This window comes from Pipistrellus hanaki (genome assembly GCF_964339955.1).
Source record: "Pipistrellus hanaki genome assembly, chromosome: 17".
Taxonomy (NCBI): domain Eukaryota; kingdom Metazoa; phylum Chordata; class Mammalia; order Chiroptera; family Vespertilionidae; genus Pipistrellus; species Pipistrellus hanaki.
This window is the reverse complement of record NC_140519.1, coordinates 46148083-46433603: the sequence shown is the minus strand read 5'-3', so window position 1 is coordinate 46433603 and position 285521 is coordinate 46148083. Positions and strand designations below refer to the sequence as shown.

The window sequence follows — 285521 nt, the reverse complement described above, 5'->3', positions numbered from 1 at the left end:
CAATGATTCTCCTTCATCATTGAAGTTTCTATCGCTCTCTTCCTCTCCCTTCATCTCTGAAATCAATAAAAATATTTAAAAAAAAAAAAAAAAAAAAAAAGAGCAGGTCTTTCTGTCCCTTTTGAACCCCAGTCAGCCATTCCTCTGGTCCTGTGAAATGCAGCAGTTATTCTGGCCAAAGTTCTAAGTGCCAGCACAAACCACCACCAAGTGCACGGACCTGGGCTCTGCGTGTCTTGCTACTGTGAGGGGCCATCCTGTGTTAGCTGAAGTGAGAGGCCTTGTGAGTCAATTACGTGTTGGCAGAGCGAAATCACTGTTATGCAATCCAGAAGGTTCAGCGGAAACATGTGCAGGAATTCCAACATGCTATCATTTACTCCAGAGACTAGTAATTACTGTGGGGTAATCATTTCACACCACAGAAATCACCATCTTCCACAATAAGCATGCATTGTCTCCAGGGAGGTTTCCAAGGACGGAGAGGGCATGAGCTGAGAGCTGAAACTGAAAGTCCCAGCAAGGTGGGGCAAGTAGGTGATCCCACATGTGCACCTACTATGTGCAAGGAACCATGAGGAAGTACAGAGAGAAGGTGACATTGAATCCTTTTCCTTTAAGACACCTTTACCTTTGTGTGTCTGTGTATCTGACCTTCTCTCACCTTCCCCAGGCATCTATCTGCCTCGGCAAAGAAGACTGTGATTTATTTTACCTGGGCAGGAGGATTAGGATTCTCACAGCAGACGTGCGAAGAGGAAGGAAGAACATTTGGGATTCAGATTTTGCCTACTAAAATAGAATTTCCGGGACAATATTTTGAAAGCTATACTTTATTGAGATCTATGATAGATATTCCGGAAGTGCCAATTTCCATATCAAAAGCCAGGCCTGCCTGACGGGAGCACTGACTGAGGTTTTTCTCAGCGGGGCACGGAGCATGGTTAGCATGGGGCGCCGTGGAGGCCCCTCCGGGAAGACACGGAAACTGGGAGCCTTTCCAACCCAGCGGAGAAAGGAGAATGAAGCAGGGAAGTGAGCAACCAGACACGGGGGCAGCGGCTGCGACCTCTAGAATTTCAACACAGAGAATGAGACAGTTCAAAGGCTTTCCCAGAGACCCCTGGTGACAGTCACCCCCAGCATGGGACAGCCACACCGATTAGTCAGGCCGAGAGACAGCCTAAATCAGGGGTCGGCAAACTCATTAGTCAAGAGAGCCAACTATCAACAGTGACAACGATTGAAATTTATTTTGAGAGCCAAATTTTTTAAACTTAAACTTCTTCTAATGCCACTTCTTCAACATAGACTCGCCCAGGCCATGGTAGTTTGTGGAAGAGCCACACTCAAAGGGCCAAAGAGTGCATGTGGTTCTCGAGCCGCAGTTTGCCGACCACGAACCTAAATGGTTGTTCCTGAGCTACCATTAGCCCCACCCAACCCCCAGCATGGAATGGACCCAGAAGTTTCTGCCTTTCTGTTGAAGAAGTTGGAAGGAAACTGCACTGAGGGCTTCTGCTGGCCTCCCAAGGTCAAAGAGTAAAGTGGCAGAGACACTCGGACCAAGTGATGGGCAGCCAGGCCCGGAGAAAGAGAGGGGAGGGGGGGTGGGCACGCATGCGTCACACAGCTGTCCCTTAACCCAACAAAGGGCAATGGGATGAACACGACTGGCTGGACTAACCATGACTCCTTTCGTTGGCCGGGCCCTCCCTTCCCAGCTGCAGAGGAAGCTAGGCTCCAGTTAAACCGGAGGAAGGGCCCTGGCTGTGGCTGAGGAAGCATCAGTGTCTCCCACAGCTCACACACGGCTGCTGTCAGAGGCTCGGGGAGAGTAAGGATCCAGCCCAGTGCACTCTGCCTGACGACAGTGACCACTCCCGCCTCGAGGACTTGTGCCCCACCAGGCCCATCCTCTATCACCCTCCCTTGTCACCCCGGGCACCAACTTACACTCCTGGCCTCCTGGGCTACCACGCTAAAGCCCTATACCCCTCCAGGTGCCAGAGCCTTGCCAAGCACCTAAAACATATCTTGCTCCTCGTGTTCCTGACACTGGGACCATGTATTAACCAGTATAAACACTATGGCCAGGAAGCCTGTTGATCCACCATTCACAGGAAAAACAACTGAGAAGTGTTAGCACATGGACTTGAAGCCACGCCTACTGAAACCTGGATTCTTTTTTTAATATATTTGTATTGATCTCAGAGAGGAAGGGAGAGGGAGAGAGAAATAGAAACATCAGTGATGAGAGAGAATCACTGACTGGCTGCCTCCTGCATGCCCCACAAGGTAGATCGAGCCCGCAACCCGGGCACACGTCCTGACCGGGGATCGAACCTTGACCCTCTGGTTCATAGGTCAACCCTCAGCCACTGAGCCACACTGGCCGGGCTGAACTCTGGATTCTTCCTCTTCGCTCCCATCCATCCCCCACGGCCACCTTCCTGCTGGGCCCTCATATGGCATTTCCTCTCTGCCTCATGGAGGGGAGAGAGATTTCTCATCCTCTCATAAATAAGAACCTACTTTCCCTAGAGAGCTGGTTGTTACTCCGATTCACCACGAGGTGGCAGCATCTGAGACTGCGGGCACTTCCTCCCCACAGCAATAATGGGAGTATGAATGCCCAGCTGGCACCTGAAGGCTAACTCCCAGACCTCAGAAATACCAAGTACTTGCTCCTAACGCAGGCCCTCCGGGGAGTGTCTGATCTGCTTTACAGCAGCTACTGCATGACAGAGCAACTGAGCTAAGTCCTGGGGGGTGAGGCGGTTACCCTCTGAGAGGGTTAGACAACCCAAGAGCAGTAGGTGTGGGAGTAGAATAAACATCTGCCATGCAGAGGCCCCCAAACCTCGGTGTGTCCTGTGACCAGCAGAACGGGCCCAGGAAGGGCATCTCCTTTGGGGCAGAACGGGGCAGCACAGCTGTCGAAGGCGGTAGAAGGTTCTCCCCTGGACGTGTGACGCGTCCTCAGCTGCTCTGTGCAGGCAGGGGCTCCTCGGTGGGCGATGCCCGGGGCACACTCTCCACTCGGTGCCAGGGCCTGGGAGTGTCCACTTGTGCTTCCTGGGGAGTGGCCCATGGTGACGTGTCCGCGGGGTCGTCCAGGGAGAGGCCCCCGGGGGCCCGCCCTCGGCGGCAGCACTCAGGGTGGGAAAGGATGGGGACAGCTCCCTGGGGGTGGGCCCTGGGCTTTCCGGGAGCCCTGGCCTGGAGGTCAGGAGGCCTGGGCTCCCATGGAGCTCAGCCGTCATCGGCAGTGACCTTGGGCAAGCAAGGCAGCCTCGCGGCATCGCTTTCCCATCTAAAAATAGAGGCGATGCTTTCCTCACGCTCAGTCACAGGAGCGGACGGGGAGGAAATGAGGTCGGGATCTGGAAGATGGGAATGAGGACGAGGGCACAGTGCTACATGGCCCCACTGACCTCCCCTTCCCTCTTCTCGGCATCTTCCCTCTGTCGCATCTCGCACTCTGGAATGTGCTCTAACGTCAGGGGTGGGATAATACAGTCAGACAGGGTCCCTGGGGGGTCAGAGAGCAACCAAAGGACTTGTGTGCATGCATATTAGCACAGCCAATGGACACAGACACTGGGGCAGTGGGGGCTTGTCCGGGGTGGGAATGGCTAGAGGGGGGAAGGGGTCAATTGGGGAAAAATAAGACATTATGTAAAACTTTAGACATTTACAAAAATTTAAAAATGAAGACATGATCCCTGTCCTGAAAGAAGCCCCCATTTCCCAGCTCCCAGGCACAATGCCCTCCACACAGCTCCCACTAGGCGCTGAGAAGCCCCGAACGCCTTCCAGGGTCTACACCTGCCCCGGGCCGGACCCTGAGTCTCTCCCAGCACCACCACCTGTGGCGGCCTCTGCCCAGCCGGCTCCCTCACACCAGCCTCTCCCGGCTCAGACACTCAAAGCCTGTTCCTGCCTCAGGCCTTTGTCCGTGCTGTTCCCTCCGCTAGAACCTCTTCCCTCGGGTCTTTTCACACTCACACACTCTCTCTTCTGAGCAGTGTCCATGCCGACAGATCCCTGCGTTCCGCTCCCTCGACTGGCAAACAACTCGTCTCTCAGCTCTCAGCCTGCTCATCACTCACACCAGATCTAACCATTGTGTCTCCCTTCCACCCCTCACTGCGCGCCGCCCCCCCTCCCGCCCTCTACACACACACACATACATCCCACACTTCTCCTGCCTTTACCATTCAAGCCCTCAGGCTGCTGGGTGACTTTGAATTTTGGAAAACAGCCTGCTGACCCTCTGACTGCCATGGTGCCTCTTCACCTGAGACCTCCTAACTGTTTCCGGCTTGAGCCTTCCTTGGGGGTCTACATTCTTGTGAAGGTGACTTTACAAAGAGCAAGCAGGTAATGCCAAAACTGGTTTGGCTCGGTGGATAGAGCTCCAGCCTGCGGAATGAAAGGTCCCAGGTTTGATTCCCGTCAGGGGCATGTACCTTGGTTGCCGACACACCCCCAGTGGAAGTTGTGCAGGGGGCAGCTGGTCAATGTTTCTCTCTCATAGATGTTTCTAGCTCTCTATCCCTCTCCCTTCCTCTCTGTAAAAAAATAAATAAAATAAAAATAAATAAAAACCAAAGAGCAAGCAGGTAGCCTGTTTAGACTCGGGAAACCTTGGGTCCCCTCCCAGCTCTGTGCCGGCTCTGCAGGTCCCGTTCACTCCCGGGCTCCCCACTTCTCACCTGTGAAACCACGGGCTTTCACTAGCGGACCCTGAAAAAGTCAGCCGGCCGGCTGCTCCCTTAGGAGTCATCGAATCGGAAGGCCCGTGGACACTAAACAGTCAGGGCCTAGGAGGGGAGACGGGGAAGATGCGGAGGGGGAGCGGCCCTCATTCAGGCAATCCCCTCCGCCTGATGCTGCTTTTCCAACCCTTTCTCCAGCCCAGCCATCTCCTTCGCCTCCAGGTTCAATGAAACACAAGAAGGTCCTTTGCTGACTACGTGAGGGAAGGATCTGATTCCAGGCAGATCGGCACACACAGGGGTCCATTTGAAAGAGGTCCCTATTGTCTTTGGACGCGCCGGGGAAAATGAAGCACGTGCTCAGCTTTTCCTTAATGGTCTCGTGAAAACGAGTCAGTTGACGGTGTGTTTTGACCTGAGGTTAACATTCCTGTGGGCTTGTCGTTCTTGCAATTGGTTAAGAGCTACCTCCAGAGGAGGTGAGTAACTAAAAAAAAAACTCTGGTGCTGATTTCTTACAACCGGAAGCCGAGACCCAGGGTTCCATTCTGAGTTACTGTCGTGACCTCACGTGACCCTGGCTTCCCAAGCGACGTGGTAACACAGCCCCTGTGCCAGGTACCGTGGCTGCATAGCCAGCCACTCCACAGCACAGTGGCCTCCAACGGTGACATTAATTTGCTGCAGAGTCTGCAGCAGAGAGCAGAGTTCAGCATCCACACGCCTCTCTGCTCCATCCAGCACCGCTGGCTCACCCTGGAAGCCGAGGCCGGAGTTACCCATGACCTCCTCTCTCCTGAGCTGGGAAGACTTCATTTAAATAAGGGGGAGAGGGGACAGAGGGTGATCTCTATCTGTCTCTGTCTCTCTGTTCTCTAACCTGCGCTCCAGGGTTTCCTACCGGTGATCTCAGGGCTCACAGGTGCACAACCCAAGACAGAACAGCAGGCAGAAACGGCACTGCCTCCCATGAGCTGGCCTCGGACACGATGAGGAGTTAGTTCTGCCACAGGCTGTGGGTCACAGCAGTCTCAAAGGCCCAGCGGAGTTCAAGGGGAGGAAACACAGACCTCACCTCTCAATGGAGGAACGTCGAGTCCACTTCACAGGAAGTGCACAAGGGACGGGACATGCATTGGTGCTGGCATCTTTGAAAAATGCAACCTGTACCCTCATACTTGTCAGGTAGGTATCGATTCCCCCACCCTCCCTTACAGATGGTGAGACTGAGCCTGACAAAGGGGAAGTGCCTTATGCCAGGACCGCGTAGTGACTAAGGGACTGGGCAGGGATTTGGGGGAAGGGAGCTCTGAGGATGAAGGCTTGGGGATGAGAAGCTCCCCAACCTCCCCTGAGTCACTGCCAAGGGGAAGGGCAGAACAGGCTGTGCCAGGAAGCAGGGGCCCCCACTCCTGTCCCAACTTGACAGTGAGATCCCGGGGCAAGAACGCCCTTGCTCCTCTGTGGGCCCCTGCAGAGCACAGTGCGGAGAGGGCCCCGTGGAAGGTGGGAAAAGCTTAGGTTTTCCTAGAGTTTGCTCCAGGCTGAAGCTGTGGGGTCTTGGTCACAACAAAACCGTTAGCATGTGTCCTGCATGTCACAATTACTGCTACAGCAGACGCCTCGTACACACAATCGTCATGGCCGTGCTTGTTCTGGTGGCGGGTAGAGCAGAACGGACTCGCAGTGGGAAAGGAATACATTTCTCCTCTGTCCACACGGAGAGGAGACCGCTTTGTGAATGAGGCCTCTTTTTCACCTCGGATCATTGCTTTATGATTTATTTTCAGAAGAGATATCATTACACCAATAAGCAACAATAGTTTAAAGCCTTCGGTACCTATTGCCAAATTCCTTTCCAATATTTCATTTTGATATATGAGCTGGTTTCACAGTGAACTGTTTTCCTGTTAACCCCTTAAAAACTGTGGGCTGCTGGAGGCCAGAAACTGTATGTTTTTATCCCATATTACAGTGCCTGGCTGCGGGGTATGTTTCAATACATATTTACTTAATGAATGAAAATGATTGTGTCTGCTCATGGTCCCATCAACATGAGAACACCTACTTCATTACATCCTCATTTTATCTGAACTAGAGGTTCAGTACATGAAAATCCATGCACTCGGGGGTCCATCAGTTCGGCCTGCACCCTCTCGCAGTCCAGGAGCCCTTGGGGGATATTCGACTGATGGCTTAGGCCCATGAGGAGCAGGCTGAAGTGCAGTCTGGCCTCCCTCTGCAAGAGGCAACCGGTGGGTCAATTGGGGACAGCAATGGCTGGCAAGTGGCTGCATCCCCCTCCCACTGCCACCAGTCGCCACAGCCCCCCAATCACCATCCCCACCCTCAGCCCACTGGCACCCTCCTTGGCTGGCCTGGCACTGCCTGCTCACCAGCCACACCCACCCCCGTTGACCTTATTTGCATATCGGGCTTTTATTATGTAGGATTATAATGTAGGATATACTGAGACCAGGGAGAGAGGGAGTGGGAGATCCAGAGGACAAATTCCTAAATATATGTATTTCATGACCTTTCTAGAAATTTCTGGGCTATTTCAGAACTTAAAAAGGCTGACAGAATCCAAGTTTCTGACTTCCTGTTCAATATCCACCCTTCCTAACTTACATGCTCTTTTGGCCCAAGTACATATTTAGAAGCAGTGTTTACTATTAACAAAAAGCAACGAGCTTTCTGCAAAATGTTTATACTGCTCGGCCTCTGTTGCTGTGTAACAAACCACCTCAAAACTTCATAACTTAAAAAAGCAACTATTTATTTACTTCAGGATCCCACAAGTCTATAATGTTTAGTCTGGGCTCAGCTGGTCTTACCCAAGCTTATCTCTGTGGACAGTTACCCGCCCAGCTCCTGGCTCAGCTGGAGGCTGGCTGATGGTGGAATACCAAGCCATTCTTTTCGCAGTGAAGAATATGTGATAAAGTGCAAACCAAGAGGACATTAATTATTATTATTATAACAATTCTATAATACATTATAGAGTGATGCATCTCTGTATATTATCTATGTTCCTTTAATGGGAGACCAAGTCATTCCTAGCACAGTAAGAAGTCAGTTTGAAAATATAAACCACCAAGACTTGAATTATTGTTAATTTATTATAATTTGTATAATAATTATACTTAAATTAATTATACTTATAATTAAATATAATAATTAGTATAGTAATACTAATTACATCATATATTATAGAATTGTATTTCTGTATATATGTATGTATAAGTATTATGTAATGATTATATAACATTATATAACAGGTTTTCTAATTATAAGACATAATAATGCTGATATAATGTTATTATAATAATGAATTTATTGATGAACAAAATATATGAAACATTAGGTATCAGACAAGGAAGGACAGTGATCCCTTAGAGATGGGAAATAAATAAGGTGAGCCCCAGGATAATGGGTTGGCAATGGGAAGAGTTCTGTGCTTGATTAGTGATGTCTGACCTGGCTTGGGGGTGGGCCAACAGCATACTGCCAGGTCCTGCGTGATTGTTATGTTAATATATTTTCCCTCGTATGCCACTGTTCTCCCTCCTCTTCCAGATTCTGACTTTCAGGAACCCTTAGTGCATCTTCATGCTACTTTATGTTAGACGGTGCACAAAACATTGTATACACACTACACCCTTTGCTTCTCGTGAGTGTCCAGTACATTAATTCACACACCTTCAACTTCAAGTAATAGAATTCCCAACTCACAATGGTTTCAACTAAAACGGTACTCCTTTTGTCTGATACAAAGACATGTGGAAGCAAGGTCCCTTCACCGTTTGTTAAATCAGTTCAGCAGCAGCATGGAGGACAAGAATCTGCTCATCTTTCTCCACTGTCACCCTCTGCTGGTCCACTTGCACCTCCTGGTCCGAGCTGGCTGCCCCACGTCGAGATACTAAAGGTGGACACACACTGTCCCCCAAGAAAAGACACCTTTTCTAGACCCTGGGGGCTGCAACGTAGCAGAGCACCCCTCCGACCCTCACCCGACTCCAGAGCCAATGCTGTTTTTCTTTTCCAAGCAAAGTCACGGATGATCCTGCCTCGGTTAAGGCTAATGACGAGGTGATTTGTTTGTTGACTCGTTTTCAGCAGGGAATCGAAAGCAGTAATTATGGGGTTTGACTTCTCCCACACAGGAAGTGCAGATGTAGCTTCTACCTGCAGGTCTTCTCTGAGACTCTGCAGCAAATCCACCCAACATCACACAGAAAACACTAATCATGCCACATAGTTCAGGGATAAACTAATTACCATTATTGCTGCTGAAAATGCTAGGACTTACCTAATTATAGGGTCTGGGGAATGAATATGTTCATTATTTATGAATGGGACTGAGAGCCCAGGTTGGCAGGCAGGGCTTCAAGCTGGCTGCCTGGGGCAAAGAAGGTAGGCCACCTTGCTGAAGCTGGCAACTTATTCTGATGACAAAGTAGCGTTCCTGAGCCCTGGTGTAACATAAAACTAAGCAAAACAAGTGAAAATGACTGAAAGCCTATCAGCACCCAAGTGGAAAGCCAGCACCTGGGAGATGAAGCAGACGATGTGGTGTAGTGGTTAGGAACACAGTCTTTGCTCCTCAGGGGCTGGGTTTGAATCCTGGCTTGGGTACTTGCCGGTTATAAGATCTTGGCCAAGGTGTTTACCCTTCCTGTGCCTCGTTTTCCTCCTCTGTGAAATGGGAACAGCAATAACACTACCACTCTGACTGTCTGTGGCACATAGGACGTGCTAGATATTATTATTCCATCTTATTGTCTCATTTAGTTGAATGTTTCTAGCACTCTGTAGGATGGATGGAACTGGATACCAGTAGGTACCTTCTAGAGCTACTATGAGGGTGACAGATGATGCAGGAGGAACTCGATGATTGCAAAGACCCGTCCCCCATGAGGCGACAGGCCAGATGAGTAAGTGACTTAACAGGTCACACAGATGAGCTGGGCCTCCTGCCCACAGCCACCGCCCCCCCCCCCCCCCCCCCAGGATCCTCATCTGGAAACGGGGGTTAAAAACAGCGCAGATTCTTAGGCTCGTGTGAATGAGGTTGGGTCATGTCTCTTCGGTCCAGCACCTGTCGCACAGAAAGGGCTTGCAGTGGGTGAATGGGGGCCCTAGAGAAGATCTGCCCACCCAGAATGCATGAACTGGCATTAACTTGACCCTTGAACAACGTGGAGGTTAAGATCGCTGATGCCTATTCAGTCAAAAATCCATGGATAACTTTTGATTCCAAAAAACTTAAAATGTCCCTCCAGGACCCTTCACTAATAGAAAGATCCATGGATTCTCCAGTTTTCTAAATAAATGGCATAATCAATACATGCAATCAGCCTTCTACATCCGTGGACTCCCAACCACGTGTCAAAAACAGCACTGGGATACATTGGCAAAAAAAAAAAAAATCTGTGTATAGCCTGGTCAGGGTGGCTCAGTGGTTGAGCACTGACCCATGAACCAGGAGGTCGCTGGTTTGATTCTTGGTCAGGGCTCGTGGCCAGATGATGGACTCAATCCCCAGGAGGAAGCATGCAGGAGGCAGCTGATCAATGTTTCTCTTCCGTAGATGTTTCTATTTCTCTAACCCTCTCCCATCCTTTCTCTGAAAAATCAATAAAAACATATTTAGGAGGGGAAAATCCATGTATAATTGGACCTACGCCGTTCAAACCCATGCTGTTCAAGGGTCAACTACATTGGGAAGGGGAGGGAGTTGCAGATAAAATTAACTTAAAAATTTCATGATGCTATCACCCTGTTTTGGGGTGGACCCTTAACCCAAGGACAGGTGTCCTTAGGAGGGGGGAGGAAGGGAGGAGATACAGAGGAACAGGCCTGGTGACCGCAGAAGCAAAGACTTGACACTGGGCAGCCCCACACGAAGGATGCCCGCAGCCCCAGAAGCTGGAAGGGGCCGGAAGGCTTCTCCCTGGGACTTTGGAGGAAGCCCGGGCCACGCCTTGATTTCACACCTCTGGCCCCCACAACTGTGAATACATGTCTGCTGTCTTAAGCCGCCGTGTTTGGGGTCATTTGTTACAACATCCTCAGGAAAATAAAGGCCTTCATCCACGGGCACTGTTGCTATTATCTGCTGCCTTCCTCTGCCCTCACCGGAACTGGGGGAAACTTCCCCAGCCAAGGGGGAAAACCTCTGTGAGGTGCCCAGACTCGGCCACAAAGGAAAGGGTCCATCCGGGGTGACCCAGGTCCCCGCTCCTGCCCCGCCGGGCGAGGTTCCATCCCTGGCCGCCGCGGTGCCAGGGCCCCGGAGGCTGGCAGCACACGCCGAGCCCAGCGCTTCCAAGCTGCCGTGGCATGAAGGGAATAATTGTCAGCGAGATCCCAGATTGTTTTGTCACATACACTTTGCAATATGACAAGTAGGCGTCCGAAATATGCTCCAGGAGGGGGAGCAAGACGTTTTCCAAAAGCCTACTTGGCAGCCGGAGCCCCTCCGCGGGAGCCGAGCGCCAGCCTGGCTCCGGCTCGCTCCTCCTGCCACGTGATGCTGTGTCACCCGGAGGGGGAGGCCCACTGCATGCCGCCGGGAGCCATGGAAGCATCGGCTCCGCTCCACTGGCTGCTCTGGGGTGTTTCTAGATGACGTCATAGCAAAAGCTCGACTCCCACCATCATAAATGGCAACAACCCGCAGGCAGGAGGCACGTCCCCTGCGTGAGACATGAGAGCCCACCCCTTCTTCATCTGCACCACACTTGTCTGAGGTGGGATTGCTGCCATTTCTCTGTTGCAGACGAGCGAACTGAGGAAGGAGGAAGCTCAACCATTTGCCCCAGATCCCATCTCTAGGAAGAGATGGGTACCACTCCAGTTCTCCCCAGCCAGGCTGCCAGGCTGGAGATGTGAGAGCTCTGTGGCCATAGCCCATCCTTTGCTGGAATAAGACCATCGCCCACAGAGAGCGAGTGCTTGTATGTGGGGCACACTCCCTCGGGCTGGCTACTTGGGATAGGAGGTTTGAGCATAAGACTGTGAACATATGGAAAACATACAGAGTTGGAGCAGGGTTATTAAAGCAAGGCTGACTGAGCTTTCTCCCACTCCCACCTCTTTCCCTGGAGCCCGGCAAGCAAGCCCAGATGCTAAAGAAGAGAAAGCCTTTTGTCAGGGAACTCAGAGAGTTTCACTGAAGTTATGGAAGGAGGCCGACATTCTTTGAACAGAATGCGGTACAAGAGAAATATCAGCAATAGGTTAATATTTGTTGTTGTTTTTTTTTTTAAAAAAAAAAGTTCAACTATGGCTGTACCGATTTATAATCTTACCAACAGTTCACAGAAACATTATTTATAACAGACAAGCTATGGAAGCAACCTACATGTCATCAATAGCTGAGTGAATACAGAAGATGTGTCACATGTATATAATGGAGTGTTACTCAGCCATAGAGAGAGTGGAATCTTACCATTTGTGACAACATGGATGGACCTAGAGGGTATTGTGCTAAGTGAACTAAGTCAGACAGAGAAAGACAAATAGCATATGGTTTCTTTTATATGTGGAAGCTAAAAAACAAAATAAATGAACCAACGAAACAGAAACAAATTCATCGATGCAGAGAACAAATGGATGGTCACCAGGTGGGGAGGGAAGTTGGTGGACAGGTGACCAAGGTGAAGGGATTAAGAAGTACAAGCACCCAGTTGTAAAAACAGACCTGAGGATGTCAAGTACAGCACAGGGAATATGGTCAATAATATTGTGATAACCATGCATGGTGTCAGACGAGTACTAGACATATTGGGGTGACCACTTTATAAGGTATATAAAGGTCTAATTCCTAGGTTATACACCTGAAACTAATTCATGTCAACTGTATTTGAAAAATAAGTTTGAAAATAACTTTTAAAGGGTTAATTGAAGGCAGATAATTCCATGGGACTCTTTCCTTTTCCTTTTTACTCGTAAGATCTTACTATTAGGTTGTCCACCCCACATTCACGCCTCCGTTTTTCCTTCCTAACCAAACTTGGGTTGTGTTCTCTCCCTCTCTCCCCTGTCAGACTAAATGGTAGTGGACCTCACTCCCAGCTCCAGGATGGGCATGATGGACCTAAGGGTCATCCTGTCCCCCCTGCCAGCAACTGGTTTACAAATGGCCATCCTCCAGCTCCAGCCAAGGACACACGAGAGGAAGTCTTCCAGGGCTAGCGGTGGCTTAATGGCTTCCAGGGAAAAAGTCTTTGCTTCTAAGAAAGAGCCACAGAAAGGAATGGAACCCTCCTTCCACTAGGTCTTGTCATGTGTGCAGTGCCGTCACCATCATGTCACCGGCCTGAGAAAGAAGCCCACTGATGGTGGCAGAGCAGAGACAGCATCAGCTCCTAAATGCCATTGTTGAATGGGTGATTCAACCAGCTCTGGACCCGCCCTGTTCCCTGGAATTCCTGATATGTGAGCTAATAAGCTCCCTATTGTTCAAGCCAGCTTGAGTCAGGGTTTTGTTTCTTCCACCAAAAGCATCCTGACTAATATGAGATTCAAAGCAGACTCCCCTCCCCCTCCTCCTCCACCCAGCAGCTGAACTGAATGCCACTGAGAATGACCAGCAACCCATTTCAGAGGCCGCGCACAGACGAGGGGGGCCTTGGGGAGGGAGGGCAGTGATGGAATACGAGAGGAGTCTAAGATACGGCTCCTTATCCATGTCCATGGCAAGTTGATCAAACTAGAGCATCACCACTGAACCTTCACCATCCTCTTTACTGTGAGCGTGTTGGGCCATGATGTTTGGACCAGAAGAACTGAATATTCCCCATAGTTCCCTAAGGTATTTCCCTGGCCAATAGTTAACCATTCTTTTGTAGGTCATATCACCACTTCTTCCATGGAACACAATGTGCTGTTAGGATTACAGACTGTCGGCCTCCGTAGATCTTATAAGGCTCATGGATCCCACCCCTCTATTTTGTGAATGGGACCCATGGTCCGGGAAGAGGAGTGACTCCCTGAAGTTTATGGCAGAGCCAAGACTGAAATACCAGTCTTCTCCCTCCCAAGCCAGTGGTCTCCCCAATGCACCACCATCCACCACAAGTATATACCAAGGTTTGTCTACAGATTGAAACAGTGTTTGGTGGTCAAATAAACTTAGGAAATGCTGCATTAAATAAATCAGGTTCAAGATGTTTCTGTACTAGAGGAACTGCTCATCGTTTTTTTATTATGTTTTCCATGTTTGTTTGTTTGTCAGTATGCTTTCTGAATCTCTAAAGCTGAAATGTATTATGCACTCTTTCTCAAATCTGTTGGACCATGGAACCTTTCTTTCTCCCAGACCATCTTACAGAAATTGTGCTTGCGAATTCCTGCCTCTGTAAGAAGGGAGTGAGGTCAACCACAAAGAGAAGCTGAGAAAGGCGGGGGTGAAAAAATTGATTAATGGATGGATGGGTAGATGGATATGTGGGTGGGTCAGTGGATGGATGGATGGGTAGGTGGGTGGGTGGATGGGTGGGTAGATGGATGGATAAAGACAACAATTTGAGCCTCTGATCTAAAGTAGACTTGTTACAATAACTAACACAGAGGTTGGCAAACTCATTAGTCAACAGAGCGGCAAACTTGCGAGCAGCAGTTTTCCGACCACTGAACTAACACATTACTTCCTCTTAGGCTAACTTGAACTGTACATTAGTCAGATTTTCATTGTTACTGTTGTTGTTGTTACAACAATGAAAACAAACAACCCCCCGATTTCAGTAACTGACCACAACAACGTTCACAGTACACTCTGGGATGAGCCGGGCCCGGACCTCAGGCTTTGCTTGTGTCCAGGTCTTCATTCCAGGACCCAGACATGGAACGAAGGCTACCTGCTGAGTGCTCTTCTCCTGGTGGTAAGAGGAAGTCCCAGAGAGCTCCCTCCCCTTCCTTCATGTGAGGACATGGCGAGGAAATGGACATTGTGAACCAGGAGAGGGTCCTCACCCAACAACGAACTTGCTGGCCCCGTGGTATGAGATTTACCTCCCAGTCAGAACTGTGAGAAATACATGTGTGCTGTGGGCGCCACCCAGCCTATGGCATTTTGTTAGACCCCTGAGCCGACTAATACATATATAATTATGTATTATATTTGTGGTACAAGCGATAGCTGTGCATTCATGCTCCTCGAAAAAGGTAAGTACATAACGTTTCACACACAACAGATTCTTGGGAAGTTTCCCTCTTTCACCTCAGTAAGAACTCCTATAGGCACTGACTCAGCTGCTTACCATCTCATGCGTGTGCCCTGAAGGTTCTGTATGTCTCCTTGCTGGTACTCAGTGCAAGGGCGAGCTGCCTCCTTCCAGCTATGTGACCTCTCCCAAGTCATCCAGCTCCCTCGCCTGTAGGATGGGGCTGAAAATATCTGCCCCTAATAATTTTACAGAAGTACTATAAGGTCTGAAAAGATAACAAGGCCAAAAGTCCCTTGAAGTGTTAAGTCCTCTGCAAATGGGCTAGAAATGCTATCTGTGTTCTGTCAGATAAAGCAGCTGATGGTTGGAGGCAGCATGCCAGACCTCACCCTGCAAATGAGACTGAGCCCTCTGAGAGCACTCCCGCCTCTCCTACCAAGCTGTGGGCTTCGTCAAACGATGCCATTTTTTGCTCAAGACGTGCTTGGAATGTTTCTTTGGAAATTACCTTTCCAGCTTGTCTGCAAGCCCGAAGAGGAAATCAGTGTTATTACCTCCTGTTCATTAGGGGAGCCAAAGAAAGAGTGATTCTGAGCACTTTCCCATCTCATTCATCAGGAGAAGTTCTGAGTGATCTGTGTCTATTAAAAAAATCACACCACCTAAAAAAGTCACACCACCGCAGAGAGGGAAGCTTTGCACCCCGGAGACCATCAAGGGAACGTGCCTCGAGACCCAAAAGCAGTATTGTCACTCCCAGTCAGGTTTTATGCTCATGGAACAACCATGCCCCGTGGGCCCAGCCGAGTCTGTGAGCTGGGACTCACCCTGTCCAATTCAGAACCCCATCACTAGCATCATCTTTGGACTGGTGGATGAAGAACAGTGAGAAATATCTGTTGCGTAAGCCACCGGCCTACAACCTTCCTTAAAAGCCATGTTTTCTAAGTCATTCCATTCATTCCTTCAATCCGCACCTTCCTTCCAAACGCACTCGCTGAGGACTTTCCCAGCGAAGATGAAAATGGGAAAGAGAAGAGGGAGGAGGTCACACCCCAATGAGAGGAGCACAGGTCAGCACATGAGTGCAAGAATAGTGTGATGGCCGAAACTGGTTTGGCTCAGTGGATAGAGAGTCAGTCTGCGGACTGAAAGGTCACAGATTCGATTCCAGTCAAGGGCATGTACCTTGGTTGTAAGCACATCCCCAGTGGGGGGGGTGCAGGAGGCAGCTGATCAATGATTCTCTCATCATTGATGTTTCTCTCTCTCTCTCCTTTCCCTTCCCCTCTGAAATCAATAAAAAGTATTTTTTAAATGTTCCGACTTACAAGAAAGCATTTTCTCACCCAGGTCTGCACAAAGGCATTGGGTGCCTGGGAACCCAGACATCCCAGGTAGTGCCAGGAAGGTGGTGAGGGTCCTCGGCCTGTGGGAGTCCCCCTCCAGCCCCCTCCACTCCCTGAGGTCCCTCCCCCTGCATGTGTGACTGCATTTTTGGTTCTACTTGCTTGGAGGCACCTGGGAGGGAACCCGGCACCAGAGACCACAGGCCGTGCTTGGCTGCAAGAGGCCCCGCTGCTGTGGGCTGAGGTCGGGGGCTGCATTTCGCATTTGCCTCGGCGCCTGGGTGGTCTTCGGGGCCGGTGCCAGGGAGCACATACTGCAGCGATTTACTGGCGACCACAGGCGCGGGTACAGCAGCAAGGCCAGGAGTGGGCTCGGAGATAGGCGCCATGCCCACCCCTGCCCACCGCCTCCTGCCACCCACAGAAGGGGGAGATGCTTCTGGCCCGAGCACGGGGCTTCTTCCAGCCGTTCTCATGCTGGGCAAGTGCTCACGGGTCTCTCCCTCCCTGAGCCTCTGTTTTCTCAGGGAGAGAAGCTGGAGTGAGGGTGTCCACCCTGAAGGTCTGGCGTGAGGATGGCACGTGCTTTTAATGGCGAGGCGAGTGGCAGAGAAAGGGAGAAGCCTGTGACCTACGGAAAGAGTGTACAACTCAGTTCTGCAGCTGCTTATATTGAGTAGATGCACCATTCCAGAAACTTCTGGAAAAAGCCAAGATGGAAAAGATTCAGCCCCAGCTGTCACGGGCCTGACATGAGGCCTGGTTTCCATTTTCTTTCAACTTGGAATGACGAAGGGGAAGGCGATCGGGGGGTTCCAGGAGAGGACCCGTTGGCAGATGCCCTCAGCCGCTACCCCTGGCAACGGTGCGATGACTTGCCAAGACCATGCTTGGGACAGAGCTGAGCCTGACAGCTGGCGTGGATGCGCTCCCAGTCCCACACCCCCATCTCCTTCACCCAGTGGTGACCCCGGGATTCGGGCCCTACTGTCTGGCCAGGCTGTGCAGCCCTCCCAGCCAGAGCAGCCCCAGCCAGGAGCGAGGCGGACAACAGGAAGAACACTTATCTGGGCAGGAATGTCTCCAAGACACTTTGAGCAGACTGGTCCTTTCGAATGGCAGCTGCCCGCAGGCACCGGTTCCTACACTGTCTCCCTCCCAGAGCTCCCCCCAACGGAGAGGCTGATCTCCCCAGATGCTTCAGAAGAGCTGGCATCAGCGCAGGGCCAGACTAAGCAGGGAAGCGGGTTCCCTGGGAGCAGGCCATTTTTGTCCATCACCAACAGCTGTCACCGCTGGAGTGTGTCTCCACCGCAGAGCCATCTCCATCCGCACACACTTCCCTGACACGGGGGCCAGCGCTGCCCCTCCTAAAGGGGACTCGCCGCCCACTCTCCTCCTCTCTGGTTCCCCCTTCCGGAGACAGATTCGCTGTCCTGCGGGTCTGGAACCGAGAGACCAGTGTTGTTGCCAGACAGCTGAATTCCTCTCCTTTATTGGCTGGAACCGAGGCCTTGTTTCCACACTGAGCTCTGGGTAAATGGAACTCAACAAGCATGCGCCACGGGGAGCCAGAGGCCAGGTGCCTGTGCTGGGTGCTGGGGCAGCAGGGTGCATCCTCTCGTACCCACATCCTTACCAGCTCAGCTGCCCAGCACAGGGCCTGCCCAGGGCGAGGCCCAGCCATGAACTCGTCATCTTCCCCAACGCCTTCCCCAGGGCCTTGGTTTCATCAAAGGCGCCATCTGCCCAGCTGTCTTCTCTGACAGCCATGGCTGGAGGCAGGTGGGGACGGAGGTGAGAGAAGGGGACACCAGAAGGCAGGCAGGGACCAGCCAGCTCCAGAAGGTCCTGGCGGAATCTGGATTATATTAGAATTCTGAGGGTAATAAGGGGCCTTTGAAAAGTTAACTCTGGATGACTATTTTAGGAGAAAGCTAACCCAATCTTTATATTTAAACAAACATAGCTATAATGCTATAATATAGAACAGGAGAGAAAAGTCACGTTTTTGTTTTTGTTTTTGTTTTTTCAGACGAAAACATTCGAAATTTGCAACAGTCTTGTGGCCTTGGCTTTTGGGGGCATTTCTGTGGGAAGGCTTTAGAAGCACTGCGTGAACATCAATTAGTTCCCCTGAAGGGGAGCAACTGTCAGGAAAGTAAGGAATTTGGGAATCTAATTCCTGAAAGGCTGAGGCCGGATACCGCAGGTCTCTCTGAGGCTCTGCACCTTGATCTTAGCATGACAGAGGTCGGGTTCCAAGGACAAACGTCATATCCTGTCATGCCCTCTCACGTAGCAGGGCAAGTCAAGCACACTGTTAGTTACTCACATCCACTAGTGCCCTTGAAAAAGGAATATAACTACTTTGCATGTTAAAAGTGAAAGAGAGAGTGCATTGATTTATTTTTGAAGCTCCTACTACGTGCACTAGGACCACATCGGTGTGCAAAACCGACTAACCCCGGCCTTTATGTTGAGCCTACATTCATGAGGTTGATTTTTTTACTTCCTCCCTGATGCCAGGACAGGAACCAGAGAGGATAACACCCACACACCCACCCTTTCATATATTTGTCTTTGGGATATTCTTGTCTTGGGTAAATGGGTTTTAGAGGCTGGTAAGCTATGCAGAATCTCTAAAAATATGAACACAGTGGGTTTTATTCAGCATCCTTCTAATTGGTTTCTAAAATCGCACTTCATCCTCATCATGAAGTGAGAACAAACCCAGTCACAGCATTTGAAAAGCAATGAACAATGTACTGTCAGCACCTCACAAGGATGCGCATTGCAGCCCCTGAGACCTTCCGAATCCCCGCCCCCAGGGCGGAAGCAGACCCAGTCTCCTATCTCTCCCGGGCTGCAGCCGGCCTTCTTTGCTGAGTGATGTGAATGTGTTGGGATGTTATCTTCCCAGCCATGTTTTAGGTTCCTTCAGAGACGGGTGCCTTTCCAAAAGCTTCTCATCCGGCTTCCAAAGAACCAAACAGAGCCTAGCATTTTCTCCTCTGAATTTAGAAAACAAGGATTGGTAGAAAGAATTAAAATGAATACTGATTAGCCTGGCTGGCAGGGCTTAGTGTAGTGGTCGGCAAAGTCATGAGTCAACAGACCCAAACATCAACAGTACAATGATTGAAATTTCTTTGGAGAGCCACATTTTTTAAACTTAAACTTCTTCCAACACCACTTCTTCAACATAGACTTGCCCAGGCTGTGGTATTTTGTAAAAGAGCCACACTCAAGGGCCAAAGAGCCGCATGTGGCTCACAAGCCGCGATTTGCTGACCACTGGCTTAGTGGTTGAGCATTGACCTATGAACCAGGAGGTCAGGGTTCAATTCCTGGTGGGTGCACATGCCCAGGTTGCTGGCTTGATCCCCAGTGTGGGGTGTGCAGGAGGCAGCTGATCAATGATTCTCTCTCATCATTGGTGTTTATAGCGCTCCCTCCTTCCCCCTTTCTCTTTGAAATCAATAATTAAAAAAATGAATACTGATTACAATAATAATAACAGCAGCAGCAGCAATGATCTTAACAGCATTTAGCATTGTTGCAGCACCTTAGAGATAACACTGGCTGCCCCATCTATCATTTCGCTGGCTGTCACTCTCTCCCGAGCAGGGAGCTCTGTGGAAATCATGAGTAATTATTGCCCAGTGACAGGCAGTGGGATGAAGTGGGTTTGGTACAAATTTATGGGGTCAGTGCTAGTTTTTCAGACAAGACACTGAGTTTAAATCTTGTCGTTGTTTTTGGCCTTCTTTTAACATTACACAACAGATGTTCACTGTTGAGTTGATAGTAAGCAAGAAGAGAAATGAAATAATACACCACAGCAGTCTAAAAGTCCACAACCTAGAGAAAACTATGTTTGATGAACAGCCTTTGAGATTCTTCCCCACAGTTATAAATATGTGCATGTGCACTTAAAAGGAATGCATGACACTTACTCTGTTTAACTCATTTTCATTTAACAATAAATTATTGACATTTTCTGTGACAAAAAGCATAAATCTATGCAATCTTTACTGATGCATCATGCTGATGAACCATAGTTTATTGAACATTTTTATTTTCAGTTTTTGCTGTTATGTATAATGCTGTAACAAATATTGATGCTTATTATGCTTATTACATTTGTCTAGCTATCTGTTTATTTAGAATAATTACTTGGAAGTGAAATTTCTGGGTCAAAGAGCATGATTCCAGGTGTGTAGTATGTGTCTTATCAGCCATACTATATATCAGGAATTGAGCATTATGTTTAAGACAGAGACATTGCACAAATACATTCTTTTGTCTACATAGGAACATGCCCACATCCTCATACCCAAGACCTAACTGGATATTATTTTAAAAATATATTTCTAGTTCTTTGTCTTCCCTCCTTCCTTCATGAATAATTCAGTCTGAACTCCATTTGGCAGGCCTGACTGCGGAGGATGGCCCCATGGGGATCGGGATTCAGTGAGGAAAGCAGCCAAGCAGGTGTCAGCCCCGCAAGCCTGGGAAATGGGTGAGCTGTGAGAGGAGGTGAACAAATAAGTCCATTCTGGAGGCTAATGGGAGCCAGAATTTACTTTTATGGAGGGAATTACAAATGTAGAGAAAGAGAAAGCTAGGATGAACCGTTTGTGCTATGAAATTAGAGACTGAGCGATCCTGGAAGCGTAACACCCAAGTAGCAATGTACACACCTTGCTTTGAAGCCCAGATCTTGGCTTCAAAATTACATCCCATTAAGTGGAACTAAGGCTTCTTAGGGACACGACTCATTCCAGAACTGGGCCAGGATAGATTTAAGATAAGCCCAGATTATCTTATTGTATGAAAAAATATTCAAAGCGCTCAAAGAATGATAAGGACACATCAAAAGGACACAGGACAATTTAAGTATTAAAATAAATAAGAATAATAATGGATCAGGCGCCACTGAATAAATTAAGAATGTGTACCCCTACATTGATAAGTATATATGTAGTAGAGGCCCGGTGCACAAAATTCATGCATGGGGGGCGGGGGTCCCCTCAGCGTAGCCTGTAGCCTCTCCAATCTGGGACCCAGTGGGATCAGGCCTCAACGGGCAGTCGGACATCCCTCTCACAATCCAGGACTGCTGTCTCCAGACTGCCCTCCCCTGCAGACCTGGGTCCCCCCTAACTGCCCTCCCTTGCTGGCCTGGTCTCCCCCAACTGCCTTCCTCCGCTGACCTGGCCACCTCTAACTTCCCGCAACTATTCTCCCCTGCAGGCAATCTTATGGTAGCCATCTTGTGGTGGCCATCTTGTGTCCACATGGGGGTAGCCATCTTTGACCATATGGGAGCAGCCATCTTGTGTCTTGGTGTGATGGTCAATTTGCATATTACTCTTTTATTAGATAGGATAAGTATATATAAAAATGTATATAAATAAATGAATGAATGAGAAAAATAGAAAGCTCTTCTCTCCATAGGGTACCAACTAATAAACAAAAAGGAATTATGGAATTTTTAAAAATCACTACTTGGCAAGTATTATTATGAAAATTAATTCAGGCAAGAACCATCCTAGGTGCTTGCACTAGCGGAGGTGACACTGTATGATAAAGAGGATAGTTACATAGTCTCAAAGCGTCTCCCCACAAAAGTACTTATTCAACCCAAGGGGGGACTGGGGAACATCACAGTGGAGAAGCTGGCACTTTGATGGAGCTTAGGATCTAAGTTAACGATATCAGCACAAGTTAAACACAGCACCGTGTGACACTTGATGAGATGCAGTGACAACATCACAGAGTCACTTGTGAAATTCCTGCCAAAAGCTCACATTGAAGGACAGTCTACCAAATAAGTCCCCAGTGTGCTTAAAAAGTACTTTTCCCCACAATTTTGTCATCCAAGGAGAGTCGATGAATCATGAGAAAAGACCAGATATCTCAAGTGCATTTTCCACTGTCAAAACTTCACCATAAACCTTGAACTTGGCCAGCGTCCATCCCATTACTAACAAGCTTTATGACTATGAGAATAATCACTGCTGTGAACTGAAGTGAAAGAATGTCCTACTTAATGGAAAAGAAACAAATGCTGAAGCTGTGAACGTCATGGCAGACCTGAGGAACTGTTCCACCTTGAAGGAGATGGGAGAGACCAGACAACTCAAGGTGACTGATTCTGAACTGGATTCTTTCTGCTACTACCCACTGGGACATCTGCCAAAACGTGGGTCGATTTCTGGGAAGAGGGAATGTTGAGAGTTCTTCATACTGTCCTTCCTACTGCTCCATACATTTGAAAGTATTTCAATATTTGTAAATGAAAAATAAGTAACTATTGCTTTGAAAAGCATTGAGGTCAGACTCTTTGGAGAAGAGATGGCAATTTATGAATGACTTCTTGTGTCTTGCCTACGATATTAGACCAAGCCAAAGTTTGTTTTTCTTGCTATTTCCCTGAAGCTCTCAACATATCTCCAGGATAGTATTCCCACCGCCTTAGATGGTCCCTTGTAAGATGCCCATAATGCCTTTCACTTTGGGCTTCACCTGCCTACAGTCTCATGAGATCTGACACCAACTCCCACCAAAGAAGCTTGCCTATCCTTTCATTTTCATGAACCAGGGACCTGCCACCCAGCCATTCATGATGCTAACTAGAGAAATGAGACTGATACCAACGCCACCCCCAGGGGACAGGGGCACATGGAAATGACTGCCCTATGGAGGCAATCTGCCCAGCACTAGGACACTGACGTCTCATTTGAGCCTGGCAAGCCTGTGATGGAGATACACTCTCATTCCTACTTCATAGATGGAGGAACAATTGTCCTGGCGATGTTAGATCTGCCCAGATCCTCGTTCTCAGAGGGATTTCTTTTCTCCAGTCTTCATGTTTCCAGGATATAAATTCCACCATAGAAATACGTCCGGCTTCCCTCTCTACCCCTTGCTGGCCCCGTCCCACCACTTGACGGGGGAGGTGGAAAGGGTCTGATAACCGTTATTCGGGTCCCCTTATCAGGCAGGACTAAAGTGGACAGTTCATATTTCCACGTGGTCTCCCTCTCCCTTGAACTTCCTGCCCATGAAGCAGAGATAGTCCCTCATATTCTTGCCTCCATGAACGTGTAAAATACTTCCTCTTCTGTCTGTCCTTCGAGACCAGAGACCTTACCCAATCTATCTTTGTAATCCCAGCATCTACCTCAATGGTGCTTACACAGGCAGGTGCACAATAATCACTCAATGAATAAAAGAATGTCTGGACTGCCTCTGAAGACTCTATGCATGCCCTCACGACAGCATGAGTATTTTTGTAGTGAATTTGTCTCTACCGTGCCTTTCATGGACTCATTTGAAGGACAATTTTCTCTACCTGGTAAATAGTGAAGAACTGGGAAGTAAGGTTTCACAGCAGTATATAAAACTTTAACCAGTTTCGATTCATTTAGCAAATAATGTGCTTGCAGGCCTCTCTCCTGTGGATGCTAAGCCAGAAATAGCCGGGGAGATTTTCATTTTTTCCCCATAAAGTGAATGTCACCTTGGAATGCGTTTACTTCTCCTGGTTATTAGTTAAGGCTTTTTGAGACTGCTCTGCCCTTTCTTTGATGTATGTGTTGATGCTGTTGTCTACCGATATACGGATTGATGATTAATTCACAGCACATTAGGAGCCTTTGGCTGGCTCATGCTTGGTCAAATTTCTAGCTATTCCATTATTGTGAGTACTGCATTTCCAATCAACCGCTGATTTTAAAAACAGCGCACATTAAATTTCCCCAATCAGCATTTCTGGACTTCTCCTCGGCAGTCTATCTTGTCTTCAGGAGGGTGCAGACAGTCTCGGCGGCATCTGAGCAGGATGGAGTGTTTGTTTGCGAAGCAGAATGAGGGAACAGAAGCCCTGCATCTCATTGAGTAATGAGACATGAACTGCGTAGCATTCAGTCTTGGCCACAGCACAGTGACTTAGAGGTTACAGACTCCCAGAGGGCCCTTCATTCCATCTGCAAGATGGTGCCACTCAAGCAAAGGAAAACGCCGCCTGCATTTAGTGGGCACATTGCCCTCCGCTGAGTTGGCACCAAACACCAATGCCTGTCGGGACCACAGCGGGATTTGCTGGTGTTGTGGTGAAAATATCCGGAGTCTGGGGCCCAAAGATTACCCACATTATGAAGGATGAGCTCCTCTCCTGAAAGCCAATGTGAACCACATCCACCGAATACCTTCACAGCAACATCTGGATGAGGTTTCAAAAATAACACTGGGTCCTATCCCTGAGCCAACCGGACCATCACAGACTTCTTTCTCTGTTCCTCTGTAGCCACAAGATGCAAATGTCCATCCATATCAGTAGATGAAGACATCTGCTTTTTCTTCTTTTCTCTGTTAGCGCTTTCCGGGGACCGTGATGGAAGAAATAAGCTACTTGAGCTATGTTTAACATTTCAGAAAGACTGGCAAGGATGCCCTATGTTTTCTGATTAAAATAGCCCTTTTTGCTTCTGCCTAGAATTATATCTGCTCTACTTAGCAAGCTAGTTATTCGATACAAAAACAACAGAAAAAAGTAATTTAATAAATTCATTGTACTGGAAGACATTTGTGAAATATTCCATTTACTGTGGGAAAATATTTAGAGGTGTCTTCGGTGGGGGAAAATATTGGCATTAAGCCAACACGTAATGATGTCAAAGAGCTCTCTGCTTTGGATGACTGTCCTCTGGGTGCTCCCCAAACTGCAGGGAAGGCTTACCATGTCAGAGTGGTACCATGTCAGAGACTCGGATGAGATTCCAAGTCTGAACTCATTAAGCATTTCCACGCCCAGCATATGGCAGGTCCTGGTGGTTTTCTAACAAAACGTGAACGGGGCTGCTCCCATTGTGTGGTGGCACTCATGGCTTCCTTACCTCGGACTTGTTCTGAATCCCCAACTCCCAGTCTGTGGATTCCCACTCCTCAGTCCAGTATCTCCTCTACCTTCACCTCCCAACCCCAACACCCAGGGACTAACTGTTTGACTCCACTCAACATCATTACTCAATGCCACAACGATATCGTCAGGGCAAAATGGCCATCGCCTTCTCCATAAGACCTTTCCCACCCCTTCCTTGCCTGTTCTGCGTTACCCATGAGCTGGGCCCCGGGCATTACCTACAGAATATGGTTATATATGTTCATCTCTGCTGCCCCTCACCCCAGGACACAGAGCCATCCAAGTAAGAAGCAGCTGAATTACACATCGACGCCTGCCATCAGAGGTCCTGCCTCTGAGCTCTGGACCTGGGGCTCACATCTGAAATCTCTTTCTCATATTGGACATTTCTCTTTCTGCTTCTGGGATGTTGCCTAATGCAATGACATCAACTCCGGGAGGCAGAATCGCCTACCCCAGGAGATAATGAGAGGGAAAAAGCCAAAGACACAGGAAGGGCAATGAGCAGACAGTCTATGGGATGCTCCGGTGAACTCACAGGGCAATTGCGAAAGCCTCCTGGGTACCAAGGTAACTTGGGAACATCTTGGGGACCAGATGGCTCAAGGGAACACCCCAAGGACAACCCTGATCTCAAACTCAGTAATCACCATGTTCCCGAAAGAGATCGTGAGGACAGTGATAAAGGACCAGTGACTCATGCCTGGGAAGGCACAGATAGGTTTCTGCTGCCCCCACAGAGGAAGCCAGACTGTGATGTTGGAGCAGGAGCTACTGTTGAAAGAGGGGTGAAGAGGCACTGGGGCACTGGGCCCTTTCTGGGCCTCAGCAATGAGCTAGCAGCCCTGTTTGAAAAATTATTCTGTAAGTCAGCTTACAGACTCACCTCCCACCTGCTGGCCCAAGGGTTTCAATTGATGGTGTGGGAACCAAGAAGAATGTTGGTCATCTCATTGCCTACATGCCTCCTGGGATGGAGACAGGGCTGGCATGGTTTCCATATGTAATTTTCAAAGGTGCTATCGATTTTAAATTCAACCAGGGAGAACTGTTGCCGGGAAGGAATAAAGTCAACAACCCAAGGGCCCCGAGAGATGTTTTGGCCCTTAACGGTGAGGGAGCATCCAAGTTTCTGTCCGGGTGGGAAGGAAAGCTTCGTGTTTGAGACGCAGACAGAGCTGGGCAGGGGTGGTGCAGAAGTGGACCAGCTTCTAGGGCCTCTGATTTGAAATAAAGAATCGGGCAGTGCTGCTGGGATCTGGAAGGGGAGACTGAGTTGGGGCTAGAAAATACCTGGGATTTCCACATAAACATATAAATGGCCGGGTCGGTACCTCCTGAGGGCAGTGAAGGACGGATGCGCTCCAGGTCTCGTTACTTGGCTTGGAGAGGGATGGCCATCTTCTCCCCAGGTCTTCACATGCCCTTCCCTCTGGACATGTCTGTGTCCATGACAGTTTCAACAGTTTGTATGTAAAATTAGGGTCCATCCTAATGATCTCACTGTAATGTAATTACCTCTTTAAGGACTCTTTCTCCAAATATAGTTCCAGGCTAAGGTACTGAGGGGTTAGGACTGCAACATACACATTTGGGTGAGGAGGGACAATTCAGCCCACGGCGGGGTCTACTTTGTGCCAAGTACTTGACATGAATGCTACAGGAGATGGGCCTTCCCTGCAGTTTGGGGAGCACCCAGAGGACAGTCATCCATCCATAAGCCAGAGGAAGAGGAAGACGCCATCACAGAACAAGTGACATGGAAACTGGGATTAACGGATGAAAAGGTTTCACGAGTTGGAAAATAAGTGGAATTCTAAGTAGACATAACTGCTGGTGCCAGAGCTTAGATGGATGAAAGAACAAGCCACCGTGAAGAGAGGTGGGTGGGATGAGAGGGGTGGGTGGAGGGATGTTAAGATGAAGGTAGAAAGACAAATGGAGATCCCAGTGCAAGTCAAAGTAGACTGGATCCTCTGAGTTGATTCCAAGAACATTTTATCATAAAATCATTGAGGCCTATAGTATTTGATTGGCAGGTCCATAGAGAGCCAGGAGTTCAAACTCCTCCTGTTACAGAGGAGAAAAATGTGGCTCAGAAAATACAAGTGATTTGCCCAAGGTCATGGAGAACTTACACCAAGACCCCGAGGGTTCAATCTTCTCTGTTCTCTACATCACGCATGACCCCCAGGACTCTGAAAGTACGTACTAAGACTTACATACCCAAGCATCTCAGAGATCCTGGGAATTAGGAAGCGGGGGAGGGGAGTGAGACTCCCTTCACCATCACCCTTCCAATCACAATAACATTATACTGGATCATAAGAGAGGCCAGGAAAAATAGTTACCACCAATGATTTATGATCTGAGAACCAAGACCACCTACAATGCTCCAGCCTAAAGCAGGTCCCATTTCAATTTTGAAAACAACACTCAGAGTGCAGCCAGCCTGTTGGCCATATGCCTGCAGGCGCCCCTGCCCCAGCATCCGGACCCAGTAGCCTCCACAGCCCTGTGTTCACTTGACCTTGCTGACTTTTATGAGGAACAGCAGGTACAGACGGATCAGGGAGCAGGGCACAATTCATTTTTAGCTCTTGTCTCCGGAGGAAATTTAACCCGAGTGGGGGCTGAGATCTTTCTTAAGAAACAGAGGGCAGCTGCTGACCCTGGAGAAGGTTATACAGCAGAGAAGCGAAAGAACCACCAGGAACCTCGCTGGGCATGGAACCTCACTCACAGATGGTGCTGATTCAACGAGCCTGGGTTTGCAGGAGAGGTGCAGAAGTCACACCGAGAGGGAACTTCAGGAAGCATATGGGCCGTCTCTTCTTTAAGACAGGGGAGATTTGAGGCAGAGAGGAGACAAATGATCTGCCCAAAGTCACAACTTTGCCAAGTGACAGAGCCAAGCCTACAACCCAAGTCAACCAACTCTTGGTTCAGTGTTTTTCCCACTGCTGCCCCATCACGTCCTTCAAACAAGACCTGATAGCAAAGGTTAGGGATCCCTCACCCTACCTGAAGGTCACTGCAAGGTCCCGTCTCCCCTGTACACTCTCCATCACCAAACCTCCAAAGGCTGCACCCTTCCTTCTGCTTGGGATGAAGTTTCAGCTAAATTTCAGGATTGAATATCTGGGTTAATGCTAGTGCTGGATTTATTCAATTCGGATAATTTAACTTGATTAACTAGTCATAATCTTGGACCCTGGGGAGCCAGTGAGGACTGGGGTGGTAGTATGGGGCTTCAGGTCAGGTAAGGTGGGGTGAGTTCCTCAGGATGGAAGCGAAGGGGTCAGAAAGTGGGAGAGTAACTGATAAAGGTGGCACGGTCAATCTTTGAACTTGATGTAGGCTGTCTCTTTATGGAGAAGGTAGGGAGACTAGGTGAGCAGGGGTTTGGGAATTATGAGAGATGGGTGGCCCTTAGGTTCCAAGCACTCAATCTCACTGTGCTTCTGTTTACCCAACCGTCAAGGCAGCATTCTCACAGTGACTCTGTCTTCCACCAGGCGGCGGGGAGCTGCGAGCCATGAGCTGCAGAAGCGAGAAAGACACTTTCCCCCAGATTGGAGTCCCCAGGCTCTGAGAACTGAATCTGTTTCCTGAGGGCGGCAGGATGGGAAGTGTGCTTTATGGAGATTTACCTGGTGGCAGGTGTGAAACTGGCAGAGACAGGAAGATGACTTAGAGCACGGAAGGGCTTGAGGCAGAAAACAGTCAGCAAAGCGCTGAATCTGTCTTGGGGAGAGGGAATTAGTTGGAGTTCTCTTCCTCCACTTACGGTGATGGGCCTTGACAGGCCCGATTCGGTTTCACAGCATAAAGATGAAATCAGTCATTTCGCAGGAAAACCAAAACACAACTTCTTCATCGAATTGATCCCTAGGCTACGACATTTGCCTGTGGCCCAGGCGCTGCTTCTCTTGAGCTGCACTCCACCCATCCTTCCCCCGTCTGCCCAGCCCTCTCCCTCGTAGGGAAAATAATACATAGTTGTTATTAGTTGATGAGTGATCCTACGCACACACACATGCACATACACCTACTTAGATTCTCTTATCCTTCTTTCATCAATCACATTGATCAGATGCCATATAACATGAGCACAATAACTAAGACTTACACAATAACCATTCTTTAGGTATCTCATTCTGTATTTAGTTATCCCATTCTCTCCTGGGAGCTCTGAGATAGTCAGTCTATGAGTTGCAAGAACTGCCCTGGCCGGGTGGCCCAATTGGTTGGAGCATCATGCCATATACCAAAAGGTTGCCAGTTTGATCCCTGGTCAGGATGCTTATGGGAGGCAACCGATCAATGTTTCTCTCTCACATCAATGTTTCTCTCTCTCCCTCTTCCTCTTCTCTCTCTAAAAAATAATAATTAAAAAAAAAAAAAAAAAAAAAAAAGGTCACAAGAACTCATTTGAAGCCCCAGCTATGGGGCCTTGGGTAAAGCACTTCCACTCCTTGGGCCTCAGCTCCTTCATCTATAAACTGGAACTTCGGTTAAGATGACCTCAGAGGCACCTTTCTTTTCGGACAATCCATTCGGAAAACTATAAAACCTTCCCCTGTTTCCCCTGCAGAAGTTTGAGTCACGTGGCTGACGAAGGCCAATGGGCAATGACAGCATCCTTCTCCCTCCCGCCAGCCTCCCACAGCACCCGCCGGAGCATTTCCAGACTCCATCAAGCCCCCAGGGACCCGCTGGGACCAGTGAGTCACTGTCTCAGCTGATGGATATCATAAGGAACCGTGAGAACTACTTGGGATCTGGGAGCGGTGGGGAGAGGAGAGCTAGTCAACTAAACGCGATAGAGGGCTCCCGCCATCCTCATCCTGCCCTCTGAGCTAGAAACGCAGTCTTGCTGCCAGTCCTCATGGCACCCTAAGACTCCAGTTCCCTCCACCAGCCCACGTGGGCTTGGGGCCCAGAGTGCAGGCCTGAGAGCTTGGGGAGAAGGTGCCATCTGCAGCCAGGAGTGGATTTTCTCTTTTTACAAGCTCACCCAAACACTGTTTGGCCACCATTGCCCATAAGCTTTCCCAACTCAGAGAGATGGGCCCAGGGGAACCAGATGGACGCTGGAACCCTGTGTTTTCTCAAGGGCATCCCAGAAGTCCACATGACTCGGGGCTTGAGAGCAGAATGCCAGCACGGAGCGGATTCTGGCCGAATGTGGCCCAGATGTTCCGGAGCGATTTATTTGTGTTGATGGAAAATGGCTGAGCCAATAATCCTTGGAAGGCATTCCTGCAGGGAGAGCTGAAGTCTGCTTTGCTTCTCTGCTCCTTATATTTGCTTGTGGTTTTTCTTTTAGGGAAGAACAGAAAGAAACTGGATGTTGGAAGAAGCCAGTAACAACTGTGTCCATTTGACAACTGATGCCCAAATCGAAAGCCTCAATTTGTTGGCCTGATTCATATCGATTATTGAACATTCACAGAGGCCCAGGCACTTCTCATCATTATCTCGTTTACTCCGGTCATCAGGGGGAGACCAAGGCTCAGAGAGGTGGGGTGTCCTGCCTGGAGTCACACAGCCAGTAGAAAGAGGGCTGAGAATAAAACCCCACGAGTCAGACTGTAGAGCAAAAACATTCCTACCACGTTCCTATGAAGGGCAATGACGGGGGTGTTTAAGGATTAAAGGGAGGTCTTCGAATTGATCCTTCTTTTTGTCAGCCTCTCTGTTGTATGTTCTGCATTTAGTCAAGAGGTCCTCCTTAAAGGAGAAGCACTGCTTTCTGACACACACCTCCCCCGGCCCTCCTGGATAATGATTAATTGTGCTGTGGTCCAAAGCCGTACTTGGGATCACGTGGAAGTGGCTCTGAAGCAGACAGAACTGCGTCCAAATCTCAGCTTCACCCCTCACAAGCTCAGGGAGCAAGTGGTTTAAGTTCCCTGCGTTTGGTTTCTTCATTCTCTCTGTCTCTGGCTCTGCAGCTATAGCGGCAACACATTAAAGTGGCACTGTGAGGACAGTTCTGGGCCCAGCACTTGGCACAGAATTGGCTGTGGATGGTGCTTGGGCCGGCACGGAATTAACCTGGTTCTCTCGCATCCAAGTCTAATTCTGTTCGGAGGTACAATGAACGTTCATGGAGGACTTAATTATGCCCGTGCAATGGGAGAACACAGAGCACTTCCGGAAGACCCAGGATCCCAAGGGACTCACATCCTAAATATTTGCCAAATAAATGCCATCTTACCGGCACGGTATTTTTGGAACTAGGGTAGATGAAGGACATGCAATGGTGGACAGGACAGGTGTGACTTTGTCCTTGTGGAGGGCACAGGCTTCAGGACAGACATGACACATATGTGAAAAGTAAATGTGGCAAGTGCTCTAGTAGGGAGAGTCCTATAGCACGGGGACTTAGGGACTCACCGAGGGACTGTCACTCTCATGATGATGGGGCTTCCGAAGGAGCAGAGCTGGACAGGGAGGGAGGGAGGTTCTGAGCAGGCGCTGAAGGGGAGAGACCAAGGATCTCTGAAGCGCTGGAGGAAGTTCAGAGAGCTGGAGGAGCAGGTGGGAGAGGGTGTGGGCTTAGGTGAGACTGAAGAAGTAGGGAGGGTCATGGGGAGCCTTGCACAACAGGTTAGGAGTCTGGAGGTTCTAATGAGGCAGGCATCAAACCTTCCAAGTAGATTAAGCAAAGGATTTATATCTTAGAAAGATTACTTGGCTGCCATTTGGAAAAAAGATTTGGGGTGAGGGAGACCCAGAGACAATTACCGGTAAAGTAATGCAATTGATGTGATGAGGTTGGGAGGGTATTCAAAATGTTTAACAATTAGCACCCAAGGGCCATCACCAGGTGGACTGGGAGGCTATGGAAGGAAGTCCTGAAGGACCTCTGCCCAGCATCCTCTCCCAGGGCACCAGCAGAGGGGGCACTCATCGAGGGGTCATTGGTGGTGTTGGCAGGAGCCCTTGTTGGACTTATTTCAATATTCTAGCCATTGGTGAGGTCACTGTGACACATTCCATTGTGGATGTCAGCGGGGTGAGGGGAGAGGCAACGAGGAGCTGGAATAAGACTCCCCAGTTTCCATGCATTTCACCCATGAGCCAACAACCAAGGAGCTCAAGCTCATTGCCTGGACACCTTGAATCCGGGAACTCCCCGTGAGACCACTAGGATTTGGAGTAGGATGTGCCACCCAGAAGAATGGGGACACTGCCACTTTAAGAGGAATGTGGTCTCAACTGTGAACTGATCACAACCATTCGCTTGCCGTAGCCAAGCCAACTCTGTCTTGGGTTCATCCTGACCGCTCCCACTTTAGAGATTCTGGACATCATCCCTGCTGTCCTGACCCTGGCCAGGTTCTTGGTGAATATGGCCACTCAGATTCTTCTTCATTGATTTTTCAGATTCTTCTTCGTTCTGCTGGTTTTTGTCCTGGATTCTCCGCAAACAGCAGACCTCCCCAGCTCCATTTTACTCTCTGCCCGAGTCCTGCCGTTTCTTCTGCTTAACCTCCCAGCTCCGTGCACACCCCTCATTCCCGGATAGCAACCCCAGTTTTTCTCCAGGGAGCCCGTGGGATTGAGTGTGGTGTATGCTGCTTTGCTAACCAAGACAGTCAAATTAGTCAAGCGAGTCATTCCCTCATTCAAGTGTTCCTGCCGGGGGCACAGTGAACGCTGGAGGGGTTCAGGCTGTTTCCATCTCCACACTCTGCCTGGGGCCTGCCTTGCCCTGGGGAACGACTGAGACGCGACAGACTGCGTGATTGCAATGAGCATCCGCTGCACTGCGGCTGCTGAGGATTCAGGATGAGAAAAACATGGCCTCCGATCAGACCTGAATCTGCTCATTGGTTCCTCCTGGAGTCATCCCCTCGGCCATTTAGGGCTGAGTGCCCAGTCCGTGCCAGGCACCGTGAATAAGGAGCCGTTTCTGAGCTCGAGGAGAGAGGAACGGGAACAGGGAGAGGGGTGTCTTTCACCAAAAGATTGTGTCACCCGTGGAAAATGAAGACGGGAATTAAAACCAACGTTTGCAAAGCCCTCTGAGCGCTAGGTATTGACTTTGGCAAGCGGGCAGAGGCTGGGTGGTCCCCCTTGCACGAGGAGGCCTTAAACCCTAGGCAAGGGCTTTTTCCAAATCCATCCTGCTTTGAAGGTTTCAGTCTACTGGGGCAAGGGTGCGGGGATGCACTTGGACTTGGGCGGCTGACTGTGAGCCAGAGCTTGAGGTTATACGCGGGACTCATGCTCCATAAAGAACATGCTTGGACCCTTGGTGGCTTGTGCAGGCTCATTGCATCGGCTCTCCCTTCTGGCAAGAGGCAAAGCCTGGGACAAGGGAAGTCGTCCCCTCACTGCCGGACAGATGACAGTGTGCGGTGTTAATCTCAGTAAACATTCAAGAGACGCGAGCCTCTGCATGCCATCCTCGTTCAAAAAACACGGAGTGAGGCCCTGTGAGGCCCAGGCACCGTGTTAGGAGCTCTCTGCGTGGCTGAGAGGGAGGCAGTCCCTGCTGTCTGGGGCTTCACAGACGGATGGGCTTCCCAGGGTTCTAATAAGCCATGTGTGGGTGTGGAAACCGAGGCCCAGAGAAGTTAGCTAACTCGCTCAGAGATAACTGGAAAGGCACATTGGTGTCTGCGCTGGTTCCTGGCACAGGGCTCCTGGAACCCTTGTGATTCCCCAAGTGAGAGAGCACTAGAGCATCTTCCGCTCTACTGAGGTGACTTGGGTGGGTTCCTGAGTGGCTTCTGGATGGGGGCATCAGAAAAACAAGCCGAGATTAGAAAGCTGGAATTTTCAGCCATCCCCCCTCACTCCCGCCCCATTCTCGAGAGAGGAAGAGGGGCTGAAGGGTCCCAGGTTTGAGTCCCTGTCAGGGCACATGCCCAGGTTATGGCCTCAATCCCCAATGTGGGGCGTGCAGGAGGCAGCTGATTAATGTTTCTTTATCATCATTAATGTTTCTGTCTCTCTCCCTCTCTCTTCCCCTCTGAAATCAATAAGCAAGAAATATTTTAAAAAGAAAAAGGAAGTATGAAAATACCCATGGAGAATTACCTCCCAAAGGCAACCTGGACAGAGCCTGGGCTGACCTCGTGGGGCGCTCTAGAGCAGCAATGCTGGGCCAGAATGTCCTGCCCTGGTGGGAAATGGCCAGGCCTTCCTGCCCTGCCTCTGACAGTCACCAGATGTGGGCCAGCTGGGAGGATCTGCCTCGGCCCAGCCCGCTCTCCACCGTGGGCACGAACCCTGCGGGAGCTCACGAACATGGGAGCCTCCCTCGGCCTTGGACCTGAGTGGCACATGTCTGTGTCTGCCACAGCAATCACGTGAACCTTTTCTCACGTCGGGGACTCCTAGCGGCGGTGTAGTATTTCTGATTACTCGAATTGACGGACACCCCAAGGCTGAGCATTAGGCTATTATGAACTTTCTGCTGTTCTGAATGATGCCATGCATGAACATCCTAGGACCGTGATCGGCAAACTGCGGCTCGAGAGCCACATGCGGCTCTTGGGCCACTTGCGTGTGGCTCTTCCACAAAATACCATGGCCTGGGCGAGTCTATTTTGAAGAAGTAGCGTTAGAAGAAGTGTATTTAAAAATTTTGGCTCTCGCTAAAACCATTTGGCTCAGTGGATAGAGCGTCAGCCTGAGGACTGAAGGGTCCCGGGTTCGATTCCGGTCAAGGGCATGTACCTTGGTTGCGGGCACATCTCCGGTGGGATGTGTGCAGGAGGCAGCTGATCAGTGTTTCTCTCTCATCGATGTTTCTAACTCTCTATCCTTCTCTCTTCCTTTCTGTGAATAATCAATAAAAAAAAAATTTTTTTTTTAAATGTGGCTCTCAAAAGAAATTTCAATCGTTGTACTGTTGGTATTTCGCTCTGTTAACTAATGAGTTTGCCGACCACTGTGACCTGATAGATTACAATTTTGTACTCTTCCCTGATTTCTCTCCTTAGGACAAATCCCTAAAGGTGGGATTCTACGGCAGGGTGTTTGGGTATCTTCAAGGCTTCCCCTCCCCCACCACTCTGCATCCCCACGCTGGCCTCCATGGAACCCGTGCCAGTCCCTGCTGCCCCGCTCGGTCCTGTTGACACCAATTACCCTGACTCCTTGACGGTAGCGCTAGCCTCACAGGGGAAGAAAAGCATTCTGTTTTTGTTTTTATTCGCATTTTTTAAACACTGTGGGTAAACACGTTTTCACATGCTGTTTGACAGCTTGATTCCCTGTTTTTCTGAACTGCCTGTTTATATTCATTCTTCACTTTCCTAATGCAGCTTCTTCTTGTCCTCACTGATTGGAAAGACTTCTTAAACACAGAGGCTTGTCCTCCCTGCCATCTCTGCTGCCATTATTTTCCCAGTTTACTGTTTGCCTTGCGTCTTGTTTACAGCATTCCTGACAGGCACATGTGTACAATTGGTTAGGGCCAATTCATCCATCTTTTCCATCTCCGCGTCTGTCCTTGTCATTCCGATCGCAGTGCTGGATTCCTCTTTTCATCTCGATGCTGGACCTTGATTCTCCCCTATTAAATGTGACCCAGTTAATTTCCATTCAGGCTGCCTGGCCTTTCAGAATCTTACATCACCCGGCAGCTCAGCTCTCCCTCCCAGCTTTGAGTCACATGCAAATTTGATCAACGCTCTTTCTGTGACTTCATCCAAGTCCTCTATCACACCCCCCTTTTGCATTTCTCTAATGACGCTCATTCAACTCATCTGAAAAGGAGCCAAATGGAGTCTTCCATATCACCGATACAGCAGCCAACTGGCGCCAGGCACCGACGTGGGAGAGGAGCCTACCCCTGCCAACTGGACGCCTGGCCAGGTCCAAGATGCCTCTTTGGATCAGTGTTTGCAAGCACCTGTCACCCTCAGAGCCCTTGCTTTCTGTACATAATCATTTATATTTTCTCCTCCCATTAGCATATCTATTTTTTCCCCTTTTTTAGCCAACTGAATGCTTTGCGGAATGACAAGGGACATAAATATATAGAAAATAATCATGTGTTAGATGACAATGATGAGGCATGAATGACAGAACAAATAATCCAGAGTCACACTGGAAGTTCATTTTCTTGGATTATTGGACAAGACATTCAAGATTGTCTGGTCCACACCTTCCCACCCTCATCCACCTGAGGCTAACATCCATTTTCCCTCATGAAGGTTAATTATAGCTACCATTTATAGAAACCATCTGGAAACCAGACAGTTTTCTTACGTGATCTCCAATCCTTTTTTTAAAAAAAAGAAACTTTGCAAGACAGGTGTTTTCTCCCTTCAAACACAAGGAAAATAGAGGCTCTGAGATGTCAAGCTTTTAGCCCGAGATCACACAGTGTGAAAGTGTTAAGAGCCTGGTTTTGAACTTGTATCTCTCTGGATCCAATTCCCATCTCAAGCTGCCTCCCCAGCTGATGCCAATTGGCCTGCACTCTTTAAACACCATCAGGGTTGGGTCACTCCTGAAGATCATTCAGGAGTACCATGAGGGGAAGAATTCCGGATATTGGCCTACGTGTCCTTTTCTGTATCTTCTGCCCTTTGAAGATGCACAAATTCATCTTCTTGTCCCTCCTCAAGATAGGACTTTTAAGCATCCTCTCCTCCCTGTCCCTTCTTCTCAGACCTGTCAACAGTTACTCATACGATAGAATTGGGACACCTTTCTGGAGATGGAGACTACAACCAAGATACATGCCCTTGACTGGAACTGGAATCACACCCTTTTAGTCCTTGGGCCAATGCTCTAACTGCTGAGCCAAAGCAGCTGGGTCTACTCTATGACTTTTTTAGATTAAGCCCCCATACTTGATTGACTGCTTTTTCTCAGTTCCCAGTCTTACCCTGGAGTTCCTCCCTGCCTTCTTTGAACATTCGTTTATGGAGCTACAGCCCTGACCTCCTGATGCCCAGAGGGTGAGAGAGAGACAGGTGGGATGAGGAAAGCTCCGAGTTCCTGGGTGGAGCCTCTAAGGTGGGAGACCACCTAGCACAGAGCCAGGAGGGCTCTTTCCAGAGTGACCTTTCCAGCTGTGTCTTGGGAGGAGTTAGAAAGGGGGAGCTGCAAAGGTGACATCCAAAAACACGGAGGTGGGACAAGGAAATCTACTTCAAGACCCTTCCATGGTTCTGTCCACTCCTGTGACTGAGCTATGTCTTCTTTCTGTGTTCTGAGCCCCACGTGCTCCTTTTCCCCATTCCTAACATGAAGATAATAATATTACCTTCCTTGTGGGTTTGTGCTGAGAATTAAATGATACAATCGCTGTGAAACACTTAGAACAGTAAGTGCCCCACAATTGGTGGCCATTATCTTTTTTTTTTTTTTTTTTTTTTTTTTTTTTTTTTTACCCACGATTATCATTTTCAGCCTCACCCCTACATTTAATTATTTCTGTGAACAAAGCACCAGGCAGTGTGCAAGGATAACGGCCTTGCTTTTCGACCTCCTGCTTTAGAGCTTCCTCATACACACTCATCTGAGCCTCGCACCCCCTGGAGAAGGGAGCACAGCGGGCCCTCACTGACCTTCCCGCAAGGAGGATGTGAGGAAGACTTGGATGATGAAGAGGAACACCAGAGTTTATCCAGGAATCCATCACCACTTTCCCCACCATCCTGTTTTGATTTTAATGTGGATCTATGACCAGCAATAAGGATCGACTGAGTTGAGTCTTAGCATATGTCTGACAGCTCCTACCCTTCTTGCACTCTTCCTTTGACCATCCCCCCCCCCCCCTCCTCCACATCGGAGACCAGGCTATGGCCCTGAGTTTGACACAAGGCTTATCCCAATGCCTGAGCTGACTGTGAAAACAGCAGGAAGTGGCTCAGCCCTGAATGTTCCTTTTGACCTTCACTACCAACTCTGGACTCAGCCCAGCTCTCAGCTCTGGAATCCCACGCTGCGTTAAGAACTGTGAAGGATTTTGGATTTTGCCCTACCTGAGATCTAACAAGTTGACCACTACAATTCTCAGGTTCTGGCAGAAGATGTGAAACTCCTGCATGGGAGACAAAAGACAGCTTATTACTCACAGTAACATTAGTAGCCAGAATGCCATCGCTGGTGCTAGTTCCCTGAACCTCAGTTCCCCAGGGGCAATGAAGCGGGGGCCAGGTAACTCCGCTACACACAGCAGGTTTTGTTAGTAAGTAGGAATCCAAAGCCTAAGAAACTCCCATCTTTTAAAGGAGCTGTATGCCAACCTGCCTAACCTTTGCCCCAGAGAGAGACATGACTGGTCAGCAAACACATCAGCCTCTGGCCTGAGGGGGACACTGTGTCCATGCCCCAGGGCTCTCTAATAAGCAAACATCCTTGGAAAGACAGGTGGCAACTAAAGCTTTCAGTGCCTCTGCTCACAAGATACGTAGACATTTGGGAAATGACCCTTGGAAAATGGACTCTTACCCAACACCTTGTCCTTCCTCTGTGGTCTATTCGGGTCATAGTTCCTGGGATACCCAATACCCAGGGCCTTCCTGGGCTCATCAGAGCAATATTATGGATGCAAAGCCAGGCGATTTTTAGGAGGTTCACATGCCTTGTGCTGCGACCTGGTAAAATGGACCCAGGTGATGTGCCCGGCGCCCGGAGGAAAGGTGAAATGTGGTCCAGTATGCAAATGAGCATGAAATCTTAGCGAGATTAGAGAAAACACTGACACAATTCGTATAACGATGTCCTGACCCATTTTTCTAATGATGAAAGTCGGCGTGTCTCTAATAATGAATGTTAATTAACTGCAAGGTACAAGCCGTTAGCCAACGTGGACTCTCTGGGTGTCTGCGCTTACAGTTTGAACAAACACCTGGCTCATCTAAACATCCCTTCACCCTCTTACCCAGGAGACGAAGAGTTGCTGCAGGGCTTCCTATGGGCTGGGTGACTTCAGCTTAAGTGCTGGACACCACAGCACAGACTGTACAACACTGCGAGCCTGGCTACACCCAAGTGACCCAACATAAAGTGCCTACTGCTCGGCCAGGGCTTTGGGGACAGGCACATCCTTTCCTCAAGCAATCCCACACCTAGGGCCTTATCCCAGAGAAGGCCCCGGAGATGAGCAACACGGCTTTTCCGAGGATTAAGTAAGCTGACACAAAGTGCTAAGAACAGTAGCTGGCTCAACGTATTTCATGTACGTGCTCAGCTCAGGTTCACTGACAAGTGAAAAGAATTTAAATAACCCAAACCTCCAACCATAAAGGACTCTTTCAGTAAATTATGAAATGGACCTAAAATGAATTGGGACATGAGTGTTAAAACCATACTGTAACTGGATCCTGCTTATGTTTAGAATGTAAAAAGGAACAGAGACCATTGCCCTCGCTGTCACAATAAGGAAGCACTGATACACTAAAAACTGTCATGCCGATCTAGGGATAAATGAAGAGCAGATGTGAAGATCTCTACAGTGAAAACTGCACACCAGTGCTGAGGTAAAGACGATTTCAAGAAAGGCAAAAAGGAAAGATGAACTGTATTAATGTACTCAAATATTTAGTTTTGTTAAGATGAAAATTCTTCCCAAGTTTATCTAAACATTCAATGATATTCCAATCAAAATCTTTCAAAGGACTTTTCTGTAAACACTAATAAGCTGGTTCAGAAGTATAGATGAAAATGGAAAGACCCCAGAATAGCCAAGATAATTTTAAGAAGAACACAGTTGGTGGCTTATATTGACATATTTCAGGAGGTAGTTTTTTGGTCCAGAGTAAATCCATAGTGTGTCGCTGGTCACCTGGTACTCACCAGGAGAGCTGGGGTGGCTGTTTCGGGCTAGCATCTGTGCCAATTAATGAGAATCTGAGCCAGGTGGGTTTTATTCATTCATTAAACACATATTTACTAAGGTTGTTTGTGCCAGGCAAGGACAGATTTGCAATGAAGCTCAGTTGTGATGGGCAGGGCCTCTCCCTCACATAGGCCTCCTTCCAAGGACTCCCATAGTCACAGGTATTTGTAAAAAATGCCAAGAAAGATCTTCGCCAGAATTGGTTAAAGACCACTGTCTCCACTGTAGTCTTCCTTCCTTCCTACTTCCCTCATGGTGATTGACGTGGCAGTAATTGTGTCATTGGGAGAATTCAATTTAAGTGGAAATGAGGATTTATTCAGTATGGTTTTGGTGGGATATATTTATGTGGCTGCAGCCACTTTTAGGGAGGGTTCCATTATTTCTAACTGATCCAGAAAGAAAGGACTATCAGAAATATTCTTACTGCCCACTACGCCAACCCACCCAGAGTCATGACACCGTGTCCCATGCCAGAAATTGTTTATCAAGATATAAATAGTTTCTAGGGTACCTGGCATCAAAACTATGGGGTAATAGAGAAAAACTGAGGTACAAAAGCAAGTCTGTGGAAAATCCTTCCTAATTTTATAGCTCATATCTGAAAGAAATTTGATAGATCTTCCCACCTTGGACATGACCAATAGCAAGTCGTGAAGCCAAGAGAAATGTTCATGAAACATCAGCAATAAAAAAAAAAAAAAAAATTTAATCAACCACACTAGAGAAAACAACCCAACTATCTTTATATTCTCTCTATAAAAAAATATTGTAAGATTTACTGAGAAAAGTGTTAAAGTTTCTCACTCTGATAGCGAATTTGTGTATTTCTCCTTGTAGTTCCTCCAAATTTAACTTTATACATAGCTGAGACTTGTTATTAAGTGTACGCAAATTCAGAGCTGGTATATCATCCTGACAAATTGAACCTATTTTTATTGCACAATCTCCTTTTTCATATCTCACAGTTCTTTGCCCTCAAGTTTGCTTGGCCTCATAAATATGACGACAGCACCTTCTTTTCCACTTTCCATTCTTTCACCCCTAAATACAGGCATGGGTCATCACTCCAAATGAGGGCAGGGGGGCAGGCCTCTATCCTGCTACCCTGTGACTCTTGCACTGACCCGTCATTGGGTATGAGTTGCCAGGAGAAAGCAGCCATGGCTTTGAGCCACACAGCTTTCTGCGGCGAGAGTAGCGCTTGGGAAGGGGCTCAGCTGTGAGCCATCCGCAGACAACATGGGCAGCTTCCAGAGGACTGGATGTATGGGTCTTAAAGGGAGATGGGACAACACCCCAGGGCACCCACCATACACCCTCAACCTCCAATCAAGTTGCTATGGAAACAGATTCTTCTCACGAGAGAGGCACCGGATTGTCAGATCTGCTTCCTAGAACCAAAACCCCTAAATATGTTGAATCGGAAAATGGCAACAGTGTGGTTCTCAGAATACTGGAGCTGGAAGGACCTCAGAGATGTTAGAGCTTACCCTCCGCATTTTTACAGACGAGGTGACCAGGGCTCAGATGGAATCAGTTCCTCTTCCTAAGGCCGAGGAGCCATCTGTGACTCTGGCAGGACCAGAGTCATGAGTTTGCTCTTTTGACTCACAATGTATTGCATGGCTCCGGCCCTGTTTTTATTTGGCAGACATCTATGGCTAAAGAATATTGTGCATAAGCCGCGTAATCTATATTTATGATGTCTTAAATAAGTCTGGAAAAAGTACCCTCAAGAGTTTCTTAGTTGTCAAGATTTTTGCATATACATTTTCCATTAGCATACGTGATTAAGGCATAAATGCCCCTATAAAACTAAACATGGTCTTTGTTTTCTAAGTACATTTATAAGCTCCTGATGACAGAATGATGGAACATTTTTGCAACCCAGCTTTTATTCAGTTCCAAGTAAGACCATGGATAAAGGCTTCGCCTGGGAAATCAGTTCATGGTCATTAGTACATTATAGTCTCACAGTTCTGTAGCTTCTGCCTCATCTCATGTAATCCTCCCAGAAGCTGGGACGTGGGAAGGGAGCAAAGCGGTAGCTCCAATTTAGAGATGCAACTACATAACAAGATAAGTGAAATGGCTCACAAGAAAGACACATGTTTAGTCCATGGTGGTTCCAGGGCAAAATTTGGTCACCTGTCTCATAACCCAGTGTAACAAATGCACCCTTTGGAGCCCCTCCCCCCCACAATGAGTCATGCCCTTTACAATCCCTCACCTTGGACTTGCTTAGAATATGGCCAGGTGATGGGCTATCCCCACCTTGGTTGTGTGGTTACATTCTGCTATGTAAGACTCCTACTAGTAGCTGAAGAAATAAATTGCCACGTTGATCAGCTTATCTGGGCATCCACCTGGCAGGAAACCGACGGCTGGAAGGTGGTCTCCAGCCGAGAGCCAACAAAATGCTGGGGCCCTCAGCAGAATCCTGCCAACAACCCGAGTGAGCCTGAAAGCAGACTCTTCCCCATCCACGCCTCCAGATGAGAACACAGCCCAGCTGACATGACACAGCACCTTTTGTGTAGTTCCCTTGGCAGAGGGTCCCTGGGTCTCATTCACATAAGAGACATACTCTGACTCCTGACCCTCAGAAACTCTGAGATAATAAATGTGTCATGTTGCCGAAACCGGTTTGGCTCAGTGGATAGAGCGTCGGCCTGCAGACTGAGAGGTCCCAGGTTCGATTCCAGTCAAGGGCATGTACCTTGGCTGCGGGCACATCTCCAGTAGGGGGTGTGCAAGAGGCGGCTGATCGATGATTCTCTCTCACCGATGTTTCTAACTTTCTAACCCTCTCTCTTCAAGATCCTCCTTCAGTTCTTCCGGATAAACACCTAGCAGTGAAATTGCTGCATCATATGGCTTAATTCCAGTTTTAATTTTTTGCGGCCCCCCTATACCACTTTCCATAGCAGCTGCCCCCTTTCCATTCCCACCACCAAGTGTCCCCATTTCCATTCCCACATGCACAAGTGTCCCAGTTTCTCCAGAGCCTCAGAGGAGCTAGCGTGGGCCCTTCTGAATTGGATGTGAAGGCAGGGCATCTGAGTGGAGCTGACCAGGAGGCACTGACCACGCCTCAGGTGATGGGATGGTACTGCTGACAGACTTGGAATTTATCCAACAGGAAATGAGAGAAGCCACCAAAGATCAGAGAGTTCACTGCGGACAGTGGAGGGAGGAGAGCAAAAGGTGAGGATTCAGCCTGGGCAGCCCATTCATTCATCAAGGGCAAGGGCTAATTGCTTTTAAAAAGCTCCTGCTCTTGAGTTAAACTTTCCCCTGCTGTCCCTGGATTTACTTAGCAAACGCTTTTGCATATTAAATACTAACATATCTCAGATGGAGTTACCCAAATCAAAATTAGAGGCTGCAGTGATAGTTACCATCTGTGGAGGCTTTTAGTTTTCATGCAACAACCGGAGAAGTAGACATTCTGACGACAGTCCTCCCGGGGGGAGGCAAAGCAATGAAGCCTCAGGAGAGGGACATGCCCTCCTACCCTTACTGTTTGCTCCCACTAAGGGCGGGGATTAGAAAGGATTGCTCAGGTCTCGGGCTCTAAGGAAGGGGTGTGTGTGCTAGTTGGCAGGGACACTGTGCATTTAGAATATATGCACAAAGATCAGTGGACTTGAAAGTAAGGTGAAGAACAGAGTTGTTAGGGCAGAGAAAGTATTCTGTATGACACTGTGATGGTAGATGCAAGTCATTTCACATGGGTCAAAACCCATAGAGCGGGCCACATAAGAAGTGAATTCTAATGGAACTGTGGACTTCCGTTAGTAATAACCAACTTGTAAGTAGTGAAGCCAGCACCCAAACTCAGACCTTGGGATCCTAGAGTCTTCATGCTTTCTATTATTCCACCCCACTTCTCTAGACAAATAAGGTGTTCTTTGATACCTATTTTTTCTAACTTCTGGAGATTCTAATTATCTATTAAATAAAAGTCGACGATAGCACTCACACGTGACATCTGAGTCTCTTGCCCCCAAATCCTAGGCGTTTCCAGCTTCTTACGTCAAACGTTCAATGCGAGGCCAGACAGTGTGCCCAGGGCTAGCCCCATAGAGCAGGGGTCCTCAAACTTTTTAAAGTGGGGGCCAGATCACGGTCCCTCAGAGAGCTGGAGGGCCGGACTATATGAACTACTAATTCCTACTGTAACACCTCGGCTGCACTCACTGCCCAAAAAACCTGGCGGGCCGGATCAGACTCCTCTGCGGGCCACATGTGGCCCGCGGGCTGTAGTTTGAAGACCCCTGCATAGAGAGTCATAGCAAGAAATGCACCAACACCATGGCTAGGGTGAGGACAGGGACATTAAATCACAAAGGGATATCCAGGGCCTTACGTCCTTAAAGACAATGATCTTTTTGTTTGTGGAGTATGAATAGGTGAATTCGGTCATTCTGTAAACATCTCCTGGGGCCTTGGGAAACACAGATGAGAAAGACAGTTCTTACCTTCAAACAGATCACTATCTCTGGATGGCATGGGCAAGGTGAGTTCACTTATAACTACATTCAGGGGCAATACTCTAAATACGTTACAACTGGAAGAGCATGGAAGGCAACCAATCAGAATGGATAGCTCAACCTTCCAGAACACACTCCAGCCATAAATAAGCCACCTGGACATACCTGGAGACTAATACCCGTGTATTAGTCAGCTCAGGCTGCCATAACAAAATACCATACATTAGACGGCTTTGAACAGCAGCAATTTATTTTCTCATAGTTCCGGAGACAGGGAAGTCCAAGGTCAAGATTTGATTCTGGTGTGCGCCCTCTCTCCCTGTCTAGCAGATAGAGATGCCCTCTCACTGTGTCTTGGGCACCAATCCTATCGGACTAGGGACTCACCCTTATGACCTCATTTAACCTCAATTACCTCCTTAGGACCCCCTATTCCAGAAACAGTCACACTGTGGGACAGGTCCCTTAACCTGTGGGGTCTGTGCTACTCCTGTTTAGTGTCAGGACTAAATTGCATTATGGGATACCCAGTTGGGGTCAGAGAGACTCATGGTGACAGAAGTGTTGGGAGTGTGGGAGTAAAGGAGAAACGGAAGTGGTTATTCAATTTCTCATCTGTAAGATGGAAATACGTGTTACCATTCCTACCTCACTGCTTGCTGTGAAGAATAAATGAATTTGTGCTTAGAATAGCACCTGATACAGAGGCAACTTTACCAATGTTAGCTGTTATTACCTCTTAATTTCTCCTTCTGACAATGCAAATTAACATTGTATTTCTCCCTCTGTTCAGCCAAACTGGGACTCAATGTTGAGGGTTCACCAATGGCAACTGACTCTACAGATACCAGAAATGAGTACTACTAATAGTAAATACTCACTACTATCTATCAATTAGAAAAGTGGCCAGGCATATATATAATGCATTGAAATAAAATGACAAAGATAGATTCCCCAAGAAATGACACAGCCCGGTAGGGCCTTGAGGGATTAGGGGTAATCTTTTATTTCTTTTCCTCTTCCTGTTGTTCTTATGTGGTTTCTGTTTGTTTTGTTTTCTTGTTCTCCCTAATGAGACTGTGTCTATTTCGTACTCATAAAAGCAACTATAAAAGTCATTTTTTAAATCCTATCTAGGCAAAGGATCTGTGAGCCCCAAGGAAACAGACAGGCACCCTCGCACCCTTGTCCTTTCTCCTCTGTGTTCTACTCAAGGCATGCCCTGGGCAATGAGACCGCACCAGCTCTCCACCACTGTCCCGAGGTGCGGTCACAGAGGGATGACTCAGAAGTGGCTTCTGGCACCAGGCATGCAGGAGAGCTGCAGCTGCCACACCAGCCAGCCCTGCAGAGAATCCTCACGCTGAAGCGGGGGAGGGGACGCTCACAGCACGTTCCCACCTGAACCACGCAGGGCCAGACTCGCCTAATTAATCATACTAATTGCAAAGAGGGAGTTGGAAGCCAACAGACAGACCCAACACATTGAAGAATTAAAGAATATCCAAGCACAGGAACCCCAGTCAGCTCCTTCCTTAGGCTGCTCCACATTTCATTTATTTACTTTGCAATACAAATCGAAAAATGCTCAGCATCAAGACTTCCTTTGCTTCAGGTCCCCACAGAGCCTTGCATGAGCCAGGAAATGCTGCGCTTTGATTATTTTAATCGATATGTCTTGTTTTCCCTGCCCAGCACCCACTGCTCCTTTCCCAGGTAAAACATCTCCCAGTTTCCCTTTGAGGAAGCACCCCACTAACGTCCTTAATGGGCTGTCAATCAAGGTGACCTTCCCGCCCAGGGGGCGGCACTGAGCCCAAGATAAGCCAATCAGGTGCTCCCTTCTTTGAGTAGTCCCTAAATAAAAGGTAGAGCAGCCTACCAGCTCCCTGGGCTGAGCGCTGAGTCACCTCACAAGTATTCCAACTCTCACCATGCCAAAGCCCTGGGCCTGTGAGAGTTGGCTCTTAGGAAGGAAGGGTTTGAGGTTTGGAGAAGGGAAGACAAGTGCCATACCCTGTGGCAGAGCCTGGAGGAACTTTCCTCCTAGTCTCGGTCCTTTCCCATCCCCTCTCTGCTCACGGAAGCCGGAGTGAGCTTTTCGTTATTCTTAAATTGTGATACAACACACCAAACATAAAATTCACCATTGTAATCATCTTAAACCGTGCGGTGTAGTGGCATTTAGCACATTCACAGAGTGGCGTGACCAACATCACTACCTGGTTCCAGAACCTTCTCATCACCCCCAAAAGAAAACCCCGCACCCCACTAGGCGGTCACTCCCCAACCCCTCTCCCCCAAGGCCCTGGCAACTACTATGTTGCTTTCAGTTTCTATGGCCTATACTCGATCTTTCATATCAATAGACTCATACAAACGGCATGTGATTTTCTGTGTCTGGCATCTAGGACCCAGGACTCAGTCCACAGACCTTTCCTCTTGTCAACTCAGAAGCCTGGAGGGCTTCTCATCTAGTCTCGTGCCTTTCAATTCTATCTACCAGCTTTCTCCAGCCAGGTGTCTCCCCTGATCGCCGCCAACAGATATCACCAACAGGTGTTAGCAACTTCACTCCAAAACAAACTTGTCTACTGTCCCCTACTGTTAACCCTTATCACCGCAAATGAAAATGCCATCCTTCCAGACTCAGGCCAAATACCTCCGAGTCGTCGACTTACCTCTCAGTCGCCCAGTCCAGTCAATAAACACAGTCGACTTTGACTTCCAAACACATCCAGCATCCCATGGCTTCTGGTCCCAGCGACCACAGCCCCTTACCTGGGTTATGGCGATAGCCTCCTGGTCCTCCCTGCCTCCGCCCGTGGCCCTTCCTGTCGGTTCTCGGCACAGCAGCTCCAGAGATCCTGTCCAAATGCAAGAGGATCACACCTGTTAAATCTGTGCTGCGGGTAAACAAGAAGTAACTTTTAGTAGAAGTATGTCCCACGAGATATTTGGGGCATTTTGGGCAGACTTACACTTTAACGTGATCTGTGCCGGTCTAACCAAGTTCCTGTGTTTTTATTCGCTAAGTCTGGCGGCCTTAACACCATAACCATCATCCCAATCCTGGTAAACCACCTTTCCTGCCTTTTTTTTTTTTTTCCTCAGCATACCGCCATCACATGCGTTATTTTATTTATCAGTCTACACTCGCCAGAACGGGGCTGTCTGATAAAGTAGCCACTAGCCACACGTGGCTATTGAATGTTTGCAATGAGGCCCACACTAAATTAATGCCAACTTTAAAACACACACACACGAGTTAGTTTCAGGGAAGCTTTTAAGTGTGTTTAGAAAAACTTGAGTAAAAGAATATACTTTTTCAACTATACATGTTATAAAATCGAAATACAGATCCTGTTTTTCCCATGGAACCTTAACATTCCAATTGAGATGTGCCCGAAGTGCAAAGGATACATCAATCTTTATTTACTTATTTTTTTTTTAATTTTTAATTTTTGTGAGGCAGCACCTTTCATTTCCTGGGGCCAGTGAAACCCCAGGGTAAAGGGCAGATTCTGAGTGTACTCACCAGCAAGAGGTACTCACCAGTAAGAGATACGAGAGGACAGCTGGCCTGGAACAGCACGGATTTGCACTGCTGGGTTCCAATTATGCACGATTTTTTAAAAAATAATCATACAGTAGGCCCTCCACATCCTGGGATTTCACATCCATCAATTCAACCAACATCGGCCTGAAGACGCTCTCCTCTCTCCGCTCTCTGCTCTCCGCGGTTCTGGGTCCCGGGTGCAGAGGGCGGCTGTGTGCACCGCTCCGGTGCCATCTCATAGACGGGACTTGTGGGGGTGCAGGAGCCAATCCCCAGCATGAGGGGTGTCCAGACAGGAGGGGGTGTCCAGACAGGAGGGCCACCTGCAGCCAAGTTAGTGCTGAGTCCAAAGTGACACGGGCTTTTCCGTGGCACAGGAACTGGCGCTGGAGCCCCACATTGTCCGAGAGGAGGAGACGGCACCAAAGAAGCAGCCAGTTCCACACAGAGGCTTGTCCAGCTCAGCGACCTCCGAAAGCACAGCGCTGGTGGCCGGAGGCAGAGCCGAAGCCGAGGTTCCCGGAAGCCTGTCTCACAGTGCACTTCCTGGGCACGTGGGTGGATGACCATTTCCCAGCACCTGTGCAGGCCAGCTGAGGCCACGTGACCTGTGCAGGCCGATGGGCATAAGCTGAGGCCATGTGACCTGTGCAGGCCAATGGGCATAAGCTGAGGCCATGTGACCTGTGCAGGCCGATGGGCGTGAGGGAAGACTGTGGCAGCATGGTCTTCCCTGGCTTTGGAAGCCAGGGGTTGGTGTTGGTGGCGTTGCCAGCCGTGGGCAGGAGGCTCTGCAGATGGCACAGCCGCCTTGGAGAGTCGCCAGGCCGTGTGTGAGGCAGAGATGCAGTTGCCTGCAACCTAAGTGAGCCCAGCTGGTTCTGGACCAAACAGAGGCTTTCTGTCAGATTTACAGGGTGGCACACAATGCTCAGGAAGCCTTGGTTGTTTTAAAATTATATGGTCCAGCCCTAGCCCGTTTGGCTCAGTGGATAGAGCGTTGGCCTGCACAGAAGGGTCCCGGGATCAGGGTCAATAAGGGCCTAGGGCACATGTGGAGTTGCAGGTTCCAATCCTCAGTAGGGGGCATGCAGGAGGCAGTTGATCAGTGTTTCTTATCATTGCTGTTTCTCTCCCTCTTTTCCTCTCTGAAATCAATACAAATATATTTAGCCCTAACTGATTTGGCTCAGTGGATAGAACATCGGCCTGCTGACTGAAAGGTCCCAGGTTCGATTCTGATCAAGGTCATGTACCTTGGTTGTGGGCAAATCCCCAGTAGGAGGTGTGCAGGAGGCAGCTGATCGATGTTTCTCTCCTATCAATGTTTCTAGCTCTCTATCCCTCTCCCTTCCTCTCTGTAAAAAATCAATACACACACACACACATAAGAAAATAAATAATAAGCCGGGACCGGTTTGGCTCAATGGATAGAGCGTCGGCTTGGGGACTAAAGGGCCCCGGGTTCGATTCTGGTCAAGGGCATGTACCTTGGTTGCGGGCATATCCCCAGTAGGGGGTGTGCAAGAGGCAGCTGATCAATGACTCTCATTGATGTTTCGAACTCTCTATCTCTCTCCCTTCCACTCTGTACAAAAATCAATAAAATATATTTTAAAAAAAAGAAAATAAATAATAAAATTATATGGTCCATGTAAATACAGAAGAGAGCTAACGTTATCCCTGTCCAGGCTTGACCTGAGCCTCGGTTTCCCCCTCTGGAAGGGGCATAAAGGTAAGACCTGCTTCAGCAAGTGCCATGAGGTTCTTACAAAATAACTTAACAAACGCACAGGGTACTTACGATGGTTACCAATATGAACACATTCACCCCTTGTATTCCTTTCTTGAAGCTGTTGTAACGGGTTGCCACAAACTGGGCATCACAAAACAATAGAAATGTATGTGCTTGCAGGTCTGCAGGCTACACATGTGAAATGCAGGTGTGAGCCGAGACCGGTTTGGCTCAATGGATAGAGCGTCGGCTTGGGGACTGAAGGGTCCCGGGTTCGATTCCGGTCAAGGGCATGTACATTGGTTGCGGGCACATCCCCAGTGGGGGGTGTGCAAGAGGCAGCTGATCGATGACTCTCTCTCATCGATGTTTCTAGCTCTCTATCTCTCTCCCTTCCTCTCTGTACAAAATCAATAAAATATATTTAAAAAAAAAAAAAAGAAGAAGAAGAAGAAATGCAGGCGTGAGTCAGCAGGTCCCTGCTCGCTCCTCAGGCTGCAAGGAAGGATGGGGGGCTGAGGAACCTGGGATGGAGGTAGGGTAGGAGGAAGATCTGTGTTTTATTGTGTGCCTCTCTGTCCTGTTTAAATTTCCTTTACAAGGTACACACGTTCCTTTTTTCTGTTATTATTTTTTTTTTAACAAGACTCATGTAAAACATAAACTCTAACAATGAAAGCAGACTCTGTCCCAGGTGGAGGGAGTTGCAGGAATCAGCCATCGCTGCAAGGGCGTGTCTGTTTACTTGGCTTTTATTGAGCGGAGGCGGAGGAAAGCAGGGATTCCTCCGCCCTGAGCCGCTTCACCTGCCCGAGAGGTTCCCTGGAAATCACTGAGCACAATGTCACTCTCTTCTGTGCTGTTGGTGCAGGATTTGGGAACGATATGTAATAAGAGATCGCTGATTATTTGTTTCCTAATTCCCCCTCCCCTTACTGTCCAGGTATCTCTCTGCCCACAAAAGACTTCTACGCTGTCACCTTTCCTCCGGGATGAGCAAGTTTTGTGTCTAGATCTAGGTGTTTGGGGCACCTTCAAAACAACAGCAGTGTCCCCATGAACCATCACTGTCCTTGGTGCCTTAGGACAGTGGTCGGCAAATCGAGGCTCTCAGTGACTCTTTGGCCCCTGAGTGTTCTAACGCCACTTCTTCAAAATAGACTCTCCCAGGCCGAAAACCGACTTCTGCGCGTGGGCCACAAAGTTTCAATCACACTGTACATGTGCGCCCACACGTGGTATTTTGTGGAAGAGCCACACTCAAAGGGACTCGAGAGCCACAGTTTGCCGACCACTGCCTTAGGAGAATCAAGGCTGGTCACTGAGACAGCAGCAAGCCCACTGTTTCAGCAGGTGCCTGATGTGTTTTTAATCCTCACCTGAGGGTATTTTTCCATTGATTTCAGGGAGAGTGGAAGAGACAGGGAAAGAGAGAATCTTCGATGTGAGAGAAACACATCCATTGGTTGCTCTCAGGTCCAGGGCTGGGGAGGAGCCTGCAACCAAGGTATGTGCCCTTGACCGGAATTATACCTAGGACGCTTCGGTCCACAGGCCAACGCTCTACCCACTGAGGCAAACCGGCTAGAGCTCAACAGGTGCCCTCTTTTATGCCAGTGGCAAAGCTCTGACCCTTTGGGTCTGTCCACTGATGGCACATCTCAGCCGAGGCAAAAGCAGAGGAGGACTCTTCCCATGGCATTAAGAACACTGGCTCACCCTGACCCGTTTGGCTCAGTGGATAGAGCGTCAGTCTGTGGACTGAAAGGTCCCAGGTTCAATTCTGGTCAAGGGCACGTACCTTGGTTGCGGGCACATCCCCAGTGCGGGGTGTGCAGGAGGCAGCTGATCGATGTTTCTCTCTCATCGATGTTTCTAACTCTCTACCCCTCTCCCTTCCTCTCTGTTAAAAATCAATAATATATATATATATATATATATATATATATATATATATATATATATATATATATATATATATTTTTTTTTTTTTTTTTTTTTAAAGCCTCAGAATACTCTGCTGGCACACGTGGGCATGCGGGCATGTCAGCCTAATGACACTGGTCTCGGCGCCATCCCCAGCTCACAGGTGAGGAGGCTGAGGCTCAGAGAAGTGAGATATCTGGTCCAAGGTCACCGAGCTGGTAGCACAGCTGCGAGTCGCCCCAGGTCTGACTCAGCCCAGGACCTTGACCGCTGTGCCCTCCGGCTGATTATCGGAAAGAAGGCGAGGAGTCGTCCTAAGGAAGGATGTGGTCCAGGGAGGCTTTCCAAGGGAGGTGGCTCTTGAGCAGGCCCTTGAAGAGCAAGCTGGACACGCAGAGGAGGGGCATCTGGGAGGGGAGGGTGGTAGTGAGGACTGGACATCAGCTGCTGCTGGAGAAGCGACAGCAACAGAAAAGGCCAGAGAAAGCGGGGGTGGAGGGCAGATGTTCCCGGGGGACACGGATTCTCATCTTCTCCTCTGCACTTCCTTTCTGTAGCTCTGGTCTGGAAGGTTCCTCCGAGCAGTGTAGGCGGATCTTAGGCCTGCATTTGATTTATTTTATAGCTGGAGTTCCGGAGCTTTTGTGGTGGCTGCAACATATAATATGGAATTTCCCTCACGAGCAATTCTTCATCTTTGGCAACCCAGTGGAGCGTGAGTCTGGCACGCTCTCCTTTTTCCTCTCTCCTGGAGCTTTAGTGGGGGCTCAGCTGGTGCAAGCCCAGGACCCCCCCGCGGCTACCCTGCCAGCTGCTCAGCCAAGGTGCCTGGGTCCTGCCAGAGGGCCGAGCCTGCTCCCTCCCTGGTGGCGGCATCAGTACAGTATCCTGTCCATTTCCCCCTTTCCCTTTGGGGCTCTCCCACTGAGAGAGGGAGAAAGCGGGACAGCCACGTTTGTTTGTGTCTGTTTGCATCGCTCCTGGTGTGGCTTCATCTCTGTTGGCACACATGGCATCTCCTATCTTCAGGTCATGAAAAGGTCATAGGCTTCTGAATCAAAACTCAGTTGGGTTCCCGTCCCAGATCTTTTGGATTGACTTACTCGAGGACCTTGGGGAAGGAGCATTTTAACCTCTCCTAAGTGCCAGTTTCCTTATCTGCAAAAAAATCACAACGATAGTGATACGTGTATCAGAGGGATGCTATGAGGTTTAACAACAACCTGTGTAAAGCATCGATGTAACACTTAGCACATAATAGGTGGTATGACCTGTATGTTTGCATCTCCTCCAAATTCACATGTTGAAGCCCTAAGCCCCTTTCTGGTAGTATTTGGAGATGTAGCCTTCGGGAGGTAGAGTTAGATGAGGTCATGAGGGTGGGGCCCTGGTCCAATGTGATTAGTGTTCTTAAAAGAAGAAACACTCGATCTCTCTCTGGCTCACTCGCTCTCTTTCTTCCTCCCCTCCCCTTCTCCCCTTCCTTCCTCCCCACCTTTCTCTCCCTCTCCAAAACAGAGATATAGCTATCAACAAAGAGCTTACCACAGTGCCCATCTCATTGGTTTTCCCTGGGCGGAAGATAATTGGCCCACCTTATTGCCCCACTGTGTGGAGTTCCTGAGACCTCTTAAGAGAGACCAAGAATAACAGCCTCCAAGCAGAAGCAATTGCCCCACCCTGTTGGCAAAGCTCACGCCACACCTGTGGGTGAACATATTTGGCAACAATACATCAGCTCAAGAGTTACTATTCAAAATACATAAAGAACTCATACAACTTAACAAAAGGAAGACAAACAATCCCATCAAAACATGGGCAAAGGACCTAAATAGACACTTCTCCAAAGTGGGCATACAGATGGCCAAGAGACCTGTGGAAAAATGCTCGAAGTGTATTCACCCATTGTAGTTTGAGAAGGTCCCCGGGTTCCCCAGCCCACCCCTACACCCTGCCAGTCAGAGCATTAGCATCAGGTTGTCGGCCAGAAGCCTTCATTTATAAATGCCTTTGTTCTCCTGTCCCCCATATCACCCCGTTAGTCCCCTCTCCCTCACCACCCCCTTCACAAGTTTGCACAAAAAAACACCGTCTGTGGGAGCAAGACTCCCGACCCTGGCACAGAGCCACAACGTGAAGTAATTGTGCAATTAGAACTTAATTGCCGGATTTAATTTCTTTCTTTTTTCTTTTCCTCTGCCTCTCCGTTGTTGCAAATGTGCAGTTCTGCCTTGGGATGTCTGATGAGTTCCTTGTGTCTTGCCCCAGGAAGGGATGAGATTGGGGAAGGGAGAGGCGCAGAGAGCTGGCTGGATTTTTCTCCTCAAAGAGAAGTTACAAAGTAAACCTTCCCCAGCGGCTGAAAGCCAAGGAGGAAGACATTTAACTCCAAGATCTGGTGGCAAAGGACCCCATTTCCCCACTCCCCCTTGCCCCCCCTTTTGCCGTCCCCCCCCCCCCCCCCGCCCACACACACACACACACACACACACACAACAGGCCAGATTTTCAGTGACTTTCAGCAAAGGCTATGCCTGAGCTTTGGCAGATGTGTGGTGTGTCACTGCATTAGGCACCAATCCACATAGTACATACTATGGATATTCTATATATATATAGGTTAGATCCCATCTAAATCCTCCCAATAGTCCTACCATCAGAGGGCCACTGTCCATCATGTAATACATAAGATAACAGGTTCAGAGAGGTCCAGCTACTTGCCCGGGGTCACACAGCCAGTGAATGCTGCTGCTTGAAAGTGAAGGCAGGAGCTAGCTTTTCCAGGCCCTTCTTCCCAGAGGGCCTAGCGCAGTGCCCCAGGACCCACTCCAGAGAACGGGCTCCGTCTCCTCTCTTCCCTGCTCAGAGCAGAGAGGCTCTCCAGTCTTCGCCCTCTGCACACAGCCACTCACAGGCCGCATCCCAGGCCTCAGCTGCTCTGGGGGCAGCCTCCTGTCCTGTCTCCCAACAGCCACGGCTGCTGCCAACACTTCCCTTCTCAGCGCCCCTGACCGCAGGTTTGGGGTCCCAGCACCACAGCCCTCACCTGCCTCCCGGGGCATCTTCTGAGAACTAACGGTGTGAAGAGAGCACCCCACGCTTGGCCCAGGGACTGCCCCCTCCTTCCTTCCTCGTGCACTGCTGGCGGGCACCTCGGAAGTCCAGGCACTAGGATGCTGCCGACAGCAAGAGGCTGGGAAGGGCCATTGAATGCACACCTGGCGCAGTTCTCGTCATCTTTGTGTTTATGGTGCGGTCGTGAATGCCAGTGCTCTGGGGGTTTGCTAGAGGAAGTGCGCTCCTCAGAAACCATGCTTCTCCCTGGGCCCCCTTTTGTTCTCCTCACATTTTTCCTTATATCCTCCCCTTATGGTGAAGGCCGGGCATGTTCCAGCAAACAAGCCCAGCTTGAGTTTGCTACTGGGCCTGCAACCCACAGCCTGCGGGCCAAATCCAGCTCACCACTTGGTTTTGTGGTTGTTTGTTTGTTTGTTTGATCCTCTCTCAAGGATGTTTTTCCATTGACTTTTGGAGAGAGGGATGGGCAGAGAGAAACATCAATGTGAGAGAAACACCTGGTTTGGTTGCCTCCTGCACACGCCCCAACCAAGGCCCTGCAACTGAGGTACATGCCCTTGACGGAATCGAACCCGGGATCCTTCAGTCCGCAGGCCGGTGCTCTATCCACTGAGCCAAACCGGTCAGGGCTGCCACTTGATTCTGAACAGCCTTTAGCCTAAGGGTGGTTTCTGCAGTGATTGGGGTAGGGGAGTGGAGGGGTGGGAATCAAAAGAAAAATAGTATTTGCAACACATGAAAATGATCTGAAATTCAAATCTGTGTTGATAAATAAAGTTTTATTGGAACACAGCCACACTCATTCATTTGTGTGTCCTCCACAGAGCCGTGGTGACAGAGACCGTATGGCCTGCAGTGCCAGAAATATCTACAGTCGGCCCTTCACGGGAAAAGGTGGTTAACTCCTGGTTTGTGCCATGCACCTTACCTCTGACAGCAACTCTGTAGCCCATTTTGGCACCTTCTTTCCTAACCCACTTCTCCACCCCACCTGACAGGCACCTGTGGGATTCTGAGTTCAGCCCGTCCACAGGGCATGGCATCCAAGCAGGACACTGACTGACCCAACCTTTGCCCAGTCCCTGACAGCAGTGACAGTGGCCCATCCAGGGAGTGGCAGCTTGGACCGTAGACCCCCCTGGGTATGAATCCTGGCTCCCCGTGGCCCTCACTCAGTGCCTTCCCTGCACACAGGGCACAATAATGCCCACAGCACCAGCTCGATGCAAGGATCAGCTAAAAGGATTCTGGGAAAGAGCTAACCACAGTGCCCATCTCGTGGTGAACGTTCAGTAGATGTTAAGTTGCTGATGGGTTGAGCAGGCAAGAACGTGATCCCAAAACCTTTCTCAGAAACTTTCTAATTACATTTGGTGCTTTTCTAATAACATTTCTCCAGTTGTAATAGCTGCTTTACCTCTCTTCCTCCCTCCCTCCATCCAGCGCCTGCCTCTTTCCTAACTAGTAAGTACTATTAACAGCTTCATCAGTGCCTTTGGCTGTCACTTAAAATGTCTTGAAACTCAATTTTTCTGACTGTAAAATGAGCATAACATTTCCTCCCATGTACTTGATAGAGCTGCTGAGCAAGTGGGACAAGAGAGAGGGCTAGAAAATTGATTCGATGTTACTCATGACTCAATATCTCAGAAGCAAAAAAAAAAAAAATTGTATTGTGAGTTGAATAATGCCCCCCCCCCCAAAAAAAAGATATATTCAAGTCCTAACCCCCACTACCTGGGAAAGCAACCTTATTCGGAAATAGGGTCTTGGTGGCTATAACCAAGTTTAAGATGAGGTCATACTGGGTTAAGGTGACTCCTAATGCATTGACTAGTACAGTATCCTTATATACGAGAGAGGAAATTTGGACACAGATAGAAAGAAGAAGCCATAGGATGGGGGAGGCAGAGACTGGAGGGATGCAGCCATTAGCCAAGGAGTGCCTGCAGCCATCATGACAGGAGGAATCCTTCCTTAGAGCCTGCAGAGAGCACAGCCCTGCCGATGTCAAACTTTCAGCCTCCAGGACTGAGAGTGAATTTCACCACCTGGCTGTGGTGAGCCACCACGTTTGTGTTTGTTTGCTGTGGCAGCGCTGGGAGGCGAGGACGGAGTGTGAGGGGCCTGCTGCCGGCTAAGCCCCAGAGCACCCACGATGGTCCCCGGGCTGTTGACTCTGACAAGGCCACCTCCTCGCAGGGTTCCCATCTCACAGCCCCGGGCCATAGCCCACCACCAGCATACGGGTCCCATCTTCCTCCCCCTCAGCGCTGTGTCTTCACACCATCGCTGGTGTGACAAACACAGGGATCTCGGCCCGGCTGGTGCCAGGTGGCACGGCCGCTGATGTCGCGGGGCCCCGTGCCAGGGGGTGGTGTGTGAGCAAGGCCTTTGTGTAGTTGCCAAGGAGAAACATGGAAAAGAGCCCGTCCCAGTCAGGGCTGAGCTGCTGCCTGGTGCTTAGATCTCATCAAGCCCTAATGAGACTCAAAAATTATCTCTTATGTCGGCCTTCCCCCCCACCCCCCCACCCGGGCCAGGAGTTCATCTGTGATTAATAACACCGCCCCAAATCAAGCTCAGAGGAAGGAGTCTTAGTCCCTTTTTAAAATATATATATATATTTTATTGATTTCAAAGAGGAAAGGAGAGGAAGAGGGAGAGAGAAACACCAATGATGAGAGAGAATCATTGATCGGCTGCCTCCTGCAAGCCCCACACGAGCCCACACCCTGGGCATGTCTTCTGACCAAAATAGAATCATGACTTCCTGGTTCACAGGTCCAGGCTGAGCCACTCATGCTGGCCGGGCAGTCCTTTTTTTTTTTTTTTTTTTTTTTTATAAAAGAAAGTATCTGTCCACTTTTCTGGCATACCTGCCCACTTCCCTGCCTCTGCCATTCTGTTCCTTTCTCTGATAAAGTCCCTCCCAGGCCTAGATGAATCCAGCTCTAATGCCACCTCCTCCAGGAAGCTCTCCGGATTCACTCCAATCAGCACCATCTCATGGACAGGTGACCTATGCAGTCCCACAGGCCCCTGAATTCAGAAGGACCCACGTTTGGGTTAATGCTCTGCCGTCTCCATCTTGAAATTCTTAATCCATGTTGATCAAGCACACTTGTGTCTTCATTTTGCCCTGGGCCTCGGAAACTATGCAGCTCAAGCATGACAAACTCGCTTTGTTTAAGGCAGGCGGCCCGCCGGCCGCGAGTTTGACGTGCTTGAGGCTGGTCCTGAGTCCAGCCCTGTCTATCCAATCAGACGGAGCATGCTCTCCTCCCTCTGGGCCCTCAAGGTACTCTGCTTCTTGGTAAAGCCCTTCATTATTCACTCCGGGAATCGTTAGCAAGCGCCAGTTGGGGGATCAGACACTGTTCTGGGCAAAAAGGGTCAGCAGCAAACAGGACAGGCCTGGTCCCTGCTTGTATGGAGCTGACGGTCCAGCATGAGGGAGACACACGCACAAGAAAAGCTCGGTGCAATAGCGGAAGTAAAAATCTCCTTGCTTTCTTGAAGTAATCATCAACTTCTACTGTGTGTCCATTTCTCTATCCTTGTCACTCCTCCATCACTAATAACATTTCAGTAGCTCCAAAAAGAAGGACCAAAATCCCTACATTGACCCAGGAGCCTGACCCCTCCATTCCCTCTGCCTTATCTCATTCTGTCCTCTCTGCGTCTCTCCAGGCCCCTTATACTCTGCTATTCTGCTGGGGCTGCCGTAACAAGTACCAGACTCGGGGTGGCTTATTTTCTCCCAGTCCTGGCGGCTGGAAGCCCAAGATCAAGGTGTCTGTAGGCTTGGTTTCTCCCTGCTGCTTCTGCTCCTGTTTCTCCCCACTCGACAGGTGATGCCCTCACCTCCCCCGTGATTCCTTGCCCGCACCCTGGCTGGCTCTGTACCACCTCGAAGTACCAAGTCTTGGATGCAAACTCTTCTCCCGCCGCCCCGAGGAATGCTGCGGAGAGACTCTGGAGAAGGCTTCCCAGCACAGAGCAGAGGATGCTAATTAAGTGCCTGGGTCCCCACCCACAGCCTCACTGGCTCCCCACCCACAGCCGCGCCCCCCTCCTTCTGTGCCCTAGACAGCCGGCTCCGCCCACAGACTGTGGGAAAGGGAGCTGAACGCCTGAGAGCCTGAAATGCCAAAATCTGCACTCTCCGCGGTGCAGTCTGGGAGCTGAAATCCTACAGCCACAGCCGAAACCCTGCCTGGGGGCTGTGTGCGCGCCTGGGCTTGTACCTCTGTAAGGAGGTGCCTGCATGTGTGTGCATGCATGTGTGCATGTGTGTAAGCCTGGTGCCAGTACCAGTTCCAGGGCCTAAGCCATATTCTCCGATGAAACTCACCACGTGGCATTAGTGCAGATGGGAGCCCAGGCAAGGCCAGCTTTGGGCTCACTTCAAGGACACGCCTGTCTTCTGATGAATGAACTGAACTCGCATCACAGCTTCTCCCACCAAAGAGCAGCAGGTACGAGGTGCCTCCGAGGGTATTCCCAGCAGCATCTGGGAGGTAGTCCTCCCCAGCATTAATTTCAGCTGGGTTAAGCTTCCCGGCCTGTACCTGTCCAGGAGAAGTGTTTGCACCGACGGACACGTCCTGCAGTCTGTACTGCCCACGTTGGCTGAGTGCCTGCTGTTCTCATAGCTGGGACTGGGGGAAGGGCAGCCCTAGGGACCGAGGAAGACCAGAACGGGCCCAGAAAGTGAGCAGAGAGAGGAAGCCCGTGGCCCCAGCCCTGGCACACACAGACGTGCCTCCTTCTGGTTCCTCCTCTGTCTCCCAAGCTCGCAGACCGTCCCCACCATGACTGTCCACATCCGGGCCTCCTCCCTCATTGCGAACGCTCACCGGGGCTCAGAGGCTAGTCCCAGCCCTCCCCCTGCCCTGAGCCTGGTTTTCTGTCTGCAAAGCAAGCTGGTGGGCTGGTGGGAAGAGATCAACCAAAGAACGTTATGCACGTAGGCATAACCCATGGACACAGACAATGGGGTGGTGGCGGCCTGGGGCAGGGGGAGGGGCAAGCTAGAAGGCATCAATCGGGGAGGAAAGGGAGACATATGTAATACAACAATAAAGTTAAAAAAACAAACAAAAAAAACCACGCTGTTCTGCCTACCTCTGATGTGTGAAAGATGAAACAGAGGGGCTGGAGACAGGGATCAGGACACAGGCTTTATTGGTGGAGAAGACCACTGCCAGGCTACCTTCCAGGAAGAAAGCACACGTGTCACGGTGAACACGCCTTTTGTGGGGAGAAAAAGGAAGGGACTGGGCTTAGGGCACTCAGCGCATGCTGATGGGTGGTTTCATGTAAGGCACATGATTAGGGACCTAGGGACTGAGGAATGGGGCTTAGGGTATTTGACAGGTGCTGACTGGTGGTTCAATGTACAGTCCATGTAAGGCGCCTGGTTAGGGGCTCAGGAATGTTCGGACTGCAGGTGGAGTTTGTCATTCTTCGTCCATCAGTTGGGGGAAGGGAGGATCTATCAGTGTGGGTGTGAAAACCACTTTTTGTAAATGACAATACAACCAGGAAGAGTTTAGGCAGCCGATGGCCCTCCAGCCACACCGATTGCGCTGGCAATGCTGCCTTCAGCCCTCTGGCCAGCGGGGCCTGAGCGGCGCTGTGAGCCTGGAGCTGCGGACTCTCTTCCTGTCAGTGCACCCAGGGTTATGCAACAGGCTCAGGGGACCGGGATGTCCCTCCCCGGCTCTGTGCGTCCTGGCTCTCAGCCCCAGAAGCAGAGCCCTGCTCTTCCCAGGAAAGAAAAATAAGCAGTAATGGCGTTTCTGACGGGTGCCCTGGGGCCTCCGAGGGCAGGACTGCTTTTTTCCGGGTCCAGCTGGTGGAGGAGAGCCTGGAGAGCCAGGGGCAAACACTGGCCGCAGCCACCGGCCAGGCCTGTCCGCCTGCCACTGCCAGCCGGCAGCTCCGACCCGCGAAGGAGTGTCTGCAGGGCCGAGGACCCGTCCACTCGGATCTAGGCAGCCCCTTCCAACTTGCAAAAGCATTTCTGAAAAGGCAACAGCAGCGGATTGGGAGCAGGAGATGTCTACCACCATTATGAGAGTCAAGGATCCTGTCCTGGAGCCCGTGGATAGGGAATTCACTGAGAGCATCCGGGGATGAGTGGACGAGGACACGAACAATTCCTAGAAGACACGGCCTTGCCGAAACCGGTTTGGCTCAGTGGATAGAGCGTCAGCCTGCCCAGGTTTGATTCCGGTCAAGGGCATGTACATTGGTTGCAGGCACATCCCCGGTGGGGGGTGTGCAGGAGGCAGCTGATTGATGTTTCTAGCTCTCTATCCCTCTCCCTTCCTCTCTGTAAAATATCAATAAAATATATATTTTTAAAAATTTTTTCAATCATTGTAATGTTGATATTTGGCTCTGTTGACTAATGAGTTTGCCGACCACTGCCCTAGTGTATGTACCAGCTCAGCTACTCAGCAGCCATGTCCTTGACCAGCACACTCAGGCCGTCTAAGAGTCATCACCTTGTCTGTAAACGGGGGGTCACAGTGCATATCTCTCGGTGTTGTGAGAAGTCACTGAGGTTCTGGTCTGTGGGGTGGACTCAGCCCTGGGCCTCGCGAATGGTGTGCCGTCCGTAAACGGAAGCTCCGGTTTCTGCTGTTTCTCTGGCTGAAGAAAGCGAGTTGTGGGTAGGAAAGAGCACCGCAAGATGGGATTTGAGTCCTAGTGTTTGAAGTTGCTGAGTGGCCTTGGGCAAGTCACGTCACGCCTGGGTCTCTCACAATCTCTGAAGCCTCTTCTTACCCAGACATTCTGAGTCTTGTTCTTAGACCATCTCTGCCGGCCTGCTTCTATATAGATAGATAGATAGATAGATAGATAGATAGATATACATATACATATATATATTATTGTATTATTGATTTCTAAAGACACAGGAAAGGAGAGGAGAGGGAGAGAGAAAAACATCGATGTGATAGTTAAACACAGATCAGCTGCCTACTGCGTGCCTGACTACCAGGGATCGTGTGCCCTGGCCAGGAATCCAGCCAGCAATCTAGCGATGCCCAACCAACTGAGCCACACCGGCCAGGGCTTGGCCTGCTTTTTGTTTGAGCCATTTCCATGGAGACGAGGGGCCCAACAGGTATTGAAAAGTCCTTCCTGAAGGAAAGGTCCCTTCCCCTCCCCAGGGAGCCCGCGTTCCAGTGACTCTGTTTCCTGGATCCACCGGAGCCAAAGGGATTTCCCATCCCCGCCGCCTCTGGGGCACTCTGGGCCAGGCGGCGGGCCAGGCGGGCGGCCCTCTGAGGAGCCGCCTGGGGAGCCAGGCCAGCTCCAGCGCCGCTCTGCCTTCCCGGCAGCTCTCCTCTCTGTGGCTCCAGGTCCCGCCTCTCCCGCAGGTACCTGCTTGCCCCATAGACAGAGGAGGAATCTCCCACAATCCCTGCTCGCGGAGCTAAGCCCTCAAGCTCCCCATGAGGCTCATTGGCTCCTTGAGATTTTAGCAAGGGCCAGCTTAGGAATACCCTAATTAAGTTAATAACAATGGACCTGCCTATATAGTTTAAGTTTAAAAAATGTGGCTCTCCAAAGAAATTTCAGTCGTTGTCCTGTTGATATTTGGCTCTGCTGACTAAGGAGTTTGCCGACCACTGGTGTAGGTCCTTGTCAGTGGCCCTGGATCCGTGCAGTGTCCTCCTCCTCAGCATCTGTCCTGGGGGCTTTCTGACTCTTGGTCTATTGGCCATATTTCTGCCAAATCGGGGCCCCATAATTGTGTGCTGAGTGAATAAGCTTGTATCAAAAAAAAAAAAAAAAAAAAAAAAAAAAAACCCACAAAGAAGTCATCAATCAAAAGCATGGCTAGCGTGTCTCCGAGACCAGGGCGTGAGTTTGTGGTCTGAAGGTTCAGAGAGAAGAAACGCACTGATAACGAGGGGAAGCTGGGAGCTCTCTGAAGACTGGCAGGGGAAGGGGGGATGTGCCCTCCCAATCGGAGGACACTCCCCTGCCTCCTGTCCTCGCTGGCCACGCAAGTGTTTCCTGTCCCTGTGCGTGTTCTGTCCCACGGGGCTTTGGATTCTGTGTGGACCTCCTTCCACTACTAGGGGTGTCGAACTCAATCAGAGAAGGGGCCAAAATCTAAAATCCAGCCTAAATCGCGGGCCGAATGGTTTACTGAACAGTCATAAACTGACAATGTCATAAACTGACAGCGGAGTGCAGTGATGACAGCGCGGTGCGGGCCACATTGCAAGGCCTGGCGGGCTGGATTTGGCCCGCGGGCCTTGTGTTTGACACATGTACACTAGACTGTGGGCGCCTGCAGGCCCAGGGCACGGTCTGAGCCAGTCTGCAGTGTGCACCCCCGGTGCCTCGCCCAGGGAAGGGAAGCGGAGTGAATGCTGGCCGAGTTGAATGGCTGAGCTCAGAGGCTTAGCGATTCCGCCTCACCTGCCTCCAGTCAGGTCTTCCTTCTCTGCCAGCGCCAGCAGGATCCTTGTCACACGTCCAAGGTCTGAGCGCAGCCCCGCGTGCTTTGCAAGCAGGATAATTTGCTTCTTGTTGGGAGATTTTGTCAGCCTCTTCTTTACGGAGGTGAAGTTTAAAAAAAAAATCAAAAAAAAAAATCTTGGCAGAAAGAAGTCCAAATGGAAAGCAACTTGAGGGAGGTTAAACAGCAACCCAAAGGGTGTTTCTTCCGACAGCTTCTTACCTGCGTCTCCAGAAATTCAGAGTAACAGCACGTGCGGGTCCCTACCATCTTCCTCTGCCAAGGTGTGATTCCATTAGCTTCGCCAGTGACTGCTGGTCCCCATGGACTCCAAAGAGGGTCCATTCATTCAAAAGCAAGTTGAGCACAGGAGCTGTCCTTTGCAGCCACAACCCAGGCAGGTTTTTGTTGTTGTTGTTGTTGTTTTACTATCGTTTCATCAGTACTGTGTGCCAAGGGTATATCGTGGATGTTTAATAAAGTCCATTTTGCAGCTGCAGGATTGAGGCTCAGAGAAGTCAAGCACCTTGCCCAAGGTCACACAGCAATCAGCTCAGCCAGCATTCACAGTGTGCATATCCAGTGTTCCTAACGGCTACACACTGACCCTGGTCCTCACTAACCACAATCCTTCCCAAGTCCTGTTCCCTGTCTTCCTGGTAAGAGGTCAACATGACAACTCTCAGATCGTGGTCTTCAAAGATGAGCTCTCTACAAACATGTGGGTGGAAAACCATCTTTCAAATCACTGAACACGGAACAAAGCAGCTCTAAGTATCTAATCAGATACTCTGCCACTGCCAACAAGTAATAAAAACAGGGAACACTGAATGTCAACTGTAATTGAAATGCAAAATAAAATAAAAACAGGGAACATTTACTGAGCACTTACCCAGGCATTATTATATTATTCTAAATAATAATTCAGTGATGCGGGTACCATTATTATCCCCAACATACAGATGCAGGAACTAAGTAAATTGCTCAAAGTCACAGAAGGGATTAATGGAGGAGCTAGGATTGCCCCTAATTGCCAACCCACAGCCCCTTCCTCCCACACCACACCTCCTCTCTCACCTCTCTCTCTCTCCCTCTTATACACACACACACACACACACACACCCCTGGTAAAGTTGGTGACCTAGAGAGGTAGTTGGTGGTAAAAGAAAAGACCCACCAGTTGGTTCCGAGGAAGCCACAAAGTTCACCTTCTGGAAGATGGGTATGTTCTGAATGACTTCCGCACCCTGAAGCTCCCTCCCACCCTGGGACTGTGCCCCGTGCAGCCCCTGCAGGAGGCTCCAGGGCCTGGAGGGTATCCGCGGGGCCATCCCCTCCATTCTCAACAGGCCTGCTCTGCATTTCACGGCCACCCCCACCCCCAAGTTTCCACCTCGCGCCCCGCCTCTGGGTGCTGCTTCTCAGCCAGAGCTGACAGAAACAAGTGGGGCCGCTGGCGGGGGAAGCAGCCCATGCCCTACAAATGGGCATTCTTGGAGGACAGCTGGCAGTCTGGGGACTATGGGGGGTCCTCCCAAGTAAGCCTTTTGCTGAAATACTTCTTACATCATGTGCTGTTTTATTTTTATTTTATTTTCTATTCTTATTTCAGAGAAGAGAGAGGAAGAGATAGAAACATCAGTGATGAGAGAGAACCATTGATCAGCTGTCTCCTGCAGGCACCCCACTGGGGATGGCGCCTACAACCTAGGCATATATGCCCCAATTGGGAATCAAACCATGACCTCCTGATTCATAGGTTGCACCAGTGTTTCCCAACCTTCTCTCATGATGAGAATCACCTGGTGGAGTTGTTAAAACACAGATTCCTGAATCCCAACTAAGAAGTGCTAAACTAGAATTTTTGGGAACATATAGGTAAAATTGCATACCTAACTTAGTGCTCTGTATATAACATCTGTCTTAGAGCACTAGTTAAGTATACAATTTTACCTATATGTTCCCAAAAATTCTAGTTTAGCACTTCTTAGTTGGGATTCAGGAATCTGTGTTTTAACAACTCCACCAGGTGATTCTCATCATGAGAGAAGTTTGGGAAACACTGCTCTACACTGAGCCACACTGGCCAGCCATGGGCTGTAACCCTTCTTGGAAGGAGCACAGGAACAATGGTTTCTTTCATCTTACTTCCCAGCATTGGATAGTTCAGTTCCCGTGCCTGGCCAGTGAGTCCCTCCTGCCTTCCCAGCTCTCCGAGCTCTGTAGGGTCTCTGTGCTGGGGCCCAGGCTGGGAACAGACTTTTGGAGGTCCCACCTGGGTGTAGGGGCTCCCAGGGTTAGAAAGGGCGTTCCAGCAGCCTTATTTCCACAAGGTTAACATTTCCGTGGTGCCTCTTAGAATCAATGTGACGTCCATTGCAGAGGTACGTCTGACTGTTCACCCGAAAGCCGGCCCTGGTCAGAGAACAGCCCATCATCAACGGCGTCTTGGAAGCACCGGCAGCCTTAACGCAGACACCGCTGATAGCGCACACGCCCGGGACGGGATCTGCTGGTCTTAGCCCTTTCCCCACGGCGCTTCCTGTGCCGCTTGTGTAACCCCTGTCAGGGAGCATCATCGCCGCGTGTCCGTGTGTGTCTCACCCACTAGACAGCGCGCCCCTCAAGGGCAAAGCCTGTCTCGTTCACTTCTATGCTCACTGCCCCCATTGTGCCCAGCGCCTAGGAGGCACGGCATTCAGTCTGATGGAAAGGAAAGAGAGTGTGTTGTGTTTCTCTTTTTCTGCATCCCCAGCACGGAAAAAGAGCGGGTCTGGTTCCTGAGTAGAGGAGCTGGGGATTGAGAAATAAAAGAAAGAAAGAGACCAGACATGAAGATAGAAGGAAAAAGCTGGGAGCCGGGTGGAACTGCCATCCTCTCTAATGGAGGGACAGGGACCCAGAGCCGACACAGTGTGTTTATTTATATTCCAAATACCAGGGGGTTTCACCAGAAGCTTAGGATCAAAGGAGCTTGGGTGGGCCCAGGTCCTATTCACTCCCTCATTCCCGGTGCTAGACTGGATTGACATATCAAAGCACACTATCCGACACTTGGGCTGAAATGAGGGCCAGGCTGATAACGCTCTTGCCTTTTTGGCAAAGCGTGTTCCCAGGGTGTGGCTTTGCCTGTCGCCTTGGTTTCAGCTGACAATAATTAAAGAATGCCCATGTGCCTTCCCAGGCGCTGTCTACAAGAGTGAATTCCGATGACTCCTGTAGGGGAGACGCATCAGTCCTGGCATCTAGAGGTGGATTTTCTCACAGTCAGGATGGGTGGCCGTGGCTCCCTAGCGCAGGCATCAATGCATTTGTCTCGGGGTGAGATGGCCCATGTAGATGACGGATTTTCAGGGAAGCTCCCAACCCTGACATTGGGCTGGGATGAAGGATCCCTTCTCCAATGCCTCAGAGTTCCCTGCCTGGCCCTGCATCGGGGCCAGTGGGTGACTCACGCTGGGAACTGGAAAGGACACAGAGCCCTGGCCGGCAGTTGTGCCATTGATCATGTGGCCGCAGGCTTTCGGGAAGGCCTTTGGGCCTTCAGGAGGGAGAGATGGATGAGCTCTGGAGTGAGAAGGAATGCTTTGAGGTAATGCAGGAATGAGACCTATAATTATGTCTGAGACTGTGTCATTCTCCTGCTTCCTAAGGATCAGGCCAAGGAGGAGAGGTTGCAATGGCCATTTTGGAATAAAAAGGTTTGACAAAATTCGCTTACCAATTTGCCTCTTTTTAATCATGATAATAATGACCACCGTGTGTTTGTGTTTCTATGTGGCATATAGATTGAATGGCACAGAGTAGGCCATCCTTTTGTGGTTTTCTCATTTGCAAAAAAAGAGCTGAAAACAATAGCTAGGCCTAGTGTGGTGGGAGTCTCAAGGCACTATTGGTGCAATCTGTGAGGCTGCGGTGCAAGCCTAATCGCCAAAGAAGGAATTAGCCGCCTCTGGGAAGACAGAAGCACCTCTGCCTAAGACTGGTCCCCACTGGGCCAGCTGAACAAAGACGGTAGGAGGAAGGGACAGGAAAGCCAGTCTGATTCCAGTCTGATATTCTGACCAGAAGCTAGTTGGCCTTGCAGGCAAAGACCCTTCCCATACATCCCAGCAGGTCTGTGAGCAGCTCCCACAATGCACTGCTGCTGTGGCCACTCAGGAACCTGCAGGGTGCCATGGCCCTGCTGGGACATGACCTGTCAGGGAGACCCAGACGTTGGGAAGGGTGAGTGAATCCAGAACTGGTTCTCTGGATGTTCATGTTCCAGACTCAGAGGCAATGTCTGCAAACACCAGGCTATCAACAAATCACAAAATTGCTGCCTGAAAGAAAAAAATCTCCCAAAAAACAGAAACCAACGTCAATGTCTCATCACCGTATTTCAATGAGAAATACTAGCGAGAGGTGCTTTGTTTGCTACTTGCGCAATTCACTGCATTTCGTGTTTAAATTGCAGTACCTAATTATACAATTATGAATCATCCTGATTCAAATAAAGTTCACCAAAATAATGGCCTTATGCAACACTATCTTCCAATATACCTGCTATCTCCATTTCATTATGTGCTTTTTATCCTGCCAGAGTCTGAGGATCTAATTGTATTTTTAAAACACCCCATTAAACCAACATAACAATTCTGCTACAATAACCATCGTGAGCTAGTCAGTCCTGACTTGTATTCCATTTTGAAATGTCACGCTTTTTTTTTTAATGGTTGTTTTCCCAAGAGAATTTATAGCTCTTTGCAATTAGCCTTGTAAAAGCATGGTTTTAAATGATTTTAATGTTTTAAACTAACTGAGCACTTCATATACCAATTCCCTTTGCCTTTTTTTAAAATTAGTAATAATGCCTTGTATGTAGCTTAGATATTTGCAATTGACATGATACAATCAAGTCTGTTGTTCCATTTGATTCTACTTTCCAGACCTACGTTACATGCTAGGTAAAGGCTTAGATCATGAACAATGCAAATACTAAGTTATATGATTTTACCAGGATGTTCGGTTCATTCTCTTTTTTTTTTTTGTGGACCTTTGGGTTATTTCTAGTTTTTTGTTATAGCAGTGCTCCTTATTTATGTTTCTCTAAATGTGGATTGCATGTGGCTGCAATTACTCTGTTTTCTATCACTGGAAAACAGAGTAAAGATAAGGGTTTTGAAATATAATGTGAGGCCAGACCTCATATCTTGACAAGTTATAAATTAACACACACAAGCACAAACCAAATATACCAATAATTACATTAAGTATAACTGAACTAAATTATACAATAAAAAGATAAAGATTGTCAGAAGGGATCTACAGTAGCGGCACTCTGGCCACAGCGAAGATGAAGACAGCAGAGTCTGGCCTGAGTCTCAGCAAAGATGGCAGACTCCGGCCGGAGTGAAGGCCTGGGTCCCGGGATCCGGAGGAAAACCAGTGCTGGAAACCAGGGGAAGGAAGGCTTATTGCTAATCAGGGGTCTTCAAACTACGGCCCGCAGGCCACATGCGGCCCGCAGAGGAGTCTGATCCGGCCCGCCAGGTTTTTTGGGCAGTGAGCGCAGCCGAGGTGTTACAGTAGGAATTAGTAGTTCATATAGTCTGGCCCTCCAGCTCTCTGAGGGACCGTGATCTGGCCCCCACTTTAAAAAGTTTGAGGACCCCTGGCTAAGGTGATTAGACATCCCGTTTTTGGCGGGACAGTCCTGATTTTTAACAATTTGTCCCACGTCCAGTGGCGCTTTAAAAAAGTCCGGATTATTCTTTCCAAAAATCGGGACTTTTTTTAAAAAAACGCCGCGGGATGCGGGACAAATTGTTAAAAATCAGGACTGTCCCACCAAAAGCGGGACATCTGGTTACCTTACCTATTGCACAAATCTCTTCATGCAACAAGCCTCTAGTACAGCACATAAAACATAAAGAGGCTGTAACTCAGGCTGAAGTGGAGAGTTGGGGTCATCTCCTTCCCTTCCCCATGGTGTTGCCTTTGGGAAACCTGGGTAAGGCAAGAGGCTCAGGTTTTGGAATCAGGCAGATATGTGGCCTTAAGCTAGTGGCTTTACCTCTGAGCTCCAGGTTCTCATCTGGCAGAAATAAAATGATTCCACTTACACGGGTACCAAGATACTGTCTTCAGCATCTCCCGTTCACAGACTGGAAGTCAGAGGGTGGTTGCCAAGGCTGGGTGGCAGGAAGAGTGGGGAGTTAGTGTGGTTCACTGAGCTATCCTAAGAACCAAGAACAGTGCCTGGCACGCTATTGGTGCTGAAGAAATATCTGTTGAATGAGTGAGCCTAGATGATGCCCCATGAGTACATGAATCAGTGGGGGACAGGGGGAAGGGGGATGGAATGATGCTGTGAGAGGCCGTTAGAGACCCCATGTAAGCCCATTCTACTCCTGAGTAAAGTGAGGCACAGACGGGACTAACAATTCTTCCACAGTTCCAGTAGAAGACTGACTCAGAGACGATATTCAGAGAAAACAGCAAATCCACTAGGAAAGGAACGGTGGCTCTCAGTCTCAGAAAAATATGAGATTCACCTGCGAATCTTTTTTTAGCATTTGCCCTCAAGGAAAAACTTGTTCAACTTACTGTTAAAAATTTTTTTTTCATGTTTGCTAGCAGTATCACCACTAGATTCCTTTTCTTATCTGAAACCCAAATAGTGTAGAATGGAAAGGAACAGGAAAAGATTGGGTTGAGGGAGAGAGATGGATTGAGTGAACTACTGGGTTTTAACACAAAACATGGTTTTGTAATGACTTTTTAAAAATATATATATATTTTGTTGATTTCAGAGACGAAGGGAGAGGAAGAGAGATAGAAATATCAGTGATGAGCTGAAACCAGTTTGGTTCAGTGGAGAGAGCGTCGGCCTGCAGACTGATAGGTCCCAAGTTTGATTCCAGTCAGGGCATGTACCTTGGTTGCGGGCACATCCCCAGTAGGGGGTGTGCAAGAAGCAGCTGATTGATGTTTCTCTCTCATTGATGTTTCTAGCTCTTTCTCTCTATAAAAAAAAAATCAATAAAATATGTTTAAAAGAAAGAAAGTATCAGTGATGAGAGAGAATCATTGATCAGCTGCCTCCTGCACGCCCCACACTGGGGATCAAGCCCACAACCTGGACATGTGCCCTGACTGGGAACTGAACCATGACCTCCTGTTTCCTAGATTGATGCTCACCCATTAACTAACACTGGCCAGACTTTTAAAAAAATACCTTGAAATTTTCAGATAAATTTCATGAAAGTGCCTCACTTTATTAGGAGTTTTTGGGACACGTGATTTCCTGGACGGGGACTCTCAGGAGACTGGTTTCATGTCTGCCTCTCACAGTTTAACACTCTCTCTGTGTAAATAACTCTCCCTGTTGGACCTCAGCTTGTTCGTCTGAGTAGAACAGGGAGTGGGGGCACAGGAAACGGGGTAGGTGATTTCTAGGGTGCAGAGCTGTGCTTGCATGACCATTTCTGCTTAGTTTGCATTTCACTCATTTCAAAGATGGCATAGAATTCGAAGGAGGCTTCCATTCATTCAGCCTCGTGACACCCGGAGAGGTCTGTTTGGATTGGGGGGGTGGCTGATAAAGAGTGAAGGGGCAGGCCCTGGTTGGTTTGGCTCAGTGGATAAAGCGTTGGCCTGTGGACTGAAGGGTTCGATTCTGGTCAGGGGCGTGTGACTTGGTTGCGGGCACATCCCCAGTGGGGGGTGTGCAGGAGGCAGATGATCGATGTTTCTCTCTCATGAATGTTTCTAACACTCTGTCTCTATTCCTTCCTCTCTGTGAAAATTCAATAAAATATGTTTAAAAAAAACAAAACAAACCAGATTTAAGGGGCAGGAGCCCTTGTGCCATCCTTGCAGAAGGTGTCAGTGGCAGAGAGGGGCCTGGTGAGATGAAGGGGTGAACAGAATCAAGTGTCCAGTTTGAGGCTCTGGGGGCGCTGGGGTGACATCAGTCTGGACAGGGACTCCATGTTTGGTGCCTGGTGCTGGGAGCCAGGGTGGGGCCAGGCATTGGTGGGAAGGCTTAGAGGGCAGAGGACAGCCACAAAGGGCCTGGAGTGGCCAACCAACCAGTGAGGTCTGTTTAGAGCGCACATGAGACCCTCTTGGGATCCCAGCCATAACTGGGCTGGATTCTGAGGGGAAGGAGGGAAGATCTGCCAATGCCGACCACAGTCTGTGAAATCAGAGACAGGACTGTAAATGAGAAGGGACTAGAGAGATCCGGATTCCAAATCATTAACCTTTCCCAGAAATGAGTGAAACGATGTTAAATCTATTGAGATGGCTCCAGGGCCAATCATAAACGTTCCAGGCCATCTGAAGTTTTAACTCCATTCGTTGATTGCACTTTGGGCCAACGGGGGAAGTGTGTGGTTAAACAAGTTAAAAAACAGAATGGATGTTGGGATTCATTTCGGGATTCAGCAAACATGGGTCCTCGTCACGGAAATACCGACCCTGCTCTTCCCTGCGCTGGTCGGGTGCCACCTGGAGAACTTAGCGACTTCCGAGAGCCAGGTTTTCCCAAGACATCCATGACTGCCGTGGGTTCGGATGAGGGCACCTGGGTGGGGAAGCGTCCAGCACTCTGTTATCTGAGAAGATAAAGACTGGGGGGCACTGGCTGAGGGGCATCAGAGCCATGCTGGAGATCTGAAGAGCTGCCTTGCCCTGGATTGTTTCGGAAGGTGGAGTCGGAGCCCTAGGAAGAGAGGTTATAAGACAGACGCCGTGACCCCATGGAAGAAAGAACTTTCTATCTGATTCTCTCTTCTAAGGAGGCTGGGAGCTGAGTCATCTGGATCTGACTGGGGCGGGGCCCACCAGCTCTGGGATTCTGAGACTGAGACCACCATTGGGGCAGAGCCACGTCCGTCTCCAAGTGCCAAGACCACAGGCAGGACTGGAGAAGCAACCGGGAGAGGGGCCAAGCCTCAGGAGCCAGGCCGAGATAGAGAGATGGGAGCTAGCAGCGTTGGCCCGGCCTCAGCTGGCTGTCACCCCTCAGTGGCGCTGTGAACTATATGCAGAGCCATTATCTGAAAGAATCCGGTTATAACGGAGGCCAGGAGCTGCTCCCCGGCAACCTCATTGTCTCCGGAAATAAACCTCACTTATCCGCAAATGCCTGGTGACCATCCGTACTTTCGGTGGTTCAAGTCTTCTTAAAATTCATAGCGTGGTAAATACGCATGACATAAAATTTACCATCTTAAACTGTGCCACTTTTTAAAAATATATTTTTTTATTGATTTCAGAAAGGAAGGGAGAGCTGGCTGCTATGTCAACAAACCTGCTAGAGGAGGAGCGACCACAGAACAGAGATAAGCCATGTCGGCTGACCTGGGAGGTGACCGCAGATGTAGAAGATCACAGGAAACCTGCCCAGCTGATTCCAGCCAAACTGCCAAACCTTAGAATTCAGGGTCAAATGGTTTGTTGTTTAAGCCACTAAGTTGTGGGGTGGTTTGTTAGGCAGCAAAAGCTAAAAATGAAACACTCCCTTTGACTCTAGAGCAGTGGTCGGCAAACTCATCGGTCCACAGAGCCAAATATCAACAGGACGATTGAAATTCCTTTGGAGAGCCACATTTTTTAAACTTAAACTTCTTCTAACGCCACTTCTTCAACATAGACTCGCCCAGGCCGTGGAAGAGCCACACTCCAGGGGCCAAAGAGCCGCGTGTGGCTCTCGAGCCGCAGTTTGCCGACCACAGACCTAGGGCTTCAGTGCATGGTTTCTCCCACCGGTTAAAACGCTTTTCCCTCTTTTTAGTTAACTCTTACTCATCCTCTCTCAGAAACATTTTCCCTTATCTTGATCCGGGCAAATCCTTCCACTTTTGGCTGGCGTTGCACTCTTTGCCTCTCTGGTAGCACTGTGGTAAGTTGTGAATGTGCATTTATCTGGGTCTATTATTGAATTATGGTCTTTCTCCTCGACTAGCTCATAAGCTTCACGAGTCAGAAGAGTGTCTGCTTTGTTCACCATGACATTCCAACACCGGTCCGGTTCCTAGCACATAGCAGGTGCTCCCCAAAGATGTGTTGAACGAAGGACGATGTGATAGCCCTGGATACTTTGGGGTTCTTCTTTAAAATAATAACTCTCACAGCCGTCCTCTCCTCTCCCCACCTAGGGAATGAAAAACCCCGGCCAGCCACTGGGCGAGAATATGTTGTGTGATTTTCACATATGGATTGATGTTAGTTCTCAGTTGTCAGTGCTTTATTCTGGGGGGGCAACAACTGGATTTGGGGGAACCCTTTCCCTTCTCATCTCCCTGAATTAGCCCCAGGCAGCTTCCCAGTGGCTACTCTCAGCTAGATAAGCAATGTACAGGTTGGAAGTCTCTCCTGGACTTAAAACACGGATATGTAAACACCTCTGTGACTGCAATCTAGCAAGTCATCTCCAGGCTGGTTGGTTAACTGCAGCTGAGTTCAGTTTAAGACCATTTACAAAACCACTCGGGGGAGGATTTTTCTATTTCTGCAACAGTAGGCGACAAAGAGAGGGGCCTGTTGCTTTACAGTATAAATCTGTGGCTCGGCTATACCAGAAGCTCCTTAGAGCTGGAGTCTGCCAATTCCATGCCCTATTTTTTTTTTTTTAATATTTTTTATTGATTTTTTTACAGAGAGGAAGGGAGAGGGATAGAGAGTCAGAAACATCGATGAAAGAGAAACATCGATCAGCTGCCTCCTGCACACCTCCTACTTGGGGATGTGCTCGCAACAAAGGTACATGCCCTTGACCAGAATCGAATCTGGGACTCTTCAGTCCAGTCCGCAGGCCAACGCTCTATCCACTGAGCCACACTGGTTATGGCTCCATGCCCTATTTGAATCCTCAAAGCTCGGGGTGCAGCAGAGCATGGGGCCAACAGTGAATTGCTCCGAAGATCATGTGTGTGCAGCTTCTCTGAGCCTCCTTTTCTTCATCTGTAACATGTGTGCACTAACAGTCTTACATCCTGAGTTTATTTTGAGATTAAGTGAGAGAATCCCTGGGAAGGGCCTGAGGATCCTTAGAACAGCGTCAGGCATCAAGTCAGCGCTCCACACACCGCAGCTCTTACTGGTTACGATCCTCCTCCTTCCTGTTGTTAACACACACAGCATCGCTGCTTCCACCCTGGACACGGTAGGGCAGTGGTCGGCAAACTCATGAGTCCACAGAGCCAAATACCAACAGACAACCACTGAAATCTCTTTGGAGAGCCACATGTTTTAAACTTAAACTTCTCCTAACGCCACTTCTTCAAGACAGACTCGCCCAGACCGTGGTGTTTTGTGGAAGAGCCACACTCCAGAGACCAAAGAGCCACATGTGGCTCGCGAGCCGCAGTTTGCCGACCACATCGGAAGGGGCTTGAGAAGGCTGCTCTGAAAGCCTCCTCACCCAGCTCTGCTTCCTTGGGCAGGCAGGCAGGCGGTGTTCTCACGCAGCTGATGGGGTTAGTTTCACCCAGCATGCAGACACTCATCTGTGAGGCAGGGCGGGGTGCGCACAGGTGCTGGGTGTGTGCGGGTGAATAAGAGAGTCCCTGCCCTCAGGGTCCCCAGGGGAGCGGCACAGTGCCCAGCGCCCATCCCCAATGCCTTGGCAACATCGAGGGGTAACCCCACCCCAAAACGCCTGGGAAGTCTTATCAGGGGCTGCCTGGGACTCCCAGGGGGAGAAGGGGTTAAAACCCTTCTTCATTTGACACGAGAGGGAAGAGGATCTGCCTTCCTTAAGAGGGTGCTGCCATGACTCACTTGTCTGACCTTTTATCACAATGCGCCGTGATCGCTATAAATGCAGCTTTTAACATTAATAACCTAAGGACAGAAAGCACTTTCCCTGAGGCTCCGGAGGAAATGCCATTCATTGGTCGTGCCTCTTACAGGACCCAGGTCTGGCTTTTGCAAAGAGGTGGGATCTCCGGAACACTGCAGTGGGAGAGACCTCATCCCAGCTCATATTCCTGTGGCCTGGGCTCAACCACGGTGACTCGGGCATTGACCATGACTAGATAGAGTATGCTGGCCAGGTTCTCGTGGAGAAACACGTCCCTGGCCGTTAGGAAATCTGGATTCTGTCCCTTCCCAGCTGGCCACGCATGTGACCCTTCCCCAGGCATTGACTTTTGTGTGAATTGGCAAGTTCAACGTGAGAAGGTGTTGCAGGCGTTCACAGCTGGGGTGGGGGGAGGGGAAGTGTTATGGCTGACCTCATGCTTCTGTGTGTCCCTCTGCACTGACTTCTTCTCTTGCTCTCCCAACTCTCTCTCTCTGTCCCCCTTTTTCTCCCCCCCCCTCCTTCATTATTCTGTAGCTTGAAAAATAATAAAAATGCTGATACCGCAATTAAAAGAAAAGAAAGAACACGGAACAGTTATTACTCTTAAGCACTTTTCCGTGGCTTAATTCCTTTAATCCTCCTAACAACTTTATGATATGGGTACTTTCATTATCCCCATCGTATGGCCAGGAAACTGAGGCTTAACACTTTAAGTTCCTGGGCAAAGTCACACTGGGAGTAGGTGAGTGAGAATTTAAACCCAGGCAGTGCGTGCGTGTCCCTGTGTGCTGACCCCACCTCCCCTTCCCTTCCCTCCTCCTGCCCCTCCCACCAGGCTTTCTCCTCTGCACCAAGGGTCCCCCGGTTGGCCCAAAGAGGAACCTCTTGTAGTGGACATGGGTTTGGTTTTAGTGTCAGGAGCCACTTCCTCTTCCCCAAAGTCTTTGGTTTCCTGGGAATTACCTCTTCCCCATGGGCTCTTGCTCTGTGGGGCTGCAGTGGGGATTCTGGCCCTCTTCCAGCTGGGGGGTGGGGAGCGAGGCAGGCTGGAGCCTAACTTGTAAACAGTGAGGGCAAGGAGGCTGGGAGAGTTTGGCATTTTGTTAAGTCCATCTTAGGGGGCACCCACAAATTCAGTAATCAAGATAAAATATTTTAATGCACTATTTTATATATATATATATATATATATATATATATATATATATATAAATATACATAAAATATTTATATATATAAATGGACATTAGCAGTGACTATTGGAGGCTGACTGGGGGTGCTCCCCACGGAGCAGGCACGTTACGTGGGTGACTTCTCTTCATCCTCTCTCTCGTTTCACGGAGGAAAAGCAAAAACAAAGCAACCTTAGCGCCGGCAGAGTGACCAGGACTTAAACCTGGGTCACCTGATGCCACAACTGGGATTAAAAAAGATGATCCAGACCTGCACCTTTTCAACGAGTGACGTGAAAAGATGACAGGGCTGCGGTTCTCAACTGGGTCCAACTTTGCCCCCCAGGGGACATTTTGCGACGTCTGGAGACACTCTGGCTGTCACAACTAGAGGGGCTGCTAGTGGCATCCAGAGGGCAGAGGCCAGAGAGGCAGCTAAGTGTCCCACAAAGCACAGGGAGCCCCCCCTGCTGTGCTGACGGGGCCAAGGCTGAGAAACCCTGAGTTAGAAACCAGATTGAGGAGCTGGTGAAAAAGGGTTTTGGCTTCTAGGTGCTCACTCCCCCACTCACCAACTGTGCAGGTGCCTGTCTCCCCCTTCCCACCACCCTCAGCCCTCCCCCTCCCTCCTCCCCAGGCCAGCAGAGCCGCACAGGCATCCCGGCCACCCACACTGCCTTCCCAGCACAAAGCACAAACAGGACCTCATTATCTCCCTCCTCAAAGCCCTCCCATCCCATCCCCTGCTCTTTGTCATAGTTAAAAACACCCCCACGCCCCCCTCCTCCTCCTCCTCACAGGTGAGCACCATGGTCCCCACCTTGCCTGTTCTCACCAACCCCCCTCCGCCCCCCCCATCCACCCACCCCTCTCCAACCATCAGTCACCAAGCTGCGCCTGTTCCGGCTTCTGTGTCTCCCCTGCTCCTCCTCTCCTTCCTCCTTCCCTAACCTACTTGGGGCTAAAATAGCTCCTTTTGCTATTTCTTTTCCAGTGATGAGGCTGAAGTCACTTGGTATTCATCTGCATTTGAATGAATTCGTTTCACCCAGAGCAGGCGTTTCATGAGGAATTAAACGAGGGGGCCCTTAAGGGCCCATCTGACTCCTAGGGTACCACCAGGATGGAACTTGGGAGTTCTGTACCTTTTCCCTCCGGCCCCTCTTCCGGTCCGGCGCCTGTCCCCCCTCCCCACTCTAGAGCCCACCCCCTGGCGCCCTCAGGACCTGTTCCATCAGGGCCCCGCCCTCCCTCCTCCGCCTCCCCCTCTCCGGGACCTTCCCGTCAGCCACAGATGCTCACTCGCCCACCCTCTTGAAAGCCTCCTCCGCCCTTCCCTCCCTCCAGCTCGAGGGCCTGTTTCTGCAGAGTTGTCTACACTTGCTGTCTCCCACTCGGTGCTCAGCCCACTGCAATCTGGCTTCCAATCCCCCCACCCCCTTGAGGCGGCTCTGGCAAAAGTTACCAGCCTTCTGACTGCCGGGGCAAAATGGCGCCTGCTTTCTGGTCCCCATTTGATTGCATTTCCTGGGGCATGTGAGCGTGTTGGCCATTCCTTCCTTTTCAAAGCAATTTCCTCCCTTGCCCCTTGGTTTTTCTCCACTTCCTTTCTCTGACCGCACCCTCCCTTCGAGGGCACCTCTTCTTCCCCCCATCTACAGTGTCCCTCAGGGTTCAGCCCTGATCCCAGGGCCTTCTCACTCTGCACCTGCCCACAGGCGAGCTCACCTGCAGCCCGCACCCCTAGCGAGGACTGCCAGGAAAGGAAGCAGAGGGTGGCGGTTACCAGGCTGGACCCCAAATCTCCTCTTTGCACTGAGTGTCTGGTCTTGGGCCAGTTACTCAACACTCCCGTGCCTCAGTTTCTTCAACTGTAAAATGAAGCAAAGCTTTTTCAGTCTGTGGCTTTCTGTGTCTGAACATGCACTGCTTCCTCAGACTGTGCTGAACCTCGTGGAGTTACCCCGATATATTATAAGCCCATGCTCAGTCTTTGCTCAGGCCCACAGGGGGTGCCTGTTCAATATCTGTGAGTGATTGAATGAATGAGTGAATGAATGAATTCTGTCCTGGGTTGGGTTCCCCAGAAACAAATCATGAGGCAAGGAATTGGGTGTAGCTGGGTGATTTGGGAGGTGATGGATCCCAGGTAGAACAAATAAGGGAGTGAGAAAGTGAGGCAGGGAGGAGCGAGGAAGCATAAAGCGTGAGCTAGGGAGCGTTACTGCTGGGGTTCACGTGAGGACCTGTGTTGAAGGTGCCGTAGGACTGCTCCCCCTTAGGGACGGGAGGCTGGGACATTTATCCTCGGGTTGGTTGGGGCTCCACCATGGCTGTTGGGCAAACTGCCTGGCTAAGGGCAGAGAGGAGGAACAGTGCATGCTCTGGGGACAGCTCCTTGGACAGGTGGCACCACTTGCAGCCGCAAGTGAGCTCTGAGGTGGGCGCGGGGGACCCTGAGCTGAGCACACATGTGGCTGTTGCTCTAGCTGACAGGCCTGTGTGTCCTCACCTGGTAGATCAAGCTCACCTCTCTCTTCCTTGAGACTGAGTTAAAGAGCTCCTACTTGGCTGAAACCGGTTTGGCTCAGTGGATAGAGCGTCAGCCTACAGAATGAAAGGTCCCAGGTTCAATTCCCGTTCAAGGGCATGTACCTTGGTTGCGGGCACATCCCCAGTAGGAGGTGTGCAAGAGGCAGCTGGTCAATGATTCTCTCTCATCGATGTTTCTAACTCTCTGTCCCTCTCTCTTCCTCTCTGTAAAAAAATCAATAATATATATATATACACACACACACATACATAAAAAAAAAGAGCTCCCACTTGTTTGGAAATGGTTTCGAATCTCCTGCTTGTGCCTCTCCCCCCAGTTCATTTGCTAAGATCCTAGCCCTCAAGGTGATGGTGTAGGTGAGGCCTTGGAAGGCGGTTAGGGCACGAGGTGGAGCCTCATGAACGGGGTTAGCGCCTCGATAAGACAGAGCCCAGGGAGCAGACTTGCCCTTGCCCCTTGCCCCACGTGCGGGCATGGCGAGAGAAGGCTGCCTGGGGCCTAGGAAGCAGGTCCTCACCAGGAACCAAGCCTGTGCGCACCTGTGCCCGACTTCCCCGCCTCCAGGACCGGGAGAAAGAAATGTCTGTTGTGTAGAAGTCGCTCCATCTCGGTACCGTTATAGCAGCCTGAACAGACTGAGACACCGCCCCTTCCCCCCTTACAGAAGCCCTGCCCCATACTCCACACAGCCCCTGAGTCTGGACACACCTCTTTCGTCGTTATCACCTCTCTGCTTTCTTTTAGACAGAGAGAAACGCCGATGAGAGAAACACATTGATTGGTTGCCTCCTGCACAAGCCTCGAGCAGGGGCCTGCCACCAAGGTACATGCCCTTGACTGGGATTGAACCCGGGAACCTTTGGTCCACAGGCCGACACTCTGTCCACTGAGCCACACCGGCTAGGGCACCTGTCTGTTTTCTAAACACAGCCTTCTTAGAGAGCACGGAGATTATCTTTGCTAGTCCAGCGCCCAGAAGGTTTTTGAGCCCATCACAGGCACTTAACCAAATAGCCTTTTCGAGAGTTCAGATCCACTTCGCCCAGGGCCCCCGCTCAGAGTAAGTGGTCAATAAGTACGGCTTCTTTCCTTTCTCCCCAGCCCTGAGTTGGCCCTCTGATGTAGGCGAGCACTCACCGAGCAAGCATATAATGCGATAAATGCGTGCTCCAAGCGAACGGAAGTGCTGGGGGAGCACTCGGGAGGAGCCGGGACGGGCTGTACCGAGGACGGGCTGCACTTAGGACGCTGCCAGTCTTAACGATTTACCGTTTTCGCTTTCCCGAGCCGCTAATAAAGCTTCTGCCATTACCCGGGTTCCCCTCTGACAGCCTCTCAGCAAAGCAGAAGCTACAGGAGCTCCGGGCAGAGCCAACTTGCAGCTCCTTACTCACTGGACATGTCTTCCTGGTTTGTTTGTGTGTGTTTTTTTTATTTTTATTTTTTAATTTTTATTGATTTCAGAGAGGAAGGGAGAGGGAGAGAGAGAGAAATATCCATGATGAGAGAGAATCATGGATCAGCTGCCTTCCTGCATGCCACACACTGGGGATCGAGCCTGCAACCCGGGCATGTCCCTGACCAGGAATCGAACTGTGACCTCCTGGTTCCTAGGTCGACACTCAGCCACTGAGCCACACCAGCCGGGCTGGACATGTCTTTCTTGAGGGTCTCCTGTAGCCAGCACTGTCCTTGGCCCTGAGTGATGGAGACACGCAGCAGTCCTGCTCTCATGCAGCGGAGACAGACGATAAGCAGGCAGCCCTGCCCTGGCCGGTTTGGCTCAGTGGATAGAGCATCGGCCTGCAGACTGAAGGGTCCCAGGTTCAATTCTGGTCAAGGGCATGTATCTTGGTTGCAGGCACATCCCCAGTGGGGAGTGTGCAGGAGGCAGCTGAATTGATGTTTCTCTCTCATCGATGTTTCTAGCTCTCTGTCCCTTTCCTTTCCTCTCTGTAAAAAAATCAATAAAATCTATATTTTTAAAAAGTACTATCCCTTCTCTCTTAAAACAAACAAACAGGCAGCCAGATAAACAGGAAGGATGGAATAGCAATAAGGGCCATGGAGCAGTGAAGCAGGGCACATGACAGGACGTGGGGAGAGGTGTGGGCGGGAGCACAGGTGCCAAAGCCAAGGAGATCCAATGGCCAGGGAAGCCTGGAGGAGCTGACTTCTGAGTCGTGGGCTGAGTGCCAGGAACAGCGGGAGGAAGGGTCTTCCAGGCAAAGGGCTCAGCAGCTGCCAAGGCCCTGGGCAGGACCCTACCCTCCCAATGCCCACCCAGGGCTCCCACCGCTTCTGCAGGAGAGAGTCCAACCCGGGGCTCAAGCTGGCGTCTGGTCCTTCTTTCACTTCCGGGCAGGCTCACCGCGAGCTTCGTTTGGTTTTCACTCACGGGCGCGTGGTTCCCTCTTCAAAGTCTGCTTCGGTTTCAGAGGAATTTGAAACACCCGCAGCAGAACCACCGAGCTGCACCCTCCACGTGGAAAGCCCCCGCGGGTGGCATTTCCGAGGGGAACTGAGTCACTCCCACGGGCCAACTCGCCCAGGGCTGGCTGCACAGACTTCCTTGGGTCTCTCCACCTCTGTGGAGCCTCTCAGACTTCTTCACAACCCCCCCCCCCAAATGTCCTGACTCAGAGGAAGAGCAAAATCCCCGCTTCTGTGAGGTTTGCCCAGTTTCAGATTTCAGCAGAAGGGCATCTGCACAGCCATCAACCTTTGCCTGTAACGGGCGATTAGGAGGGAAAAGAAGCCCCAAAGCTCTGCGAGGAGGCGTGGATGGGCACAGGGCACAGCCCGCAGTACACACCCTCCTGTCTCCGAGGTCCCGCGGGGATAGCCATGCTATCATTTATTCGAGGACAGCCATGCTATCGTGTATCCGAGCATCTGCAGCCTGTCAGTCCCTGTCTAAGCCCTGGGTCCCCACATGGAACCTGTGAGAGCGGTATGACCTACGCACCCCACGTCTGAGGGCGGGGAGGATCAGAGAGGCTCGTTGACCTACCTAAGGTCACACAGCTGGAGAAGAGGCAAAGCCCCATTCCAGCCCGGGTGGGTCGGAGTCCAACGTCCACGCCATGGCTGCGGCCCTGTCACTACCCTGTCCCCGGCCCTGGGCAAAACGTGAGGGAATTAGCAAAGTGGAAGGAGGGACAGGGACAGCCAGGTAAAGTCATTTCTCTTCTTGACCATACGGGTAGGAGCTTGGAGATTGCCAGTTCGTCCTCTGCAGGATGGGAGAGAGAGAAAAAGAGAGAGAGAGAGAGAGAGAGAGAGAGAGAGAGAGAGAGAGAGAGAGAGAGAGGAGAGGCCAAGGCCCTTCCCTGCAATGGGGGGGGGGGGGGGCTTACAAAGGCATCTACCTCCCAAGGCCAAAGTCTTATGGGGACAGATGCCATGGCTTCCACCCCTGGGCAAGAAGGAGGCAGGCTGGAGGGGGAGCGAGGCGGAGGAGGGGCAGGGTGAGGGCCCCAGACCCCTGGGTCCCCAGCCCAGCTCGCTGGTGGGAATCCGCGGTGCCCCCACCCCGGCCCCGGCCCCGGCCCCGGCCCCACCCCCCACACCACCTCCCCGCCTGCAGCCGGCGGGCCAGGGGTTAAGGCGGCGGGCGCCCCCGGCGGGCGCGGGGCGGGAGTGCTTAGTCAGGCTCCCGGTTTCCTGCCGGAGCCTTTGGATTTCCTGAAGCCCGCGCCCTCCCCGCCGCCCGCCGAGCGGGAGCGTCCGACCGCGCGCGCCGCCGCGGCCTCCGCCCCGGCACATGGTCGCCCGCCCGCCGCCCGCCGCCCGCCCCTTCCCGCGCCGCCGCCCGCCGCCCGCCCCGCCTGCCCCGCCGCCCGGCGGGCTCTCCGCGCCGGGCAGTCCCCGCGCCCGCCCGCCTCCCTCCCCGCGGCCCCGCCATCCGCTCCGCCGCCGCGATCGCTCGGCCGAGGGGCCGGGGCGCGGGCGTGTGCGCCGCCGCCGCAGCCGGGAGCCCGCGATGGAATAATGCCCAGCGGCCCGCCGGTCCCGGTGAGTTGCGGGCGCCCGGACGGGCTCGGCGGGGTCGCCCCGGGTCGTCGGAACCCCCACCCCCCTCACCCCGGGGCCCGCGTGGAGAGGAGCCGGGACCGGGCGCCGGGCCGGCCCCCTAGGCTGCATGCCCCTCCAGACCCCGGCGCTGCAGGGCCCCGAGGAGGCGCCGAGGTGGGGGGCTGGCTGGGGTTTGGGTTTGGGGGAGGACCCGGGGGATGGCTCCGCGCGCCCTCGGAGCAGGGCTGAGGCCGCGCGCCCGGCGGGGTGGCGGGGCCCCGCCGATGGGCCCTCCCGGCGCGGAGCGGAGCGGAGCGCGGGCCCGGGCATTGTCTCCCGGGCTCCATGCAGGAAAGTTGCCCGCCGTTCCTGCAAGGGCTGGCCCGGCCTCCCTCCCGGGCCCTCGGGTCCCCGGCCCCCCGGGCAGGCCGGGACCCCCGGGCCACTTGCTTTAAAGCAGATGAAACCCGCGGGGAGGAGGTCCCCGCTCGGGGCTTGGCGCTGGCTGCCCAGGAGCCCGGGAAGTGGCTCGGGATGGAACGCGTGCACCATGCGGGGACCTGCTGCATGTCCTGAGAGCGCCTGGAAGTTTAAAAGAAAGTCCCTGGCGCCTGGAGGTGTGCGGTTCCAGCCATCCCGAGCGATCTGGGGCATTCCCGAAGCGGTTTCCTTTGCTAATTTATTTTTCCACGGGGCAGGGGCGGGGGGCGGGGTAGGGGGGTGCTGGGCCAGGGCCGGATGATCCTTAACGCCACCTCTGCTTTGCCTGCCCTGATGAGAAAGAACAAGAGCTTTCTCCCGCTCTCCCCACAGGCTGGGTCAGGTTGCCTCGGCATGGTTGGTTCTGGGATGCCCGGCAGGGCAGGGCAGGGCAGGGCAGGGCCGCTGAGTAATTATTGTTTGGGATTGTCAGGCGTAACCGGGCATGGAGGCCAGCTTTCTCTCCGTGGCAGCCTTTCTTTACCCCAGGGCCTTTCTGGTTTGCACTTGGAGGGCCAGAGTAGGAGATGCAGGTCCGTCTGGAAGCATTAGATTTCCGCCTCTAAGAAAGAGAAAAGAGTCCTGGAGAATAGCAATGTGAGCCCCTTCTTGTTGTACAAAGGAGGCTGGGCGAGGTGCCGGACTTACCCAAGGTCACCCGGCCGTCTCCAGACTCATGGCCTTCCTCTCACCGTGTCCCTGTGTGATCCGTCAGACACGGATCGTTTGGAACTGTCTTCTTTATAAGATCACCTTGCTTGTTGAGTGTCTTCTCTTGTTCTGTCTTGACTGTTACCGCTATCTTAACATATAGGCTGTTATCTCAAACCGCCTATTTTGAGATAAAGAGGGTGTTTTTTTTTTAAAAAAAATTCTCCTAACCCATGCTGTTCAGCCACTCAATGAATTCGGAGATTCAGCCACCAAATGGAATTTGAAATATGAAAATGGGTGGCTGATTATGTAGGAAATTACTTTTCTCGCTCCCATCTCTTTATGAAAAATGGAACCTCCCAGGTCCCCAAAAAGGGCAGCGTCTTCGCACACGGTGCACCCCAGGACATTCCGCAGACTTGGTTGTCGGCCCTCCCGTATCCTGTGAGCCAAACAGCCCATCTATTTTCCTCCGAACGGCTGGGTTTTCAGTTTTAGGATGTGATGATGTTGGAGAAAAAGGGACTTTTTCACAACTTGCCATTTGGTGAGGGAAACTGACATTCTCCACCTCCCCAGTCCTCACCAGCCACCGGGAGCCAGATTGGCGAAATCAGCCGGAGCCCCTCCGGTCCCCCAGTGACTGTGTGCATCCAAACGGGGCCCCTGCCTGGTGCCTGGGGAGGACCCTCCCGCCCATGGGCATCTCCAGGCTGCACCCGGGTGAGCTGACGTGCCCCAGACCCTGCACCCCGTTCTCATTGCCCCGCCTGTGCCGTGTCCTCCCACTTCCCTCCCACCCACTGTAGCTGGCACGGGCTCCAGAAGAAGCTGGATGCCCAAGTCCTCCCCACAGAAGCAATAGTAATGGTGGCAGCTACCCTGTTTCCCCGAAAATAAGACAGTGTCTTGTATTAATTTTTGCTCCCAAAGATGCGCTAGGTCTTATTTTCAGGGGATGCCTTATTTTTCCATGAAGAAGAACACGGTACACATTGATTGTGAAATGAAAATAAAGGAAATTTATTACCTGTATACGGTACGGTAGTACGGTAGTTGTCAACACAAACCAGGCAAACTGTGAATCCTACAGGATCAAGAATTTACTCATTTATTCCATGACAATCATGTCATCATCTTCTGGAACATCATCATAACAATCCAATTCCTGAGTTTCCTGGTGAATTTCTTGTGACTCCATTTCTTTCAGAATCAGTGGACCAAATCTCTCATGTTTAGCCTAGGGGGGGGCCTTATTTTCGGGGGGGATGCCTTATATTTCACTCAGAAGGAAACCTTATATTTCACTCAGAAGGAAACCTTATTTTCGGAGGATGTCTTGTTTTCGGGGAAACATCGTAGCACTTCGGGAGCCCTTGCTGTAAGCCCTGGACGCGTTACCCCCCTAAGAAGTCCCGAGGAGGCGAGGGACCCCCTTTGGGAGCCTTGCCCAGAAGGGACGGCGTTTTTTCAGATTCTTCTGGAACGGTCCTGCTTCCTTCACCCAGAGTGCATTGCCGAGTGGCTCCCCTGTGGGAGGCGCCAGTTGTGCAAAGATGGATGAGACCCTGGGTTCAAGGCCTTCTATTTCCAGCCTCATCTTTCCGTGTCAGCCTCACGCGCTCTCTTTTCTTTCTTTTTAGAAATTATATTTTATTGATTTTTTTTTTTTTTTTTTTTTTTTTTTTACAGAGAAGGAGAGGGATAGAGAGCTAGAAACATCGATCAGCCGCCTCCTGCACACACACACACTCCCCCCCCACTGGGGATGTGCCCTCAACCCAGGTACATGTCCTTGACGGGAATTGAACCTGAGACCCTTGAGTCTGCAGGCCGACGCTCTATCCACTGAGCCAAACCGGTTAGGGCTTGATTGACATTTTGAAGAGGTTACTGCTTGATGAACTGTTGATCACAGGGGGACGAACCGGAGACGCAGGGAGACCAGTCAGGAGGCCATTGCTGATCTAGGAGCCGTGGTAAGAGCTTGGGCCGGGTGTTCGGGGAGCAGGTGGAGAGGTGTTGCCTGTGAGACGTCGGAGGTAGAACTGATGGGATTGGCTATGGATCAAATGAGGGTGAGGCAGGGGGAAGGGCTCCAAGATGACTTGTGGCTTGAACAGCTTGGTGTCACTTTGGGCGACAGGGAGGACTGGAGGAGGACCGTGCAGAGAATGAGTCTCCCTCTGGGCCATGCTCAGGCGTACAGGTGGAGGCTGCAGGCAGGCCTGAGGGCATGAGACTGGATCCCAGGGCATGAGACTGGATCCCAGGGCATGTGGCTAGATACCTGGGGGCTGGAGACACTAATGCAGAAATGATCAGCTTGAAGCTGAGCACCAGGGTGCTTGCCAGCACACGCACTGCGCCTTATTTCTCTTACGTCCTCCCTCTGCCTGGGATATTCTGCCTCTCTTCTGGGCTAACTCCCACTCACCCTTTGACATACGCGTGTGCCTTTATCCCCGTGAAGGTGCCTCTAACTCCCTTCCCCGCTCCCAGGTCCCTGTGTTCACCTCCAGCCTGGTGTTCTGTGGAAGTGGCCTTTTCCTAGCATCTATGAGAGACTTGGTGAAAAACTCTTGGAAAAACCCTGCCACGTGTTAGCTTCCGCGATTATTGTTATCATCACTGCTGAGGGGAGTTGGATGGGCATATCATTGAAAATTTGTGTGAGGATAAGCAGGATGACAAACGGCGTATTCGCTTCTTCTTGCTGCTGGGACGGATTGAATTACCGCACACTGTGTGGCTTCGCCGGCACTGGTTCCTTCCCGTACAGCGCTGGAGGCGCGGAGTCTGAACTGAGTCCTCCTGGGCTCACCCCAGGGTGCTGGCAGGGGTCTGCCTTCCGGAGTCTCTGGCGAAGACTCTGGTCCTTGCCTTCTGCAGCTGCTCGAGGCCTGCATTCCTTGGCTCAGGGTCTCCTTCCTCCATCTCGAAAGCCAGCAATCTTGGTCTTCGTCTTTAAGCTCCCTCCCATCTTTTTGGTTTTCCCTTCGGGCTCCCTGTTCCACTTTTTAAGGACCTTTTATATTCTGTCCGGCCACCCTCCCCCCTCTCCCTGACTCGCCTCAAACCCTGTCAAGCTCTCTTGCGCACAGAGGACTTTGCATATTCTCGTCCCTTGGCCTGGAATGCACTCCCCGTGTAAAATGATCTCCTTGGTTTAAGGCCCGCTGATGAGCAACCTCACTTCCATATTCATGCTTAGGGGTCCTGGGGACTTGTGGAGGGAGGGGGCGTCTTTGGGAGCTGGTAAGGGAAGGGGTGAGAGCAGCTCTGGGGAGAGGAGGCCAGGGAGTCTTCACAGCAGTAGGGATGCATGGCAGGGGTCAGTCTCCACTTGTACCCTGACTGTCCTCCCCAAGGTCACTCCTTCACGGCGATGTATTGGCTCCCACATGCAAGTTCGTCCCCTCACCGGGCCCCACGTGAGGAGTTGGGGTTGAGGATTCACTCCCCTGCGCTCTTGGGGCTGCAGGCCACATAGTTTACTCTCAGCCCAGGGACGCCGGCCGGCTCCTGTCACTGGCCTCATGAACACATGCACTCACCAGCCCATGGAGACGCTCTCCCGCCCACCGACCCTGAGCCCGCTCCCAGGACCCAGTGGGCCGCGTGATGGGCTGGTACGCTCGAGAAAAGTCTGCTATGGTTCATTTCCTGCACATCACGAATCCCGACAAACACCTGCACATTATGTCCACCTGAAACCTTGGTCCCAGCTGAAACTGGTTTGGCTCAGTGGATAGAGCGTCGGTCTGCAGACAGAAAGGTCCCAGGTTCGATTCTGGTCGAGGGCCTGTGCATTGGTTGCGGGCACATTCCCGGTAGGGGGTGTGCAGGAGGCAGCTGGTTGATGTTTCTCTCCCATCGATGTTTCTAGTTCTCTGTCCCTCTTTCTCTCCCCTTCCTCTCTGTAAAAAATCAATAAAACATATTAAAAAAAAAAACAAACCCTTGGTCCCAGAGCCTTAGCTGGCCTCCTCTCCCTCAGCCAGCCCTGTTCCCCGAGCAGGAGAGTCAGGACCGTGGGTGCCTCCGGCAGGACAAGCCCATCCTGACCCTCAGAGGGAAACTAACTGGAGGGTGGACGTCGGGGAGACACACCACGCCCGGCCGGTGTGGCTCACTGGTTGAGCGTTGACCTGGTATGAACCAGGAGGTCACGCTTTGATTCCCGGTCAGGGCACATGCCCCGGTTGTGGGCTTGATCCCCAGTGTGGGGCGTGCAGGAGGCAGCCGGTCAGTGATTGTCTCTCATCATGGATGTTTCCCTCTCTCTCCCTCTCCCTTCCTCTCTGAAATTAAAAAAAAAAGAAAAATTTTTGCCCTAACCCGTTTGGCTCAGTGATAAAGCGTCGGCCTGGGGACTGAAAGGTCCCGGGCTCGATTCCGGTCAAGGGCAGGTACCTTGGTTGTGGGCACATCCCCAGTAGGAGGTAGCTGATTGATGTTTCTAACTCTCTTCCCCCTCTCCCTTCCTCTCTGAAATTTAAATTTTTTTTTTTTTAAGAAAACGCACTGCGATGTGTCACATAGCTGTGGAGCTGTGAGGGCTAATGCAGACCAGATTTCGAACATCCTCTCAGTTATCTGGAGAAAACGGGCTTCTGTGTCAGAGACTCCCCAGACACAGCCGGCTCCCCGAGACCGTAGGCGCTTTGGGGGCCACGTTAGCTCTGTCGCCCACCAGCGGGCTGGGTTGCGAAGAGACCCGGGCCTCCTGCTGGCCGAGGTCCCCCTGCCAGCCCCTCAGTCCCCATCCCTTGGAAATGTCACAGACCAGCTCGACTTGGAATATTTTTGGCATTTCCTCTTCCTCTCCCCCTCTGAGGCAGGAAATGAGAAAGTGCACAGTTAGAAAACACAAAAGTCAGCGAGCAGCGCCTTGCCCGCGGAGGGTCTTCGCTGGAGTCAGGCTAACGCAGGAGCAAGAAGAGCGCCCGTCAGCGCTCCCCCCCCTCCCCCCGCCCCTTCATGTGGCAGGGAGTGCCAGAGACCAGGGGTGCAGGCTGCCCCAGGGCAGAACAGGAAGCAGAGAGCGTGGCTTCGCTTGCATTTCCCTCATCAGGGCTCATGAATTCCCCATTAAGGATGCTGCCTTCATAGCGCCCTGCGTGCGGCAATGCCGGGCGGTGCCGATTTCACTGTAGTTTCCGTCTAAACAGTTATCCTTTGGCGTAAGAGAGGCAGAAAGTGGTCTAGTTATAGGCCATGAGGGATGCAACTTGCCCTTCAATGGTCAAGAAAAAAAAAAAGATATATATTGTAAACATTATAGGTGAGTGAGAATAAGCGAACAGCGCAAACGGAGTCAAATACTGCGAGTCATAGGTTGAACGTGGCCTATTGGGGTTCCCTGTGCTACTGGTATTATCACTCTTGACAGAGGACAGGGTGGGGGAGGGGAGCGGCTGGTGGACAGAAAGCCAGAGGTTCCGGGGTCTCCCACAGACCCTGCCTTGCCTCCTGTTCTTGCACGTTCTGTTCCGGGCGGAGAGGATGAGGGAAAGCCTAGCACAGGGATGCGGTTTTCCTCTGGACGAGCCTGTGCTCAGATGGCTGCCCACCTGCAGACTGAGCAACTCTTAAGGGGGGTGGGAGGGAAGGGGAGGGGGGGAAGGGGCTCTGTGTCATTCCTCCTGCCCCCTTGTGCCTGACACATGCAATGACCACGTGCCCAGGCTTCCTTTGCTCAGCTGTGTTGCCACGTTTGTTGAATGTCCTCAACGAGTTCTTAACGCCTCTCCGACTCTGTTTTTGCTTCTAGAAATGCTTGTTGGTTCTCTTTCAGGTCATCCTGGCCTTTCATCCTTGGGTCGAATTGTTCCATTAGAATTTCTCATTCTTTATGCTTTTGGGGTGTGTGTGTGTGTGTGTGTGTGTGTTTAAAAATATGTATATTTTGCCGAAACCGGTTTGGCTCAGTGGATAGAGCATCGGCCTGAGGACTCAAGGGTCCCGGTTCCATTCTGGTCAAGGGCATGTACCTTGGTGGCAGGCACATCCCCAGTAGGAGGCAGGTGATCTATGTTTCTCTCTCATCGGTGTTTCTAACTTTCTATCCTTCTTCCTTCCTCTCTGTAAAAAATCAATAAAATATATTTAAAAAATAAATAAATAAATAAAAGTATGTATATTTTTATTATTTAAGAGAAGAAGGGATAGGGAGAGAGAGCTAGAAACATCAATGATGAGAGAGAATCATTGATGGCTGCCTCCTGCACACCCCACACTGGGGATCGAACCCACAGCCCGGGCATGGGCCCTGACCTGGAATTGAATCGTGAACTCCTGGTTGGATACTCAACCACTGAGCCACGCCGGTTGGGCTCCTGTCTTGGTTTTACAGGCTGGCGCCCTCTTTCGGCTTGCTGTGTTACACCAGCTCTCTCCTTTCCTGAACCTTCTGGTTTGGGCATAGCCGTGCACACCCCGGAGAGTGTCCCTTCTCCTGGGTCCTGAACAGGTTTCTGGGATAGCCTCTGGGCTCCGACGTTTAAACCCCGACCGGCAGTGTATGTTGGGGCTCTGCTCCCATGCCCAGGGCTTGCTCTAACTCAGTGGTCGGCAAACTCATTAGTCAGCAGAGCCAAATATCAACAGGACAACGATTGAAATTTCTTTGGAGAGCCAAATGTTTTAAACTTAAACTTCTTCTAACGCCACTTCTTCAACATAGACTCGCCCAGGCCGTGGTATTTTGTGGAAGAGCCACACTCAAGGGGCCAAAGAGCACCATGTGGCTCTAACTGAAGGGCTACTTTTTCTGTCTAGCTACGCGTTGGGCAGTGGGGAGCCGAGCTGGCTCCTGCCTCCTGTGATGTCCTTTTCCGTAGAAGGCCCCTCTGGAATCCCACCAATGAGGGCTGGGCGGCAGCTGAGGGCCGCTGTGGGGCGGAGTTTGTGAATGGCTTTGCCTTCTGACCCTTGACCTTTTGTCCTCTGCGGCTGCTGCTCTGGATGGAACTTGTGAGCCTCCGGTGACCTGTCCCTTCTTGCCGGAGGTTATTTGGTGGGTGGACGGCAGAAGCATGTGTCAGGATGCAATGGGAAAACACCTGACTGTGAAGTCAATAAAGACAGCTAGTATTCACTGTGTATTAATACATAGCAAGCACTCAGCAGTTCTTGTACACGCACTCACCTAATCCTCATAATAACCCTATGCAATAGGCCTTGTCTTTATCCTCATTTTATTCAGGCGGAAGTGGAGATGACGGAGGCCAGCTGACTCCCCAGGTCAGGTGACTCATCCGTGGCCAGATTTGAAGCAGTCGGTAGGTCTGTGCTCAGTGGCCACACCCTGGACCGCGATGCATTATTATCTCTAAAGACTTGAACTTGACAGGGTCATGGTCAGAGTCAATTTGATCAGAAAGACTTGAACTTGAATCTGATGCCCTCGTTCCTCCGCGGCCCTGGGAAGAGCCTGCCTCTAGCCTCCTGAGCTTCGGTTTCCTTCTTGGTAGATTTTGTGAGTGCGAGCAGGTCTCCCAAAGCCATGTTCAAGGACGCAGTACGGCAAGTGGCTGAGGGCCGGGCACAGAAGGGGTCCTCCCAAAATCGAGTGGCTTCCCAGCGGGGTAAGCGTTCTCATTCGAATGATCCATGGGCAGCGCCAACATGGAAGGATGTCTGTGGCATCAGGTCTTCATGGCACAGACCTTTCCTGCAGGCCCGCCTCCGTGCCAGGCTCCCGGGGTACAAAGATGAAAAGTCGAGGTCCCCGAGCTAAAATGTCCTCCAGGTGATGGATGAGAAGAGACAGATGTGGCGCTGCTTATCATGTTGGACTGATGCCCACAACCAGGGGAAAGTTCCAGAAGAATAGCCACGCCTGTGCAGGCAAGGGAGACAGTGATCCCAGAGGGGTGGTCAGAGGAAGCTCTGGGGGAGGAGGTACCCGGGAGATCACTGCTCCACAGTGGGCGGGATCTCAGGAAGCAGACAGAGTCGGGGAGGTCGATAAGGCTGAGAATAGCCGATCAAAGTCCCTGTGGTCAGAAGGTGCTGGTGGTTATTTGGGAGGCCTAAGGAAAATATTTGTCCAAGGGGAAAGGTAAAACTGAGTGAAGCCCTAGCTGGTGTGGCTCAGTGGATAGAGCACCAGAAAAGTAAAACTGAGTGAAGCCCTAGCTGGTGTGGCTCAGTGGATAGAGCATCAGACCCCGGGTAGGTGGGAAGGTAGGGAAAGGGCAATTCCAGTGGGATAAGGGGAGGCAAGAATAGCCCAGCCGCCGTGGCTCCGTGGTTGAGCGTCGATCTATGAACCAGAAGGTCACGGTCTGATTCCTGGTCAGGGCACATGCCCAGTTGTGGGCTCCATCTCCGGTGAGGGATGAGCAGGAGGTAGCCGTTCCATGATTCTCTCTCATCATTGATGTTTCTCGCTCTCTCTCTCCTTTCCTCTCTGAAATCAATACAGATAAAAATTTTCTTTGAAAAGATGCAAGACTGCTGAAGTGTAAAAGTGTACGATGGGTCCCGGGTTCAATTCCCGCCCAGGGCATGAACCTAGGTGGCAGGCTCCATCCCCAGCCCTGGCCGCGGGATGCGTGCGGGCAGCAACCCATCGACGTGTCTCTCTCACATCTCTGTTCTTTCTCTCTGTCTCCTCCCAGGCCCCCTTCCACTCTCTCTGAAAACCTGTAGGAAAATATCCCTCCTGTGAGGATTAACCAAACACACACACACACACACACACACACACACACACACAAAACTCTGAGTTAAAATGAAGAGCCTTTGGGGGTTCTCTCTGGAGTAGAGTCATCCTAGCTGTTTCCTACCTCCCCCCCTCCCCCAACTCCTGATCTCGGAGAGTGAGCTGCGTGCGGTATTGTTTATGGGCCTTTCCAGAATAGTCCGCCGCGTGTTTCCTCTCCTAGGACAGCCGCTTCCTCAGCCCGAAAATAGCCCGGCAGGAGGGCGGGGACGTGGGACATTTGCCCGCTCTGCTCCGTTGGACGGTGCACTTTGGGGGCGAGTGGGCCCGAAGGTGCAGCGGACGCTGATGGTTGCTCCTCGAACCCCCGCTTCCCCTTCTTCCCTGCCTCTTCCCTGCCGATGGGACACTGGTCTTCAGAAGCCGCTGCGGGCCTGTCACCGTTGGCAGTGCCTGGGGTAGGCGCGCGGCCGTGTCCTGGCTCTGAGATAGGAAGGAGCGATTGCCGGAGGTGGCGGGGAAAGAGCTTGTCTCCATCCTAAAGAGAGACGTGTGGACGCGGCCTCTCCTCGGTCACGGGACACGGTCGTGGATTGGCGTGTGGTACCTGGTTCTGGGGAGGGTGAGCGTGTTGAGCACGCACGTCAGGGCAGAACGATGGCAGGAATGAGACGCCGGCCACCTACCTTGACACCGTTTGGGGTTTTCTGTTACTCATAGCCCCAAAACTGGTAAGCCGTGGGCCGGCCACTTCACGTGACTTCTAGATGATTCTGGGTCCCTGCACCCTTCCCCACGCCCCCTGCTTAGCCACCACCAAGTCATACACTTTTGCAGTCTTGCTCTTTCCAAAGAAAACTTTATTTGTATTGATTTCAGAGAGGAAGGGAGAAGGGGAGAGATAGGGGAGCATCCATGATGAGAGAGAATCATGGATCGGCTGCCTCCTGCACACCCCTCACTGGGGATGGAGCCCACAACTGGGCATGTGCCCTGACCAGGAATCGAACCGTGACCTTCTGGTTCATAGATAGACTCTCAACCACTGAGCCACGCCGGCTGGGCCAGTCTTGCCTCTCTCCCCGCCCCTCCCCTATCCTTTGCCTCCCCCCCTCACCTCCCCCCACCGCAATTGCCCTTTCCCTACCTTCCCCACCTACCAAAAGCCCAACTCCTTTAAAGTATGACTCACACGTACCCTTTCTGTGACGTCTTTCCTGATCCTCCTTGTTGTGCTTATTGTGTTCTTTGAGTCCCTCTAACGCCCGTGGCCCTCCCCTCCCTCTCTCCCTCCTTCCCTCTCCCCTTTCATTCTTTATGAAGTGCCTACTGTGTGCCAGCTCCTCTATGGACAGGGCAGACAGGCACAGCTAATCGTGAGCCGGTGTGTTAACGTGGTCCCCCGGGGACATAGGTATGACGGGGTGCTTAGGACGAGGTGCCTGACCCCTCCTGGCAGGCAGGGTCCCAGACTTGCTACCGGGTGAATCCTTGAGCAGAGACCTAGATAGTGAGTAGGAATGAGCCAGAAGAAGGCAAAGGGGAGGGAGGGAAATGCTAGATGTGGGGGACCACCTGAACAAGGACGCAGATGGTAGAAACAGCACAGTGTGTGCTGGGAACTGATGTGGCTGGACCCCAAGGCTTGCGGTGGGTGCATTGGGGCGGAGGAGAAGACGGGAGCCACGTCCTGAGCCACATTCGAGGCCACTGAGGGGCCATGGAGGCTTGAGGCAAGGGCGCAGTGGGACTCTAGCCCTTTAAAAAATGGTCCAGAAACACTGGACGGAATGGGCTGGGAGGTGAGGGCTGCGGTGGAAGCAGGGGGCCCTTGAGGATGAGCCTGTGGGTGAGAGTCTGGGAGTGAGTGGCCAGGATGGACGGGAAGTACCTGGGCAGTGGGATGGGCTTGCTTGGGGACTGGATAGATGCGGGGCTTGGGAGGAGGGAGAGCCATTGGTGACCCTGAGCTTCTGGCTTGTCCATGAGGCTGGCCCAGACCCCTGGGGCCCTGGACCCGCCAGCCTGTGTATCCCCCCCCCCCCCCCCCCGAGAGCTGCTTCCCGGTTCCGTGCACGACGGGGCGATGGAGAAGCATGTCCGCCCCTCTCTCCTGTCTCCCTTCTCCTCCCACGACCTCCGCACTGCCTTTCCCGTGTAAGAGGAAGAGGAACTAGAGCTGTGACGAGGCTTCTCTGATGTCCCTGCCTCCTGGTCTGAGCCTTACGCCGAGGGTGGACTTTCTCAGAGCCTGTGACCTCTTGGTTCATAGATCGATCGATGCTCAACCACTGAGCCACCACAGCCGGGCCAGATGCATCTCTGTGTTCTATGAGTGAATGAGTCCTTCATTCTCTTGTAGCTGAGAGTTCGACAGCCTCTCTTTGGATAAATCTGAGGAATTCTTTCAAGTTGTCCTACAAGGACCAGAAGGAGTGGCGCCCTTGACACTAGGGGGAGGGATTCATGTGGAGGACGAGATGGAGTTCAAGACTCCAGGGTGGCTTCCGGACCCCCATGCCCCGCCCTCTGACTTCCTGGGCAGCCAGGAGCCACCTCCTGGGGCAGGTGCCAGGGTTCCCCAATGTGTCACTCTGCAAAGGGGTGGGAGTCCTCCACACAGCTGTCACTGGCAACAACAGATCCCGGTGTTTGCATAAGCAGGGCTGCATGAGTCAGTCGGCGAGGTACACATGCGTTTTTCCGGATGAATCTTGATGGACGTAACATATGTATGTGTGGGGTGTTCCCAGCCTGTTCCAGGATTGGGGTAAGCCGAGTTCAGCGATGATATTTTAGACTTCGAGGCTGAAGGAAGTAACTGGGCCGAGCATGTGCAGAAGGGGGTTGTGCTGGAGCTGGAATAGAAACTGTGCGGAGGGTGGTCACATCATTGGGAAAGAGCTTCTGGGGTGTGGACCATCGGGTAAGGCTCTGGATCCTGGATTCAGGTGGCGTCCTAACTCAGCCTGTTGGTGGCTACTTGCTGGCCTCGGGCAAGTCCTGAGCCTCTCAGAGCCTCAGTTTTGCTACTTGTCGAATGGAGAGGCTAAGACTCCCACCTCCTGGGTCGAGGTGAGAACTCCGTGTGGCGGTGCATAGACGGCAGTGGGAACGGTGCCTGCCCATGGTAACGGAAGGGGGAATGGGAGCCGTCCTACAGGGAAGGCTGTTAGGGGTTGAAGAGTATCCTCCGAAAAAGTTCAAGTCCTCATCCCAGTGCTTCAGGGTGTGACCTTATACCAGCGGTTCTCAACCTTCCCACTGCCGCGACCCTTTAATCCAGTTCCTCATGTGGTGGTGATCCCCAACCATAACATTATTTTCGTTGCTACTTCATAACTGTAATGTTGCTGCTGTTATGAATGGTAATGTAAATATCTGTGTTATCCAATGGTCTTAGGCGATCCTGCTAGCGGTCCTCAACCTGTGGGTCTCGACTGTAGAGCCTAAGACCATCGGAAAACACAGATATTTACATTACGATTCATAACAGCAGCAACATTACAGTTATGAAGTAGCAACGAAACTAATTTTATGGTTGGGGGTCACCACCACATGAGGAACTGTATTAAAGGGTCGCAGCGTTAGGAAGGTTGAGGACCACTGCCTTATACGGTCTCTATGGAGGTAATGAAGTTAGAGTGATGTCACTAGGGTGGGCGGGCCCTAATGCAGCATGCCTGGGTCCTCTCATAAAAGAGAAGTGAGGACACGGAGGGAGACACACACCGAGAGGACGTGAGGACAGAGGGGAAGTGGCCATGGGATTGGAGTGATGCGTCTCCCAGCCGAGGAGCGCCAAGGACTGCTGACAGCCCCCGCAATCTAGGACGAGGCAAGGAAGGGTTCCCCCAGGACCTCGGGGAGAGCGAGGTCCTGCCGACACCTGGATCTCAGGCTTCCAGCTGCCAGAACTGTGAGAGAATCCATCTCTGTTGCTTTAAGCCAGTCGTTGCTTGAGTAAACTAATGGCAGCTTGAGTAAACTAATGATGTCAAGAATGGAGATGATGGTGATGATGAAGATGATGATGATGGAGGAGGAGAATCACCATTACCATCATCATCATCATCATCATCATCATCTGGCCTAAACATTGAACAGAAAGATGGTCACACGTGTCTGACTGATAGGCTTGTGGCACTAACTCGGCGAACGCTGGTGTGAATATACCTTCCATTTCTAGAATCTGCATCATTGGTCTCTAAGGGTCAGTTTGAGGCACAGAGGGCAGCAGGTGCAAAGGCCCTGAGGTAGCTGCATGTGTGACATTTAAGGAACCTCAGGGAGGCCACTGAGGCTGGAGGGGAGTGAATGATGGGGACCCATTGATAAGGGGGAAAAGTGATAGGGTAGGAGTGACAAAATGCCTTGTTGGGCATTTTGAGGACGTTTGCTTTTATTCTGAGAAAAGAAGCGCTTGGAAGGTTTTGAGCAAAGGAGAGATATGATCTTGGCTTACCTTTCTCCCCAGGATCCTACTGTCTGCTTTGTAGAGAATGGGTTGAAGGGGGTGGGAATAGAGGCAGGGACAGATTGGGAGGCTGTTGCAAGAATGTAGGAAAAGTCCAAATATTTACTCTGACAGATTTCTACAAGTAGAATTTCTGGGTTAAAGGGTAGGCATATTTTAGTGTCAGGTAGTACCAGAAGGCATTCCAGAAAATACCATTATCTCTTTATGAGCCATTGTATAGGTCTTTTGCTCATATTTTTATTTGGTATCTACTTTTTTTCTTGTTGATTTGTGGTAGTTCTTTATATATGAATGTTGCCCACTGCCCCTTTAGTATCTTATTCTGTTATATTTCTATTAAAGATATTCTGAATTATTTGGGGAGAACCAGCAGTTAGTTTATTTGATGGTTAGCATGAATATTAAGAGGGGGGAAAACAGTGACTAAAAACAGAAGTCTTGGCTTTGCATCCTCATGTTAGCGCAAACCAAACTTGTATGTTTGGGAACATAATTTTCCCTTCTCAGGACCTTCGTTTTCTCATCTGTATACAGAGAGGTTCTCTAATGAGATCAATGTAAACAGAATTCTATGATTTTATTATAATTGTAGCACTTTGGGTCCACTTGTATTTATTTAGTATCGTTGAGTTTAGACATTCTGCAATGTCTTTAAATATCAGAATCTCATCAACTACGTAGAACGTGGCATGAGCATGGACTGCGATAATGGTGGCAGACTGGCCTAACAGCGCCCTCTCACGTAGACCCGGGTTCTGCATTCGATTTCGCCAACAGCTCTGACCTCCAGCCACTTGCTCCACCTCTGAGGGCTCACGTCCCTATGTGAGGGAGGGGGAGCAATGGACAGTGAGGGCATTTCCAGCTTTCCCTTTATGACTCCTTGTTAAGAAGCAACAGGGAGGCCCTGACTAGTTTGGCTCAGTGGATAGAGCATCGGTCTGCGGACTGAAAGGTCCCAGGTTCGATTCCGGTCAAGGGCGTGTGCCTTGGTTGCGGGCACATCCCCAGTAGGGGGTGTGCAGAAGGCAGCTGATGGATGTTTCTCTCTCATTGATGTTTCTGACTCTCTATCCTTCTCCCTTCCTCTCTGCAAAAAAAAATCAATGAAATATATTTTTAAAAAAGAAGAAACAACAGTGAGGAAACGGAGGCCTTGCCTGCCTATGGAGCTGCTTGGGGTCCCAGCATTGCCAAGCCACCTCCAGAGTGGAACCCAGGCGCAGTGCCTCCGAGCTCTCCCCCCAGCTCCAAGCCCGTCGGTGGACAGCGAACCCGGATGCCATTACCATCGCCAGGCCACTCCCACGGCCGGGAATCCCCTCCAGGAGGCCGAGCTGTGGGAGAGAGTTTCGGGGACACAGAGAAGATTACAGGGGACATGTCTGGATTTCTAAGGACAATGGGGCTGGTGGGCAGAAAGAATTTAGGAGGAGCCGCAGAAAAGCCCAAGATAAGAGAGAACATTGTGGGGAGAGAAACATCACACCAGAGCAGATGAGACAACCAGGAAGTGCGTTGACTGCCAGTAACTGCCAATCCACGGAAGAAGGGGGGGAAGAGGGAAAGAGACAGGGTGCTCAGCCCCTGTCCCCCCCGGACATGCAGCCTTGAATTAAGAGAAGTCAGGAAGAATTTCACAAAGGAGTTTTCTAAAATGGAGAAGGTGACATGAAATGAACCATTTATCATTTTAAAGCATAGGATCCGGTGGCATTTAGTACATTACCTCATCCCCCCAATAGAAACCCTTTCCCCATGAAGCAGTCACTTCCCATCAACCCTCTCTCTCCCCGTCTCCGAGCCCCAGCGATGACTGGTATGCCTTCTGTCGCTGTGGGTTAGCTCTGTGGGCTGTTTCACGTAAGTGGAATTACCTGATTCGTGGCCTGTGTCTGGCTGCTTCCCCTCGGCATCGTTGCCTGAGGTTCACCCCGGGTGACGTGTGTCACTGCTCATTCCTTCCTGTGGCCAAATCCTCTCCCATCGTGTGGCCAGGCCGCGCTTTGTTCACCCACCTGTGGATGGCCGTGGGGTGGTCTCCACTTCCGGCTCTTGTGAGCAGTGCCGCTGTCATGGACAGGTGTTTGTATGGAGACCCCTTTCCAGTCCTTTGGAACATGTACCTGCCGACAGAATTGATGAGTCACCTGGTAGCTCCATGTTTAACTTCTTGCAGGCCTGCCAGAGTGGCTAAACCGTGTTCCATGCTCCAGCAATATATGAGGGACATGCAACACGGTTCTAAACACTTGTTATTTTATGGTTTGTTTTTTTAAAATTATAATTAGTATGGCTGGCCTAGTGGGTAGGAAGGGAAGTGGCAGGTCGCTGTGGTTTTGATTTGCGTTTCCCTCTGACTAATGCCTCTGAGCATCTTTCCCTGTGCGTGTGGGCCACATGTGGGGTCGGTGGGCAGGTGTGGTGATCTCTGGGGCTGTGCCATGCCAGGGCAGGTGGCCCTGGGGCTCCTGTGACACACCCAGTTTGAGGGGTCGGGAAGGAACAGCCAGGATTGTGCCCAGAGGCCAGCCAAAGCTGCGAGTTGAGTGCAGTGCGCAGCCAGTTCACAGGGACCCTCAGAGAGGGAGCCGGGGCAGGGGGGTGGCAGGGGAGACGCAGAGCTCACTCTCACTCTCCCCGCTCTGCCGCCTCCCTGTGGGCTAAAGCTGTCCCGCAAACCAGGGGGCAGGGGGCGCTTGCATCATTGGTCCCTAAGGGCGGATGTGAGGCCTGGAGAAGGGGGAGACTGGGAGAGGGGAGCATGAGGGGCGTGCAGCGCAGTGGGGTCCAGGAGCCCGGCTCCCTTGTCCTGTGATCCCTTGTCCGTCCTTGCCGGGCTGGCTTCTTCTCCCTGAGGCTGGGGTGGTGGCCACCTAGGCTGCCGCCTCCTGGGGTTTCACATCTCCATCGTACCATCCGAGGAGGAAGCGAGAAAAGACCGCTTCCAGGGAAAGAGCTTTCCCAGAAGCCTCCAGCCTCGAGGCTCATGGACCCAGCTGGGGTCACGAGACCTCTGCCCCAGTTCCCGGCAGTGATTGGGGAAGCTGGAACCAGCTGGGCCCGCAGCCAGGCAGTGTGAGTACAGGCGCTTCCTGGGAGCAGGGAAAGCCCAGATGCAGCCAGGAATGAGGAAGGATGCCGGGGGACCCGCCGCGGCCCTCCCCGGGGCTTCCTTGGAACCGCCTGTGTGATGGAGGCCACGGTTTTTCCACCGGGAACCAGGCCGGGGCGAGGCCCCCTGGCGACGGGCGGCTGCCGGGCTGATGCTGGGCCTCGCGCCTTCTCCGGTCGGTGCTGCCCTCCCAGGCCTCCCCCGAGGGCCTCCGGCCCCTGTCATCTCTCCCCTGGCTCAGCCACCATCACAGCCCAGGGAGGGAGGCCCGGCTCCGTCAGAACCAGAGGCCTGAGCTCGACCAGGAAATAGGATCTGTCTGTAGATGAGCCACAAAAGACAGAACTTAAAAATCTCACCTGTCGTATGACGCCATATATATGACACCTCCAGAACAGGCAAATCTATAGAGAAAGGAAGTTCACAGTTTTGTGGATTTAAAAAAAAAAAAAAGTATATATATATTTATATTGATTTTTTTTACAGAGAGGAAAGGAGAGGGACAGAGAGCTAGAAACATCAATGAGAGAGAAACATTGATCAACTGCCTCCTGCCCCTCTCCCCCTCCTCACTGGGGATGTGCCTAGAACCCGGTGCTCTGTCCATTCTGTCTCCCCGGAAACACAACTGTCCCGGAACCCGGGCACCTCGAAGCCCGAGGCTTTCAGGAGCCAACGGCCTTTCCGTTCGAGGGGCTTGTCTTCGGAGCAGGTATCACTTGCCGCCTCTTGGAGACAAGGCACTTCGGAATAGAAAAGATTGTGATTTTCCTCAGAAGGAAGGCGCTCTGTCCTGCCTTCCTTCGGGGAAAGCGTATTTTCCAAAGAACCTCGGAGACGCCAGCCGACCCCTGTGAGTTCACAGGTAGTGACATTCCCAAGGAGCGGACGTGGGTTCCCAGAGGGCAGTTGGAGGGCTGGGACCCCCCAGCTCAGCAGCGGGAGCTTCCTGCTGGGGCTGAGCACCTCACCGTACCATGCCCTTGCCATCCTGTTCCTGTGTCCCTGGGGGAGCTGCGCCTGGAAGGTGACTTCGGGCCTCAGCTGTGTCCTCCTGGCTGTCCCTGGGGTGGTGCCCACGGACAACAGGATGACCAGCTGTAGGAGCCACGTCCGTGGTGCCGGCCTTGCTGAGCCAGGACCTGGGGCTGCCGATGTCCTGCGGTTGTGGGTTGTCACGGAGATGGCAGTCGGCCACCGTGCCTCTGCTCTGTGCTAGCCTTTCTCACCTCCTGGTCTGGGGACGGTGCCTTGGGACATTGGTCCCGGGCCCTTCAGCTGCTCACAGTGGCCGAGAGCAAGCTCTCGGGCGGGAAGTCTCAGGAGAGACTTCAATGGGTGTGCTTGGCCTTCAATGGACTTGTGAGTCCATCGAGACAATGGGTGTGGGCACTGCCATAGTCTGCTACCATAGTCTGCTACAGGCTCAGAGAGGCGGAGTTCATTGTCCACGGTCACTCAGCAGTTAAGTGGGCCAGCCAGTGCGGGAAGGTATGTCTTCCTGCCCCCAAGGCTGTTCTCTTTCCACTGCTCTGGAGACTCCCCCAGCTCCTGCAACCCGGGCACGTGTCCTGACTGGGAATCGAACAGTGACCCCTCTGGTTCATAGGTCGATGTCAACCATTGAGCCACACCAGCCGGGCAGGGTGCAGCCGTCATGAGATCCTTGCTGGTTAGCTTCACAGCTATTTCCTCGGTGAATGAGTGGATGAGCGGGCGCGTTTCCCCAGCAGCGGCTTCTCGTCACGGGATGTTCCAGCTGGGAAGGCCCTCGGCCCATGTTTACGAGGCAGGGCCCAGGACACGGTGTCCACACCCAGATTACATCTCTGCTGAGGGTTCATCCTGTCTGTTGTCTCTCTAAACCTGCTTCCCGCCCCCACTGGACCGTCAGCTCCACCTGCTCGCCTCGCCTCGCTGCCCGGCCCCGCGTGCAGCAGGATGTAAGTCATGAGGCCAGTTGTCCCGGTTTCACCAGCAAGACAGCGGTGCCGGCGTTTCTGACCACGGGCCCTTCACAGTGACTTCTTCGCAGAGGAGAGACCAAACCCTCTCCGATCGTTGTTCTGATTTTGTTGTTTTGTTTTGTTTTTTGTGAATCGTGAGGATATTTCCCCATTGATTTTTAGAGAGCGCGGAAGGGAGAGGGAGAGACAGAGAGAAACATCGGTGTGAGAGAGACACATCGATCGATTGCCTCCTGCATGGGGAACCAAGCTATGTGCCCTTGACTGGAACCGAACCCGGGAGCCTTCAGTCGTGGGCCAGGGCTCTATCCACTGAGCCGACCCAGCTAGGGCTGATGGTTAATTTAACCAGTGGGTGAGGCAGGGCGGGAGCCCCGGTCCAGAGGGCTGGGCACTGCCAGGCGGAGCACGCCAGCTTTCCCTGGCTTTCGTGGGAAGGCTTCTTTGCGATCTGGTCTGCTTCCCTCGGTGCCATATGCCGGGCTTGGCTCATCCTGAGCAGACAGAGTCCGCAGACGCTGCTCATCCCTAACACTTGCTGGAGGATGGGTAAAGGCATGAGTCCGGAGTCACCTGGCCAGAGGCCACAGGTGCCTAACTTGGGGTTCCTCCGAGCAGGTAGGGAGGCAGGACGAACTGCTTGCTCGTGGGTACGGAAGCTGAGAGGCCTGGTCATGGATAGGAAATCCCTGTGACCCACCCATAGTAGTTCCCTGGATTCACCATTCAAAGTCCCCCCGGAGAGGAGGTTTGCCTTCGCTGTTTGAAACAATATCAGAAGGGAATACAGCACGGGGTGCACTCAGTCATCAGCCCACTGCCTTGTGGAGCGTAGTGAGTGAATCCTTGAGCTCCGACGTCCAGCCGTTCCAAGTCAGAATCCCGAACGTGCCCTCCCCAACGTGGGACGTGTTACACCACTTCTGGGAGCCTCGGGTTCCTTCCCTGTGAAATTCACACCGTCGGTTCCTCGCAGGGCTACGGTGAGGATCGATTGAGATAGTAAACACGCCCAGGAGGGTCTGGCACTTAGGGATTGCCTAATAAGGGGCCCTTGTTGTGATTGTTGCCATTCTTAATAGAGTAGGACAGCGGTCGGCAAACTCATCAGTCCACAGAGCCAAATATCAAAGTACAGCGATTGAAATTTCTTTTGAAAGCCGCATTTTTAAAACTTAAACTTCTAACGCCACTTCTTCAACATAGAACCTGCCCAGGCCGTGGTATTTTGTGGAAGAGCCACACTCCAGGGGCCAGAGAGCCTCGTGTGGCTCGCGAGCCGCAGTTTGCCAACCACTGGAGTATGCGATCAGAAGTGGATGGGTTGTTGCTGGGAAGTGGGAGACAGCTTTCTGGAAAGAAAGGGAATTTCAAGGGGGCGGGTCTAGACAAGGCGGGCGAGGACCGATCAGAGGGAGACTGGCGTACATTTGCTTTGGGCCGCCGCCTTCTAAGTGCCGTTTCCATGGGGCGGGGGAAATCACATCGGTAAATAGGAAGGCAGCGGGCCGAGGTGTTGTGGGGAAAGAGAAGCGGCCCGAGCCGGAGCCAGCTGCCGGTGACATCCGCGGAGTCACGTCTGCCCTGCAAAACTCAGCACCTATTTGGGGACTTGGCAGCGGAGACGGGTTTGCGCACCAGATGATGTATGTCTCTCATTTCTGCTGGCATGCAGGCCGCGCTGTCCTGACTGCCACTCCGCAGGCCACGGGGGGAGGGGGGGGGGAGGGGGAAGAGCGAGGGGGGCGGATGAAGCACATGGCGGCGCTTGGCGGTGATGAATTCTGGTTCGCTCCAGGAGGTACATATCTTCAATCTCTCGACGCCGGTGGCAGCGGGAAACGAGAGGGTGCAGAGGAGACCGCAGGACTTGGGATCACACGCTCACCGATGCGTGCATTGAGCCTTTACTTACGGACGCTGTGTGTTCCCTGCCTGTGACAGGAGCCCGGCCCGGGAGGCACAGACAGGGCCTGTGTTTCAGGCCGGCTTTTGGAATCGGTTTGAGCCCCTCCCCTGGCCATGCCCAGCATTGGAGCATAAATGCCCCGGCTTCCTTTCCCCCTCCTTACACCCCCCCCTCCCCCCACTGGGTGGCACAATTCTCAGGTGTGTTCTCCACTCGCAGAGGGTCCCAGGTGGGATTGCGCCCCGGCTCCTGAGAGGAACAGGCGTGGCCTCGGACAAATCGCTTCACAAACACCTGCATTTCAGCCTCCTGTGGGGTGGTGGTGCAGGTTAAACAAGATGTTAATACCATCAATCCTTGTGCCATTTATTCATCGGCACCTGGGAAGCGTCATTTTGCTCCGTGCTTTACCTGCCTCCCCCCGCTAATGCTCCCTGGGACTGGAGGAGGTGAGGACTTAGTTATCCCAGCCTTTGTGACGCGGGAAGGGAAGCAGGAAAGGACAACGCACCATCGAGCCCGGATCTGAGGTCTCACCAGGGGCTTTTGTGCTGAGGGCCGACTTCTAATAATGAGACAAAAGGCCATGGGTAGGGTCTAGCAAGAAAGCTGTTGGTGTCCTGGTAGTGACTGCTGTTGGCATTGTTAGCAAGTGCCCAGCATACAGTAGGTGCTCCCTATTTGCTGAGTTGAAAAGGCAGTGAGCAGATGGCTGTTATTTCCTTTCGATCCTGAATATCCTTTTGTGATTGGTCCTTCTTCAGGGATCTAGAGGAGTCCCTGCCATAGGATTGGTATAAGGCATGAATGAATGAATGAATGAATGAACAGCGCAATGGATATTTCTTAGTTACTGGTAGTTCCCTGGTTCCATAAAAATCATTTTAAGTGAATGCATTATGTATTTCACCCTGACAAAGTCCCAGAAAGGAAATAACCTTAAAATCCTAACAGTATTTATGTCTAAGTGTTCAAATAGTCAAATATCTTAGCTCCGTGCCTTACTATTCTTTGTGATGGACCTGGATTGCTCAACTGGAAATAAATTATCTCTTTGGGGGAGATTAGTCTCAAAGTGTAAATGGGTCCCAGAGCAGCGGGGTGCGATCCTGACGTATACGTAGAAGCTGGTTAATTGGAGTGGCTTTGGTCTCGGGAGCAGGTGTGAGCTGACGGTGGTGGTGTCACCGCTCACACGGCTCTTTCACACACCGTCTCTCTGGAGGGTCACGCCAGGCTGGTGATGCAGGCGGGCTAAGGTTAGCAGCCTCGTTTCACACCCCACGGGATCTGAGAGCCCAAGAGGCTCATCGCCCAGGCCACAGCTCTGCTCAGGGCAGAGCTGGATTGGAACCCAGGGCATCCATCTGGCTTCAGTTAAGCCCCATGGCCTCTGCGCTCGGTCCTGGGAGCCTCTCAGGGAACAAGGGCTGCGGGGTGGGGGTGGGGAGTGGACCAGGGACTCCTGGGACAGCTGTGTCTGAGGGTCTGTAAGACCCTTTTATAGAGGGAGAGCCTGGCTGGGACTCTCTGAGTTAAGACAGCCTGGGTTGGGCCCCACTTCTGTCACACACGGTCCTGGACACAGTACGGCCTCCATTTCCTCACCTGTAAAGCTGGCCCAGCGCCTGCCTTGCAGGATTGCTGTGAGGTGCTCTGTGTGTGCCAGGCTTCCGTTTCTTCCAGCCCGTGGTGACCCTCACTGGTGCCCATCAATTCCCGTGCCCGTGTATAGTAGTCTATTTCTGCCAGGTAACGAACCCCGTTACCTGCTTGAGGGTGTGTTTAGTTGCATGCTCATGGTTCTGTGGGTCCCTTGTGGGTGGGAGGGTCTTACTTGGCCTGGGCTGGCACAGGCTGGGTTTCGGGGTGGGTTCAGATATGACCCCCTGTCACGCGTCAGTCTGGGGTCCAGCGTGAAAGGCAGCAGTGGACAGGGGCTCGGGAGACATACTCGCATCATGGCCCGTCCTAGGAGAGCGATGGGAGGGACCTGGCACCCACACATTGTCACCTCCACCTTCCACTGGCTAAGCAAGTCAGTGGCCCGGTCCAGAGTCCAGGGGGACAGAGAAGTCACCACCACCCACTGTAGTGGGGATACTGCCAAGTCCATGAACAGAGGAAATGGAGTGAAGAGAGAGCAGAGTGGTCCAGCCTCTCTGTACATGTCTTGGCTTGTGCGCGTGGGTGAAGCAGGAAAAGCAAGAGGCGTAGTGGCGGGGGGCGGCTGGGACTGTTTCCAGTAACCAGGCCTTACTTTTTGTAGCCGTGTGCTGGGTAACATCTTGCCCAGGAGGGGACTGTCACGGGACGATCACAGTCTGTGATTCCTATGCGGAGCACACTGTGCTGGTTACTCGGCTTCGCAGTCAGTTTAGAAATTGGGAAGAGTGAGTCCTCCAACGTTGTCCGTCCTTCTCAAGATCGCCTGGCTCTCCCGAGTCCATCCCTCTTCCATAGGAACTCTGGGATGAGACCGTCCGTGTCCCCCATCTAACGTAAATATGCGATTCACACTTCAATGAAAGGATTCAGTCAGTCGCCATCGGCATCTGAGTTTGAAAGGAGTGGTTCAATTATTGAACTGACCCGTAGTTATTAATATTGTGGAGGGCGCCATGCGATGAAAGTCAGGCTTAAGGACGTACGGGAGCTCACTGGGGAAAGGGGGTGCGTGAGGGAGCCTCCGGGGGAAAGGAGAGGGCATGTGCAAAGGGCCTGGGGCAGAGGAGCCGTGGCCGGTTCCGGGATCTGGAAGAAGGTCCTGGGTCTGCAGCAGAGAGCCCGGGTGGACAAGCAGAAGCCAGGCACGTGGGCCAGAGTCAGCGCTTGTTCGGTGACCTGGGCTTTCATCCTAAAGCACTAAGGAGCCGCTGGGAAATGTGAGGCTGGGGGTGGGGAGGTGGGGAATGACAGTCACATTTGAGTCTTAAATTTTTCCTTCTGCTTCTCATCCAGTCCTAAGGTGTGAACCACATCTGGATCTGGATTTTTAAAAACAGTTGTTAAAATTTTTAACATCCATGAGACTATTAGAAATTGGAACATTGAGCATCTGCTGAATTGAGGATTTACCTTTTTAGGTATTCACTGGTATTGCAGTTATACTTTTTCTAAAAGGCCTTATCTTAGCCATATATGCTGTACTATCTATGACTAAAATAAAAAGATGGCTGGAATTTTTTTTTTTTTAAATAATAATGTTGGGAGGGGCAGGATTAGGGTACAGATGAAGTTGGGTTGATGGAGATTGGAGCTAGGTGGTGGATACATGGGGTTCTCGGAACGCTTCTCTATTGTTGTGTTTACGAACATCTCCATAATAAAACATATAAAAAGAAAAGAGTTATTCTCGCTTCCGTGTGGGGGACCAGCTTCCTGAAGAAGAAAGGATGATGTGGGAGGACCCATTAGGCAGCTGGAGCGGCCCAACCGAGAGGGATGGAGGGAGGGTGGCTTGGTCCAGGGCTGTGCCAGTGGAGACAGAGAGGGGGAGGGGCTGAGAGGTCCTTAGGGAATAAGGCAGGCAGAGCTTGGGGATGGATTGGATACAGGGGTCACGGAGATGGCGGGTCAAGAGTGTCCCGGTGTCTGGCCCCAGATGGAAGAGCCCGGGATCTGAGGTGGGGATCCCTGGAGGAGGGACCCCACAGGTCCCTTCGCTCATCTGGTTCCCACCGCCCCGCCTCGACTTCCCATCCATCCCGTGAATCCATCGGAAGCGGTTCCCTTATGTAACACCTTCCATCCCAGGCTTCCCGCACTCTGCACGCTCAGCGGTTAATTAAGCTTCGATATGCACGCATTAATTAAAATCCTCTCTCGGGTGTGGAGGGGCTGAAATATGGATCTTCATCTCTATCTCCTTCTTTGCTGGGGGGACACCTCCGTCTCCTGTGGGCACACAGCTGTCTGTCTGTCTGTCTGTCTGTGGCACCTGTCGGCACCTTTCCATCCCTTGTTGAGGAGCCTAGGCCTCGGGAAGTGAATGACGTGTAAATTGCTCTGCCCTGGAGAGCTAGAAATAGAACGCAAGATGACGGCTCCCGAGCCCTCGCCCGCCCTGAGCGATGGCGGTGTGGGCCCGAGCGTGGCTCACTGCGACGGCGGCTCCCGGCTGTGTCCCTGCACCTGCTGGCCAGCCCCCGGCGGTGAGCACACCCCGAGACACTGCTCTGCCCAGGCCCCTGGCTGACGCTTGTCCCTTTCTCCCTGCCCCATGCAGGTCGTCTTCTGGTGCGTGTGACACCTGAGACATGAGATCGTCAGCCTGCCGGCTCTCCAGTTTTTCGAGAGACACACTATGGAATCGGTGAGTGGCCTTGGCCGGCCTGTCGGGGGGGGCCGGGCCTGGGGAGCGTGGAGGGATTCTTTGGGGGGGGGGGCGCGTTGAAGTGCACAATGTGACCCATCTCAAGTCCTTGGATGGGAGTATCAATGGCGAACCGATCACGGAGGGGGGAGGAGGGGAGATTTGTCTACTTGTGCCGCGCCAGTACAGCCAAGGGTTCAGCGAGCCTGAGGGAGGGACGGCGAAAGATGGAGAAAAGACAGACAAAGAGAAAGAGTTGGGTCTAGGTGGATCTTCTGTGCTGGGCTGAGGCCACAGAACAGATCCAGACTCCTCCATGATGGTTTATTTTATGGTCAAGGGTAAACAAGGTAATTTACAATGTTCTTGTAAGTCTCACTTGTTTTGGCAGCACTTGCTGCACCTCCCACAGCCCATTAGCTACCCAGGAAAGATCTAGGGAGCTGTCACAAGATCAAAGTGTAATTATGCTTAGAGGGTTGTGCCCTCCAAGCTGGGACTTGTTTGCGACTTTGCCAGCAGGTCAGTCCGAGGCTTAACCCTATAACTGCTTCCTACATCTACCTGTCAACTTACCAAGTGCCTTAGGTCACCTCACCTGTCTCCTTTATTTTATTTTGTTTTGTTTTATTTTATTTTAAACATATTTTATTGATTTTTTTAGAGAGGGAAGAGAGAGGGATAGAGAGTTAGAAACATCGATGAGGGAGAATCATCCATCAGCTGCCTCTTGCACACCCCCTACTGGGAATGTGCCCTCATCCAAGGTACATGCCCTTGACCGGAATCGAACCTGGGGCCTTTCAGTCCTCAGGCTGACGCTCTATCCACTGAGCCAAACCGGTTTTGGCTCACCTGTCTCCTTTAGGCAGAAGGAAAGGTGGGAGGCAGTGGCACCAGAACGCAGTCGGAGGTAGGAGCAGGAAGGACCCCGCCAACAGTAATGGGCACTAGTCCAGCCGAGTAGCTCTTCAGAAATATCCCTTCCTTCAGTCCACCCAGCCACCTGGCAGGCCTGAGAGACGCCGCTCATTTCACAGATGACCATGAACTTGCCCAGCTGGGTCTGAAGTCAGTTCTTCCGGCCTCCAGGTCTCGGCCTTTTCCCTCTGGGCCAGGCTGCCTCCTGGTAAAAGTATGAATCGCCCCATGTTGCAGCTGGGAATACTGGGCGTAGGGACCCATGGTGGAGTCTAAGGACTCTGACCTCAGTGGGTGGGGGTGGGGGTTAGAGGAGGATAAAAAAAAAACTTACGCTGGACAGGAAGATCTGTGAGAATGAGGCAGAGGAAACGCACGGAACCTGAAAGAACATCTTAAAGTCACCTGAAAACATCGGCTGAAAGCAGAGTCGGGTCTGTGTCCCTCTTACTTAAATAAACATGCACACAGCTGGTGCAGGGCCCTCCGGCGCTGTCTTCGGGACCCTGGCTCTCCTGGGGCAGGCGGGCAGAACTGCCCTGCAGGGAGCGCGGGGTGTGGGCGGGGGGCCTCCGGAGGGTCAGGGTGCCGGTCCCATGGTGTAGAAGTTAATTCCTTGAACGGGATACTTAGGACCTAGACCACAAAATGTGTCAAACACAAGGCCCGCGGGCCAAATCCAGCCCGCCAGGCCTTGCAATGTGGCCCGCACCGCGCTGTCATCACTGCACTCCGCTGTCAGTGTATGACATTGTCAGTTTATGACTGTTCAGTAAACCATTCGGCCCGAGATTTAGGCTGGATTTTAGATTTTGGCCCCTTCTCTGATTGAGTTCGACACCCCTAACCTAGACCATTTGACGTGTAGTAAGTCCTCACGTACCATCCTCGTTGGGGTCTGGGACCTGAAGCGAAACAACATAGGACAAAACCAGTTTCACTGTCGGCTCATGGATGCAAGAAGGTGTTGGGCTTTTTTGTCATAGTTAAGAGAGTGTAGGTTTGCTGTATTCAGGCTGACCTAAACTTTTGACGCATCCACACCAAGCCCAGGAGCAACCGCTGTGACCGCCCTCCCTAGCCACCTCCCCACCCCAAACCGCCTTCGCCTTCCCCAAGGTCAAGGCAGACGCCCTGTCATTAGTGTCCGCCCGCTGTCGGCCAAATTGGATTCCCCTGCGCACAGCTGATGTCCCCTTTTGGCCGCGGGACAGGGGTCCGGGAATGAGGGCTGTGTGTGGACGGGAAATGTGTCCCCTTGCGCCGACCTCTGAGCTCCGAGCTGCATTTCTGACATAGTTGGGAGGGGTCGGTGGGAAGCCTGCGATTCCGGGGAGTAGAAGGCAAAGAAGCGTGTGTTAGAGAAAACGCTAACGTTCGAGTTCTCCCGTGAACGCCCTTTCGCGATCATTGAGGCTGCTGAAAACCCGGCCATCATTCCTGGGCGTCGGCTGCTTCTGGGTCAGATGCACAGAGGATGCTTCTGCCTGGCCTGAGAGTGTGGAAGGGCGGCGGTTCGGGTCTCGTTTCCTGCGTCCTTCCCTCTCTCCCTCCCTCCCTCTATTTCTTCCTGTTCGCCCTCAGAGTGCAAGGATCAGCTCCCGCCTGCCACACCCCGAACTCCAGGAAAACAGATGAGCGAGGCTCATCACCGAGCCTTCCTGAGCGTCTCTCCATCCATTTCATTTCATTGTTTGTTGTTTAAAATGTATTTGTATTGATTTCAGAGAGGAAGGGCGAGGGGAAGAGAGAGAGAGATAGAGACATTAGTGATGGGAGAGAATCATTGATCTGTTGCCTCCTGCACGCCCCCTACTGGGGATCAAGCTCACTCCCTGGGCATGTGCCCTGACCGGGAATGGAACCGTGACCTGCTGGTTCATCGCTCAACCCCTGAGCCACGGCCGGGGCTCTCCTTTCACTTTAAAATGTTCATTCTACAACTGTGTATTGAGCATCCAATTTGCTCCAGTCTCTTAGTAGAGACCAAGAGACAGCTCCTCTTCCTGCTGAGTCTGTACTCCGTTCCTTTTATCCCTCGCTCACTCGGCACACACAGGGGAGGGGAGGTGACCATTCCAGCCCGGAATGAATGCTTGTCTGCAGACCGGCTCTTAAATTACATGGCGGAGCTGACAGCCTTGATGTTGCACCTGAAAAGCTGTAATCGTCCCGTCCTCCTTGCGGGTCTGTCCCGTGCGTGGAGGAGACGGTGGATCCTGTCTTTATTTTAACCGGAAGCCCTTCCCTGCTGGCCACATGGGGTCCATCCATTCGGTCTCAGGGCGTGTCCTCTGGTTTGAGTCTCTGATCTACTGCCTTTGGATCGCCTTTATCTAATTTGGAGTGAAAGGCCTGGTGGGGCCTGGTGGGGCCTGATGGGGAGTTGGCTTAACCTGCTGTCAGCACATCCAGTTCTAGAAGATTCCAGTTCCCTCCCCAGGGGCTCAGCTGAGAGTCTAGACGGGCGTAGACCAGTGTGGCCTGTGCACGAAGTGCCGTCTTCACTGGGAGCCGGCAGAGCGGGGTGGCCTGTCGGAGGGGAGCCAGAGCCACCGTGAGCCAGCAGCTGAGCCGGTGGTGAGCTCCGCCTGTGCGAGTCCGCAGGTGGCTCCCAGGAGTGTCGCCGCTGGAGGAGGAGGCGGGGAGTGTCCAGCACGTGCGGTGACATCAAGTGTTCGTGGGTGTGATGTCCTTTGTTCTCTGACACCACCCCTGATCCCAGGCAACTTTCCAACTTTCCACCTGGGCGTCAGGCAATCAATTCCGTCCTGACACCGATTCCCCGGAGTTAGCACCACCCCACAGGTGAGGGCCCAGCTCCATGGGGTGCTCCCCCGTCCCACGCCAGCTACGAGTCTCAGGGGCGCTTCCGGTGGACGGCTGTCAATACAGAGGCTCCCACAGCCCCTCACGTTCAGTACTTTGTCAGAGTGACTCACTGGACTCCGGAAAGCACGTGGCTTACCGTCACCCGTTTATTATAAAGGACACAAATCAGGAATGGCCGGCAGGGGCCGGGTGTCGGGTGAGGGCTGCACAGTTCCGTGTCCTCTCGGGTCCCCGCCTTCTGTCCAGCACAGGGATGTGGCACCGACCGGAAGCTCCCCATCCACCCCTGTAGTGGAGGGGCTCTGTGGCGATTTCATTACACGGTCACCATTGTGTGCACTTGCCGACCGTGAGTGTGTGTGTTTGTCCATATTATTTCTGAGTGTGTGTGTGTATCTGTCTGTCCTTATTATTTCTGAGTATGTGTCTGGGGGGCGGTTTCTGAGTGTGTGTGTGTGTGTGTGTGTGTATCCATGTTATTTCTGAGTATATGTGTGTGTGTGCATATTATTTCTGACTGTGTGTGTGTATCTGTTCATGTTATTTCTGAGTGTGTGTGTGTGTGTGTGATTTCTGAGTGTGTATGTGTGTGGGGAGTGGTCCATGCTATTACTGAGTGTGTGTGTGTGTGTTATTTCTGAGTGTGTATGTGTTTGTGGGGTGGTCCATGCTATTACTGAGAGTGTGTGTGTATCTGTCTGTGTTATTTCTGAGTGTGTATGTGTATGTGCTCTATTAGGAAAAGGAAAGGAGTAAAAATTCCACCCAAGGTCTGCAGAAAGGACTGTACTCCGTTATAAAGTGAATTCTGTCTTCTCACTCACATGTACACATACACCAATGCTGCCTGTAACACGGAAGGACAGCAGAATTTTTCACCCTCATGAAGACCGTTAGGGGTACGAGCCCCAGCCAGCCACAGTGTATACAAAATCAGATACGTTAGGCAATGGAATCAAACGGCGAAAAATATTTTCTCCCTCCACAGATGTTCTGCCCTTACTTTTGTCATTGTGGGCTTGAATTCTTAACCCTAAATAGAAAGATGGATAATGAAAGAAAACCCATTCTTGACCCCACAATACCGTACCAACCTGCTGTCGGGTTATACATAATACATCGACTAATAAGTATCCCATCCATCTTATGTAAATAAATAAGCAACAAAGCTGTGCTTCCATTTCAGCTGTGGAAAGGCCACTGCATTTGTCTTTCTGGCAGGGGAAATAATTCTGGAAGACAAAATGATGTCTTTCTGGTTGCCCTTGAAGGGTGGGGCAGAACGTGGATGTTCAAGCACAGCAGTCTCGGAGCTCTATCACCCTACTTCCGGTCTGGAGTCTGCCCCGTCTCTTCTCTCTTAACCCAATTGTCCAGAGGCTGTATACGTACAATTGCTTCTTCAGAAACCCACGCACGGAGCCTGTTGGCTCCTCTGTGGCTGCATTTCTGAATCAATTCCTGAGATGACATTTAAGTGCTCCTAATATGTATTTGTCTGTACTTGGTAAATTGAGACTGTCTTCCCAGTGATTCTATAACTTCACAAAATAAGCCTCGGTGACTGTCCTCGGAATAATTCAGTAGACTGGCTAAGCCTCTGAATATAGAATCTGGAACAAAGAGAATAAGTTGGGGGAAAGGTCTGATAGAATTCTCGTAATGTGACTTCCGAGCTTTTGTTGTTGTTGTTCGTTCTTAGTTGGTTCAGCATGTTCCTTTATAGGCCCGGTAAAAGTTAGAATTACATTTCAGCTGCATAGCAACAAAAATCCAAATAACATTAGCAATTAGGGTTGTTTTGGTTTTTTTTTCTTCTTTTTCTCAGACCAAAGAAGTCTGGAGCTAGTCCAAAGTCAGGTGGTGCCTCCAAGGTTATCAGGGGCCCAAGCTGCTTCTGTCTCTGGTTTTGCCATCCTCATCCTACTACCTGTTGCTCCAAAGTGGCTGCTGGAGCCTCAGCCATCACATCCAAGGATCGGCAGGGGGATGGAAGAGGCGGGAGAAGGAGAGCAAGGGGCTCTCTCTTGCCGAATTAGCTCTTTTTAAGACACTTTCCCAAAAGTCCTGCCTCTGTCTCCTCGGCTGTACTAAGGCGTGCAGCCACACCGGCTGAGCATGTTACTGCCCTCAACCCAAGGAGGCTCCGTCAGGGAAGAAAGGGAGCGCAGACAGAAGGGGGCTGGCCAGGAGTGCCTGCCACATGCATCGAAGTACTGCTTATACAGACTGCAGTGTATATTCTGTGTTTCCAATGTAGGAGGGAGGGCTTGCCCTCTGAAACCCCACAGACTTGTGGGTGCATCTTACTGGGCTCTTCCAAACAGAGCTGCAGGGCCCCTCCTCTGGGCCTCAGTGTCCTTTCTGTGGCACAGGAGGGGAGTCGTCGCCACTCTGCAGAGTTGTTGTGAGGCGGAAACAAAATCGTGTCTGTAAATGTCCTTCTACACAGCAGGTCCTACGTGGTAGCCATTATGGTGGTTATTAATGGATACCTTGGGCCTTAAACCTGTATTATAGTGATTATTGTTTAAATTGGGGTATAATTTACATAACACAACATTTACCCTCTAGGGGTGTAACATTCAGAGGCTGGTAGGGTATTCACCAAGCCTTGGAACCATCACCACAGTCTTAATTCCAAAACATTGTCATCACTCCCCAAAGAACCCCCTACCCATTGGCAGCCGTTCCTCCTCCCTCCCTTCCCCCTTCTGGACATTTCCTAAAAAATGTCCTATAAATGGAAACACATAATTACTTAGCGTAATGTGTTTGCAAGTTTCATCCACGTGGTCGCCTGTATCAGTCCTTTATCCCCTTTTCTGTGGCTGAATGATACTCCGTTGTATGGGATGGATCGTGGTTTGCGTTTTCATTCATCTGTTTGTGGACATTTGGGTTGTTTCCACGAATTGACTAGTAAGAATCACACTCCTTAAAAGCATCCACGTACAAGTGTGGGTGTGTGTTTTCATTTTTCTCCGGTATGTACCTCGGTGGGGGCCTGCTGGGTCCATGCTAGCGCTGTGTTTCACCTTTTGAGGAAACACCAGCTCGTTTTCGAAGCTGCCGCACCATTTCACATCCCCACCCGCAGTGCACGAGGGTCCCGTTTCTCTGCATTCTCTCCAAAGCTTGTTTTCCGTGCTTTTAATTACCGCCATCCTGCCGGGTGTGAAGTGATGTTTCATTGTGCTTTTGATTTGCATTTCTCTAATGACTAATGATATACGGAGCATCTTTCCAAGTGCTTATCCATTTGCATATCTTCTTTGGGAAACTGTCTATTCAAGTTCTTTGCCCATTTTGAAAATTGGTTGTTTGTCTTTTTATTGTTGAAGTGTAAGAGTTTCTATATTTTAGAAACTAGGCCCTTATCACCTATGTGATTTGCAAATATTGTCTCCCATTCTGTTATGTGTATTATCTGATTATTTATAACAGTCCTCTGAGGTGGATATAATGACTCCCAGTTTACAGATGAGGCAGGGACTCGTTTATCCAAGGTAACATATCTACCTGTGAAGATGCTACTGGAACCTAGAAAAAGATTAGCCAGGGCTCTCTTAGTTTTATTGCTAGAAACCCATCTTAGACCAGCTTATGCTAATATCCTATCTAATGAAAGAGAAACATGCAAATTGACCATACCTCTGCTACACCCACCAGCCATGCCCATCAGCCAATCAGGAGTGGGTATGCAAATTAGCCCGACCAATATGGTGGCTAATTTGCATATCCAGGTGCAGAGGGAAGACTGAAGACCACATAGAAGAAAGTCAAGCTCTGCAGAAGGGAGCAAAGCTGTGGAGAAGCAAGCAAGCAGGGCTGCAGAGAAGGGAGGGAAGCAGGCAGGGCAGCAGAGACTGCTGCAGGAAGCCCTATTGCAGGAATCTTCCTGCAACGGGCCTCTAGTAGAAGTATAGTTGCTGGCATCCCTGGGGAATCCATAGCTGGACCGGCATGAGGGTAGGATAGTTCTATAGATCTAGTGGTTCAAGTGATGCTACCAAGACTCTCCCTTCCTCTCTCCATCGCTTGCCATCCTTTGGTTGGCATCACTTTTACTAAGTGAGCTCTCTCATGTATGGCAAATATGGTCACCAGAAACTAGTTGGACCTTCTAGGAAAAGGGACTTTGCTCTTTACCCCGGCATCCGTCTCAGACACCCACAGAGCTCCGTGGTTGGCCTTGCTTGAGATTAATGCCTATTGGAAAACCCAACAATGCTGCTTTCAGGAGTCTGGGATGCTCTGATTGGACAGCCTGGGCCCAGCTCTCTGATTGGAAATGTGGAGATACATGATTGACACTCAGAATCACATGGAGTCAAGGAAGGGAGGGCATAGTTCCTAAAAGAAGGGGATGTGTAGGGCAGACAGAACATAGAATCGGTGTCCTACAAGTTAGGTCTGAACTGCCAAGTTCAAGATGCTGACATGAGCTGGGGGTAGGATAAAAGTCAGTTTGTTCACAAAAGAGAAATGAAAGATATCGAAAACAATTACCTGTAGATCCAGTTAACACTGATGGCCACTTAAACATAGTAATTTAATAAATTAGTTTATATAATATTTCTTTTTTAAAAATATATATTTTATTGATTTTTTTACAGAGAGGAAGGGAGAGGGACAGAGAGCTAGAAACATCGACCAGCAGCCTCCTGCACAATCCCCCACTGGGGATGTGCCAGCAACCAAGTTATATGCCCTTGACTGGGATTGAACCTGGGACCCTTCAATCCGCAGGCTGATGCTCTATCCACTGAGCCAAACTGGTTTCGGCTATATAATACTTCTGTGTCTTAACAGCCAGAGCAAAAAAAAGGTAAGTTTTCAACGACAGAAACAAAATTCAAAACCTGGAACAGCCTGGCTGGTGTGGTTCAGTGGTTGAGTGTTAACCCATGAACCCAGAGGTCACGGTTCGATTCCTGGTCAGGGCCCATGCCCGGGTTTCGGGCTCCGTTCCCAGTAGGGAGCATGCAGGATTCTCTCTCATCATTGATGTTTTTATCTCCCTCTCCCTCTCCCTTCCTCTCTGAAATCAATAAAAATATATGAAAAAAACAAACTGGGAACAAAAGCTGGATGTGCCTGTCAAAAGGTTTGCTAGCAATTGTAGAGGCAATTTTTTTTTAATTGGAAGCCCTAATGTGAGTCAGAACGTTCACATCTGAGAGAGATGTTAACCGAGTAGCATATGCTGAGAAAACTCTACCAAGGGTGGGCAATTTTCCTTTTGTAAATGGGCCATGCTCCACATTTGACAGAATTACGAAAATTCAGTTATGACACAGCTCATTGTGATGCAGGGTGAAATACATTTGCAAGTGAAAGCGTGTTTTTGAAAGGCAACAAGTGGGCACCGTGACAGATCCTATAACCCAGGGGGCCCCTCTTGGGGGCACAGAACTGGTGACCTCCAGACTGTGCTTGGCCTGCAAGCAGCTCTGGGGCAGCTCTGGGCGCCTTGTCGTGTTTGGGGTTGGTTACACTGATGCCCCCACAATTCCTCGGTGTTCTTGCCCCAGGACAGACCTCACAGACCTTCTTTCTGTCCCAGGCTCTGATTTTAATTGCAAGGAAAGGGAAGCCAAGGTAGGTGAGAGGGTTCGGCGTACCTTGCTGGGAGACTTCACTGAGTCTCAGTTTCCATTATGGTAATGCTCCCGTGTCGGGACTGTTATGTGAATGAATTCAGGCCCTGCTTGCATAACAACTAGTGCAGAGCCTGGCGGGAGACTGGAGCTCAGAAAGTAGGATCTATGCCTCAGGTTTCTCTCTGGTAAATTTGGGACAATTATTCTTACCTTATGAAGTTGTCCTGTAGTTTAAAAGCAGCTGGCGTCCCCTGTTCCAGCTCAGTGCTGATGTCACAGGGAGCTGTCACTCATCCCATGTCTCTTATAGACTAGTGTTTCAGGTGATCGCAGATAGGTCTGCCTGGGCTTTAGGCAGATGAGAGATCTCCATACATGGAATGGCCGTTCATTCAGCCGAGCCTGCTGGGTTTCCCAGCTCCCTGCCTGCCCCTCTCTCCTGACTCCACCAGAAGGACAGTCAGGACGCAGGGAGGTGAAAAGGAGTGGGTTTTGCCTCTCTGCACAACTTGGGCAGTGCCTGGCGGGGGACTGGAGCTCAGAAAGTAGGATCCTACCCTTAACCGGTTTGGCTCAGTGGATAGAGCATCGGCCTGCCGACTGAGGTGTCCCAGGTTCGATTCCGGTCAAGGGCATGTACCTTGGTTGCGGGCACATCCCCAGTAGGAGGTGTGCAGGAGGCAGCTGATCGATCTCATCGATGTTTCTAACTCTCTATTTCTCTCCCTTCCTCTCTGTAAAAAGATAATTTTTTTTTTTTTTTTTTAAAGAAAGAAAGTAGGATCCTATACCTTAGAAGCCTCAGGTTTCTCTCTGGTAAATTTGGGACAATTATACTTACCTTATGAAGTTATCCTGAAGTTTAAATTTAAAGCAAGACATATGTGTCCAAAGTCTGTACTTAGCAACAGCGTCTGTTTATAGCAGAACATCATAATTTATATCTCCAGATAAGGTTTCCAGGACCCCAGAATACCTGACAGGTGTTGTCCACTCATGTCTCAGACCCTGCTAAGCACTTTACGTGCCTGGGCTCATTGAAGTCTCAGACACAGGTACCCTTCGTTGCCCCCATTTTGCAGATGTGAAAACTGAGCCTCAGAGACACTAGTTACTTTAACACGGTCTCGTAGCCGAGAGGAGGTAATTGCTTTCAGCGAGGCCTAATAGCTAAAACGTGGCGGAGATGGGAGCCCGAGTCTTTTCCACGGGAGGGTCAGCCTATAACTGACGCTCCTGCGAAACACCAGTCAATGCCTGTCCTGTCCTCCAGAAGTTGCCTTGCTCAGAACAGCCTTCTGAAAACGAGGCTCTTACATTATGGCTTCAACCCACTTCTGCTCTGTTAGTGTGCGATCCTATTTCTCCTAAATATTGTTTATTTACTTCCCAAGTCCCAAACCGTCTGCTCATGGATCCATGTCACAAAGGGGATTTACAGGAATCAGCCAGGTCTAGGAAAACGACTCCCTAATCCGAGATCCCAAACCCTGGGAACTGCTGTGCCGCCTGCCCCTCCCTCTCCTCTCCTCCTCCAGGTGACTCACGTAGAGACAGTTCTGAGTCCTGGAATGCCAAGGGATGTATTTATAGTCCGTCACACGGAAAGGGAGGTCAGAGGGAACTAACTCTGGTTGATCATTCACGGTGCGTCAACTGCTTTGGCCACGGCTACTCATTGGATGTCATGTAACCCCCTCTAGCATGGTTTTCTTATTACCCTCATTTTGCAGATGAGCAAACAAGGCTAAATAAGCGACAGAGGAGAGATGTCAACCAAGGTCCATGTGACACAAAATATATTCTCTGCCTGCACTCCCCATTGCCCTCCCATGAAGACATTGGGATCCTTTGACGAGGGCTGTAATTCCACCCAATCAGCCAGGGGGCGCCGGCGAGCACTGTTGATCAGAGCAACCCAAGCTCCCACCCTGACTATTCACTCTTGCCACATTGTCAGTCATCTTGTAAGTGCACCGCCTTGGTTGTTCGTTAGGCCAGTGGTCGGCAAACTGCGGCTCTCGAGCCACCTGCGGCTCTTTGGCCCCTTGAGTGTGGCTCTTCCACAAAATACCGCGTGCGGGCGCGCACATACGGTGCAATTGAAACTTTGTGGCCCATGCGCAGAAGTCGGTATTTGGCTCTCAAAAGAGATTTCAGTCGTTGTCCTGTTGATATTGGGCTCTGTGGACTAATGAGTTTGCCGACCACTGTGTTAGGCAGATGGGTGAGAGGGACGTCTGCAACTGGAACTATTCCCCGGTGACCGTGGCACCAATCGTGCAACCACTGTCCCTGAGAATAAGCCGCCACTGTTCTCAGGCCTCTTCAATGAGATGAAAGCCATTCAGCAGGGACCACGCCGCTGTCTGATCCCCGTCCGTGGCGCTCAGATGGAAGAACTGGCGCTCAGAGTCCAAGATGCTGAGCACTCTTGGGTGGGGATTATGCAGATGACAGGGAGATGACACGTGCTTAATAGACGTGTATGGCTTTTGCTATACACCATACACCACACACGTATTTTTGTGTGCATGCGTGTGCGCATGTGTGCATGTGTGTTCCTGGCCCTGGGAAGCATCATGTCTGTTCTGAGCAGTTGCACACGCCAACACCCAGCATTTTCAGTTCTGCTCACATCAGACTCTGTTTGTTTTCATCGCTTTCAGATACCCAGGCATGGTCATGGTCAGGGCACCTGAGAAGGTGAGAAGTGCGGATGGTTTGCAATGGGGCCTGATTTCCAATCTAAAGAGGATCATGGCCCGTGAACCCCAGATACGGTGTGAACCTTTGAAATTCGAATGGCGGGCCGGGCAGGCAGAGGTGGTATACCCTGACTGGGGCACAGTATCACATTGCTCACACGTATCCTTCTTGGCGGGAGGAGATGGGGGGGAGGAGCAGATACATGACATAATTTTCAAGAGAAAGTGAAACACCCATTGATGGCTGCAAGGTTGGGCTCTGTGGTGAATTCAGCTGTTTACCATGGCAGTGAGCGTAGCTTGTAAGCACCCTTATATCCTGTGTCTGCAGAGCCGAGGGTGTGCACAGACTCAGCTCTCGGGGGGAGGGATCTGTGTCGTCATTTTGACACACCCCCCTCTTTATTTTATAAGCACCAGGGCCCAAGGCGACAGCATCTGTTAAGGAGGCTCTGGAATCCAGGGCTCCTGGAATGGAGGCAGATAGTCACTTAGTCTCGGCTTTTAATAACGGTTCATAGTGACTGAGCCGTCGTATGGCCTTTGCTACACACACCATACATAAGGGATGGGAGGCTTTAGGTGACAGGTGGAATAGAGGGAAGAATAGAATAAATGCAAAGTCAAATGGCATTTTAATTGATCTCCAGCCTGGAGGAAGGCCCTCGTGGAGTGGACGGAAGTCTGAGTGTCAGCTGTTGTGCTCTCTCCTGCTCCACCGGGCAGCATGGGGCTGCTGAGACTCACGGGACATAATTAGCTCGAGCTCGTTGGGGCCAGGTGTGCTTCCAGTCATAGAACCTTCGGCTGCAGGAGACAGAGCACCTCAAACTCACAATGGCTTTCCTGTGCACAAAGCACTTGCTCACCCACCAGCATTCAGCAGCCTCCTGGGGCTGGCGCCCTTATCTGCCCTCTTCACGTGAGGCCACTGAAGGCCAGGATCCCTCCGCCAACCGGATATCAATGGGATTCAACCCTTCAGTTCCTTTTCTGCTCCAGAGGTCACCTTATCACCGAGGCCCTGTCTGAACATTCCGCTCACCTCCATCACTTTCTGACTTCACCTGTAATCCACTTTCTCTGGCATTTTTAGGCTGGCTGTTTCCCTCCTAAGGTAAGCTCGCAAGTGTGGGCCAGGGCCCTCCGGATGTATTAACAGTGAGTTACTCATTTTCATTTGACACCCTCTTGGGTATGTCTGCCCCAGGCCCAATGCAAAAAGCAAGGCCCCTTGCTTGGGGGGCACTCCACTGTAATTTGGGGTTAAAGACCAGAAGACACGCTTAATGGATCAAGACAGCAGGAACAGCCAAAACCGGTTTGGCTCAGTGAATAGAGCATCAGCCTATGGACTGAAAGGTCCCAGGTTCGATTCTGGTTAAGGGCATGTACCTTGGTTTCGGGCACTTCATTTTATTTTGCTCATTAGATTCCACATATAAGTGAGGTCACGAGATCCTTGTCTTTCTCTGACTGGCTGTTTCGCTTAGCATAATTCTCTGGTATGTGCCCCCACCCCAGATGTAACCTCAACCTGGGTTAAAGGGGATGACTCGGCTAACCAGCTGCTCTACCCTGCCAGGGCTGAGGTGAGCTTTGAGTGGCTATGGGAAGCTCCCACTAGCTCCAATGACAGGAGCCAATCTTGTGTTGCTACCCAAAAGCCTAGGTCAGTGGTCGGCAAACTCCTTAGTCAACAGAACCAAATATCAACAGGACAACGACTGACATTTCTTTGGAGAGCTACATTTTTTAAACTTAAACTTCTCCTAACGCCACTTCTTCAACATAGACTCGGCCAGGCCGTGGTATTTTGTGGAAGAGCCACCCTCAAGGGGCCAAAGAGCCACATGTGGCTCGTGAGCCGCAGTTTGCCGACCATGGGCCTAGGTGGGTTTTTTTTCTTCTTCTTTTGAACCAATTTCATTGGCAATCAATGGTGGGAAATTAAATGGATTCATTGGACTAAGTAGATTGAGCTAGTGAAAAAAAAAAATAGCCATCTGCCGGGGCCGAGGAATGAGCAATCTGTTGGTACTTTTTCCGCAGACATTTGGCATCTGCTTAGTGTTGCACAGCATTTGCGCCTCGGGAAATGCGTTCTACACTTCATGACCCTGATCTTTCCTCCGGGTTAAAAAAAAAGGGGGGGGGGGGTGAACGAAAGATTAGAAAATAGTAAAAAAAAAAAAAAAAAAAAAAATCAAAACCCTTTCATTTGTTTTCATCCGGCACTTGAGCGAGTTTAAGCCAACTGCACAAACTAGCCTTCCAGGGGCGGCGGGCGAGAGCCCCGCACAGGGAATGCGGACAGGAGCCCTGCCAGCGGGCAGATAGATGCCAGCCTGGCAGCCGGCTGGCTCCTCGCTTGGGCCCAGGCCACCCCGCGCCCCTCGGCCCCCGCGGCAGGAGGCGACGCTCCCCGCTCGCTTCCGGCACCCACGTGGGACCAAAAAAGATCGCGCACAACTTTTTTCGGTCCCAATTCTTGCCCCAAGCCTCCGGAACCAGCTCGCTGCAGGCAGCGCTGGGGTCGGCCCCGCTGGCGCCGGCGTCTGAACTTGGCCTGGGAGGCGGCGCGCGCGGGCTGCGGGGGCGTGGCCGCGGGCTGCGGGGGGCGGAGCGGGGGTGGAGGGGGCGTGGCCGAGGGTGGCGGGGGGCGGGGCGGGGGCGGAGGGGCGTGGCCGAGGGGGCGGCCGGCGCGTGCGCAGAGCACTTCCTTGTTTGTCCCCGTGACTGTAGCGGGAGCGCCGCCGCCCGCAGCCTGGCCGCCGTCCGCGGGAGCCTGCGCTCCGTCAGTCAGTCGGTCGCTGCGCTCGCCGCCGCCTGTCAGAGCGTCTGGGGAGGCAGCGCCGGCCGCTCCGCAGCTGCCCGGCCCGGTCCCTCCGATCCCGCCGCCCAGGAGCCGCGCCGCCGGCATGCGCCCGGGGAGGCGGGTCCCCAGGAGCCCCCTGCCTCGCGCGCCGCTCGGAGTTTGAAGGGCCCCACGCCCCGCGCCGCCGCCGCCGCCGCCGCCCGCTGCTCCCGCCGCCCGCCCGCCCGCCCTTCCTCCCGCCGCCGGGAGCCGCGCCAGGCCGGGCGCGGGTGCGGGCTGCGCGGGGCGTTCATGAGCCGCCGGCCGGCCCGCGGCCCCCGGAGCCCGCGCCCGCCTCACGCCGCGCCTGTGTCTCGCCCCCCACGCCAGGATGCCGGACCAGATCTCCGTGTCCGAGTTCATCGCCGAGACCACCGAGGACTACAACTCGCCCACGACGTCCAGCTTCACCACGCGGCTGCACAACTGCAGGAACACCGTGACGCTGCTGGAGGAGGTAGGTCGCGGCCGGCGCCCCCCCCCCCCACGCCCCGCGGGGACCCTCCCCGGGGACCCCCGGGGCCTCCGATGGCAGCTGCTGCCTGGCAGTCTGGTCTGGTCGCCTGGATTCCGGAGCCGGGATGTTTGTTTGGGGTTGCCAAGCCACACCCCCTCCGGGACCCCCCAGCTCCCAGGTGAATGCGGGACCTGGGGGTGTGCAGCCTCCGTCTGCCCCGTATGCCCGGATGCTGACCCCCCGGAGGCCGGAGGTGGGCAGAGGGGGCTGAGCGACCCCACCCACCCACCCAGGAGGAAGAGGGATGGCCCTCCCTATCTGCTGCCCTTCCTGCGTGCCGGGCAGTCTGCTAGATGCTTTCCACATCATCCTGACCCTGTCACAACCCGAGAAGTAGGTGGCGTCAGGCCGAGGGAGGGGAAGCAACGTGGCCAAAGTCACCAGCAAGGGACAGGGAGAGAGATGGCCAGTGAATGCTCTGCTCCCGGGCTTGGCAGGGCTCAGGCAAAAAATCCTGAAGGAAGGAGAAGGCGACTCAGGCTGGGACTGCTTTATCCCCAGAAGCCCTACCCTGGTCCGGGGCCTACAGTCCGGGGTGGGAGAGAGATCTGTGCAGACAAGCCCCCCCATTTGTCCCCCCTCTTCAGAGGGTTTAGCTGTGCCCGAGGCTGCTGTGCCAGCAGGACCTGCCTGCTGGGCACCTACAGCCATGAACTGAGAGCAGAGGCCTTGCTGCCTGGAAGTGTCAGAGCTGAGGCTGCAGGAAGCACAGCTCCTCCTGTGCACACCCTCCAGAGGACCTTGTGGGTGTCGGGGGACGGGGCCAAGGACAGAGCGGCTTCCTTTACAGCTTTGAGTGAACTGGCGATAGGGGGAGATGGGGAGGTAAGGGGGAGCCCCAGGGCTGTGAACGCCTCTGAACCTCGGTGATGAAAATAGGACATCTGCCCTGGAGCTTCGCACCGTCTGTAAGTGCCACAAAGCACCACTCCGCTCCGAGCAAGCCATACCCATTTCTGCCGCGGGAGACGGCACTGGGGGAAGTTCGGAAAGCAGGCCGTTCTGTCCAGATGGGTTCTCCTGGGCTGGCTTATTTGAGGTCTGGGGAGCCCTCTGTAGCATTGAGAAGCTTGCGCTTCTGTGGGCAAGCGGCTCTTCATACGGGGTTTTGCTGCTTGCTCTTCAGACCGGGGTGTGTGTAGCTCTGGTCTAATGAATCGCAACTGCAGGAACGCATAGGCTGCTGCAGGAGGTAGGTCCAGGTAGGTCGATGGTGCCCCACTCCTGCCCCTCCTGGGACCCCCCTCCTTGCCTCCACTTGCAGCTGCTGCCTGGCAGTCAGTGTGTCTTTGATTCCAGAGAGGAAGGGAGAGAGAGAGAGAACCATTAGTGATGAGAGAATTATTGATCATCTGCTTCCTGCATGCCCCCCATTGGGGATTGAGCCTGCAACCTGGGCATGTGCCCTGAGCTGGAATCGAACCTGGAGCTACTGGGCTCATAGGTTGACACTCAACCACCGAGCCATTCAGAGTGTCTTGATTCCCGAGCTGGGGATGTTTGGGGCCAGAGAGCCACACCCTTTCCCAGGCCCTAAATTTTAGGAGGAGAGATTTCTGCTGGTTCTGGGTCCCATCTTGCCTGCCAAGTGCTGCAAATTAGTATGAACGCTTTCTGCCAGTTGAGGATGCTCTCTAGAGTTCTTTCTGAAGTTAAAGATGGTGATGGAACTGAATTTTGAAATTCAGTTGGAGAAATATCACCAAACTAGATGTGTTTGTAAGCCAAAAGTAAATGATCATTTTTCTTTCCTTTTTTTTTTTTTTCTTCTTTGTGAACTGTCAGCCTTGTGCTAACCTGATGCTTAATGTCCAGGATTACATGGAGTTGCCAGGCGTTCCACCCCATGAAGGGCCAGTCCTTCACTTAATTGTGATGAATTGGAACCTGCTGATAATGGAGCGTTTTGCATCCTTTTTTCTGCACTAATTGTGTATGCCTCCAAAGGGTGTCACGTTGATTAGACGAAGCGGTTATTTTCCTTCTCGATAACTTCTTCAGTGCCTGCGAATAGTGCTGTCAGTTGTTTTTAACTTTCCCTGTTGGCACACTCAGATAGTGTTACTGCATTCTGTTTGGGGGGTGATAAGGGTAAATAGTTGGAGATGCTATTTGTAGGGGTATGTGCCCATAATTTCACCAACCGCAGAGGGTAGGGTAAATGTTGCTCTTGGTCTTAGCTTGAGTTAACTAAGTTTAAAAGCAAATGCAAGGCGCACACACGCGAGTGTATGGTATGTGTTACTGTTTTACAAGGTTAGAAAAATAGATCAGTCCTAATACAAACGTGATCACCTATGAACTTGAGAAGGAATTGGAACCAGGCTACAAGTTTAAAAGTGTCATGGCAGAGTACATTGATAACACTCATGGTCTCAAAAATGTAACAGTAACTCTTTCACTCAGAATGGCACAGCAATTTTGTTACTCTCTTTTCTGAACTTGAGGACAGTACTGGTCAGGAAGTCATTGTCCCCAGACTGTGTCTTTTAACTCTTGAGTCAGTCCATGAAATTGAACTCTAAGTGATTTTCATTTGCATAAATGTGAAACATACCCTTTAGTTTCTTATTGATAGACTGGTGGTCCAGTGCACGAATTTGTGCACATTGAAAGGAAATTAATTAGAAATGTTTTAGTAGTGCTATTAGCCCTTTCTCTATAATAGAAGTGTCGACCAAATTCATGATTGACAGTGGAAACATCACGTGTGCGATTGGTGCCAGCAAGAGCTTTTATATGTATTGCACATGTATGAGTCATCTTATATATATATATATTAAACTTGCTTAATTAAACTGCTTTCTGATATAGCTAAACTTTTTCCAGCCCAGTGAAGCACCCCTACTTCTCTTTCAAGTAATTGTCAGCAACACAGCAGTAAATTTCTAGGAACCCCTTTCACATCCCTTGTAGTTCAAGGTTCCGGTTCAGGGTTTGGGTTCTGGAGAAGGCCAAACACAAATGGAAAGAGACTAGGAAAAATTTAATTTGGCGATATGGGAGCCCAGGCGGGAGCCCACCTCCAGGGGGAGGACTACCGCTAGGCTCTGGCCTTGCTATTGCTTTTATTGGGACTATGGGATACACCCATTACCCTTAAACAGGTTTGGTATACACCCATAGCCCTTAGACAGGTAATAATCGGATTATCATATCAGTAAGGATTTACATGATTACAAGATGGGGAAGTTGCCTCAGTTACCATTGTCTCAATTAGATAGGGAGTGGTTGGCCCTGACCTTTCAGAGCTTCAAGGTTGACCAGCCTTTTATATCTTTCTAGAGACAATGATCGGTTTCCGGAAAATATCCACATGAAGCAGATTATTATTGTAGATCACACAGGGAGAGCAAAGGGTAAAATATTTAACTGCAGCAGTGAGAAAACCTGAAGTCATTTTCAAGGTCCACCATTTCTTCTTTTCAGTCGGGCCAAGTTTCTAAGCTGTCTAAATCTCCGTTTTCCGGCTAATGAAATAAAATAGGATTCCACTGTGTCTCCTGTCTACCTACTCCAGGTCTTCTGTGAGGATCAAATGAGATGAGGCATGGGAAAACGCTTCACAGACATTTGGTTAAAGTGTGAAATACTTCCACCTGTGTTGCTGGGCTGAAGAAACTGCAAGGAGGCTAGTCATCACTAGGAAGAGGAAGCCGGTGGAGCTGTGCCGTCATTATCGGGACAGACACTTAGCATATTAGCCTTTTATATATATAGATAACCACCGCGGTTGAATCACCCCTACCCTCACCCTTACCCCAGCTTACATGTATGTCAGGTACATTATTGCATGTATCTTAAGTGGATCAGAATTCAGCTCTTAACAAATCTGGGCCTTAAGAATATTAAAGAAAAGTTTCAGGGCAAACTACTGAATCTTGTTGGTTTGTGCTTTACAAGTGAGGCACTTGGGACCTTTCGGACCTCGCAGACCACCAGTGGCCCATGGACCACCCGCTGGCGACCACTACTTTAGAACACTGTTGGTGTTATCTTGTGCTTATTCTTAGGAATAGAACTTTTGGGTACTTTTTTGGTGATGTGGAGACTCAGGAATAGATACAATATTAACTTGGGCAGTTTGGAATTATTTCTCTTGAAAACAATCTCTTCTAGGTCTAGTGATTAAACGTCTTTCTGTTCGTTTACTATTTTGCTCTCTGGGGTTCCTAATTAGCATGCGTAAGTCTCAGCTAAAAACCTGTCTTGAGCTCCAAGCTTGGAATCTGCATTTAACCCACTCTCTCCCTTCTGCTGTGTCACTGGCAGAGAGAGGGTTTTGCAGATGTCGGGGCCTTTGCTGAAATCTCTCTGTACGGCACTCTAGGACAGGGGTCAGGAATATGGTAAAGGAGGCAGAGGCTCCTCCTGGGCGAGGGGTCCCCAGGACTCGGGGAGTCGGGACGTGGCTGGCACACAATGAGTGGCTGCCTTCGGGAAGCAGGAATGGGTTGGCTGCCAAGGCTTCATCCTGGTGGAGAGCGTTTTCCAAGCAGAAAGCCAGTGTTTTGCTTATTCAGCAGCCAGAGCACACTGACGCGCGCTGTTTCACTCGTGACCGTTTGGAAGTTCTGAGTAAATGACTGGGAGGCGAGGAGAAGACAGCTTTCCTGAGGATGGAGCAGGCAGGCACCCCAGCACCACTGTCTGGGGAGCCAGTAGGAGAGACCCTCTGTTTTAAAGGCTTGGATTGGGCCCTACCCGGTTTGGCTCCGTGAATAGAGCATCTGCCTGCGGACCAAAGGGTCCCAGATTCGATTCCGGTCAAGGGCAGGTACCTCGGTTGCAGACTCTTCCCAGGCCCAGGCCCTGGTCAGGGCTCGTGCAGGAAGCAGCCAGTTGATGTGTTTCTCTCATATCGATGTTTCTCTCTGTCTTTCCCTCTTTCTCCCACTCTCCCTAAAAACCTTTGGAAAAATATCCTCGGGTGAGGAGTAACAAAAAATAAGGTGAGGAGTAACAAATAAATAAAAATAAAGGCTTGGATTGGTCACTGCTTAGTCCTAGGTGAAAGGAAGAATCTGAGTTTTCTTAAGGGGCCAGCAGTCAAGTGTGGGTCTTGCGTTAAGAGGCTAGCTTGGCTTAACGTGTGCAGGCCACGTGTGCAGTCTGTCCGGGAGGCATGGAATTTTTGGCTGAATGAAGAATGAAGGTGCAGAATGTAGATTCACCATCAAGATCCGTTCTGTCATAACCACAGTAATTACCAGTTATTAGCTTTCCTACTACGGGCAAGCCCTACTCCTACTTAACACTTGCATTCACCCTACTATTATCATTGACCCCACCCCACCCCTCCCACCTCACAGCAGATAAAGTCTTGCCCACGGTTGCACCCACAGTAAGTAGTGGAGTTGGGAATGAACCCCACCCTGTGGCATCTTCCTGCATGCCAGTCAGGCTTCACCTGTGCTTCCTTTTTACACCTGCTTTTTGGGGCATCCTTCATGCTTTCTGGGCCTTCTGTGGACTCTTCACGCACCGGGCCTCTGTACAGGGCTTGAGGAGATAATTTCTGTGGCCCCCAGTGCTCTGGAACGCAAGCTCTTTGGTCCTCTGAAATGTTGAAAGCTGATAAACGTGATAGGAAGTGCTTATTTATATAGCAGCTGCTCAGCTAGGGTGCAGTCCTACTGAAAAAGCGGTCTCGGGAAGGGTACATTTGCCTGCAGAAGCAAAGAGAGAAGGAACTGGACCCACGCTCTTTCAAAAACAAGCCTGAAACCTATTGGTATTCCAAGCTCATGCTGTTTGCCCTCTATAGACCATCTTTAGGCTTTAAAAAACATCTTCCATGTCTACCCCCCAGTGTCTGGTTGCATTCAGTCCTTTTCTTACATATGAGTAAACCAGGGCTCAGAGAGGCCTAACAGTGGGAAGGAAATTAGACCTGATTGCTCAGGTGTCCTGACTCCCATCCCTGGCTCTTTGCACTCTGCTCACAAAAGCGATGGAGGCTGGAGGTGTTTTGTTTTTTTTTGGTTTTTTTTTTGGGTGGGGGGGTTGTGAGGAGACTCTTCCCTTGCTGCTCCTTAGAACTTGCTTCCAAGTAAGATGGGCAGAGAGTGAACTTGAATTTAGGAACCTGATCTTGCAGGCCAGCCTGCTCTCTTACAAGACATACTGTGACCCATGCGAGGCCACAGCGGACATCACAGGACTCCCTGGTGCCGGGCTGAGGCTTCGCTGGAAGCACTGGTGTGGGGTTGGCCACTCAGCCCCTGTCCAGGTCGTTGCGCTTAACGTCTGTGGGTCGGGAGCCTTGGCGAGGGTGGTTTCCATTTACGTAACCTAGTCCCCGGGGACCAGAGCCAGGCCTTGGGTTCAGCCGTCCCCACGTGTGTCACTTAAACATGAGTAAGCGATGGGCTGGGGATCACTTTGCAGCTGAGCCTCGGTTTCCTCATTTGCTAAGTGGAGGCGTTCTGAGTCTTAAAGGAGACCATAAACGTGAGGCACTCGGGTGGCTTCATTGCCGGTAAAGCATGGCCCGATGCAGGGCAGGGTCTGAGCAGTCACATGAGTCAGCCCCCCTCCTGTCGGGGGTGGCGAGGGGAGAGGGAGGCAGGAGCATCCTGGATGGGAAGATGGCAGAGTTCCCTCCACCTGGACCAGTGGTGACATGTGGGTCGAGGAGGAAGAAGCTAATTGCAGGGGTAATTGCAGCCCCATCACTTCCCGGTGTGTGTCTTCGTTTCCTTGTGGGGATTGTAACCACCTCTTATTGAGTCAGTGTCTGCAAAGGGCTTAGAGCAGTGCCGGGCACTGTGAGTGCTCAGTAAAAGATTACTTTTTTAATAATATGCTTGATTTTAGGGAGGAAGGGAGAGGGATAGAGGGATAGAAACATCAATGAGAGAGAAACATCATCAGTTGGCTGCCTCCGGCATGTATCCCTACTGGGGATGGAGTTAGCAACCTGGGCGTGGTCCCTGACCGGGAACCGAACCAGCGACCTCTTGGTTCCTGGGTTAATGCTCAAGCGCAGAGCCACAGCAGCTGGGCCAGGTTATCCCTGTGTCCTCGTTGCTGGCTCTGTGTATTGTTACTGGGCTAGACCCTTGCGTGTGTAAGTGGGGAGGAGACTCAGTTGACTCATTTCAGAAGGGTGGGTGGTGAGTCAGGTGGCAGAGCTGGGTGTGTGCCTTCATGCACCTGTCATTGGAGGCGCAGGTATGGGACTAGAGGCACCACTGAGCACCTTGACCTTTCAGCGTCATGGTCAGAGCCAATTTGATCTGAAACAGACTGTCAGCTCAGTTTTTTTTTGTTTTGTTTTGTTTCTTTTTTATAGTTTTCTCTTTTAAAAAAAATATATATTTTATTGATATTTTACAGAGAGGAGGAAGGGAGAGAGATAGAGAGCTAGAAACGTTGATGAGAGAGAAACACCGGCCAGCTGCCTCTTGCACACCCCCTACCGGGGATGTGCCTGCAACCAATGTACATGCCCTCGACCGGAATCGAACCCGGGACCCTTCAGTTCGCAGACCGACGCTCTACCACGGAGCCAAACCAGTTTCGACTGTCAGCTCAGTTTTGCTGTCTACTCCGTCCTAGTGGGTGCTACTCCCAAGGAAGGAGGTGCAGCCACCCTGTCCCTGCTTCCTGTGTCACTGCCGAGTCTTTCTGTCTCCTCCCCTCAACCCCTCCACCACGTCACTCCCATGGGTGCATCGAAGCCAGGGCGATGCTGGCCCCTGTGACTTCTGCGGGGGCTTCTGGGTAAGGAGCCACTCTCCCGGTTGCATAATGAATGCGGGTATTTGTGGTTATTTGTGGGCAGGCGCTGGGGGTGCGCTTGTGCCTTGGCCCTGGCCCTGGCCGCCGGCTTGTGTGCCTTCCCGATTCCAGCGTGAAGCACTGAGACCACAGGAATTCTGCTTTGGTTTGGAGGCAGCGCCTTAAAGGGAACAGGGTCTATGCTTGAAGTTGAGTCTCTGTGTGCCTCATGACTCTCTTCTGGGTCCGTGGGCTGAGCTTTTTAAGTATAGGGGGGGGGGGCTTGACCCCGTTTGGTCCTCACAGCGGGCTCCCCCTGCCTGCAGCGTGTCGAGCAGCCCCGGACATGGTGCAGTGTGCGTCCACTTACATCAGATCCGAATTCCAGTGCAGAGACCACGCTGTAATTTTCCCCAAAGAGCTGCAGGATGGGCCCTTGAAGAAGACAGCACCCTCCCAGGAGCTGGGAAGACAAAAGCAGAACCTCCTGTGCCAGGCAGGAAAAGCCCAGAGCACAAAGGCATTTTTTATGCCAACTACTATGGAAAGCTGGGCTGGCCACGGTGAGCGAGGCCACCGCTGTTCCTGCCGGACGTGCTGCGGGTGAAGGGACATAGAAGCTCTTTCTGGCGTGAACGCAGCCCGGGGACTTGTGTTCTGTAGCCTGTGCTCAGGGCTGGGCGGGGCCGGCCCTGTCCCCCTGCGCAGCCTGGCCCCTGGCACGGCGACACTGTCATTATGGAAAACGCTCGACAGAGCTGGGCACGGCCTCTGAGACCATCCGTCCGTTCCCTCTCCTCCACGGGGAGGAAGCGGAGGCCCACAAAGCCCAAGGGTGCTGGGCGCCTTTGTAGGAGTAACAGGCCCCACCTCACCCCCAGAGAACAAAGTGGAGCTAAATCAGGCAGCGTGAGGGTTCATCCGAAGGACTCCTGGAACATGGGTGGTGAGAATAGGAGGAAATGAGGGTGTTCTCTTTGGGGGAACGGCAGACGACGGCAGCCCCAGCACTCCGTACTCCTAGCCCCGTGCCCCACTCCAGCCGATCGGCGGGGAGGATGGGGTGGGACCAGCTTAGGTCAGGAGAGCGCTTGGGCCACGTTGGTGGGGTTAGGTGATGGGCAGGGCTAAGCCTCCCCTCGGGCAGGGACTGGGGTGCGGGGTTCGCCACCCAGAGCACACAGCCAGGCTGGGAGTAAGACCGAGCTCGCTGGCCTCATCATCTTCATCATCATCATCCGTCTTCAGAGTGAGAAGCCAGGACCTCAGGGTTCTCAGGAGAAGCAGTGGGAACGCAGGCAGCAGGCCTGGCCCCCAGCTGCACTGGAAGCGCCTTAGTTTCTCTGCCCCCCTCTCTCTGCAGGCCCCCCCTTTTCCCCCCTGCACGGTCCTCATTTGGGCACTTTGAAGGGCTGTGGTCAGCCCTGTCCTCTAACTGCAGCTTTCCTGATGTGGTCAGGAAAGACCAACATTCCGCACAGGCTGTGGGCAGAGGAGAAACTCCCCGTTGCAAAAATAGCTTTCCATGGACACGAGCTGGACGGAGACGGGGGGAAAGGGGCCGGGGCCGGGCATTTTCTGGTTCGCCGGGCCGCCTGTGTGTGTGCAGGAACAGGCGCTGCTTACAGGCCTTCCGAGGGCTAACGGCTTCCCTCCCTCCCGTGGCTTCCTCGCTGACCAGTGAGTGACACGCAGGATGGAATGTGAGCGTCTTTATTTTCTCAAGATGCAAGGAGTCTTGCTTGGTGTTTCATTAATCATTTTTTTTATGAAGCCCATTTCCTTTCCCTCGTAATGTTTATTCGCATTAATAGCACTTACATAAAATTAGACACTCCCTTCTTATTTCCACAAAGTGCAAAGCAAAATAAGCGTTCGCTGCTGGCCCAGCAGCTGCTGCCGCCTTAATAACAGAGCAGACAGTGAGTACAGTGTTGCCAAGTCTGATCACGTCGTCACCATCCAGGGCATCTGCATTTGTAATGAGAGTTTGAGCACATTTAGGATATGCGGACACTACAGTAAATCACCTACTGTGTGCTGGGTGCCGTGCTGGCTGCCCGACGCACATCATGTCATTTAATGTAATCCAGCAGTTCCTCAGGCCGGTGCTTTCCCCCTGCTTACCGATGGCGAGCCAGGCTTAGGAAGGATTCCAGCCTCAGAAAGGATTCGGCCCATCCCCTGCTCCTTCTCCTTCCAGTGGGGCCTCAAGAAAAAATGCTTGTGAGTAGAAGAGTAACAGAACACAACCATCAGGAAGTAGGCTTTCGCTGACACATGAGGTATCTGGGTTAGAGTGAATAAGTACTTCCGGCAGGGTATTAAAATACCGATTGGATGGCCACAGAAGAGCATCTCTTCCCTCTCATTTGAGGATGATGGCCATTGATTGGCTAATGAGCTCAATTATGTACTTACTCATGTTCCAACCTGTCTTCACTGTCGTACATTGTCACTGAAAGTGCCTCAGGGCCCTGGATGGATCCCTCCCTCTCTTTTTTTTGTCCTGATCTAGTTGGCACTCATAAATTTGACTAAAAATATGAAGGTTATGGTAAAAACGGCATGTGATTTATAATTGTTGAGGGCAGGGCTGGTAAAGGATTTCAAAATTCTGCTGTGTACCTCTCTGGCCTCTTAGATATATGCCTAGCGATTTACACAGAGCAGTCGGAAACCCTCAGTTACTAGATTTGCTAGGACATCGTTTCACAGACTCATGGCAAACCTGGGTGCCCTGCCAAGTTCTGGTCTGCCCTTCCGGGGTCTGCAGCCTGCCACCTGTCTGTCAATGGTTAGCCATGTCTGGAACCAACATGTCATGGTCACTTTTTGAGCCTCACTTTCTGAGTCCCAGCCCTGGACTGAGTCCTTCACGTGGGTTGTTTGTAACTCACACGTCACCCAGGGTGACGGAGCCAGGAGTCAAACCCGGAGCTTCGGGGCTCCCTGGCCCACACACTCACTCCGCCGCCCTCCCCCGGAATGAGAGTCACGTTCGTTTACTCTCTTAGTGGAAACAGGCACACACATATACACACACAATCCTCTGCCGGTGGAAAAGGAAAATATTTCCCCCTGACTTGCTTTGCGTGGGAGCCATTTGAATGTGGGTCATTTATATCTGCCGTCAGGGCGGCCCGATCATGAGGTGGCACTGGCGGATTGATGAGAGATTGGGTGTACAGAGACGGCCTCTCTGACTTCGCTTTGTAAACGGTGAGCAGTGGATCATGTGAAGTTCGGAGCCCGGGGCTCTGGGTTTGCTTGCCAGCAGGAACTCTGCTGCAACTTACAAAACGCTTTCCTATCACTTGACCCGTTTTATCCAGACAGCACTGTAAGGCAACCACGCCACCGTTTCCTCATTTCACAGAGGAAAGTGAGGCTCAGAAAATGGCCATGACTTGTCAAAGGCCGCGGGGCTGACACAGCGGCAGGCTGAAGCTTGTGGTCAGCTCTGTCTCCCATGTCATGCCACCCCTTCTCATGCTGCCATACCTCATCATCTGAGAGACAGACTCGGAGAGGTTTTGTCAAGTCATTTGTGACTTAACACCTTTGGCATTAAAAAAAAAAAAAAAAAAAAAAAGGCTTTTCTAGTTGGACAATTTTGTAATACTTTGTCAGTATCCCCTGTCCACATATATGTACTGTTCATGGTCTTTTTTTCTGAGTGGCTCATCCCTCCTAGTGGTTTTTCACTTAGGGCATGCTCCTCTCCTGGTCTGTCGGTTTTATTTTAGCTTTCACACATGCACAAAAGTAGAGCGATGAGTATGCATCTCACACGCTTCTCTCTCCGCTTCAGCACGGACCAGCCTTGTGCTCCTCTCTGCCCCCACCCCTGATTTTCCTGAGTCAACCCAGGGTGGTTTCATTTCACCCATGAATATTTTAGGACGTGTCTCTGAAAGATAAGAACTTGAAAAACAACAACTGAACCACAGCACCGGGATCACATTAAAAAAAAAAAAAAAAAATGTATAGAGCCTGTTCCTCATATCACCAAATATCAGTCAGTGTTCAGATTTCCTTTTTTTAAATGGTGGTCTTTTCTGAGAAGTGGCACGTGGCTTTTTTCAAAGCCGGGGTCTATTCCAGGTGGCCTTGAGTCGGCCCCACCACTGTTGTGCGAATTGGCGACACGATGGGTTCCTGACGAAGGAGGCTTTCCTGGGCTCACCTGGAACCCAGCCGTGATGCCTTCCGGGTCATGCTTGCTCACTTCCGGAGGCTTCGGAGAGACCCACTGTCAGGTCTGAGACGGCCTCTGAGTACGAGGGGCCTCGGCTTCCTTAGAGGGTCCGATCGGCAGGCGTGGCTTTCTGGAGCCGTTTTCTGGGTGAAGCGCCACGAGTGTACATTTCAGCTCAGAGTGGGTTTAAGTGGGGCTTGACTCTTCATAGAATGTTCCAGGTTCCAAGCGGAATACTTTTCGGGTAGTATCCTAAAGAGTCCTCAAGAGACTCCTGAGAGTAAACAGTGCCAACCTCATTCCGCAGATGAGAAAACTGAGTGTAGAGAGAAACCGTGAGGTGACCCAGATGTGCACTGAGTGGGAAGCTGGGGTTTGTGTCTCTTAAGGCCTGTGGTCTTTCCACGATTGGAGTCTTCCCTACCCACTGGGCTCCCTTCTCCATCCTCCTTGTCCCTTGATGACTTATTATTTCCTATGAGGTTCCAGGCCGTCCTCCTCCCACCCACCCTGCAGTGATGGCCCTGGCTTAGGACCCATGTCCTCCTCCCCAGGGTGTCGGCTGACTCTCCTGGCGGGAAAGCTCATGGTGACTCACCGGGAGGTATGAATGCCTGATAAGGTACCACGGCCTCACCTCTCCCGGAGCTGTGTGCACACTCAGTGCTGACGCCCTGGCCCTACAGAACAGCAGAGCCGTGGGCTCAGGCTTCCGGATGAGGCTGTTGGGAGGTGGCTGTAGGGGCTGAGCAGTGTGGCTGTCTCTCCCCATAGCTTAGCCTGGTGAGCCCTTAGAAACAACGCCAACTTCCATACGTGGCATCATTTCATCTGTGCGTCAGCCTCAGGAGGTGGATGCTCAGGTCCCAGCGTTACCAATGGCGGGAACACGGGGAATGCTACCTGGCTCCCGGCGTGTATTTTATCGCCAGGCCTCACAGCCTTCTGTGATGTAACACTTGGATTTTCAGAGGAGGAGCTTAGGGCGTGGCGGTGAGCATTTTCCCCGGCTCCGGTGGTACTGTTGAAGGGAAAAGACCAAGATCCAGCCTGGGCTCCGTGTCTGCCAGGTCTCTACACGGTTTGTAGTTCTCACCGGAGGTCCCTCAACTGCTGCTTGGGCGGGTCCCCTCGTGATGCTAGACGCTGTGGGCGCTTCACCCAGACTCACTCTTAATGAGTGATGGACAGGAGCCTGGCATGTGATTCTTGACTCACACATCCATTTGGGGGAGCAGGGCGGCCTTCCTGGGGGGCTGAGCTTCACTCTGAAGCTGAGACTTGAGTGTCAGATTCACTTCCTGCTGGAAGGCGCCGTCACTGGCCTCTGACCTAGGTTCGATCTATCAGCGCCCCCGCAGTCATGTGGCATTGCTAGATCATGCGAAATAGTGGTTAAAAAAAACCCACTCCATGACACCCGCTCCCTGTGGATCTTTCTGGAAATGTCCCAGCATCCATCCCCATGCTGCACGTCTTCAGAAGCATCAGGAGCCACTACAGTGTTGTAGTAGCCACAGTTTATCAAGCAGCTCTGGGGCAGGCAGGGCGACATTCATTTCGTGACATATTTCTAATCCCTGCAGCAGCTTTGCAGGGGCCTCTCCCCTTTTTAGGGAGAGAGCAGATGCCTAGAGCCGATCAGTGAATGCTCAGACGGTAACGCTGGCACACGCCAGAGCTAAGCTGCAAACCAGACCTGTTTGACTCCTCGATGCTACGCCACTGCTGGAGGCATGGTAGCCGCCGAAAAATAAATTCGTGGCTTTCAAGGTCACAGCTCAAACCTATATGTACGTTTTACGCACTGAGTACAAGAGTGTGAACACACATGTTGTCCATCAGACAGTCCGTTTCTGCGCGTGCCCTTCCCTTAGTGACGGCGGCGGGAAGGGAGATGCGTCCTCACCCAGCACGCCGTTACCCGGGGCGAGTTTGTCTGTGTTTGTTTCCGAAACGGCAGCGGTTGCTTCCTGAGGGCCTACGCACGTGGGGTGAATTGCTGTGTCAGCCGTGTCCTGGCTCTCAGAGGAGACAGAGCGGCTTTTCTTTCCCTGGGAAGTTCCCCGGCGCCTCGGAGCCTCCCGTTCCTCCTCCCTGCGGCTCGATGCTTGGAAAACGGGGAATCCCTGGGGTCACTGCCTTCTCCAGCCAGCTCAGCCCTTCCTGCACTGGGACCAGCAGGCTGAGACGGGGGTGCTGAGTCTGCCACATCGCTGCCTGGAGGACAGGACAGCAGAATGAGCCACATGTGGACGAGTGATTGAGCACACACGTAGGCACGCACACACCCATTGGGGAGGCCTGGAAGAACCTGGGCAAAGGTGCACTGAGGAAGAATTGAGAATATGGAGAGTCCGTGGACAGGAAGGAGGGGGGAGAGGGGACTCCAGGACTTGTAAGGGTTCGGGGGAAGTATATAAACTTGCCATTTCAGAGCCAGAAGGAGCGAGCCCTAGAGAGGGCAGAGGTCAAACACCTCCTTGGGATCTTGAGATGCCTCATCAGCCTGATTCTGGAACCGCTGCCCGGACAGACCTCTCCGTTGGTGCTTCCATTGGTAGAAACACTGATGCGTCGGCGTTGGCACATTGTGTTTTTGGTCATCGGTTTTGTATGTGAGCCCTGAGATCATTCTGTCAGGAAGGAAGGCAATTTTTAAAAATCCCAGAAATGAATCAGAAGGAGCACTGCCTTCGAGTAGGAGGGGAGTGCCCCATGCTGACCCTGTGACAGCCACACTGGCCTTCCCGCCCTTCCTCCTCCCGCTTCCCGTTCTCAGAACTGTGGGAGGTTGGCTCCAGGGTGTGTCCAGTCCATCTCACCCAGTCCCAATCTGCAGGATCCCTGCAGCAAACTAACCTACTGGTTGGTGTGTGTGCCCCCTGATGGTCACTGCGTGTCATAGCAACTGGCCAAGCGGTCGAAGGAATGGTCGGACACTTAGCATATTAGGCTTTTATTATACGCACATATACATACACATATATACACTGGCCAGATTATTATGATCTCTGAATGCATAATCTGGCCACTCAGAGAGAGAGAGAGAGAGAGAGAGTGTGTGTGTGTGTGTACATAGGTTCAGTCATGAATTCATGCATGGGTGGGGTCCAGCTAGCCTGGTCAGGGGGAGGAGACATAGGTGGTTGGCTTGCCTGCCTGCTGGTCGAATTCCTGGTCAAGGGGACAATTTGCATATTAGCCTTTTATTCTATAGAATATACACTGAGTGGCCAGATGATTATGCGTTCAGAGATCATCATCATCTGGCCACTCAGTGTATATACATATATATATAGTCTCCCCAATGAAGCATCTCTAGCTGTATCTGTTAAGCCTACTTAGAATTCCTTGGACTTGAGGATTCATTTCTCACCTTCTCCTCAGGCACTTCCTGATTATAGCCCTGCAAGGCCAGGAGTAGGTGCCCACTGGTACAGGGGTGTTTCTGCTCTCTGCCCCCCATCCTGTGAACTTATGAGGCCAGCAGTCCCAATTCCAGGGCCAGCCCTCAGCAGGAAGAGCCCAGCTGTGTGTAGGGCGGGGGCAGGGGCAGGGTGGGGGGAAGCCAAGAGGTCTGTGATCTGCTGGAACCACTAGCTGGCCGAAGCAGCAGCAGGATGTCCGTGCTGGTGGGCAGGGACACGTGCATTGCCCTCGGTGTGCAGCTGAGGAAACCCAGGCTCAGAGATGTGGTGCAGCCAGAAGGTGGTGGAACCCAGACCCTGTGGCCCAGCACGCACGGTTCCCCCACCCTCCACCCCGTGCCTCCCAGAGCAGGCTGAAGGCACGTCCCCGATCTGCACGACCAGCTGCAGTCTGGGAGGTGTCGCTGGAAGTGTGCTCGGGCGGCTGTGGGCATGGAAGCTATTCAGAATGGCTGGATAGTGTCCTTATTTACCCGACACATCTGTGCTGCGCCGGCTCCTCTCTGTGGCCCATTTCCTGTGTGCGTGGTGCTGTGAGCAGCTCGTTTCCATCGAGTGCTTGCTGTGTGTCAGACGCCAGGCTGAGTGACCTGCGTTCCCCTCTTTCAACCTCGAACCCACCGTTGAAGGTGGGTGCTTATTTGGTACCTGCCGCTGCCACTTACTAACTGTGCCACTTGAGGCAAGTTTCTCAGCATCTCTGTGCCCTGGGTGCCTGCTCACAGCACCACTGTCAGTAGGTGGTTTATTCTCAACCGTAGTATTTGTACCCTTCTCCTGCACAGGGCGGCTGTGCGGGTGAAGTGAGGAGGAGGCGAAGCTCCCCAGGGCCTCAGGGTGTGATCGAGGGCAGCCACTTCAGCCCTCTCATCCTGTTTCCTCCTCTGTGAAATGGGTGTGATGGCTAGTGAAAGGGTCGCTGTGAGGTACCTGCTAGGCACCATGTGCTCTGCATGGATGTGATGGTAGCTGTGGATTCTTACTGTCCCCACAGGGAGCTGGTCCCCACCCACCGTTTCTGCGTAGGGTATAGGACCAAGGAGGCCTGTCAGCGAGGCTGGCCAGTGGCCACTGCCTGCTCAGACTCAGCGCAGAGAATGACTTGGTGAAAAGGAGAGATTTCAGGTTGGGGGTTGAGCAGAGTTCAAAGATGATTATCAAAACCAAAGGAAACACAAGAGCACGGCGGTGGCGAGGCTCTCTGAGACTCCGTGGCAGGCTGGGGCAGCCCTTTAGCTCTTCAGTTTCCATGGGATGGAGGGAGACCGCCCACCAGCGCCTCCATCCGCACCCAGCTTCTGTTTCCTGGCAGGATTAGGTTTCTGTCTCCGTTCAGCCGCTAGAGCAGTGCCTTGGCCTGGTGGCTCCTCAACAACCGGGACTTTGCTCACTGTCTGGAGGCTGGGAGTCCGGGTCAGAGCTCCAGCCTAGTCTGACTCACAGCACCCTCTTCTGGGCGGCGCACTGCCAACCTCTCCCGTGTCCTGGCATGGGGAAGAGAGTGGGAATTCCCTGAGACCCCTCTTATAAGGGCACTAATCCCTCCTGTGAGGGCTCCATACTCTTGACATAACTGCCTCCAGAAGCCTTACCATCAGCTTGTGAGGTTAGGGTTCCCACATGAATTTGAGGGAATGCAAGCCTTCAGTCCATTGCAGACACCATGCTTTGTTAATTATCATGGACATGTTAGGGTTTGATCGTTTGGGGAGGCATAGCATGCTTGATTCGTACCCAAAACTTAGAATTCAATTACCTGTCAGACACGGTGAAGGGATGCCTCTCCTGGAGGTGCGGAGATTGAGAAGTACCAGTTGGTGGTTACAGAATGGTCACAGGGGCGGGAAGTACAGCATAGGGCAGGGGTCTGCAACCTTTAAGACATAAAGAGCCACTTGGACCTGTTTTCGAGGGGGAAAAAAAAAACCTGGGAGCCGCAAAACCATTGCGACATTTAAAACAAATATAATACTGCATATATTGTTTCTTACCTTAATGCTATATACCGGATTGTGCAGAAAAAGGATTTTTTCACTTAACAAAAAGAGCCGCAGGTTGCCGACACCTGGCATAGGGCATATAGTCAGGAACAGTGTCGTAACTCTGTACGGTCCAAGCGGGCACTTGCAATATTGGGGGGAACACTTTGTAAATTACATGATTGTCTAACCTCTCTGTCATACACCTGAAGCCAATACAAAATAATATTGAATGTAAAAAAAATCAGAAAACACACAGAAACAGAGAGAGAGAGGACGGAGAGTCGGGGGAGGGAGAGTGGGGAGGGGGGGGGAGGGAGAGGGAGAGGGAGAGGGAGAGAGAGGGAAGGAGGGGCAGGTACACATAAAGGGCTGGTCCCTCTCTCAGACAGCTTCCTTTTCAGTGCTCACACCTGTGCCCCCGGCAGACATCAGGGCACCCCCACGTCCGTTTTCATTGCTGATTTACCGGCCTGTCTTTGGGCTAAAATCTGCAGAATCACTGTGTCTTGCTGCTTTGGTGATTTCACTTCCTCGGGGCCTATTTAAAGAGCAGGTGTGGCTCCAGACAGATTCGTTGCATGAATGTGTTCACCAGTGACCTTTCTCCAAGCGCAGGCCGGCCGGAGGGAGGGCAGCCCTCTCCGCAGCGGGCCTCAGAGGCCTCAGAGAAAGAGACCCCTCGGGACTCTGTTGTCCTGAGCTCTTCTGCTCTGGCCCACGCTTGCCTACCTCATTCAGGCGAACAAGGGGCTGCTGCGCTCACCTTTCTCACAGAGGGCAGGCGAGCCACAGGTGTTAACCGGACATGGCCCAGGCAGCGCTCGTCCTCCTCCAGAGAAATTACCCTCTGACCCTTCTCAGCGACACTTAGAACTCCTCTCTGGGGGAATACGAGGATGTGGTTTTTTCCGTGTGGTATGTTTTAGGGCTCCTTTTGCATTTATGCCCTGAGCACTGGTCCGGGGGGCATCCCCTTGTTTGGGGTCAGCCCCAGCAGTGACAGCAGCGCGCCCATAGACACCGATGGCCGTGATCGTCTTCGTTCCTGTGGACCTTGTTTCCTCCCTGCAGGTGCTCCCAGCGTGTCTGCTCCCAGCCCAGCGCCCGCCATGTAAACAGCTAGGTCACTGCACAGGCCCAGAGCGAATGCACATGTATAGTGCTTGAGAGCGGTGGACCACATCCAGGCTTTTCTCATTAGCACATCGGTGCGGGGAGTTGATCTGATTAGCTGCGGGGCGCCTTGGGGAGGGAGACGACCCTGAGGAGAAGGTAGAGGACATAGGAAGTCTCATTTCAGGAAGAGTGGAGTGGGGAGGGAGCAGGGCCTAGTGCTCTGCCACCAGGGCATGAGCCATGGTATCCTTTTTGTGTGTGTAGATCGTGGTTTTTATTATTTTTAAAGTTAATTTATCTTTATTATTGACAGTATTACAGATGTCCCTTTTTTACCACCCCACCCTCAGCCCGCCCCCGCAGGCTTTCACTGTTGTCTGTGTCCATGCTACATAAAACCACAATAGGACCAGGAACAATTAACGTATTTTGTAATCATGTGACATGCTATGCATGTCAGTTCTCTGGTTCATCTCTATTCTTGAGGGGAAGAAGGGTATTTCTGCATTTCTGAAGCTCTTTCCCGTTTCCAGGGCCTGGGTTGAGGGGTCTCCCTCCTCCCCATTCTCTCTCTTTTCTTTCTGATCTGGGTGGTCTTGTGTCTTTGTTAACTGACGGGTACACTCAAAGAACCAAGGAGCTTAATGTAAGTGGTGGAGATGGAAGTTAAACTCTCATCCCCGGCCCCTCCGCTCGGTTCTCTTTCCATTAGCCCGGGGCTGAGAGCCAGGAGGAGAGCAGAATGCCTGTTTGTGGGGAGCCGCCCTGTCCACTGAATCCTTTCCCCGGAGCTGGCCTTGGAGCTCGCTGCCATATGTTCGGTTGCTAGTGGCTTCTGTGTGGGTGATTTTTCCAGAAGAATATCTGTTTTTGTTTGTTTTGAAGACCCAGTGACTTTATATTAGAAACATGGTGAATTTTCCTGCTCTGGTGCCCAGTTGTGGACTGGGATAAACAGGCTGTGCATTTTGGGTGTACATTGGCAGTTTAAAAAAAAAAAATCCCCTGTGATAACATTTTTCAAGCCACCCACAGGCCGAATTTCAAGCCCCTTAAAGTAAGAGGGAAGCTCTCTAGCCTAGTCCTCTTACTGCATTCATTATTAATTCCAGCGGAGTGCTGCTTAATTATTGATGTGTTGTTGAAGGCTGGTTTGGCCCACAGAAGTAAGCAGCTTCCCTGGGAAGAGGTCCCTCTGTCCCGTTGCTGGGTCGGAGCCCTCGGTGCCGTCCCTGCCCGCTCAGCAGTGCCTCTGAAGGTCCCTGGTCAGCTATGTCCTGTTCGCTTCTGCTGAGACCGGAGGGGGTTTTTGCCTCTAACTGGAAATGTTCAATGCAGAGACAGTTCCTCTTCGGTGCTGTCCGGTGGCTGCACTGGTGCCAGCTGTGCTTCTGGGGCTCCTGTGTGGTTTGGGCGCAGAGAGAAATTCCCCATCCCTCCTCCCTAGAATCTTCTACGGAGACTGCTGATAGCTACTGGTGTGTGTTTCACAGGCCTGGGCCCCTGTTTCTCCAACTGCAGCGTGCCTGCAAATGGCCCGGGGAGTTTGATGGAGTGCCGATCCTGGCCTGGTAGTTTGGGGGAAGCCCAGGGTTCTGCATTTCTAACGCGCTCTCAAGGGACACCACTGCCGCTGGGGGCCCCAGCACTGTGACTGGCAGAATGAGAGCATAGATCTACACACAAGCATGTCAAACTCGCAGCCTGCAGGCCGCAGGCCTCTCTTAAATACATGAGGCATGCGGTCCGCCAGCCGCCAGTTGGACATGCTGGAAGCCTGACACAGGTGCACACACACCTTTGCTTCCCGTGGCCGACTCCTCCCAGCTGGATGCTCTCAGAGGGCTGTTTCTGAGCTCCTTTGTATTGTAATTCCAGGTGGGCAGGGATCGGGGTTGAGAAGTTTCCATTGGCTGCAGCTTGCCCCCATCCTGGGCCTCCATGCCCCGGGAGTCCCTTGGAAATCTCATTTCCCAGTCATCGTATTTTGTAATCATTCAGTTGCCTGGCGTTGGCGATTTTTTTTTTTTTTTTTTTTTTTTTTTTTTTTTTTTTTTTTTTTTTAAACATCCTGAAAGCTTACTGCAAGTCATGGACTGACTCAGCAGCGCCTCAGAAGCAGCAATTGTTTCCGTAACAGTTTTGCCGGCCACCTCTGTGTAGGCTCCTGCCTGCGGGGCGGTCACCCAGGTGTGTTTGCGGGGCTTTCTCATAAGCTGCATTTCCCCGCTGACCTCCAACTGTCTGACTCTGGGGAGACCCAGGACTCACCCCGAGTCGGGGAGGGGGACACATCCCCACAGAAGGGTCTGCTCTATGCTTTAGCCCCAGGAGAGGCAAAGTCAGGCCCAGAATCTGCCTCCGGCTCTTTCTCTCCAACACTTTTCACGTGGGTGGCTGTATACTCACAAACACTGGATCTCTGCCTTGGATCACAGCCTTTCCACATCCCAACATACATGCATAGGGTGGTCCCTGTCCTTCACTTGGCCAGTTCTCAGTAGAAGTGTGGCCATGGTTTGAATCGGAGGATCCTGGCCGCCTTGCTCACTGTCTGTCCGTGAACTACATCTCTGCGTGCCCCAGTTTCTTTCAGCCTTAGTGTCTCCATCTTTAAAATGGGCTCTGACACTGACCTGGTTGAACGATAGGCTGAAATGAAGGAGTCTGTTTCAAGGCCCATGATAGGGGTCCAGTTAGCGGTCATTCTGGTGGCAAGAATGAGGGTCAGTGTCATCAAGTGAGAAGGAAGAGAGCACAGCCTGAGATCATAGTTTGGGGAAGAGAAGGCTCCTGGGAGGTGGAGGGTGGGGGCAGAATTGGGCAGGAAGGTGGTTTCACTCTCTGGCCCCCAGTCCACTCTGAAGGGAAGAGAGGGAATCGGCCATCTCTGGGCTTCTTGGGTCAGTGACAGACGAAGCAGCGTGACCGAAGAGTGAGCACGGGAGGGTGGAGGAGGAGAAGGCAGAGGCCAGATACTCCGAGTGGGGGAGTGCAGATCTGGTGTGTATTTATTTGGATAATCTAAAGGGAGGTTCATTAACGAAGTGCTTTGTTAGCGGGGTGATTGTTCCTGGTCATATTGCGGTTTTACGTTAGTAAATGGAGAGCTGCCGGTGGTTGAGAGATGCCCAGTTTTTCTGAGTCTGAAAGGGGATTTTTGTTGATGTTGTAGCATAAGAAGTGCTCTGTGAGTGTGGTGCTGGGCTGCCGAGTGTGAACGGAACAGGAAGTCACTGCACATAGGAAATGTAACAGATCTTCCATTCATTGTGCGATCGGCTTCCTCCACATGGTTAAGTAAAAGTTTGCTTTGGGCACACGCTGCAGCTCGAAGCTATCGCTGAGCCGTCAGCGTGGCTGTGAGAGCTGGTGGAATCGTCTCAAGATAACTGGCTTTGCTTCGTGGCATGTTCTGCTCCAGTTTGGTCCTTGTCTTCCGGTTTAAAAGTAAAAAACCGATGAAATGCGCTCTGTGCTGAACTCTGGCTGGGTGGCGTGCAGGCCGAGGCCTGGGACGTCAGCGGGGATGAATGAGGAGCTGGACTTGGGGAGAGCTTTTTCTGTCTCCATTGCCCAGGAAGCCGACTTGGTACACCGAGTCTTGTTACCTGGAAACGCAGGTGCAACCCTTTATGTATGGGAGCTTTCCGTGGCTTATAGGGGGTGTCCCTTCTTTTTAGCAGCCAGGCCTACAGACTTCTCCTCTGCCTTCCTTTCCTGCTGCTCAAAGGTGCAGATCAACTGCAAAGCATCTCGCTCTTTCGAGGTTCCTTGCTTCCCCTGTAGCGGACGAGCCCTGGTCTTCCTGGGCTGAGCTCAGACGTCGCTGCTTGGAGAGGCCTCTCCTCACCGTTGCCCCCTGGCCCCCGTCCTGGGCACGCTCACCCGTGGTGCGTCGTGGGACTTGCCCGTGGCTGTGGTTAACGTCTGTATCCCAGCTTCTGTGCCATAGCTCAGCATCATGCCCATTGCATAATGCCCTCCAGAAATACTGCTGAATGGTAGATCCATGGAGTACTGTGATCGTTTCATTTTACCAATGTGCTCAGTGAAAATACTCTTCTTGGATTATTGTGGCTATTGGGGGTAAACCTTTCTGCTTCAGGATGGGCAGTGCCCTGGCCTAACCTATTTTTTTTTTTTTTTAAATATATTACCATGATGTTAGAGAGGAAGGAAGAGGGGGAGATAGAAACATCAGTGATGAGAGAGAATCATTGATTGGCTGGCTCCTGCACGCCCCACCCTGGGGATCGAGCCCACAACCCGGGCATGTGCCCTGACCGGGAATCAAACCATGACCTCCTAGTTCACAGGCTGACGCTCAACCACTGAGCCACGCCAGCCGGGCTAAAGGAGTTTTTTAGTCAGAAAAAGAAAAGTTCTTGCAAGTGAAGTAAAAGTGAAGCCACGACTGCTTCTGACTTGCGGGAAGCTCAGAAGGTCCTTTCCAACCTGGACCGTGAAGGACAGGTGAGCAGCAAAGCCCGAGTGGGAAGGTGCAGGGTGGGATGGAGACTCCCTTTGGGTGTGGGTAGGGGTGGCAGCGCCGTTGGCTTTATCTCCTGCCCGTTCAGGCTGATTTGATGAAGCTGTCCATCTCTCTCTGTCTTCCTCCGTTCAGTGCCTGCTATGCTTTATGTTTTGTTGGGGAGGCGTGTGGGAGACATTCATTTCCAGCCCGGTCCGGCCGCAATGAAAATGTCCTGTTTGACAAATTGAGGAATTAGTTTACAAGCGTCTCTCCCTGAAAGCCGGGGCACGGGCTGTAACATCAAACATCCCTCCCTTTGTGGGAGGGACGGGGGGAGTGGTGATTTAGGGCTGCTGGGTGTGTGGACTGGAAAGTTGTCAGGAAAAGCAGGGCTGTGTTGCTCAGTTGATTTAATAAATAAATGTGGGTTCTCCCAGAGCCTCCTGGGTTTTCTCCAGGGAGAATCGGGAGGGTGCCATCTGGGGTGGCCCTGGGACGGAAGTGGGCAGCCAGCAGGTGGCCAGGATTTTTTTTATGGGAAGAATTGATGCGTTTATTTGACGTGCTATTTAGGCCCTATTTCAGAGCACTTCTTCTTCTTTTTTTCTTAAAATGTGAAGGACTCTCAACCTTTCAAGTTTGAAAGTTCTTGGTTGGCTACAAAGATGAGCCAGTCGCATACTTGCGTAGGAGAGCTGGCCTGGGGCCAGGGCCACTGGTGGCACCTGAGCGGGTTCTGTGAGGTGACGTGTGTGGGCCAGCTGACCTCCAGGGGGGCCCCTCACACAGAGCCCCTTGGAAGGGGGGAGAATAAATCCCAGGTTCTATAATTAATTAATTTGTTGTAAAAGAGTTGTGTAATTAATTTTATGACATTTTTATCACACTGCCCCCCCCCCCCCCTTAAAAAAAAAAAGCCCTGTACCCATTAGCAGTCATTCCCCATTTTCCTCCCAAGCCCGGCTGTGACTTGGCCATGTCACAGCTGTGGGAGTTCATTCACACAGTTGTAAGTGACAGGGACCACGTCAGAGCCGGACAGCCCTGTGGTGCCCTCCACAAGGGACGTTGCCAATCAGGTTGGCACCACCGTTACATGCCATATGTGTATTTTGTTTGTCTATCTTCAGGCAAGGATATTTTTCCCATTGCTTTTTAAAGAGAGTAGAGGGGAAGAGGGAGGAGAAGGAAAAAGAGAGAAATATCTATGTGAGAGAGAGACATTGACTGGTTGCCTCCTATACCTGCCCAACCAGTGGCCTTGACTAGGACTCGAACCCATGACCCTCAGGCCACTGCTCCAGCCACTGAGCTCACCATCCAGGGCCAGATGCCCATTTTGAGGGAACGACAGCACTCAGCGTGATCACAGAGCCGGAAGTCCTCTTGCAGAAGTGGCTCAGGGAACTTGCGGTGTTGCCCAGGGAAGAGGAGTGACGGTGGCCCTGGGGACAGACACGCTGGCCTCTGCCCACTTGGAGACCCCACAGACCCACAGTGACTTCACTGTGAGGGGAGAGCCGCCCGGTGTCTGTTCTGTATTGAGATGAGGCTCCTCGGAGAGCAGCCGGGGCCTCAGCGGGAGGATTTAGGAAGGTACCCTAGTCCGATGATCAGAAATCGGGCCAAGGAAAGGAATGCCCTGGATTTCCAGCCAGTCCAGGAGGCCTTGTCTCTGCCAACTGCTAAGAATCTCTGTGTCATAACTAACTAATTGGGTTTTTACGTAGGTTTGTCCTAACACCGCCCATCTCCCTCCTGGGAACAATTTGGGGCCATGTGGCGTGGCCAAGGTGTTCACGCCCAGGGCGCACCACAGAGGGCAGGTGCTAGGACTTCGTGGTTTTGTTTGGCAGAACTCTAAATCGTCGTTTTCTCCGTAATCTGGAAAATTAGCCCAGGAGCACTGTGATGAACATGCAGAGGCTGAGTCGCCCCTCGCTGCTGTGTGAGGCACAGTGGGGAGGAGCACGTAGCTCGGTCTGGTCGTGCTGGCTGCGAGCCTCGTGCCACCATGTGCGGGTGTGAGCTTGATCGGGCCCTGTGTTTCCATATGCCGTGGTCATTTCTTCATCTATCATAGCGTCGTCCCAGACCCTGTGACTGGGGGTGAGAACTGCAGGTAACACACTCACCAGAGTGGCCGTTGAGCAGGTCAGGTGCTCTGTCAGGTTGACCAGCTGGCCGCGTGGTGGTGGTGGAAGGAGAGTCAGTGGAAGTCCAGAAACCTCTGTGTCTGTGACTTTTTTTTTTTTTCAAAGGTGGGATCCATTCATCTGTCTTAAAACCTGCTTTTTTTTTTTTTTTTTCCTTTTCTTAATGTTATATATTGACCATTTCTGTCACCAATCTCCCAAGCCATCCATTTTTATAGCAGCTTTATGGTGATAGAATTCACATCACACGCTTCATGCATTTAAAGTGTACAATTCGGTGGGTTTTAGTACATTCACAGAGTTGTATAATTAATTTTAGGACATTTTTATCACACCGCTGAGCCCCCCCCCCCAAAAAAAAATAGCCCTGTACCCATTAGCAGTCATTCCCCATTTTCCTCCCAAGCCCCAGTCTCTCTGAATGTGCTTTTTCTATATTTAAAACAACCTATATTGCCAAAACCGGTTTGGCTCAGTGGATAGAGCATCCGCCTGTGACTGAAAGATCCCGGGTTCGATTCCGGTCAAGGGCATGTACCTTGGTTGCGGGCACATCCCCAGTGGGGGGTATGCAAGAAGCAGCTGGTCGATGATTCTCTCTCATCAATGTTTCTAACTCTCTATCCCTCTCTCTTCCTCTCTATAAAATATCAATAAAAATATATTTTTTAAAATAAAATAACCTATGTTTTTGATGGCTGCACCGTGCTCTGACATGCGGATGTACATCCCATGCTGTTGCAATTACAGGTTGTCATTCATACAGGTGATTCTCACACTGGGCCTCTCTCCCTGTTTCAGTAGAGGCACCGAGGGTCATGTGCTTCTCAGGAAGAGGTCACGTGGACTCTCGTTCATGTGGTGCTCAGGCCCGAGCCCCACCGCTCTGAATGTAAACTATTCTAGACTATTCTAAACCCTAATGGGGTCTCTGAGGTCCCCTTGCTGTTCAGGGGACAGCACAGCAGTCAGCAAGGGACAGGGAGCGACCCACTCAGTGCTCGAAACTGTTGGAAGGCAGACCGAGCACAGGGCCGTGGGTGTCACCGGCTCTTCCAATGGTTCCACGGTCTCAGGCCCCAGAACACATCCCGTTGGAACCGGAGCGCAGGGAAATTCCTCGCTACATCTGCCCTGAACGACGGCGCCTGGATGCCTGCCTCTGGGGCCACCCATCACCTCCATCTAAACCGTCTCCTGTGATGCAGATGGACGGGCAGGGGGTGTGACTCCGACGTGCCAGCGTCTGAAGGGCTTACGTCGAGGTGACTTGGGAAGGAAGGATCCTGAAGCAACAGGCCATCTTTGTCTCTGAGTCTGCTGTGGGATCAGTTTCACATCCCAGGGCGAGGGAAGGGGCTGTGGAAAGATGGCATTCAATCCATGCTTTGCTTTCAGATGCCGAGATTATCAAAGGAGAATCTGTTTCTGCACATTTGCCATCTGGCTATCTTAATCCGTTCGAGCTTAGAATAGTTTACATTCATTTGCTGTTCCTGGTGTTTGCTCTGCCCTTTGCCGGTCTCAGATGTGCACTGTTAGTTCCGTTAGATCAGTGGCGACTGGCTGCTCGGGCCCCTGTTGGGGAAGGTGGAAATGAAAGTTGTTGCAACAGCAGCTCAGCAGTGTTGCACAGCGACCGTTCAAAGTACATCATCGGTCTGGGGACGATGTGCACAGAAACTTGTGTTTTATTTGGGGTGGAAAATTGCCACAGGCATTTTAGCTTTTTTATACTTACGTTGGGGGTGCTAGTGCAGCATTGACTGTTTTACAAAATCAAGGAATGAAAGGAGAGCAGTGTAGACTTTGCAGGCATCCGGATTCTCAGGCTTTGCAAGCGGGCACGAGAGGACCGTGATCATGGCAATGACGGCAGGCCTGGGAAGCAAGCTCCGCCACGGTGGGCGGTGCATTGGCATGCTGAGCTATTCCTCACTGCTCAGGGATGTGCTCTGGGAGGTGGGCAGACAGGGAGGCCTGGCACCTGATGGCACATGCCATCCCTCCTCAGGCCTCCTCTGATACCCACACCTGCGCCACGGAGAACTGGAGAAGGCGGTGAAGGGTACATGCTGTGCGAGCAGTAAGGCGGCTCTGCCGGGTCAGGTTCCTTACAGTCTGCCCGTTTCCTCGTTGGTGGGTTGGTGTGAAGGTGGACTGGGAAGTCCGTGTACGGTGTGGAGCACAGCACAGTTGCCGGCATACGTAGTGCCCACGTGGCCGCCGTGGTGACTGCTGAGCTGTTTGACTGAGAGCCACGCAGACCCCTCTGAGCCTCAGCGTTGTCCTCTTCGGCACAGGGACAAACGCCTTGATCTCAGCAGCAGCCTTGGGAGGCGTGGGTGAGACGGTGCTGGGAAAGCGTGAACCACGTGCGCGACACTTCCTCTGTTTTATGTCTCTACCTAGTTACTGCTCATCCTTGTCCCAGAACGCCTTGCTCAGCACAACAGCGAGTCAACAAATGGCTATTCCGACAGGTGTGTGTGAGCTTAGGGAGCACGTAACTTCAGAAAAAGTACCTGTCCTCTGCCCAGGGAGAGTAGAATGGGGTCAGCGGCCCCATGTCTTTCTCTCGAAGGATGCCTGTGGCGAGGTTACCCCGCGGTCACACAGGGGAAAGGGTATGTGATGCATGTGCTGCGGTCACTCCTGGCGGCCAGGGGTCCGACTTAGCGCATCGTCACAGACTTTTAACTGTAGCTTCTCAGAAATGACCTAAGTGGCACCCGCCCCCCAGTTGGGTGTGGGATTCATTCAGCTACTTAATCCTACCAGCTTTCGGGACAGCTGCTCCCCAGTCCCCCTGGTGCCGGCCCCTAAGGCTCACCGCCTCCTGCTTCTGGAAAAGAGAAGCCAGCCTTGAGTTTCTGGAAGAAAAGGTGAACAGACAGCCTGCGGGACCCGGAGGGCCCTTCACCAAAAGCTGGATTCTGCTGGTCCAATGATTGGCCCTGAGGGTTTGGTTAGTTGGCGTCTAAGAGACCTGGCAGGGCAGGGGAGAGAGCGCCCAGCAGGCTTGAGCCCCTGGAGGAATGGGGGAGGGTGGCTGTAAGGAATCCTGACAGCGCTGGCAGCCCCGGGCAAGAAGGGAGAAGCTCAGTGTTTCTGGGGGAATCAGATAAACAGTGCTTGTGCCTGGGGCTCTCGAAGGCCCTGGGATAGAAAGTCCAGAGTGGGCCCTCCAGGCCCTCCCAGGCCAGAGGGATGACACCCACCCACCTCATCGGAGTGCCCAGCCTGGTGCTGGTGCCTTCTCTACACATATGATTCTGTGTCATACATGTGCCATGAGCAGTGCACATGTATGACACAGCGACGAGCAGTGCGCAGCAGAGGGCTGTGGGAACATAGGGAGGGAGGAAGCGTTCTGGCTGTGATGGTAAATAAAAGGAATAATGGTTCACTTTCCCTCCCCGGCAGCACCGGGACTCGTAGGTAGAATTCATGCCATTAGCAGGGTGTCTGTCTGACAGCGCTCGGACAAGCGAATGCTGCCGTACCCGAGTCCCAGGCTTGGCTGAAGCTCTCACAGCTTATCTGTTGTTTTCAGAAAAGTGGACCCAGGGAGGTAGATTCCTGTGTCTACCAACACCCTCGAGTTCCCACCCCTTTCTCAGCCGCCCTCTTTGGGTAAGTGTCCAGAGTGTAAAACGCTTGCATTTGCTTCAGGTCCGGAGACCTGCCCTGGGGACCCCGGGTGATGGGCCGGGAGAGCGTTCTTGGGGTCCCCATGTCCTCACCAGCAGTGGTGGCTCTTGGTGTTTAATATATTTTTTTTTTTATTGATTTTGTACAGAGAGGAAGAGAGAGGGATAGAGAGTTAGAAACATCAATGAGAGAGACTCATCGATCAGCTGCCTCTTGCACACCCCCTACTGGGGATATGCCCGCAACCAAGGTACATGCCCTTGACCGGAATCGAACCCGGGACCCTTCAGTCCGCAAGCCGACGCTCTATCCATTGAGCCAAACCGGTCCCGGCGGCTCTTGGTGTTTAAAGAGACACCTGTTTCCTCCTGTCCCGGGGCTGTAGTTGTCATTAGCAACTCTTCTTTGAAGCAGATGCGTTGATATTTTCTTTGTGCTGCCCTTTGCGGTCTTAGTCTTTCTCACCGCGTTTGATTGCACAAATGCCTGTGTCATGAGGTCTGGGTGGTCTGGTCCCATGGGGCGTGTCCTTAGAAAGCCCCGACACAGGTGCTGTGTTCTTGAACCATCCTCAGTGCCCGTTGGCCTGGAAATGATCTCTCCCCGCTTCTCAGCAACCCGGGACTTTGTAGCTCTCCTTTTGCCCTTCTCACGCCCTGCCCTCCGCTGCTTATTTGTATGTGCATTCTGCCTCTTCCAGCAGATTTTAAACTCACCTTGGCAAGGACTGCGTGTTCTATATGTTCTTCACAGGCCCCAGCGCGGGCATTGGCCATAATCAGCACATTATAAATATTTGTTGAACGGAATCCAGGCCGCGTTATTTATTCTGAGCTAAGCCCTCATCACATCCCAGAGGCATTGTTTTCAGAAAGGCCAATATTTGCTTTCCTCTCTCCAATTCCTTGCCCTCGGGTCTATATTTAGTTGGTTGTGTGTTCCGCCTGCATCCGGAAGGAGGTGGCAGCCGAAAGGTTAGGGCGCCAGGTAAAAGGAGACGTAGGGCATGAGGTCCACATAATGCGCCTGTAAGAGGAAGCGGGCACCGAGACGCCTGGGTTCAGCAAGTTGTATGCACTCCCTAATTGACTCGCATTGAAGAGGCTTAGCTCCAGCGTCTTCACTTCTTACCCCCGATGGCATCAGGTTCATCTGCGGCAAGGCTTCTTCTCGGCACTGAACTTGACAGTGAATCTCTATGTCCAGGGTTCTTATATAGTTTGTCAGCGTGCATCCCGACCCGGTCAGCTCCCTTCAGAAGCTGTTTCATTGAATTGTTTTTGTGGTTTTGCTCGTTCCAATTGCTGCATCTTGTGTCTCCACGCCTCGTCTTTCTCCACAAGGAACTGGAGCGACGAAGCTCTGTGTCAGCAGATCGTCCCAGTGCAGTATGCATGGTCTGCTGGCCCCGCAGGGCGGTCTGCTGCATGCTTTCAAAGCAAGTTTAATCTGACAAAGGAAACACGTCCACTGGATTCAGATTTTGCTTCGATCTTTTGGCCATCTGTTAGGAGCCGGGCACTGGCACATAAGTTATTTCGTCTTATCATGAAAAGGTATAACAGGGAGGAAATTCCGTGATTATTAAGAGCCGTGCGCCTCAGGCTCGGGAGTGAGCTCTCCCGGGGTTTGTGTGATAGTCGCGACGAGGTGGCTGATGTGACAGGACGAGCCTGGGGTACCTTCCTGGAGCCTCAGATTGGGAGCGGGGACGCATACCTGGGCGATTTACATTACCATTTGCTCAGTAGAATTCCCCCGGGAGGAGAGATCGGAGAAAAAGGCTGACAACCCCAGTATTACTACACCGAGGGCTTATGAAGGGAACTTACAAACCAGGCACATTTCTGGCGGTGGCCAGATGCCATGGATATGCTCCATGCCACAGGGCGGGCGCTAAAGGGTTCTAGAGGACCGAACAGGGTGGAAAGGGGTCCCCGGGCGTGACCTGCCCCTGGTAAGGGAAACACTCCTTACTTGCTTGCCCGGGACAGGGCGAGGGCCTGTTTTAGGGACCAGCAGAGGGTCGGCAGACTCTGTTCCAGCTCGGCTTAGCAGGAGGGTCCCACAGTTGGCACGTCACTGAATCTTCTCTCCTCCACACCAGTGAATATTTGACAGGTAAACCATCATATTTAAGGTTAGAAGTGTATAGAAATACAGAGGAGAAGGCAAAGCATGCATGAGTATTGACAATAAATCAGACTTTATTAGAGTTCTGTACGCAGAGTAAGTGCTTTAGGATGTACCCCCTGGAAGGGGGGTATGCTGAGGGAGAGTGGGAGGGACTCTGATCTGGTGGGTCCCACACTGAGGTCTCAGAGTTCTCTTCCCTGTTGGCTGAGGTGGGACTTGCACGCCCAATGCATTGGTTGTACTTTTGACCCTGCCCTTGGCCTGCTTCTCTCCTGAAATCTATAAGCTCAGCTGGTCGCACGGAGCTGAACTCGAAAGCCAGTCCTACTCACAGAGGCAGCACAGCATCTTAGCAGAAGGAGGCAGAGGGGGCTGGCCCTGCCAGTCACCTGTCTGTAGCCCCTGGGGCTTCTGTATTCCACTACACTCCACGCGTGTTTGCAGGAAATTGACTACCAGCTGCTCTTCTAGGACCACCTGGCTTAATATGCCAGAAGTTAAATTATGTCTTGTAATCACAGGGCTTAACATTTGAAAGTGTTCTTAGGTCTTCTAGGCCAACATCCTTGTATTATCTGTGTATGTATGTATGGGAAGGGATCATAGGGTTTTTCTATGTGAAGTTGACAGGTGGCTGGCCTGTTAGTTGCTTACTATTTTACTGCCCTGGTGCCTTTAACTGAAGGCTGGGCGTGCTGTTGTCTCTGGCGAAGTGAACTAGGGCGATGGTGTTGATGTCTGCTGACCCGGTCGTGTCTCTGGGTAGGTAATTGTACTCCTTTCCATAGATAACTTTCCATGCAGCGTGGGCCGCGAGCAACTACGAGAAGCTATGAATCTTCTCTGTTTTATGACCTGACACAGAGGGAAGGTACTTGTCCCGTAGTGTGGGAGCCAGAACTGGTTGGTTATCATCTTCTTTTTAATCCTTCCTGCTTCAGACAGTCCTCGTCTTCTCAGCGTGTAAGTCTGGGTGTCACGTCTATTTCTCTCTGTGCCTCATGACCACACAGCCTCAGAGCACATGACAGATGCTCATTGATATTCCACTTGGGCCGTGATGGGCAGCTTGATGGGCACGATAAGTTTGGTTTCTGCATTAAAATATGTTGGCTTTCCTGATTACCAAAGTAATAACCTCCTTATTATAAAAACACAGAAAAATATAAAGAAACTTGAGACTGCCGGTAGTATTAACCAGACAGATTTACTTTTATTCAGATTTACTTTTCTGTGCATTACGGAGTAATAACTGGAATTACGTATAGCACGGGTAATAATTATCGTCTGAGCAGTTATAGTGCTGTGTTGTATCTACAGACTTAGTTCTTTCGCTTACCGAGTTCTCCCTCATCTCATTAAAAATACTTACTCTCCGTATTAGTGGCTGTATAATACTCCACTGTGTGGATAGTTCCGCTTGATTATCCATATTCCTGTTACTGAGGTTGAGTTTTTCATTCTTCTGCTGTGACAACGCACGCATGCCTCTGCTCTCTCCCTAGGGCTCCTGCAGGAAGCCGGCTCAGTTGCTGGGCTCCAGGCTTTTTTGACACATTGCCCAAGGCTTCCCAGAAACGTGACGTCAGTCCCACCCGGGGGTTCGAGTGTGTCCCCTCTCTACTGGCAAGTCTGGCTCCGACTCCCCATTCTTAAGGTGTGTGAATACTGGCTCTGTGCCGTGTTCCCACACCCCTGCATCCGAGCTGCCATCATCCTTAGAATCACTTCTTCCTCCCCCTGGCTTTTTAGTCTTCATCTGGACAAGAAGTGCAGGGATTTTTCTTAATCTTTCCTTCCTTCCTTCCTTCCTTCCTTCCTTCCTTCCTTCCTTCCTTCCTTTCTTCTTTCCTTCTCTCTCTCTCTCTCTCTCTCTCTCTCTCTCTCTCTCTCTCACAGAAATGTCTGTCTTAAAATTAGGCACAGCTGGGGCCGCTTCTGGCTGTGGGGCCCAGGGTGACAGTGACCTCAGTGAGGTGCCGTCTCTCTCCCTGGCTGCACTAGCTTGCTTGCTCCTTAGCCTCTTCACCGGGGTGCTCGGTGCCCAGGCAGGCTCTCTCGCCGGAACCGCAGCCGTTGCCACAGAGGAAGCGGAGTGGTAAAAACAGCTCGGAGCCCGATGGCCGTGCAGATCGTAGGAGTAGCTGCTCTTCAGTTTTGACAAATCGTGTTCCTTTTCCGTTCTGACGCAGCGGGAGCCCGGGCTTTGAATTCCCCTTTTCGGCGGTAGAGCTGCTTGGTGCCCTCCCTCCCCAGTTCTCCTGGAACACGCCCGCGCTGCCCTTGGGGAGCCCCTGAGCCCCTGGGCCCCCTGCTCTGACCTGCCCATCGTCCCTCCCCTGGCTGCTCTCCCTCCGCTTGGTGCGGTCTGGCTCCGTGTCTTACTTCCAAGGGGGAGAGGAGAGGTTTATTCAGGTGTCTGGTCCTTATTTGAAGTTTAGACACACACACGGGCTGATCCTCAAGCCGACCACATACTAGTGTTTGTGTGTGTTTGTTTAATTGTGGTGTATTTGACGTGGTTTCAGGCGCACAGCACAATGATCCAATGCTGTGTACGGAACAGCATGATCACCCCGGTAAGTCCAGTTAACGGCCATCCCCATATATAGTTACAGCAGTGCTTTGGGGAGGTGTGTGTTTTGTGATCAGACTTCGGTTTGAAGGCCCTGGGAAAGGAAGCCGACTTTCACTGGCCCCGTCTGTGAGAGGAAACGGCAGTCGAGCCCGCTGGGGCGTCAGAAGTGCACAGAGCGAGCAGCGCATCGCCCTGTCGCTCCGTGGCCTTGCAGTGGGTTGTCTCGCCTGCAGGCCGTTGTATTGCTGAGACGGCGGGTGGAGCTGTTCGGGCAGTGCCCCCCGGATGCCTGCAGGAGTGCTCCCTGGAACTCCTCCTGCGCCGCCGCCCTCTTTCTCCCATGACACAGCAGGTGCTCCCCACAGAAAAACCACCTGCTGCATGGATTCCATGACACCGCCAAGAGCCGGGCCTTCTAACTCACCATGGAAACGGCTAGTGGGTGCTTCCTGCACACCCATTTGCAAACAGCTTCCTGTTCCTTATTTTAGCCGCTTCTGTAAAAGTAGCTCAGGGTGCGGCACCCGTTTCTTCACCCGTCCTTCCTCAGCACTCCCCTCTGGGTGCCCCTTCCCGGCTGGGAGAGGGTCTTCCTTGCTGCTGTGTCAGCGGGCGGCTCCCCAATGCTTTGAGGAGGGGCCTCCTGCCCCAGGCCCGGCTCCCCAGTGCGCTCTGGGCCGCAGCTGTCCCTGCGAGGCTGAGAGCTGGCGCAGATGGGACGGCGCTGGGGCAGGGTCTCGGGGGCACACTCCCTGATGGCTCACTGACTTAGTCGTCATACCTTTGCCCACTTAGCGAACATCTGTGGAACTTCTGAGTGCCAGACACTCTTAGCGTGAGGGTCACAGACAGGGAGGCGGTGGGGTCCAGCCTGAAGGACACAGTGAGGTTGGCCGGTTTTGAGGTGAAGTGCACGAACTGAGGGAGGTGTTAAGTGTTAAGATAGCACCTGCACGGCTGGAGAAGGCAGAAGTGATGGCTTGGCTTTTCCATTGGGGGAGGAGGCGTTAAAAAGCCTTCGTGCAGGCCCTGGGCTCATCCTGGCTCACAGACGAGGCCCAGCCCTTCACGTCTAACTGAATTAGTCGTGGCGGAAGCATCTGACCCCGGCAGCTGAGCTCAGCCTGCTCCCTGGGTACCGTCGGTGAAACCCTGGTGGTGGATTACGGCGGTTTGGGTGATGATAGCGGTGGTTTCCCCCTGCAAGGGTCACTCCCTCTTGCAGGCTGAGAGGCGGGTGTGTATTGTGCCCGTTGGACTGTGGGGTTAGCGTGCATGGCACGTGGGGTAGTGAAGACTAAAATGAATCTCCTTTGCCTGGGTCGTATTCATTTGAATTTTATTTGAGAAGACATTCAGTTTACGAATATATTTTCAGGTTTCTTTATTTTAACGTATTTGTGGTACTTTCCTAAAACACTATATTAGAGACAGCCATAGGGATTTAAAAGGAGGGGTGAGAGATGACACAGCCAAGTAGGCATGAGTCTGCAGGTGTGAGCTGTACCAGATGATGGTAGGTCCTGGAACACACAGTAGGGTCTCTGCTCACACTGTAGGGCTTTCTTCCCGCTCATTTCCTCACTGAACATGGTTGGCAGGTAGCCCTGGTTTGGGGACTTGCCCCCTGCCCTAGGCCCCAGTTCCTGGCGCTGACCTCCTGGGACCAGTTCACCTTTCTGTTCCTAGGTCTCTGCTCCCAGGTGGGGGGGTGGTAATTATTTTACATAGGGTCTCTTGCTTACATGCCAAGGGACTGGCCATTTAATGGAGGATCCGCAGGCATTTTTTTGTTCCTTTTTCCTTAAGTCCTGGAAGGACCCCCTGTGTGCCACTGGCATGATTAGGGGCTGCCCACCTCTTCCCGGTCCAGCGCCCCCTCCACCTGCCCGGCGGCTCTTGGTGTTCTTCCCATGCACTGCAGACATTCTTACACATTTCCTCTGAGCCTCATAATACGCGAGGTTGGAGCCCCATGTTGCTTATCGCTTGTTTATCAGCAATGGACTTGTCGCCCATTTAGCTGCGGGAGACTTGAGGCTGGAGCCCAGGCTGTCTAGTTCCTTTTCTCAAGTGCAGAGGTCCGGCGTGAGCAGGTGAATACAGATTCTTGGCCTGAACAAAACCCAGCCGGTCAGTCTGCTGTGGCTGAAGCAGTTGTCTGCCTATCCCGGCCCCATCTATTATAAACCAGCCTTTGACTGTAAATGTTTGGTATTGTCTGGGGCTCAGCGCGCTTCCATTTGTGCCAGTTAGAGCTTTCTGTCTGTCTAGCACTTCCATCCTGGCCGGATCAAGCAGGTTTTTATGCAGGTCCCAACCTCACGGGTCCAGGAGGGAGCATCCCCTGCCGTCCCGCACAAAGCCGGCCAGGCTCCGGTGCTGTGCAGGCGGTTCCCGGTGTGGGTGTCACTTTGGGCACACCACTGCATGGTTCTGGGCCTCTGCTTCCCCAGGGTGGAGTTGGAGTAGACACACGAAGTTCTCGGAACATTTATTGTCTCTGCAAACCTCAGTGGTCTCATCTATAAAATGGGTATAATGATGATACTCACTTTGCCGTGTTGACAGACATTGAATAAACTAGATTTCTGCATCTTGTCTAACAGGACAGTTGGCTCTTAATACTTGTTTCACCTTCTTCCTCTTCCTCATTATCTTTTTGGAGTGCTCAGAGAGGCTCATGAAAGTGATGCGTGGGTTAAAAAATAAAGTCAAGGCTGTCATGCATGATCTGAACACCTTGCCCGCTCAGTAGCATAGCATGTAGGGTGAGTGCAGGGAGCAAGCTTATCATTGTGACCCAGAGCGAGAGCTTTGCAGATGAGTCTTCTGAAAAATGGCCTTCTTGAGAGTGCCACTGAGGGCGACTCCTCCCAGCCTTCCACTGATAATGTCATCTACACGCATTCCTTCTACTTTCAGCTTGACTTCTCGTCACACCAAGTTGGTTGCTAGTAGGCTGCCTGCCAGCCGTCTGCAGGGCTAGACTGACGCGAGGCGAGTGGAGGACATGGGGGCATGATGGCTGGTGAGGTGGCATTCACTACCGGCAAGATCTCTTCCCATCAGAGGACCCCTGCCCCTTGCCCTCCACAAAGACTACTAAATGGCCATCGGGTAGCGTGAAGTCAGTTGTGTACTTCACCCGGAATGTGGGCAGTGTTTGAAGTGAAAACTCAGGAGCTTTGAAGATTCCGGGGCTGCTAGTTTCGGGCAGTGAAGTTCATTGTTTCTCCACCCGGATCCTCGTTTCCGTGGGGACATTGATTTCGGGTTTTGTCCCCTAACAGAGCTTCCCGTTTGCAAATTGCGTCTCCTGGTTGTGCAAGATGGCTGTGCTCAGAGAACACCAGCAGGCCAGCCTGTTACTGAGCAGATAACCCTGAAGCATGTGTGCATGCAGGCATTGCTTGAAGACAGTTTTCTTGGATACGTGATTGCAAAGCAAAATAGCAGTTTCCTCTCCCAGGCAGGAGGTTTGGGAGGAAGGCTGGAGGTGTGTTATCTCACTGAGGGTCACTCAGCAAAGAAGAGAAAAGGCAGTGACCTTCCAAATGTTTGTTTTTATTCTATTTTTGTGGAAGGGGGCAGTGGATAGGGACGGATGCTATATATTTTTGGGGACCTGCCAAAGTCACTTAAAAATCGTCTGCAGGGCATAGAGGGTTGTTTACTCATCAGTCGTCAAGTTGGCACCGAAGTAGCACTCGGTCCTTCTTCCCTTCCCCACGGTCTGGCTGGGAAGTTAGTTATTCCTATGCCAGCTCCATCCAGTTTTCACTTTTTTTTTTTTTTTAAACATATTTTATTGATTTTTTTACAGAGAGGAAGAGAGAGGGATAGAGAGTTAGAAACATTGATGAGAGAATCATCCATCAGCTGCCTCTTGCACACCCCCTACTGGGGATGTGCCCGTAACTAAAGTACATACCCTTGGCTGGAATCGAACCCAGGACATTTCAGTCCGCAGTCTGACGCTCTATTCACTGAACCAAACCAGTTTTGGCAATCCAGTTTTCACTTTAAAGAAAGGCCTTTTTCAAAAAGAAATCTACAATTAGATTCCTGAACACCTTGACCTTGTTTCTTGGCCTGCATGTGTGTGTGTAGTTCAGAATGTTAGCGTGGAATCAGGCAGCCATTCTCCCAACTCCGTACATGAGAACATTGTCTCAGGTCGAACAACAGAGCTCTGGTCCCAGCCACTGCTTTTACACCAGAGACGAAGGTCTGGCCAAGGGGAGAATGGAGCAAAGCTGAGGGGGAAAAAAGTGCTCTTTCCACTACCTCACCCTGCTGTCTCTCCAGCTCTTTCCGCCCTTGGCTGACCAGGGCACACGGTACCAGGCACCTGATCCTGCCACGACCTTGAGCTGAAGGACAGGCACACACTGACTTCTTTCTGCAGGCGCCGAGGGACTGGAAAGTGTGCTATTCTAGCTTCACATGCTCTGGGGTGCCAGCACCACCGGCGCTCACTTGCCCACACGGCGTACCCTTCATGTGGCATGGGTCAAGTTCAGATGGCGGCAGGAGGCCAGCCCCAGCTGCTGGGCCTCTGGGGCTCTGAGTGAGGCTCAGGCCCCACGGAAAAGGATTGAAATCCTGCCTTTCCCTGGCAAGGACAAACCGGTGTGAATTACGAGAGCCACCTTCTGGGACCTTGAGGACGCCCCTTCCCCTCACAGGGCCCCAGGGGCCGGAGCGGAAGGTCTAAGCAGTTCCTCCTTGAGAGAATCCTTTCCTGTACGGTGAGAGCTGGGTGCTGAATACAAGGGGCTCGGCTCCCCTTCTGCCTTTGTGTATCTGGACATTTTCCAAAATAAAAACCTTTTTTTTTTTTTTTTTAATCTATAGACATAGATGTAGATGTGAGTTCTGCCAAAATCACAGGGGGAATGAAAACAAACTCACAAGCCAGCATAACAGCCCCAGGTGGACCCGTGCTCCAATGAGGCTAACGAGGAGAGAGGTGGCCTCTCCCCCGAATCCCTTATATACCAGCGGTCGGCAAACTCATTCGTCAACAGAGCCAAATACCAACAGTACGACGATTAAAATTTCTCTTGAGAGCCACATTTTTTAAACTTAAACTATATAGGTAGGTACATTGTTATTAACTTAATTAGGGTCCTCCTAAGCTGGCCTTGCTAAAAACTCAAGGGGCCAAAGAGCCGCATGTGGCTCTCGAGCTGCAGTTTGCGACCACTGCCTTATAATACCTTCTTTCTTAAATGGAGAACATTCGGCTATTGGCCATTTCTTGGCGGGCAGAGCCGATCCTCCCAGAGGGTCATGAGCCTCACACGGTGATGCTCTCGCAACGGAAAGTTCTCTGTAACTTGGCTTATTTCTGTGGCCCTCAGAGCGCCGTGCCTGGACCAGCACCACCTGGGTACCCGTTAGAAAAGCTGGTTCCCAGCCCCACCCCCGGCCTCCGGACTCAGACACTCTGACTGCGGGGCCAGCAAGGTGTTCTCCCAAGCCTTCCAGGTGATCCTGCTGCACACCAAAGTCTGGGGACTTCTCCGTGTTTCCCCAGAACCACTGCCCTCCCCACAGGAGGAGCCCCCGCCCCGTCCGCCGAGCCTCCTCACCACGGAACCTCACCAAGGAAACGGATCTGATGGCTGGTTCCGCCCCGCACAGCTCGCCCCGCGCCTGCTGGGGGAAAGTGGGACCTGCACGCGGCGTTGGCAGCACACGGCCTGCTTGTGCACAGAGCAGCTCAGATGCCCGGCGGCCTGGGACAGAGTCTGTGCTGAGCCCCTTAAGAAAATGCTCTGTTGCTGAAACCCGTTTGGCTCAATGGATAGAGCGTTGGCCTGCAGACTGAAAGGTCCCAGGTTCGATTCTGGTCAAGGGCATGTACCTTGGTTGCGGGCACATCCCCAGTGGGGGGTGTGCAGGAGGCAGCTGGTCGATGTTTCTCTCTCATTAATGTTTCTAGCTCTCTAGTCCTCTTCCTTTCTGTAAAAAAAAAAAAAAAAAAAAAAAAAAAAAAAAAAAAACAATAAAAGATAAAAAAAGAAAATGCTCTGTTGAGTGTGGGGAGAATTGAAACAGCTTCTTTGCTGATTTCCTCTCACGGGCCTGAAGCAGCCCTGTTTCACTTGCCTGTTCAAGGAAGTTGTCAGAGCCTTTCTTTCTTTTTTTCCCGACTGAGGAATGCGATTTGGCGATGGAAACTATAAATAAGGTGACCCATTTTTAAGTGAGGGTGGGTGTGCTTTTCAGCAGGACGGTGCGGCGGAGCTGATGAAGTCTTCCAGAGGTGATGCTCTGAGCCTCCTCTCTCGTTCTACCGCCACCGCCGCTTTTATGGCTTAATTGCCTTTGTGGTTTAATCCACTCCACGAGGCATCCATCACCATGAAGTTTACACTCTTCACCCCTGTCTGTCCCAGCGTTTGCTTGATGGCTCCTGGGGTCAAGGAGAGGCTGGGAGGTGGTTTCATGCTATTAAAAATAAGTGGTTGTTTGGTGTGGGCGAGCCTGTCTTGCTTAATTAAAACAGCCCTCTTAATTTTATTTAGTGCTCTGGATCTTCTTCCTCCTGATGATTTGCTGTGTGCGAGACATCAGCTGAGCCTGTGATCAGTTAGTTCTCTCATGTTGCAGAGAATCAGAATTTGTAAAAGCTTTTCATATCCGATCCTTTCATCACTCCCACATTTCCCTCCCCCAAACCCACTGTGGCAGATATTATGATCCTCATTTTGTAAATGAGGAAACTGAGGCATAGAAATGATAGGGAGAGAGCGCCGGGTCATTATTATCAGTAGACGGCAGCATGGGACCATTCTGGGGTGGGAATAGCAGAGGGGCTGTTACAGTTCAGGAAGAACTCTGCTTCATTGCTGTCTTGTCATTGGGACTGCCCTGGTGTTTACATCTTAGTCACGTGTTCGAAGGCCCACGTGGAGTTCTGGGTTTGGAGATTTTCAGCTACACTGGGAAGTTGGCTTGGGCACATCTTCCACTTTTGTGGCCATCTTCCACTGAGTTCCTGGGGCAGTGGGTCACTGATGATAAAAGTCTGGCTTGGGAGGAACCACCGTACGTTTTCCTTGCTTCCTTCAGAGCCAGACTCTGACCGCTGTGAGCCCTCCCACTGTCCTCCATTCACAAGGTGGACTCAGGAATTTCCAGGCGGGCCCAGCGTGCACCTTCCTGTCTGCGCACTCTCCACGTGGAGTCTGTCTGCGGTGGCAGCGCTTGCAGTGACAGCCACACCCCTTGGCACAGCCCCCGAGGCCTCCTGGCTGTGCTCCATCACTCCACGCCTGCCGGTTAACTCCTCACACCTGGGTTTCCCCCGGGGTGTGTTCATTCACGGCACCCATCTCTCTGCGGCTCCCCTCCCCCATTCTCCTCCCTCTGATCAGTCGGTCCAAGGGTCAGAGCACCCGAAATCTCCTCTCTCGCATGTTGGAAACTTGCACACCTGAGTTGTAGTGCACACCTGTGTTGTAATATGTACTCCTGTGAAATATATTGCTTCCCTGTCTCTCGCTGCCCATCGTTTTACCCACCAAGACCGGGTGTCTTAAAGCCCTAGCCCAGTGGTCGGCAAACTGCGGCTCGAGAGCCACATGCGGCTCTTTGGCCCCTTGAGTGTGGCTCTTCCACAAAATACCATGGCCTGGGCGAGTCTATTTTGAAGAAGTTTTTAAGTTTAAAAAATTTAGCTCTCAAAAGAAATATCAATCATTGTACTGTTGATATTTGGCTCTGTTGACTAATGAGTTTGCCCAGCAGTGCCCTAGCCGGTTTGGCTCAGCGGATAGAACATCAGCCAGCCTGTGGACTGAAGGATCCCAGGTTCAATTCCGGTCAGGGCTATGGGCTCGATCCCCAGTGTGGGGCATGCAGGAGGCAGCCAGTCAGTGATTCTCTCTCATCATTGATGATTCTATCTCCCTCTCCCTGCCTCTCTCAAATCAGTTTTAAAAATGTGAATATATATGCATACCTTTATGTTACTAGGGACTGCATCCTAAAGCAAGCTCTGTATTTTTTAAATAGCAGCCACCCCAAGGAGGGGTAGTCCAGTCCTTAGCACCCTCACCCCGATGCAGAGTAGGTGCTTCCGTGGATGAGGCCTCCTGACTCCCTGTGTGGAAGCTACCAGAGGCGTGGTTATCTGTGGCCAGTGGAGGGAACCACACGGCTCCCCTTCCCTTGCCTACGAGGTTCATAGACTCCTTTCCCTCCTTCTGCGCATGCATCCACGCCTTGTTGGTTGATGTGTACTGAGGGACTTGGGCATTTTTTTGACAAACGTGAAAATAATTTCATTTGCGGAATGGAATCTTTTGCCGAAAAGACCTACAAATGACTTCTCCCCTAGCTGTATTTGGGGTTTCCTTCCTCCCTTTCTTCCCTGTCGGGAATGTTAAATAAACTTGACAACATTGTGTCGTTTTTATCAAAAGATCTTGCACTTAACTGGTTTTTTGTTTTTGACCCCACAATAACTTTTAAAAGAACATTTGTATCTTATTCCAAAAAGTTGTTACTTTTGTATGTAGACACACACAGTGGAATCATGAACAATCATGAACGTTAAGTTTGATTTCAGTCTATTGGATTCACATTTTATTTATTAAATAGTTCATTTCACTCCTATATTCAGACTTCTCATTTTGATCATAGCCTGGGCTCGGTTATTTTTGAGTTTGGATTCAAGAATCTATTTTTATAATACAATTGGAGAAAACCCTCTAGAATCTTAGGTTTTTGAATTGGGCAATTGTGAAAAATCTTATCTTTGGAATATCTTTTAAGTTTGGAGTAGAATTTTAAAAAGCTGTGACTTGTCAAGCTTATTAAGATAGATAGTTACATGTGTTTAAAACATTTCTGTACTAATTAAAGAAGCTGGCGATAGCATTGCAAATGCAAGTTCTATTGCTAGGAGCAAATTGGGTTATGGATTTCAGATTTGAACATTTCCTAAATTAATTCTGAGCCAGGAAGCGGAGACAACTTTGGAGAGAAGAAGCTGCTCACTGAAGCTGTGCTAATGTTACTTCTCTCGAGTGTATTTTAATACTAACCTTTTAAAAAAGCCATTTTATGTCTTTGGGAAGATAGCTTACAATAGGAGGAGGAGGGAGCGGTTTGAAGCCAGAAGTACCTGCCTACAAGTTCAGCACCACTCTTAACTCCTTGGTGACCTCGATCTAGTGTTTCTCCTTCCCCGAGCTGTGCTGGCAAATTAGAGTGGGAATTGGGAGATGGGATGCTTATCCCCTGTTCCTCCTGCCTCACAGGCTATTAGAAGGTCAAATGAGAGGTGGAGGGGAAACGTGGATTGTTGAGCACTATACATGTGTGTATGTATGTATGTATATATGTATACTATGTATATATATAGAGAGAGATTTAGATATAGATTTAGATAGGTAGGCTTAGATATAAAAGAGATAGATAGATTTAGATAGATAGATTTTCCATAGAGAGAAGGTTGCATATTGGGTGTTGGGGAGGAAAAGAAAAACCTGAGGCAGCCACAGATAAGATTTACCAGTTTGCTCTGCACTTCTCGATCCCTTTGAACCCCTGGAGAAAGGGGCAGACAGCCACTCCTGGTCTACCCGGTGTGGTCAGACCTGAACCTCTGGCTCATTGCCGTCGAGTCAACAGCTCCTATTTGGGGACCTCCTTTATTTTTGGCCACAGGATCAGATAAACATTTGTGACCTTCCATTTGTTAAGTGTGACTGAATGCTCACTATACTTATTCATTCGAGAAGCATTCACATGAGCACTTACTCTATCACAGTCCTTGTCTTCAGTGCTGAGGACTACAGCTGTGGGAAAACCCAGACAAAACCCCTGGATTCTCAGAGTACGTTGTAGAGGGAGACAGAGCAGACGAATGGTTAAGGTCCGTCTGGGTGGCGATGCTGCTGTGAAGAGGACAGCTCTGGGCCTCGGTGAAGCAAACGTGGGTGGTCTCGGTGAGGATGGCCCCACAGTGCTCTGAGCATTCAGGGAAGCTGGCTGTCTCGAGCTGCCAGCTTCTAGCTTTGTCTGGCTCTGTGCTCTCTGCCCTGAAAGACGTAAATTTTAATTGGAGGAGAAGAAGCACCACTGAGATGAGACTATAAATAAATGCTAAGTTATGTGGTTGGTGCATGAGTGCTGAGAGATTTACGTGGTGCGTTCGAATTTATTTCAAGAGGGCACTCTAAGGATGTGTGTACAATAGCATTCCAGCCCCGGGCCTCTGTCCTGGCACCTGCTAATGTAATATCGTGCGAGAGCCGGCTTTGTTCCTCCTGGTGCACCCCTGGCCTCCATCTCCTGGTCTCTCTCGTTCAAAGTTTACAAGCAGATGGAGGACCAGCTCTGCTCAGGCCTTTGACCGATGGATCATGCGAATCCTCGGGGGCTTTGCACTAATGACAGTGGACGGTTTTGCCTTTGCTTTTGAATTGATTTTGTGGTGTGTATTTTTTTTTAAAAGGGGGCATTTATCAAAGACTAAAGGGATTGTCAATGTGGGGAGAGGCACATTTAAAAAAGAAGCCATTATCCAAATGACTGGTGGAAGGGAATCACGTATGATGTGCATTTGCAGTGACTTGTTAAGTAATGACACTCCTAATATAGGCTGACGCATAGCAAGTGCTTGCTCTTTGCTCAGTTCCCCGTAGTACTGAGGCCTTTCTGTACCGAACTCCCCTGAGTTCCCCGGAAACACCATGGGGTTGGCATTATCACTGCCCGTCCTCAGGTGAGAACCCTAAGCCTTAACTGATTATTGATCTCCTTGGTCATTCTCTTGGTGACAGGCCGGAGCCGGATTCAGATCACAGCTTGTCTCTAAGCCCAAGCATGACGCGTGCACCCAATATATCAGGGGTGATTGGGGTCTTCCCTTCTGAATTATTTATGAGTTCTTTTGCTTTCAACCCAAATGCTCTTCCTTTTTTTTTCCTTGGTGGCTTAAATGTCTCGTCATCCTTTCACTTCAGCTCAGTGGCAGCCCTCTGAGGGTGCTGGGTCACTCAGGTCTGGCTTCAGGGAAACTTCCATCTCGTTGTCTTCCGGTTTCTCATGTCTGCATCCTTTTCTCCCCTTTGATGTGGTTGCCCCAGAAGATAAAGGTACAGGGACACGTCCTCTGGTGACTCAACGTGTCCTGGTCTCGGACCCCGAAGCCAGTGTTCTCTTGCTTAATGGAGCTAGCTGTCCACACACGCCTGCACCCGGGGGCGTCTGTCTCCAGAGCTGGCCGCCACCTTGGCTTCCTGTGACGGTGAACTCGTCCCCGCAGATGGCCTCTGTGTGGATGAAGGAGCCACTGTCCTCCTCAGTGCCCGCCGGCCGCCTGCCCTCTCCGCCTGCTCTTCCTGTTTCCCTGAACAGCTGGCAGCGCAGCGTTGGGTCGGAAGCCAGCCTTTTTATTTGTTTGGGAGGTTTGCCTGCTCATTTTTAGCATTTCTCTCTCATCTCTTTCAGCTGTGGAGATAGCTGTTCACAGTGGCAGATATTCCATATTTGGGGGAAATGAGCCCTATCCCCACCCCAACACCCTTCCTGGCCCTACCCTCTCTAAAATGTATATATTTTTAGCAGCCCTGGTTGATTTCCATTATGTTATTTAATCTACAGAGAATTTTCTTATGTAAGGTTGGTGCAGTGCCTTTTTATAATACTTGTTTAGGGGGACAGGTTTGTGTGGTTTTTCAAATTTTGTGCAGGTGAGACCAGTGATTGTTGAGGGGTAGGGCCCACTTCCACCCTCACCCAATGTTTGTTGATAGGCAGAACCCACATCCAACCACAACCAATGATTGTTGAGGGGCGGAACCAACTTCCAACCTCACCCAATGGTTGTGGAGAGGTGTGATCCATTTTGAACCTCACCCAATGGTTGTTGAGGGGGCAGTCCCCCTTCTAACCTCACCCAATGGTAGTTGATGGGCATGACCAACTTCCAAACTCTCCCAGTGGTTTGTTGAGGGGTGGGACCCACAGACAACTTCACCCAATGGTTGTTGAGGGGCAGGACCCACTTCCTATTTCACTCAATGGTGTTGAGGGGTGGGACTTTGTGCCTGATCCAATGGTTGTTGAGGTGTGGGACCCACTCCCAACCTCACCCAATGGTTGTTGAGTATTTTCCCATACACTAAAAGGTGGCGGGTTCTGTCCTGGTCAAGTCACATGGGGGAGGCAGCCAATTCATGTTTTTCTCTCCCATCAATGTTTTTCTCTCTCTTCCTTCAATATCAATAAATTTTTTTTAACGTGTAAATGAGCATCAGGGTGTGCATGTGTGCCCATGTTACACACACTGTGAGGCCGCAGATCTGGGCAGGTCATTTCCTTGCATGCAGGCTCTCCCGCTGGAACATGGGCTCCTGGAGCACAGAGATTGCGACCTAGCGGAGTGCTTGGCCAGCGGCTCGCTCTGCCCCGGGCGTTGGGGAAACCTCTGCCTTTATGGAGTCACGGTCTTCTCATTACATCCCTGACCCTGCCATCGCTGCAAATTCTGTCCTGTAGAATGGGGAAAACAGGCGCTCCCACAGGCCAGTTAGTGAACTCTGAATGGAGCACAGTGACAACAGCGCCCTCGGATACCCCTCACCCTGCAGCGGTAGCCGGGACTAATCCGTGAAAACGGCACAGGAAGGACCGTCCCGTGTACGTTCCTGTAAAGCATGTAGGTGACACTCAAAAAGTGCAGCACCAGGCACCTCTGGACGCCCGAGCTTCAAGATGGCTTATCTTTTTCCTAGTGCACATGCCGTGCAGGTTTAATCAAATAAACAGAGCAGGAGAGCACACCATTGGGCGCAGGCTCCTGCCCTGGAGCGGCTCCTGAGAACAGCAGTGCCCATTCCGAGCAGCAGATGCGGCCCATCATTCAGCCGCCGTATCTGGAGCGGCAGCGATCGCCCAGGCCCTGTTCCAGAAGCGCAGGCCGCAGCCGTGAGCACAGCAGCCTCCTCCGAGCATCATACCAGAACACAGCGTGCCTTCGTTTCTGTCGAACCATGGAAATGCGTATGAAATGCTACTGGAAGCAGGAAGGGGCCAGAGGAGGCATTGCTGCAGGTCATTCCATAGCTCGGAGGTGGAGGGAAGCAGCCTGATGGTTATGCAAGCACCTTACATGAGGACGGGCTGGGTAAAATGTAAGGTGCGATTCCGTGTCATGGCCTGTGTTTATGCTGGTTCCCCGCGCACTCCTCTGAGCTAATGGGCTTTTTGGCATCGCCCCTTGACTGCATCACAGGGAATTATGTCTCCGCTAAGAAGCCCGTCCGGCAGGGTTTGATTTAGCGATAGCACTCCGAGCTTTGCAGGGCAGGATGGCGAGGAGGGAGGCCCTCCTTTGTCCCCCCGACAGATGCTCTGCTGAGACCCGGACCCCGCAGACGGTGAAGGGCTGGTTGGTGCCTCCTCTTCCCTGTCTCGGCCGAGGCCCCCGAGGGGTGGGCTTTTATTTTAACAAACCCGTTGTTCAGGCAGGAGGTACATAAAGCAGGGAAAGAGATTTTCCTCAGAGAAGTTATAGCAAGGCTTTCCGCTAGAACAGTCGAGTCTGAGTTGTTTCAGCCTCGTTATCTGTTCCAGAAACGGAGAGCTTGGCCATGCTAACCTGAGACATGCTCTGCCTGTGGCCCCCCACGGCGCCTGCGCGTGAGGCTCATGCTGGGAACAATTACAAGGCCCAGGCCACCCCCAGACCAGTTAAATCAGAAACTCGCTGGGCAGGCGGGGCTAGGTGGCAGGATTTTATTTTATTTATTTTTTTAATCCTCACCCGAGTATATTTTTCTGTTGATTTTTAGAGAGAGTGGAAAAAAAGAGGGAAAGAAAGAAATATCGATGTGAGAGAAATACATCGATTGGTTGCTTCCTGCATGTGTCCTGACCAACCGAGGGACGTGCTCTTGACCGGAATCAAACCCGGGCCCCTTCGGTCTGTAGGCCGGTGCTCTATCCGCTGAGCCAAACCGGCAAAGGCAGGTGGCAGGATTTGAAACTGCCCGGACAGAGCTTGTGCAGAATGGTTATACAAGCTACTCGGGACAGAGCCTTACCTTCTAAAACTGAGAAAATCGGGAGATACAAAAACATTGTCCTTTTCTTAAAAGGAGAAACGTGTGACAGGCTGAGTTCGTTTCGGTGTCTGGCCTGGCTGGATTTTAAACTCTGAATTTCATTGAGCCCGAGAGCCACATCTGCTGTTCACCTGTTCCATGCCCTATCACTGGGGCGTTCTGAGAGCTTGTCATTCTTTTGTACTGATTGTGTGTGTGTGAGAGAGAGAAAGACAGAGACAGAGAGAGAGAGAATTTCTCTTTCTTTTTCTTCTTTGGCCAAGAAGCTGTAAGTGTTAGAGCTTGTTTGTTTTTCCTTCTCTGTTTTGGCTCCGTTGTTGTTCAAGGAACTGCCTGACTCCTCGTTTAATTAACTTCCACTTCCTGCATATGTGGCTCATTTCACAACCCACCCTCCCTGCTAGTGGCTCTCCGTTCCGCTGGCAGTGATCTGCGGGAGCATGCCTCCCTCCTCGGCGTGTACTGTGTGTTGTGCAGGAGCGCGTTATTTCTGATCTCGCAGAGCCGTGCTCTACACGTTTTCTGACAGGAGCGTGCTCCCCTCTGCACCGCCCGGCTCGCTGCTGTTCCTTCCGACCTTGAACTTGCTTTGGCCTAGAAAGTTGCGACATTGCCATCTTCTTGACTACTGTCCCTTTAAATCCTCAATGGTGTTGCACTCTCTCCCCTTCCCCCACTATTGAAGTGCCAGCCGTACTTGTCACACGTGTGGGGAACCACAGCAGTGTCTGTTTAAATCAGAGAGTCACCAGACCCATGGATGACCCTTTCCTAGCCAACGTCCTGGCTGGACATGCATCCTTTAAAGGGGGTATGGGGGGGTCAGGCGGCACAGGGCCCAGAGGCGGGGGATGTGATGCTGGATCCCCAGGAGGCTGAGTGCCTCTGTGAACTCCCTCACATCCTCAGTCCCCGTGCTCAGCAGCGGCACTAAGACGCATTCTCACCCTAACCCGTTTGGCTCAGTGGTAGAGTGTCGGCCTGTGGACTGAAGGGTCCCAAGTTCGATTCCAGTCAAGGGCATGTACCTTGGTTGCAGGCACATCCCCAGTGAGGGGTGTGCAGGAGGCAGCTGATCAATGTTTCCCTCTCATCTATGTTTCTGGCTCTCTATCCCTCTCCTTTCCTCTCTGTAAAAATCAATATACATTGATTTTTTTATTTTTTTTTTGATTTTTTTTTAAGACGCGTTCTCGTTGCCAACACCTGGAAACATTGGGAAGATGACTAACCATCTTTTCAGGGCCCCGGAGCCCCACGGAGTGTGGTGTGGGCACACTGCACACAGCACTGGCTCACAGCCGTCTCTGCCCCTGTGACCGCTTATGTCCTCACCCAGCCGCCGGGCAGATGTGCAGAAGCCCAGACACACCCAGCTGGACTCCCACCCCTTCAGCCTCCTCTTTAGCTGGCCCCGTCCCCACCTTCCCCCGTGCCCTCGGCAGAGATGCTTGTTTGTTCCTGCAGTTTGTGCCGTGGCTCAGCACTCTGCTGGGTGCTGGGATGTAACTGAGTGCAAGGCAGGCGGTTTCAGCCTCTGGCCCTGCAGGCCCGTGGGGAGACGGACGAGCAAACCGCGGTCTCGAGTGCATGTGGTCAGCACTGTGATGGGGAGCGTTCTGGTCCTCCACTCGGTCACAGGAGGTGACACCTCAGCCGGGGCCTCAGGGACAGGCAGGGAGAGATCCTACCACGGCAAGAACATGTGTGTTAGAGCTGGAGTGTGATGGGGGGAGAGAGGGCGTTATCCTGAGAGCCGCAGAAAGCCTCGGCTTACAGCAGCGGCCAGCACGCTCTGGATCCGCCTGTCCAAAGGCCCCTGTGCCTGCAGTGTGGACAGTGATGGGAGGGGCAGGCACCCGTGAAGGGCGTCAGGTGTCTGCTGTCTGTTAAAGACCCACCGGGCAAGTTCTCACCATAGAAATAGGGACCATGCTCCTTGACTAATTAGCCTGCGGCTTTCAGATGTTACACATCAGGAAATCAGTACAGGCAGGTAGTTGGATGCTCCGTCAGCGGTAGCTGTGCTCGGACTAGCCTCTTGCTCTCTGTCCCATTCCTGTGGCTCCCAGACCACAGACCTGACCACCACGTCCCCGGTTAGGTCTCAGGATGTGAGACCTTTGCTTTCGTCCTTCAGGGCGACAGAAGGACCGTTTGTAGATGTTGAGCCCAGGAAGGAGAATATTATTCTGGAGTCACGGCCCGTCGTTTGCAGGCCTACCAGTTAGGTCTCATTTTCCTCACTTTTCAATGCTTGCCACCTGTTGTGAGCAGTAGAATTCCAGACTGAGGTGCCAACTGTCCACGTGCCTGATTGCTGATGGAAGCGGGAGTCCTTTAGAATTAAAAGTGATTTTGTATACACCCTCTCCTCTGATTCCACAGTCTTCTGGGAGAGTCTTAGCTCTGCTCTGTGGAGAATGAAACAGAAAGCACAGAGAGGGTATGTGGCATGCCCAGAGTCGCACAGTAAACACGGTAGCAGTGTTTGAGCAGAGGTCTTAAAACTCCAGGTTCAGCGCTGTCTCCCCGCTGAGACACCAGGAACCCTCCGTCAGTGCCTCCGCTTTGGTGTGGCTGTCCTTGTGCACACAGGCGCCCGGGCCGGGCCGATGGGAGGTGGTGAAGAGTCTGGATCAGGAATGGAATTCTGCAGTAATCAAGTTTTGGAAAGTTTCTGGCTGTTTCTGATTGAGAGCCGGGAACAGTAGTAAGCGACGTCCCTCCCACTCCCGGCTTCCCATCCACCTCCGGCTCTTCTACAAAGCCCAGCTCCTGACCACTGCTCTGCAGAACCTTCCCCGGGGTCAGAGAACTGGTCTCTCCCTCGGGGGGTTTTTTCTTCAGGCATTTGTTACAGAGCTGATCGCTGCATCTTAACTACCTGACTTGTCCCCCACCTGCCCAGCCAGCCTGTAAGCTCCCTGTGGACCCGCGGGGACTCATGCTCACCGTGACAGCCCCAGAGCCTCCATACATGGTGTATGTATGAATGCATGCATGCATGAGCCAGGCTCTGCCCTGCCCTTCTTTTACCCCCATTGCCTGCTTTTTGTGGGCTTGTAATAGCGTCTCAAAGTGGGGCTGGGCAGGAAGGGTACAGAAGGGAGGTAACGCTGGGATTGGTAGCTTGGCTCCCCGTCAGCAGCTCTGGGTAGGCGCTGGGAGGAAGGGGAGCCTCGCTCAGGGCTGGTGAGGATCTGGTCCATCACAGCACCTGGTGGTATCTTCCCTCCCTGTTCCCTTGGAAGCTGTGGAATAGAACAGGAGACTTTCTAGGAAGCCAAGTCATCAGGCTTTGCCACAGTTTGGAGAACTTGAACCTGAGGTGGCTTGGATCTAAGGAATTCATTTTTCTGGAAATATAAGTGGGAGGGACTCTTACCTCCTGCTGAGCCAGTGGGGGCTTTGCATGCTGTTTCAGGGTGATTCACTTATTCACACCATTCATGTACGTACTCCTGCACTCTCATTCATTCATTGTCACATTTACCTACCCCGTCTCCCTCCTCTGCTCCCTCCTCATCTCTGTTCTCACCGGGACCCTGCAGGAGATGGGAGGATAGTAAGGAAGCGGTTTTGCAGTGTAAGGGGTACCATCTCAGACCGTCCCTTCTTGTTTCTCAGGAGGAAGTGGGAGGGGATGGCTTTCTGCAGACCTTGTCGCTAATGAGGACAGTGCAAGGAGGCTGGGGGGGAGCGGAGGCCGATGAATAAGCAACCCTTTGGCCTGGGTCTTCTGTAATTGCTTCCCCTGGAATAAGTCCGCTTGGGATATGTACTCTGCAGTGGGCTCTCCGGGTGTCGATCCTGGTTTCAGCTCTGGGTGTTTTCCGGAGGAGAACTCCACATGCACATTCTAGGAGCGTTCTGTAATGTTTCCATTCACATACCACTTTCCCGGCTTTGGCTGGAGGGCTATGCGAGTACATACCAGAGCCTGAGGTTCATTTTTAGCCGAGCAGAGCGAGCCCCGGGGGAAGCGTCAAGATAACCGGATTCCTGAAATGGCAGCTTGGCAGCTCATCTTCGCTTCTCAGCCTGCCCTGCTCTCTCTGGTTCCAGAAGATAGGTCTCTCCTCCTGGCGAAGGTCTTAGGGGAGTGTCTCATTAGAGGAGCCCTCCTGATCCTAGCTCCCTTCAACTGAACGCGTGTCAAAGCAAGAAAGAAAAAGTGTTCTTGATACTGCTCTGAAACTGGCCGGGCGGGCCTTTCTTCCTGGCCAAAGGAAAGGAAGGAGGAGGAGCGTCCTCTGTGTTAGAATGCAGATGTGGCTGTGGCTCAAAGAAACTCAAGGAACTGGTGAACCAGAATGACCACCATTGGAATGAGGAATGGCTGAAGGACTAAGGGTGTGTTTGTGAAGTTAGGGCCACATCCCATGTGGCTGAGGCTAGCCTAGGCCAGGGGTCGGCAAACTCATTAGTCAACAGAGCCCAATACCAACAGTACAACGATTGACATTTCTTTGGAGAGCCAAATTTTTTAAACTTAAACTTCTTCTAACGCCACTCCTTCAACACAGACTTGCCCAGGCCGTGGTATTTTGTGGAAGAGCCACACTCAAGGAGCCAAAGAGCCACATGTGACTCATGAGCCTCAGTTTGCCAACCACAAGCCTAGGGCATCATGTAGACTTCGCTCAGGTATGCCCATGCCCAAGAAGGCTCCACCTGTGCCAGGGAATCCTGTGGTTAAACCTGGGAAGGAAGGGGAGACCCAGGTGGATCTCTGAGTGAAGGTGGTTAACGTGTGTGTGTTGAATTGGTACACAGGCCAGACTTCTGAATGCCCCTTTTCCCTTGACCTTGGAGATCATGTATGGGTAGGAGCTGGCTGAGTTCTGTAAATGCAGGAACACTGGTGGGACACTGCAGCTCCAAAGGAGACATGTCCTGATACACATCCGCAGAGGGCATACCTGTCGGGGGACCTCTGCTTTCTCAAAAAGAGCCTTCAGATGACAGCTTTTCAGCAAGGGACGGTTTTCTCTAGTAGCTGTTGCAAAAGAATGGAATGATTCCAAGGATTAAGTTCTGGCAAACAGAGCTAACTGGTGCCCTGGAAGTCAGATTCTGGAATCAAAAAAGTTAGAAATAGACTTAAAGTCTCAGCTTTATCAGGGAGAACAAAGCGCCCATGAGAAGTCTCCGGCAGTTTCCTGAGATAAGATTGCCACATGCGCATTAATTCGCCCCGATTGAGTGGTCAGTGAGGCTGGGGCTGGCACGGGGGAACTGGAGCAGAGCTTGAGTGCCCACTGGTGGCTTGGTGCTTGATTGTGGGGGGGGGGGGGGCATTCCAGGGGGAAGGACGTGGGCAGGAGGACAGTCATCGCAGGGACCCAGTAGGGCCTTGGAGGGCACGTTTGAAATTTTAGGGAAATACCAGATCCATGTATCAGCCCTTCTCTGAGCCCCTCCTCTATGCTAAGCTGAGTGCAAAGGACCAGGGGTTCAAAGTTGACAACATTCAGACATGGCCCTGTCGGTATTTATTTAATTAAAGAATGCAAAATAGCTAGTCAGTGCTGCTCTGTAAACCATGACATGATTGTGTCAATGCCTCCGTTTCCAAGAAGGCCCTGGTATTTGAGAGATAAGCCCAGTTCCTAGTTTGCACATTCATAATGCAAATGCAGAGGTCTGGGGGGTTTGCCCTGAGCGCTGGGTGTCAGTCCTGGCTCTTAGTTGATGTCTCTATCACCACATCTCACTGTTTTCCTTGGGCTGGAAACATCGGTGTAACCAGGTTTCCCCACAGAAATCAGCTGGATGGAGGATGGTGGACAGATGGATGGAGGATGGATGGGTGGGTGAATGGATGATGGATAGATGGATGACGATGGATGGATGGATGGATGATGAATGGATAAGACCGATTGAACAGCATGCCGGCAATATTCACCAGAGGAGGGTGTGACCAAGTGAGTGAGTGCATGTCACCCTCTGTGTTGACACTTGTTCTATCTGTTCGAGTTCTCACTAATCTGAAGTGACCTCACCTACCCCATCTTATCTATTATTACTCCCCAACGTCCTCCAAGTGGTCCTTCCATCTGCTTTCCTCTCATCTAACCCGCCTAGCTTTGCCTGCTCAAGCACTACCTTGGGTAGAAACATACAGAAATGATGCATGAGGCTCCTAGTGTCTCTAGGCGCTTATGTGACCCAGCTTTGTTAGGTTAGAATAAAACAGTTCTGCTCGCCAGCCTCTGCAGCCTGTGCTTTCCCTGTCACCACTCACCCCGTGTCTCTGTCTGGTCCTTGGGGTCCCATTACTGGGAATGCACTCCCTGCTGCTCCCTCAACTGCCCCTCCTCTCGCCCCCTGCAGCCCCCTCCTGCATCTGCAGCTGCAGGTCTACGCTCCCTTGAGCTGTGTCATCACACCGTTAGCCTGTGGGATCTAGGTAATGAGTGGGTGCCTGGGCTAGGGTTCCCCGAGGGTGTAGACTTTTGCTTCCCTGTCATTTCATCATGATGAGCACACAGACATTAAGGTTCAGTAAGTCTGCTGGATGCTCTGAGACTTGATCACCCCGCTTGGTCCATGAAGGTGATGGCGCTGATCCGTTGGAGCCCTGACCTTGTATCAGGCACTGTTCTTAGTTCTGGAGTCCTTACGGCCACCCTGGTTTACAGAGCAGGAAGTGAGCACATAAGCAGGATTACAACCTCAGGAGTCCTGGCCCCAGACACGCCCTGGAACCACAGCACAGGCAGTGCAGGACAGCTCTACCTGCTGCGACTCTCGGTTTGGTAAATGGGCTGTCGTTTCTGTATCAGACTAAGTGATGGGCTTCAACTGCGAGTGCAAGTGGCATCTCATATACACAGTGAGATGAACATCAGCACATGAGAATAGCTCATTTGTAGCCACTTTTTTTAATAATATTTTTTTATTAAATTATTATTTTTGTGCATATACCAATGCCCCCCTCCCTCCCATACACACCCTCCCTCCCCAGAGTTTTGTGTCCATTGGTTGTACTTATATGCATGTATACAAGTCCTTCGGTTGATCTCTTATCTCCCCCAGATCTCCCCTACCTCCCCGCTGTAATTTGACAGTCTGCTTGTTGCTTTACTGTCTCTATATCTATCTTTTGGTTCTTCAGTTTATAATGTTCTTTATCATCCATAAATAAGTGAGGTCATGTGGTGTCTCTCTTTCATTGACTGGCTTGTTTCACTCAGCATGATGTTCTCCAATTCCATCCAGGTTGCTGCAAACGATGAGAATTTTTTCTTTTTTATGTGTAGCCACTTTTTATTATGGCTCCGTTTTCCCCAAAGCTCATTGAAGACCTCGGTGGCCCTGGTTTCAGAATCTCGCTCTGCCCTTGGACGCTGTGAGACCTGGAGCCAGTCACTGTGCCCCTCTGAGCCTTGTTCTCCTCGTCTTCAAAACAGAGGGGGTAGTTCTGCCTGGCAGATTGCCTGTGAGGTGTCAGGGAGATCACACCCACGTTCTCTACCAGGTCCACACCTGGCACATGGCAGGTTTTTAGTAACGAATGGCTAAGAGGATAGGTAGTTCAGAAACGCGTTCTTAGCAGGCAGTGATTTCGTATTGTAGGCCAGGCCAGGAATTATTTATTATACTTGTGCCACTACGGCCTTGCTCCTCATTTTGTTTCTGGTTCTTTGTCATCAGTATTCTGGGCATTGTTGTGCTTTCCTCAGCAGAGACAAAACATGGTGAAGTTAGAGCCGAAACTAGAGGCAGGGACCTTCCACCGTGATAAGCAAGAACACGTAGTGCATGTGTTTAGAGGAAGGCTGGTGCTGCCCAAAAAACGGATGGCAGCTTTTCCCAGCGAATGTGACCGCAGGGCCCCTGAGCGTGGGTGCCTTCCCAGGGCTTCCAGAGAAACTGAGTCAGCCTGCTGAGCGTGTCTCCTTCCCGGAGCGCTCAGGGCTACAGCTGGCTGGCTATTTCAGCTGCTTCACATACGATAATGTCTCCATTTCAGTAATGAAAACAAACTTTAAAAAAAGATGGCTCTGGAGTAGATAACTAGGATGATCATTGCACTTCCCCTTGGCTTTCTGTAGACCACCAAAGATGATTCTAGTGATAAGGTCGTTTTGTGTTGGCCGGGCACCTACCATTCTCTTCGTTCGTGAAATTCCACTTCCATATGCTCACAGGCTGGCACCGAGTCAGTTTTGTTTTGTGTGTGTTTTTTTTTAACTTAATAGTTCAGAACTCCTAGAGTCTTCTATTTTTATTTGTGTGTGTTCTGGAAGTTCTACAAGGAAGATGGGCTGGTATGCCTCAGTATTTACTTTGCTAATCCTTTCCCTGGATGCTTTGGGTAGGCAGATGAGCAGGTTGCAACTTCTTCTAACGCCACTTCTTCAAAATAGACTCACCCAGGCCGTGGTATTTTGTGGAAGAGCCACACTCGAGGGCCCAAAGAGCCGCGTGTGGCTTCCGAGCTGCGGTTTGCCGACCACTGGTCTAGCATCCTCTGAAGTCATTCGCTTCCAATCTGATAATCAAGGAAGACTAAAGGTTCAGAACCACTAGGGCCACGCTTTTAAGAGACTAGTCTTTACTTTCTTGGTCTTGATTAGGGGTGGGGTGGGGAGGGTCACAGGAATGGAGACCAGTCTTTGTGGGCAGCCGCCCCGCTGTGAGGAGTGGAGGGGGCAGGAGGGGAAGAGAGTGGAAAGGAATGATCGCTTTCATTCCCTCCTAAGGAGATCCCATTGTCTTTCCTGAAGAAGGGGGACTCAGGAAACATGTTCTGTTCTTTGCGAAGCTGTCATGCCCTGTCAGTGGTTGCTAAGATACTTGTAATTGTGCTGCTAAGTTACCCCTCCCTCGCAGCATTGCATCCTACATCTCAGTCTGTGTGCGGTCACCCTGGTTCATTGTCACTGGTTCCCAAGCATAACCGGAGGAAGCCATGGGTCTCATGAGAGGTGCTGCTTGTCTTCATAAATCCCAGCTGTACCCTGGAATCGCTGGTTCACAAACCCCTGTTCTGAGGAAGCCCTGGCGTCATTAGGAAACCAAGAACCAAAGAAGGTCCCCTCCCCCAGGAGTGACGTTTCCAATCCAGTTAGTAAGCATACACTAACTAGTCTTTCTATGGGGGAAAAGGCCAGAAACAGTCAAGGCATTGGCCACGAAGAGATTTGTAGAGCCTTAAAAGCAGGAGGAAAAGCCCAAGCAGTAGAGAGGCATTATTTTCATTGATCTGTAGGTCTCTAATCTTATTGAGTGTCAGGCTTGCTTATTCCATCCAACAACCCTTGGGAGTGGGGATCACTCTCAGTTTTACATACGAGATACCATTGCTGTGAAATAACCAGTCGAATGTCATACAGCCCGGGGTGTCTGACCCTGTCCTTTTCTCCAGTACAGCCAGCAGATCTGTTGTATTTCCTGTGTGTATGTACATACACACCTAGTCTAAACCTGTTGGTTATTTGGGAAAAAATCACATATTGTTTTTTACATATCCATTGGAAAAAGAGACTCCAAAAATGTACATATTCATTCACCCATTCTTAGACAAACCACTGACTGCTATGCCAGGTGCATTGTGGGTAACTTTAAATGGAACGATGCTATTAGCACTGAGGCATAGCAGATGACAGACAAATTCGCATTTCCCTGTTTTTAATTTCAATAAAACTTGAAATGTGGTTGAATTCCGGAGCAGAAAATTAAATTCACTTTTGGTATTTCCCCTAGCTTTGAATAAGTAATTGTTCTGAATTCTAAGTAGCTGGATAGTTTTTGTCATTTTATTACAGATTTTTATTCTTAAACAATTTCTAGAGTATATTTATGTGCCTCTGTACTTTCTGTTGTATTTTTATTGTCTGGGATACATAACTCTAGGTCTCAACACTGAAAGAGTTCATCAGAGTGAGTGGATGATATTGCATGAATTATGCTCTAAGAAAGTTCTTGTCCAGGCCCTGAAAATGCTGACACGACTGACCCCTATCCGTCATGGTAGAGTGTACGTGGAGAACTCCTTCCAGTAATAATGCTGATTGGTTGTCAGAAGGCACCATAACCATTATCACAATGAGGCTCTCTCCTGGAACTGTAATCACCATTGAGTGTATGGCTCACCACTCTGTAGGCCAGAGGTCAATGACCATTCTATGCTGATGGATTCTTCTGCTATCCGTAGATGAGGAACAGAGAAAGGGGACAGCAAAGGATACGAGAAAGAGTGCTGGTAAAATAATCTCTCTTTCAGTCTACCTGCGCTATGCACTGGCCTTGTGGTCTTGTTTTAAGGTCTTTTGATCCCTCGAAACCATGGGATAATGAAGGCAAGATTATCAGCTCTTTTTTAAAAATTGATTTGGGGGGGGGGGGGGATGAGAGAGAGAGAGAGAGAGAGAGAGAGAGAGAGAGGTTGATTTGTTGTTCCACCACTTATTTATGCATTTGTTGGTTGCCTCTTGTATGAGCCCTGACCAGAGGTTGAACCTGCAACCTTGGCATATCAGGATGACGCTCCAGGCCAGGCATCTTCCATGATTAAATGAAATGAGGAACATGCTCATGCCAGTTTGAGATATTCTGTTAACAGTGCAAGTTACTGAACTAAGACACAGACTCGTGTTTCTAAACTCATGGTCCATCGTTGATGTTCACTGCTAGATAGTTCCCACCTCCTTTTTCTAGCTTTCAGTTCTATATTGGTTATTAGAGGCCCGATGCCTGAAATTTGTGCAAGAGTGGGTCTTCTTCCCCCAGCTGCCAGCACCGCTTCCCTCCCAGCCCTGGCTTCGTCCGGAAGGACGTCCAGTAGGGCATCCGGTCTAATTAGCATATTACCCTTTTATTTTTATAGACTGGTTATTGGTTCAAGAGGGGCAATGGTTTCCACCATTAGTTATGAATACCCCAAACTCCTCAGTGGACCAGCTTCCTCCTACGACCTTCTGCTTCTCCTTCCTGCCTTCACTTCTGGTTTTCTTTCTCCACTGCTTCATCTCTGATTCTTTCTGATGTTCCTTGTAGAAATTACAAAACATTTTTACAGTCCAGAGCGATCTAGAAAGCATCTGGTCACATCTGTGTGTTTTGTAGACAAGGGAACTAAAGCCGGGAGGCGAGTTTTGCTCAGAGCACACAGCGAGGGAGCAGCCAGGCTGCTGAGCCCCATATGCTCGGTTTCAAAAGCAGACCCGTTTTCCACACCGCGCTGCATTTTAAGCTTTGTTGCCATGGGATGGGGCTCCCCCACCCCGCTTTAAAATGCAGTTACATATCCCCGCAGAAGTGGTTTTGAATGCCTGCCCTTGGCATTGACTGTGAGAGCCAGGTCCTCCGGTCCTCTGGGTGTCGGGTTCAAGGCGCCATCACGGGGACGCTGATGCCCCTTGCAGAGGAGCGGAGCCTGGTAGGAGTGGGTGAGTGAGTCAGAGCTCACAGGAGAAGAGAGTCATTTCCTCCGACTCCCCCACGGACTTCTGGGAGAAAGCGACCACAGAGTTCAGGGGAGGGGGTAGGACTTGTGAACATGTCCATTTCCCCCCTCGGTCACATTGCGAGTCAGGTGCGGGAGGTTTGGGCGTTTTGCTCTGACCTGACAAGCAGATCCTGCCGGAAGCCTGATCTGTTCCACTCCTTATTCCCTGTGTGACTGAGAGCACTCCCCTCCCTTCAACATTCTCATCTGTGAAATGGATTCAAGGGTTCCTGTCTTGTCTGTCTCAGAGGGATGTTCTGAACCAACTAATGGACGAGGGAGGACTTTGGAAGCGTGCCGGAGGCCCTCGAATTGGGAGGGCTTTTAGGAAGAGACTTTAAAGTGTGGGATCAAAGACTTGGATCTGCGTTCCGCCAGCACCGGCAGGGTGAAGGGAAGCTGGTGACCCCGAAACAACAGCTGTCTGTATATTTAGCAAGTTATTCTGGGTCTTTTGTCCGTTCTCTCTCATCTCTTTTATCATGCGTGTCAGTCTAACGTGTATACAAAGAAAGAAGACAAAAGCAACGTTCATTTGCTTGTAAGAATTTTGCAAAGAAGGATTTCTCATTGGCAGGTGTCTTCTTCATGTGTTTCTAGTGACACAGAAGCCGGCGGGTCTCTCATTTCTTTGTTTCCACTCGGACATGGTGGCTGTCGGCATACACTGCCATCGGTTTTTGGAGAGGGTCCTTCTCTGTCTTCATGGAGAGCAGGAGTGGATCCTACCTGCCATGCCCCTCTACAGCAATCAAACAGCCCTGGCCTCTGGGCTGCAGACCTGGGCTCAGAACCTGCTTCTGGAAAGGCTCCTGTAACTCCGGGGGCAAGTATGCATGAAGCCCCCTAGAGTTCTTCACCCTGCTTGCTCCCTCCACACCGTCTGCTTAGCCTCCTCTGGAGGTACGGGCCCCATCCTGTCAGGATGTTAGTGATCATTTGCATATGCTAGCACGGCCTTGGAATTTTTTATTTTCTTCTTCGAGTTTCAACACACTCATTGGACCATCTCATGGCAGCAGGAAGTAAATGTTCAGCCTCATTGAGAACCAGGATTTCTTCCTTTTCCTGCTGCGAGTTTTCTAGTCTGGCCAGTAGAGCCCCACCCAGAGGGACCGGGCTTCCTGCCACCTTGGTGCAGGCCGTTGGCAGTCTGAGAGCAGCTGCCACGTTCCATGTGGTGGGCCCACAAGGCCAAAAGCTCACCGTCAGCGGGCAGGACACACGCAGACCGGCGTTCCTGTCCTCTGGGGACACATTCAGAGATCATTTCCAGATTGGAGCTGATGGCGGCCCTTTTGTGCCGTTTCCGAAAGTGCATGTCTGCATCTGGCCTTCACTGTCCCCGCCCACCACACTCCCGTTTGGTGCCACAATGTCAGATGTTGAGAACCGTGACAGTTTTGGATTTCTGTCATGAGGACTCTTCGTATCGTTGATTACTTTGTGTGTAAGACCATTTGGTTTAAAAAAAATTGGGGGGGGGGGGGCAGGCAACTTACATTTTTAAAGATGGTGCTGCCTAAACATGTTTTCCATGTTGCAAAAATGGAACTGGTGTTTTCCATTCGTTTCTGTTGTGTTGAATTGAATTTTCTGGTTCTTCCACCTCGGCTTCAACGGTTGTGTCTTTTTTGTTGTCTTAACCACATTGGCCCACGTGGCTTACGGTCACTGGGGGCTTCCTCTGGCCTCCTGAAGCTGGCTGCCTCCGTTCAGAGTGTGACTGACCGTGGACACCACGCTGTGCTTTGCATCTCCACAGCTTCCTCCTCTTGTAGCTGGAAGTTTATACCCTTCACCTATCGATCCCCTGTACCCCTCCCTCCTTTTGTATACGCGAGGAGCTGGCCCTGTGTGTAGGGACACTGTGCCTTACTAATAGCAGTGCAGACCCGGTGGCCGGGCCCTTGGACTCTGACATCTTGTAGTGGGAGCATCCATTCCTGTGTGGAGGGGCCTGGGCTGGGTCTCTGACTCTGTTCCCTTCAGAGACGCTGGCTCGGGAACTCCCTGGCCTCGCTCCCTCTCCCTGGCCGCTCTTGCTGTGGAGCCTGCTGAGCCGCCCTGCTTCCGCTGGGTGGTCACTCTCCGTGTCCTTTAGCCGCTGGTGTCGTCCATGTCAACTTTTCCGCGTGCTTTTTCCATCGGCGAGTTAGAACAAAAACGCAAGCGAAATAGACCTCGTGTCTCTGCTGCGGCTCCTTCGGTAATAACCACTTTGCCTCTCAGAGCGAGCACTTAGCCCCGCTCGCTCCGGGGGGAAAGTGCTTTCTGGCTCCGAGGAGAGCACCTGCGCCCGCAGCCCGCGCGTCCCCCGGGACCGTGATTGAGAGGCGGGCGTGACCCTGCCGCCGTCCGCTGCCTGGGCCTAAGTGGGTAGCGGCCCGGAGCCATTACCGCCGCCTTCGGGAACCTCCGTTAAGTGGATTAGTGGGCTCTCTGCGGCTCTGATGGACCTGTGGAAAGCCCTGCACAGGCTGCATTTGTCCACCCATTTGCTTCCCTTCCCGAGGCCAGAAATAGAACTCCGCGGGCGGAAGCCGCCCGGCTGTGGCTGCAGGCCCTCCCTGGGAAATGGGGAGCTCCCGGTGTGGACTCTCTTTCTGCGTGCTAGGGCTCCCTGGCCTCTCTGATTCCCTTCTCTGAAACTCCAGATTTGGTTATGATTAACCCTTCTTCTTGTATAGATGAAGCGACAGTCTAAGAAAGTCTAAAAAAAATAAATAAAGCTAGCTAAGATCACCCTGCTACAACGTGTCCAGTATCTGAATAAGGAGCTATGGCCTCAAGAGTCTACGCCCCTGTGCCTCTTCACGCAGTCTCCAGTTCAAGTTAAGGGTACGGGTGGGAACCATGGGGAAGAGAAAGAGGATTTCGGTGGGCGGAGCTCAGAACCAGTCACATTCTGCACTGGATTGGGGTGGGGCTTTGCGAAGCTCGTCTGACCCCTCAAGTCCACTTCTGCCCATGTCTGCTCTGCACTGACAGCCAAGGAAAAGATGTGCATTGCCATCCGCTTTTGCTCCCCAGGAAATGGTCTCTGCCCATTTTTTTTACAGAGAGGAAGGAAGTGAGATAGCTAGAAACATCAATGAGAGAGAAACATCGATTAGCTGCTTCCTACACACCCCCAACTGGGGATGTGCCCGCAACCAAGGTACCTGCCCCTGACTGGAATTGAACCCGAGACCCTTCAGTCCACAGGCTGACGCTCCATCCACTGAGCCAAACTGGTTTCGGCGAGTTCAACAAATCTTGTTGAATACGAATGATCATCTGGAATCAACCAAAGGCCTGAATCTGCGCTTTGGGAGGAAATGTTTTTGTTTTTGTTGTTTGTCTGAAATAAATCAAGCAGTTGCACGAAATACATTGAAATTGGAGAGAGGCCATCCCAAAACACTGAGGCACACCCTTTCCTCCAGCCAACCGAGATGAGCCACGGACAACAAAATCAAGAGTAAGAGAAAGCTAGACCTCCAGTTGCCAGATCATTAAGAATTTAGCAGCAATTCTTGCCGTTATTGCTCTTGCAATAGAAAGACACGCAGCCTTTATTCCCATGAGGATTTTGTGCATTGCAAAAATAACCAAGTGGAAAGGAATGAAATCCAAACACAATGGCACATGGTTGTCGTAAACAGGAGACGGGAGAGCAGTGACGTGAAGTGAGTCATTTACTGGGGAGACAAGCAGGTGAAATGCGTGTTTTCACCGGGACCGTTACCCCACTGAGATGAAATCCCAGTAATGAAAGCCGCTTGAGCTCCGTGGGTGAGCAGCCTGATGGTTTGTAGTTTGTGTCGTTCCACGTCAAAAACCTCTTAGCTTTTACCTCATTCCTGAAGGAGGCAGGAAGAGAGAGCCGGGGGATGAGGGGATGCGGGTCACCAGGGCTGGAAGATGGACCTCAGAGTAAGATGGTAGCCCCGGAATCGCTCAGCGTGTAGAAGAAATGGGAGATGCGGCTATAGGTTTTGGCTTCCTTCCCTCATTCTCTCTGAGATAGTAAGCCTTCTTCGTGTCAAAACTAGGTAAGGTGTAATTTCTTGGAAAAGAAAAACAAGTTCCTTGGATTTTTATTTTTATTTTTTGTTACTCGTCACCCACAGATATTTCTCCATTGATAGTTTTAGGGAGTGTGGAAGAGAGGAAAAGACAGAGAAAAACATCCATGTGGAAGAAACACATCAATTGGTTGCCTCCTGCACAAGCCCTGACTAGGATCTAGGCCCGGGAGGAGCCTGCAACCGAGATATGTGCCCTTGACTGAAATCGAACCCGGGACCCTTTGGTCCACAGGCTGACGTTCTATCCGCTGAGCCAAACCAGATAGGGCTTAGGACTATCTTTAATGAAAAACTTGGACTATTTAAGAAATACATCTGTACAGCTAATTTCACCTAGTGAACCTCTTTAATGAGGGAAGTTATTTATGCTTTTACATACAAAGCCCCGTCTGTGTTGGAGACCACAAACTAGGACTGAAACGTGTTAACATCAATTGAAGTTCTGTAGACTCGGAAATAGTCTAGTCAAGCTACAGAGCGCAGTGCAGTAACGGGTCAGGATATGAGTCGTGTGATCGAAATCATCCATCTTGACTGGAGCAGGGAGCCTGGGTCCAGATGGGGAGGGACTTTGTCTGGGACTTTGGTCTTAGATGTTTGATAACTTCTATTTTGAAGTAATGCCTCGAAATCTCGAAATCATCCATCTTGACTGGAGCAGGGAGCCTGGGTCCAGATGGGGAGGGACTTTGTCTGGGACTTTGGTCTTAGATGTTTGATAACTTCTATTTTGAAGTAATGCCTCGAAATCTTGTGATTCTGGGTGGGCTTGGAACGGACACTTGGCCTGTTTATCTGTTCCAGAGTCCAAATAATGCAATGGCTAAAAATAACTCTGCTTTGGATGCAGACCTAGCCTTGCAGCCAGTGCCCCTACCTCTATGTGCTGTTCCACTTCCCCAGGAGAGTGACTCAGCTGACGTGACCCTGTCTCTGTGTTAGGAGACAGTTACCCCTGGCACACGAGAGGGAGAGAGCCAGTCCTAACCAGTTATCCGAACTGACATTTCTACATGAAGCTGAGATGATCACCAAATATCGTGGTGAAACTTGGCTAGGGGACTCTGGTAGGTGGCATAGACAGTGACATATACACTTGACCCTTTAAAAGCATGGTGTTACCCAGTTGGCATGGTTCAATGGTTGAACATCAGTCAATGAACCAGGAGGTCAAGGTTTAATTCCTGGCCAGAGCACATGCCCAGGTTATGGGCTTGATCCCCCAATAGGGGGCGTCCAGGAGGCAGCCAATCAATGAATCTCATCATTGATGTTTCTATCTCCCTCTTCCTTCTACTCTGAAATCAATAAAAAAAATATTTTTAAAAAATATATTTAAAATAATAATAGAAGCATGGAGTTAGGGCATCTAACTTACACAGAATTGGAATTTCTAGTGGTCACTCTGCGTGCAGGATCCCCAACCTCCAGGTTGGCCGATGGACAGTGTGGGTTTGAACTGTGCAGGTCAGTTGAACTGTGCTCAGTTGAAGAAAATTCTTAAGTATAGACACGCGCAGTTCAAGCCGGGGTTGTTCAGGGTCAGCTGTGTCACCTGGGCTGTAGTTTAGCATGTTGACACATGTTGAATCTTCTGGTTCCTTTCCTGCTGCTGACCTTGCAGGCGTGTGTAAACACTCATTTGAACTGTCACTACCTGTATTCCCAGGACATCCTGTGAACAGTTTTGTTGTCCATTTCCGTGCAGCTACAGGTCTGATCAAGGTCGCACAAAGGCTGTTTTATTTGGAACCCGTATCGCAGAAACCTGCATCTCCATTCTGCCTCTGGCTGTGTCGGTCATTCTGAAACCTCGGATTTTACTTTCAAATTCACCCACAGCTCAACCACACTCTGCCTTTTCCCTGGGTCTGAAGAATGCATCCCAGACAAAAGGCCGATTTCGGTTGACCTTAATTCTCCCTCCGTGGCATTCCTTCAGTTCTGTGTGTTTGAAATTCAAGGCCTGTCCGGTTTCAAGTACACTTTTTAGAAAGTCTGAAACAGAAATGCATTATTGGACCGGCCCTGCGCCGCAGAGGCCAATGGTGGTTTTATGCATGAGCCACAGTGCTTTTCTTGTTAGTGGTTTCAGAGCCTTTGGCTGTTCCCTCCCCTCCCCTCCCTCGTCCTCCCTCGGATTTCTTGAATCATGCTAAGGAACTCGATATTGCTCTTGTCCTGCAGAATGCAAGTGAACGTTGGCAGAGCTGTCAGGGGAAAGAATTCCGTTTGACAAACAGTAGTGTAATTTTGTGGCGAAGGCAGATGATTCTCCTGAGCTGGAGACTCACCGAGGAGCCAAGTGCCTTTTTTAAAAATGTGTTTATTTAGCATACCATCTAACAATAATGAGTTTTTGGTTTTTTTTTTAACTATTTAGAGAATAAAGCTCACCCTCCACCCCTCCCCCCTCCCCCCAGCCTAACCTAACCTATTTATTACCATTCCGTCTTTTTTACTTGGGCGCCTTGTTTTAAGCAGTTGGCTTTTTCACTTTAGAAAACAGCACCAAAGTTGCTGTCTAGTTTTGACGTCTTTGGTAGTTTAAGGGCCACATGATATCACCATGTAGATTTTTCTTAATTCGCTGAACCGCTTCTGTATTACTCGGGTTCCAAAGACGGCCTGCATTGTGGCTGAGACCATCAAGGCCGTAGTCCACTTGAATCACATGCCATTTTCCCCCTTTGGGGCGCTCTCCTTGGGATCAAACCTGCATTTTCTACACAAAGCGGAGATGCTCTTCATATGGAAGTGAAGCTGGGAGGGGGGACTCTGGTGGGTGGCAGGGAGCGCATTCCTGGCACTTGTGCCGCTAGGGTGCTCTGTCGGGATGCTGGGCACCTCTACCAGCCACCCAGAGACCTGGTGTTTGCAAGGACTGTGTGTCCGCTGCTCTGGCCAGCTCAGTGGCTTCTCAGGGTTCTGTCTAGAGAAGAGGGGGCTTTAGGAGACGTTCCCCAAGGAGAAAACACTGTCAGTCATTTGAGTTCACTGCTCCTGTGAAGGAAATACTCCACCCAAAGATCCCCTTGTGGTTTTTCTGGGGGGAGGAGTGAGGATTACCACTCGCCTCGCCCGGCAGGAATTCCAGTCCATGGAGCAAGAAGAGCCTGCATAGGAATCATAGCTCCTGTGCCTGCCTGGCCTCTCTGAACCCCTGCTTCCTCCTCCTGTGTGAGATAATGAGTGGTGCCCGCCTTGCCAGGCTGCTGACAGAAATGATGAATTTGATCCCGTGTCTGTATGTGCCCGACTCGCGGAAGGCACTCTCTTCTGGAAAATACGTAGCCTCGAGCGGGGCGGTGCATAGCTGAACTCGATTTCTCTGATCCTGCTGTGTAATAGCTCTGCGGTCTGCAGAGGCTAATGATGCTGTGGGTTCTGAGACGGGAGGAGCAGGAGCGCCATGTCAGCTCTGCTCTCTGGGAAGCAGACTCCCTCCAACTCACTGCAACCGGTGATGGCGAGCGGGGGGGTGGGGTGGGATGGGGGGTGAGGTCCAGACCACCTGGCGAGCTCTCAGTGACCTTCTGTGCTGCCTTCTGCTCACACTCCTGCCTGGCCTGGACCTGCCTCGGCTTTGCACGCCTTTCCTCTCCTGCCTGGTCATAGTCTGAGTCATCACGAAGGCACGGACCTGGCCTAGCTGGCCCATCACTGCCTTTCCTCTGTCCCCTTCTCTTCTCTCTCTTCTAGTTTGAATTGCTGAGAGGGTCAGATCTGATTGGCCCAGCTCATCTTCTCTTTTCCTCCAACCACTTGATGGGTTGCTAGGAAACCCTGGTCAAGCTCCCTTCCCTGGCCCATTCGCAGTAGCCAGAGGGAAAGTGGGTGGTCCCTTACTACCAAACCGGGCTCTCTCTCATGTGGTCTTTGAGTTGGGCCTTTCGGGAGCTAGCTGTTGTGATCCACACACATGATCAGACGTTATATGGCAGGTAAAGAATATTGATAAACATGTTACGAATTTACGGGGGGGCAGGGGTCTTTTTCTGTCCCCATGCTACCCAAACGCGGAAACATTCTTGAGGCAAAGGGTTGAGGACAACATGTGGCTTCAGAAAGAATTTCTCTTCTCCCGATGCAAGGCAGACGCTGGGCGGAAGGCAGCGCACTCTGGCTCAGTGACTCAGGACTGCCACGGGTTCGCATTTTTCATGAGCGTGTCATCCAAGGAAATCCTGGCCGTGGGGTCATGGAACAGGCCTCTCTGTTTACCCTTCTGCAGAAGTGAAAAATGCGAAGCATTTCATAATCCATCCGAAGATAAACTTGTACTTGAGGTCTGTTCTCCGGAGCTTTGGGGCGAATTTTCAGGGGAGCCTGTTTTCTAGATATTTTCACATTTTTGCGATAGCCTTTATCCCGGCGTGGATCATGGGAAGCTAGGGTTCCAGCTCTTGGTTAAAGACATCTGAGAAACTCAAGTTCCAGCTGACACTCCACGACCACTTTCTTCATACTTCAGAAAGGTTTATTTTTCACCCAGGTCCTCCCTAAGAGCGACAGTGGCTAAACCTGTAACGTATTCACAGTCCTGGGGACATGGAGACACCTTAGGACAGGGGTCCTCAAACTTTTTAAAGTGGGGGCCAGATCACGGTCCCTCAGAGAGCTGGAGGGCCAGACTATATGAACTACTAATTCCTACTGTAACACCTCGGCTGCGCTCACTGCCCAAAAAACCTGGCGGGCCGGATCAGACTCCTCTGCGGGCCTCATGTGGCCCACGGGCCGTAGTTTGAAGACCCCTGCCTTAGGAAATACATGTTTCTCTCCCGTGCTGATGGATAGCTAATGAGAAAAGCACGTGTGGTTCATGTTGTCTCTGTCTGGCTATTTCGTTTATTTCTGAAACATACAGTCCTTTTTTGGCAGTAATTCTGAAGTTCACTTGTTTGTTTGTTTTTTCCCCCCTTTACACCTGTTAGCCATATTTACTTACTCATCTACAAGTGTTTATTGTACATACACAGGGTGTGAGCATTGTGAGAGGTGGGTGGGGGGCTAAATGTCAGTGGTCGTGGATGTAAGAACAAAAACTAAGGGAGAGAGTGAGGTCCCTGGACTGTAATCCTGTCCCCTCCGGAATCCCCCATCCGCCCTCCCCTGGCCACCTCTGCCCGGAGCATTGAGATTTTACTGTCCGAGGTTCTTCCTCTGGGTCAGCTCTGTGGCTGCCTGAGGGTGCTTCCAGACAGACCCGAGTGGATGTGGACATCCCGTGTGTGATGCCTGGCAGTCTTTTCTCATAATCAGAGATGTCCTAGGCTCCCCCAAGCCTGCCCCACTCCCCCTTACCCTACCTCCATGCATACATAGCGCCCCACTCCAGTATTTCTCAAGCACCCCATCCCTCCACACCTCTTCCTAGCCCTTCTCAGACCCGGAAGAAGGCCTCATGTTCCGGAAAAGTAGCATAAAGGCAGGAACCCCCTGAAAACTGGGAAGATCCGGGCTCATGGCCACCACTCCCACTGCCCCATGTGTGTCTTCTCGTTTCACTGGCTGTTCATTCGAACGCCAGGCGGAGTGGGTGGCTTGCATTTAGGAAGACATTGTCCGGATGCAAATAACTCCCACCTCTCTCCCCTTCCTGCCCCCTGTCAGAGCCTGGAACCTGGGAAGTCATGTGAGTGAGGCCACGTGGCTTAGCGGGTTAGAGACGGAGTGTGACACAGCCGTGACGGCTCGTTAGGTTTTCTTTAAGAACAGCACTTCTAACTTCCGCTGAATTTGTCTGAGAATCCTGTATAGTCATCCCCAGCCCCTGCTGGCTCAGAGCCATGCTTGCGTTGTCTTGTTTGCCATCTACTCCTTGGTCTTAGCGCAGACAGGAGCGCACAGTCAGGCAGCAGGAGAGGGCTCGCATCCCGGGCGGTACCCATACAGCCCCGCAGGAGGCCTGGCAGGGTTTAAAGTGAATTGTAGCCCTAGCCGATTTGGCTCAGTGGATAGAGCCTCAGCCTGAGGACTGAAGGATCCCAGGTTCGATTCCTGTCAAGGGCATGTACCTTGGTTGCAGCACATCCCCAGTAGGGGGTATGTAGGAGGCTGCTGATGGATGTTTCTCTCTCATTGATGTTTCTAACTCTCTCTTCCTCTCCCCTCTTCTCTGTAAAAAAAATCAATAAATATATATATATTTTTTAAAAATAAATAAAGTGAATTATAATCACTCAGACGTCCACTCTTGAGCTTTTCTTTCCTCAGTAGTAACTTGTGAGAAATGACTTCAGTTATTGGCTAAAATGAAAGGACACATTTGACGGGAGTGGAAAATAACGAGGATGTGTGAGCTTGTTGGGAACAAATGGGAATTGGGGGGAAATCCCAGTGGAGCATTCTCCCCTACTTAGTAATCCCAAGGCAGGGAAGAAACCTCCAGCCTTCCTAGAGCGTGAGTCAGCACCTTATTTCTCTGGAGTAGGGTGATCGCTATTTCTTAAATTAACTCAGGTCATGGGTTTTGTGAACCATACTCTGTGGGGAGACTTTTTTTTTTTTCTTCCCTTTCTTACCCCTGGCCTTCAAAACATTCAAAAAAATTCCGTAAGTAAGTGGACAGATGCCCTTCTGGAATTTATTTTTCAAATTGTTGGGACAAACAGGGAACATGCTTTCATACCACTTACCCCAATATTGAAAAAAATGAAAGGAACAGGAGAATTGAGACGAGGACATTTGGATATTTGTAGGTGTTTTTAAGGAATAAATCAACTAGTCCGTCCATAATCACCCATTATCTATATAAGCACGAGCACCAGGACCATTGCATTTGGAATAGAACTGCGGGAGACAGCCGTAATCCCAAGGAGTTCCATTCTCAGAAGTAAATGTACCACTTAGGGAACGCCTCCTGCTTACCGGGCACTTACCCCTCCCAGGGCCGCCCACTGGCTCTGACATCGTATGGCTAGCCCTAGGCGGCTTTGTTTGAAAGGGTGCATGTTACAGACCCGCTATTGCATGTGAGTTAGAGTTGGGGGCGGGGGGATTAGAGTGGAGGATGGTGCACATTAACCATTGTACCTTTAAGGTGCCCACACTCTGCGTTAACCACTATCCTGAATTGCACTCAGCTATAATTTGCAAGAGGATTCCTTAGATCGTTGTGACATTTCTGGCATGTGATTGCTTTTTAGAAGAGGAAAACCTAAGGCCGTTTGTCGGAGTTGTGACTTGGGGGCAGGTGAATTATTAACACACGAGAAGGTATCATCAGTGCCTGCTGGTCCTTTATAATCAAGTTTAGAAACATCCGCAACTTAAAACTGCCCTTATTTCAAAGAATCTTGATTCTCTGACAGACTTGCCGAACAGGTGGTCTTACAAACAGTAAATGCTTGGATTAGGAAAGTGAAAACACTGGCCATTGGGTTACCTTTCCACAACAGGAGACAGCTGACATCCCAGAGTGCTGGAATGCTAGGCTGAGGAATAGTGGTGAGTGAGCAAAGCAGAATGCAGACCACACGGGAAACCTCCCTTAGTTACATAGGAATCATGTACACGAAGTCAAGATAAAATTGTTTTAGAATCATGGAATTATGGGTGAAGTTCACAATTTTTATTTTTCATTTGCTTCATATCATGTTAGCCAAAACCAAAATGTTCTGAAGTTTTCCTTTTTGCCAGGAAAGCAGAGGGTTGCCTCTGTTCCACGCACCATCTAAGCTCTTTGTTGACGCGATTGGCTTACTTCATCCACGTAGCTGTGAGATGGGTCACTGAGGAGGAAACTGAGGCACAGCTGGGCTCGGTAACTGTGCCCGGGCATGTGGTTAGTTAGTAGCGGAGCCCCAAATTCTGTGCTCTTCGCCACCATCTGTAAATCCCAGCACCTGGTCGGCAGTCACGTGATTCTCGGTTTTTTATAAAATTGTGTGATTAAGCTTAAGGGACTATAAGCCATCCATACCGTATTTTGAAAAATATGTATTTTATTGATTTTTCTTACAGAGAGGAAAGGAGCGAGATAGAGAGCTAGAAACGTCGATGAGGGAGAAACATCGACCAGCTGCCTCTTGCACACCCCCTACCGGGGATGTGCCCGCAACCAATGTACATGCCCTTGACCGGAATCAAACCTGGGACCTTTCAGTCCGCAGACCGACGCTCTACCGCTGAGCCAAACCGGTTTTGGCCATACCGTATTTTGAATCATTGGGTCAAGACATCAGGTTTAGTGGGACGTGATAGAGACTCAGAGCTGGGAGGGTGCTAAAAGACTAACTCACTAGCTAGCTCATTGGTTCCTCACTGTTTGCCAGCAAAAGCTGTTCTATGAGGTGGTGGGATAAATTCTAAAGAAAAGATGTGACTCAGGAACCTCCTTTCTGGTCTAGGTTTTACTTCTTTTATGGAACTCTCATTATGATTATAATATGGAAATGGTGTATTCATAACTTTTTTTGGTCTTTAAATACCTCGTTCTACCTATAATTATTATTTTCCTAGGCATGGAGCTGAAATTGCTTCATGATGAAAAGGCCGTGGTGCTTGTGGGTGGGTGTGCCACGCCGAACTTTAGAACTACAGCAGAAATTAGAGGTTCCCAAGGTAATTGCTGTGATTACTGTTTTCTATTTGGCCCAGACAGGAGCTCTTGAAACACAATATTCTACTAATTTTTTAAATGTACAGTTTGCAAGGCAACAAGGAAATTGCTGAGAGTATGTACTATTTCTTCCTCGTTTTCTATGAAAGTGAACATCTTGTTGGGTCTCTTGTAATTGCTGAGGAAAAAGCAGACATTGACTGTGTTACAAGATATTCTTTAAAAATGTTAACACTAAGCCAACGTTATGATATTGTATTGTATAAGGGAATTATTTTATTTTATTATTATTTTTTAAAATATATTTTATTGATTTTATACAGAGAGGAAGGGAGAGAGATAGAGAGTTAGAAACATCGATGAGAGAGAGTCATCGATCAGCTGCCTCTTGCACACCCCCTACTGGGGATATGCCCGCAACCAAGGTACATGCCCTTGACCGGAATCGAACCCGGGACCCTTCAGTCCCCAAGCCGACGCTCTATTTATTGAGCCAAACCAGACCTGGCAAGGGAATTATTTTAAAAGAAAACAATTTTCTAGTTATAACAATCCCAGCTAGCAACTGCTTTTAAACATCTCTGTGTATCTCTCTAAACTTTACATTGCTGCATAATTCATATCTTTATAATATACTAGAGGCCCCGTGCATGGGTAGGATCCCTAGGCCTGCCCAGTGATCAGGGCTGATCTGTCGGGTGATCGGGCTGGGGCAGGGGTCTGCTGGCACCCACCTTAGCTGGCCTGGGGCCTGCAGGCTGGGGCAGCTCCTATGTTGAGCGTCTGCCCCTTGGTGGTCAGTGCGCATCATAGCAACGGTCATTCTGCCATTCGGTCAATTTGCATATTGAGCTTTTATTATGTAGGTTGTGCTTTTAAGTTCTTAAAGGTATTTCATAGCATTTGCACATATCACATAATAGATCCCTCATAAACAGCAGTTCTTATCTTTCTAATTACATATGTAATTTTTAGGGATCATATTCTAAGCCCCCTATTAGTTTCCTGTTTTATTTTGCCAAATAACCGGGTCTAGGTTATTTCTAACTTTTTATGCTGTAAATCCTGCTGATGTGTTCTATGGTATCTCTTTTTTGTTTCTTGTTGAGGGAGGGAGTTGTAGTAGTTTTGACAGGAGTGAGAGGGATTACTGGGTGAAATGGAAAAGCACATTTGTGCCTGGGACACAGTGTGTCCTGTCTGTGGATTGTGATGTTTCTCTGAAGTATTTATGACTTTTCCTGTTTTTCACAGCTGTGGGAGGATAAAAAGACACTTCGGTATTATTTTAGTTGGAATTTAAAAATCATCCGTGTGACTGAGATTATTTGAGGGTGTTTGCTATTTTCAGTTTCTCGTGTTGATGTCTTTTGTCCTTATTCTTCTAGATTGTTTTTGTTGCAATTGTGTTTTCCTCTTAGTTCCTCTATCTTGGCTTTGTTAAATATTGATTGAAGTAATTTCTCTTTTTCCTGATGGTGCCTGTTGTTGACATTAAAAAATCATTAGGCTCTTTAAGTGATATACCTAGTATAGTTTTTTAGGTTTAACTTTGTTAGATTTCTTTTTTAAATACAGAGTTTCCTATATTGATGCCTCAACATTGTTCTGCAAGTATGCAAAAGCAAAAACAAAAAAGTATTCTGATTTTTATTAATCATTCAAGTTGTTTTAGTTGTGGCTTGTTGGGTTATAGAGGGATACCCATTTCTTCCAGCTCTCCCCGTCTTTCCTGTCCGCTGTGCGGTGGGTCCCCGGAGGAGAGCTGCAGTTAGCATGTGGCGTGCTACACCGATTTGTCTCCGCCTCCCTTTTCTCCAGAAGACTCCAGCCTCTCTCTGAGCAGCTTTCTGCAGCTCACAGGGTCGGAAACGCCCCTGCAGTTCATCTCATTGTGTTCTTTAATAGCAAATCAGTCTTTTCAGTGATCAGGTTTTTGGAAGTGTCCGTGCAGATGTGTCGCTGATGTTGCCTGGTCTCTGTCTGTCTTAATAAAAGGCAGCGCTCGATGCTGACCAGACCCGCATGCAGCAGCTCTGAGGTTTCCTCTGGAGAACACACAGGACATCCAACCTCAGCCGAGACACGGACGTCACCAGTGGATCATGACCGTATTCCTTCCCAATGTCCGTCCTCCGCCAACCGGGAGCTGGGCCCCTGCACGGGGCTCAGCGCCTGGCATACTGGGCACGGTGATGCGTGGGGGGAAGTGTGGTTTATAAACGGAGAGGCCATCAGGAGTGGCAGAAAGAACACAGACTTCGGAGTCAGACTTCTCGGGTTGAGAAGCTGGCTGGAGTCTTTTCCTAGTTTTCCAGCCCTGGGCACTTGCTGTGGCTCAGTGTCTTCACCTGCAAAGGAGCATAATTATTCCTGCTTGTGTATATGCTTGATAGAGTCTTCGACGCAAAATTCGAGATGAGCTTTTGGAAATGTGTCTTGGAGGACAGGGGGTGAGCCAGGAGGCAGAGTGGCTGGGATCAGAATGTGACCCTTTTCGCATAGAGATTGTATGCAAGTTCCTGCCCTGGGGCCTTTCCCTGTGGATGCCAACTGTGTGGCTTTCAGGCAATTAAAATGTCTTCTATTGATATTTGAAACAAAACCTAACCTGCTGACAGGCTTCGCTGAAGCAGTACACATATTATCTCCAAGATAAAAACTGTTTGCTTTTCAGAAGATCAGAGCCAGGAGGGACTGCAGATTGGTCCAGTTTTCCAAACTTACAGATCGGGGAGCTGGGGACCTGCCAAGTCTGAGGAGCAGAATCAGATTGGGGTGCCTGGTGACCCCGATCAGGGAAGTCCTGGGGAGGGGTCAGAAGGCTGGCCACGGGGGAAAGGAACGGAGTACATGGGTAGCATCTTAGAAGACTGTTTGCTACCATTTGTCGGAGGTAGGGATTTAAGAAACAGTCATTGGGAATGAAGAGAGGAGTTCGCAGTGAGACAGAGATTTTGCAGGAGACATGACAAAGCCCAGTCTTACAGGGTGAGCCTGGGTCTGTAATATGGGTAAGGAGATGGCGAGGACAAGGCCAAAGGCAGGAGGTTGTTGAGAAAAGAGAATTCTAGCTCCTGGATTCAGCACAGATAGGTCCAAAGAGGCCAGAAGGAGGCTCGGGGCGTAGGCCCCGTGAATTTGGATATAAAGAGAAAGGTCAGAGGGCACAGTGGGCGTCTGCAGAAGAGGTGAGGTGGGGACGGGCTCTGTAGAGGCAGAGGCTCCTCTGGCAGGGTGTGGAGGGCGAACATGAAACAGCCCGGCGGGGAAGCCAGGCTCTCCGGGCAGCGTCAGGTCCAGCAGGCAGAGGTGCTGTGATGGCCTCACTGTGCCGGGAGGGAGAACTGGCGGATTGGTGGCTTGTTGGGTACAGAGGGTTAAGCAAGCGGAACGTGGCCCCAGGTCCGGCCAGGCTTCCTGATCCATCCTCTGAGTGCCGCCTGGGTGTGGAGGGGCAGGCGTGTTTTTGGCGGGAGCCTGAAGTGTGCGGTGCGGTCCAGGGGGAGGAAGTGGTTTGAGCCACACAGACATTCTTGAGAGCAGTTCTGTTTGTGAAATACCAAGCTTGTGGGCTCTTCCCTTTCCAGCCTGCTCCTTTGCCTCCCGTTCCCAGCGCATCAGCAGAGCCACTGTTTTGAAGGTGGGTCAGGACGAGTCTCCTCGTTCTTCCAGATCCCCGGAGGCTCTGTGTTCGCTAACCATTGGCTTCAGAGTAAAACAAACTCCTGTCCACGGCCTCTCCCCTCAGCATGGCCTGGCCTCTGCCCGTCTCTCTATCTCCCACATGGCCACGTGCTCCGGGCGAACACCAGGCATCTCTCTTCTCAGCAATGTCCGCGTGTCCTTGCTTGGTTTCCGTCTCCCACGTTGAGGAAGGAAAGTGTCTTGTCTTCACCGGGTACCTCCGCAGTGAGTGTGGGTGCAGGAGGTATTTGTGACCGGACCCGCCCAATCTGTGGGTGCTCCCCTCCACCCCTCACCGTCCTCGGCAGGGTCTAAACACTTGAGTGACCTTCTGTGGGCCAGATTCATTTGCCTGATGTGACTGTGCCCCTGCTCCGGGCCTGGCGTGTGGTTCCTGCCTCCAGATGTGCGCATACCCCCCCCCCCCCCCGGCAGCGCCTGTGGGTGACCGTTTTCTGGGGTGCCTTTCCTTGCTTTGGGGAGTTGGATAGGTGGGCGGTGTTTTTATGCCTGGAGGGACTCTGTCCTCAGAAAGTTCGAGATGTGTTTCTGAAGGTGCCACCCGGAATCTTTGCTGGGAAGCAAGTTCTCTAAGGGGCCCAAACCGCAGTCGTTCAGCCTCTGCAGACCTTCGCTGTCTTTGGGTTCGATCCCACCCCGTGCAGACACCCAGCCAGAGGGAGCAGAGATGTTCCTGATTGAACCTGCGTGGGCACAGGAGACCCTGAGTCTTCAGGCCCCTTTGTAGTCTGAAATAGCTCAACCAGCTTAAAACCCGTCTTTGTGGAGGACGCGCTAACTTTCCATTTTTGGTTTCATTATGCAAATAAAAAGAAAATTTTGGGTGATCATTTCCCCTCGTGTAGCGGCCGCCTTGGGTTCACATTCATCTTGAAATTAACGAGCGGTAGCGCCTTCACTTCCTCTCCCTGGAGCAGCCGCTGCCGCCTGCCTGCAGCTCGCCCTGCTGCCCCCTGGAGACCGAACCTCCGGGCATGCTGGGTGGCACAGTGTCCCATGGGTCGCTTCCCAGCACCCCGTGCCCACTGCAGCTCTTCAAATTCACAGGGGCTCTGCTCCCAGCATTGACCTGAACCCTGAGAAAATAGAACGAGAAGGAGCAGGCCGGGTCTCTTTAGAAGTGGGGGGAGTTTTGAGAAGAGGATTTCAGCAGAAAGGCCAGCAATTGCAAAAGCTCCGAGGCGGGGCCACGCTGGATGGGCTCAGAAAAACTGTGGGTGTGCATTAGACTTGAGTGCTGGAGAGTGTGGGAACAGAGGGCAGAGGGCAGCCGGCTGGACCCCAGGGGGCCTGGCAGGCAGCAGCGAGGACCTGGATTTTATTCCAGTAACAATGAACCCATTCACCCTTTCTTCCTCGTGTGTGTGTGTGTGTGTGTGTGTGTGTTCCTTTCATTGAATTCAGCACATTCTTACTGAGCATCTTCTATGCAAAGAAAGAAACACACAGCGTTAATCCTTTGAGAGCTTCTAGCTTATTGAAGGGGGAAGAGACAGAGCTGCGCAGACCTAAAAGATACGGCAAGTGCGGATAAAGCCCCGGGCTAGCAAGGATTAATATTTTATGAGTAACTTCTCCTTTCATCGATCTTATCAAGGGCAGCACAGGTCTCCCTGTGCTTAGGATTCTAGTGGCGGTTTTGTTGTTGTTTGGCTGCAGCCGGCGGAGGGGGCCATGCGGCTGGGGAGGCAGAGGCAGAGGCAGAGGCGGTGTGTGGTGTGCACACATAGGCCGGTGCCTGGCAGGGCCGTGTTCTGTACATGCCCAGCAGGGCTACTCATAGGAACACGCAGGTGAATGATACAGAAGCCAAGTGTGCTGGTCCTCAGAGCAAGTACCTGCGTGGTTAGCCTGAGCTCCCCTCTCCTCCTGGTTGAGGTTGCGGTCCTATTTCCCTGTCATTCTCTCCCCTGGCACCTTGACTCACAGTGCTCTTCCTTACCACATTGGGTTGTTCTCTGGACTCGTTTCTGATTTACATTATAATTGTATGCTTAGATGCTGTCACCTGTGGGCCTTACAGCAGGTAAATAATTTACTGACTTGTCTGTGAGGCGGCGGGAGAACTTCTCTGTTTCCTGCTTAGAGAATGTGAATTAGGCACCTAACCGCTCCAGTCACAAGGTAGTATGTAAAAAAATCAATAAAATATATTTATTTATAAATAATAAATAGATCGATAGATCGATAGATAGATAGATAGATAGATAGATAGATAGGGATATTGTTTTTCTGTTATTAGAGCTCAGCATATTCTTCTGGAGATTAGTTGTTTTTCATCTATCTCTATCTCTCTCTCTCTCTCTCTCTCTCTCTCTCTCCCTTTTGAGTTCTTTGCCTTCAGATCTCGCTTAGCAATGCTGGCAGGGTGACATACCTGGGCTGGGCTGGGAGATCTGATAATGTCACAGCCCCTTTCTCCACCACTTCTCAGCTGCTATTGAAGGTGACATGTCCCGGCCCTGCGGGCAGTGGAGGGAGTGGCGCTTGGGTGCACATTTAGGCGTGTTGTTTCTGGAGGCGGGAGGGTGTCGGAGTGACTGAGTGACAGTGTTCCTGGGCACTATCAAACCGGCCGCCCTTACCAGTGCCTTCTCCTTGGCTGCTTCTGCCAGGGGCCAAACATGGGAGTGTGAAAGAGCCTGTCACCCGCACTTAACTGTGATGGAGCTGTCAAACTCGGATGCTTTTAATAACTTTTAACAGCGAGTGTAGCCCTAGCCGGTTTGGCTCAGTGGATAGAGCGTTGGTCTGAGGACCAAAGGGTCACTGGTTCGATTCCAGTCAAGGGGAGGTACCCTGGTTGCAGGCATCTCCCCGTCTGGGCTCTGGTCCGGTTGCACGCAGGAGCCAACCAATTCACGTATTTCTCTCACATTGATGTTTCTCTCTGTCTTTCCCTCTCTCTTCCACTATCCCTTTAAAAAAAAAAAAAAAGTGTGAACTTGTCACCCTATTTGTTCATAGATGAGTTGGTAAAAATTCAACCTAGATGCCGAGGCTTTTCCCGGGGGAAATAGCAGGGCAGCAGAGAGCTGGGCTCCTAGAAGGTCCGGCTGAAATCTCCCACAGCCCTCAGCTCATGTGGAGCCGGGAGCGCTAGGTGTGCATGGGCTCGGTGCCCACCCGTGAGCTCCCCTTGGACCCACCCCGGGGCCTCACTCCCAGGAGCTGGACTGACGGGTCATTCTCTCCCCGAGCAGACCTTGCCTCCTCTCTCAGGAGGAGCTGAGGGGTGGTCAGCGCCAGGGGACACGTGGGTGTGGCTTCTGGATGCAGAGGTGCCTGGTGGACATGGCAGGGGCGGACACTGATTCTCTGACTTGGTGTGTGACCCGGGACAGGCTGCTCCACTTCTCTAAGACCTGGGCTTTCATTAAAAAAAAAAATTTTTTTTTTAAACGGTGGCAATAACGTGTCTATAAAAAATAAATGGTGACCACTAGGGTTATTTTTTTTTTTAACTGATTTTGTTTATTTCAGAGAGGAAGGGAGAGGGAGAGAGAAATAGAAACATCAGTGATGAGAATCACTGATCGGCTGCCTCCTGCACGCCCCACACTGGGGATCGAGCCTGCAACCCAAGCATATGCTCTGACCATGAATTGAACTGTGATCTCCTGGTTCGGAGGTCAACGCTCTACCACTGAGCCACACCGGCCGGTCTAGGGTTGCTTCTTAAATGACCTTGCCTTCGCTTGGCGCATTTGCATTTCTTTCTTTCTTTCCCTCACACACTCCTGCAACCCGCACATCTTGTCATTTTCTAACCTGGACTCGCCTCTTTAAGCTGGTGGTAGTCCCCCCTCTGACAAGACCCCTCTGGTGCCTCTGCGTTCCAGATGCCATTGGCACGCAGGACCAGGTCGTGGCTAGTTGGGGTTCAGGATCAGTCCCGGCTCCGCCACACTGGGCAAGTCAGGCTTCTCAAGCCTCTGCTTCCTCATCTCCCCGCGCGGTGGACTGGGAGAAGCACTTCGAGGCATTTTCCATGCTGTGCTTTTTTAGTAAACAGAATTTTAAAACCATACGGGTACTGTGTCTTAAACTTTTTTTTTTTTTTAGCACTAAAAGCGATCCTCCAGTTTGAAGTGCTGTGAAAAGCTCTCGGGCCCTCTTGTTAACACTCCCTGAGTATTTTCTTTCTGGCTGAAGTGGCCACAGGTGATAAGGTGTGTTTTATTCCCGGGTCCGTGCCATTCCTTGGCGAAGCTTGCCTCTCTCCCTTCCGGCTGAGGCAGGCGGGGGCTATGGTGTCTCAGGTGCCTGGCGTTTGCACCGCTCAGAACGATAACCGACCGGCAGCCACAGTATCCACGGCCCTCGACCCCGAGCTTTGCGGAAGGACCGTGCGTTTAAAATGCTTCACTGTTAATAAATATGTCAGCTCGCGGTTGCTATGGCACTCGGCAAAACAAATGTCATTATGAATGAGGTTTTGTTTTTGATCTCGCCAAGTGTTTCAACATCTTTTTCCCCCTGTGTTTTCTCTCTCAGGCGCTAGACCAAGATAGAACAGCTTTGCAGAAGGTGAAGAAGTCTGTGAAAGCCATCTACAACTCTGGTCAAGGTCAGTGCTTGTCAAAGCGGAGAGCTTGGTTTCAGGCAATGGCTGCCGTTTGCCCTGTTGTTTGTAAGATGCTGAGGTTACAGAAGCCTCGATCCAAATGGAAAAAGCAGGAGGTTAAAGAAGTGCAGTTTTTCTCTCTCCTCTTTTTTTTTTCTCAGTCCAACCCTGCTACTGTTTCCAAAGTAAAAGAAAAAACATGCGTCGCAGTGGGTTTATATTATACGTGTAAAAACTTCGTAGATGGTGGATCACTTAGAAAGTTATATAAACGTCTTGACCACCCTACTGTATGCCTGAAAGCAAGAGAATACTGACTGTCAACTCTAATAAAACATGTGTTCAATACTTAGTGAGATGATAGGTAATTTTGCTACAAGTGACATAGGAGATCTTTAAAAATCTCTGTGTCACAATCTATAAACCAGTGGCCTCAATTACACAGGAGGATCTTTTCTCTCCGGAGTATACCTTCCACATTGGAAAATCACTGAAAGCCACACTAGCCCGAATCTTGGAAGCTAAGCAGGCTCGGGCCTGGTTAGTGCTTGGATGGGAGAAAATCAGTCAGAGTCAGAGAGAGGTAGGGGTAGGGTTAAAAGGAGCCCTGGATGCACTTCCGGCTACGCTAGCCTTGTGGCCGAGGGCATGCCAGGTGAGCTGTGTCACCAGTTGTTTTCGCTTTGGGCCCGTGACTGTCGCCTTGAAGAGAAAAGTGTGTTGTCAGTCAGAAGAAAACCAAATTAAGATGAGCTGCGGGAGGCAGGGAAATGTGCTGCAGGCTCCAGGGCCCCGGGGAAGGAAAGAGCAGGAACAGAAAATGGGTTTCCAGGTCTCTTCCCTCACACTCCTTGTCATCACTGCGGTGCCAGCTTGCGTGGCCAGAGGGCAGGTCTCCTACGAAATCACTTCTCCGTGCCCTAACAGAACCAGAAGGGAGGGCCGCAGGGTCTGATGGGAAGGGCACCGGCTTGAAGGGGGCACTGGGCGGTTGGCATCCTCACCCTGCCCCCTGTGGTCACTTCCCTTTTGGAAGGCCTGTTTTCTCCCAGTAAAACGGGGATCGCGGCATTATTACACGGTTGTTGAAGGGACTTAATGAGCTCCTGTCTGCAAAGCCTGCCACCTCCTGGGAGTGCCGTAAGTGCCATGCACTTCTACTGCAGATAAGTTTTATGTCTTACTTGTGCTATCTTCATAGTCATCATGAGGTTAGAGTGCTGGAAGGAACATGGGACGAGGCAGCCCTCGGCTGCTTGTGTTCCTGCTCTCCTTTGCGGGCTGGGAATCCCGCCTCCTGCACCGGAAGCCTGGTCTCTGGCCTTAGGAGTCCCGAGGCCTGTGACGCCCTGTGATCTTCCTGTTCACACTTCTCACACCGGTTCCCTGGCACCCCTCTCTCATTCCTTACGTCCAGTAAAACACTGACTTCTGATTAGGGGAGATGAACGTTAGTTGTCTCCTGACGTAGTGACCCAGTGCTGTTTGAAGGCGTGGCCTGGATTGAACGCCCAGTTTGTAACTCCTGACTTCGCGGCGTGTGTGACTCCTGCTGAGTGGCAGGCCCTCACGGGCCCCCGCTGTCAGCGAGGAGGCTGATGGGTAGCTGCGGGGCGGGCGGCACAAGGGCCTCCGAGGTGGCGGCATGGTTCTGTGTGATTGCACGGTTATGTCTGCTTTTTGATCATTTATCAAATGCTGCACTTGGGGGTTATATACCTTTTCATATGTATGTATGTCTATTATGCACTACTAAAAGTATACTTAAAATTTATGTACAAGTTGGTTCATTGAAGCATTTGGAAAACAGAAAATAAATGGGGGATTTGCTAAATAACACAAGTAGAATACTATGCAGCCTTTAAAAAAAAAAAAGAAACTAAGGCAGTGTAGACCTGAGTTTGAATCCTTGCTCTGTCACCACTAGTTGAAGTCACATAAATTATTAACTTCCCTACATCTTAAAGTGCCTCACCACAAAGTGAGAAAATAATGGCTGACTTGCAGAATGTTATCTGGACAGTGAGGTGGTATTTGAGCTCTGGCAAACTGCCTGCTGCACAGTAAGTGCTTATGAGCGCCCGGCGATGGGAACGGCAGCGGAAGCAGTCGCACGGCCGCCTCTGTGTTAATTCGGGCACCGACCACTGTGATGTTATAAAGAGCTTAGTGAGCCAGTGCTGCCTCGGGAACAAGTGTCACTTCTCCGCAGTGTCCCAGCGTGTGCCCCAGGCGCTCAGCTTGTGCGCCGCCCAGAAGGAGACCCTGATTCGCAGCTGGGCGGCGCTGCCATGCTGACTGCTTGGAGCTCCATGTGACTCCTTTCCCCCAAGTGTCCTCGCTGAAGACACGCTGCCTCCCTCTGCCACATCCATCAGCGGCTCACGCAGGCTCTTTGGCTTGAGAGCTGTGCTTTTTCTTTAAAGCGCGTCCTCGGCCACAGCTGCCCTGGCCGCAGGCGCGGAGCCTGTCCCTGGCTGTGCGGGTGGGAGTGCAGGGCGTGTGCAGAGGCTGGTTGCCTTTTTCCTTGTGGCTGGGGCCACAGCCGAGTGCCCTTTGACCGCCACCCCCTCCACCCTCACCTGGATTACTTCTGTGTCCTTCACGCTAGGTCTGTACGAGCTAGTAAAGTAGCTTCTAGTCACATACGGCTTTTTAAAATTAAACCCATTGCCATCATAATGTAAGATTCAGGTCCTCAGTCTCAGTGGCCACCTTACGTGCTCAGCAGTCACCTGTGCCCAGCCCTGGGGCCTGGGGCATGCAGACACAGGCCTCTCCACCCCCACATCCAGGTCTTACTGCTGCAGGAGAACATGCATCCCATTGTCCTGTAACTGTGGGCCAGCCTCTCTCTCATTAGACCAGGGCAGGGGTCGGCAAACTGCGGCTCTGTTGACTAATGAGTTTGCCGGCCACTGGGATAGGGGCTTAATCACAAGGAACAACAACAGCCTGTAGTTATTGCAATCCAGAGTCTAGGTCAGTGGTTGGCAAACTCATTAGTCAACAGAGCGGCAAACCACGGTTCTCAAGCCAAAGTTTGCCAACCACTGCACCAGGGAGTCTCAGCTCTGGCAGTTCTTCAGCATCGCCTGGAGAGCTCCGAGAACACAGAAGCAGGGGGCCCAGGTATCGGGATGGAGTGAAAACTCCTCCCTGGTGACTGGAATGCCGCTGGTCTGTCAGCTCCTGGATGGGGACTGTCCCTGTCCCTTCCCTTTGTGCTTTGTGTGTTTGTCAACGTAGCTTATTAGTTGGTTCAGCACAAGTTTACTGAGCACGGGCTACTGTTCTGGATGTGGGTGTGGCGGACAGTCAGACAGGATCTCTGCCTCTCTGATTGTACAGCCCGGAGGGAGGGAGAGGTGAGAATCAGGTCCTCCAACCAGAAGGTGTGGCAGGGAGGGACTGGGAAGTGCCATGAAGGAAAGCTCCCAGGGCACATGGGGGGTGGCGAGAGGGATCCGATGCAGCTTGGAGAGGGTGCTCAGGGGAGGACCTCTGGGAGGACAGGGCATGCACTGGGGGTTGCTGCTCTCCTCAGCTGAGCCAGGCCAGCCTGGGAGGTGGGTCTCCAATATCCCCGTTTATAGATGTTGAGGTTGAAGCTTAAGGAGCCAGACTAACACACGCAGGTGCCACACCGAGGAGCGATGCAGCCAGAGCCTCGCTGGCTCCACCTTGGCCGTTGCAGGTGCTCTGTGCCCGTCCTCTGTCTGGCACAGAGCGGGGCTCACCACGTGGGAATGAATTGCTGCTTGTTGGCCGCACTGGTCCCTGGGGAAGCTTCCGTGAACGGCTTACATATTGACGAATCGTGATGATTCGTGAACGCGTTGATCACACGTGAGCAACCAGCAGTGTAATCCATGGGGTGGCTGTGGGAGGCTCGGGAATGTGGGCACAAACCCAGGTCTCACGGACGGCTGGCACCTGGCGGTTTCTGCCGTCACCGACGGCTGTAACACACCCGGGCCTCGGTCAGCTTGTGTGGGCAGCACTAGGACATTGCATTCTTATGAAATGGCCAGATGAGTAAAACAGCGGCCCTGCCGATCTTTCCATGAGGCAGGCTCCGTGGAATCCGCGCGGTTCTGGCCAAGGGCTTTGGCCTCGTCCAGAGAAGCCACAAGAGGCTGCACCCCGGTGTCTGTTTCCCAGTGTGTTCCCATAGCGTGCTGTGTTCTCACAGCGCTCAGGTGACACGGACCCGTGATGCTCTTCCCAGATGTGAGAAGCATCTCTGTGCTGCTGGTCTGAGATGACCAATCCCTGGCTTCCCCCACCCCCTTGGGTGATTCAGAAGCTGGTGGAGAACGGTGGAGGGTCTTACTCTTAAAATATGTTTATTGTTGTTACACACAGGCCTTGTCGGTGTTATAATAGCAGAAATCTTACTAGGAAAACCAGTGATCTCCCTGGAGGTGCTTTCGTTTGAAAATGGCTCTGGGAATTTGTCTCTTTCTCTTGCTTTCCCTGCTGTGTATGCAGACATTTTTAAAAACAAAACACTGAATTCTGCGGACTCACTGGATCAAGGGGAAATTCTCCACGCCATTCTGTTTTTCTAAGCTTCGAGGTTTTAACATCATTCACTGGAGAAGATTGTCATTTAGAACAGTGGTGGCCAGCCTTCCGGACCTCACGGACCACCTGTTGGGACCGCTGACTTAGAATCTGTGCCTTGGTGCGTGTCCCTCCCCCTGCATCCTCACCCCCCGACTCTCTCCCCTGCCGGCACATGCCTTAAAAGCTGGGAGTTTCTTTCTTTTTAAAGAAAAAATATATTTTATTGATTTTTTTTTACAGAGAGGAAGAGAGAGGGATAGACAGAAACATCGATGAGAGAGAATCATCAATCAGCTGCCTCTTGCACACCCCTTACTGGGGATGTGCCCGCAACCAAGGTACATGCCCCTGACCAGAATCCAACCTGGTACCTTTCAGTCCACAGGCTGACGCTCTATCCACTGAGCCAAACCAGTTTCGGCCAGTTGGGAGTTTCTTGAACACAATTTAAAAATAAGCTGCAGTCGCTGACTCTTTTTCTTTCAAAAGATGGAGCCTAATTTGTTTCCCCTTGAACATGGCTCCACGTGGTGGTTTTAAATGTTTTGTCTGTCATTTTTAATTGTTATTGACAGGAGCATTAGTCCGCTATGAGCTACTCTTTTCAGATTATCAACGACAGACCTTTAATTATGAAAGTTACATGGGAGTGCTCCATGGATGAAGCCCTCACTGAGCATGTAGCCATAGGGGGTGGACAGAACGCTCTGGGCTCACCAGGAGGTTATAAAATATGACCGTGTCTGAAAGCGACTTACGAAAACTATGTCCTCAGCTCAGGCTAGGGGATCTCAAATACCTGAATATAGGTCATTGGCGTTTTATTTATTTGGTCAAACCTATGTATTAAGTGCTAGGGAGGTGTGAGTAGGTACTAGAAATAAAAGAACAAGTAGTGATTTCTGCACTCTTCAGTTTACAGTTCCCCGTAAAGTAAATAAATGTATTTACCTTCCAGCCACGCTTTAAAGGGAGGTTTTAAAGTCTGCGTGTATAGGAAGTGCCCCTTGGAGTCAAAACAACCCTTCAAAGTCCTTGGATTGCCGATTAAGCACACTTCACATATCGCTCCTTTGGTGCTTATAAAATACTGGCATTCCTTTAGGAGCCCGGGTATTTAACTCACACACACACACACACACACACACACACACACACACCCCTTTAAGTCAGTAATCCTTAGTCCAGGAAGAAGCTTCTCTCCCCCCCGTCCCCTTACCCCCGTGAGCACGTGGGGAAAGAAGAGATTGCCACCAGTTTTTCTCCCCCCTCCCCATCCCCAACCTCCATCCCCCACCCCCCACTCACATGCCCATTGACTGGAATGGGGGCCTCGCTTTTGCTCTCTTGTTCTTTCAGATGCACTAAGTCAGTGGTCGGCAAACTCATTAATGCACAGAGTCAAATATCAACAACACGACGACTGAAATTTCTTTGGAGAGCCACATTTTTTAAACTTAAAAACTAATTCTAATGCCACTTCTTCAACACAGACTCGCCCCAGGCCGTGGTATTTTATGGAAGAGCCACACTCAAGGGACCCAAGAGCCGCAGGTGGCTCGAGAGCCGCAGTTTGCCGACCACGGGCCTAAGTTAAAGCTCATCCGTTAAAGGCACACGTGTGTGACACCATTGTGCTTTCCAGTCGTTCCCAACTAATCCTGTTTGCTATAGTTTCCTTAAGGACCATGCTCTCCTGGATCAGACCCTTCTCAGCAATTACCATCAGGATCCTGAGGCCGGCCTGCCCCTTGCTGCCTCATAGTTGTACTCTGACCTCGCTTTTGATGGTTTCTGTCTCACCACACTAGGCTTGTTTCTTCCTGTATGAAAAAGCTGTCCTTCAAGTGTAGCAGAGTGCAGAGGGGCGCTGGCCGCGGGCTTTCTCTCCGTGTGGTGTCCTCTCTGGGTTTGCTTCACCTGGACCTCTTTCGCACATGCTTTCCTCATCACGTGGGAGCAGGCCCATCACAGGTCTCCGCACAGATACCACCTGAAGGCAGCCGCGCTCTGGGGTCATTCTGCGCTGAATCGGTGTGTGCTTTGGATGTGGCCACGCATGTTCAGGTTAAAGTCTGCTCCTGGGACCGGAGGGACTGGCCAGCTGAGTCTTCAGCCGGGAGGGTAACTGCAGATGGGTCTTCTGACGCCCTGTTTGGGTGTGGAAATCCAGCCAGCAGCTATTGATGCTGCGGTGTTTCTCATGGGTAATCGATGCTGCGAGACAGAAAGACTCGGGCTGACGGGGTGACTGGGTGCGGCCGGTTGTCACCTGCATTCAGACAGCGGGAGGCTATTCTCAGGTCTCCGTGCTGATAGCTGCGCAGACCTGCTCTCGTTCTTTCCTTCCTTCCGGAGAGCTGCGGGGGCTTCCGCTCTGGGCCACCCCGGGCGGGGGGGTAAACTGCATTTTCTGTTTGTTTGCTCTTTTATTGCTCTCATTGTGAAGGTAAAATGTTTATTCACATGCTTGCTGTGTTAATAAACATCTCAGAGGAGCTAAAAGAAGAAAACACTAATTAGCCATGTTTCTTACCATTGTTTCTCATCGTGTGTATTCTGAATGACAGACGGCATGCCTAGGTGGCAATTACAGATGGCATGCATAGAAGTTTTCAGTCAATTGTACGGCGTTTTGGAGCCTTTAAGTGATACAACTAGTATGTTAGTGCATGATCTATGCATCTAATGTATACAGTACTTATACATAACAAGTGGTTGAGTGAGTAAGCTTTGGTTGGAAAGGTGTGCTTTAAAGTGATTTGCTGACAGGTGTGCCTGAGCCCAAGCTGTCTGGAGAGACGTGCAGAGCTGTCTGCCCAGGCCAGGCCCTGCTCTGGGACAGGAACCCATCTCTAATGGGTTCTTTACTTCCTTTGCACATGGTTTACAGCCCAAGAAGCTAAAGCTGCAACTGACTAAGGCATGTACCCAAGGCCACAAACATCTGATGACATTAAAAAATGACATGTATGTGCTGGTGAGATTATAGGGAAATAGACCCTTTCCTATTTGTGTTGCTATCAGAGAGGTGATTGCTACAGCCAGCCTCTTTGGAAAGAAACATGGCAAGATTAATAAAAGTTTGAAATGCACACCCTATCCCTCAACAATTCTGCTTGTGTGAATATATCTTTTCAGAGAGAAAGTAGCCGCATCTAAGAGCTTGTGTAGAAGAACACTTATTGCAGCCTTGTTTTTTTGTTTGTACCTCTCGGGAGGTGCATAGTTATATAAATGGCTGTAGCGTTTATTACGAAATGTAATCGTGATTAACATAGTTCATTGTATTTTACTGTGCTGAGTTTCTTCATCTTTGTTCACTAGAAAAAAGCAAGCCATAGAAACTTGTAATAATATCCCATCAGTTTGTTTGTTTTTTAAGTGAGAAAAGGGGAGGAAAGCCCCTTATATTTCTGTCTTTTTGTCTCTGTGTGTATATTTTTTAAGCATCAGAAAGTTCTGAGATTTCACTCAAGATGATCGTCAGCTTTGCTTATTTCAAGGAGATGGGATTAGAGAAGAGGGAGGGAAATAATTCTGTTTTCTGCGTCTTAGGATAAATGTCAGAATTATTCTTGTAATTTTACTGGCACGTTTAATTAGAATCTTAAAAGCGGGGTCCGTACCACACCGTGTGTGCAGGGTAGTATAAAAGGACGCACCACGTCCCCCAGCCCGGCGCTGTAACTCATGGCTCATGTTACACGGCTTTCCTAGTGCAGCTACAGCTCATTGTATTTTATACTCCTGGCGCAGGGCCAGCGCCGAGCGTGTTTGAAGGAAGGAAAAAGACCTGTTCTAAGGGACAGGGACATTCTTTAAATAATGCGGTGAGCATCTTACTGAGCCCTAACTCTGTGCCCAGCCCCACGCCAGGGCCTGGCTATACGACAGAATCGCTGGCGCTGGGGACCGAGCACTGCAAAAGGCCCAGGAGAGAATGAATGGCGGGTTTGCCCGGGATGGTACCCTTACATTTGACCTTGAAAGAAGCGGTGGCGGAAAGATGGGGCTTGGAAGCACATGAAGCTGGAGTCTAATATCCTGTCCCCCTCACCCCCCCTCCCCCATGGAGTTGCTCTTTGTTATCTATAAACCTGCCTTGAAGGTGTGAGGGGACAGTCACAGTATGGAGGCCACTGCACGGGCGCTGCTGACCAGCGCGGTCATCATCACAGTAACGAGCTCACAAACGAGCCGTTGTGGCCGCATTACTGGAAAAGGAAGCCCCGGCGTGGTGCCTGCTGCACGGGTAAGCACTGAGACATGGGAATGTCCTTCCACCTGACAGAACATGTCTTGTCACTAGTGCAGGGGACTCAGCTGCCCAAGGCAGTTGAAATCCTGACAGAGTGGCCCTTTCTGGTTTGGTCGGTAAGACAGGATTATTTTACCTTTTTGCCAGGCCTGAAAGGAGTCCCTAGCTCTTAGAATTATCTTACCTCCTGCAGCAATCCCAGGAAGGCCAGGGCTTCCGTATAAATACTTGGGGAGCATGGATCCCCATCACGGGTGGATCAGATTTCTCCGTGTCCACTTTCTCCCCAGCCCCCACAGGCTCCTGGCAGCTGGGGGTAGTGGGGATCTTAAAACGGCTCTGTCCTCCCTCTGGAATGCCCTGAACCGCTCCAGCCACTTCCTGCCTCCCATGCAGCCACACCCATGTCTGTGACAGCGCTTCCCACCCTGCGGCCCCTCCAACTCCCTGTGTTTTTTTTCCTCCTCTTCGCTAAACCCCCGAATTTACATTCCATTCAAATTGCTGACTGTACTCTGTAATCCACACACACACCCCCTTTGGGCCCTGAGCTCCCCTTTTCCTCCACCAGCATCCTGGATCCTCGCCCTCCCTGTCCCCGTCAGTCAGAAACCTGCTTGGTAAACCCTAACTGCATTCAGAGGGATGTGTGTGTGTCTGTGTCATCTTTCCAGTGAATTGTCATTCTTAGATTTGTGATGCTGTCTGTAAGAAAAATCCTTAAAACAGGAGGCATCCATGGCTGTGCTGTTTGATGTTAAATGCATCTCTCTGTCCGCATCGGTGTAGAGGTAGTTATGTCTGATACACAGGCCGGGCACCATTCTAAGCACCTTACACTTAATTCCCAGCGTGTCTACCTCCATAGGATTATTTCAAGTTTTACATAGGTATGTGTATATACATATGTGATTAATGTATACACACACACACACACACACACACACATGTCCACAAATATAGGTATAGATACTGACTGTCTGGTTATTCAGTTGTGGAATTAGCAAAACATTCAGGCTCCCTGCCCTGGCCTGTGCTGACATACCCTCTGCCGCTCTCAGACCACACGTTACGTTTCATCTGCCCAGGCAGCGTGACTCTCTCTCCCTTGCAGAGTTCTAGGGAAGGTTATCTGTGATGCCATGACAGGCATTTGGTCAGAAAGGGCTCTTCACTGGTGGGTGGGCACACAGGTACTCTGTTATCGTTTGAACTATTTCATCATTTCGAGCAAACACACCGAAAGCCTGATGCTTACGTTTTACTCACCACGGAGACGCTCCGCGTGGAAGCGATTGGCAGACAGGTGGTCGGTTCTTCTCTGTCGGGCGTCGGATGGGAGGCTCAGTGTGAGGGAGCCCTCAGGCCTCCGGCAGAAGGTGTCGGGGTGTCAGCAGCTCCAGAGAGAGATCCAACCCGGCGCCTGTCTGCCCAGCCGATGTGGCCCTTCTCTTGTGTGTCTCTGAGCCTCTTCTTGGAGGGAACGCCGGCAGCAAGCAGAGCTGCGCCTCCTCTCTGTTCCTGTCCCAGGCCTAAAGCTCACCTCCACTGTGGGCGTCGTGAATACTGAACGTGCTGGCGATCGGGAGGCTGCGGGCCTCGTTCCATTCCCTGGATGGCCTGTGCTGGGCCTGCCTCCTCGGTGCAGACCGTGTTCCGCTTCCCCAGTGCCCGTTGCCCCTACGCTGTGGTTGGCCCCCGGGGGGAGGGGAGTGTCTTCGAGAGTGAAATATTTTCTTTAAAAAATTTTTATTGATTTTTGAGAGAAAGGAGGGAAAGGGTAAAGAGATAGAAACATCAATAAGAGGGAGACATTGATCAGCTGCCTTCTGCATCGCCTCCTGGGGACTGAGCCGGCAACCCGAGCATGTGTCCTGACCGGGCATCGAACTGGGGACCTCTTGGTTCATGGGTTGATGCTCAGCCGCTGAGCCACACCGGCTGGATAAGAATGAAATACTTTACATTTCATCTTGATTGTCCAACAACCGAGGAGGCTTAAGAAGGGAATGCGTCTTACATTCCTGGAAGGGAAGTCAGCAAATCCACGCCAGCCGCCGCTTCCTGCGCCTCCCACGGAAAACCGCGGGGCCTGGCTGCTGGGTGGGGACCAGAGGTGAGCCGGAAGCCATCCTGTCCCTCGCGGTCTGGGGCCTGGACAGAGCTCTGCTCACTCAAACATGATGGGACACGGCGGGAAATACCACGGAGGAGGCTCAGAGGATGGCGGGCAGGGAAGGATCAGGGCCCGCTGAGGGAAGGCTTTATAACGAAAAAGGGGTTGAATTTATAGGCCTTTAAAGATAGGGTCTTAACAGTTGGGACTGTGTTAGATGCACATTTGTTCATTTAGTCATTCAGTAGATATTACACGTCTCCTGTGGGCCTCTGTACAAATCCATGTCTCCCTGTCCTCATGACAGAGAAGAGGGGGTGGCCGTGGAGAGTGGGCGTGGCATCTGGAATGCTTCCACGGGCACAGGCCACCTTCACCTCCGCGCACACCCCCTGGGCCCGTGCCAGGCCCGCCACGCTGCACAGGCCTCCGTCCTGCACGTGCCAGGCGGACAGTCCGGTGGCAGCACGTCACTTACCGTGCTCACCGCGGGGCCAGGGCTCAGCACAATGGACGGAGATGAACACTCGGTGCAGGGAGATTCGTGTTAGAACACGTGGACTTTTCATTGGCATTCCAGGGTGGGCTTTTCTAAGGAGAACTTTCTCTGCGTTTCCTGGTCATGGTAGCTTCTTACTTGCTTGCAAATTGGATGATGACTGGACCCCTCCACCTGTGGGGAGTCCATGGATTGATGGGGATAGAAGTGAACAAAATGCTTCGACAGAGAAAGGGAAACCTCCTTCCAGAGTGAGAATGCTAAACCATCACCCAGGCGTGTGCGGTGAATGATAGAGGGCGTCTCTCTCTGCGCGGGGAGTTTCCAGTGACCGATCCGTGTTCACAGCAGCTCAGCTCCTCTGTCTCTTCCTTTTCAGACCATGTACAAAATGAAGAAAACTACGCCCAAGTTCTGGACAAGTTCGGGAGTAATTTTTTAAGTCGAGACAACCCGGACCTCGGCACCGCTTTCGTCAAATTTTCGACTCTCACGAAGGAGCTGTCCACCCTGCTGAAAAATCTGGTAAGCCGTTTCCTATGTGGTCTTTTTATTATTTACAGCCAAACAGCTTTTGAGTCCTAAGCATGGAGTCACAGGTAAAGAAAGGCCACGGCGAGACTCCTAGAATTCGTCCCTCCCGCCCGGTGACAGTAGGGAGATCGGCAGAGTCAGAGAGAAGCGGCTTGACCTCCTGAGTCCCGCAAGGCAGGAGCACAGGGAGGTTGAAGGTGCCCCAGGAAAAGATCCCCCAGCCTTTTCCAGAGGAGGGGAGAGGAGAGGGAGGAGCCGGAGCAGTCTCTGTCTTTTCCCTGCCCCATCTCTTGTGCATAGTGCTTCTTGGCCTCCCAGATCTCACACTCGATGCCTTGACCCCGGCCAGCTGTTCAGATGTCCGATAGGCACTGCGGCCTAAAGAGGGAATCTTGGAAAAATGAAACCTTTCTGTAGAACGTTAACCCGAATAGCTGACAAATCAGAATATTTCTCCCCTGTTGTGCTGGATAAATACACGAGTGTATGTGTCTGTCTTCCTGCAGTTTAACTCTCATTGGTGATTTAGGCCATTGACTTCGTCTTTTTTTTTGTTTGTTTTGTTTTGTTTTTTTTTTGTTTTGTTTTTTTTTGTTGTTGTTGTTTTTTTTAATAAATTTTTATTGTTCATATTATTACAAGTGTTCCTTCCCCCCCCCCTTCCCACCCCACCCTCTGCCCTTTCCCCATTCCCCATTGTCCTCATCCATAGGTGCACAGTTTATGTTCAGTCTCTTCCCACATTCCCCTCTTCCCTTTTCCCCAAGAATCATCAGTTCACTCCCCTTCCATACCTCTGATTCTATTATATTCAACAGTTAATATTGTTCATCAGATTTTTCTTTTTAATTTCCTTGGTTTTTAGATTCACTTGTTGATAGTTACGTATTTGTTGTTCATAATTTTTATCTTTATTTACATTCTCTTCTGAAAGAACCCCCTTCAGCAATTCATATAATTCTGGTTTGGTGGTGATGAACTCCTTTAGCTTTTTTTTATTAGTGAAGCTCTTTATCTGACCTTCGATTCTGAGTGATAGCTTTGCTGGGTAGAGTATTTTTGGCTGTAGGTTCTTGCTATTCATCACCTTGAATATTTCTTGCCATTCCTGTCTGGCCTGCATGGTTTCTGTTGAGAAATCAGCTGACAATCGTATAGGTGCTCCTTTATAGGTAACCACCTGCTTAGCTCTTGCTGCTTTTAATATTCTCTCTTTGTCCTTTGCTCTTGGAATCTTAATTATTATTTGTCTTGGTGTGGTCCTCTTTGGATTCCTCTTATTTGGAGTTCTGTGTGCTTCCTGGACTTGTAAGTCCAGTTCTTTCCCCAGGTGGGGGAAGTTTTCTGTCACTATTTCTTTCAGTATGTTTTCGATATCTTGCTCTCTCTCATCTTCTGGGACCCCCATAATTCTGATGTTGGATCGTTTGAAGTTGTCCCAGAGGTTTCTTACATTATCTTCAATTTTCTGGATTCTCTTGCCTTCTAGCTTCTGCAGAGGAGTGTCTTCTGGCTCTTTATGTTCCAAATCTTTGACTTGATTCTTGCGATCTTCTATTCTGTTTTTAGGACTCTGTAGAATATTTTTTATTTCAGACAATGTATTCTTTATTTCTTGTTGATCCCTTAGCATTTCTTGTTGATCCCTTTTCATATCCTCATAGGTCTCATTTATTTTATCGGCCTTTTCTAGGAGTCTCTTGAAAAACCCTATAAGTGTGGTTTTGAACTCTATATCCAGTCGCTTTTTGTCCTCCATTTCTTTCGTTTGTGATCTATTTGGTTTAGGCATTTTCGCAGGCAGCTTTCCTGATGGGGCGGGGTTTCAGGGTGCAGCCTACAGCTTTGGCTTCAGTCAGCCCCGCCCTATGCGACTCCTGAGACTCAGGGTCCTTCAGTACTTGTTGCAAGCGCCTCTGAGAGAAAGGTGCCCTCGATTTTCGCCTGCTACCAAACAGTGTAAGCTCTCCCGCAATGGGCCCGAAACTGGGGTTCAGTTCAGTTGGAAGTGGAGTTGGAGGTGGCGTTCAGAGCAGTCTGGAGCCTGTCTCCTTCCCGCCAGGGCAATCCCACGGCACAGCCGGCCGGCCCTTCTCTGCGCGCTGTGTGCGCGCCTCTGGGACCTCCTTTCGCTGCTTCCCCGGGTACCGCCTTACAGCCCAGCTCCCTCTGGATGAGCCTGGGTCCCCAGGGTCTGGCCTAGAACGGGGGTTCAGAGCAGTTGGGGGCCCAGCACAGTCCGAGTGTTTATCTCCTTCCCGCTAGGGAACGCCAGCCAGGCACTCGGCCTCCCTCCTCTCCGGCTCTGTACTCTCCGCGCGCGCCACGTGTCTCCGTACCTTGGGCTTTTACAGCTCCTCCGCGCTTCCTTCTGGTTTTCTCCTTGCTTCTCGTTGTAGAATTTCCAGTCAGTTGACTTTCCTGTAGTTCTGGGTAATGTCCATTTTATATTTTAGTTGTATTTTATTGAAATTGTTGCGTGCGGCTGCGGCTAGGTGCCTACCCGAGCAGCCATCTTGGATTCTCCCTCCATTGACTTCGTCTTAAAGTGACAATCTTAAAGAAAATGAAAGTTGAAGGTAGAAATACGTCTTATTTTTTTAAAACTCTCAAAGGGTCGTTTTGACCTCAGCTCATACGTATGCCTCGCCTTTAGGAGTTTTTGATACATCCATGATATTTCTGTAAATCTTACAATATTTCAGTCTCTATTCAGAAGGGCCCTCTCATTTCTCCTTCCTCTGGGCTTCCGCTGCCCTTTTGCTGGTGGTGTAGCTCAGAGGGAGGTGTGGCGGGAAGAAAGGAAGTGACAGCAGACGCCCTTCCCTTGGCGGTGGCTGGGGAGGGCCTGCCGGGAGGAAGCTGTTTGCCCAGGTCGCTCTTTTCCCAGGGATTCCGCGCCAACCTCGCGTTTCCAGGAGACCCATCTGTTTGGCTTCAGCACGTTTCCGGGACCAGTCCGTTTCCATCCCTCCCCACACGGCAGGGCCCTTCACGCTGTGTGTGTCTGCCATCCACTCAGGCCAAAATCCCACCCTCACTTCTCTGCCGTGCCTTCACCGCCAGTCTGTAGTCTCTCTTCCTTTCACTGCAATCTCTCTTCGTTTCTCCGGTATCTCTCCCTCTAGTCAGAGTCCTTTATGTGGTCGGCATCTCGCAAAGGTGAAGTGACTAGCTGTTTCCTCCAGGAGTGGACCTGCCAGGCCTGGGCGTGTGGCTGGGGAAGGCTGCCCCTCAGTGGGGAGAAGCCACAGGAACTCGAACACGATCCAGTCCATCCATGGTGTTTACAAGGCTTTGGTGTCAAGGTTTGAAGTGCATGGATGGCTTTTGGTTGGTGGTGTATGCTAGGTGACCTTAGCATTTTAAAACATGATGATAAATATTCCTTTCGTTGGCTTACCAATCTCTCTGAGCCCATCCTTCCTCCAGCCAAAGATGCCTTCCTACTCAAAGCCGTCTGCGGACATCACGTTATTTGTTTTGCTGAAGCAGGGGCTATTCCTTATTTCCATGCCTTCATAGCTCCTGGTTTTCTACTTTGAATGCCCTTTCGTAGTTAAACGTATTCATGAACGAGGCTTTCTTTATAATGCAGCTTTCTTGTCTTTAAAAAACAAAAACAAACAAACAAAAAGCACAAAAGGAATGCGAAAGAACAAAAAGAAAGGATGCTGTTGAGTTTTAGCTGTTTCCAATTATGTTTTGTTACTCATGTGATGAACACAAAACGGAAATGATATCCCATCTTCCTTTTCACCTTTTCAAGGGAAGCAGTGAGGCCATTGCCTGGGAATCTCTGTTCCCGGGTCAGGCCTGCATGGCCCGCGATGCTGGCAAGGCCGGGAGTCAGCCCACTGCCTCCGTTCGATCACCAAACCACAGAGCGGGGCCGGGAAGGAATGGCCGTGGATGGAAATAGGTCCTCCGTGGGCAGAGGGAAACCACTGGCCCCAAGAGCCCCCGTGGAGCAGTAGTTTTAGAAATTACATGCGAACCCTGTGTGAGGTTAGCAGGCGGTGCCCAGAAGGACCCTCTGCCTCTGGCTCCGTGGTCCCTGAGCCTCCAGCAGAGCAGAGTTTGCCTTAGAGCCCAAGCGCCCCCAGCAGGTCTAGGGCAGCGTTGCTTCGGAGCCGGGAAGCCCAGCGAAGATTTCTCCATCTGCCTAGCATTTCCTGTTTGCAGTCTGGCTGCAGGGCATTGTGGTTTGGGTTGAGGATGCTTTTATCTTTTCTTTCTTCTTCCTTTCTTCCCCCTCAAAAGAGAATAGCTGGACAGGCACAGGCTGGATGTAGATCGCTGGCAGATGATTTCTCAACTTCTTTGAAACCCTGAAAACTGTGGAGAGCCTGGGTACACTCAACGGAGAATTGGCAGCCACTGGGTGCCCTGGGTTTAAAAAACCTCCTCTTTTCGCAGAATGGCGATGCATCGTGGGGCGGTTCGGTGTGACCCCAGACATCCCCTCATGTCCTGGTACGTCCCTGCCCACGTGTGTCACGGGACAGTCTCTGCAAAGCCGTGCAGCCCTGTGGGTGGAGGCGGTTAAGATGGAGGTTTTCTTTTCCCTCCTGTGATAAATGGACATGTTCCACATTAAAGTTCCTGGGACCCTTCAGTCTGCAGGCTGACGCCCTATCCACTGAGCCAAACCGGTCAGGGCAGGTCTGCTTTCTTACACAGACACGGCATGTACTGTGAGGTGTTCCTTTCTCTGTACGTGGCAAGCCTGTGTGCTCATTGATTTAATTTATTACGTTTTTAACGTGTGTCTTGGAGGTGCTTCCTGAGTAAAAGCTTAATGTTGTAAAACATAATGGTGATAGAGATGTTCAGTGAAGGCAAGGAAGATGTGATTTGATACCACTCGCAGCGTGGTTTTGTTCTAGCGTAAACATAACAAATCACACATGACATGCATGGAAATGAAATTAAATCTCTGAAAATTGATCGCTGCGAACTAAGTGATTAATTACTTCAAGCACAATAAAGAAGTCTTGAGGGTCGGGATGTCTTTGTCAAACCATCGTGAAGCTAGAAAGGCTCTCTTTCCTTTTGCTTTCCCGTTTATTTGGGTCTTAGAGTCTTCGCCGCTCCCCCTGTTCTTACAGCTATCCTGAAATGAAATCAGATGTTGCAGAAATGCAAAGGAAAGTAGTGCTTTCCTTTTCATTCTTGACGTAGGGAGATGATGCTAAACGTAACCCAGCATTTACTTCAATTGTGAGTTCATCAGAACATAACGCCTCATTCTGCATGAAGGCAGTCTCGTGTTCCCCGATTCTCCTACACCCGCCCGTTTTCCTCTGTAAAGCTTCCTGGAGAACCATGCTTTCCCTTTAAATTCAGTCCTGTCCTTCCGAAGCCGTTGGCACGATGGAGTAGTTGGGTCCCCGCCTTCCCTCGGGCCTTTTCCAGGTCTCCGGAGCAGCCGCTCACCTTTGCTCTCCCCTCGCCATCGTTGTCTCCGACCGCAGCCCGGTGAGGTCTTCTCTGAGGGATGTGGGACTCCCCCAGGCAGTGGTGCCCAGGAGACCTGGCATCCGGCTCGCCTAGAAGCCTCGTTTACACATCGTGGTTGCACCTCGCCCTCTGAGCATCCAACCGGTTTGAGATTTCAGCTCTAACACGCGTCCGGGGGGGTGCGGACGCTGCTGGCGGCCTGAGGGCCACGTTTTGAGAACCACTAATGAGGATGGTCATTCCGGACAGAGATTCAGAATCCCCTAGGGCTGGAGAGAAGCTGCACCTTTGTTCCTCCGAATCCATCGCCTAATTAATGACTTTCCCCTTTATCCACTCCCTCTGGTTCGCGTCTTGTATTAAATCAGATCACACGTTGAAGTGAGAAATGGGCTGCTGGTCGATCATATCGCCCTCTTGTGTTTCTGTGTCACATTTCTTCTTAATAACTTTCTGAATACAAAAATAATACCAGGGCACTCTTGGAAACGTATAAAATACAGGGAAAAGGGGACTAAAATAAAAATCACCACTAACCCCCACTCCTAGGGAGTTGAGATTTATCTATATCTCCGTGTCCTCTAACCATTGTTCAGTTTTCACATACCTCTTTTTACGTGTTTTATTTTACTCCTGAACTTTTAGCACCGTCAGGTTTATGCTATGGTGCTGTTTTAGAGCCCAGCTTTCACTTATTTATGTGCTTCGCAGTGTTTTCCTGTTTGGGGAAGTATCACAGCCCGAGGCCCTTTTGGGTTCAATCAGGAGCATACCACCTCCGGGGCAGGGCGGCCTGGGTGAAGGGGTGGGAGCCCCGTGCCCAGCAGTACCCTTCCCTGGGTCTGCAGCACCCGGAGGCCATGGCTGCGCCCAGCTGAGGAGAAGCCCGTGTTCCTCCAACTTCCTTCCCCCGCCTCCTAGCTGCCCTTCCCGGTGGTCCCGCTTTCCGCTGTGTGCAGCTGCACTGGGTGTAGGGAGATGGCGCCACTGCAGGTGCTTGAGGATGGGTACTGAGGAGCTGGCCCGGTCACCTGCTGGGAGCTGGCTCGTTGTTTTAATTGGATCGGCATCCGCCTCACTTTCAGGAAACCGTCTCTGCCTGTGAAGGGGAGGAGGGCAGTGGAGGGAGGTGTCAGAATTAACGTAGGCGACAAAGCTAACAGAGGCACGGCGTGGAGGTGCCATCGCTGAGCTGTGCTGCTCTCTCACTGCCCCTCACCGTCCCTCTGCCTGTCTCCTCGGGCAGCTCGGACACCCACCACAGGCCACATGGTGGCCAGACAGGACAGGGACCCACGGCTGCTTCGTGGCTCCTGCCGTGGGATGTGGTCAGTTAGTGAGCTGAACCGATGAGACACCTCCCTTAAGCTTCACCTTCTAGAGGGGAGAGATGGGTCAGTATTTAGGTAAGCAAGGTCCTTTCATTCGTGGTGAAGCTATAAGGTCAGGTAAAAAAGATCAGGACAGAAGGGGTGTGTGTGTGTCCATAGAGGAACACTGTGAAGTCATTACCAACAGCCGGGATTTCGGGGCTATTGGTACCCTATCTGGTAGTTGTAAGGGGTAAATGGTTATTTTTATCAAAACCAATATTAATTACAGCTTATTTGCTCACACAAGTCCCTTTTGCACCGGGAAAAGCTAGACCTCAGCTTCCTCCCAACTGGTTTATCCCGAGTTCGTGGTCGGGCTCGATGGCTGTGGTCCGGGGAGAAACGGCCCGTCTGGGAGGGAGGAAGCAGCTGGACTGACCGTCCCTCGGCGTCATTCCCCGAGGGGTTTGACTGTGCTGGTGGCTCAGCAACACGGGGAGGATGTGCTTCTAAAACACGCTCTTCAGCCTCACGTCATGTGGAATCCCGTAAAGAACTTGTTAACTCAACATCACCGTGGCAGGGAAGGACGTGGAGTACAGTTGAGGCAATGGGAGTGGAATCAATAGAATTTTAGTAAAACAAACGAAAAATAGCTAAGTGACGGATCTGGAAGACTTTTAAAAAATATTTTGTATTGATTTCAGAGAGGCAGGGAGAGGGAGAGAAGGCTGGAAACATCCATGATTAGAGAATCATCAGTTGGCTGCCTCCTGCACGCCCCCAGTGGGGCTCGAGCCTGCCACTCGGACCTGTGTCCTGACCGGGAATCGAGCCGTGAGCTTCTGGCTCACCCCCGAGCCATGCCAACCAGGCTGCAAGGCTTTTCAGTAAAAACCGTTGAAGACAGTGGAGGGGCGACCGGAAGTCCGTCCCCCATGTCGTCGCCATATCCTGCTGCCTGCTCAGCAGTCTCCTGTGGAGACGCTATGGCTGCACCACAGTTTGCAGGTCTTGCTCAGGCCGTGAAAAGTGTTCCTGAGGGAACTAGAAAATATATTTTAAAATCACACACACAAAACTAACAGGAAAATCACAGAATCCCCCCCGCGGCGAAGTCACGGGGTTCCTCTCTGTCCCAAGCAGTGCCTTAGGGTGTGGGAGAAAACAGGTCCCTGAGGGTGGAATCGCCACGGACACTGGTTTGGTCTCCCGGTGAGTGACTCCTGAACATCTCCTCAGAAGAGGGGCCTCTTTTCCTGCCGTCCCGCTGTGTCTCTGTAATGACAGGTGGTTCCGATTCCCTTTCCCTAACGCAGCCCCTTGGCCAGCTTTTACCAATGAACCTACGTTTCCTGGGAGCAGGTGGGGAAGAGTCCGAGTTTTTTTTTTGTTGTTTTGTTTTTTTTAATATATTTTATTGATTTTTAACAGAGAGGAGGAGAGAGGGATAGAGAGCTAGAAACGTCGATGAGAGAGAAACATCGACCAGCTGCCCCCCACCCCCCTCCTACCGAGGATGTGCCCACAACCAAGGTACATGCCTTTGACTGGAATCGAACCTGAGACCCTTCAGTCCGCAGACCGATGCTCTACCACTGAGCCAAACCAGTTTCGGCGAGTCTGAGTTTTGAGTTGTGCCCTTGCCATTGGGGACACTGGATCTGTAATACACACTGGTTAGCCTGCTGGGTTTTTCTTATCAGCCCCACGGGCGCGTGTGTGTGTGTGTGTGTGTGTGTGTGTGTGTGTGTGTAACCACAGGAAATTCTCAGCCCCTGAGGCTTCCCACAGGGGCGTCTGCACCCACCGCCCTGCCCGAGCCGGCCGCAGTGACGCCACTGCGAGGTAGGGACCTGTGTCCTGTGTTTGCTGTGTGGTCGGGCCCTGGATTGCAAGGGACTCTTCCTTCAAACCCCCGCGTTCAGTCCTAACCACGGGATTTCATAATTCTTCTGTTGTTACTTTCTCATGCAGCGCTCAGATAACATTCTGGGTGTTTTTTTTTCTGCTTCATCTCACCAAGGATTTGAGGCATTGGTGACCTGGCATTAGAAAGTGGTTGAGTGTTGACCTATGAACCAGGAGGTCATGGATCCGTTCCCGGTCAGAGCACATGCCCGGATTGAGGAATCCATCCCCAGTGTGGGGCTGGCAGAAGGCAGTCAATCCATGATTTTCTCATCATTGATGTGTTTTTTTTTCCTCTCTCTCTCTCCCTTTCTTTCTGAAATCAATAAAAATATATTTTTTAAAATAAGTGGTTTATAATCACTGTCTTTTCATTTTTTGTTTTAGAATTTTTACTTTTTGTGAATTAACAATATAGTGCGTCTTACCAAACTTTAAAAAAAAACGCAGAAAAGTACAGAGTTACAAGCCTCTCTCCCCTTGCCCACCCAGTGTCCGGGGGGACTTGGCCTCAGCAGGGTGCCGGGTCCTTTCAGAGATAACTGGAGCATGATGTACCTTGTTCTCTTATTCTGCAAATCCTTCCCAGACGGGCGTGTGCACAGCACCCCCTAGTGACAGGGAGTAAGCCAGCACTTCCCATGTGCACTACTCACTCCTCTTCATAGCTTAGAGTTCCTCTCGTGAGAGGTGACCTCAGGAGGGGCGTACACACAGCCCGAGAGTGACGGTGCTGGCCCCTCTCATACCCCCGACCCCCCTCCTGTGGTGCAGCACGCGGTGTTAGGGCGGAAGAGGGCTTGCTGACTGCATTCTCACTGTGCTTGCCCATCCCTGGGGCATGAGCTCTGTGAAGGCGGCAATGGTGTTCTATCTGTCTTTGCCTCCCCAGCCCCTGGGCCAGAGGGTGTCCGAGAATAGGTGCCTGGTAAGTGGTGGGTGATGTCTTGGTCCCATGCCACTGACACGGGTTTCTCCACGGTTTAACAGGTCCTGGAACATCAGTGTTTTGTTTTAATGGGGACGAGATGCTGTGGGAACCCATCCCTTGTTTACTAGCGTATCGGTTAGCCTGTTGATGGGTTTGTTGCCTCGTTTCGCTTAAAGGTGCAGAACTTACCGATGCTGTTAGTGAGGGCGTACTGTCTGAGGAGTTCTTGAAGAGAGTGTACTCTGCAGCCAGCTCAGGCCTGGTGTTGCTGACCCTTCACCTGCCCATCCCTCCCTTGGATGGACAAGCTTCATCCTTCTCCTCTGTAGAGTCAGTACCATCTTAAATCAGAGAGACCCAGGCACTGGCTCAGAAGAAAGTTGCACTCTAGCTGTAGACGGCGCCTTCTGAATGCCTTGTTCTTTTCACGAAATCTGGGCGCTGAGGGACAGTTGTCAGCAGGAAAATCATGGGTCTGCCCTCATTGACCTTACGTTCTGGTCAGGGAGGCCGAACACACACATACACTAACTGGATAATTTTAGATCATGGTAAATGCCATAAAGGAGTATAAAAAGGAAATTTTTTAAAAAGAATATAACAAGGATGTGAACGCCAGTTGTATCATCTTCTCCTTGCTCTGGCCAAGGCATTGGGGGGAAAAAAAGTCAAAGTGAGATCTGTCTGCGCAGCCCTCATGGCTCAATGGTTAAGCATCAACCTATGAACTAGGCTACCATTTGATTCTAGTCAGGGCACAGGCCTGGATTGTGGGCTCCAGTCAGCAATTCTCTCCATCATTGCTATTTCTATTTCTCTCTCCCTCTCCTTTCCTCTCTGAAATCAGTAAAAGTATACATTTATTAAAAAGTAAGATCTGCCATTTCAGGAGGGGGAACCAGGAAAGTTGTAGCTATGATCCGAGGCATCGTTGGGGCAAGTGTGGGCGCACTGCAGCACCCCCCCTCCCCCAGGAGCTTTCGGAGGGCCAGTGAGGCCACCTGACCTGCAGGTGTCCTCCCTCCAGTGGGTGCCATGGGGTGACCTGCAGGTGTCTTCCCTTCAGTGGGTGCCAAGGGGTGACCTGCAGGTGTCCTCCCTCCAGTGGGTTCCACTGGGTGACCTGCAGTTGTCCTCCCTCCAGTGGGTGCCATGGGGTGACCTGCAGGTGTCCTCCCTCCAGTGGGTTCCACTGGGTGACCTGCAGGTGTCCTCCGGCAGATGCCTCGGGTGCCGCCTGGCGCTGGTGCGTGGGGAGGGCAGCAGTAGCTGGCCTCCCGCCCTGGGCACTCTCTCTCTGACGGCTTTGTCTCCACCTTTGCTTTGTCTCCAGCTCCAGGGGCTAAGCCACAACGTGATCTTCACCTTGGACTCCCTGCTGAAAGGAGACCTCAAGGGAGTCAAAGGAGTGAGTGTCTGGAACCTGGTCTTCGCTGTAACTTGGAAGGATCGGGGTTTTTCTCTTTTAAGATCATAGGGTACTTGTATTTGAAAGGCACTGGAACATTCTCAGCATAAAAAAAGATTGTTGGGAAAGGATCACGAGAGGGAATGCCACTTCACAGGATGTTGTTGACCGGGGAACAAGACCAGACACTTGGAGGCAGAGTGAGGGCCTTGGTGGGTGGGCAGGGCATGGGCTCCATCACTGCTGGACCCCGCGGGCCCCTGGGTCCCCCGTCACCGAGGCGTGACCAGGATGCTCGCCCTGCCGACCTCAGGCCTCCCGTCTGGAGTCATAGTGTGATGTGCGTGCAGGTGGCTCTGTATAAAGTTTCCGGCATCCCAAAGAGGAGGGTGGTTTTGCTAGGATGTTATTTCAGAATTATTCACTCACCTTTTAACAACAGCACATTTAATTTCCGTTTCATTCTCTTTTTTCTAAGGATCTGAAGAAGCCATTTGATAAAGCTTGGAAAGATTATGAGACAAAGTTGTAAGTGTTTTTTTGTTTGTTTTATGTCGTCATGATTTTCCTTTGAAGAAGATTGATTGGGAAAAAGACAAAGCCCTTAACTTACAAGGACAAAATGTAGTGTAGTGCATGCTTGTAAGGGCTAAAAGATGGGCCTGGCCGAAACCGGTTTGGCTCAGTGGATAGAGCGTCGGCCTGGGGACTCAAAGGTCCCAGGTTTGATTCCGGTCAAGGGCATGTACCTTGATTGCGGGCACATCCCCAGTAGGGGGTGTGCAAGGGGCAGCTGGTCGATGATTCCCTCTCATCGATGTTTCTAACTTTCTATCCCTCTCTCTTCCTCTCTGTAAAAAAATCAATAAAATATATTTAAATAAATAAATAATTAATTAAAAGGTGGGCCTGCCTGGCGGTTCCTGTGAGGGGTCGGGAGGTGACTGCATGGCGCGTTGCACGTGCCTTTATTATTATGATCCCAAGTCGCCTGACTCCAGGCTGTACGGGGGACGGGAGGGGAGATAGATTTGAAAGCACTTAATAAAACCGTTGGCTGACAACTTGATAACTGTAAACATAAGAGGATAAAAGCATTTCCGAAGGCGGCAGTAACAGCAAAATGACAAGCGAAAGAAACATTGAGGATTCAATATTTTTCTCCGAAACTACTCACTACTCTCATGATTGCTGACGTAATAACTACGTTGTCTGAGAGTTGCTGTCTTAGGAATACTTTGGTGCACTGACAGTTACAGATGCAGCTGGGAAGAAAGAGGCTCCGACCGTGGCCGGCTGACGTAGATGAGGGCTGTGGGCCACCTCATCGTCCTCTGAGGGCGGGGCGTGAACGCTCACGCCTGGACCCAGCACTGCCCTGCCCCCAGGCAGTGGCGGTACACCTGGCCCACACAGAACTGAGTCCTTACGGAGGGGGTGTAAGCTCACAAAACGGGAGAAAAACACTTGCTCTAGACCTGTTGCAGGATACAGCTCCTCTGTGGGACACAGGAACAGCAAAACAAGATGTGCTTTGTCCACTGAAGTCCTACAGATCTGGGTAGTTCTCGCCAAAAGGAAGCTGTGTGTGCGTGTGTGCGTGCCTCTGTGTGTGTGTGTGTGTGTGTGTGTGTGTGTGTGTTAATGGTGGCTTCTGCTTCCCTTCCAGCACGAAAATTGAGAAGGAGAAGAGAGAGCATGCGAAGCAGCACGGGATGATCCGCACGGAGATCACAGGGGCGGAGATCGCGGAGGAGATGGAGAAGGAGCGGCGCCTCTTCCAGCTGCAGATGTGCGAGGTGCGCGGGGATCCGGCCACTCCCTCGCCTGGGGTTTGGCTAGCCGGGCCTCCTGCGGGCAGCGGCCTCCGAGCCGGAGAGCGGCTGGGTCTGGTCAGGAGAGGCGGGGCAGTTACTGAAGGACTCCAATCTTGTTTCTCTCCAAGCCTTTGGGATCGCCCCTGCCCCTGTTGCCTTCTGTTTTGAGCCTGGAGCCTGTGGGGCTCTAAGCCAAAGCAGGACTCTTGGGTGAGAACTTCCTGTTGCCTGTGAATGAGTGTGGAAAGGCAAATTTTGGTAACATGGGTGACTCTGGTTTTACTGGTACAGGTGTAGAGCATGTTTGTTTGTTTTTAACCCTGTGTCTAGTTTGAAAGAAAGTTTAAATGAAGTGGTCATTTGAGAAAGCCTCTGAGGTCATGAAAAAAAAAATGCAACAAAAGCATGCTCCTTCAACTTACAGCAGTGGTTCTCAAACTGTGTTCCCTGAACACCGGCAACCTTGACCGAGAGACCTACCCCTTCTGACATTGACGCTGAGCACTGGGATTCCTTTTGTGCTTTTGGGAAACTATGAAAATGGATAGAGTTTTCTCAATTTTGAGGTTTTCTTCCTTAATTTTCCCCCTATCCCAATAAACCTTTGGCCCCTTCTTGAACTTGTCTGCTCATGAACACCCCCACACAATGAAACCCGTGGACAAGAGGCAGACAGTGCCAACAGAAAACCTCGGCCAGTTGTGAAAATCAGAGCTGGTGGTGTTTGGTGCCTAAGTTACTAACGTGTTGTTTTCCTCCTTTCATTTTTAGTAGCAAAAATTCTACCTCGCCTCCTTGGTCTCAAAAGTTTTAATGCCTCACGGCGTATCCCTTCGAGAGAGTGCTGTTCCACTTGTTTTCAGCAAAAATCCTCCATCTTGCAGGTCTCGACCTGAACTCTTAAGTTTGAGAGCCACTGTGCCAGAGGAACTAAGTCCGCTATCCCAGGATGCTTTGCTGTGTGGATCTTTAATTGTCTAGTAAACTAATCACGGGCGTTTATAAGGTGCTAACGTACTACCCACTGTCCACTAGTGCCTGTGCCGATGGGCATCCCCTAAGTTAGCTCACACACCCTGAGGACCGCCGAGGCCAGTACCTGGCGCAGACTCGCCGCGGGGGCTGCCCCCCGAAACCCTGCCCGAGAGCCCCGTGGGCAGTGACAGCATCCACTTCTGTTTTACTCCCACAGTATCTCATCAAAGTCAACGAGATCAAGACCAAAAAGGGCGTGGACCTGCTGCAGAATCTCATCAAGTACTACCACGCCCAGTGCAAGTAAGTGGCATGTGGCCATGGTGAGACAGATCCCAGGGGAGGGCCCGCACTGCGGTTTCTTTTCTTTTCTTTTTCTTTTTTAAATATATATTTTATTGATTTTTTACAGAGAGGAAGGTAGAAGAATAGAGAGCTAGAAACATCGATGAGAAAGAGACATCGATCAGCTGCCTCCTGCACACCCCCCATCGGGGATGTGCCCGCAACCAGTGTACATGCCCTTGACCAGAATCGAACCTGGGACCTTTCAGTCCGCAGACCGATGCCCTATCCACTGAACCAAACCGGTTTCGGCTGCACTGTGGTTTCTTGCTTCTTTCTGTCCGGTCTTCATTCGGTCACTGCGCAGGGAGATAAAGGCCTTCCACAGCTGCCTCCTGTGAAGCGGTATTGGCCATAGTCAGTGTTTTCTCACATCAGCCACTCACATTAGTGCAACTGCGTGGCTCCCTGAAATCGCTGCTACCTAGAAAGCTGGCGTTGCCGTGACGGCCTTTCAGCCCCTCCTGCAGACACTGTCCCTGTCCCTGGAGGCCTTCCCGGCGCCCCTCTTCCCTCCCTCCTCCCTCGGCATCTCACTTGTGACAGCGCCATGGTGCCCCTTTCTCCTGCTTGGGGCTTTGTTATTTTCATTTGGGCAGCAGGGACACTGCCCTTGTGCCTGGGTGGCTGGTATATTGTGAGAGGCGCCCATGGTCCCCATTTTAGTTTGTTCATGTGGCCAGGCCCCCTTTTTATGACGGAGGCTCTGTGACACCACATTTGCTTTTTCACTCCTTGTTTTCTTTCCTGGTTTACTTTTGTGGGCTTTCTGGTAATTTTTACGTGAAAATGTGCCTGTTTCCCGTGTTCGATTCTGGCCAAGGGCACATGCCCGGGTTGTGGGCTCCACCCCCAGGGTGGGGTGTGCAGGAGGCAATCAGTCAATGATTCTCTCTCATTGTTGATGTTTCTCTCTTTCTCTCCCCCTCTCTCTGAAATCAATAAAGAAATGTGTGTGTGTGTGTGTGTGTGTGTATATGTGTGTGTGTGTGTAGTATATATATACACACACACAGACACATACATATATACAGTAGAGGCCCTAACTGCCCTCCCCTGCAGGCCTGGTCACCCCTAATTGCCCTCTGCAAGCCTGGTCACCCTAACTGCCCTCCCCTGCAGGCTTGATTGCCCCCAACTGCCCTCCCCTGTAGGCCTGGTCCCTCCCAACTGCCCTCCTCTGCTGGCCATCTTGTGGCAGCCATCTTTGACCACATGGGGGCATTCATCTTGTGTGTTGGAGTGATGGTCAGTTTGCACATTACTCTTTTATTAGATAGGATTAAAATTTAAAAAAAAAAAAAAAAAAAAAAAACAGTTTATGTGAAGTGCCAAGTGTGCTAGGCGTGTGGTCAGTGCTCAGCCACGCCAGGTTGCTCCCCTCAAGTAAGGCACCTCCTGTGTCCATGGTAGGATAAAGCCTTCCTGGTCATCGGTGCCCTGACCCCAGATCCTGCGCCTCAGGTGTGTGGCAGGACTCGGGACCTTTGGGGCCTGACTTCTCCGCCTCTGTTTCTAGTCCCATCCATCTCTCCTCGGAGTGTCCGGGTAGGGTCCGTGGTACCCCGCTAGGTAGTGTGTCCTCCTCTCTCTTTTGAGGTCAGATCAGACACAACCAGGGGAGCTGCTCCGTGTGGAGTGACAGCGGGAGGCACTGCGTGGATAGCGACTGCGGTTGCATTGTCTGCGTGATGTCTGCTGGCACGTGTCCGTAGTGCCCATGCGTGTTGGTTGGCACATCTTTTACAAAATACTGAAACCCGATTTATACATGTTTTGTGTAGATACCTGGTAGAGAGTAAATATGTCTTTCTGGATTTTTCTGGTAATTATGGTTCATGTCATGTTTGTACTCTGATGTTTTCCGTTGTAGTTTCTTTCAAGATGGCTTGAAAACGGCTGACAAGTTGAAACAATACATTGAAAAATTGGCTGCTGACTTATATAACGTGAGTTCTTTATGAAATACATAATGCATTTACCTTGCTCTGCAGACAAGTATCAGTAAATGTGAAACCTGCACTGGAAGAGTGTTAAAGACAAGAAGACCGATTAAGTGATGTGTCCAGTAAAGACAGATAAACTTTCAGTTTTACTCAGACATCAGTGATGGAATGTTCCAGAGAGTGTTTGGGGAGCATGGGAGGAGCAGGGAGGAGAGTCTGATGGTCGCTTCTAGATGACTCTCTGTTCAGGGTTTATGTAATATCACGGGTGCCCTTCAGTCAGCATTCGCAAAAAGAATGATTTTATTGTGAAAGGATAAAAATGGACTGTCTCTGATTAAGTTTATGAATTTTGGGGGCTTGCTTGCTTTATATTTCCTCTATATTTTTCACATAATTAGGTTTTGCTTTTATAATAGCAAAAGGAAAACTTCTTTGAGGAAAAAAACTAAATGCATATGTATAAATGTCAACCTTTATCCCCATAAATCGCTTGGCAATATTAAAAAATCACATATATGTTTTATGAGTGCAACTACATATGTTCAAATACGGTTTTTGGAGTTACAGATAATGCTGTGTGTCTTTGTCTCACTTCAGAGAGTATGTAGCTTGTCCTGCTTTTCTCTTAGTGAGCATGGCTCTGGTTGTGATCAGGTTCCACGTGTTGAAAAGGCAGCCAGCCTTTGCCCTCGGGTAGGGCTCTGTGCCCTCACGTGGGCCTGTTGGGTTAGCTCCTCGCTTTCCAAGGTTCTCTTCTGGGCCTTCAAGGTCAGCGTGGTGTCACTACCACCTTTGGAAAAACCAGGAGCAAATGACTCCACGTTATTTCTTAGCTTTGTTTAAAGCGGAGCTTTAATTATCTAGCCTAGAGACGTTATTTAATAAGAAAGCATGTTGCATTATTCACTCATCTCAAAACCCACTGGAACCTTCACAGGATTAGAACATTGTGCATCTCATATAAAAAATGAGACCACGTGAAGGATCTGAGTAAGGCAATCAGCTATATCATTAAGTAGTTCGATGTGTGGTGTATCGGGGTGAATTAAATGCTGCTCATAAAGGCATAAAAGGTAAGTGACAGAAGTAATTTTTTTTTCTCTTGTAGATAAAACAGACCCAGGATGAAGAAAAGAAACAGCTGACCGCCCTCCGGGACTTAATAAAGTCCTCTCTCCAGCTGGATCAGAAAGAAGTAGGTGCTCAGTGTCTCCAGCAGGACTGGCCGGGCAGGCGGGGTTCGGGGGGGTGTGGATGTCTCCCAACCTGCAGAACCGGGGTGCTGACAGCTTCCTGCCAGGGCGGGGTGGGACGGGGGAGACCCCAGACCCTCGTGCACCTGCTGCACCGCCCAGGCTAGAACCGTGTTTTGTTTCCCTCCTCTCCTCATGGAAAGGTGTCTGAGCCCCGGCCTGCAGCTCCGTGGCTAGCCTTTCTGGCCTGGCTTTGCCGATGTGTGTTTCGGGAGAGTCTGCTCAGACTGCGGAGGAGGAGGGGAAGGGCAGCGCACATCCCTGTGTCTCTTTCCGGGCAGCCGCAGGTGGGGCGGGGGAATAGAGAAATGGTCTGAGGCACAACCCTGTAGAAGTTTTGCCCCCCAGTTAGGAAAACGGGGTGAGAGTCTTCAGATGCTGAGGTGGAGTATACGGAGCCTGGTAGCTGTTAGATGACTGCTCAGACCCTTAATCATACATTGTAGTTACTCATTTGTTGTGCAAACGTTTAATGAGCACCTACAGTGTGCCAGCAGCTATGCTGGGCAGTCAGCGTTAATCCTGACCATTGAGGTCATCATCCTCCGGTAGGAAGTGGAGAGCGTCAGCCATTTGAGGGAGGAGCTGTGCCTAAAGCAGCGTGGATGCTGGAGGGGAGATGCCGAGCGCGAGGAAACTGCAGAGATGGATGTGGTGGGTGGAGGCATGAGATGCGGTTTCTGGGCAGAAGGCTCGTGGTGCACACCGGAGGGACGGGCTTCGAGCTAAGACTAAGTTAAATAGGCCCCGTTGTCACACGGAGAAGGTGGCAACGTGCCTGTGTGCATCGTGAAATTCTTACGCATTGAATTTAAGTGTGATCTCTAAATGCAACATTTCATCATCATAAAATATAGCATTTTTAATATTCTTAACTCCTGATGGTATTATCTCACAGTGGCCAGCTATTTGTCATCTCCTAACATGTCTGAGGGGAGTGCATGAGTCCAACAAAACAGAGTGAGGGCCCTGGAGCGTGGGGAGCCTGCCCAGCTCCCTGGTCCCGCGCACCCGTCCTGCAGGAGAGGAGGCTATAGCCCTTTAACGCTGGGCCCCTGCTCACCTGTGGACAGGCGACAGTGCCGGGGTGACGTGTGTGCTGTGCGCCCACGTCATGCAGAGCCTTGGCTAGCACCTGCACCTGAGGGTGCAATCGCTCAGCACAGAGCAATAAGAAGATCCAGATTGTGGAGTATAGGGGTAGGTCTCTGTCTAGACCCATGGTCTGCAAACTGCGGCTTGAGAGCCACATGCGGCTCTTTGGCTCTTCCACAAAATACCACGGCCTGGGCGAGTCTATGTTGAAGAAGTGGCGTTAGAAGAAGTTTAACTTTAAAAAATGTGGTTCTCCAAAGAAATTTCAATCGTTGTACTGTTGATATTTGGCTCTGTTGACTGAGTTTGCCGACCACTGGTCTAGAGAAATTTTCGAGGTTTTGTACTGGCCAGTACGTACTTAACCACTTCCTACCTGTTTTGCCACTCAGGATTATTTCCTACATATGGACGCTTTCTTGAGAAAGAAAAACAGCTATTGTAGGCTCTCTCTGGTGTATAGAGACAGGGGTATTCTGCTCATGCTAATGACTAAAGGAAAAGTTGCACACAAACCAAAGGCGTGTGTACATGCAGAAATGCACACGGCCTGATTGATTTTAACTTCATGCCAAATCGATCAGTGATGAGTTTCCATTAGCACCGTATCCAGAGTATTTTACAAGTAAAATTGAACTTTCACAGCATGCCTAGTCCATTCTCAGGCTGGTTATCATCTCTCAGTGCAAGCTGTGTTAAGAAAGTAGTGATTTTTAATGCTTTCCGTTACACATGAAAGGGGCTTTTCGGCCAGAGATTTCTCACCCTGGTTCTCCGGTTCCAGAAGGTGTAAAGTCATCTGGAGACTAACCCGAGAAATTAAGGCCCAAGAAATCACTGAACAGCCCGCCCCACCCCCAGGCTCAAGCTCCACTCAGTGACAGGAAGCCTCAGGACCCCCAGATTTGGGGTAGACTCATTTTTTTATTTTTTCTCTCGTGAAAATAAAACCCTCTAATGACTTGTGGCAGATGTCCTGTGGCATTAGGCATCTTAAGCTTTGATAGCAGCGCAGCCTCCCTGAAGAACTGCTTGCTACATGCGTATTCTTTGGGATGAAAATGTTTTCTTGAAGATGATGTCTATAAGTCATCTCCAACTCCCCCCCCCTCCCATCCCACTTTGTGTGAGCCCCTCTTGATAGCATACCGTCCTGGGTTCGCTCGTGTCTGACAGATTCTGGGGTTGGCTCGTCTCTGTCCTCGCAGCGCCTGGCACAGCCTGGCACACCGCCGGGCACCAGAGCTGCTCGGTAAGTATTTAGTACCAGGAGACGAAAGGATGCCGGTGCCCGCTCCATTCATACAGCGGAGATTGGAAGCTCCCTGTCAGGGGTCTGTCCTCAGACGGGGTGCCAGACACTCTTAGGATCCCATTAAGGCAATGAGTGTGTCCTTGCCTGCAGTTTAAAAAGACTGGAGGTTTTTCTCCTTAATAATGCATTCAAAGGCTTTCTAATAAAGTCAGGTAATCTGTGCTGCTAATAGAGAGTGGGAAACTGAACTAAAAAGTGACAACGTGTTTTGTACATTTCTTGGCTCACATCATGGAATTTCCCCCAAGGTTTTGTTTTAAATTCACTGCTTTTAGTTTTGTTTCTTTTTTTTTGCCTGAACGATTTTTTTTTTTTTTTTTGCATTTGCATTTTCTTCCCTGAATACGTGCTGATTTTTATTATGCTGGCAAAGGATTCGGAACCTGTTTCATCCCCTCAGTTTTGTCCTCTTTTGTTTTTATTTGGTGCTAACATTCTCCGAGGTTTTCTTTCTCAGAAAAGAAAGCCCTCTTTTCATGTATCCGGTGCAAGCTGAATGGCCGTTATTTCTCAAAGTGCAGAAAGCATCGAGTGTATGACTTTCTTAAGTTGTAAAAAAAAAACTCATTAGCCGTTAATTTGGGATTGTTTCATGCCAGACTTCTGGAATAGATTGCTTCTGCCCTGTTCGGGTTCATGGAATCATGTTCTGAGGTCAAAGCCTAGAGTTCAGCCACTTCCTTTACCTGTAAAAGCATCTCTGTCTAATGTGAAGCCAGGCCCATGTGATATGTTATCCACAATGTAGAGTGTATTTAGGCTTGTAATAATTCTATGTAAGGACTGTCTTGATGGTACATGTACAGGATGTAATAGTTTTCTAAATTATCGACATCTAAATTCTTATTAAATATGTAAGCTCTTTCATTTTTAAACATAGGACTTATTTTAAAGGTTAGCAAATGGACTGATGTTGTGGAGGCATAATTTTTAAATGCAAATGAAAAAAATCATAATTTTAAATCCCGACAGAGCAGGAATTATGTGGGCAGACGCAGAGAAGTGCAGTTTGGTGAAAGGGTGCCAACTTTTAAGAAGGGTTGGAATCCAAGGAGAGCTTCGATTTTGGGTTTCAGGTTCTGGAGGTAGGGGGATGGCGAAGATCCCCGAGCCCACACCCAAAGCTGAGCGACTTTGACGCAGTTTCATTGGGATCAGGCAGACAGTTCTGTGGTTTTCAGGATCTGGCCTCAGGTTTTGTACAACACCTCTGCTCTCTCCAGCCCTATCTTTCTGCGTCCTGTGTCCCTACTGTAGTTCCCGGAACTGTCACTAGGGGCGCTGTCGAGGCAGGCTGCTCTCTGCTATCCCTCGATCAGATCTCCAGCCAGAGGCCTGGGCACGCCTGTCCGGGAGGCCATTGCCAGCCAAATCCCGTGGAGTCCCAGGCTCTGGGCCCTGGGGAGGCTCAGCTGCAGGGAATCGGGCCGGCTAAAGACAAAGAAGTGACTCGGGTTAAGAGAATGATTAGAGTTTGCAACTGGTTTAGCAGACTCAGCTGCCTAGAAAGGCGCAGTCAGCCTGGTGGCCTCCGCTCGGGAGAGCACAGTGAGTGCGGGGTGATCCCCACCTCAGAGACCGGCTGTGTCCCCGTCAGTGTCCTCTGGGCCTGCACGGGGCCCGGCTGTCAGGGTTCGGGGCGCACTTCTGAGCACTGAACTCATCACATGTACAACAGCCTTAAAGGAGTGTTGTCCTGCCTGAGGCCAGAAAGCGGCTACCCCCCTCCGGCCTGCTGTGCACCAGCCATCAGTACCCCCCAGGCTCACAGAGCTTCCCGCCTCTTCTCCATCCCTCTTCCAGGCTTCTTAGGGACTGGATATAGTAAGTTCTCTCCACTCGGAAAAGCAAAAGCAAAAGAACCCTTCTGAAATTTATTGGGGCGTTTTTTTTTGTTTTTTTATCATTACCCAAGGATATGTTTTTGATTGATCCTAGAGAGAGGGGGAGAAACATCCATTGGTTGCCTTCCATACGCCCCGCTTGGAGATGAACTCTGAAACCGGGGTGTGTACCCCGACTGGGAATCAAGCCCGTGACCCCTTGGGGCTCCGCACAGCGCTCCAGCCACCCGAGCTGCGGCTCTGTTGAGGATTTTCTAAGTCACTCCCGCCGGGCCCCGCTGGGTGCTGGTCTCTGTGCACACACTTAGAGGTTTGTCTGCTGTGTTATCTTGGGAGCGTGTTCCTCTTCTTTCTCCACTTGGCCTTTTCTCTGCTCTCCCTCAAATGGCTTGAACTAAAATTGAATTAACACAGATATTTTATTGTGCCAAAGTTGATCATGATCCTGGAGATGCCTGTATATGAGTTTGTTCCAGTGTCACCTTTATAACGATGTTTTCTCTGTATGTTATAAAAAGTGCTTAAATTGTGAGTGATAAGACTGTCAATGAAATTAACTCTATTTTCAAATGTTCTGCCTTTTTTTCCTCTGTCGCTTTTGCCCTTCCTGATCGAAGTCTAGGAGAGTAAGTCCCCGCTGTGGGTGAGAACGTGCTGTCCTGTGTCTGTGTTTGCGGCCCCGTTTCTCGTAGTCCAGTTAGTTCCCCATTAGATCACCCCCTGCGTTTCCCCAGTAAGGACGGTGCCGTCTTTACAGAAACCCCTCGAAGCTCAGGGGCGCCCTGACATTAAGTCAAGCTCAGTGGCATCAGTGTTGCTCTCGACCCTTGTCACCCTTTTCATTACACAGTACCCTTGTCACTGCAATAGATTAATTTTTTATTAGAAGCGTGGTTGTAGATATATTTTGCAGAGCACTGGTGAGTTACAGAGTAAGAACTGTATAGCAGTTCTTCCTCCCTCAGAAAGTGCCCTTCTTGTCCCACCCCCCCGCAGTGTGCGCGGGGACGAGAGGCACACCCAGGCAGGAGCGCTTGCCTTCCGGGTGCATGGGCTTGGTTTTGCGGTCCCTCGAGTGCCTGCCTGGCTGCCGGTGTGAACGGGTGTCGTCATAGACTAGTCCCCGCATGTTTGAAGCCGAGCTGGGATCTGAACTGGCGCCAGGAGGCCCGGACCTCAGGCCCAGCTCCGCCTTGAACGTGCTTGTGACGGTCCGGCTTCCTGCTCTAGAATAAAGGCCGGGACCTGGCTGCCCGCGGGCCGAGGCTCAAGGACGGGAGAGGCTCTCCGGTGTGTGACTTACCTGTGGCCCGTCTCTCCTAGGATTCCCAGAGCCGCCAGGGCGGGTACAGCATGCACCAGCTCCAGGGCAACAAGGAGTACGGCAGCGAGAAGAAGGGGTACCTGCTGAAGAAAAGCGACGGGTACGTACAGACCCCTCCGCGGGCCTGTGTGCCTGAGCTCACGTCCTGAGCATCGGGGTGGGTTACCTGCGGGCTTTCCCGCCTCCCCCCTGGGGGTTCTGTGTTGTGATGATGGCTATGCGTGGCGACCGCCTGTCCCCGAGTGAACAGACCCTGAACCAGCTTGTCCACCTGACTCTGCAGGATCCGCAAAGTGTGGCAGAGGAGGAAGTGCGCGGTCAAGAACGGGATGCTGACCATCTCCCACGCCACGGTAAGTGTGTCTGCGCTCACATGCTGGCCGGCTCTGCCTCTGGGCCGCGTGGACGAGAAACTGGCAAACACGTGCTGTCACGGCACCAGAATGTTCCCCAGGCACGTTCATGTGTGGAGTCGGGTCAGATAGTTTGAGATATGACCTTGTCCTGTGGCGTCTGCCCTGCTGTGTTCTGTCACTCTACCGGGACTTTTCTTGTTTGTTAATCCTTACCTGAGGACATATTCCCCATTATACTTTAGAGAGAGTGGAAGGGAGGGGAGAGACAGAGAGGGAAACATGGATGTGAGAGAGACACGTGGACTGGTTGCCTCCCGCATGTCCCCTGATGAACCTGAAACCAAGGTACATGCCCTTGACCGGGAATCGAACTTGAGACCCCTTAGTCCTCCGGCTAATGCTTAAACCACTGAGCCAAACCAGCCAGGGCTCCACCAGGACTTTTTTTTTATCTGTTCTCCCAAACGAAATCAGGTCTTCTCTTAATTGATAATCTAATGTTTTGGGAGATGATACTGGTTGTTATAAAAACCTAGTTTTCTGAATTACAAAGATGGCAGGGGATGTTCTTTGCATGAAAAGGTAGTGTTGGAAATGAAACGACGCATGTAAAATATGTCCAGTCTTTTTCATTTGTTGTTGTTTATTTAAATTACTCAAAAAGCCTACCATTATGTGAAAGGGTCTATACATACAACCATGAATAATAAAATTGCCTCAATCATGACTTCCCATTTTTTAGTAATAAAGGCAATTTAATAGAAAGGGGAAAATAGCTAAGTTATTATCACTTATATTCTGTTTATCTTCAGGTTGTCAGCTTATATACATACACATTGCATCCTTACAGTTGATGTCTATAATCTGTCTAGAGTTTTTGTTTTGCATCCCCCATTTCCAACTAAATGTCCTGTCTCGACGAAATCCAGCCAGTGTCCAGGAATCAAAATTTTTCTCTTTAAAATTAGCAAGAAATTATTCTTTAATTTTTAAAAATCATAATGGAAGATGTATCGGGCAGGCCTGGAAATGGCAGAGGTCCGAGGTGGTTACAAAGGCCCAGGCAGGTGGGGAGAAGGCTCGTGGGTGAGCGCCAGCATCCTGTGCCAGGCGATGCCCTCCCGATCACTGCCCACAGGACAGGAGAAGTAGGCGCTGAGCCTAGAGTCCATCGGGGAGGGTTTCCACATTCCCAGCCGCATGCACATTTCCCGCCATTTAGGGAGGAAAGAAAACATCACTTTAGCCCTAACCGGTTTGGCTCAGTGGTAGAGCGTCGGTCTGCGGACTGAAAGGTCCCAGGTTCGATTCCGGTCAAGGGCATGTACATTGGTTGCGGGCACATCCCCGGTAGGGGGGGTGTGCAGGAGGCAGCTGGTTGATGTTTCTCTCTCATCAACGTTTCTAGCTCTCTGTCTCTCTCCCTTCCTCTCTGTAAAAAATCAATAAAATATATTTTTTTTTAAATCACTTTAATATTAAAATGCATGTGAGCTCGGGCCCAGCACATCCTGGGTCCGTGGTCAGCTGCTTCCCGTAGCTGCTGGCTGGCATGGACCACGTGTTTTCCAGACGTGCTTAGAGTGGGTAGAGGCTTAATAGCTGTCTTGTCAAATGAGTGAGCGGGTAGGGTTTTCAGATAGTCTTCTAAAAGTCCTCTCTTCATCAATTATGAAAGTAAATAACTGAGGGGAAATCAGATGACCCGAGAATATATTAAAATATAATATATTTCTAACCCTTGCTCTATTTCTAACCCTCACTCTTCTCAGAAGATGTTCCCAGGTGCCTGGCTGCCACTGTTCCAGGGCCAGCGTGTGGCTGGCTTCCCGGTCCTGCCTGCAGCAGGAGGAGGGATGGGGTTTGGGCCCCTCAGACCTGGTGGAGGCTCAGGCTCTGCCATCTCCTTCCTGGGAGGTCGTGGGAATGTTAGTTAACCTCTCCGCCCCCTCTCTTCACCGGAACTAGTGAAGGAAACCGGAAAGACTTATCTCACGGGTCGTATTTAAGGCCCCTGGAATGCATTCCTCCGAGAAACATGTATTGAGTGCCTGCTGTATGCCGGGCTCATTTTAGTGAGCAAAACAGAGAAATGTGTGCTTTGAGTGGGAAGAAAGACAAGAGGCAAGTAAGAGACCATAAGAGCCAGGAAGGTCCTGCAGCAGGGCGGGAGGGGAGGCTGGTCAGGCCAGGAAACTCTCAGGACATTCGAACTCTGAGCCACCTGGAGGAAGGGAGCAGGAGGTAGAGGCTAACAGACAGAGCGGGACCCAGGAGGGAGGGAGGCCAGTGCCCCTCTTGCCCAGCAGGGGGAGCAGCAGAGTAAGGAGCCTGGAGGTTACATGCAGAGAGGTTTTTAGGAAGGGCTCCGGGAATGTTTCCTCATTCTTTTCCTTATTATTCTTTCTTTCCTGTGTCATCTGAATTGTTTCTGATGAATCCCAGGTGAGTCATGTTAGCCTCACTCCGTTCTCCACCTGCTGAGCCACCAGGAGAGGTTATGCCAGCTTTAGTCAATATGCCTTCGAATTAGTGCTGAACCCTGAGAAAGTTCTTTGAAATTCTGGAATGACTGCTATTACTGTTGTAATAACACCTGAGCTTCCGGGTGCCTTAGTCGAGCACCCACTCCACTTTCTCATATTCCCGCTCGGCACTGACTGTGTCAGCTGCTTGGATCGTCAGAAATTCTGTGTTTGATTTTTTTTTTTTTTTCCTCCTCCTCAAAGTCACACTTGGGGTGATGGGTCATCCGTCAGCTGTCTTGGAGGAGGACAAGCACTGTGCTCAGGCAGGCTGTGTTGTCCGTGTCCTGAAGTTCACGTTGAGGCGGCCACGGCCGTCCCATGGAATCCAATTATGAAATGACTCAAAGCGTATCAGGCCTTTATCCTCTCGGCTTTCGGGCACTGTGCTGAGAGGCGGTCTGTGCTTAGGGGTGAGTGGTGCTGTGTAATCCCCCCGAATAAGTGAACACTGAACTGGAGTGTTCTTTCCTTTTTTTAAAGTTTTCTGTTTGGCTGTATCTGTTGGTAAGGTTGTTCAGAAACACTGGAATAACGTGGATTTGGGACAAAAAAGAAACCGTCTAGTTAGCCCTCTGTCACACTCGGATGTGAATGTGTCTAGAAAAATCCCTAGGTTTTTTTCAAAGAGCTTTCTCCTTCGGCTCAGAAACTTGAAACCTCTTATTATGCTTCATCAACTTCAGCTTGGAAGTTCCTCCTTGCGTCTGGCTCCGGCCTCCGCCTGCAGTCCGAGCGCCTCTCTGCCTGGTCTGCACAGATGGGAACCAGCTGCCAGGCTGCCCGGAGCAGCCTCGTGGGCTGGAAGATGCTTATTAAGCCGCTCCCTCACCATCTTTCCTCGGGACTAAATAGTGCCTTTACCCATCTTCAAAGTTCCCATTTCCCAGCCCTTTAATCATCTCTCCATCTTCCCTAAGCTTTTCCACATCCTCCTGGACCCGTGGATGCCAAACCGGAGAGTAGCATGCTACCGAGAGCCCGTTCCCTGGCATGGCTGCCTTCTCAGGCCATCAGGTGCCCTGTCATTCACTGGGAGAGCCAGACAGACACACTGCAGGACGGACAGCTCCTTGCACAGCGGCCAGGCCTGGGTGGGGTGCAGCCACTGGTGAGGAGTGTGAGGCCGCTGGCAGCCCAAGCTCCAGGGCTGTCCAGAGCACAGCATGCAGTCCCGTGGCCCTGCCTCCCCATTCGGGATCTGGCATGCAGTGTGTCCTCTCAGGCGGGACGCTCCTGACAGGGCCCCCCTGGTTTCCATGTCTACGCCAGAAGCATGGGTGAGGAGCCTGAGATACCTCGGCTCTCACTTCCGCCCGGACAGCTTGCTTTGGAACAGAAGGGCACAGGCCAAGGGGCTCGTTTTCTGTGTGGAAACCCCAAAGAAGGAAGATCTCAAAAATTGTCCAGAGAGCACAAGAAGGTGGACAAGAGATGAAGTGTCCATTGCTTGTCGCTGAGACTGAGAACGGCAGCGTGTCATTGAAATCGTCTTGAACACGTGCCATCTCTGTCATTCGGGGCTTCGCTTGGTCACACTGTGGCGTCTCCCTCCCCCCTCCCTCTTCCCCCCACTCTGTTTTTTTTAAAAACTTGGGGCACTTGGTGGAAAGTTGCTGGCATGGGGATTTTGAGGATCCTAAGTGTCAGTGGGTTCCCGGACCTGCCCAGCCTGGGCACTCAGACGCTTCAGTCCATTGTCAGCTCTTGCAGGAAGCAGATAGGCTGGCCTCAGCATTGGCCAGCATGTGACCCTGAACAGATGCAGGCGGAGGTCAAGAAGGAGTGTTGACCAGAATGATTATATGACAAGGCTCCACTTAGGCAAAAGCCTAAATTGACCTGGCTGTGCACACACTACAGGGTCTGTGTAAATGATACATGTGACCAAGAGATTCGCTGATAAATCTGTGATGTGAAATCCTGGCTAGATTTTCTGTCCTCAGATTTGGGGGCTCACTGAGCTGTGTCTCGAGGGTGATAGTTGTCCTTGTACTTGAGAGAAGTTCTGTACGTTCCATGTTGCAACTACAACTTGTGGATATCTGGGACACCAGGTTGGTGTGACTGTTGCCTGGGGACATTCTGAATGAATGAATGAATGAATGAGAGATGTACTCCACTGCATTTCACAGCAGGATGCGGTATTGAAAGTGCTGACTCTTTGGCCTGATGTGCATAGGGTCTAGAAAGGTGCATTTCCATTGGCCGTACCAACTCTCCATTTAAGGGTGGATTTTCCTGATTCCATTCTGATTAATCACCAATATAGTATTTATGTACAGTTAACAGACATTTAGTAGACGACCAATTTTTTTTTTTAATGAGATTCAGAATCCGGATATAAGACTAGATCACATTTGGCCCCGGCCAAGTATCAGTTGGTTAGACCAGCGTTTTTCAACCGCTGTTCCGCGGCACACTAGTGTGCCGCGAGATGTTGCCTGGTGTGCCGTAGGTGCAGACAAGACAAGAATTTTATAATTTTTCACTATTTTGTTTACTTAATATTTCATAATAAAGTAATTATAAAATACTTTCTTTGTGTTTATTTGATTCCTATTCAAGAGAATTACTTTATATATAGTTAATATAGGCACAGAGTTAAATTTTTTAACATTTTCTAATGGTGGTGTGCCTCGTGATTTTTTTCATGAAACAAGTGTGCCTTTGCCCAAAAAAGGTTGAAAAACACTGGGTTAGACCATTGTCCCAGTGTGCCGAGGCTGCGGGTTCACTCCTCACTCAGGGTACGTGCAAGAATCCACCAATGAATGCATAAATGCGTGAACAACAGATTGAAGGGGTGAAAGACTTTATCTAGCTTGCTGCCTGAAACCGCGTGCCTGCCCCCGGGGCACTGGCCTGGCAGGCAGGGGAGGTGCAGCAGGTAGCAGCTCCGATTTCTCTGTTCCAGGCTAACAGGCAGCCAGCCAAGTTGAACCTCCTCACCTGCCAGGTGAAGCCGAATGCCGAGGACAAGAAGTCTTTTGACCTGATCTCACGTGAGTCCTCCTGCTCTCCGGGTCCAGTCGCTGTGACCCTGACGTCGCCCATGTCCATTGCCAAGGCTCTTTGCGGGGCACCTGAGCTGGATTCTGTAACTGTTGAAGTTCAGAGCCCCTGTGACTTTATGACCAGGAGGTTTCTTGGGTTATTATTGAGAAGTTGGATTTATAAGATGACTTCAAAAAGCCTAGATCTCTTCGTTTCAAACCCTGTAGGTTATTGAACTATACACTGAGTAGTCAGATGATGATGTTCTCTGAACCCATAATAATCTTGCCACTCAGTGTATATCCTATATAATAAAAGGCTAATATGCAAATTGTCCCCTCCATCAGTTTGACCAGCAGGCCAACCACCCATGTCCCTTCCCCCTGGCCAGGCTGTCCGGACCCCACCCATGCACAAATTCATGCACCGGGCCTCTATATATATTTATGTATAAAGTCTGGCCACTCCGGGTGTGTGTGTGTGTGTGTGTGTGTGCATGTGTGTGTAAATGCACCTTTCTGGACCCCAAACACACACACACACACACCCCGAGTGGCCAGATTATTATGTGTTCAGAGATCATAATCTGGCCACTCAGTGTATAACTAGTCGCCAGTTATTGGACATCCAGTGTGTGCTGGGTGCTTTATATATGTTATTGCCAATCCTCACAAAAAGCCCCATTGGTGTCCTGTTTGACAGAAAACAGGCTCAGAGAGGTTCAGTTACTTATACAAGGTCACACAGCATTAAAGCAGAGATTCAGCTCAGACTCTTGGGCTCTACTACCCGTAGTGTGTTCTTTGGCATAAACAGCCTCTCTAGGAGATGGGGGTGTGAATGCCTAGCCTGGAGCGGCCACATAGTGCGTGACTGGCTAGTTAAGTGAAGGTTAGTTTGACCTGACTGTGTTGAAGCGTTCTAACGGATTCTGAGTTTTAAGCCAGAGCTTCCCTTACAATATACACCTGCCCAGACTATCGAGGTTAGGCCACTCCCTCCCTCCCTGGGCAGCGGCCTGAAGCTGACCCTCACAGCTTCAGGCAGGGCAGCTTTTAGACTGAGCCCTGCTGTCCGAGGAAAGTCTTTTTTTTTAAAGGAAACAATAAAAGGCAAGTTGAGGATGAAAAGTAAAATACCGCCTTGGCAGCTGGCACTCCACAGGCTGTCGCTGGAACCAGCTCGAACAGGCGGGACCATCCCCCTCCCACTTCCTTTTCCTAACTGCCAGGTATTGGCAGTTATTTTACTGCATTCCTGGGGCACTTTAGAAAAACAGTGCTGACAACATGAGTTGTGTAGCTGCTAAAACAAAATGGCGTAAACACAAAGTAATTGTAAAACCCTACTTTGACTATGGGTTTTTTGGAATTCTGCTTTCTAAGGTGTCCCGTTCTTTTCTCCTTTGTATTTTAGATAACAGGACGTATCACTTCCAGGCAGAAGACGAGCAGGATTACGTAGCGTAAGTAGTTTTGAGCTAATGGCACCCCACGCCTCCGTCCTGTATACCACATGGAAAGATTTCCATGGTCAACACCGCCCCTGGCGGTTCCCCACGCCAGCTCTCTCCTCCGGGCCAGCCCACGCTGCTCTCTCTTCTCCATTTGCCTCCCAAGTTACACAGAGGCACTTTCTTTCTTGTGGGAAAAGTGTCCAGTGAAACTGAAGAAATCACTTCTCGCCCTAGCCAGTTTTGCTCAGTGGATAGTGCGTCAGCCTGTGGACTAAAGGGTCCCAGGTTCGATTCCATCCAAGGGCACATGCCTAGACTGTGGGCTTGATCCCTAGTAGGGGGCGTGCAAGAGGCAACCAATCACTGATTCTCTCTCATCATTGATGTTTCTATCTCTCCATCGCCCTTCCTCTCTGAAATCAATAAAGAAATATTTTTTAAAAAAAGAAAAAAGAAATCACTTCTCACTGAGGAAGGAAGAGGCAGGAGAAGTAGAAAGAGCAGCTGTGTGTGCGAGGCAGGCTGGCCTGACCCTTGGTTCAGTTCTGTCCCTTTGAAAGTGTTAAAATAACAATCACTCATTCTTTTTGTTATATTTTGTATGCCGTTACTCTAAAATAATTTAAAAGGTTTTTTCTTTAATTGTCGGAAATAGCTACCTTGATTCTCCACCCTTTTGAAATGCAGCCATTCCATTTCACCAAATTTGAATGGTTCCTTCAGGGAATTCATTGTCCTTTATATTCGTGTTTTCTGATTATCGACAGGCTGCTTTATTTCCTTACTTGTCACCAGCTCTTGAATCAAGAGGCAAAAATGGCATAACGGAAGGAACTCTGAAAAAGAGAGCCATTAGAAGTGGTTTCTGTCCCAGCTGGACACCAGTCCACTGTGGACCCGGGCGCGTGGGTTATTAGCCTCTCTGGGTGTGCTGTTCCTCAGGTGTTAGAGGCCCTGGGAGGCAGGTTGGAGGATTGTGTTTAAAAAATTCTAAGTACTTGGCACATAGTATGTGTTTGTAATACTAAATAGGCAGAACATCAGAATGCTTAAGGAAAGCAAAACAGAGACCCTGCAGTCAGTGAAAACTTCAGTAAGCTCAGTGCCAAGGATAACACGTGGTGTCCGGTTCTATGGAATCCAGTCTCTCAAACTGTTTTTAACAAATCAATTTGTAGTCTGTAACTTGAGACTAAACTATAGAAAATAATGCATTTCAATTTAAAAGCTAATAAGTGACATCCCCTCACACACCCCATCCCTAGAGTGTTGGTTTTGAGGTGTAGTTTTCCACATCACAGTAAAAAAAGATAAAAGCTGTGCAAATGCATTTCTCACAACAAACTTAAGGTGAGCTCCACCTAGAGTCAAAGGTATGAATTGCAGCTCACGGACTCCATGTCATTTGGTTTGTCCTTTAATTCCTTCCCATTGCTGTCTCTACGTATTACTAATTCAAAACAGTTTGTAGCTAGTCCTTTGTTTCATTTCCATTTGATCCTACAAGACACCAAAAAAACTACAGACTCAGTTCTGGACCTCTGTATTCTCTGCTGAGAATAGATATTACCTGACTTTGCAGTTAGTGAGAACAAACTGTGATTGGGATTTCTTCTTAAAAAAATAAATTTGGCTCTTTTTCCTCATCTATGAAAGTGACACAAGCTCCCTATAGATGGAAAATTATAGGAAGGCACAGAGTCAGGCGATCCATCTCTCCATTTTCCTACAGAAGGTCACTTGGGGATAACCACTATTATCATTTCATGAATTTCTTTCTAGCTGTTCCCCCCCCCCCCCAAACAAAAATATGTAATTCGTACATACATTTAAATTTGTGGTTATATAATGCAATAGTTTTTCTTATTTATTTCACAAAATATTACATTGTGAGCACTTCCCCGAAGTCATTAAAAAATCAGTAAAAATTACATTTCAGTAGCTGTGTTATTTCAGGCCTTATTAGTCAGCCCTCTGTTGTTGGGCACTTAGGTTATCCAATGCACAGGTTGGAGGCACGTGTTTTTTGTTCAATACATACTGTGATCCTACTGTGTATGCCATTTAATAGCCTTCACTTTTTATTTTATATTAAAATGCCAGCATGTTTCCATATCCATATACCTTTTTCATAGCATAAACTTCCTTTTCTTTTTTTCTAATTTTCATTTATTCATTTTAGAGAGGGAGCCAGCGGGAGAGAAACATCAATGTGCTGTTTCATCCATATACACATTCATTGGTTGATTACCATATGTGCCCTGACCAGGGATCGAACCACAACTGTGGTGTATCGGGATGATGCTCTAACTACCTGAGCCACACGGCCAGGGCTCCTGAGCATAAATTTTCACAACTGCTAATGAAATGCCCTGTTTATTTCCACGTCAAGGGCCCTCACTGAGCTGGCCTCCAGAGGACAGATGCCTTTTGCTGAGCTCTTCCCTGCCTCCTGTCACCAGTTCTCTCTCATCCTTGCTTTGGGCTCGTCCCTCGCTGAGTATTCTTCCGTCAATGTCCATGGTTCTGTCCAGATGTCCCTGCAGGTCCTCAGTGACAGAGACTCCGCCTCCCTTGTCTGTTCTTCTCATCACCTGTGTCGTTCTCTCTGATGCGCTGCTTTCCATGCTGTCATCCTTTTTCCTTTAAGTTTAATTCCTTTCCTTCTCTTCCTACTTTATTGTTGGGGGTGCTGTGTCTGTTAGTGTTTCTTGGTGAAGTCAGATTTGTTGCAACGTGAGGAGAAAACAGTGTCTCCTTCCCCCGTTTGACCACAGATGGATCTCAGTGCTGACAAACAGCAAAGAGGAGGCCCTGACCATGGCCTTCCGCGGGGAGCAGAGCACAGGCGAGAACAGCCTGGAGGACCTGACCAAAGCCATCATCGAGGACGTCCAGCGGCTGCCTGGCAACGACGTCTGCTGCGACTGCGGCTCCTCAGGTCTGTGTCCCCCACGCAGAGCTGGCGTGGTCATCGCCTCCGCTCTTCCTGCGGAAGATGCGTGAGCGAGGGACCTAAAACCCTGCCTCCTCACGGACACGCCCAGCACGGTCCCCAGCGTGAATGACCCTAGAAAGCTCCCACTGCTCTTCCCACTGCTCTCCCCACTTGGTCCCCTGCCTAAATGCCCCCTTTCCTGGTGAGGCCCAGTGAAATGGCACCGGGGGCAGTGTGGGGCGAGCACTGGGCCTGGATCCATCATTCTGGCTTTGAATCACCAGTCTTCCCCCTCACTTCATTTGGTTTTCAATTCAGTATTGAAAGGAAAATTTTTTAAAAAACATGTCATATTACACTTTTTGCTCTTTAGCAAGCTGTTGGTGTTTATCATAGGCCCTCGGCCAGGTGCAGGCATCTATCTGTGTCTTCCATTTAAATCTTCCCCCATAACTCTTTCACGTTGGACAACTGTTGTTTTAGCATCCTCTGGAGTTGGCACACTACAACTGGATTCCTTGCTTATTCACTATGTCTCCGCAATCCTTCCCGCAGAACCCACCTGGCTTTCGACCAACCTGGGTATTTTGACCTGCATCGAATGTTCTGGAATCCACAGGGAAATGGGGGTCCATATTTCCCGCATTCAGTCTCTGGAACTAGACAAGCTGGGAACTTCTGAACTCTTGGTGAGTAGTGGCCTGTGCTATGGAAGGAAACGTTAGGCGTCTATTGCCGTGAGTACAGGTAGCGTAGTGCTTTGAGGTTTCTGTTTCTGGTGAGGACACAGACATCTCCTTCCTGGATGTTGTTTAATTTGCATCGATACTTAAGATGCGAATTTTGTGGTGTGCAATGTTGACGTTTCCGTTTCCCATGCGAAGAACTGGTGAGTCACACATTTCCATACTCAGTTCCGCTACCGGCTCTCTCTTCTGGGGGGGGGTGCTTTTTCAGAGCTGTTTTCTTCTTTCGGAATTAGTCTCACATGATTCACTGAAAAGCAGTCAAGAGGGGGAAGCTCTGAACTCCCACATTCACCTTACCCAGGGGCTTCTGTCATCCGAAACAGTGACCTAAGAGTTCTTCTCTGTTTTCACTTTTTGTGAGTTTCTAAAAGTGCACGTGGCCAGTTAGCTCCTGTCCGAACACCAGTCACTCCCGCCTGGACTCCTTTAGGCAGTAACGGATGGCCTGTGCAGGTGTGGGCTTATCGCCTGCCCTCCCCATCATGATTCACCCAAATTTGGGGTCTTTTCAGGTCCCCCCAGTACGAAGATCTGGTCAGACATCTCCCAAAATGCCTGTGGCCATGAGCCATGTCTTGCACAATGTGAACGTGGCGGGTCGGGATTCACACTAACTGGTCTCCAACAGTGAGAGCCCAGGTCGTGAAACAGGCTCCAGCTCAGACCCAAGGCCCTCGAGCCAAACCTGAGCGAGTGAGCCTGGCTCCACAGCCGGAAGCCCAGCTCCTCGGGAGCTTGTCTGGCGCCCAGCACCCCAGAGTCAGCCACCAGCCAGCAGCCGTGTCGTCTGAGCACCCCTCAAGCAATGGGGGGCTGTCTTGGGTGTAGGAGCCCCTTGGTTTAGGAAGTAGGAGACGTAGGAAGTATTCTGATCCCGGCTCCCTGATCACTCAGCACGGAGGGGAAAGGCTCAGGGCTAACACTGAAACTTGCTCCTCTCGTGTGGGTCTCCTTGACTCATCAGTGACACCCAGTGCGACAGCCAGAAACAGGAAGAGTCCACGTGATGGACTCACGCCTTTCCTCAGAGACGGCTGTCGTGGATGCTTCTTATACTTTCTGTTGATTCCCATGTTCTCTGAACGGCCAGAGCACCTTCAGGGTAGATTTTTGGGGGGGAGGTTCTTGAACCCAGAAGCATGGAGCTTCTTCATTAGCTGCCTGCTGCATCTTTTTTTTTTTTTTTTTTAATCTTCACCTGAGGATATTTTCCCATTGCCTTCAGATAGAATGGAAGGGAGGAAGGAGGAAAGGGCAGGAAGGAGGGAGAGAACGAGAGACATCAATTGGTTGCCTCCTGCTCCTGCTCCGACAGGGGCCAGGGAACGAACTTGCAACCCAGGTATGAGCCCTTGACTGGAAGTCAAACCCGCACCCCTTCTGTTCGTGGGCTGACACTCCAACCACTGAGCCACACCGGCCAGGGCGGCATCTTAATTTGTATCCCCAATATAAAGAAGCCCTAAATTCTTTTCTGTCTAATTAGAGTAAATCCCCTCAACCAAAAATGAAGCACGGCGGTGGTTGCAGAGCCAGTGTTGTTCAGTAAGCATTTAACCTAGATCCCTATGTGGAGCTTGCCGTGTCGGATTCAGATGGGGTGTGTGTGTGTGTGTAGAACCACATCCTATTTTGTTCTAGCTCTTATCACACTGTATTTGTAAAAAACCGTTAGTTTTCTTACCTCTAGTCAGTTAGCTCCTCCGGGAGGGAACATGGAAATCCCTTCTCGGTGTTTCCAGCACTGAGGCCTGGCACGTAGTAAGTGCTCAGCAAATACCTGTCAACCAGGTGGATGGATGGTTCGTATCCTGAGTCAAGTGAAGGAAGGCACGCAGTCAGCAATAGTGGGGAACTTTTAGACCTGTGGTAACGAGCTCGCTGCATTGTGTCTGTTACAGCTGGCCAAGACCATCGGGAACAATAGTTTCAATGACATTATGGAAGCCAATTTACCCAGCCCCTCACCGAAGCCTACCCCAATGAGCGACATGTGAGTACTTCCAACATATTGAATTCTTTACCATCTGCCATTGTTTTTCAACCCTCCCAAAAAATCATCTTAGTGGTTATAGGACACACACACACACCCCCCCCCCCCACCTCCCAAGAGGAAACCCCATTATGAGGAATGAGGAAAAAGCAGAGCAAAGAAACGTATTTCGAAACACGCTTGTGGAACGAACGCCGGGTTATTTTCAGCATCACCTCCCCCTGGGGAGTCGCTAGCGGCTGCTCGGAGGGTAAAGCGTCCTGACGACGGTTCTCTCAGCCACGCCTGTTGTGGTAAACAGGAGACGCAGCAGCAGGGGGAGATGCCTGTCGGGTTGGCCAAGGCCCAGAGGCGTGGCAGCCCCCCCGCGGCGAGCCTGTGGGGAAGCAGACGTCCCAGAGTCCCCGGGGCGGCTGCTGGGGTCCGGGTGGCCCTGCCCGTGAGGAGCGCTCGCTGCATCGGTCACAGTCAGGACTGTGTTTACCCTGGACTCAGCAGGCCCACTTCGGGGGGTTCGTTCCTGTTGTGTCAGAGAGGAAGATGGGGGACAAAGCGGGCATCCTATAGGCTTCTATCTGATGTCACGCTTCACGGCTGGCTGCCTGGGGAGGGGGAGGGGGCGTAGGAATGAGTGCGTGAATCCCTCTTCTCACAGACATGTTGTCCAGACTCAGGAACTGAATTGTGGGCACGTTTGCTGATCTATCCCTCACGTTTGAACTCTCACAATTTACTGTCTGGGCTCGGACACCAAATAGATTTGGACAGCGACGAATACATAACCATGCACTTACTAGAAATTGTGTTTGTTTGAAGAAACCCGGGAAAAGACTAGCACCCAGCAACCTTAAGGGCTTGGTCTGGGTGGTGTGACAGACTCCTCAGTAAACCCCTTCTGGTATCATTTTTAGTTTTGAGTCAAGTGCATCTTTAAACCTATTCAAAAACTTTCACATTGGCTTTGCACTTGAAATTTGTTCAATCCTGTGGGTGACTAGGAAGAAAGATAGCATTCTTCTTGGGATCAGCGAAGGTTTTGTGAAGCAGGCGCCCGCCTACATGTCAGACCAGCCCCTCCTAGGTGGTTATGCGGGCACCAAATTCGCAAAACTATTATGGGACACATCCAAGCAACATGGTTCTTCCGCTCTGAACTCAGCAGACCTCCCCATAGGTCTTTAATGGCGTATCTTAAACCAAAATAACTTCTCAGAAAGCAGTCTGGGTCCGCAGAGAGGTGACCCTCTCTCAGCCCTGGGCAATGACGCTGCTCGCCTCTCGCTCTGTCTAGGACCGCGCGGAAGGAGTACATCACGGCGAAGTACGTGGACCATCGGTTCTCCAGGAAGACCTGCTCCTCTCCGTCGGCTAAGCTGAACGAGCTGATGGAGGCTGTGCGGTCCCGGGACCTGCTTGCCCTCGTCCAGGTCTACGCGGAAGGCGTGGAGCTCATGGAGCCGCTGCTGGAGCCCGGGCAGGTGAGGCCGAGCTGGCGCCATCAGATCGAGGGGAACGTGGGCCGTCCCTTTCAGAGATGACTCGTTATTATAATGAGGCTGTCACACACCAAGTGCCCCGTTGAAATCAGGACAATCTGAGAGGGGATGGGGGCTGTTACTAATTATTTGGGGGTAATGATGTAAAAGAAATGGCTCTAGCCGAAACCAGTTTGGCTCAGTGGATAGAGCGTCAGCCTGCAGACTGAAAGGTCCCAGGTTCGATTCCGGTCAAGGGCATGTACCTTGGTTGTGGGCACATCCCCAGTAGGGGGTGTCCAAGAGGCAGCTGATCGATGATTCTCTCTCATCGATGTTTCTAATTCTCTATCCCTCTCTCTTCCTCTCTGTAAAAAATCAATAAAATATATTTTTTTAAAAAGAAAAGAAAGAAACGGCTCTAGACCAAGTAGGACATGCGACCGCCTGTTTATACTTACCTATCCTTTTCAGGAGCTCGGGGAGACCGCCCTTCATCTTGCAGTCCGAACTGCAGACCAGACATCTCTCCATTTGGTTGACTTCCTTGTCCAAAACTGGTATGGTTTCTGTTTCCTCTGAATGGGCCTTGTAAGTTAGCACAGGCCAGTCCTGTTAGCAGCCACGATCAGCCATCAGCATGCCCTTCTGGAAAGAGCCAGATACTGCTTTAGGCTTCGCAGGCCATGAGGTCTATGTCGCAGATGTTCAACACTACCACTGCAACAGGAAAAAAAGCAGCCAGAGGCAGTATGCAAATGAGTGCACGTGGGCATGTTCCAATAAAACTTTATTTACAAAAACAAGCAAAGGGCCAGAGAAGGCCTGCAGCTGTGGTTCCCCAACCCCTGATCCTATCTCTGGGTCCAAAACCTGCTGCGCTAGGGAGATTGGGAAAGAAAAGACTTAACAGGGCAGATCCACAAGATGTTCATTGTAAGACAGCAGTGTGTGGCTGATTTGGACTTGGGATGTGCTAATAGGAGTATAATATTCAGCACAGGAGGTTTGGACTTGCTGGGTTCTTCATGGGGTAGATCTGTAAGCCACAGATTTTGAGGAGGAACCGGGTGAGCAAAGCCGTGAGGGCGATCCAAGCCATGCTGTGTGAATGGCCAGGCCCCTTAGAGGTGCCGTGGTCAAGAGCATTGGCTAAGAACACACGTTGCCGGCATTCACATGCTCCATCATCCATGTCTTGGTAATCTCAAACACGCACACTACGTCCTCTCTGTGCCCAAGTGTTTTCATCGATAAAGTGAACGTTGTGATAGCACCTTCCCATCAGGGGGTTGCGAAGGTGACATGAGCGAGGACAGGTGAAGGGCTGAGAGACAGTGTCTGTCTCACAGTACACTCAGTGCTGACTACTGTCGTCACGTGTTGCTTGTAAGTTTGGGTGAAATGTTAGAACCTCCTAAGTTTATAATAAACAGGTCTGAGATTTGACTCAGCTGTTAGCCCAGTCATAGTGGTTCACCCCGCAGTGTTGAGCTCGAGAGGCAGCCATTTCCCCGCCCCCCCCCCTGCTCTGGTTTTTCAGTGGGAACCTGGACAAGCAGACGGCCCTGGGGAACACGGCCCTGCACTACTGCAGCATGTTTGAGAAGCCCGAGTGCCTGAAGCTGCTGCTCCGGAGCAAGCCCACCGTGGACGTGGGTGAGCACGTGCGGGGCTCAGCAGCCGGCAGGACCTGAGCTTGCCTGCTGCCCTGTAATCTGACCGTTGTCTCCGCCTGTCAGAGGTCTGTCCTCATCACACACGTGTGTTTCCCCTATTTCAGTGAACCAGGCTGGAGAGACTGCCCTCGACATAGCAAGGAGACTGAAAGCCACCCAGTGTGAAGATCTGGTAAGCAGCTCTGTGTGGCTCAGTGGGTAGAGCATCAGCCTTCGGATTAAAGGGTCCCAGGTTCAATTCTGGTCAAAGGCACATGCTCTGGTTGTGAGGTCGATCCCCAGTAGTGGGCATGCAGGAGGCAGCGATCAGTGATTCTCTCTCATTGATGTTCCTATCTCCCTCTCCCTTCCTTTCTAAAATCAATATATATATATATATATATATATATATATATATATATATATATATATATATATTTTTTTTTTTTTTTTTTTTTAAATTTTTTTTTTTTAAGAAAAAGATGTGGTAAGCAGGCGTGGCCATGAGGTGTGGGTGTCTAACAGACATCAGCTGCCCTGAAGTGGTGTTCTCTGGAACTGGAGATATTAGTAAAAGAAGCGATTTTTTTTTTTTTTAACTTTGGCTAAAGAGATTCCGACAAGCACCGTGGCTGCCTTTGCAAACACGATAAATGTGTCCCCCGCCTGTCCTTGGCACACAGCTGTGATGGGGAGCTGGGAGGCGTGTGAGAGGCGGTGTGGCCGCCAGGCTTAGGGCCGCGGTCATTCGGCTTCCTCTGTGGCTCTCGGTCAGAAAGACCTATCTAGGCAGCCAAACAGTCGGGCAGGGCAGGTGCAGAGCACACTGGTCTTGAAACATTAAGCACGTGGCTCTCCCCCCGTGTCCCTGCACGCACTCACCTCTTCTGACCCCACTGGTCCCCGCTCACAGCTCCAGGCCGCGGCGGACCACGATGCCCGTAACCCGGGGAAGGGTGAGATAGAAAAGGTAGGTTCCCTGCCCGGGCTCCAGGCCCGCCGGGGCGCTTTTCTGTTCCCGTGAGGCTCCTGCCAGGAAGTCTGGCTGCCCCGTCCCCGTGTGTGACTGAGAACGGGGGCACGCGGGCTGAAAGGGGACTGTCTGATCTGAAAGGCCCGCCCCTCACACTTCCCTGACTATGATTCTGCCTTCCAGCCAAGAATTTTGCAGTTTTGAGACTCATTTTAATTTTAATAATATGTAAGAAGGCTTTGCACCCTGGAGAGCAGTCACGCTGTCAAACTAAAATTGACCAGGCCTGGGATTCCCGGCAGTTCCTCTGAGCGGCCCGCTGGCCCAGCGCGGACGGTCAGGGGTTTGCTTAGGAAGCCGCCGCTCGCTGCTGGTTCACGGGGAGCCGGGAACAGGCGGGGTTCGCTCGGTGTCTCTGTGACGTCGGGGTGTTTGGCGTTGGAATGACGGTGGCTGCGCCCGCCGTTCCTTTCAGCTTTCCCAGGCCAAGTCCGGGAAGTTCAACCCGCACGTGCACGTGGAGTACGAGTGGAACCTGCGCCAGGAGGAGATGGACGAGAGCGACGACGACCTGGACGACAAGGTGAGTGTGAGTCCCCGCTTCCCTGCACGTCTGCCGAGACTGAGCGAGGCCGTGTGGTCTGTGACCTGCTGCACCAGGGCCACGGTCCTGGCTCAGACTCTGTGCTCCTCTGGGTCCCACGTAGCAGCTGCATCAGTCAGGGGTCTCCAGAGAAGCAGAACCGTCGGGACGTGTATCCCTGGAGAGAGCACATGGGGGATTGCTTTCAGGGGGTTGGCTCACACGTGCCTGAGGGCTGACAAGTCCAAAATGTATGGGAAGGCCCTAACCGGTTTGGCTCAGTGGATAGAGCATCGGCCTGCGGACTGAAGGGTCCCAGGTTCGATTCCGGTCAAGGGCATGTACCTTGGTTATGGGCACATCCCCAGTTGGGGGAAAGAATCTTTTAAAAAAAATCGGGACTTTTTTAAAACACACAGGACGAGGGACAAATTGTTAGAAATCGGGACTGTCCCGCCAAAAGCGGGACATCAGGTCACCTTAATTTAGAGGCAACAGGCCATCCTGGTGACCGTGGAAACCCCAATAATGGGAGTTGGGGGGTGCTGAGGAGTGCTCGCAGGACACAGCAGTGAAGACCTTGTCACGGACGGGCAGCGGAGAGGGCTCCTAAGGGCAGGGAGGAGCTGGCCGGGCAGAGGGAGGAGGAATGCATCCTCCCAGGAAGGGAGAGCGCGTGTGCAAAGGCCCAGAGGTCATGCTGGTGCCCGGATGTGAGGGAGGCTAGAGCTCGGCGTGTGAGGCCACTGCTCATGGGCTGGGCGGAGAGGCCAGAGGCGGCCGCAGAGTCAGGCAGCCCGGCTCAGGAAGCTCCGTGGGCCACGTTTGACCTTTTGGCTTTGGATGAAGCCAGTGAATTTTTCAAACTCACACCAGTGGCTGTGAGAAGCCGACAGAGATTTCTGGTGGGAAGGGCATGGTTCCTACCAGCCCTGCACCAGTGCGGAAAGCGGGTTGAACGAGACAGAATCAGGCTGTTCTGGGGGGGCCATTGCTTCTGTGGGAGCTGGGGGGTCCGTGCACACAGCCTGGGGGCGTTCCCGGGCGCTCTGTGCACAGCCGTGGCTCTAGCAGAGGTTCCTGACTCGGAAAGCCGTGGATGCTAAAGCTGTCACCGGGATGCACATCCAGGAGGTGGGGGTGGGCCTGCAGGTCTGAGTCAGCACTGGGTGTCAGTCAAAGCCAGGGGTGTGGGTGAGGTTGCTTCTCAGAGGGTGCACGGGGGAAGAGAGGTGAGGATTGAGAATCCCAGCTTTAAATGGCTGACCACGAAGGAGCGTGTAATGGCCCGTTGTTCAAATGCTGGTGACCATGGCCTGCACCAGAGGGACTAGTGGATCAAAGGCTAAACCTAACAGATCTTAAGCTTCTGGCGCTGCTGATCCCTGACCAGTGTCCCCCTGACGTGACCCTGGTGATGGTGACGTGAGGAAGGTCTGCGTCCTTCCCTGTCCCGGGTGGTCTTCTCGGGCCGGCGTTGTGGGTACCCAGGAGCCCCCCCCCCCCCCCCCCCCCCGCCGTGAGTCCGGAGGGCTGTCTCACCCTCCGCCCTGTTCTCTCCCCTCCAGCCGAGCCCCATCAAGAAGGAGCGCTCGCCGCGCCCCCAGAGCTTCTGCCACTCCTCCAGCATCTCCCCCCAGGACAAGCTGGCGCAGCCGGGCTTCGGCACCCCGCGGGACAAGCAGCGGCTCTCCTACAGCGCCTTCCCCAACCAGATCTTCACCTCCACGAGCACCGACTCGCCCACGTCGCCCACCTCGGAGGCACCTCCGCTGCCGCCTCGAAACGCCGGCAAAGGTACGGGCTTTGAGAAGCGCCCAGCCTGTGGGCGGAAGTCCCAGGTGTGTGTGGGTGGCAGCCTCTGGAATGGGACGCCAGCACCAGCAGGCGGTGTTGTGGGCACGCCACACGCATTCCGTGTGAACCTCAAGGGCAGTCCTGTCTGGGGTGTGCTCTTTGCACCCGTTTTGCAGATATGGGAACTGAGGCTCAGGGAGGTAGAGTGGCTTGTCAAGGTCATGGAGCTGGTAAGTGGTAAGAGTTCAGATTCAATCCAAGGTCCACAGAGGACCCGAGACCTGGGCTCTTTCGTAAGAGGATTTTTGTAAAAGCGTCTTTCCCCTAGACCAGCATGCCTCTCTTCTGAAGATGGTGTGGCAGCAGCATTGCTTACAGGTGGAGCTCTGGAGGCCCCAGACCCCGTCTTTCCTGTTCACAATGAGGTGGGAGCGACAGTGCTGGTCACGGGGACTGGGGGACAGTGGCTCAGAGATGCTGAGTGAGTGGCTCTCGGCTGTGAGGACGCCCCCAGGCCCTGTGTGACCTGAGCCCCTGTGTGATCTAACCCTCCTGTCTCTCTGGGATGAGGCAGGCCCTGCGGCAGAATCCTTCCCGGAGGAGGGGATGGGGCAGGCTAATGCTGGGGCCACCACCTTGTTCTCTAGCAGCCAGTGCTTGTCCTGTGCCCCTGGGTCCACAGAGACCATCCTGTGCAGGAAATCAGGTGTTCCCCCAACGGTAAGGTGACTAGACGTCCCGCTTTTGGCGGGACAGTCCCGACTTTTAACAATTTGCCCCACGTCCAATTTTTGAAAAATTGGGACTTTTTAAAAACTCTGCGGGACAAATTGTTGAAAACTGGGACTGTCCCACCAAAAGCGGGACGTCTGGTCACCTTAACCAACGGGAATGGGGACAGAGGAAACCCAGAAGTGCCCACATCCCAGGGCCAGGCAGCCGTGGAAGCCCAGGGTCCCCGGGCCAGAGCCGGGATGAGTTCTCAGCCAGGGCTCCCCCTGCACAGCCCAGAGCAGTGGCTCACGCGGCTTCGCGGCCGCTCCGCGCACAATGCGGGCCTATGGCAGCCACACTGGGGCCATTTTCTGGGAAATGTGAGCTTTATTCAGGACGGTGTTTGTTCAGAGCTCATTCTCCATTGAGATAGCGTTATAAATGGGAGCTGTGTTCTCAGAGACCCCGGATGGCCTCGTAGATCATAAACTAGCGGGGGAAAGTGGAACGGAGGCTCTGGTGTGGACAGTTCTCAACGAAGATGGCCAGTGACCGTGACCCCGGTGACAGCACGTGTGAGCCAGAAGGTTAGCCGGCAGTGTTTTTTTAGCTGCTCCCCGTGTTTGCTGGCACGTACCTACGCAAGGCACCCAAGTCCCCTGTCAATCACTGACGGTGGGTTGGGCCTTCGCTCTGGGCTGCTGCTGCCCACCTGGGAGGAAGCGCCCCAGCAAGGGTGCGGCCTGGTGAGACGATTTCTCGGAAAGCTCACTGGGTCATGTGCCATGCACTTGGGAAGCGGTCATGCTTCGAGCGAGTTCTTTTTTTTTTTTTTTTTTTTAATATTTGATCATTTCTATAACCATAAACACTTTTTTTATTATTATTATTGATTTTTTAACAGAGAGGAAGGGAGAGGAGAGAGATAGAGAGTTAGAAACATCAATGAAAGAGAGACATCGACCAGCTGCCTCCTGCACATCCCACACCCGGCATGTGCCCGCAACCAATGTACATGCCCTTGACTGGAATCGAACCTGGGACCCTTCAGTCCACAGATGGATGCTGTATCCACTGAGCCAAACCGGTTTCGGCTAGAGCGGGTTCTTAGAGAATGAATGTTGCTGAAGGTTGGCTGGTGCTCGGTGCAGAGGGGGCTCCCCCTGGCTTGTGGCTCTTCCTTTCCCCCGTTTCATCCTGTTGAACCAAAAGACACGTTTATGTGAGAGCCAGGATGTCCTGCCTGGGTCGCTCGGCTGCCCACTTCCCGGGGCGCGTCCCTCCGAGGCCTCTGCTGGTGGAGATCCCTGCCATGACGGCAAGGCCGGCTCTGAAGAGGGAGGGTGGAGACAGACACTGAAGTTCAAGTCCCCCCTCCAATCCCAGGACTGAGGGGGACCGTGGAATCATGCTGAATCCCGCTCAGGAATACTTTCCGGGAACTCCAGCTGCCTCATCAAAATGCAAGGACGTTTGACTTCATTGCCTCCGAGCAAAGCCTCCTTGTGCTCCGGCAGAGGGCAGAGCTGTCAGCTGCGGGAGACCCAGGGCCCCTGTGGCTGTCCTGGAGCCTCGACAGGCGCGCTGGCTGCTCCCCTGTGCGGTGGGAGGCCCCGCGGGATGCGGTCAGAGCCTCGAGCTAAGTGAGCAGCCGTCTCTCTCGCTGTGCCACTCCCCGCCCTCTGCGCGCTCCTTAGGACTAGATGAGGCATTTCCAGGCCTGCCGGGATCACTGCCTCCTCTCTCCCTAACATCAGGCCATAGGACCGGGACATCTGAGAGCAAGAGGAAGCTGGGAGGTCAGGCCATTGCGCAGCCAGGAGAGCCCTGGGGAGGGGAAGGGGCCTGGGGTCACTGGGTGGCTGCAGTGGGACAGAACATGAACAGGGGCCTTAGGACGTGTCCGGCCAGACCTCGTCTCTCCCTCCGCGTGTCGGGGAAGACGGTCCACCTCCTGCGGCCCTGCTGGTGGAATTGCCCTCAGAAGCCAGGGAGACCGTCCAGGAGAAAGGCTGTCGGGAAGCAGAGCCCTGGGCTGCTGGGAGGCTCCTGTGGGGATTGGGCTGTGGCTCTGGTGCCGCTAGAATCTGGAGAGAGGGGCGAGCACCGGGAGACTGTCCCCGAGAGCAGGCCCTTGAAAACAGACACTGGACCCTAACCTGTTTGGCTCAGTGGTTAGACTGTTGGCCTGCGAACTGAAAAGTCTCAGGTTCAATTCCAGTCAAGGGCATGTACCTTGGTTGCGGGCACATCCCCAGAAGGAGGTGTGCAGGTGGCAATTGATGGATGTTTCTCTCCCATCAATGTTTCTAACTCTATCCTCCCTCCCCCTTCCTCTCTGTAAAAAAGCAATTAAAAAAAAAAAAAAAAAAGTACCTCTTCTTTAAAAAAGAAAACAGACACCAGTGCTTCCAACTTAACACTGTTTTTAAGTAACTGTAAGCTACGGACCTGCCTCTTTCTCCCAGCGTGCTATTCCCCGCCATGCACGGCGGCCAAGCAGCCGCTGAGCTGGGACCGGTGTGGACACTGATGAAGAGGAAGGGGCATTCAGCTCAGCCTGGCGTGGGGCAGGGCAGGGCTCGGCGGGCGCCGCGCTGCTGGCCTGGGCCTCTGCAGCTAGTGCTGTGCCACTGGGGTCCCCCTGCCGCGCGGGAGTCCTGGCCGGTCTGCGCCGGCTTCCGTGTGTCCGCACACTCCACCCCGAGGGGCCTGTTTCCCCATCTCAACGCCGTCCTTCCCACGCAGTTCCTCTGAGTGACCCATTGTCTTTATCCTTTAAAGCAGTGGTCGGCAAACTTGTTAGTCAACAGAGCCAGATATCAACAGGACAACGATTGAAATTTCTTTGGAGAGCCACATTTTTTAAACTTAAACTTCTAACACCACTTCTTCGAAATAGACTCACCCAGGCCGTGGTATTTTATGGAAGAGCCACGCTCAAGGGGCCAAAGAGCCGCATGTGGCTCGCGAGCCGCAGTTTGCCGAGCATGGCGTTAAAGTAACAAAATTTATACTTTTTTAAGCTCTATACTGGGAAAATGGCCATTCGCACTGCCCACAGCTGTACAGGTGCAGCCTGTGTCGCTGACATTGGGCGGCGTGTTAGAATACTGACGAGACACCGAGATTGTCAGGAAGTGTTCAGTCCTCTTCTGGGCCTTGTTTTCCTTTGAGTAAGTTACATCTTAGTTGGTCTCCCCGCATGGGAGACCTGGGTTTCTGTTTTGCCAACAACCAGAGGCATGAGGACACTGGAAAGGAATCCGCCTGACTTAGCCACAGCCCTGCCTTAGCCCGGAACATGCGGGCGGTGGGAGGAAGGCCCGTGGATCTGGCCCTGAGGAGGCTGACGGCAGGAGGAGCGGCAGGCAGAGAAGCTAGTGACGTGGGTCCTCGTGGGAGTTCAGAGATAACAGCAGTCGCTCCGGGCGGAGGGCTGGGTCCCGGGAGGCGCGCTGAGGTGACCTTTCAGCCGGCATCCCGCAGGAGGGACGTGCTGCCTCCCAGGCAGAGAAGCCAGAGGCTGCGCTGGCACCGAGAGCAGGCCAGAGTCCCTCCGCCAATTCCCTGCAGGGACTGGCAGTGTCCCCCGCTCCGAGCCGCGGTCTCTGAGGGCATCGCGGGACGAAGGTGGGTTCCAGGGGGCGGGGTGAGACTCTGGTCTGCGGGCCAGCACCCAGCGCTCGGGACGTGGGAGCTCCAGGGGACTCAGGAGTGGAGGGGGAGGTTTGACAGGCATGCTGGTTGCGATTCTAGGAATGAATTTTATTTTTTTTTTTTAATATCTATATGTGGGTGTAGTTGGGCAGTTTTTCTGGATTCGAGTGGATAGATTTCCTGGCTTTTAAAGATGGAGCCTTATCGGGGGAGGTTGAATTCAAACTATTCACCCACTAGCTCAGTGTTAAGTTACCGGATCCAGCCTACTGGCCACCAGAACCTGGTGGTGAGACAGGCCATCAGCATGTAAACAAAGCTGTCCTCACAGAAGCTCTACTGATGGGCTGACGTGGTGTGAGGAACAGTCTCTTCCTGTTGAAATGATCCCAGAGGCTCAGTTTGGCTCGGTTCGTGGTTACCCGACCCTGGCCTGATGGCCCCTGAACTTGCCTGCACACAGCGCTGTTCAGACATCGCTCCCTTAGCAAGGTGACATGTGGTTCCGGGCAGGATCTGGAACCCATTGAATGACCTTTTGGGTGCAGTGCCCCAGCGCATCCCTAGGTGGCGGTAGAGATGAAGTTGCTGTCCATCCAGTCCCCATTTATTTCCAGGAGGAAGTTACACCTCCTTACCCGGCACTCACTGCTGCCCTGGCTCTGGGGACCTGCGGCTTCGTGGGAGGGGGTGAGCACTCCCTGTCCCAGAGACCCGGGGTGTGGCCCCAGCTCGCCCTGAGTGCCTGTCACCCTGCTGTCCCCAGATCCCCACTTCCCTGGCTGCACAGCTGGGGGCCGTAATTCCCCACCCACATACTCTGCAGGGTCTTTATGAACATCAAGGGCAATAGCCTGTGCGGACACTTTGGAAAAGTAAAAGCTTCAGACAAGTGCAGGGGTGCGGTAACAATGACTGCTGTTTCAGAGATAAGGTGGTCCTGAGAGTGCCCTGACGGGGCCATAATCGGGTGTTGATGTGGGGTAACGGTCGGCTTCGAGATGCAGGACACCACAGGATTGAGAGAATCAGAGGCCAAGAGGTTAACCACTTTTACTGACTTTGAGAAACAAAACGGCCAGCGAGACAGGCCATCAGCACGTAAAGTGGATGTCGATGCTGATCAGTCATTGATCATGGGGAACATCACGCTGACATCACCAGGGCCGAGGCCCAGGCCAGCAGTTACTAAGCTTTTCTCTGACGCGCAGAATGTAAAAGGCTCTGGAGCCTTTCTGGATCGCCAGGTGCCCACCGTCCTGTGTCCACATGTGGCGTGGCCGCGTCCTCAGCTTTTCTGTTTCTCTCCTTTTTTATTTACTTTTAATGTTTGCGGGAGCAGTTATTCATGAGCACAGTTCAATGTCTACATGGGGACCGTCTCAAGAGAGACGTGTGTCCAGTGCCTGTGAGTACTGCCTGACACCCACCAGCACTTCAGTGTCACTTTCCAGAAACAAAACTAACCACAAACATGTTTTTTTCTTAAAACATGAGTTCAAAAACGTCAGCCTTTTTGCAGTAATGGGTGTGTGTGTGTGTGTGTGTGTGTGTGTGTGTGATATTCATAAGATGACTGCTATCCTGTCTTTGTGTCTGAAGGAACTTGAGTCTTTTCTTAAACCTGTAGAAATCAATGTCTAATGTACGTAACCTGTTGAGGTTTCTAATATAACAGGTGGTTTATGAGGTCCAGAACAACAATCAGAATTGGAGGGGGAAAAGTTTTGGGATTTCTCTCTTCTTCTGAGGGATTCTTTTTACCTTAGCATCCTCTGTTATTTACACGAGCCGTTAAAAAACGCGGGCCCTGGCAGTGTGGTTCAGCTGATTGAGCATCCGCCCGTGGGCCTGGGGAGCACATGCCTCGATCCCTGTAGGGGGCAGGCAGGAGGCAGCAGGTGGATGTTTCTGTCTCTCAATCTCTTTCTCTCTCTCCCTCTCTCTCTCTCTCCTTCTCCCCTTTCTCTAAAATCAGTAAAAAAATATTTTTAAAAAACTTGGACTTAAAGGAAAGGTCATGGCGGAAAGAAGAGTCCGGTGCTGCTGTGGCTCAGTGATTTCACTGTCGGCGCCTCCTCCCCGGGTTCTGCCATGATTCCAGTGACTTACCATGTAAAGCACGTGTCTTCTGTTTCCCGTTGTACCTATGTGATCTCAGGGCATCAGCATGTCATGCTGGCGGGCATCCTGTTTCTTAAAGACACACACTCACCTTTCCTTGTTGTCGCTGCTTCTCACCAGCCGTTTTTAGAAGTCCTGTCTGTGCATCGCTGGGTTGGCGAGCGTGGCCACCTTGGGCCTGCGCTTCCGTCCCTCCCCATGTCGGACCACCATCGACGTGAGAATGACTGCACACGGGCTGTTTGACATGAGAATGACTGCACACGGGCTGTTTGACATGTGAATGACTGCACACGGGCTGTCCGATGAGCCCGGCATTCACCTTCCCGCCCGTTCGGTGCCTTTCCAGGTCCCCCTGGCCCGCCTTCCACGCTCCCGCTCGGCATGCAGTCCTCCGGCGGCGGCACCTCCACCCTGTCCAAGAAGCGGCCCCCGCCGCCGCCCCCCGGGCACAAGAGAACCCTGTCGGACCCTCCCAGCCCACTACCTCACGGGCCCTCCAGCAAAGGCGCGGTTACCTGGGGTAGGTCGCCCGGGAGTCAGGGAGGGAGGTTGGGGGCAGAGGCCACGTAGCCCACTCAGAACCGCCGGTCAGCGGTGCGGCTGGAATTCCAAACCGGCCTGTCTGGCTGCGCACCTGCACCCCTCCTGTGAGCAGGTGCTGCAGGGGTGGGGGGAGACAGGTGCTGCAGGGGGGGGACAGGTGCCGCAGGGGGGAACAGTTATTGCAGGGGAGGGCAGGTGCTGCTGGGGGAGGGGGCATTTGCCGCAGGGAGGGGGGAGAGAGGGCTGAGGGACAGAGACATGAATACATGATGTCTTTGGAGGATGAAGGTCACCTCAGTGGCCAGAGAACATTCTGTCCGGGAGGCCCAGCGCCGCCCCCTGCCAGCCCCGGCCTGCCTCTGGTTCAGGGGGAGAGGTGATGGGTGGTTTAGCGCAGACCTGCATGTGGGTCCTAGCTCTGACCCTCACCAGCTACTCGGCCTGGGGCTTGACTGTGTCTCCTCCTGTGGGAGGGGGACGGTGGAGGGCTGTGTTGTGTCCCAGGAAGGATTGCTGTGAGCACTGAGCACAGAGCCCGCGCACAGTAGGCGCTCAGTGACCGGTAGCGGCCATTGCTGCGTTACCATTGGGGCGCCGTGTGGTCACGGGAAGCAGGTGGCTGTGGTCAGTCTTTCCAGTCCCTTCTGGAACCTCGGGGTGCCTGCCTGCCACACCCACGTCCCCACGTCCCGTGTCTCTGTCGGAGGCTGCCACGTTCGACGTTTCCTTCTCCCTGCAGGTAACGACATGGGTCCATCCTCGTCCAGTAAGACCACAAACAAGTTCGAGGGGCTGTCTCAGCAGGCGAGGTAAGCCCGCGTGTCCCGCTGGGCGTGTGGCTGCGGGGGCGGGCGGCACCACAGAGACGGGCATTGGTGATGGTCTACCCCACGTGGCCCGCACTGTGGGCCTGGCGCTGCCGGCCGGCTGGGCATGGACAGCCGTCCTCCATCGGGGCCCCTGAGTCAGGCTGCCGGAATGAGCTCTTATTTTCAGTTTCCACATGAAGTCCTTTGGTCCTGGTACTTTCCCTCTGGGCTCAGGGGCGGGAGGTCACTTAGGAGGATGAGGGCTCTGAGTCCAGCAGAGCTGGGTCTGGATTTCCGTGTCCATCACCACTAGCCTCGCTCGGGGCCTCGACAGGTCACCGTGGCTGCCGCCTCTGACGGTGGGGCCGGCGGGGTTACCTCTGTGTGCCACGCCGGGACGGACCCAGCTGCTTTCACCATGGTGCCCTGGGGAGAGGCTCGGGGGGAGGAGGAGGAGTCAGTCAGAACCATTCAGAACACCCTCCCAGCCGGGCCAACTTGGACTGGTGGGAACTAGACTGTCCTTTTGCCAAAGAGATCTGGCGAGGGTTTTAGATAGCTCAGCCTCCGATTTCCTTGAATAACCTATCACGGCCGACATTATAACACTTTAGGTCCTAAATGATTTTTTTATTTATTTATTTATTATTAATTAGCACCGGTTCCGCGAAGTCTGCCCTTGGCCCGCGAGTTCTGCCTAAACTACCTCAGAAAGGTAAGGCCTCCTTTCTCCCTGCGCTCATTTGTAGCTCTGCGTGAAATAGTCCTGTATGGTTCTTACTGCGAAAGTGATGTGTGTTCATTCTAGGACACTTGAAAAATACGGGTAAGCAAAAGGGAGGAAATAAAAACCACCTGAGAATGCAAACAACCAAGATAAACTGGAGGGTCCATCCTTTTACTCACTTTTCTGTGCTTTTCATAAGTTCCCACGTAAACGGATGTTGGAGAGAGATAGAGAGTTAGAAACATTCATCAGCTGCCTCCTGCACACCCCCCACTGGAGATGTGCCCGCAACCAAGGTACATGCCCTTGACCAGAATCGAACCTGGGACCCTTCGGTCCTCAGACTGATGCTCTATCCACTGAGCCAAACCGGTTTCGGCAACTGGCAAATACTCTTGCTAAAACAGTAAATAGATGAAAGCAGATAGAAGTTTTATGTTTGGAAAAGACACTAAAAAGTCAAGAAGGAAATATAAGAGAACATTTGCAATGGCTACAGTTAGGTGACTGACTCTGGAAACTTAACTCTGTACTTTCCGACTCTCTCTCTCTCTTGTCTGTGCTATTCATGGTTTGGGGTTTTAATTTCCGCCTCATTCGGACATCCTTTCCTGACGTCACTGAGCGTGACACCTGAGTTGTGACGTGGCAGGCTTCCGGCTTCCGCTCTTGTCTGTTCAACAAGGGCCTCCAGGTGCTCACGCTGGGTCGTGCTCAGCAGGTGCCACCCCCCCTCCTCCCTGTCCGCCCGTGACCCCCCCTTTGGCTTGTCCCTGCAGTGGCCCTCCGGAAGACCGAGACTAGCCACCATCTCTCCCTGGACAAGGCCAGCGTCCCGCCCGAAGGCGCCCTGAAACCGGCGCCGCCGGCAGACCTGCCCCCGAAGCCCACCGACCTGGCGCCCAGGCCCCAGATGGGAGACCTGCCGCCAAAGCCGGGAGAACTGCCGCCCAAGCCCCAGCTGGGCGACCTGCCCCCCAAGCCCCACCTCTCAGACCTGCCCCCCAAGCCACACATGAAGGACCTGCCCCCCAAGCCGCAGCTGGCCGACCTGCTGGCCAAGGCCCCGCCTGGGGAGGCCCCGCCCAAGGCCCCGCCCGCCGACGGCGCCCTCAAGTCGCACTCGCTGGACCTGTCCCCGAACGTGCCGGCCCGGGACGCCCTCCAGAAGCAGGCCTCCGAGGACGCCAACGACCTGACGCCCACCCTGCCCGAGATGCCCGTGCCGCTGCCCAGGAAGATCAACACGGTGGGTCCGGGGCCGGGGTGGGGGTGTGTGTGTGTGTGGTGGGGGGGTGGCTGATGCAGAAGGAGCGGGGTCAGCAGGGCCTCTGAGGGAGACACCGGGGCACTGGCAGGAAAAGGTGCCCTTTTCTTTTTTTCTTTTTTTCTTTTTTTTTTAATATATTTTATTGATTTTTTACAGAGAGGAAGGGAGAGGGATAGAGAGTTAGAAACATCGATGAGAGAGAATCATCCATCAGCTGCCTCCTGCACACCCCCCACTGGGGATGTGCCTGAAACCAAGGTACATGCCCTTGACCGGAATCGAACCTGGGACCTTTCAGTCCGCAGGCCGACGCTCTACCCACTGAGCCAAACTGGTTTCAGCAAAAGGTGCCCTTTTCATTACTAACTGTTGACTGCGCGGGGTGCCCAACGCATCCCCTGGAGGTCATTTCCCTATTTCCACCTTCCTGTTTGCCAAGAACTGGATGTCCCACAGATCAGAGCCCACGTCCAGTTGGTCAGACCTGAGAGCTTTGGGGAAGTGCCGGCTGCTGACTCTGCTTCGCATGCCGCCGGGAAGGGTGTGCGCGCTGCACATTGACCGGCGGAAGCTGCAGATCGGCTTTGCATCACGCTTCCCAAATCCAGTTTTAGACTCTGCGTCATCCTGGCCTGCGGGGGTGGGGGGGGAGAATGCTGTGTCACTGGTGGAGCCACACTGTCCCTTGCCTTCATGGTGAACATGATGGGCAATGCCCGCTCGCCCCGGCTGGGCTCTCCCCTGATGCCAGGGGAAGGGACAGGGGCTCGGACACCTTGAGATGTCTGGGCACACGGAGCCCGTGGCAGACCTGCCCCGCCGTTCGCAGCGGAGACACTGAGGCTCAGGGAGGCCCCGGCCCCGCCCACGGCTGGCACCCCCCGAAACCCTCCCGGGCTCTCTTCGGTCCGTCCCGGCCGCTAACCGCCGCCTCCGTGCCGCAGGGGAAGAACAAGGTGCGGCGCGTGAAGACCATCTACGACTGCCAGGCCGACAACGACGACGAGCTGACCTTCCTCGAGGGCGAGGTGATCGTCGTCACGGGGGAGGAGGACCAGGAGTGGTGGGTACGTGCCCGCCCCCGCCCGGGCAGTCCCTCCGGTTCCTTCCCTCGGGCGTGGGCTGCCCCCGCTGCGCCCCGGACCCTGCCCCCGTGTCCCCTGCCAGAGCAGCTGTGGGTCAGGGAGTTCACGTGGGACGGAAGCGCTGCAGCCGTGGTCACACCAGGCGGTTCTTCCCGTTCTCCCGATGGGAACCCGGAGCTCCGGGGCGGGCCAGCGGGCAGAGCCGGTCCCGAGCCTGCGTGCTCGGCTGCCGTGGGCTGGACACAGCCGTGCTCCGGGCCGTCACGGACGGACCGACGGGTGGCCTGGCCGGGCTCTCGGAGCCCCTCCCCTCTGTCTGTCATGGGAGCCGGCATGCAGGTCTTGTTAGGTTTCCCACGATGGGTCCCCCGTAATCAGGTCCCACAGATGTAACAGGTAGAACCTTCTGCAGGTGACGGGCCAAGCTCAGGCAGCAGCCAGGGAGCCTGCGGGCCACGCTGCTCTGGAGCCTCACAGCCCCCAGAAGCGGGGCGTTCTCTGTCTCACAAGCCGAGGGAAGGGTGTTTTAGCCCGGGTTACAGACGGGAGGCTCAGCAAGCTCTATCCCGCTTGCCCACAGGGAAAGCAGCCGAGCCCCCTAAGAAACACACATTTTATTCTGTTTCCAACACACCTCTTGGTTTCTCCCCACCTGTGTGCCCACCACCCCAAGCCAAGTCTCCCTCCATCACCTTCTACCCACTTCACCCCCTTTCCCTCCTCTGCCTCCCTCCCTCCCTCCCTCTGACGTCACCACACTGTGGTCTGTGCCTGTGAATGTGTCATTGATGTATTTGCTCTGTCCCTTCACCTTTCTCGGACAGCTGCCAGCCTGCTCTCCTCCCCGAGTCTGTGTCTGTTTTGTTAGTTTTGTTCATTCGCTTCCCCCAGTGCGAGAGGCCGTGCGGTGCTTGTCTCTCTGGCCGGCGTCTTGCTCTGAGCGCAGTGCTCTCCAGGTTCCTTCCTGTCGACAGGGAGGACTCCCGCGGGCTGCCAGCGGGCAGAGGGAGAGCCACGCAGAGGTGCCGAGCGCAGAGCTCCTGTTCTGTGGTTGTCACTGCCACGTGGTCGGTTGTCTCCGCTCTCAGCGGCCTGCCTCCGCCTGACGCCTCTCGCTTCTCCCCACAGATCGGCCACATCGAGGGAGAGCCCGAAAGGAAAGGGGTCTTTCCCGTGTCCTTCGTCCACATCCTGTCCGACTAGCGAGGAGGAGAACCCGGGACTGTCCACGCCCTCCAGGGCGGAGCCCCTTGCCCACGTGTACATAGCTGCTGTTACAGAACGGACCGCCGGCCGCTCCGCACGGGGACGGCGCCGTGTGTCTTGTAAATAAACGCCCTGTTATCTTCCGCCTTCGCCAGTATTAATGGGAGCCGGGGACCGGCGTCTTCCCGGTTTGCCAAAGCCGTCCTGGCGTCTAGCACTTCCATCTCCCTCTGTGCCGTTCTCCAAGCGAGCAGGAACCTGGGGACCGCCGGCTCTGCCAACGGCAGCGGACCGTGCCCAGTGCCGGTGTCCTCGCCCGTCCCTGAGCGGGCACGGCCGCTGGCGGAAGGCGACCGACCTGTCTTCCGGGGAGACTCTGAGCTCCGCCAGCTGCCTGCAGCCCGTGTTCAGTTTACAGCTCCACCGCCCGCTGGGCATCATGACAGCAAGCGCTCGGTTAACCGGGAGAGTGACCCTGCGGCAGGACAGGCACAGCCCGGCCTCGGGGCACGCACGCACCCACCCCTCGGCAGGTCGGCCAGTGGATGCAGACGTCCGGGGAGCCGTGCCCGCCCCTGAGACGTTACCTCATTATGCAAAGATGACGTAGCCTTCGTGACGACGCGGACAGACGCTGAGGCCCTCAGTGGAGCCCCTCTTCCAGGCCCCGGGGGCTGCCAGGAGTGAGCCTTCTCTAAGGAGCCTTCCCTAAAGGGGTGTGCGCAGCGGGGGCCCCGCACGCTCTAACCTGATTGCCATTAAAAGCAGAGATGATAAGGTTGCGACGATGTTTGTGTCTAGTCAGCCCCGTGGCTCTCTCGCACGCGTGTGGCTCTCCACGTCCTGTTGTTATGGATGAGCATCCTCTCTGTGTGTGCAAGTATCCCGTGTGTCCATTCACGTTCTGTTCGGAGCTCTGTCCCGGACACGTGTAACCCCTGCGGAGGTCAGTCAGGAGGAGGACGGGTCGGAAGCCACCGTGCCCTCGGCCTCCCGCTGTAGAACCAGGTGCTGAAACCGCCTCTCCTTCCTCCCGGCTCTCGGTTAAACCCCGATCATAGGAAGTCCCCAGCCCCACGCCCGGTTCCGCAGACACGTCTCCTTCCGTCAGCCCATCCCCGAGGCCCGGGCGCCGCTGTGGCCCCACGTGGGGAGTCTGCCCCCCGGAGGCCCCTGTCTGTCTCCTTCTCCCCCCGTGTGACTCGGGAATTTGAAGAGAATACAGCGGGTTCGCTCCCACCGGCAGGGCTGAGCCCTGACCAGGGCCCCGGTGTCCCTCTGCCATTGCATTTGCTTCATCGGCTCTGTCGGCAAACCGCACAGGAGACGGCGTTCTTACACATGTAATCTCGGCAGTGAGTGAGGCGTGTTCATTTCACAGAAGCACAATCCCTCCCGAACCATTAGGAAAGCCGTCACGCCCCATGCCGGTGAATTTAGTTCCGCACGCACTTAGAGAGCATCGGGCAGCCACGGGCTCAGGAAACCCCGTGGCAGGCCCGCCGCCCGCCTCAGCTGTGACTCCGGCAGCCAGAGTGCAGGCGCGGCCAGTGGCCCGGGGGGTGGCCGGCTGCGTCTGCAGCCTCGGGACGCAGGCCACGCCCATGTCAGGGCAGGAGGACACGCTCCCACGTCCCTACTGTCCCTGTTCGGTTCCACATTTTCAGTTGCATTAAAAAACTCATCTTTGCAGCCTACAGTGTTTTAACTGATCTCAACATAACTGGTTTCTTAAGACACACACACACACACACACACACTAGATGTCTGAGACTAAGCGGAACCCATGTCTGCTCTTCCCCTTCCCAGCAACGTGAACGCGTTCTTCACATCTTTTCTTCTTTCGGGATTGTCTGTTCTTTCGGGCTTGTCACCAGGAATCGGAGCTCTCTCCAGCTCGCTGGCCCTGGGACCCCTTGGCCGGTCTTAGTTGAGTTGAAGTCTTGATCATTGTTCTGAATCTCCGTGAACCACCATCTGCCGTTTTGTACATGAGATAGTATTTTGAAGGTATAGGAACTTATGGGGGGAAATTAGCTAATGAGTTCCCTCTCCCCCGGAGGGGAGCGGTGTGTTCTGCAAAGAGCGTGTCTTATTTTCCTGTTGAACAGCGATGCTATTTATTTTTTTATTGCCTAGGACTCCAGCCTGTTGTATAGCCTCCGTGGACCACTTGGTAAACCCCGACTCTCATTCGACATCTCCCTCGGACACCAGTACTCGCGTCCGTTCACGTGTATTTAATGTGACTTTTTTTCAGTACTGTATGTGTTCATTTCTACCTTTTTTAATATTTAAAATTGCTTTTAAATAAACATATTCTCAGTTGATCCCAAACACCCGCCATCAGGCCGTTCTGTGAGCTGCCCTCTCCTCCCCCGGTTAGAGAAGACTGGGACTTGCCAGGCCAGGGGGATCGGGGTGGAGGAGGGTGGGGGTAGAGAGAGCACAGGTCCTTGCTGCTCCAGTGTGAAGGCTCACTTCGGATGCGTAAAAATGTGCATCTGGCCCTGGCTGGTTTGGCCCAGTGGATAGAGCATCGACCTGCGGACGGATGAGTCCCAGGTTCGATTCCTGTCAAGGGCACATACCTGAGGTGCAGACTCTAGCCAGGGGCATGGGGTAGGCAACCAATCAATGTGTGTCTCACATCGGTATTTCTCTCGGTTTCTTCCTCTCCCACTCTTTAAAAAAAAAAAAAAAAAAAAAAAATGGAAAAAAATATCCTCAGTGAGAATTAAATACCCTATCTAATAAAAGAATAGTATGCAAATTGACAATCATTCCAACACACAAGATGGCCAGCAGGGGAGAACAGTTGGGAGGGGCCAGGCCTGCAAGGGAGGGCAATTGGGAGCAATCAAGCCTGAAGGGGAGGGCAGTTAGGGGTGACCAGGCCTGCAGAGAAGGGAAGTTGAGGTCGGCTGGACCTGCAGGGGAGAGCAGTAGGGGGACCAGGCCTGCAGGAGAGGTTAGTTAGGGGTGACCAGGCTTGCATAGGAGGACAGTTAGGGGCAATCAGGCTGGCAGGGGAGTTGTTAGGGGGTGATCAGGCTAGCAGGCAGAAGCAGTTAGGGGCAATCAGGAAGGCAGGCAGGCGAGCAGTTGGGAGCCAGCAGTCCTGGAAGAGGGATATCCCAGATTGGAGAGGATGCAGGCTGGGCTGAGGGACACACACACCCGTGCATGAATTCATATATATATATATATATATATATATATATATATATATATAATCTGTGTCCTGGTTTTACACAACATGGCCCTCCATGTCTTGACACCCTTTCCCACTCCCACCTCCACAGCACCCGCGTATGACCCAGTTTTCAAAAGAAAGGGGGGCGGGGGTGCCTGCTCAGACCACCTGCTGTGATTAAGTTTCTGTTTACCTGGGGCTACCTGTGGGGAGCAGACCCAGGGCCGGTCACCGGCCTGCAACTCCTCACAGCCCTGAGAGGCAGGAGCCGTCCGCTTCCTGGAGCTGGTAAATGTGGCTCCAGTTCACTTCCGGCAGGAGACGTCATCCTATATTATAAAAGCTTAATATGCAAATTGATCAAACAGCGGAAAGACTACTCGCTATGATGCACACTGACCACCAGGAGACAGTCGCTCAACGCAGGAGCTGCCTGCAGGCCCCAGACCAGCCAAGAGATGCCAACACCTCCCTGTGCCCCTCCCCCCCCTTATCCTGCCAGTTGCCCCACAGATCAGCCCTGGTCACCGGCCAGGGCTAAGGACCCTACGCATTTTGTGCAGGAATTCTGTGCACCGGGCCTCTAGTGATTAATAAATGCCTGAGTCAGGAGCCCAGAGATGTGGCTCTGGCTCCAAGGCCCCCACAGGGATCCTGCCACCTGGAGACCGACCCCGCCACAGCGCTCCAGCCAGTGAGAGCGGTGAGAGCTGACGGGGCCAGACTGAAGTGTCTGTCGCCTTGTTTCCTTCCACCCAAGCGGGCAGGACCCACCCTGTTCAGACTGCCCGGAGGAGGGCTTGGGCCGGGGACCGACATGATTACCTGGATCCTGCAGGCAGCGGAGCACTGGGTGTCCATCTGATTACACCAGGGCGCCATGCTGGCATGGTGTAAACCTGGGACAGGGTTTGTGTGAAGTTGATGGACTCACCGTTGGAAGGCAGCCACCAGTACGCGGGGCCCCTCCGCCACAGCCCTCTCCCCATGAGCTATACGTGCGTACGTGCGTCAGCCCTCTGTGAGGTAACGTCCTCCTGAGACACACCTTCCTTCAGATGAGGAGGTCACTCGCAGAGCTGGAGTGACCTCCAGGTCACAGTAAGTCCTGGGGCAGTGCCAGCCCTGGTCTCCCGCCCTCCCCCCAGCCTGCTCTTTCCCTAACCCTCCGGGGCTGTGGGTGTGCCTGTGGCTGGTGGGTGGAGGTGATAATTACTAGGGTAATTCCACCTGCTGAACTTGCCCCCTCACACGCCCTCCCCTCCTGTGTCCTGAATGGCCGTCTTGTCTGCAGAGTCTGCAGATGGGCTTGCTGTCCAGCCGGGGCCTGGCTGAGGGCGTGCACCCCGCCCCACCGGGATGGGGGCCACTCCTCCACCCTGGCCTGGCCGCCCACAGCCCAGCCCACAGCGGGTGAAGGTGAGGGCAGCCCAGCCACAGGGCACACCGCCCGCCCCCGAGCATTCCTTCCGCTGAGACGCTGCCAAGACTGTGGGTGCAAAGCCGTGCCCCACACTGGCTTCCTGAGGAGGGGAGGGTGGGGCAAGGCGATGACTAAGTAACGTTCCTGGGGGGAGCTTCCTGGAGGAAATGGGGTGCGCTCCTCCTGGGCCTGCAGGGGAGCAGGTGAAGGCAAGGAGCTGGGAGGGACAGCGGGTGGCGCCGAGCCCAGGACTCCATCAGCAGGAGCGCGTTCCTGGACAGCACTCCGCAGAAGGACTCTCATCTCCCCCTTTCCCTCCTCCCCAGTTTACAGTTTGGAAGATTGAAGCTCAGGGAAGCGAAGGCGAAGGTGTGACTCGCCAAAAGTCAAGTTGCTCGCGAAGCTCAGAGGCTGGACTTGAACTCTGAGGTCAGGGCCCTCCCGGCTCCCGGCGGTGACCCTGGGCTGCCCTTGCTGAGGAGAAGCGGGGTCCAAGCCCGTCACCCTCCCAGGGGCAGGTCCGCCAGCAGGTGATAACATGGGGAGCAGCCCGCCCTCCCTCCCTCCCTCCCTCCCTCCCTTTTTTTTCTTTCTTTTTAATATATTTTTGTTGATTTCAGAGAGGAAGGGAGATGGAGAGAGAAAGAAATAGAAACAGAAATGGTAGGCTGCCTCCTGCACGCTCCACCCTGGGGATGGAGCCCACAAACCCGGGTATGTGCTCTGACCGGGAATCGAACCGTGACCTCCTGGTCCATAGGTCGAAGCGCAACCACTGAGCCACGCCCGCCCGGCGAGCATCGCGCTTTCAAAGGCCCAGGACACCCTCCGGCCGAGGTTCGGAGCGGGAGCCCGGTGCCCAGCGCTCTGTCCACTCGGAGGGACGGTGCTGACCCCCGCCCGGAGCAGCGCCCGCACAATGGGCCTCTGTCACGGGCGGCGAGCCCGGGCCCACAAGCACGCCTTGTCCGACGGGCAGGCTCAGTTCCTGCTCAGCTGGAGCCGCTTGGCAAACTCAGAGGCCAGGGCTCCCGGCCGGGCCGGCTCCGGTGCCAGCCCACACATCCTCCCCTGCCCGGGCTCCTCTCGTCTCTGCCACCGGAGGCAGCGAGCGCACCCAGGCCGCCCTGCCCGAGTGCCCTCCACACGCGTGCCGGCGGCCTGGGTCCACGTGCCCACCATGGGGGTCATGCCAAGGTGGGAGGTGCCAGGCTGGTGACCGGCTGGAGAGGAAGGAGGAAAGAAGTTGAGGGCAGGGAGAGAGGCAGAGGCTGGGAGCCGCGTCCAGGGAACGTGCTCGCGTGTCCAGGTCACAGTAGGACCACAGCCCGAGGGCCCAGACAGCGGGCTGGCTGAGCAAACGGGTCCTTCCTCCCAGCGTGTCCACGGTAATGAGGATGCACACGCACCCCCACCCACAGCCACGCGGACGAGCATCACACACTGTGTCGGGCCCCAGAGCCAGACTCGAAATATAATAATTCACCTTTGATTCTCCTCCATCCTGTACGGAAATAGGGAGTCTCTATGGTTACAGGGCAGCATCGCGTTTACCCAAAGGGGGGGACGGGAAGGGGGTGCTGCGGAGAGGGGTGTGAGGGGGGCAGATACCACTCTCTTTCTTTCTCTGGGCGCTGGGCACGGGGGTTGTGCAAATTGGTACATTGATCACTTCCCCGGAGGCGAGCTGCTCCCGGTGTGAAGGTGTCCGCAGCAGGCTCCTCGTGTGAGGTCCGTCTCCCTGGCGACCGGGGATGCTGAGCATCTCTCTCGTGCGTCCTGGCCATCTGTGCATCTCCTTTGGAGACGCCGCCAGCAGAGACTGGGACCATTTTGAAATCCCGGTGTCGAGCTGGAGCAGTTCGCTCTGTGTTCTAGACACCGGTCCTTCTCGGATGTGCGGTTGACAAAGCCGTCCTCCCCATCTGCGGTTACCTCCTCCTCCCACGCCTTTGGACGCGGGCACGCCTCCAAGGTGATGGGACGCTCAGAATCACAGCCCCACGGCTCCCGGCTCCCGGAGCCACACCAAGAGGCTCAGCGTGCGAGGCGGCCGAGGGCGTTCCCGGGGAGCAGTGGTTCCGGCCGTGGCCTCTGGAGTCATGGACGCGGGCCGGGGCTCTCTGGCCCAGGGTTCGATGCGTGGCCCCCTCGTGGCTGAGGGAACCTGGGCGAGTCGACTAGCCTCTCTGAGCCCCAGTGTGCTCCTCAGTGAAAGTTGGGTGCTACTGCAAGGTGAGCGGCGAACAGATGACCCAGAATGTTTTGGGGGTTTGTTTTGTTTTGTTTTGTTTTGTTTTTTGCAGAGAGGAAGGGAGAGGGATTACAGTTAGAAACATCGATGAGAAAGATTGATCAGCTGCCTCCTGCACATCTTCTACTGGGGATGTGCCTGCAACATGCCCTTTACTGGAATCGAACCTGAGACCCTTGAGTCTGCATGCCGATGCTCTATCCACTGAGCCAAACCTGTTAGGGCCAGAATATTATTATTATTATTATTATTATTATTATTATTATTATTATTATTATTTATTTCAGAGAGAAAGGGAGAGGGAGCAAGAAACATCAACAATGAGAGAGAATCATTGATGGGCTGCCTCCTGCACACCCCACACTGGGGATGGAGCCCACAACCTGAGCATGTGGCCCTTGACTGGAATCAAACCCAGGGCCCTTCAGTCCACAGGCCAACATGCTAGCCACTGAGCCATACCAGCTGGGGCTAACCTGGAATGTTAAAGGAGAGACCATGGGCACATTTTACTTTGGTGACTATTTTAAATAACAAAGCAGAAGAGCCATGCCTGGCATAAGCTAGGGGCTCCAGCCATGGCAGTCCCGCCCTGTTGTGTATGCCAGAGCCTGGCCGGCCCCTCAGCCCTCCACCTCCAGGGGGTCCTCACAGCAGCACGTGGCGGGGAAGCTACCAGCCCGCCTCCCCCAGGGCAGTGGGGAGGGTCCAGGCTGCGTGTCGCTGCTCTTGCTTTCTATTTTTTTTTAAAATATATATTTTATTGATTTTTTTACAGAGAGGAAGGGAGAGGGATAGTTGGAAACATCGATGAGAGAGAAACATCGATCAGCTGCCTCCTGCACACCTCCCACTGGGGAAATGCCCGCAACCAAGATACATGCCCTTGACCAGAATCGAACCCGGGACCCTTCAGTCTGTAGGCTGATGCTCCATCCACTGAGCCAAACCGGTTTCGGTTGCTTTATTTATTTATTTATTTATTTATTTATTTAAATTAAAAAAGAGACACACAGTCATGTTCCCAGCTTCTTGGGCCGATAAGAACGTCACCAACAACTGAAACCAAAGAAAGTGTGTGTTTCTCTGCTTTCAAGAGGAACAGCCCTGGGGCCCAGCAAGGGTTTCTCAGTCTCTCCCGGGGGGACCCAGCACCCCGCCCACAGAGGGAGCCCAGCTGCCCTCCGGGGTGGGTCCCGGGAGCCGTGGGGCCCGGACTGCCCCGGGGTCCACCATGGAGGTGACTCCCCCGGCCAGTGTGCGCCCAGCCCGGGGGCAGAGGGGCCTGCAGGGAGGGGCAGGTGGTCTCAGGTCCTGGGGGCTGAGGGTCTGGGGGTTCTGAGGCCGGGCTCCCCTTCACAGACAGGCTCATGGGGGAGTCAGGGCCACACAGCCCGAGGCCGAGCGGTGAGTGAAAATAAAAGCGAAACTCCGACCGAGGTTCCTCTCGGTGCCCCGGGGGCCCTTGCCGGGAAGTCCCTCCCTGGTGATTCAGGCCGGGCAGAGCTGGCAGCTGCTGGGCGGCACCTGGCCCGGACGCCCTCCCCGAGGCGGGATCCCTGGGGCCCGGGCACACCCGGCTGGGCCAGGTGCCCGCTCCCCGCACCCAGGATGCCCTCGAGGCAGGAGGGCCTTGGGGAGCCCCCTGCTCCCCTGCCAGCCAAGCCATTCACCTCTGTCCAATCTCTGCGTCATATATATATATATATATATATATATATATATATATATATATATATATATATATATAAAATTGATTTTTTACAGAGAGGAAGGGAGAGGGATAGAGAGTGAGAAACATCGATTTTGGCCAATCTCTGCATCTTGTTTAGCCCGCCCCCCCCCCCCCCCCCCAGGACCTGAGTCAGCGGGAGGTTGGGGAGCAGGTGGGGCAGGGAGTAGCGCATCCACCAGGTGCTCAGGGCGGGCGGTCCCCGACTGGCCATCAGAAAGTAACCTTTTTGGGTTTCAATTGTGTGGGTTTGTGTTGTTTTTTTTTGTTTTTTTTTTTTTTTTAAGTCAAAACAACAGTGGACCCAGCTGGTGGGGCTCAGTGGCTGAGCGTTGATCTAGGAACCAGGAGGTCACAGTTCGATTCCCCCATCAAGGCACCCAACGCCCGGGTTTCGGGCTGGATCCCTAGTGTGGGGCGTGCAGGAGGCAGCCGATCCGTGAGTCTCTCTCATCATGGACGTTTCTCTCTCTCTCTCCCTCTCCCTTCCTCTCTGAAATCAACAAAAACATATTTAAAAGACCAACAACAACGTGTGGATGTTCAAGTAGAAAGGACGCCCTAACCGGTTTGGCTCAGTGGACAGAGCGTCGGCCTGCGGACTGAAGGGTCCCGGGTTCCATTCCTGTCAGGGGCAGGTACCTTGGTTGCGGGCACATCCCCGGTAGGGGGTGTGAAGGGGGCAGCTGATCTATGTTTCTCTCTCATTGATGTTTCTAACTCTCTATCACTCTCCCTTCCTCTCTGTAAAAAATAAAAAATAAAAATAAAAAAGCGAAAAGAACTCTGAGGGGAAGTAGCCAGGGTCAGGGGCTGGTCATTGCCGCTGACTCCTATCCAGTCGGCGCCTCTCTTCCGGGAGCCTCGCTGCCTAAAGGGTATTTACCGCGCACTCACTGTGTGCCAGGCCTGGGGACACGGGCAATAAACACCACCCACGCCCGTGGGGCCCCTCAGAGCCGAGTCCGCAAAGCCCATGCCCACATTGCCTAAACAGAGAGCCCTTTCCGGGAAGCGGGTCAGTCTGAGGGGTAGTAATCCTGGCAATACATAAGAGACACAACAAATATTAATCCGCTGACCAACATCCCAGCTCCTGGGGAACTTTTCCCAAGAAAAGGAGGAGATGTATGCTCTGCCATTATTTTAGAAATACATGTGACTAGTTAATTATGGTCCATCCACCCAATAAATTATATGTAGCCGCGCACACACACACACACACACACACACACCCAGACCCAGAACTACAGAACACACAAATGTGCTTCATATGTTGTATTTTAGGGCCTAACCTAACCACCCCCATCAGGGGACTGATGTTTAAGATGGAGGCGCATTGTGGCGATGAAATGCTAACAGTTGTCACAAAGAAGAAATTGGAACATCTCCAAGTGACAAAAGAGAAAGCTTTCTGTTACGGACACGGTTTACACATGGGAAAAAATTCTGCAAGGATTTGAGCCCTAGCTGGTTTGGCTCAGTGGGTAGAACATCGGCCTACAGGCTGAAGGGTCCTGGGTTTGATTCTGGTCCAGGGCACAAGCCCGGGTTGCAGGCCCTATCCCCAGCGGGAGGCGTGCAGGAGGCAGCCGATCAGGGATTCTCTCTCATCGTTGATATTTCGATCTCTCTCTCTCTCCCTCTCCCTTCCTCTTTGGGATCAATAAAAAAGTATATATATTTTTAAAAACTTAGAAGGATTTGAGTGCCATCGTTCTGAGGCCAGAACTACACAGCTGTGCTATCTATATAGATTGTATAATAAATGTATACATGGTACCATATATAATACAAAATAGAATATGTGTCATCTATTTACAATTATAGGACATACTTCATATAAAACATATAGACGCGGTGAGGAGTCCTGGCACCAGCACTGGGGAAAGGCGTGTGATGCTTAGTAAGCTGGGAGCTGCACGCCTGCCTGTTCCCAGCCCCGAGCCCCTGGGCACAGGAGACTTTCCCCCCTGGACCAGGGAGGCATGGAGGAGAATAGCCCTGCAGAGGCACTGGTAAAAGGTGGAACTATGGTCCCAGCTGGCATGGCTCAGTGGTTGAGCGGTGACCTATAAACCAGGAAGTCACAGTTCCATTCCCGGTCAAGGGCACAGGCCCGGGTTGCGGGCTTGATCCCTGGTGTGGGGCGTGCAGGAGGCAGCTGATTATTGATTCTCTCTCATCATGGATACTTCTCTCTCTCTTTTCCTCTATGAAATCAGTAAGTCTTGGTTTGGCTCAGTAGATAGAGCATCGGCCTGCAGACTCAAGGGTCCCAGATTCAATTCCTGTCAAGGGCATGTACCTTGGTTGCGGGGACATCCCCAGTAGGGGGTGTGCAGGAGGCAGCTGACGGATGTTTCTCTCTCATCGATGTTTCTAACTCTCTGTCCCTCTCCCTTCCTCTCTGTAAAAAATCAATAAAATATATATATATTTTTTTTAAAAAAAAAGGAAGTCATGGTTTGATTTCTGTCAAGGGCACATGCCTGGGTTGCAGGCTCCATCCCCAGTAGGGGGCATGCAGGAGGCAGCTGATTATGGATTCTCTCACATCATGGATGTTTCTATCTCTCCCTTCCTCTCTTTTCCTCTCTGAAATCAATAAAAATATATATATTACAAAAAGACATCTTAAAAAAATTGTCTTAGGTTTCTGATTCTCTTTGCCCAGAGGAAGAGGGCACTGGGGTTCAGACAGTGTCATTTTTCCACCCGTGAGCTGTCGGGGGCCTCGCGTGTCCTGTGGGCTCCTCTGACGGTCCTGGATGTGCCGGGAGCGTGGCTCACGCACAGGAGCTGTGTCTCCGGGGACAGCCCCGTCCTCGCCTGTTCTCACCACAGCGTGGCAGGAAGAGGGCGGCCCTTCCTCCCGCCACCCGGCTGTGCACCCAGAGTTTCACTCTGTAAACTGAGGTGCCAGGGGCCTGACAGCCATGGGCACCGACCTCACTCTGAGTGAAGACATTTTTCTTTTTTTTTAAATATATTTTATTGATTTTTTTTTTTTACACAGGGGAAGGGAGAAGGATAGAGAGCTAGAAACATCGATCAGCCGCCTCCTGCACACCCCCCACAGGGGATGTGCCTGCAACCAAGGTACATGTCTTTGACCAGAATTGAATCTGGGACCCTTGAGTCTGCAGGCCGACGCTCTATCCACTGAGCCAAACCAGTCTCAGCAATTTTTCCTTCTTAAGGATAAAAGGCACAGAAAGGACGAGGTCTTTTCTCTGCAGGCATAATTGGAGGACTGTTTCTTGAAGACCCCGGCGCCTGGGCTGAGGGGGGGGGGAGGTGATAGGAGTCGCCTTTCTGCTCCGGTTCCCGACCATCGGGTCCCACAGCACCGATGGCAGCGAACAATACCTGCCACCGTGTCACTGTGTGGATTCCAGACAGAGCAGCCACCACCTCTGCGGGCGCACTCCGGGGACTGGTGATGGCAGGGCGGGCTTTCGGGGTTAGAAAGGAGCCCCACATGGGGCCCAGGGCCTGGGGCCTGACCCTCCTTATCCTCTCTCAGGAACCACCGGCCTTGCTGCCTAGTTGTTGTCACGGCCAGCACTGCTACCAGCCAAACAAAGCTGGTGCCAGAAGCGGCTTGAGCAGCTTAGAATCACGAATGGAAACGAGAAGCAATGACAACATATTGAAAGAAATCATGCGTACGGAAGACGAAGGTAAATTGTAACAACGTGGGTGGCAGGAACCCTTGGAGGATTATCTGCCCCGTTTGCCACATCTCGGTTTTCATTTGCATGTGTCACCCAAACTTTCACTATTGACCCCTTTTCTTAGAGCCTCAGGGGGCTTTGCTTTTGCATGAGTGCGACGGGAGAATGACCCTTACACGGCACCGGCACCTCCAAACAGTGAGAGTGCCAGAAGAGCGACCCTGACCTCGCCAGCCAGCACCGAGCTAAGGACTCGAGTGGCTCTGTCCTGTGGGGTCCTCACCGGGCCCCATGAACGAATCTATGGTTGTCCCCATTTTACTGACCAGTAAACTGAGGCTCAGAGGTGGTGGGGAGTGAGTGCCAGGCCCTGTGTCCCAAACCTTCCACGATGGAAGCAAGTCAGGTCAGACTGTAAAGTAGCCAGAATGCTTCCGACTGGAACCCCCAGGGAACTCGTGTGTGTGTGTGTGTGTGTGTGTGTGTGTGTGTGTCTCACAGGCACGAACATGCACATGCACATTTTTTGGGCCTGGTTAACGTCCGGAAAGAAAGAGATCAGTGACTAAGCGTGTGTTACACGCCGGTGAGTCAGCTGCGTCTCCGGTGACCCTCCGGGTGCGTGGTGTCCTGTCCCCCCCGCCTTCTCAGCTCCTCCTGCCTGGGGCTTCTGCCATGGAGCAAACCAGCTCCTCCTTGGTCTTCCCCTGTCCCTGCTGCCGTCCATCTTCCCGGCATGACCGTCTTTTCCAAAGAGCCCTGCCCCTCAGGGTGTGCCCAGGTAGGGCGGCTTCCGTTTGTCATTCCTGCCTCCTGCGATGCTTCAGGCTGCATCGGCTCCAGGACCTGCTGGTCCGTCTTTCTGGCCGCCCGGCCGTTTCCGAAGAGCTCTCCTCAGACAAATCCACCCCACCGGCCTTCTTCTGTTTTCTCTAATTCAGTGTTTTTCAACCTTTTTTGGGTAAAGGCACACTTGTTTCATGAAAAAAATCACGAGGCACACCACCATTAGAAAATGTTAAAAAATTTAACTCTGTGCCTACATTGACTATATATAAAGTAATTCTCTTGAATAGGAATCAAATAAACACAAAGAAAGTACTTTATAATTACTTTATTATGAAATATTAAGTAAACAAAATAGTGAAAAATTATAAAATTCTTGTCTTGTCTGCACCTACGGCACACCAGGCAACATCTCGCGGCACACTAGTGTGCCGCAGAACAGCGGTTGAAAAACGCTGCTCTAATTACTTTCACAATTTAACAAATAATGCATGCCTCGCTGGTGTAGTTCAGTGGTTGAGTGTCGACCTATGAACCAGGAGGTCAAGTTCAATTCCAGGTCAGGGCATCCCCCCCCCGGGTGTCTCGGGCCCTGGTGGGAGGAGCCGAGGCCAGAGCCCCGGCCCTCTCAGCCTGACGCTGTCCGGTGAGCAGAGCTGCGTCCATAGGAGCTGGGCCTTCAGCTCAGGCGCCTCTGAATGGAGCATAAGGTAAGCGTATTCCAGCCCCTGCCGGCGCATTCCCTCATTCTCCTCTGCTTCCTGCACCCCCACATTGAACCCTTTACATTCACCCATCGGTTTGCATTCCCCAGCGTACCCGCAGTGATATTGCCCCAGCATCACTATCACTGCGATGGCAGCAATGGTGACAGCTCTCTGCTGGCTCCTACCAACGCGCTACTTCATTCAGCTCCCCAGAACCTAATGACGTCGTTATTGTGAATCCCATTTCACAGGAGAGCAAACTGAGGCTCAGCGCGGCTAAGAGCTGGGGTTTGGTGGGAGACGATCTGGGGTTCTCGCCCGGCTCCGCCACTATGGAGTCAGAAGGACCTCCAGCAGATTCCACCTCTCTTCCAGCTCCAGCGTCTTGCGTAACCCGGGCGTGCTGAACCTGCTTCCCGGGCTGTCACGGGAATTCAATTAGATGGGCACCACGTCTGGCACCTGGCAGGTACTTAAAAAACGTCTGGAATTTTTACTGCGCACGAGAAGCAGCCAAGAGAGAGACTCAGCCCAGCTCTGCTCCGATTCCAAACCCTGTTCCTGCTCCTGCTCCGGCTTCTCCTCCAGTTCACCGCCCCAGGCCCAGCCGCTGCTCTCTCCTTTCCCGTCAGGCCCTGAGCCCTGATGCTGGGGCAAGCTTCCAGATGTTTCTTTTCCCCCCTTTGCCTCAATGCCTCTCCAAACTTCCAGGAAGGTTCCCGCTCCATCACCTGCTCCCTCTTAGTCCCTCCCTCCCAGGTTCCCCGGTCACCGTCCCCGCTCTGTCCTCCGGCTGCTTTCTGCAGAGGCCCTCAGGACCAGGCGCCCCTCGGAAGTCAGCTCGGTGCCCAGCTCCTGGCCCCGGGCCTGGGCAGGACCGGGCTTTGGGCATGTTTGTTAAAGAACCCCATGAGTGATAGCCAGGCAGGTCAGCCCTCGGTGTCCCTGGCACATCCCAACCCCTCGGGGCCTGGGCACAGCGGGAGAGCTGGTGTGGAGGTGCAGAGCGCAAGCTTCCCCGGGGACTCTTTGCCCTGCCGGGCGGAGGTCAGGGGAAAGGTATTCTGAAGAACATTGTCTCTATTCCTGGGACACTTTGGTTGGATTTCAGAACAGTGATGGGATGGGCTTGAGGGCTGGGGAGCGAGGCAGAGGGAAGCCCCATCCCCTAGGGGTGTCGAACTCAATCAGAGAAGGGGCCAAAATCTAAAATCCAGCCTAAATCGCGGGCCGAATGGTTTACTGAACAGTCATAAACTGACAATGTCATAAACTGACAGCGGAGTGCAGTGATGACAGCGCGGTGCGGGCCACATTGCAAGGCCTGGCGGGCTGGATTTGGCCCGCGGGCCTTGTGTTTGACACATGTGC

General features: G+C 51.6%; 1 protein-coding gene across 2 annotated transcripts; it reads left to right on the top strand.

Moving 5' to 3' along the window:
* Positions 1 to 82653: 82653 nt before the first annotated feature.
* Positions 82654 to 272709, top strand: ASAP1 (ArfGAP with SH3 domain, ankyrin repeat and PH domain 1). Of its 2 annotated transcripts, XM_084864668.1 has the most exons (30): positions 82654 to 82844; positions 108352 to 108438; positions 123693 to 123819; positions 203737 to 203809; positions 215634 to 215779; positions 226740 to 226814; positions 227293 to 227342; positions 228484 to 228613; positions 229824 to 229909; positions 231825 to 231900; positions 233009 to 233095; positions 238731 to 238831; positions 239015 to 239084; positions 244530 to 244617; positions 246026 to 246074; positions 248843 to 249006; positions 249559 to 249692; positions 251654 to 251745; positions 253037 to 253223; positions 253695 to 253780; positions 254764 to 254879; positions 255004 to 255071; positions 256327 to 256434; positions 258003 to 258231; positions 265079 to 265252; positions 266015 to 266084; positions 266741 to 266799; positions 267591 to 268060; positions 269026 to 269148; positions 270295 to 272709. In XM_084864668.1, the coding sequence occupies exons 2-30, from the start codon at positions 108383 to 108385 to the stop codon at positions 270367 to 270369; spliced, it is 3369 nt and encodes a 1122-aa protein (XP_084720794.1). In that variant the 5' UTR covers positions 82654 to 82844; positions 108352 to 108382; the 3' UTR covers positions 270370 to 272709. The 2 variants fall into 2 exon arrangements, with proteins under 2 accessions (XP_084720794.1, XP_084720795.1); XM_084864669.1 differs by lacking the exons at positions 82654 to 82844; positions 123693 to 123819.
* The last annotated feature ends 12812 nt before the right edge of the window (positions 272710 to 285521 follow it).

Bases quoted from the DNA above. Each gene is read 5' to 3' on its own strand.
- ASAP1 (XM_084864668.1), top strand. From the start codon at position 108,383: ATGAGATCGTCAGCCTGCCGGCTCTCCAGTTTTTCGAGAGACACACTA. The intron at 239,085-244,529 runs GTAAGTGTGTCT...TCTCTGTTCCAG, and splicing joins TGACCATCTCCCACGCCACG to GCTAACAGGCAGCCAGCCAA. The intron at 255,072-256,326 runs GTAAGCAGCTCT...CGTTCCTTTCAG, and splicing joins CCACCCAGTGTGAAGATCTG to CTTTCCCAGGCCAAGTCCGG.